The sequence below is a fragment of the Zootoca vivipara genome, chromosome 11 (assembly GCF_965207765.1).
Source record: "Zootoca vivipara chromosome 11, rZooViv2.hap1.1, whole genome shotgun sequence".
Classification (NCBI taxonomy): domain Eukaryota; kingdom Metazoa; phylum Chordata; class Lepidosauria; order Squamata; family Lacertidae; genus Zootoca; species Zootoca vivipara.
In genome coordinates, this window is record NC_142594.1 from 17,748,519 (window position 1) to 18,007,964 (window position 259,446).

At 43.2% G+C, this 259,446-nt stretch overlaps 1 protein-coding gene across 4 annotated transcripts; it reads left to right on the forward strand.

Annotated features, from left to right (window-relative positions):
* The first annotated feature begins 56,834 nt into the window (after positions 1–56,834).
* Positions 56,835–242,969, forward strand: THRB (thyroid hormone receptor beta). Of its 4 annotated transcripts, none has more exons than XM_088653758.1 (11): positions 56,835–57,330; positions 63,907–63,975; positions 116,120–116,233; positions 130,195–130,232; positions 180,894–180,958; positions 218,086–218,186; positions 219,856–220,003; positions 222,933–223,138; positions 227,332–227,478; positions 231,343–231,601; positions 233,319–242,969. In XM_088653758.1, the coding sequence occupies exons 5-11, from the start codon at positions 180,952–180,954 to the stop codon at positions 233,558–233,560; spliced, it is 1,110 nt and encodes a 369-aa protein (XP_088509884.1). In that variant the 5' UTR covers positions 56,835–57,330; positions 63,907–63,975; positions 116,120–116,233; positions 130,195–130,232; positions 180,894–180,951; the 3' UTR covers positions 233,561–242,969. The 4 variants fall into 4 exon arrangements, with proteins under 4 accessions (XP_088509884.1, XP_034984881.1, XP_060136648.1 ...); XM_060280665.2 differs by lacking the exons at positions 56,835–57,330; positions 63,907–63,975 and adding exons at positions 73,243–73,954; positions 198,867–201,744; XM_035128990.3 differs by lacking the exon at positions 63,907–63,975.
* Positions 242,970–259,446: the final 16,477 nt, after the last annotated feature.

A 259,446-nucleotide genomic window follows, 5' to 3' on the forward strand; every position in this document is an offset into this window, starting at 1 on the left:
TGCATATCAGCATAATATTTCAACCATGTTGTGGGTTCCAGCCCCACCTTAGGAAAAAATTCCTGCATTGCAGGGGGTTGGACTAGATGACCGTTGTGGTCCCTTCCGACTACAATTCTATGATTCTATTGATATATAGCCATAGCATATGCATCATTCTGCTTTCTTGAATTGTCCTACTCCTAGGCATAGCAGCCAACTCCTAGAGGCCTAGGTGCATCTCCCCCCCCCCAATTACTGGTAAATACAGTGGTACCTCGGGTTACGAACGCGATCCGTTCCGGGTCGCAGTTCGTAACCCGAAAAGTTCGTAACCCGAAAAGGGCCCGAACCGCCGCTTTGCGCATGCGCAAAGCGCTATTTCCGCTATTTTTGCGCTTTGCGCATGCGCAAAGGCGTGCGGCACTTCTGCGCACGCGCGCACCGCGAAAATACTTCCAGGTTTGCGAAGTTCGTAACCCGGGTTGTTCGTAACCCGAGGTGTTCGCAACCCGAGGTACGACTGTACTGTATTTTAAAGAGTCACCCACCCCCATGTTGATGGGCTTTCTATGTGGGGCTTTTCTGCCCCCCCCCCGGTATTTTATTAAGGACGGAAGAGGGAGGGAAGGAAGAAATAGAGAGAGGGATAACTCACATTTGTGGGTGCCTCTGGGTGACGCTGTGATGCTGGAACTCTGCAGCAAGAGGAAGATACTGGTACGCCTGTACAGGAGCCTTGTAAGCAGCTTTCTCTCTGCTTGATTTACAGCAGGCACGTCCAACAGGTAGACTGTGATCTACCAGTAGATCACTGGATGTCTGTGGTAGATCACTGCTAGATCACTGGCACCCCTAAAAAAAGCTCACCCCAAATTTTCCTCCTCCCTAAAAAAAGCTGAACTATGACCTGAAGCCCTAAACAAAAATGGGCCTCCCTTCCTCCTAAAAGACGCTCAACAGGTTTGACCTAAACTCAAAAAAACAGGGCTTCCCTTCCTTAAAAAAACTCAACAGCTTTGACCTGAACCCCCCAAAAGGGGGTAGATCACTCCCAGTTTTTAACTCTGTGAGTAGATCAGAGTCTCTTGGGAGGTGGCCACCCCTGATTTACAGTATACAGATGCAGGAGGAGGGGCAGACTGGAATACCTCTGCTTTTTATAAACATCACTGTGTCTATCAAAAGCTACAGCCCCCCCCTTTTCTTATTCATTTCCTTTTAGCCTTGCAGAGCCACCTTAGTCAATGCACCCTCATTAAATCGCCAATAGAACTCTTAATGCGATCCCTGAATGCTCATTAACAACTACCACTGAAGAACAATAGGGTGAATTGGTCAGCTATCAAACCTTGCCTGAAGGGATTTTCTGCTCCATTGTCTTAACTGCTTAAGTACCGGTAGCCACTTTGCTTTATTTATTTGATGTGTTTTTGTTACAGCTGTGTTCCCGCCCCCCGCCCCCAGCAAGTGGAGAGCTGCTCTCACTAAAGCAAAGCCCTTTCCACTTCAGTTTTTGGAGGGGAAAAGTGCTGGTTATGGTCTGTAAAATACAATAATTTTTTGCTTCTAGGGGGGGGGCAGCTGCCCCCTCCTGCCCCCCCTGCCTACGCCCATGGGGGGAATCACAGAGATGAGGCACAACAAAGGGAGGGGGAAAACACATAGCCATGGGGGGGGGGGGAGGTAGGACCCTGAGTTAGCCAAAGCAGTGGGGGGTGGGGACATTTTCAGGAGCACACGTGGGTGGGGGAGTCTTATTTTTGAAACTTACAGTAGAGGAGTCAGGTTTGGGACAGGGCAGGTGAGGGGACTCTAAAGGGAGACTCTGAAGGTCCATTTAACAGGAAAAGGTCCATTTAACACAAAAACCCACAGCAATGCATGGCCGGGCCAGCTAGTATATAAATAAATAAGTAAGGGACCTGCAGAAGCAAATTGGAAATATGGAAGACCGGGGGTGGGGGTGGGGCTTTGATATGCAGAGTTTAACATCTTCCCAGATCCCCAAGATACCTAAAAATAATTGGGAAGCTACCCCAGCAGTTAGTTTTTTACCCTCCAATTGTTCCCAGTTAAAGGGAAATTGGCTTCTTAAAACACACACAAGAATAGTATAGACTAAGGAATGCCCTCATGTGGTGAGCAGAGCATTGGATGAGGCAGCTTCCATCAGTTCTTCCTTCCACCTTAGGATTGCAGCTTTAATCAAGTCATTAGTGTATTAGATTTGCATCTTAGGGAAGCAGTATTTCAGAAAGAAGAGCATACTTTTCTCGCAAGAAGGCACCATCTTTAATGAGGCCTTCCTTTGCAAGAAATAGGGGAGGAGGGATGGCTCTTGTAAACTGATCCTATTTATGCGATGAAAAGGTTTCAGATCAATTAACCTATTGATGGAACACTGTATCCCAAAAACATGAGATGTGTTATTTTAAGATAACATGTTCAAACAAGATATGTCTTGTTGGATTTTAGAATGCTCTTTTTATCAGGAAGTTTATTCAGTATATCCATTTGTATGTCTGTCTTTTATTGTCATCGCCTGTGGCTAATCTAAAAATAGTTGATGACAGAGGCTCAAAACTGTAAAAAGTAGATGCCTAGGATAACATTTGGCACATTTCTCTCTCATTTCTAAATTTCCCTTTCTCACCACGTTGCCTTAGGGATAATACCATCTTCGGAAGTAAGCACTAAAATTTACTGTACCTTCTAGTTAAAATCTCAACTCAAGGCTGTAATATCTATAAAGAAAACATTGCTGGAAAGATTGAAGCTTTGATACGGCTGTTCACATACCTGAGCAGACAGTAGAATAAATACTGGAAATGTTATCTTTGTTCTTTATACAAGGTGCAGCAAACATTGGTGACAAAACACTTTTTATTTTCTTTTGATGTGATGCTTTTAACAATATATAATCATTATCGGTCAATACAGCAGTTGACAGCAGGTGTCATGAAAGGTTTATTATTATTATTATTTGTGACCTTTAAATGCCACATTCCCAAGTGAACAGGTAGAAAGAATATTTCTCATATTGGTAAGCATTTTGAATAAATCAAAATGCTTGTGGGTAGGCATTTGCAAATTTCTACTTTGACACCCTGTATTTAGCCAATATTTCCTTCCTTTGCCCTTTCCTGCATGCAAAAGTAAGATTTTCCTTCCTGTTTGTAGAGTGAATTGTACATTGTTTTTGTACTTACACTTACCTGTAAACATCTTAAATACACTTTCATTATGCAAGGAATCAGCATTGGGTTTCTTCTGTTAACTAGCTAGCCTGGAATTTTCCCTTCGGTTAGGAGAATGGGCCTTTTCCTAACTAAAAAGTTGACCAAGTATAGGTGCTTTGTTGCCAAATAGTCAATGGTTATAAATGTCCTTTGAAGCAGTAATGCCAGCATAATGTACAAGGAGGATGATCCTGTTGGGAATTCATGAATCCTTAAAAAAAATGCAACTGTACATGTACAGATAATTATGGGCACTGTGTGGAAAAAATGTAATTATGGGTAAGGAGCCACAGTGAGCCTGAGCCTGTTGAGACTCATGGATGCCTTTTAAAAAATGCATCTATTACATTATCATTATCATGATCATCATCACCATCAGTATGATTTGGATTTCTTACCCAAGTCCTTAGAAGAGGATTGCAAAAACGGTTAAGGAGCTAGCCTGCCACATTCCCTTTTATTGGCAGAATGTGCCTTTGCATAACTAAAGAATAAGGTGATTAGTTGCCATAGTAGCTAATGTACTAAGATGTTGTTTGGAAGCAGTAGCCTCTGTATAACACAGTAATCACATTACAAATAAACAAACAAAAACCCTGTTTTGTGGTGTCAGAAACCAATCGGTAATTTACCATGAAAATTTACAAACAGAAGTGAAAGAGTTAATTCCAGGGCAGTCCTGGGGTGCCAGAACATCTCCCAAGCTTATTCATAGATGCAGATTTGAATAATTTATCTAGGGATACTTTGCAGAATGCCCTCTGTGTCCTGGTTGATTATGAAACGATCACAAGTCAGCCCCCCACCCTGGTAAAATACATTCAACATGTCAAATCCAAATCTTTGTCCAATCCTATATGATATAGTCATTGTGTAAGACAGATCTGCCTGTCATTGAATGCTGAAAGTGAATGATGCTGAAAGTGAAAAGATCCCTGATAAAGTGCCATATTCTATAATTGCTTGTTTCATTACTTTTTTTCATCCTTAGCTCCAGGATCAGGCAAAATAAATAACCGAAGCATGTCTCAAACAGGAGGATGGCGTAGGGATGTAGAACAAGCAATAGCTTCACTACAAAATTAAGTTCATATTTAGTTACGTTGCATGTGTGATGTGTATAAAAGGAGCAGCAGTTGAATGCACATGTGTCTGTTTTCCTCCTCCCAGCTACCTCTCCATGGGGCCCCAAGGCACTGGCAACCCAAGCTATGCCACTACCCTCTCTAACCTGCCCAAGCTATTTTAGCCACCAGGAAAAGCAAACACAGTAGAATTCCATGCAAATACAGCGGATGGCCACTGTCAGTACCATGCAATAGGTTGAGGGAGGTGGGGCAGTCTTTAATGATTGTATCTCATACATTTTGTGATTGTAACTTTAATGATTGTAACTCATACATTTTGCCAACATCAGGTCTTAGAAGTTTTGGGAGCTGGGCACTCCCACTATGTTAGGAATAATGTACCCACCTCCCCACACTGCTCCAAAACTATGGGCAATCTATCTGAAAGATAAATTTCGAGGAGTTAGTGATCTGACATGGTTACCTTTCCTGCCTCTGTTCCAGAAGTTCTTTGATGGCATGAAGAACAGCCTTTAATTCCCTAATCAGTTGGAAGGAAGTGGTAGTGCTGGGTACCTTCTGTGATGTTGGACATTGTTTTGAGAAAATGAGGCATTGGGAGGGGGTGGCTAATGAATAATCTGCACATAGCCAGTAATGAATAATCTGCACATAGCTAGTCGGGCAAGCCGCACAGGTTAGCTATATCGGATGGTTTTAGGCAAAGTTTTTGAGAAGCTCGTGCACAAACTAATCAGCCGTGGGGCCGTGCAAACTAAAGGCTACCTTGGGGAGTCACTTTGCCGCTTCTTGAGGGCTTCCAAGTGGCAGGTTGAAGTGCTTGCTTCGTATGTATATATTGCTTGCTGTTTAGAATAAAATCTTCATTGCTTATGAATCTCATTTTAAAAGAACCACCTTGCATTGGGCAAGACAGACTGCTTTGTGGTTGAATTCTATGTTGTCTTGTAGGTGTTAGATATCACCTTCTCGTTACCTGCATCTTGAGCACGATCGTATAAAGGTTTGTGTGAATGCTGAGCCCCAAATCTTTCCCCATTGCTAAAATGTAGGAAGTAATGGTTTATCATAAGCTTATGTGTTAGATTTGGGAGACCAGGGTGGAAAAGCGTCAACCATCCTATGATCCTCTTCTGCCACCATGTGAAGTTCCAAGAAACAGAAAATGCCACAAGGCAATCTGAGTACACAATACTTTCTTGATGGATGAAGATTCATAAACCAAGGAAGCTAGGGGTAGTAGATGCTGCTGTTTTTGTGAAATTAATGTTTTTTCTGATATGCTACACATCATGTCTTTAAAGGTATGTTGTGGGTGTGACCTGGATGACTGGGGAAATAATGCTACTGAAATTAGTTTTATTGAAGCTGGGTTTTATCCACCTGAGTTGTTCGTGTTTTACTTGGGGGATTGGTTGGTCCATTAATCCCCACACACCTTGTGTTAACTCTAATTCTTGTCATGCATCTTTAATAAAACTCAATAAATATATTTTTAAAATGAAATACTATGGCCTTTCTGAGGCTTCATATCACTATTTCTATTATCATTACATTTTCTCTGCTACATTTGCTGCAGAGACTCATGAGAAAAGGGGAATCTTCCAGAGCAGGGGTCAGCAAACTTTTACAGCAGGGGGCTTGCCCACTGTCCCTCAGACCTTGTGGGGGGCCAGACTATATTTTGAAGGGGGGAATGAACAAATTCCTATGCCCCACAAATAACCCAGAGATGCATTTTAAATAAAAGCACACATTCTACTCGTGTAAAAAACACGCTGATTCCCAGACCATCTGCGGGCCAGATTTAGAAGGTGATTGGGCTGGATCCGGCCCCGGGGCCTTAGTTTGTCTACTCATGTCCCAGAGGATATTTGCACTATGTGGCTGTCTGTACAAGCTCAGGCCAATGATGGTAGTGTCCTGGGATATTTAGTCGTAATGTGGTACTTCTGTGAAGGTCATCACTTCCTTCCATCACAATGAGTGATGGACTCAACAAGAAGTTCATATTGCACTATGTACTTTCAAAAATGATTCATGTTAATGGCACATCTCGAGGGATTGATGCCGAACAGAAGCAACACTGCTAAAGCTTAAAGAATGATTTAGCAATATGGAAGCCTACTGAGCAAGAGCTCATGTAGACAGGGTTGATGGTAAACATCAAAGAATAAATACAACTTGAAGTCATAAAACTGGATAGACAATAAATCTGACAGTTCAGGACCTTTTGGGACGCGAATCATAAAAAATAAAATTACTTACGCAGGCATTCCTTGATTTTTGCCATACGTCTTTTATAGGGTAGTGAACGAAAGACATTTCCAGAATCCTGACATGTTGGTGCAGCTTAAAGAGGTGATTGTGTCAAAACTATCAAAGGATGCTATTGAGGAAACATTGCTCTCCCCCATCCTAACTCTGATCGCTTGTCATTATCTGATGTTCACAGGAAATTTATTTTCAACATTGGCAAATGGAATGTGGTCTTTGCTGTTGTTTAGTTTTCCAGAAGCTGTGCTGTAAATGGTGATACAGGAAATGCCTGGCATTCTTGGGGTGCGTTTCTCTGACAGTTTACGGCATTGTAGTCCCAATTTAATACGTGGCACCTGCGAGACTCCGGTCCAATTTAGACTTGCAGAAAATGCAGGTGGCGTACTTCATGGACTGTGCCACATGGAAACGGCTGGGTGATCGCACGTTTAAATAGTTTCCTGTGTCAAAATCCTGCTACAGATGGAAAGCTAGCATGTCGGGAAGAAAGCGAAAACCAGATGTGCTATTCCTAGTATGCCAGTTTTCCACATGTGTGGGACAAGGAGGGCATGTGAAGGACAATCTAAATGAAACAAACCACAACCCTATGGTGAATGTACTATCGGTTTCCAGCATGTTCGAAGCTGCTTTCAGTCTCAGAAGACTGAAAAGTTCTCCTAGTTTACTCCAATATTCATTTAGTGCCTTTCTCTGTTTATTTCTTAAAAGGCAAATATTCCTGCTAATCAAGACAAGATTCCTGCGAATCGATCTAAGTTCTTTTGTATTTATCATTGGTATTTCCATAACATCCTTTGATTTGAAATGCTACAGACTTAAACTGTTCCCCTCCTACATTCAAAGCATGTGATTTATCAATGAACTAAGGCACCTTTTTTTTTTTTACTGAGACATCACGGTGTGGATCCTGATTTAATTTCATTAGATTTGTAAACTACTGCGTTCATCTATGAGCCTTTAGTTGCTTAGGAGTGATACAAGCCCATGTCTATTTCCCTCTTGCTTTGCACTCTGAAAATAAGACACTTTTTTTAAAGCAGCTCTGAACAAATGAAAAGGATGTGAAAGAGAATTCAGCAATATAAGAGGTTTTACAATAGCTGAAAAGTGTTTCTATTTGTCCAAAGACACAAAAGGTTGATATCCAATTAGCCTTAAATTTCCATACCTCTTAGAGAGGTCCCAATAGCCATTCAGGTCCTTACAGCAGCGGTGGATAACCAGAAGCTTTCAGCCTAATTTAATATGTCCCTTAGCCTAATTTCATAGGGCGGGGGGAGGAACATGGTGTGGGTGCCAAAACAGATGGAACAAACCCTCTGTAAGCAAGCAAGTGCTCGAGCAAGACTGATCTGCCTTGAACCCTGGCAACCTCCTTGGATATAATAAGCTTGATGGATAAACATTTGCATAAGATCCCAGGTTCAATCCCGGCACCTACAGGTAGGACTGGGAGGGACTGTGGCCTGAATCCATGGGAGCTACTGCCACTCTGTGTAGACAATACTAAACTAGATGGACCAAGTTCAAGGAACAAGAAAGGAGATTCCGACTAAACATCAGGGAAAACTTTCTGACAGAGCTTTTTGCCAGTAGGACGGTCTCCCTCGAGAGGTTGCGGACTCTCCTTCCTCGGAGGCTTCTAAGCAGAGGTTGGGTGGCCATCTGCCATGGATGCTTTAGCTGAGATCCCTGCATTGCAGGGGGTTAGACTAGATGACCGTTGGGGTCCCTTCCAACTCTATGTTTCTATGACCAATGGTCAGACTTAGTGCAAGGCAGCTTCCTATGCTCGCAGATGGGTCGCAAGAGGGATGAAGAGAGAAGGGTGAGTCGGGCTGTGTGTGTGTGTGTGTGTGTGTGTGTGTGTGTGTGTGTGTGTGTGGCATAAGGAGTTTGGCCTACCATTTAAAATAATATTATTATTTTTTCATTTATACCCCTCCCATCTGGCTGGGTCCACCCCACTATAGCCTGTGGGGGTGGGGGGGTGTTTCCTATTCCTGTCCTTCTGTAATGTTCTATTGACACGTCAGTCAAATGAGTTTGTGAAGCTGCTCCATGAAAACGTGAGCAGATTGGATGTACTGTTTCAGCAATATGAAGGTGACACCCTATTTTTCCCCTACGCCTTAGAGACTGTAGCCAGCTTGTGTTTAGTCTTTTTGAGAGGCTGGCTAGAGCAGCAGGACTTGCCAACTTCTCAACCGGCATTTTTCTTTACGTTTGCATTTGACAGGAACTTGGTATGCAGCAATTAGGAAGTAATAAAGTACCCCCATGCTACGAAAATATTCACCTACTAATTTCTACATATCAAACTGCTGTTGAAGGCGCAGTTACAGAAGCCGGAAAGGTTGAGAAATTGGTGACCCTCTGCAGGTGAGCCAATTGAAGTTAGATCCAGTCAAGACAATGGACCAGTTTCCTTTCCCCTTTGGTCTTTTATTTTCATGAAAGGGGAGAAGGAACATTCATATTTTCAGGGCTGTGCAAATTCTAGCACGCACAGTTTAGCATACGCATTCCCATTTTTTCAATAAAACCAACAGAGTGGGGTTGAATATGGTAGTCACAGAAGCTTAATGCAGGAGTCAACCTTGGCCTGGTAAGAAGGGTGCATGGATCACCAATAAAGAAACGAAGGCATATGAAGCAATATACTCTAGAAAACTAGAGTGACTGAACTCAGGCGCAGGCTTTATTGGGATTCATGAAACTTTCCAGTTCATCGGCAGCATCAGATTTCAATTTCGGTAGCTGAAAGAGCAAAAATCGCCAGCCATCAGATAAATTTAAAAAATGATTCCTCCCCCTCTTCCAGTGGGGCTTGTAGTTTAATTATTTTATTAATGTCAAGCAGCCTTGGATGGCAGAAATCCTGCTTCAGTAATATTAATCTTTGGCGCCAAGGTTCAGTGATTCTTCCAGATAAAATCTTGCTCACTTCTTGGGAGAATTTGGTCATTGGAATCCACATGTATTAAGACATCGAATCCAGATATGGCAATTAGCATCCCGAGAACAAGTCATTAAGACCTTGACCTGTTCAAATTTTGTCCTTTCAAGCTATTTGATTTGCAGAAAAGACCTTAGAGGAAACGTCTTAATTTTTTTACAAAATGCTGTAAGCAGGAGGCGGTGGAAGGGAGAGTAGCCTGGCTTCTTATTAGTGGGCAATAAATCCTTGTGCAACTAGACTCTGTGCAGCTATAATGGGTGCACAGATTGGTAGAGCAATTGGAGGGAGGGAGAGGGTGGAACAGCGTCAGACTCGTAGAGCCACCGCCCTGCAGCTTACCTGGACAGGGCAGCACAGTGCTGAGGTTGGCTGTACCTTGGGGTTGCTAGATTAGCTCTGCCAGCGTCCGGGCAACCCCCTACCTTGCTACTCCCCTGCCCCAGCCTAGGCCCATCTAGGGGAGCTGCAATGATGCCAATGTCAAGTGGGTGTCTCCACGCCTCCAACTCACCACACCACCATTGTCTTTTGCATATTAATTGGGCAAGTGGGAGCAAAATGAACCCTTCCTAAAAATTCGTGGGAAGGGGCAGAGATATCTCTGAAATGTTTGGGAGCAGGTTACAGTTCACTTTAATTAACATTTCAGTGTTGTAAGGGGGAAGAGAGTATAGGGAACCTCCCCCTCTTATCAGGAGCAGCTCCTCCCCAAGCAGCGATGGTAGCGCAGGGTCTGAAGGGGCTAGTCAGGAAGCGGAGAGAGAGTGCCAGGTCTCTGGCAGCATGGGAGAGCCCCTGCTCCACAGGCGGGAAGAGAGAGGGGCGGAAAGGGGGGAAAGGGAAAGGAAGGAGCGTAGACCCTTTCTCCCGGCACCGGATTTACGGAGGAGGAGAAAGGGGAGGAGATTCACTGTCCCGAGACTATTATGTTGGCCGAAATTGCGCAGAGGGGCAGTGCCGGATTCTGGATCGGAATGAACAGACATGTTTCCCACACCTCGTTACACTGTAAATAGAGTGCACCAATAAAGACTGTTAAAAGACAAGCATGTGGAAGGTTGTTACTCTGGAGTAGTCGCAATAATCCCTGACAAATGTGAACAAGTGTTTTCCTTTTTTCTTCCTTGCTTTTCTCACTTTTTTTTAAAAAAGTCCCTTGCTACGTGCAGTTATCCAAGGCTGGCTCCACAATTTCCTGCTGGTCGCATGTCTTGGAATGCCTTGCCTTGTGTAATGAGCACCGTGAGTATTTGCAGGAACCAGGGCCTGAGCACTGTGAGGATTTGCAGGGACCAGGCCCTGACCATGCTGAGCTTGGGTGAATTAGGTGTTGACTGGCAGGCGTGGTCAGATGAGGCAAGCTCAGAAGGACTATATAAGGCCTGCATGTCAGCCTTGACTTGCCACAGCAACGTGGTTTCATGCCATGCTGTTTCCAGTTCTCTTGCATCCTGGCCTTCTCTGGTCCCTGACCCCCATTTGACTTGTTCTGACTGTGAACCCACCAGTTGGACTGCTACCAGCACCACCGCTCATACCCCAGTGACCCAACGTGTTGGTCCAGGACTCTTGCCACCCACACCCTGGATTGTGACAGCTTGGGAGAACCACTCTATGTGGGGTGGCCACTGGAAAGTAGCACAAGGCTTTCTCCACATCTTCCCACCAGCTGAACTTCCTGGCAACACCCAGATTGGCTGCAACCTGCTTCCAAATTGTCAGAGGCCATATGGGTTCCTGTAGCGGCTCCATCCATATGAAACCATGCAAGACTGCCCCAAATGAATTACTGTTTTCTGTTGAGCTGGTGCATACTTTGACTTACTGCAGGTCACTGTGGAGTGTCTCTGCCCCGATGCAGATGTCTGCTACTGTCCCCTATCTAAGATAAGAACCCTGCTATCACATTACATCCAGAAACAGAAGTAAAACCCCAAGGAGAAGGATTCTGTTCAAATTCTAGTTCATCCCTTGAATTAAATGAGTTGGAGTTACTCAAGAATAATCAGGAGCTAAGACAGAAATCGAGTACCATATTTTTCTGTGCATAAATAATAGTAAAAAATTGCGTGCAATCGGCTGTGGTTGTGTCGAGCGGGCAGGTGGGCTTTGGGCGGCGAGCAATCTCCTGGGGAATCACCTCCCAAAAGAAGCTCAACAACTTTGGGCATTTCCCCCCCCCATTTTTTCTTGCGGACCCAAAAATTAAGGGTCGTCTTATACATGGCGTCTTATACACGGAAAAATACGGTACCTCTGGTCCATAGGTCAAATGGACTCTGGTGTTCTCTGTAAGTCATACACTGGGCCACACCCCATTCTCCCTCAACATTTCCATGTACTGCTCATCTGTCCCACTATATATCTGAAGGAGCATCACCACCTCCATTGTTCAGCCTGGACACTGACGTCTACCTCCAAGGACCTTCTGGTGGTTGCCTCCCTGTGGAATGCCCTCACATCAGATGTCAAGGAGATAACAACAACAACAACAACAACAACAACAACAACAACAACAACAACAACATCTTTATTACGGTCATAGACCAGCAGAAAAAAGAAAACCAATAATAAATAAAATAGATAGTTCTTAAGTATGTAAAGGAGATAAAGAATGTCACAACTTTTAGAAGACATCTGAAGGCAGTCATGTATTGGGAAGGTTTTGATGTTTGATGTTTCCTTATGTTTTTATATGTTCTGGACCCTGATGTTGGGAAAGATGGAGGGGCACAAGGAGAAGGGGACGACAGAGGACGAAATGGATGGACAGTGTTCTTGAAGCTACCAACATGAGTCTGACCAAACTGCGGGAGGCAGTGGAAGACAGGAGTGCCTGGCGTGCTCTGGTCCATGGGGTCACGAAGAGTCAGACACGACTAAACAACTAAACAACAACAACATGTTCTGGAAGCCGCTGGGGCTGGGGGAACCCAGCCAGATGGATGGGGTATATATTTTATATTTAATATTACCTCTACAATAGAAGTTAGCTGGACACTGTGAAAGGCAACACACTGTGTGGCTATTCTGGGTGTGCATGTGTGTGAACATGTTATGTATGTGTGTGCACGCACACACACACGTATGGGCTGTGCATGTATGTTTTGGCCAGCCTACTTTGAGTTGTTGCCATGCTGGTACGAGGCTCCTGACCACTTTTCCCCAAGGGAAAGGTGGATCTCATTAGCAAAAGGGTTGCCACCCTTGTCCTCAGGCAAGCTAGAAACAGAATGAGAGAAAACCTTTTGTGTGCATCTGCATGTGTAACAACCAAGTAAGATTATGGTTAAATAGGCTAAGCATTCTATATGAGCTAAAGGCTGTGCTTGCTGTGCTGTGCCTTTTCACAGTTCCACAATCTCAGCATTTCAATTTATTGTGCAATAATTAGATACCATTGTTGGTTGAAATAAAGGAATCAGAGCCCAGTAATTACTTCACTGTAAAATGTAATGAGTTTTCGAGTACTGGCTTACTGTAAAAATTGCGCCATAATAAATAGAATGCAGTTTTCTAACAATAAACTAGCAGTGAATTCTCTTAGTGTATTTCTTCATGAAACATGTTTATGTGATAGTCTTCCAATTTTATGGCTGAAGTTTATCACTATAAGGTGCATTTCATGACAGCCGAATAACTACATTCAGTTAGACATGTCACCATGTGCCTTTGGTATCAAGACACATGCTGATTGTATCAAATACTGTTGACTGTCTTAGTGCCGCAAATAGAAAAGATGATTACATTGTTCTTTTTAGATGTGATGTAATATTATTCACATTGCAAGGAAGTAAAGGTCAAGGTTGTCTAAGGAACACAGGATAGATTGGCTGTTGAAAGCTTGGTAATGTGTTGATAACACACTAATAGACTCAGACCTAGTTTTACATGAATGTTTCTGTGATTTCTTACACAAGAGGCAGTATTTGGGTATTGGTGAAAACCAACCAGGATACTAACTAGATCTGTGAAAACAGAACAATGCCATAGCAGCCAATTAAAATATTCATTGGTCTGCAACACAAACAAGAACAATGTGGGTGAAATTATATAGCCCAGGAATAGGTTGCATAGTCCCTTAAAAACACAAGATGTGGAATCAGGTGAACATAGTTGGCAGGGGATTGTTGCGGCTACTCTCGAGTAAAGATGCTCTGGTCCGCTCTGTCTTTAAGAGCTTTATTGTGCATATTATTTACAGTGCAGAGATATCAGAAAACATAGAATCATAGAGTTGGAAGAGACCACAAGGGCCATCCAGTCCAACCACTGCCTAGTCCGATTCAGAACCTGGCAATGGCTTCCTTCGCATTTTGGACCAGCATAAAAGCCTGGGCACCCCAAAGCACCGCCCCCTAGCCCTGCGTGTGGGCGCGCGCCTTAATTCGGGCGCCGGAAGGGGCTGCGTTCCTTCTCCCGTCCTTCGGCTGGAGCTTTGCAGAGGCTGTCCTTCCTCCTCTGGCCAGCTGGGTCGGTGCTGAGGCTCTGATACGTCTTGGAGCCCCCTCTCCACCCCTCTCCATTCCTCATTCCCTCCTCCTGACCCGCTGCTAGCGCTGTCACTGGGCGAAGTGCAGGTCAGGATGACTGGGGGAGGGTCCCTGTAAGGAGTCCCCCTGACAATAATGAAGTATTTTTAATGATGATGATGGTGGTGGTGATAAAACAGGAAATCACAAAGTTCCCAGTTACTCCTTTTCAGACACCAAACCATGGTAACAAATTAAGAAATACAATTCTTCAGATTAGATTTTAGGAGGAATGCAGCAATGGATAAGGGCCAGGGGCAGTACCCAGAATCCTTGCCCACCTGACTAGCAGTTTAATTTTCCCACAATGCCCTGGAAAACCTGGCATGGCATAGCCACCATCTATGGGGGGGGCATGTGGGCCAGGGCACCCAGAAATTTTCAATGAAGGGACTGGGCTCTCCAAAGTTCTACACGCATGCTGCAGTGACGTCAGCATGCTCCGGGGACCTGTGACATGGTGCCCCCCTGGAAACATTGTAGGGAAATTTAAAATGGTGAGTGCAATGCTTCCGGGGGACACCATGTCAGGTTTTCCAGGGCATTGTGGGGAAATTGAAATGGTAGTTGACTTCTCAGCAAAGAGAGATCCCTTTTCTCCCCATTCGTAAGGGAAAGCAAGTGAGCTGCTAGAGAAGGATCATAGAGTTCTCTTCCATCTTCAGCAGCTGACCCCATTTCCACGCTGAGAGGGAAGAAGAGAAGACTCTTTCCCCCCAGCCAGCAAGGAAGCTCCGTCCTCTTCTGTTCTTCACTTCCCACTGCAAAACTTTCAAACAGAGACGGACTAGGCTTTCTGCAAAAGGTAAACGTAGCCAGTTTGAAGGATGACAGGATAAGGAAGATTGCTTCTTTTGACAAGGGGTTTTATTAAACTGTTGTGGTTTCCCAAAGGAAGGAGAGAGACAGAAAGAGAGAGAAATGTGAAGTTGCGTAGCTACTTACCACAAGCTGAAATGGAAGTAAATTATGAACCCGAAACAGCTTTTGTAGTAAATGACAGAATAGTTCTCAGATAATTGATTGCAACAAATCCGTTTATTGTGAGGACCATGCCTTTACACAAATATCTACACGACAATAATTTAAAAATATTAAAATTCATTGCATACTATCCCAGCAAAACCTTCATTCCACAAAACAGGAAGAAAAAGAAAAAACAGCTACGAGTTAAACAGACAATGAAGGGGTCTTTACTTTGTCATCCAGAAATCTTTCCCTGGCTGTCATGGCCTTCATCACAAAGACCGCTGCCACGTGGGTAATCCATGGGTTAGCATCGACTAACAAAGCTATTTGATCATCAACTAATTGATTGTGCTAATAAGAAGCTATACATTTCCTGCAACAATACCCTTGTAGGACATGAAAATAGGTAAGTCCTAGACCTGGCAACCATCTTTCCATGACACCTTTGTCTTATTTGGATTCATGTTCAGTATATTGACTCTCATCCAGCCCATCACTGGCAGTCTTCCACTACCATTTTGACTTTAAATTTGAACAGGACTTCAGTTAGAAGACCTAAAACTCTTCCTTCTTGTAGCACCAAAAGTAAAAATGAGGCATAAACAACCACATTTGGTTTGGATTTGACATGACATGGCATTGTTCTGCTGAATGAGTGCATTCCACTAAATGGCAGTTCATAGGCTCTGTTCCAGGATGAAATCAGGTTGACAGGTACATTAGGACCTCTTTGCAAAAGAACGAAGAAGGTATCTCATCAGCTAGCACTGCCCTTTCTCTGTACTGTTGAAACTCTGCCTGTTTCAACAAACAGAGAATAATGATCTTGGCTTGTTCCAGTTTGATTTCCAAACAGTTTTAATATTCCATCTCCTCCTAAGGAAATCTGATAGCCAGGAGTGGCGAGGCTTTCAAAGGAAACATCCAGCAGGAAATACAAATCTCATTTCTAGCTCTCGGCGCTAAATTATTGTTATAGGACGTTCACATTTACAGCAGCAAACATTGCATAACAAGGCAACATTCATCTGCCCTTTAGTATTCTGCACATTCCCACTCTATTGCCTATCTCGCCATACTCCCTGGATCATATAATGTGCAGTCCCGCTTACTGAACACACCTAATATTATTTCCTGAATTTGCTATAACTATTCAAATGGAGGGTTGAAAAAGACAAATGGCCCTTCATTGTGGAGTCTTAAAACAAAACAAAAGGCACCATATTGCCACTTTAGGGACCCATTTGTTGCCTGCTGATGCTATTACACATGTCATTTCAGCCCTGCCGTTAGCCATAAACCACATATTTTCGTTTCTTTTTCCCAGGGAGAAATAGGTGCCTGAAGGGAAACAAGAATGGAAAGCATCTTTAAAATGACTGATTTACAATTGGCAAGGAGATACAATATGGAAATTATAGCCTTCTTATTGTGAGTGTCACATTCCAAGCTCACTCAGGGCTCCTGCATTAAGACAACCCCACAGGCCATCTGGCTGAATAAGTCCGCATGACGTGAAAGCTTTCTATGTGGCAGAGTTGGGAATAGCATTCTATGTTAGTATGTCAAGGAATAAAAGGGGTGGGAGGAGAGAGAAATTCAATCTTAATATATCACATATATCTTCTTTAGATCCTTCTCATAAGTTGGTCAGAGAGGACCAGTATTCTTCAGTGGTCTGTTCTGTAGCTTGCAGAAGACTCAGAAAAGTAAGGCCTTTCCTTCTGTTACCAGTGGTGCCTATTGGGACTGGGGGCACTGAAAGCAAGGAACCCACCAGTAAGTGGGGCCAAAACCAATGATAGGCTGAGCTAGAGCCACCGACAGGCAGAACCAACTAATTCTATCATTTACTTATTTTTGTGGAGAGAGAAAAAAATGGTTTTCAAATACTGTACAAAGTATACAAATAAACACAAACTGATAATGCATATCTATATAGAGGGATTCTCCGAATCTCGGGACTCCTCCCCCCCATCCCCTCCTTGGAGCATAGCTGTCAAGTTTCCCCCTTTTTTAAGGGAAATTCCCTTATGCTGAATAGGTTTCCTCGTGTGAAAAGGGAAGACAGCTATGCCTTGGAGTCTCATTTTAAACATCTACAACTGCATATTCATCTGCACTGCTATTTTTATATCAAACCATATTGTCCATAATAATTTTTACACTACAAGTGAATCAAAATCCTGTTCTTTTTCCCATCTTGTTATAGAGATCTCCTAAATAACTTATAAATTTTCCCCATTCTTTTATAAAGTTTTTATCCTCTTGATTTCTCTTAAAGAATTATGGGCGCTGTAGCTTGTTAGGGGTTGCTGGGGATTGTAACTCTGTGAGGAATGAACTATGGTGCCCAGAATTCTTTGAGTGGAAGAATGTGCTTTGAATGTGCTTGAAAGGCATAGTGTGTACATAGCCTGGGTGTGATTGTTACTGATTCCATCAACGGTGTCTCCGAAAAAAAAATTACACATCACTTGGGAAGACAGGTGAACTAATGCCAGTGTACTAGAAGAGGCAAAGATCACCGTGTCGAAGTGATGATTCTTCAACATCAACTTCGTTGGACTGGTCATGTTGTGTGGATGCCTGATGATCGTCTTCCAAAGCAACTACTCTATTCCAAACTTAAAAATGGAAAGCGTAATGCTGGTGGCCAACAAAAGAGGTTTAAAGACTGTCTCAAGGCAAATCTTTAAAAATGTAGTATAATCACCGACAACTGAAAAACACTGGCCTGCGAGCGTTCCAGTTGGAGAACAGCCTTTACCAAAGGTGTCATGGGCTTTGAAGATGCTCAAACTCAGGATGCAAGGGGAAGGCACGTGCTAAGAGGAAGGCACGCTTGGCAAACCCTCACCATGATCAAATCCTGCCCGGAAACCTATGTCCCCACTGTGGAAGGACGTGTGGATCCAGAACTGGCCTCCACAGTAACTTACGAACCCACTGTTAAAACTGTGTTTATGGAAGACAATCTTACTCGTCCGCGAGTAATTGCCATAGAAGAATTGTTACTAGCACTTGAAATGGAAATCATACAGGTCAGGCACTGGTCTCCTGCTTTTTGCACCACCACTAGGTAGTTCAAACTGGGATATCCCATAACCCTGGACTAGGGAATCAGGTGATATCATAGAGCCAATCCCATACCACTGGCTGCTATAAAGCTTCCAGATCTACGGCTGTCCCTCAGTGTGGCCTGCCTCACGTATCTGCCAGCGTTTGAAGCAAAATGCTAGACAGTATGCTAATCGTTCACATTTATTATCAGCCAGGGAAACAAATGGATTCAAGGCACTGGGATAGGACACTCAACCCTGAAGTACGCTATAATTAACAACATGCCATACAATGGAATGCCCTCAAATTATTTCCAGTGGTTTGGAACAGGAGGCTGTTATGAGTTTTAGTTTCTGAGCCCCTGTTCTCTACTTTGTTCTTTAACTGTGGTTTGCTGGTGTTTTAAAGAACGCCTTCACTGTTTTCCCCATATAATCTTAATGCTCTATTAGCACCTTCCTTGTGTAGCATATAAAGCAATTCTGGCCCCCAAAAATTGCTGTGAAGAGGAATGCTAAACCAGCCCTCCTGAGGCGTATACACGAATTCCCCTGACAAACACTTGAGAAATGCTGTACTAATCCTGATGAATAGAGACCTTCATGGTTTTTATGTCCCTTTAACTTACAATTTTCCCCATTTCACTGGTTGTGACTTACAGACAACAAGTAAATTGACTATAATAGAACTTGGTTTTATGTAGCGCCTTTCACACTCATGGAATCCCAAAGCTATTTAAAAAGTAATGGGTTGTTCAGTGATTGTGTGGATGAATATAGCACCCATCATGGGCTCACCAGCGCTCAAAGTGCCTTGAGACAAACAAACCTATTAAGAATGGAGACATTGGGATTGTCTACTCTTTTAAAAATTTGATGAGATTTGATAGGATTTGATTTACCTTTGGAGAGCTATAAAAATCTGATTAAACCTAACCAAAGGATAAAGTCAGCATGTTCCTATGGCATACAATATAAGGAATTTGGAGTCTGGCATATGAATCTTGGTTTGTTCATCAAGCAACTCATAGGTACATTCATTGTGGGTTTCCTAAGGCCGGCCTCGGTTTTCTGTTATTTTCTGCGATGCTATCCACCTTGCAGGAATGGTCTGATGATGGACGTGTTTGCAGTTTAAAAGAACTATAAACACTTCCAATGAAATCCTAGTCACATTATTGAAGGAACACAAACCCATTTTAGAATGCTAAGAGCAGGGGAGAGGTTGATATTACTGCAAACTTCTGAAATTTGGGAGAAAGATATTAAGGCTTAGCGGCACATCCGTCAGATGAATGTATGAACAGTCTCTGTTATGGTCAGTCTTGAACTAGGACCTGGAAAACCAGGTTTCAGATCCCCACTTGACTAATATGCTCACTGGGTGACTTTGAGCCTGTCATTTAAAGTTCATTCGAAACACATTGTTTCCCTCAAAGGATTCTGGGCACTGTAGTTTGTTAAAGGTTGCTGGGAATTATAACTCTGTGAGGGGTAAACTGCAGTGCCCAGAATTCTCTGAGGGGAGAAATGTGCTTTGAATGTGCTTTAAATGTATAGTATGCCCACAGCCTTTGTCAAGAAACATTTCCTAGACAACTAAAAATAATGTGCAACAAAAAGTTAGGAATTGTTCTCCCCCCCCCCAATAGGGGATACATGTGGACAATGTTACACTGAGCAATAAACACCATATGGATTCTGCAAGAAATATCACACCTAGACAACATTGCTGCCAAGTCCTTGGTGTGCTCTGTAGAATCAACACAGATTTTTCATCCTGACATGAGTTCTCTGAGATGTATTCTTCTGCGGCAGAAAAGTTTATCAAGATTAGGAAAAGAGAGGTGAGAAACGAAATGAAGACCTTTGGATGTGAGAAAATGAAGACCTTTGGATGTGAGATTTGTGTATGGAGCAGGGGCAATGAGATCACGAAGAGTTGGCACATTTTGCTGAGGTGAAGGCAGCCAGGAACATTATGAGCTTCATCCCAACACCAGGAAGTCTGCCAAATGTTTATCCCTGAACCTGAGAGACATCTACTATACATACAGGTTTGTCAACAGGGTCTTGTTCTGGGGCAGCCTGGGCAAATACAAATACCACAGCCTGATGCAGGCCAAGGGGTTTGGGGACAAGGCATGATTATGCGGTATGGAGATTCTTGATGGCAAGTGTGCAATCGACATGTTCTCCCTCCAGACCTCTTATTTCCCAGCCAGCATAAAACTGGTCCTTGCTCCAAAGTGGGAACATTCACTCGCCCCAGAATATGCTAGGATGAAAAAGCCACATGGATTCTGCAGGATGGAATCTGGAACTGATAAGGGCATGACTATGTATGTATGTATATACAGTGGTACCTCGGTTTATGAACACAATTGGTTCCGGAAGTCTGTTCATAAACTGGAGTGAACTTTCCCAATGAAAGTAATGGAAAGTAGATTAATCTGTGCCAGACGGTCCGCGGAGTACTTAAACTGAAGCGTTCATAAACTGAAGCGAACTTTCCCTTTGAAAGTAATGGAAAGTGGATTAATCCATTCCAGACGGGTCCGCGGAGTACTCAACCTGAAGCGTACTTAACCCGAAGCATGGGTGTAATTGGTTCCGGAAGTCTGTTCATAAACTGAAGCGTTCATATACTGAAGCGAACTTTCTCATTGAAAGTAATGGAAAGTGAATTAATCCGTTCCAGATGGGTCTGCGGCGTTCGTAAACCAAAAATTCGTAAACCGAGGTTCTACTGTATGTATTTATACCCCACCCATCTGGCTGGGTTTCCCCAGCCACTCTGGGTGGCTCCCAACAGAATATTAAAAACATGATAAAAGATCAAACATTAAAAACTTCCCTAAACAGGGCTGCTTTCAGATGTCTTCTAAAAGTCAGATAGTTGTTTTTCTCTTTGACATCTGGTGGGAGGGCGTTCCACAGGGCGGGCGCCACTACCGAGAAGGCCCTCTGCCTGGTTCCCTGTAACTTGGCTTCTCACAGCAAGGGAACCGCCAGAAGGCCATCGGCACGGGACTTCAGTGTCCGGGCAGAACGATGGAGGTGGGGACGCTCCTTCAGGTATCCTGGGCTGAAGCCATTTAGGGCTCTAAAGGTCAGCACCAACACTTCGAATTGTGCTGGGAAACATACTGTTGTGTAGTATTTCAGAATCAGGTTGTTTTTTTAAACAAAAAACAAACCCTAAAGTAGTGGTTTATATTGATAGTCTTCATAGTTTTTTACCCGTAACTGTTTCCAGTGTTACTTCAGCCAAGCAAATAAAGCTTATGGAATGATAGAAACACTGTCTTGACCAATAAACACTTTGGGGGTCCTATAATATGGCCATAATGCTAATAAAACTAGTGTATTGGAGAGAAGATTTTTGTCCTATTACATCTGCAAATTAGTGTTTCACTAAGCATTAACATTAATTGACAATGGTGGATTACTGCTCTTAGCAATACTCTATGTTTCATGCTGTGATTTTCGTTTGAGCCTTTCGCTGGATCTTGGTTCTAAAAATAATCTATGCTAGAGTATAACCCAAGAGTTTAAAAGAGTTTAAATTATGTGCCTAAAGCTTTCATTTGGATTTAATAAGCCAGTTTTTGTCATGTTTATTAAACTCACTTGACTTTTCAAAGATCACCCACTGAGGCTTATGAATATGCAGATTGGGAGTGGGGTTGGTAAAGAATGAAACCAAACTACACCTACAATGAAGATGTAATCACATTTTTAATTATCAATTAACATTTAAGTAACTTGATTAGCATATAACTGGAAGATAACTATCCACTAGAAAATTAGTTATCATTGATGATCAGGATCTCTAGAAGCCAATAGAAGATGTGAACTCAGACTGCTGCCAACAACACCAAATGCTGCCAGTAAACACCAAATATTTACTTTAAATATATAAAATTATTATTATTATTATTATTATTATTATTATTATTATTATCATTATTTTATACCCCACCCATCTGGCTGGGTTTCCGCAGCCACTCTGGGCAGCTTCCAACAGAAATATTAAAATACAATAATTTATTAAACATTAAAAGCTTCCCTAAACAGGGCTGCCTTCAGATGTCCTCTAAAAGTCTGGTAGTTGTTTTTCTCTTTGACATCTGGTGGGAGGGCATTCCACAGGGCGGGTGCCACTACCGAGAAGGCCCTCTGCCTGGTTCCCTGTAACTTGGCTTCTCACAGCAAGGGAACCGCCAGAAGGCCCTCGGCACGGGACCAGGGCCAGCTCTAGGTAGACTCCCTGTGGCGCGGTGCGCCAGGGCGCTGTGCGGCAAGGGCGCTGTGCGGCAACCATGCTGCACCCTACGAGGGCGCCAGAGCGATCTCCACCCCTCAGTGCCAGGGCGCCCGACCTGCTCAAGACTGCCCTGCACGGGACCTCAGTGTCCGGGCAGAACAATGGGGGTGGAGACGCTCCTTCAGGTATACTGGACCGAAGCCATTTAGGGCTTTAAAGGTCAGCACCAACACTTTGAATTGTGCTCGGAAACGTACTGGGAGCCAATGTAGGTCTTTCAAGACCGGTGTTATGTGGTCTCAGCGGCTGCTCCCAGTCACCAGTCTAGCTGCCCCATTCTGGATTAATTGTGGTTTCTGGGTCACCTTCAAAGGTAGCCCCACATAGAGTGCATTGCAGTAGTCCAAGCGAGAGATAACTAGAGCATGCACCACTCTGGCGAGACAGTCCGTGGGCAGGTAGGGTCTCAGCCTGCGTACCAGATGGAGCTGATAAACAGCTGCCCTGGATACAGAATTAACCTGCCCCTCCATGGACAGCTGTGAGTCCAAAATGCTATATATACAGCAGCAACTTTTGGTGAAGTTTGATTTGTAAGATTTCATTAAATGTTGAAAGGTGGGATAAACCAAGTTCTGACTATTTGTGCTTTCATCTTGTGTTTTTATCTTGTGAACCACCCTGAGAGTTTTTGATGAATATAATAACAATAACAATAATAGATTCAGGTAGGTAGCCATGTTGGTCTGACACAGTAGAAATATATATATAAAATTGTCCAGTAGCCCCTTACAGGCCAACTAGGTTTGTTCTTGGTATGAGCTTTCGTGTGCATGCACACTTCTTCATAATAATATCCCTAATCAGGATAGTTAATAGTCAATAATGATTATTTGGAAGATCGGAGCTTCCCCATTCCTGTGGGATGTGATACATAAGTAGCAGTCAAGTACAACATTCCTTGTTTTCCTAGAGTGGACATGTAGGGGGATGTTTGGACCAGCCAGTCAAAAACTTCCTGTTTCTTCCTGGGCTGGGACGTATTTCCTCTTGCATGTGACTAGAGGTGGGTGTGACCTTACCTGTGCAGGTAACAAAACCACAAGGCACACAGCCACCTCTCTCTCTTTCTCTTTTTGACTTCGTCTTTGGAGCAGCTTTTTAGCTAGAGATGGTCTGTTGGCTTTCAGCCAACGAAGGACAAAGGGACTATATCCATATGGGACAGACTCATATGTATCTTAATAATTGTGCAGAGATGGGAATTTTGTAGGTGTAATTGATTGTGTCCATTGGTACAGGAGCCAGTTATTCTTTGCTTCCAGCCATCCCAGACTACCCAGTGCACTTTCTTTTCCCCCGTGCTGCTGACAAGCAACAAAAATACCGTAACTTGTTGCATTCTATTTAATTTCTTTCAAGGACTTTTTTTACTAGCTGATCTGTAAGCGTAGAGAGGAAGGACATCATAGCAACAGCTGGGAGTTCAGCATATCCTCTATTTCGGTTTCTAAATGGGGAATGATATGTTTTGGTAAACATGGGTCTACTTTTAAATGGAACCTTGTCTCTAAATAATAATGTTTGGGGGGGATTGTGGAGTTGCATGTAACATTTTGACTGTTCTACTAAGGTTATTTATTTATTTGTGTGCTTATAATGTCATGCATTCTTTTTGAAGGTAGGTATAGAATACACTCCACCTTCTTAAAGAAGGTTCATAAGAAGGCTATAAATAACCCTTCAGATTTAATGTATTTATACTTCACTGAAAGTTTGACCTGATTTATGTTCAGCATATTGTTTAAATTTAAATGCCTATTATTTTTCTTCATGTTCAATTGCCTTTTAGATCAATGCAATATCTGCACTGGTTTTCTTTTCTAGAGGCTTGTCATGCCCTCTCTGCTCAGTATTTTGAACCTTTTAGCCTAATGGGTTTTCAATAAATGGATTCAGAAAGAAAAGCATTGTGACTGACCATGAGCTCACAGCTTTGTCTGCTTAGATAAAAGGCCCAAGGCATTCTCCATGTCATGCACTATAAAGTGTTGTGATTGACAGCTGAATGCGAGAAAGCCAATGCCTTTTGAAGGGAAAGTGAGTAATAAAGAAGTTGCTGTAAATATATTATATTATATTATATTATATTATATTATATTAATCTTTTAGTCACATGTCCATAGAAAGAAAATAATACCTGGACATAAGAGTTTATTTTACCAGCCTGATCCACAACCTAGTTTTAAGCTGATCTAGACCTGCCCTGCTGAAGTCCACAGAAATTAAATTCACTCAGAATCTGCTGGCTTGCGGGGGTGGGGGGGGAGTTAGTATATGGCAGGTATATACTAGGTATGTACAGTCATACCTTGGAAGTCAAACGGAATCTGTTCCAGAAGTCATTTCGACTTCCAAAACGTTCGGAAACCAAAGTGTGGCTTCTGATTGGCTGCAGGAAGCTCCTGCAGCCAATCGGAATCCGCGGAAGCCCTGTCGGAAAATAGCCAAAAATAGTTCGCAAACCAGAACAATGGCTTCCGTGTTTGCAGCGTTCGGGAGCCAAAATGTTCAAGAACTAAGCTGTTCGAAAACCAAGGTACGACTGTACTAGCATATGCCAAGGGTGTGGATGATGTCCAGCTATAGGGACATTTCTGCCTGGGGATAGCTCCACAGCTCCACACCCTCCAAGTGCCCCTATTTTCCAGGGACAGTCACGGATTTATAGAAGCCATCCCCGTTTCTGATTTGATCCCGGAATGTCCCGCTTTTCCTTAGGACATCCCTATTTTCATCAAAGAAATGTTGGAGGGTATGGAGTTATGCAACCCCTGAGCCAAGGAGATTAGTAACTATACAACCTTTAGAAGACATCTGAAGGCAGCCCTGGATAGGGAGGTTTATTTTATTTTATTTTAAAAGGTTTAATGGTTTATCATTTTTTTATATATTTGTTGGAAGCCACCCAGAGTGGCTGGGGCAACCCAGTCACATGGGTGGGGTATTATTATTATTATTATTATTATTGGAATAGGACGCCCCTATTTACATCGGAGAAATGTGCATTGTAACAAGGAAATGTGGCTGCCCTTCTCTGCTTTGGGGCTAAACATGAATATTTTATTTTTCCAGACATTAGCAGGAGCCTCGTAAACTTGTAGAATGGTTTCTGGCATGTGTTGCAGTTATGCAGCACAATACAGTCCGTGTTTACTTAGAAACAAGTCCCCCTGTCATACGGCTTACTCCCTTAGAACTGCACCCTATGTAAAGGAAGTTAAGGGGAGAGACTCATTGGTTTAAGTTACAGGTAGGCAGGGCCGTCTCTAGGCCTGGGCTGGGTGGCGCAATGCGCCAGGGCGCCTGGCCACCAGGAGCACGGAAGGGGCGCCGAACGGCTGGTGTCTGGGAGCAGCTGCTGCCGGCACACGCTGCTGCTGTGGCTCCGAGAGAGGAAAGGCTTTGAGCGAGGCACTGCTGCGGGCTGCTTGCAGCTGAGGCAGCCAGCTCCAGGCGTGTCTCCTATCAGCTGAGCTTCCTCTCCTTCTCTTATTGCCCATGAAGCAGAATCAGCGAGACTCCTTTCTAGAGTGGCACCACGCGCCTGCTGCCACTCTAGGCAGGAGTCTCGCTGATTCTGCTTCATGGGCAAGAAGAGGAGGAGGGGAAGCTCAATGGCCGCGCGCTACTGCCGCCCTATGGGGAAGGAAGGGAGGAGGAAGCCAAGTGCCTTTGGACGGGCCTCTCCCCTTCCCGTCACATTAAATTCCAGGAGATCCGAGATACAGATTTCTGCAGGAGGGGAGGCTGCTTCTTGCTTGTCACTCAACTCCCCCCAGCCCTTCACCCCACCCCAGCCCAGGACGGGGCCGTGGCCAGTCATTCTCTCCGAGGGACCTCTACCCAGGCGCTGGTCTCCGAAGTTCATGATCCAAGTGAAGAAGGAGCAGGAGCCAGAAGGGGGTGTTTGGTCACAGGAATGAGAAGGCTTGCAATGAGAACCCGGCCAAAGATCGCCTAGTCCTGCTCAGTAGTAGGAGCAGCAGCCCCATCCCGGGCTGGGAGGAGGGGGGAAGGGGAGCCCTTGCTGGGAATGGGGGGGGGGCGGGGGGGGCGGCGCGGGACGGGACAGGACAGGGGGCCCAGCCTGAAGCTAGCTAACAATACAAATCAGGGAACAATGTCGAACACAGCGTGTGTGGGGGGGGGAGAGTGAAGGGACCCCCGTGGGGGTGGGGGCGCCCTAGGGATCCCTGCACCACAACGCCAGATAGGCTTAAGACGGCCCTGCAGGTAGGTAGCCGTGTTGGTCGACATAGTCGAAACAAAATACAAAAATTCCTTCCCGTAGCACCTTAGAGACCAACTAAGTTTGTCATTGGTATGAGCTTTCGTGGTATCTGAAGAAGTGTGCATGCACACGAAAGCTCATACCAACGACAAACTTAGTTGGTCTCTAAGGTGCTACTGGAAGGAATTTTTTAAATTTATTTTTATTTTTTGTTTCAACTACGTCAGAACAACACGGCTACCTACCTGTACAAAGTTCAGTTATTGCAAAAGTTTGCTTTTATGCATTTTTGTTTTAAGTTTTTGTTTTTTCAAGCTTCCTGTGTTCCTTGTATGGAGGTAGAGTTGAGATGCATATATTGCAGCTGCCATCTTCTGGTGATAAGTGTTTCAGCACCAGATAATTCCATGATACTTCTGCTCAACGTATCAAACAGCAAAGTCCTCCCCCCCCCCAAAACCCCACTCTCTCTTTTGAGGGCTAAACAAAGCATTTAATCTTTAACATGTATTCATGTGTTTTATTTTAAGAGACATTTTACAGTCCTTTTCTCATAGCCCTAACAATACATAACACGTTAATGTCCAAATACTGTAAAACGTTTACCAAAGATGTGGGTGGGGGAGAATGGAGAAAGGAAAACGGAAACATTTATTGTGACTTGTTACAAATTCTGGAAGAGCAAACCTTAGTTACGCAAACCCATTTGCATTTGTACAGAGACGTGAGTTGAAAAAGCACACACTGGGTAGATATTTCTGCTTACATTATGGCCATGGTCATGTAGGTAAAGGTAAAGGACCCCTGGTTGATCCAACTCCAGCATGGTTGATCCATCAAGCAGTTGATGTGTGATGCCCACCCAAGGTAAAATATGACAATAAGACTGTGCATCCCTTCTTCAATGAGATGAGCAAGTAAACACAGCGTTTTGATTTTGTACCTCCTCTGAGGAGCTCAGGATGCTGTACCTGCCTCCACCCATATTTTATCCTCACACGGTTAAGCAGGAAGCAGAACCTGAGGAGGAAGAGCTTTCCCCAGTAAATTCAGCTTCTCCAGCTCTTGCCATATACTAGCTTCCGTTTAGAACTTGCACATCTATCTCTAGGGAAGCAGCCCACTTTTCCCTCTTTGTCTGTTTACCTAGAAGTGTAAAAAGCAGAGTGGGAGTCAGCTGAGCGTCTCCTTTTGGCTACATCCCATAATTTGCTCTGGGCTGAAATCCACAAACTAGTTAAGTCCAAGTAATTATATCTAAGTCCTTCCATAGGACTAAGCAGGGTCAAATTCAAGTCATCGGTTCCTTTTAAAACTGAACAGATGGAGTTGTGTTTTTGTTTGTGGTTTGTTTGTTTGTTTTTGTCTGGGAGAGGCATCCTGGAGATGAAAAATAATAATAAACAAACCCCAAACAAGAACCCTGCCTTATGTCTTGCTGCAGTATTTAAAGACACATAAGCTGTGTTACGGGAGTGTGTCCAGAGACTTGCCTAGTCTAATTTTAATTTGTTTGCACTGGAATAAAATATAAATAAATCTGAAATCCCAAAGAGGGTTTATTCTGCTTAATTTAGAACTTCAGCTGCTTGGCTGAAATGCTTTGCAATTTAGCTTCCATTAGGGAGCAAGAGTACAAATATTCACATGATGCTTTGATATTGTGCGTTCCAAGGTACAGCTTCTGGCTCCAAGCCAAAGCCTGTTGTATCTGCATGCCTCTTAGAGATTGCAATATGTTTCATCTCAGCACACCTGTCAGATTTTCAATTGTTTCTGCATTCCACACATCCAGTGGCAAAGCCAGATTTGATAGCACTAACATCTAACACACACCTGCGCATCTTTCATTAAAAGGTTTGAGCTCTTGAGTGGAACCACATGATTAACAAACACAACAAAACACCCAGCCTATAATCAGCTTTGTCGCAAAATAGATTTCACTTCCAGCATCTATATACTTCCTCCAAAAACTCAAGGAAATAAACATGGTTCTCAAAACCCACCCCCTTTTATCCGCCTAGCAACCCTGTAAGGTAGGCTGATTGGGCTGAGAAATTAGCCCCAACTATTGCATTTCACTACCAACATTTTCATTTTTCTTCTTTACACCTGTGTCTCTCTCTGTGTGTGTACACACACACACAACTGCCAACTGATAACAGGCATCCAATGAAATAAATCCTTTCCACAAAAGCTTATGCCATAATGAAGTGGCTAGTTCTTAAGGTGCCACAAGGCTCTGTGCTATTTATACTACTGTCATCAAGTCAATTCACAGTTTAATGCCGTGGTTTCCAACATGGGGGCACACGCCTCACGGGGGGGGGCAATTTAAGAATGAGTTATTAACAATGAATGGCCTTTTAGGCTTCCTCCACATGAATAGGAATTCACTTTTTGAAGAATAAGAATTATATGTCACAGAAGGGCGGGTCGAGGATTTTAGAGATGTTTAGTGGGGCATGGCCAAAAAAAGGTTGGGAACCACTGGTTTAATGGGAATTTAAACCTAGGGCTTCCTAGTTTGATCTTCAGAGGGGCTTACACACAAGTACATGCATGGAATTGCAGCTCAAGTGGGTAATGGGAAAAAAAATGTTGCTAACTATTTCAGCCAAATGACGCAACATGTAAAACAACTGCCCCTCCCCTCCCCGACTTACACAAACCGTGATCAGTGCTTGAGCTGTTCTTTATGAAAGTTTAGTGTAAATTAAGCTTGGCAGCTTCAGGATGTCAAAGGGACTGCAATCTAATAAACTAATCTCTCACGAACACACTTATTTCCTATGAGAACTGATTACTGTACACTGATCAGCAACTGTTTTAGGAAATAGTCCTCTGACATGCTTTTGTGTAATATGCTAATCTCATATTTTAACACAATATAACCTTACTTGCTGCTGTTCCAATAACCCCAAGCATACCTATTATGTATGCACTGTATGCAAATTGTTTCGGAGCACACTCTCTGTGTGTGTTCTCCCATCATTTGACAGTTTGGATGGGGCCCAGAGCAGACTGCAACCCAAAAGTAAATTACATGGTGGCACAGCAATAAACCTGGTAACACGTCTGCAAAGCTAAGCAGCGACTGGTGTGGTTTTGAATTGGATTGGGGGCCATATACTCAGATTCCTGCATTGCAGGGGGTTGGACTAAATGACCCCCTAGATCCCTTCCAATTCTACAGTTCAATGAGTCTATGAAACAAAAGCATTTATTAATGTTTTTATATGTGTTGGAAGCTGCCCAAAGTTGCTGGGGCAACCCAGTCAGATGTTAAAAAACAGCAACAGTCGCTCAGGTACGCCAGGTTGCTGCTGTGCCAGAGCTAATATAGATCCTATGCTCAACTGGCAGCGGAGTCAATAGCACAAGAAAACAATGTGTCCATACTCCCAGAGCCTTCCTGGTAACTGTGCTGCCATCCATGCACTGCTGCGATTGTGAGGTTGCATCTTGGTAGTGTCCTCAAGAGGAGCTATGCATGGAAGGCTTCAGGCAATGGGGTAAAGCACTCTATGTGGTCACCAGGCCTCTTGTGCTTCATGCAAGAAGCAAAACCAGCAGCCAGTAAGAGAACTCAGCACCTTTCCTGCACAAGCACAAGGCAGGAGACACCAGTGTAGAAGCCAAAAGGCTTCGCAGGAGAGAAAGGATGTGATCAGGAGGAGTCTGAATGTGGAGCCCGGAGTGGCGCTGCTTCAATGGCTTCTCTCGTGCTCAGGAGAAACCGGCCCCTGAAGCTTGGCTCTGTGCTCAGCCTCCTCTGCCCCCTTCCAACAGATATTGAGGGGACCGAAGACACCTCAGCCCCACAGAGCTGGCGCCCCTGGTGCATAGCTGCCAAGTCTCCCATTGAAAAATCCGGGATCAGCAGCGGTGCGGCACCGGAAGTCGCTTCTACGCATGTCTGGACAAAGCAACTTGCGGTGCCGGCGCTGCCTGATTTCCGGTGCGCAGACATGGGCAGAGCGGCACCCGAAATCAGTTCTGCGCATGTCCAGACATGCGCAGAAGGAGTCTCCCTGGCAGGTAGTAAATCTATTCGGGATAACAGCGGGAAACGGATTAAAATCCGGGGGTTTCCCGCGAAAAACGGGAGACTTGACAGCTATGCCCTGGTGGAAGCTGTGCCACCCCTAGATTAATTTAATTTTTTTAATTGGGTTTTATAAACAAGAATAATGTTCTACAAATAAGCATACCAAGTTTTCTCGTGTCATTTGTATATCACAAAAGTAGCATAATAAATGTGGAAAAAATATCTGCAGCATATGTTTCATTATTAGTGGTCAGTGTGTATAAGTTATTGGTTCATGAATTGGTTTAAACAATTGGGGAGGAGGAGGAGGAAAAGGGGGGAAGAGGGGGAGGGGAATGGTACCTCTGCACAGAGTTATCTTGCTTTCTCTGGTGGGAAGGGAAGAGCGCACATGCACAAAAGCAGAACTGCAAAAACTGCACAACAGGCTGTGTTGTGGGCTACCTGGTAGCTCTTTGGGAAAGGTCAAAGGGAGGGAAACGAGTGTAATAGTTGGGGAATCCAGCCCATGTTTAACATGTGTTCCCGTTCACCGAGGCTTGGAGATATTCCGGTACAGGTCTTACAAAAGGCTCTGGAGACCAGGTCATGAGGCCAACGAGGAAACAGATCTCTGGTGGGCTTTTCTCATGCCTGATGTTTGAGTTGGTCCTAAATAAAGTGTTTTGGACACTATCCTTCATGCATAGATTCCATCTTACAACAGGATATGGAGTTTCGAGCCCTCCCTCAGGGAGACGTGAATGTATTTTCCACAAGGTGTGTGATTTAGATTTGTAATTTCAAATATACGATCAAAATTATATTAGCAGCATAAATCAAATTTGCTTCCCTTTTCAGCTGAATGACGTTTCTTTGACCAAAAGCATGATATAATTGGGATATAAATCATACAGTACCAATATATATATATATATATATATATATATATGCATGCATGTTTGCAAAAGAGTTGAGATGTGTGTATATTTTCCTACTGTCCAAAGGAATACAGAAAACTGGACAATGGAGGTTTAAGTATTCCTTGTATTCCTACAACGGTCATTTGTATCCGCTGACTCAGCAGGACAGAGGAAATCTCCAGGACTTTGCTGAATATCGAAAATAGCTCATGCACAGCCATTCTTAGTGATGCACACGGCAATTGTATCCTAAAAATGTTCAGACCTAAAAAGTCCGGAACAGAATTTGCATGCTTCTTGAGTCTCAGTGAGTAGATCTTGTTAAAATTCCATGTCCTTTTGCAAAATTATGACCCGAGAACACACCACACTAGATGGCAGTGTAGGAGAGAAAAAGAAAAGGTTTTGATGCATATATGCTCACTACTTTGATCTGCCAAGTGATCCACTGAGTTATTATTTTTCCCTGGAAGATAAACATGCAACCTCTGAAGAATTTTTAGGGTTATTTGCTTGACGGCTTCCTTAATAAACAAAAGCAAGTCCTCTGTTTGTGGCGGCAATTGTGAGCAACACTTGGGCACAACCCAGTGTCGCAGATAACATTTCAGCCATAACTGAGCAACACATTTGTTTCCATGGTGATTCTCTCCCTGTAAATTCCACGATGCACAGAACGTGGGCTTGTTCTCAGGTTATGTAACTTTGCTGATTTTGCTGGTGGATCTGATCTGCAACTGCAACACTCATCGAACAGGGGTCCTTTGCGCCGCAGTTTTTTTCCATTGTTAAGGGAACAACCTCAAGTCTGTAAAAACCAAAATATTGTTTGAAGCTGCCCTCATGTGGTAAGATAATATATCACACCAGAGCAAACCCTCCTCTTCAGAATTGGCTTTGGTGTGTGTGTGTGTGTGTGTGTAAATGCCACCAGCAGAAAACTATTGTTGTGAACAGTGTCAAGGTCATTCATCCCAATGCTCTTTCTCTATGTATATTTATGCTGATGCATATTGAGGATGCTGTGATAAGAAGTAAATGATATCTTTAACAACGTTTGCAGCAGGAGAGACTTGAAAATATGAAGTTAACCAACATACAAATCGGTTGTAGGAAAGGGACCTCTCTCTCCCTTTCCAGCAGGGGAGGGGAATATTTTGGTATGAAGGGTTGACTGACTCATTATGAAAATCCACCAGGGGCGGCAGCAGATGATGGTGGTCTAAACCACTGAGCCTCCTGGGCTTGCCGATCGGAAGGTCGGCGGTTCGAATCCCTGCAACGGAGTGAGCTCCCGTTGCTTTGTCCCAGCTCCTGCCAACCTAGCAGTTCGAAAGCACTCTAGTGCAAGTAGATAAATAGGTACCGCCATGGCAGGAAGGTAAACAGCGTTCCCCTGTGCTCTGGGCTTCTGTCACGTTGCGCCAGAAGTGGTTGAGTCATGCTGGCCACATGACCCAGAAAGCTGTCTGCGGACAAACGCCGGCTCCCTCAGCCTGAAAGCGAGATGAGCGTCGCAACCCCATAGTCACTTTTGCCTGGACTTAACCGTCCAGGGGTCCTTTACCTTTTACCTTTACAACTTGAGCCAAACATGAGCACTGCAGGATTACATGGCTCCTTCTGTCTTTGTGCCACCTCATCTCTACTCTGCTTTTATACCTCTGCACACGGAAGCAATGGAAGCAAAACCCACCAGAAAAGCAAAACTCACATTGCCCAAAGAGCTGGATGATGCCAAGGGCTCTGAAATGAGCTTCATCGTGGGCTGCAGGTTCCACACCTGAGCTTTACAGAATATATGCTAGAACTATCTGAGTATTTGTTAAACAGACAGGAGCATTTTAGAAGCATCTGAAAGTAGGAGAAAACTCCCCTAGAATTACAATTTGACTCCTGAGACAAATTCCAGAGGGCTCTCGTGTCCATCTGTTGCCACAGAAAACAAGAGTAAGAATAATGGATTTTACTACATCAAGTTTTGTGGACTAAAAACTTCCTAGATAGAATCTTGGCAGCTTTAAGAACCAATAAAATAAAAAATCTAAACCTCTGGGAGTCTTGAAGACACATGTTGGCTACCAATGGTACCAAATAGTATGGAAAACAGCCTTATTATAAAAACTAACCAATAAACTGAAACTGACACGGGGAGAAATAGAAGAAGACGCCTTCATCCCGGTTTGGCTCCCCTTTATCATATACACAGTCCAAAAAGACAACAAGAATTTGTCGACAGCATACAAATCAATCTGTCTAACCTGATCCAAAACCACACACACACACACGCCCCACTCACACACAAAAACAACTCTCCCTAGAGCCAACCAGAGACAACTAACCACACCCTAGGCCACCCCCAACCTCTCTCACCACCAAGGAAATACAACAAGCAAATAATAAGAGAACCCACACAAGTGACGCTGACACAAAACCCCACACATACACTAAGCAGAAGAATAGAAGCATTTCCACCCCACCCCACTCATCATTCTCCCCTCCCTCTCTTTTTTCCTAACCTATCACTGTATATAACACTGATGTCTCACAACAAATGAAACTGATCTGTAGAAAACGCAACTTGAAAAAAGAGACAATGCACATATTTTTGTGAACTAAGAAATCTTTAATAAATATACATACAGTCATACCTCGGGTTAAGTATGCTTCAGGTTGAGCACTTTCAGGTTAAGTACTCTGCAGACCCGGAAAGGTTTACTTCCGGGTTCCGCCGTGCGCGCATGTGCAGAAGCAATCTGTGCATGTCACGTATGCGCAGAAGCACCCTATCGGCGCTTTGCGCACGTGCGCTATTGCTATCGCTACTCAGGTTAAGTACTTTTCGGGGTGCGGATGGCACCCCGGAACCAATTAAGTACTTAATCCGAGGTACCACTGTAAATGTTAATTTTTTTCATCTACAATACTGTCTTATTTATTTTATAGTACAGTACATTGATTATTGTCTTCATTTTACGCATCAATGGTCTCGTTAGACAGAAAAAAAGTGTGTTAAATTGCTGTTTTAGGGGGTGTTTTTCATCGTCTGGAATGGATTAATCCACTTTCCATTACTTTCAATGGGAAAGTTCGCTTCAGGTGAAGTACGCTTCAGGTTAAGCACGGACTTCTGGAACCAATTAAATACTTAATCTGAGGTACCACTGTAAATATATTGAAAAATACACATATTGGCTATGCCTGTTCTACCCAAAGAAGACCATGGAGGAGAACAATAGTCCTGCAGAAACCTTCTGGCTTGAGTGTGTGAGATAAATGGGTGGGGTGGGGGGAGAGAAGGGGAGGGACTAAACTTCACCGAGCCCCCCCTGTCTCCCACTTCATGCATCATCTCTTTGATTCAGGTAAATAAGATACATAAAAAGAATGCCACTTCTGTGAGGGTAAAGCTTTGCTCTAGTAGTCCAAATAGAATCCCATAAAACCAGTGCAAAAGTGCTTGCCTGTTGATTGATAAACTGATGTAAACGGAATGTGAAAATACTGACCACATTGTGTCTGATGTCTACAGGCATCCTCATGCATGATTTCCTCATGATGGCAGTATTGTTGATGAACACATTGTTACAATAAGCTGCAGAGACCTAATTATCTATCCGCCAATAATTGCCAAACCTATCCTGGCTAAGAAGAGGAACTGCATGTGGAGGAAGAAGCAGGCCTGTTTTTAAACTCCAGGAGCGGACCCAAGTGAAGCCTGCACCCCAGTTGGATCCGCCACGGCCAAGCACCTGCCCCCAAGCCTGCTCGCCATTGGCCAATTCAGCAGCAGACTTGGATTGAAACTTCCGCCACCAAGCCCACGTCAGACCAGTACCGGGGAAGTCGAGGGCCACCCTGCAATGCCACTGTAGCTAATAGAAGGTAGGCGGACTTACCAAAAGTTTTGCAAAATCAGTTTGATTCAGATAACATGAAACTATTGTTCTGGTTTGAAATTCTGGTTTGCAAACTAACCAGTGTGTGCAAACCACAGTTTCCTAATTTCAGGTGAAATGAGGGACTGTGGTTTGTTACTAACCATGATCGAAAGCTTTACATTTCTCCCTCTCACATGAAAAATGGGATGAAGAGAAGGGGAAATGGGTGAGCTCATGGTTGCTTATTCTCATTACATCTGAATCAGAGCATTGACTTATTGGAACCTAGTACCGTTTGATCTCAGAAACCCAAACCTAAATTTGGAAGTTTGTTTTCTTTTTTCTTTGGGGCATGTTCTTCATTTTGCCTTCATTGTTCTGTTCTCCCAATTATCTGATACAAACCATTGGCTGATGTATTACCAAGCATTTTATAAGGTTTAAAAATAAATAAATTAAAAACTAAAACATTTGGGACAGAATGAGAAAGCAAAGAAACGCAGCCCTGGAAAGTAAGTTAGCCTCAGCAGAATTTCTATACCCAAGGCCACCCAGTCAGCAAAAGATCCCACATCCTAATCCAATGGTCTCTCTGCCACACCACGAGTCCCTGAATATGATTATTTTAAATCTTTATTTAATTTGCTTCTTCCAGCCTCAGGTATGGCATGACCAGGGGGGTGGGAGACGGTAGGAGCACATATTTTCAGTAACCTCCTTCTCTTAATGGGTATCAATGCAGCATTCACTGTTCCAAATGAATGGAACAGTATATGTTTATTCTGATCAGCTGCAGTTCCTACCAAACGGTAAGCAAGCTTTTAGAAAGGCGCTTACCAGAACTAACCAGATAAATCAGCGACTTGCGCTCTTTAATCCTTTTTCTGTTTCGAGAGTACTCATCCCTGAAGTTCTTAACGTCATAAAACATTTTGCCCAAGGTGACAGATCTGCTGGAGCTCTGGAATATCTTCTGAAGGCCCACGGCTGCCTTGGTTGAGCACAGAATGTTGTACAGTATTCTAGCCTGCCACTGGCCAAGGAAGCTACCCAAACCGCTGGAATGTACAGCAAATGACCCAAAGGAAGAACCTAATGGGGATTAATAGAAAACGTAGCAAAGAAAACCGAGAAATGATTTTATTGGCAATAAACTAAAATGGAACAGATGTTGCGTTATTCGGCACTTTTGTGCTTGAAAATTCTTTTCCTCCGCTGTGACTAATTTTCTCCTGTTGGAAAATAATAATAATCGCAGCATAAGATAAACCTAGTGAGCGGATGATTTAATGCAAGGCAAAGACCGATCCACTGCAGAGTCACTGACGTAAAGAAGTAGACTAAATAGCATGCAGTGTCTACAACAAAAGACTACACAGCCATGGGATGCATGAATCTCTGGTTAAGCAGGGTACATCTGCATTATGATATTGGAGCAGCTACACTTTTTGAAATATATTCTTTATTGATTAAAAAAATTACAAGTGCACAGAGTAAAAGAAGACACAAGAAAAAGAGGAAACAAGAAATAGTACCCATGTAGAAAACAGAACAACAACAACAACAACAACATGTGTATCTGAAGAAGTGTGCATGCACACGAAAGCTCATACCAAAATATAAACTTAGTTGGTCTTTAAGGTGCTACTGAAGGAATTTTTTTATTTTGCTTCGACTCAGACCAACACGGCTACCTACCTGTAACAACAACAACAGATAGTGTAAATTATGAAAGGGGGGATTGTTATTGTAGTTAACCAGATCTCAACCTACAAATGAATGTCAAATATCATTAAATTTCTCCATGGCAAGTGTACGTTGTACACAACTTGTTCATGTGTAACAAGTTTGTACACATCTTCTATCCATTCGTTGAAGGGAGCTGCATTTTTTATTTCTCCAGTTCATCTATACCAGTCTTTCTGCCGTAGTAAGGGCTTGGAGAGTCCAGGCATATTGTCCCTTTGTTAGATTCCATGTGTTGGGTATACAATACGAAAGGATATTTTCCTCTGCAAATTTAAGATTGTTCTGTATACAGTAGTCATCAGGGCAGTCTCGAGCAGGTCGGGCGCCCTAGGGCTGAGGGGCAGAGATCGCTCCGGCGCCCCCGCCCTCACAGGGCGCAACATGGTTTCCGCACGGCTTTGCCGCGCAGCACCCTGCCCACCAGCCCGGCGCCCTGGCGCACCGCGCCACCGGGAGTCTACCTAGAGCCGGCCCTGGTAGTCATGTTGATTGTCTCCATTACTTTCTGCTAAAAAAATAATAATTCAGGTGAAGCAGCCACACTTAATGAATCACAACAGTGCTAAACAAAAGCTCTTCCGTGTCGTACAAGATAAGGAGTGGGTCCACAGATGACTCTCTCAACAACTTTAGGAGGTGATCTCTTAAAAAAAAAGCAAAAAGCTCAACAACAACTTTGGCTCTTTGGCTGCACCCCCACCCCAACAAAAATCCTGGCTAGGCCCATGGCTCTCTAACCATTTTCAGGCAAACCTGCCAGGTGAAGCCTGCTTTCTCCAGGTGAACTTGGCCCCTCCATCAAGGCAATCAGCAACAAATTGCAGCATGAGAAAGATATTGGGATGGGTGGAGAGAAAAAGAAGAGGGGCAAGCAAAGAAAGACAGGTAAAGAAGACCCAAAACTTGCTCCGGTACATATTGCCTCAACAAACTGCCCTGTGGAAAGGATTCCAGAAGGCAGAGGGAGACAAGAGGCTCTAGCTGACCTCTACCCTCCCCGCAAGGCTCTTTTTATCATGTGGGAGCTTCCACATTTTCTCTTCAGACAGCAGCCTCCCAAATTGAAATTGCTCTAGCTTCAGTCTCAGCTTGCTATGTGGTATGCATAAAGGGAGAAGCTGTTTTTTAAAAGGAAGAAAAACATAAATAGCTCTGGTGGGTGGACAAAATGAGTGATGATGTTGTCTTTTGGACGGAGGCTGCAGGCCTCAAACAGGCTTCTACGCTAGCCATATCACTATAAATGGCTATAGGAACTATTTGTTTTCTAGCACAGTTGTGCCTCTCTGTGGAACTGGCATGATTAAAACATTACAGGCCTTAGATTCACTGTGAATTTAAGATTACTTTTCATGTTCCTGTGGAAACAGGCCACTTCCATGTCAAAAAATGTAACGTGAGAAAAGTTTTTATAAATATCTCTATCTGAGAAAGGAGATAATGAATGCGGGTTACTAAAATTAAGAGCCAAACTGAAACAAACCTTATGGATATTGATCGAAAATGGAATCGAGCCAATATTAAGTTGTCAATTCCTTACACACTGAATTTGCCATTGTGCACCAGAAATTCTAAAGCCACATAGATATTTGAGGTAAACCCGATGTTACATTTGGCTTTCAATGTCCAAACCCACAGGGTTTCCCCCCCCCCCCCGGTTAACCTTGCAAGTTAATGCTATATCATCAGAAATTGTTAACATATTTCTGGTCCTTATAATGCCATTAATGGTCAGTTTGTAATAGCTATATTTTTAACAAAAAGGGAGACAGAAATATAAAGACATGTATGTAGACAATTCAATGCATTAATTCTCTTCTTGGTGGTTTTAAGGCTGTATACATATTAACATTTATTCTGGGTCCAGCATGCTCCCGCTGTTGGCTTTTTATCTGATTACACACAGTGATGGAGAGCTTTCCTGTAGTTTCTTGAGAAATACTGTGGTTTGATGTGTTTTCCATCAAGCTAGCTTAATCTGAGAGGAAAACTTAAGCCACATTAAGAAGCTATACTTTGTTTGTTTGTTTGTTTGCTTGCTTGCTTGTTTATACCCCGCCTATCTGGCTGGGTTTCCCCAGCCACTCTGAGCGGTTCCCAACAGAATAGTAGTAGTAGTAATAATAATAATAATAATAATAATAATAATAATAACAATAATTATTCTCTCTTCTTTGGTGATCACTCGTAGCCGAGTAAGATTGTCTTCCATAAATACAGTTTTAACAATGAGTCCATATGTGACTGTGGAGGCCAGTTCTGGATCCACACGTCCTTTCACAGTGGGGACATTGGGGTGGGAGTTGATCACGGTGTGGATTTGCCAAGCGTGCCTTCCTCTTAGCATGTTTCTCCCTTGTGTCCTGAGTTCGAGTGTCTTCAAAGCCCATGACACCTTTGGTAAAGGCTGTTCTCCAACTGGAGCGCTCGCAGGCCAGTGTTTCCCAGTTGTAAGTGTTTATACAACATTTTTAAAGATTTGCCTTGAGACAGTCTTTAAATTTCTTTCGTTGACCACCAGCATTACGCTTTCCATTTTTAAGTTCGGAATAGAGTAGTTGCTTTGGAAGACAATCATCAGGCATCTGCACAACATGACCAGTCCAACGAAGTTGATGTTGAAGAATCATTGCTTCGACACAGGTGATCTTTGCCTCTTTCAGTACACTGGCATTAGTTCACCTGTCTTCCCAAGTGATGTTTTTTTCTTTTTCTGGAGACGCTGTTGATGGAATCTTTTGAGGCGTTGGAGGTGGTGTTTATAAGTGGTCCATGTTTCACAAGCATATAGTAAGGTTGGTAGTACAATAGCTTTGTAAACAAGCATTTTGGTTTCCCTGCAAATGTCCCAGCCCTCAAACACTTCAATCGGGAGAAAGCTGCACTCGCAGAGCTCAGGCGATGCTGGATTTCGGCATCAATGTTGGCCCTTGTGGAAAGATAATTGCCTAGGTAGGAGAAGTGATCAACATTTTCCAATATTACACCACTGAGTTGGATTTGTGGCGCTGCAGAGGGGTTATTTTGTACTTGTTGGTGCAACTTTGGTTTTTTGGATGTTGAGTGATAGGCCAAGCTTTTCATAAGCTTCTGCAAAGATATTTAGGATGGTTTGGAGGTCATCCTCTGAGCACATGTATGTTGTCATCAGCATACTGAAGCTCTGTGATGGGCAGCTCCCAACAGAATATTAAAAACACGATAAAAGATCAAACATTAAAAACTTCTCTAAGCAGGGCTGCCTTCAAATGCCTTCTAAAAGTCAGATAGTTGTTTATTTCCTTGACATCTGATGGGAGGGTGTTCCACAGGGCAGGCACCACTACCGAGAAGGCCCTCTGCCTGGTCCCTGTAACTTCACTTCTTGCAGTGAGGTTAACCACCAGAAGGCCCTCGGAGCTGGACCTCAGTGTCCAGGCTGAATGATGGGGCTGGAGACGCTCCTTCAGGTATACAGGGCTGAGTCTGTTTAGGGCTTTAAAGGTCAGCACTAACACTTTGAATTGTGCTTGGAATCACACTGGGAGCCAATGTAGGTCTTTCTGGACTGGTGTAATATAGGTAATGCACATCAGGTGTGCGTAGTGTTGTAAAAATGTGACTTGAAATGCAGCAGGGGGGGGCTGTGTTTTAAGACGCTAATGTGTACATACCCAAGCCAAGTCAACTTTTGTTATGTTGTTTTCCATTTTATTTTCACTTAGCTAGAAATCTTGGTGTCAGTCTACAGCAGTCATGCAGAAAGGCTTTGAAGTATGCCAAAGACAGAATCTTTCCTGCATAAGACCTAGGTCAGTATTATGAATTATGAATCAAAATCATTCCATGGCAATCCCGTCGCTGCATATTCACTAGTGTTTTGCAATAGTTATGATCTCTCTCAAGTTAGATTTCAGACAGTTCCCATATATATTGGAAACAGAAAAGGAAGTATGCTTCCTACGTGAAAAAGCAGCTCCTTTAAATGAAAGTTTGTGCACCTAGAGATTGCGGGTCTTAATCCTGCTCATGTTTTTAAGTCCTGAGAAGTGAACTTGACAGGACGAATGGTCACAAAGAGTGGGATTGTGTTCCCACAATGCTGTCTTGTTTGGGGGATTTGGTACAGAATGTTTTCCGCTGCCTTTTCGGACATAAAGAAAGACATATACGGTTGCCATCTCAACTTCTGGGAGCCAGCACACATTCCACAGTAACACTCTTGTCATATTTTTAACACTGGCAGCTTCTAAATTGTTCACTGTCACATTGCCTGTCAGCAAAATTAGGTCAGGGAGCACCAGTGTATATTCTCTGACCTGTCATTTATATCTATATATATATAAATGGTGAAGGTGCATGTGTGTTATTCCCCACTTTTCTCCCAAAAGCACTTACCCGATCGTCCTGAAATTTGGCCACAACCTCAGAGTCACATGGGAGCAGGTAATCATGCACTTACACTGACCAGCTGACACACCTAACACAGGTAAAAACCTGGATTTGTGGTCAAAAAAATTGTGCCCTCCAGTGGACATTCAACGAACAGCGGACAAACATACTCCCACAATCCCTCATGCCCCGGAGACCACGCCTCCAACAGAGAGCAAACCGCCCTGAGACCAAGCCGCTCCTCAGGGAACCAAGCCCGCCTCGGAGATCGCACATCCGAGACCAGGCCGCTCCCCAGGGACCCGTGCCCGCCCAGGAGATCACGTACCAGCGACCCTCTCCCCCCGACCAAGACCACTCCACACACACACACACACACACACACCATGGATCCCGCCCCCCATCCCGCCACCTCCTGCGACCCCCTCCTCCCCGAGCAAGCCCACTCCACCCCCACCCCATGGATCGCACCTCCCGGGACCCACCCCCGCCCCGGAGATCACACCGATCCACCCCACCCCCCACCCCACGGATCCCTCCACCGCCAATAACACTACCCCCATGGACCAGGCTGCCTCCACACACACCCCACCCCATGGATCCCACTGTTGCCGATAACGCCACCCCCACGGACCAGGCCGCCTCCACAACAGGCCTAGCCCTCTCCAAACTACCTCCCGTGACCCCCTCCCCCTGAGCAACCCCACTCCACACCCCACGGATCATATCCCCGCTGATCCCGCCACCTCCCAGGAACCACCCCTGCCCTGGAGATCACACCGATCCACCCCCACCCCACAGATCCTGCCGCCACCGATAACACCACTCGCACGGACCAGGCCACCTCCACAACAGCCCTAGCCCTCTCCAAACTAACTCCCGTGACCCCCTCCCCCCGAACAAACCCACTCCACACCCCCACACCCCACAGACTTACACCCTCCACACGCCTCTCCACAATCAAAGACCTATGACCCTCAAGGATACTAACCCCCTTGGAATCCCGCCCCACCACAAACTGCCACTACAACCCTCTACCCCCAAGACCCTCCACCCACAATACCCTCCTCACCCAATACCAAGACCCCCCAAGGACCCTCACTCTCCTCAACCCTCCGCTCCCCCACCAATACCAGGGCCACCAAGGAACCTCACCTCTCCTCAACCCGCCCCTCCCACCCCCCAAATACCAACACCACCCAAGGACCCTCACCTTTCCTCAACCCTCCCCTCCCACCCCTCAAATACCAGGATCACCCAGGGAACCACACCTCCCCTAGGTGGGGGTTACCGGAAAGAGGGAGTTGGGGGATTCACAGGGATAAGCCGACGGGGGGGGGGGACAAACAGAATAGATCATGGATCGGGACAGGGTGGGAGCAATCACAGGGACCAGGCCTCTCCCCAGGGATCCCCTGCCGTCACAAAGATCCCCCTCCATCCACGGAACACCCCACTCCACACACCCCACACCTAGGCCTCTCCACACCTCACGGATCACGCCGCCGCCGATCTAGGCCTCTCCACAACCCCCACCCCGCAGATCGTGCCACCGCCGATCCTGATGCCCCCAGGGACCAGGCCGCCCTCCAAAAAACTCCTAGACCTCTCAATAACCCCCCACCCCACGTATCCCGCCCCCACAATCCCGCAGGGAGGCTCGCCTTTACGGACTAGGCCGAATGGAGGCTCAACTTTACTGACTAGACCGAATGGAGGTGGGCACTCGCCTGGGTGTGGGTTGGGGGCAGGAGGGGACGGGATAGGTCATGGATCGGGACAGGGTGGTTTTACATATAATCACATTACATAACATCGTAGCCTCTTGTTTTATCTCTTTGGCTCCACTGAGCCTAATGACTTCCCTGCCTCCCGTCTGATGGTTTACAAAACTAAACTTTACATCTTTACATTTCGCTTCGCTTCCTGTCCTTGTTATATCATTACCTAGAATATTATATTACTCAACCTGAAAAGGTAGCAATTTCACCTTACAGATCTTCAGATAACTCTGCTAGTGATGTTAATTGCTTACAGTTGTCTTTCAAATATAATACTGTATAAATTTGTTCCAGTCCTTTTGCAATGCTTGGTCTCGTTGGTTCCTGATTCTTCCCGTCGGTTTCACCAGTTCTGCAAAGTTCATAATTTTCATCTGCCACTCTTCTTTTGTTGGTAGCTCCTGTTGTTTCCATCTTGGGCTAACAAAATTCTTGCCGCAGTTGTTGCATATAAGAACTTTTTTTTTTATCTTGTCTCGGTATCTCACAACCCACTATACCTAATAAAAAAGCTTCTATTTTTTAAGAAAGGTGTTTTTAAACATTTTCTTTAACTCATTATATATCATTTCCATGGATCATTTCTCCAGCCTGTCTTATGATGCTGCTACACTCCAGACACATGCAGCCAGCTGCACCATCCATAGGTATAGGTGAAGGAACCCCTGACCATTAGGTCCAGTCGCGGACAACTCTGGGGTTGCAGCGCTCATCTCGCTTTGCTGGCCGAAGGAGCCGGTGTACAGCTTCCGGGTCATGTGGCCAGCATGACTAAGCCACTTCTGGCAAAACCAGAGCAGTGCACGGAAACGCCGTTTACCTTCCCGCTGGAGCGGTACCTATTTATCTACTTGCACTTTGATGTGCTTTCGAACTGTTAGGTTGGCAGGAGCTGGGACCGAGCAACGGGAGCTTTCCCTGTCACAGGGATTCGAACTGCTGACCTTCTGAACGGCAAGCCCTAGGCTCTGTGGTTTAACCCACAGCGCCACCATCCATAATTCACCCTTAAATAGCTAGGGTTGTGTCCAGCTGAGGCCACTTCTGCACTATATATTAAAAGCAGTACAATACCATTTTAACAATCATGGCTTCCCCCAAAGACTCCTGGGAATGGTAGTTTACTAAGGGTGAACTGTGAGGATCCCACACCTAGGTGCTATTTAGGAACCCCCTATTCCCCGCACAGACAACTTTCAGCACTCTTAACAAACTACAGTTCCCAAGATTCATTGGGGGAAACAATGGACTGTTTAAAGTGTTGCCATGGCCATTGAAATTTACGGCCCTAAGTTAGTCATGTCCATTATCTTCACTGGGTCTGCTCTCAGTAGGAGTAACGTTGGATACAACCTATTGGATTTTTCCTGCCCTGTCTTAATGTCTCAGGTGGAATTACTACTTCAAAATGATTTGTGAGGAAAGAGTATTTTTGGTGGCAAATGACGCATACTTAACTACATTAGTTTAGGGAGCCTGATTCATATTTAGCCATAAGGTGTTGAATGAGATGGACTGTGCTGTTCTCGTTCCTCTTCCCTAGCTACCTTTGTCTATTTTGTCCTTGTACCAAAGCCTGATTGGGTACCAGGCAAGCTCATTTCCTATTTGTTGTTTGCTGTTCTTTTGGGGGGGGGCGGTGGGTGAGGAAGAAGCTTGTTTATATCGCTTGTACAATTGCACATTTCTCTTTGTGATTCTCCACAGTTTTGTGCAATTCTGCATGAGATTCACTTTTGTTTCAATCTCTCTCTGAACACGGGAGACAAGCAGGAGCCTTGCCAATGGGGTGAGAGAAGAAAACAAACAGACAAAGACTGAGGGCAGCTTTTTGGCATCGGATGGCTCAGAGCTGTGCAAACAAAGAGCCCGTTTATAGTTCGGCGGGAGCCGTTGTCAAACTTGACGGTCAGATGCACCTTTCCTGCAAAAGGAATATTGTGCAAGTTTCTGCAGCAGAGTCCTGACCAGCTTACTTGGCAACTAAAAGTAACCCTACAAAAGATTGAATCCTATAGATGAGCCAGCAGAGACAGCAATGAAATCACCTCGAGGGGGAGGAAAGCATCACATTAGAAAGACATTGATATACCAAAACATTGCTAACAAGCCTTTCTGTTTAAATTGCTATCCTTAAAGCTCGTCGTTTAAAACTTCAGTTTGTATCTCAATTTGCTGGCTTGGACATTTGGATCTGATAGGACAGCCCAACCCCCAAAAGAACTGCAAACGAGACCGAAAAAGAAATTGCCTGATACCTGAATCTGTTGTTGTTGTTGTTGTGTGTGCAAAGGGAGATCCACCAAATATACCAGGAAAAAAGCATGTGCATTGAGCCATTTGTGCACACCCGATTGTCCATGTGATATCAATTACATGGACCTTGACATGTGCTTTGCTAAAGCCTAATACTGCAAAGGACTACTCATAGAACAACACTGGACATTTGATAACTAGTATCATTGCCCCTATTTGTCTGATATTATCTTGCTTGATTTTTCAGCGCTTACCTCTCTCTGGTGATTATCTGGCTACATGTAGCCCTTGGGTCAGCACCCAGAGCTGGAGGTTATTTTCCTTCCTTTTCTGTTTGGTGCAAGGCAAACCCTGACACACACACACACACACACACACCACACACATGCACACACACCTGAGCAATGGCCAAACAACAATATTTGCAGTAACAAGCAATAACTGCATCAACAGGAGTCTGATAATATTTTTGAGCCTTGTAGCATTAATTCTCCAGCAGCAGCAAATGTAGGTGCATTGCAAATACAGTGGTAGCTTGGTTCTCAAACGCCTTGGTACTCCTTGGAAACCAAATACTGCAAACCCGGAAGTAGGTGTTCTGCTTTGTGAACTTTTTTTGGAAGCCGAATATGCTCTGTTTTGAGTGTTACGCTTCCAATTTGAGTGCCACACTTCCGTTTGAGTGTTACGCTGAGGTCTGTCTGTTTTTGCTATTTATTTTGTGTTTTTGTTTTTGCGGCTCTCTTTTGTTTTGTTTTTGTGACTGTGTGGAACCCAGTTCAGCGATTGATTGATTGAGTGTGTGTGTGCCTGAGGTACATTGTTACAGGTAGGTAGCCGTGTTGGTCTGAGTCGAAGCAAAATAAAAAAATTCCTTCAGTAGCACCTTAAAGACCAACTAAGTTTATATTTTGGTATGAGCTTTCGTGTGCATGCACACTTCTTCAGAACAGGTACATTGAGGTACATTGTTTATTACTATCATTTTATGGCTCAATGGTCTCATTAGATAGTAAAATTCATGTTAAATTGCTGTTTTAGGGGTTGTTTTTAGAAGTCTGGAACGGATTAATCTGTTTTGCACTACTTTCTATGGGAAAGCACATCTTAGTTTTGGAACGCTTTGGTTTTGCAACGGACTTCTGGAATGGATTAAGTTTGAGAACCAAGGTACCACTGTACAGTACTTTAAAGCCAACCAGGGGCAGCTGGAAATTGGTATTCCAACCAGCGGGTGGCAGCAAAGAGGCTCTTATTCATAGAATCATAGAATTGTAAGTTGGAAGGGACCCCCAAGGGTCATCTAGTCCAACCCCCTGCAATACAGGGATCTTGCCCACAGCTGTCCCTGGTTAACAGCCAGATGCACTGACCCATTGTGCCACCTGAGCTAAAAGGAAGTGTATGCAAGATCCCAGGTACAAATGTGGCTACAAACATCTCATCCTAGTAGTGACTTCAACCAGGAGAGATGAGCCCTATTACAGTGGAACCTCGATTTATGAACACCTCAGTTTACGAATTTTCGGTTTACGAACGCCGCAGACCCATCTGGAACGGATTAATTCACTTTCCATTACTTTCAATGGGAAAATTCGCTTCAGTTTATGAATGCTTCAGTTTATGAACAGACTTCCGGAACCAATTACACCCATGTTTTGGGTTATGTACGCTTCAGGTTGAGTACTCCGCGGACCCGTCTGGAACGGATTAATCCACTTTCCATTACTTTCAATGGGAATGTTCACTTCAGTTTATGAACGCTTCAGTTTATGAACAGACTTCCGGAACCAATTGTGTTCATAAACCAAGGTACCACTGTATAAGGAATTTTGGTCAATAGCCACTGCAGAACAGAGTCATTTGCAAAAGTTAGCAAATTTGTGTTTCAAACATTCAGCATATGGAACTAGTAGCACCAGGTCTAACAGCAACTGATCAGCACTTCTGATTTTACTAAATGAGGGACAGAAGAGGGTCTTGGTCTTCATCTCCTTTCTTGACCAGAGCTGTACTCCCAGGATACTCAGTGTTGTGTATTGAGTCAAAGGATTTTAAATCTGTATTCAGGGCCGGGTGGCGCAATGCACCATGGCGCCGGGCTGCCAGAGGCGCTGAGCCGCTGCGCCCGCGGCAGTCGTCCGGCGCCCGCGGCAGCAGGCAGTTGCGCCCGACTCCCGAGCCTGAGGCGCCCACCACCACAGTCAGCCGCGCTGTGTGGGAGGGGGCAGGCGCTGACGCTCCCGACGTTCGGGAGTCCTTTGCGCATGCGCCAACGCGAGCGCGGCTGCTCAAAGGACTCCGGCGTCTGCACAGCGTGGCTGCTCAAAGGTCTCTCCCGAACGTCGGGAGTCGTCTGGCACCCGCCAGACGGCCGCGAGGCGCCCGCCGGAGCCCAGAGTCCACCACAGTCAGCTGCGCTGTGTGGGAAGGGGCAGGGGCTGACGCTCCCGACGCTCCCGTGGACAGTCTTCTCCAGGCCCGGCTCTAGGTGTAGTCCCAGTGGCGTGGGGTGCCAGGGCGCTGGGCTGGCGGGGGGGGTGTTGCGCAGCCAAGCTACGCAGAAGCTGTGCTGTGCACTGCGAGGGCAGGGGCGCCGGAGCGATCTCCGTGCCTCAGCGCCCGACCTGCTGGAGACAGCCCTGTCTGTATTACTATTGTCTGTATTTGCGTTAGGGTAAAGTAACTGCCTTTTGGTTCCAGAAGGTACAGCTGCTATTGGTTCATTTAAGCTGCTGTATTTGGATCCTCTGTCTTATTGGTTTTCTCCAAAAGGCAGCACTGTGGTTGCCTGACATTGTTCCCTCCAAAATGTATCCCTTTCTAGCTAGTTCCCTGTCCCTATAAATGTAGCCTCCCTGCCCTCAGAGTCAGTCTTGTTCACTTTAATAAAGAACTGTTACTAGAGAACTGTCTCCTGCATATTATGTCAAGAGAGCTGAAATCACAAACCCCACGTCACAACACTCAGGACGCACACTCGTAAGTTACTGAAGGGGGCTGGAAAGGAGCCCCAATAATCCCAAGCACCAGGTATTACAGCAGTTACAATTAAACACACGTTGCAGACAGCTCCGCTCGGCATACAAATCATGCGTCTTCACAACAATGCATCTTGGATTTCTTCCAAAAAGAGTGCAGGACCAGCCTTCACCACTAAGCGGCTTCTGTTTTTCTCTTCAGCTTTACACATAGGACAATTTCAACACATCTCCTGTTTCAGATTTCATGCCATGGCAAAGTCTTCCATATCACTTTGTACAATGGTACAGGTGACCAGCTCCTTCATGGATCACTGCCTTGTCGTGGCGAAGGGGATTGAATAACTCAGAGAAGACATGAGCTATGCCGTGCAGGGCCAACCAAGACGGACAGGTCATAGTGGAGAGTTCTGACTAAACGTGATCCACCTGGAGAAGGAACTGGCAAGCCACTCCAGTATCCCTGCCAAGAAAACTCCATGGACAAAGACAAAGAGAAGACTCCCCGGAACAGACCCTGATGTTGGGAAAGATGGATGGCACAAGGAGAAGGGGACGACAGAGGACGAGATGGTTGGACAGTGTTCTCGAAGCTACGAACATGAGTCTGACCAAGCTGTGGGAGGCAGTGGAAGACAGGAGTGCCTGTCGTGCTCTGGTCCATGGGGTCATGAAGAGTCGGACATGACTAAATGACTAAACAACAACAACAGGTGACCAGATGACCGCAGGGACTAATAAAGCCTGCCACGGAGCTGTTTATTTCATCACGTGTATGGACTCGCTGCTTCAGTTTATTGTGAAGTCCAATCCTTTGCGGGTTTCCTTGGAAGTAAGATCCATTCAGTTCAATGGGAATTGATGTCTTATCGGGGGGGGGGGGGGACAGCAGGATTACAGCCTTAGGAGTAACTCCCTTTGGACTCAGTGGGTCTTACTTCTGAGTGGACATGAAAAAGCCATTCTGAACATAAGGACTTTGTGACTTAAAGACGACGGATTGCCCAGCTCATCAACCTGCCATATTTTTAAAATTCATGCTGCTTGACATGCATATTCATTACCCCCTGCCTGCATTGCACCCCTAGAGTTCTCACCACTCAAAGAATTGGGGTGCAAACATGTAACAACAACACTATCCTGGTGTTAGGCCTTGTGTGCTGGCAGCTGACAGTAGTCACTGATATAGCAGGAGGATAGGGTTGCCCTGACAATGAGAGCCGTAATGTTATTTAATCCCCCCCTTTTTTTTGCATTATTTGTTATTTAATCCTTTTTACGGTTTCCTAAACTGCACTTGTTTCTCAGCAGGAGATTAATTAGCAAGAGTCAAGTGACTTGCATTCATCTGTGGGAGTATAGAAATCTTATCTTTGATTCTAAATACATCTGTCATTAGGATAATTTTACTTTGCTTTATTTGCGCATGCATGTATACGTGTGAACGAGAAGATGGAGCAACTTCACCATTCCTGTTAGACCTGACCAGAAACACAGTGGGCTAAGTCCAGCCGATCGTGTACCGTGCAGTCTTTTCGGCAGTACTTAAATCCGGTTGAACTAAAATCCCACTGAATTATCTTGCGAGGTAGGGAAAACAATCTCAGCTTTTTTAGAAGAAGCTCAGTAACCATTCATGTTTTAAATAATGCAAGCAGTATGAGTGTAGAGGACTATTACATAAGCACACATTTTCTATAATCCAACCAATTTGGCTAAAAGAATACACTGGAAGCAGAAGTGCTCCCAGAATAATTCAAGGACTTCTTCAGCACTGAAAGGTACGCCTGCTTTATGGATTGAATTAATATGATCTCTGTGGTCCATAGATGGGTGAACAGAGAGCTTGGCATAGGTAGTGGAACAGAATTTACATGACAGAATTTCCAGCTCCAAGGGCCTTCTGGTGGTTCCCTCCCTGCGAGAAGTGAGGTTACAGGGAACCAGGCAGAGAGCCGTCTGGTTGTTGCGCCTGCCCTGTGGAACACCCTCCCATCAGATGTCAAGGAAATAAACAGCTATCTGACTTTTAGAAGACATCTGAAGGCAGCCCTGTTTTAATGTTTGATGTTTTATCGTGTTTTTAATATTCTGTTGGGAGCTGCCCAGAGTGGCTGGGGGAAACCCAACCAGATGGGCAGGGTATAAATATAATAGATGGTGGTGGTGATGATGATGATGATGATGACGACAGTGGCAAAGTGATTCTCCTCTTTGTGTGGTTATTTTAAAATACCCTTTCTAAGATTTAGCATTTAACCACTGCATCCAAACCACAGAAACCCCATTGCAAAGATCCCCCAAATCAATCTTCATGCACCTGATGTCTTCCAGCTGTTTTGGACCACAACCTCTTCCAACCCGAGTGCACAGGAAAGTGAAGGGAAGTGGGTCAAAGTTAGTCCTGGAGGAGCTGCCAGGAGAGGGGAAATTAAAGTCATGGCTCACCCAGGAGAAAAGTACACTGAGAGAGACTCCAAAAGGAAAGGGCAGGGAGGCAGCAGCTGTACAGGACACAGGGCATGGTCAGTTAACATTAATGCAATTCCAACAGGACTTTGACCTCTGTAGATTAGATAAGCGGACAAATTCCCCATTACTTCTCTCTGGGAAGCGCTTGAGTTAGATATTGTTCATAAATATTCAATTTTTTAAAATGTTACCGGTAAATGCAGGCATTGCACGGTTGTATGTGCCTGGTTTAATTGTTGCGTTTTATATTCTGTGCAGTGTTGGATATAACTCTTGGCAGCGACTATTGTCTATGAAGACGGAGAGGCAAACATTTGAACGCAGCCTCTGGTCTGAAAACAAGTAATCCAGGAATTCAGGCCAGGGCACATGGCTCCCCCCCCCCATTTCACTCTCTTAATAGCCCTGCGAGGTAGGCTCGGCTGAGAGAATGATTAGCCCAAGACTACCCAGGGAGAAAAGCATCTCAAAGTGCAAGTAGATAAATAGGTACCGCTCCGGCGGGAAGGTAAACGGCGTTTCCGTGCACTGCTCTGGTTTTACCAGAAGTGGCTTAGTCATGCTGGCCACATGACCCGGAAGCTGTACGCCAGCTCCCTCAGCCAGTAAAGTGAGATGAGCGCCGCAACCCCGGAGTCGTCCGCGACTGGACCTAATGGTCAGGGGTCCCTTTGCCGTTACCTTTACCCAGGGAGAGTTTAGTCACTGAGTGGGGATTTCAACTCAGGTTATCTCCAGTCCTATTCAATACAATGCAAAGGCACAGCAGTCATTGAAGGCTGACAAAGTGATTATACACAAGCTCTCAGTGATTTGTAGTGTGGTGATAAGAGAGCTCCTGGATTACACCCAAGGTCTGTCTTAGTCCAGTATCTCGCTTCTCGCGGTAGCCAGACAGGTGCCTATGAGAAGCTTCAAAGCAGGTGATACAGCAATGGCTGTCTCTAGCTGTTCTTCCAAGCTACTGGTATTACCGTAAGATGCGGACGCAGGTAGCACTGTGGTCTAAACCACTGAGCCTCTTGGGCTTGCCAATCAGAAGGTCGGCGGTTTGAATCCCTGCGACGGAGTGAGCTCTCATTGCTCTGTCCCAGCTCCTGCACCACAGCCCCCATAGTCGCCTTTGACTGGACTTAACCGTCCAGAGGTCCTTTACCTTTACCTATTAAGATGCATGTTGGCTCTGAACATGGGCATCACATATAGCTAAAAAGCACCAGGCATTGTTACCTTTCCTCGTTGGGGGCGGAGGTGTTGCTTCAACCTCCTGATAATTTTGGTTGCCCTTTTCCGTACAGTTTTACAGTATCCTTTTTTTTTGAGAAGCAGTAACCAGAACTGTACACGGTATTCCAAGTCTGGTTCCGCCATCTGTTTGTATAAAAGCAACACAACAGAGGCAGTCCCTTTCCTAATTATCCCTATTGCAGAATTTGCTCACTGCACACTGGGTTGGCGATTTCATTGTCCTGTCCACCACAACCCCAACATCCCTTTCTTGAGCAGTTAGTGCCAGCTCAAACTCCATTAGCGTATGGGATTAGGACTTCTTGTGCCACATTGTGTGTCACTTTTTAATCTGTAATTCTTGGGATCTCTCTTGGATTCCTTTCTTTAAAAAAGGGGGGGGGGGTTATATTGTCTGCTTTCCAGTCCTCTGATAAAAAGGACAAGTTACACATTTTTGTTAGAAGACTAGCAATTTCACAACCAAGCTCTTCAGGAACTCTCAGGTGGATACCATCTGGACTCAGCGATTTGTTAATTTTTAATTTAGCAATAAGGTCCAGAACTTCATCCCTTGTCACTGCTGCTTGTCTCAGTTCTTCGGACTCCCTTCCTGATAAAATCAGTTCAGGCATGGGTTATCTGACCTTTGTCTTCCATAGCCATCGAAAACGGATGCGAGTAACTCGCTCACCTTTCTTACAATCTCCTTGTCATCTAACCAACTCACACCTACCCTAGCTGCTTTCTTGCTGTATGCAAATAATTGTTTTACTGTTGCATCTTCATGTTTCTCTTTGGGGATTTCCCCCCCCTCTTCATCTCTTACTGTCTGCTCACATTTTGGGGGGGGCAAGTCTGTTTTTTTGTTCTCGTTTCAGCTGTCGTTGTGATCTAATAGTTTCCATCTGCTTTTGTTTTGATGGTTGTAGAATTTCGAATTGACAAAGTTTGAAAGCACATGCACAGACAGAAGAAGTAGAAGCCATAGCAGCTAGCAGATGACATTAGTTGTCGTCCTTCGAAAAAGAAAAAGGAAGACCTAGAACTGTGCTTCCCTACCTTCTGCTAGGGGCTTACCCAGACTTCTGTTTGTGCCGCAGTTTGTAAGCACGGGCCTGCTTGCAATTTACAAATATCAACATATACAAGCAGAAAAGTTTTCCTTCATTTGCAAGGAATCGTACAAAACAAAGTGGCACTAATAAATTAAAGTTCCAGGGTGGCAACAGAAAGCAAACTAAAAATGCTTTTTGCAGTTCATCAAAACTATGCAGCAATATCAAGTTATAGGAAAACTGGTGCTATTAACAGTAATCCTTCTAGTTGGTTTATTGGTTTGGCAACTTCCATGCACATGACGTGTGATGCTAATTATTTCCCCCAAGAGTTAAATGATAACTAATCATAGGCAGCTACAGGAGAGCTATGAGATTCAGGCGAGGGTCAGATGCCTTGTCAATCCCAGCAGGTATATAAGAGGACGACTGCGGCCTGCCCAGGCTAAATGCCATGAAGGCTGAACTTGATTCCTTAGAAAGGAACAAGACATGGGAACTAGTTCCAGGCCTGCCCAGGCCACAAGAGGTGTACAAAGTTCTGAATTAGCTGAAGAAGTGTGCATGCACACGAAAGCTCATACCAATGACAAACTTAGTTGGTCTCTAAGGTGCTACTGGAAGGATTTTTGTTTGTTTGTTTTGACTACGTCAGAGCAACACGGCTACTTACCTGTACAAAGTTCAGTTATTGCAAAAGTTTGATTTTATGCATTTTTTAAAATCACCATGGAATTTAACAATAACATTTTATGTCCTTTAGAGGAGAAAAACACTCTTCCATTTTCTTCTAGTTGTGAGGGTGGGGGATGCGGAGGGCCCCCACAAGTGGAGTAGCCTAGGGCCTCTCTTCATCTAAATCTGGCCCTGGCTCCCCACAATCAGACAGATGTGGAACGCAGCCGTTGTGATAAGACTTATTCTCTTTCCAAATCTGTTAACCCAGCTATGCTGCTTTTAGGCGCCCTTCTGCAGCCCCCTGCCATGATGGCACCACCAGCTAAGAACCTGGGCAACACTAAGCTCTAAGGCACAACTCTATGCCAGGGTGCCATAAATTGAAATATTGGGGGCGGGGCGGAGTAAGCCCCACCTTATATAATGAGCCTCACACACACCATTTGAATGACAATGTCCATCAACTAACCCCCTCAATTTCCCCCCCAAAATTGTATCTTTATTGAGTTTATAAAGAAAGAAAATAATAATAAGAAAGAAAATACAAATAGCAAAGAATTTCCCATGAAGCAAAAAGGTAGCATTTAAGTTTACAAACTGCTCATATCTGTGTTCCAAATTGTTGCTACCTACATATAATTTAATATGCCTATATACAATGTAACAAACAGAAATAAAAAGAAATGTGAATGCTTCCGATTAAGTCCATTGTGATCTAATAGTTTCCATCTGCTTTTGTTTTGATGGTTGTAGAATTTCGAATTGACAAAGTTTGAAAGCACATGCACAGACAGAAGAAGTAGAAGCCATAGCAGCTAGCAGATGACATTAGTTGTCGTCCTTCGAAAAAGAAAAAGGAAGACCTAGAACTGTGCTTCCCTACCTTCTGCTAGGGGCTTACCCAGACTTCTGTTTGTGCCGCAGTTTGTAAGCACGGGCCTGCTTGCAATTTACAAATATCAACATATACAAGCAGAAAAGTTTTCCTTCATTTGCAAGGAATCGTACAAAACAAAGTGGCACTAATAAATTAAAGTTCCAGGGTGGCAACAGAAAGCAAACTAAAAATGCTTTTTGCAGTTCATCAAAACTATGCAGCAATATCAAGTTATAGGAAAACTGGTGCTATTAACAGTAATCCTTCTAGTTGGTTTATTGGTTCGGCAACTTCCATGCACATGACGTGTGATGCTAATTATTTCCCCCAAGAGTTAAATGATAACTAATCATAGGCAGCTACAGGAGAGCTATGAGATTCAGGCGAGGGTCAGATGCCTTGTCAATCCCAGCAGGTATATAAGAGGACGACTGCGGCCTGCCCAGGCTAAATGCCATGAAGGCTGAACTTGATTCCTTAGAAAGGAACAAGACATGGGAACTAGTTCCAGGCCTGCCCAGGCCACAAGAGGTGTACAAAGTTCTGAATTAGCTGAAGAAGTGTGCATGCACACGAAAGCTCATACCAATGACAAACTTAGTTGGTCTCTAAGGTGCTACTGGAAGGATTTTTGTTTGTTTGTTTTGACTACGTCAGAGCAACACGGCTACTTACCTGTACAAAGTTCAGTTATTGCAAAAGTTTGATTTTATGCATTTTTTAAAATCACCATGGAATTTAACAATAACATTTTATGTCCTTTAGAGGAGAAAAACACTCTTCCATTTTCTTCTAGTTGTGAGGGTGGGGGATGCGGAGGGCCCCCACAAGTGGAGTAGCCTAGGGCCTCTCTTCATCTAAATCTGGCCCTGGCTCCCCACAATCAGACAGATGTGGAACGCAGCCGTTGTGATAAGACTTATTCTCTTTCCAAATCTGGTAACCCAGCTATGCTGCTTTTAGGCGCCCTTCTGCAGCCCCCTGCCATGATGGCACCACCAGCTAAGAACCTGGGCAACACTAAGCTCTAAGGCACAACTCTATGCCAGGGTGCCATAAATTGAAATATTGGGGGCGGGGCGGAGTAAGCCCCACCTTATATAATGAGCCTCACACACACCATTTGAATGACAATGTCCATCAACTAACCCCCTCAATTTCCCCCCCAAAATTGTATCTTTATTGAGTTTATAAAGAAAGAAAATAATAATAAGAAAGAAAATACAAATAGCAAAGAATTTCCCATGAAGCAAAAAGGTAGCATTTAAGTTTACAAACTGCTCATATCTGTGTTCCAAATTGTTGCTACCTACATATAATTTAATATGCCTATATACAATGTAACAAACAGAAATAAAAAGAAATGTGAATGCTTCCGATTAAGTCCATAATGCTCTTCCTGCTGTAACCATTAGATCCAAACATCAAATATTTTATTGGGGGTGGGGTTGAAGGTACCTCGGCTCCTAGGAGTTGGCTCCTATGGGCCAGGGCAAGGAGGCCTCTGCCCTGAAGGCACCACCAGCTAAGAACCTGGGCTGCAGGGCAATTTAAAGGTTTAAGATACAGACCTGGGGAAGATACACCCGACTGGGGAACTGGCCCCTGGTCATAGCCAGGGTTTTTGTTTAGGGGTGGGGGGCAGGCTTTTGTTAGGTGGGGGTAGAACCTCAGATTTGTATTGCTTTGAATTGATTTAGGAGGAAAGCTGCCCAACTTCCCTGAACTGGCCCCTTTTCGAGGAACATGGGCAGGATCGGTGCCCGCATATACTTTAATAAGGGGAGGGGGCAGTCAATGTACCTTTCCCTGTGTTTTGCAACACACATCAAACAACTTTAATAAAAACAATAGGCTATATATATTGGGGCGAGGATTTGGCGTCTTCTTCAGCGCGCCCGCATCCCCGAACTTCAGCCTGCGAAAGCAGTCTAGCTGCGAGTTCCGCCGGTCGTGTGAAACAGCCGGCGCGTATCGCCGGGGCAAGAGAAAGCAATTCAGCTGCGCCCGCCGCCGCCGCCTTCAGCGCGGCTGCATTCCCGAACATCAGCCTGCAAGTTTCGCACTGTCGTGTGAACCAGCCGACGCGTGTCGGGGCAAGCGAAAGCGGAGCGGGAGGGGAGGGAGAGAGAGGAGAGAATGCGCCCAGCGAGGAAAGAGCCGCCTCTGTTTTGCCCAGAGAACCCGGCGTCCTGCTCCATTTGTGTCACTCACTCGCCTGCGCGCTCTCCCTTTCGCTGCCTCCCTCCGTTCTCCCTCCCGCCCCCGACCGGGTCACTCGAGGACACAGGCCGCCTCTCGCCGTGGGAAGCGCCGCAGCCTCGCCGGCGTCTCGCTTTTGGTCTTCCGAGGCCGCGCTTGGCAGGTGAGGCCCTCCTACCTTCGCGCCCCCTGCCCGGCGGGCCGCCCTCCGGCCCTCCTCCTCCCCCCGTCTCTCCCTTCCCCTTCCCGGAGGGGGTTGCTTTGCAAAAGCGAGCGCGACGCGGATGGAGGCGGAGACTGGAGGCAGGCAGGAAGGGAACTTCGTAACGCGGCAAACGAGGAGGCCCGGAGGATAGAAATGGGAGTTTCTAATGATGTGGCCCAGGGGAGGGAGAGAGATTATGTGCGCGCGTTGCGCGGGGTTGGTCTAGATGACCCCTGGTCCCTCCGGACTCCGCGGTTCTGCTTCTTTCGAGGAGAGGAGGAGGAGGACGGAGCGCCTCTCATCTCCTGCACGTGGATCATTAAGAGCTGATTAGTTTCTCCAGCGGCGGCGACAAGGGCGGTTGGAAAAGGAAGTGGCTCGGCCAGGACAAAACCGCAGAAAGCGACTACTTGGCCCCCTTTCAAGATGATTAAAGCGGATTAGTCAGCCCTCGGAGAGCTGACAGCTCGCGAAGTGTGATGATCCCGTGTTTCAGCGCGTTTCCCTCGGAAACTAAAAAAGCGTCGTTGCATTTATTGCATGGGGCTTGCTCCCCTCGCCACCTCGAGGTGGGAATGGGGCTGGGATGCGCCCATACCACAAGGGAAAGCTGGGCTCTTTCTCTCCCAGCCCTGTGGGCAGGAAACAAGACTTCCTCCGGAATTTAGTAATGTGTGAATGGGGCCCAACGCAAATCCCACTCAGATCAATGGGGTTTAAGCTCCTCAGTCAGTTGTGTGTAGGGCAGAGTCCGAGGTGGGGGAGAAACCCTTTCTACCCCACTCCCCGACCACATTCCCTCGTGGGCAACTTTCCGGATTATGGAACCACAGAATGGTAGAGTTGGAAGGGACCCCGGGGGTTATCTAGTCCAACCCCCTGCGATGCAGGAATCTTTTGCCCAACGCAGGGCTCGAACCGTGAGATTAAGAGTCTCATGCTCTACTGACTGAGCTAATTATGGTTTGCCCAATAGTAAGCAGGACCTGAGGCAATAAATAAATAAATAAATGCCAAAGCCAGCAGCATGGGCATAGCCGGAGGGGGGAGGGGCATCTGCTCCACCAGTCAGTAAAATTCAATAAAAAAATACATAGCAAACTGAGGTTCTGCCTCCCCCACAAAAATCCCGGCTACGCTTATGGCCGGCAGAGCAACAGGTGCAAACCATACCTTTTATAAGGTGGGCTGCAGGCCTGTCATGCAAAAGGCAAAAGTTGCTATGCCTGGAAGGCCGCAGACCCCCAAGTCCTGGTGTAGAAAACACAGCTAGACCGACCAATGATCTGACTTCATGTACTGCAGTTTCCTATGGTTTTTAGGTTAAGATTTTGCATATGCACTCTGAAGGAGCACCTTTTCCAGGTTTAAAATTAGGGCTGTCAGATTGTCAAGCTCTTTCAGATTGAGGCAGGGATGCTAGAAACCAACAGAAAAAGGTTGGTGGGCAGACAAGCCAGTAGGTGATACTTACCTATTTGTTAACGGTGGTTTTCTAGTTAAAGTATGGTAGGTTGTCCTCGATTCCTAGCTGCTCCCCTTCAAGACAGCTGAAATTAGGCAGTGTGGTGTCCTACCCGGTCTATTGTGTTAAACTTTGGGGGTTAGTGAAAGGGGGGGGAATCTAAACAAAGGGAGTTGTGTTGTAAAGGTACAAATTGTTGCCTTTCTTTGGTTCAGGAAGTGTTGGGACAACGCATCTGGTTGGAGAGGCATCCTCAGAATTTATTGAGGCGCTAAACTCTTAAGTGGAAGTTGGGATCAAAATTTGCATGTTCCCATCACTGATAATTAAATCAGATGTGACTTGGTAGCTGACCTCCCTGAGGGTATTCCAGTCTTCCTCATCCAAATATGAGCAGAGAAGTCAGACAGAAGTATGTCAGGCCTCGTTCCACGAAACGCTGGATTTTAGCTGTCTTTCGTTTGACAGTCAGGAAGAGGGATTCTGCTTTCATAGTCAACATTTTGTGTTGTCTGCTAGAGTTTAAAATGGCAAAAGGAGATGAGCAGAGTTGAAATGACCTATGCGATTGCTGATTAAAAGGATGCCGCAAAAGATCTGCTCCCTCTCCCTTGGTAGGTTTGTGTATCGTTTGCCAAGTATGAAACATGATTTACCTCCTGCTGCTTCCAGATAGTTCTATGTGCCCTCCTGGCCACAGGAATTTCCTAAATAAACTACTGACGTTGGTTGGGAGTTTGCTAATGGTAGTATAGGGTTGTCGAGGACATTCAATTTTTCCATCTATTTACTCCAACAATCTTTTTTAATATAACTGCTGTCTGTTGAAATCTAGCTTACCATCTTGAGTTCAGGGCTTTGCGCACAAAACAATGTGCAATGCAGGGTTATAGTTCCAATGTGTTCATAGAATCATAGAACTGTCAAGTTGGAAGGGGTCCTGAGGGTCATCTAGTCCACCCCGCCCACAATTTAGGAATCTTTTGCCCAATCTAAGGGGAACCTAAGATTTAAGAGTAATAATAATAATAATAATTTATTTATATCTCCCCAGCCACTATTGACGGCTCCCAACGGAATATTAAAAACACGATAAAACATCAAACATTAAAAATTTCCCTAAACAGGGCTGCCTTCAGATCTCTTTTAAAAGTCAGGTAATTGTTTATTTCCTTGACATCTGATGGGAGGGCGTTCCACAGGCTGGGCGCCACTACCGAGAAGGCCCTCTGCTTGGTTTTCTGTAACCTCACTATTTGCAGCGAGGGAACCGCCAGAAGACCCTCGGCGCTGGATCTCAGTGTCCGGGCTAAATGATGGGGGTGGAGACGCTTCTTCAGGTATACTGGGCCGGTGCCCTTTAGGGCTTTAAAGATCAGCACCAACACACCAACACTTTGAATTGTGCTCGGAAACATACTGGGAGCCAATGTAGGTCTTTCGGGACCAGTGTTATGTGGTCTTGGCAGCCACTCCCAGATACCAGACTAGCTGCCACATTCTGAATTAGTTGCAGTTTCCGGGTCACCTTCAAAGGTAGCCCCATGTAGAGCACCTTGCAGTAGTCCCAAGTGGAAGATAACCAGAGCATGCACCACTCTTGTCGAGACAGTCTCATGTTCTACCTACTGAGCTCTATCTCTTCACTGTGGGAGGTGGGCGCAGAGGGAAATCTCTGCCTAAAAGAACACCAGCTTAATTTTCTATAAGAGAACGGTACCATGGCTCTTCCTGTTGTGTCTGTTTCCCCCAATCAGGAGTGGGGAACTCAGATCTTGGAACCAAGATAACAGTTGCGCAAAGGACAGTTGTGCAAAGGCTCTCCAAACTTCTCTACCTTGCTCAAACTCTTCTCAGCTCGGCCCCTCTTCCTGGCTATGAGTGTTTTGCACTGTCACCGAGTGTTTTGGCCTGGCTGAGCTGTGCCTTTTTGCCTTCCTGGATGGAGAACAGAAAGAAGTGTGCAAGTGTGACCTACACTAGTGGCCAAAATTGTGGAAACCCTTTGGGAAAAGAGTGTATTTTCGAGGTTTGATGGCTCGTAACACCTGATCGGCTCTCTTAACACTCCTGCTCATTGGCTACATTCAAATGAAGGAAAGCTACTGCATATCAACCTAAGCAAGTTGTGCTTCCTTTTTCTGGTTATTTGGCTATACTGTAACTTTGGATAGAATAGAGATAACTGAACAAACTTTGTTGCATTACATTCTTCATTAAATTATCTTTCCATCGATGTATTATTATGGTATTGCTCCAAAAGAAAGTGGTGTTATGAGCCATCAAACCTCAGAAATACACTTTTTCCAAAAAGTTTCCACAATTTTGGCCACTAGTGTATATAAAGGTGCAATGTGCGTTGGTGGGTCCACCCACTTTTGCCTTGGGCCCCGCCCACCACTTGCATGTGGCCCCTGAAAGGTTGTCCCGAATGGAATGCGGCCCTCAGACTGCAAAGGATTCTCCCCCACCCCACTCATCTGGGCATCAATAAGGTCTTTGAATGTCCTTTTTGCTGCTTTCTGCTTGCCAGTGGCATCCTGTTTTCAGTGGCTAACCCAGCCATAGGCAACCTTGGCTCTCCAGATGTTTTGGAACTACAACTCCCATGATCCCTAGCTAACAGGGCCAGTGGTCAGGGATCATGGGAGTTGTAGTTCCAAAACATCTGGAGAGCCAAGGTTGCCTATGCCTGGGCTAACCAGATGCCTGTAGGAAGCCTGCAAGCAGGAAAATAGACTTAAATTCCTCAAAGTTAAGCCTATTAATGGCTACAAATCATGATAACTATATGTTACCTCGAGAAGCCTTTATACCTCTGTATAGAAACTGCCGAGAAGCCACAGGAAAGAGAGCTATTGCCTTTTGTCTTCTGCTTGTGGGTTTCCCATAGATGTCTGGTTCTCTTTGCTGGTAAACAACAGCTCTACTTACGCTCTCATATGGGGAAAATACTTTATACTGTGCAATATAACTGCGACATTGTTCTAGATCTTTGTCAATGGCGTAACGTTATAGAGGTCCTTTGCACAACTGTTACAATTCAGCCAATCACTAACACCTGTGTGTTTTAAGGATAAATTGCGACTTATATTGTTTCATATTATATAATTATTTACGGGTAGTATTGATACGAGACACTATGGCCGAAAAGAGGGGTGTTCTTTTTTTGAAACTTTTTTTTAAAAGTACAGACAAATCAAAGTTTTCACAGCGCAGAGCCAGGAAATCTGGAAAGGACAGCAAGACATTTGTGTCTCAGCCCCACACCACACAATTTTTTCCTGTTCCAGAGGCTGAATGCTTTAATTATTATAATTAATGAAATTGTCCACTGTGTGCAACAAAAGCACTGTTGACCCTTTTGCCATAGCAAGTTAAATTATAGTAAATTATGTCTTTGGAGCAGGCCTACACAACACGTAACCTACAGGCCATGTGTGTGACATGACAACCTGATGTGGCAGTCCGCCAGATTGTTCACAACGCCTTCGGTTTAGCAGGTTGCTTGAGGCTGAAAAGCCAAGGGTATAGAATAAACCCAGTGGAATGCCAGAATGCTGCAGTTTAAGTTATATATGGCCTCAAAGGCTGCATATGCAGACTGTTGAAGTGTCCCTATTTTCCAGGGGCAGCCCCAGATTTACAGAAGCCACCCTGGTTTCTGGTTTGATCCTGGAATGTCCTGCTTTTCCTTAGGACGTCCCTATTGTCCTCTGAGAAATGGAGAAGGGTATAGAATTATCCAACCCCCAAGCCATGTGAAGGCAGCCCTTTATAGGGAAGCTTTTTAAACATTTAACTTTTTATTATGTTTCTATATACAGTATGTTTTTTTAACATGTATGTTTGAATGAATTACATTTTGAATATGTCAGCACAGGATAGATTTTGCTTCCCAGTCAGATGGGCAGGGTATAAATGGAACAACAACAACAACAACAACAACAACAACAACAACAACAACAACAACAACATCCCTATTTTTATCGGAGAAATGTTGGAGGGTATGCATATGTACATGCCTACTACAGATAATCTAGAAGTAAAACAAATATTAAATATTTTATTCTGCAGTCACAAAACTGACAGCCGAGTACTGCAAAAATCTTAGCGACATTTCAGTGGCCATGAGTAATTCTCTACAGCTGGTTCCCTCCCCCCACCCCCGCGAAACAACTGACCGATACTGAACTATAGTTTCAAAAGCGTTGTGTATTGTCGAAAAAAGAAAAAGTTAACTGGCATACAGGTGTTTTTAATTTTGGGGGGGGGCATGTTAAGCACAAAAACAGTGTAGAAAATAATATGTGGGCAAGTGGCTGAGTGAAAGTATGGAGCAGACCTGTCAGATTTTTGAGCTCAGAGCTTAATGATACATTAGGAATAGTTGTTTCCAAATTAAAACAACTGTTATTGAAATTGGACTGAGGCCAGAATCGCTTGCAGAAAAATACTTGCTTGCAGGATCTACTCTGTTATGATTGCTGATGTCTCCAAAAAGGGCTCATCGCAACACCTACAAATAGATCCTTAAAGTGGGATAATTGTTTATGTATTTATGAAATATAGCGGAGGTATATATTTAAAATATTAAGGCTTTCAATTTCTCTGCAATCCTAAACACACACACTTGCCTGGAAGTAAGAAAGATAGTGGTACTTTCTGTTATAGGATTGCATCGTTACTGCATCTGCTCATTTGGCAGAAAATTAACTACTTTCATTGATATGGGGAAACTGGAAACAGGCCTCTTAACAGGATCATGAAGGCATGACAGACAGGCATGATGCTCGTAAGGGGAAGAAACTGAATGGATTTGGACTTTGCCGCTTGTCCGCTCTTCAAGGGGCAATTGTGTCTCACTCCAGGTGAGCAGGCAAGTGGGAAATTGTTCGACTGTATTAAGTGCAGTATCATAACAGGAGCACCAAACTCTAAACTCTCAGGCACTGTTTTCTACCATTCTCCACCCCACCCACAACATCGTGTGAATTTATCTGTGTTACTTTTTCTACCCTGCTCCGAAGCGAATTAGGCTTAAAGATTCTGCCCTAATTTCTTTCCAGAGATTTCTTGATTGGACACTTCGACCTAATTGGACACTTTAAGGCGGTTGCCAAAGCCGGCACTAATAGGTAGGCTGCCAGTTTTCCATCAATGATTAATAAAGTTCATTTAGAGGATCAATTAGCATTTTGAAAAGAGGATTTTGAAACAGAAATGTTATAAAAGCTTCACAGAGCAGAGTTTTGTTAGTGCTTATTTCTGTGTGAGGAAGTAGGTGCTGTAATTAACAGTAATAAGCAATTTGTTTTGGAGCAGCGGGTTTTTTTGTTTTTTAAGTTCGGGTGGTAAATAAAACATTCTGGTAATTCTTCAGGGTGCAATCCTCTATACGCTAGCTAGGGAAATAAACTCAGTTGAAATCAGCAGCACTTATTAAGGAGAAAACGTAAGTTTCGATTGCAAACTTAATTAGGCTGACAACGTAATTCTATACATGCCTTCTCAGAAGTCAACCTCATTCAATAGGGCTTACTTCCAGGTAAGGGGGCATGGGACCACAGCCTTAAACAGCTGAATTATAGTGTCTGGATCATGAGAAGTCATGGTATCATTCTATTCTGCTTTGGGCAGACCTTACCTTCCTTTGTCCTGTTCTGGGAATCGCAGCCTAAAAAGTACAAGAACAAACTAGGGCATGTCAGGAGGATGACAAATACCCAGGGTGAGAAGCCTGGAGACCAAGCCTTATGAGTAAAGGTTGAGGAAGTTGGGTATGTTTAGCCTAAAGCAGAGGTGATTTAAGAGGTGATGCAATAGTCCTTTTTTCAAGTATTTGTCACATAAATAATGGAACATTTCCCTTTTTGTTGCTCCATTGCAACCTCTCGCCCATCACCCTCTAGAGGGGAGGGAGGGAGATCACATATGTACGATACTCTACAACAGTGCAATAGAGGTGAGCCAGTGGTCAGGCCTAGCTTGGAAGGGGCAGCATATGATTAAATGGTACATGAAGAAACAGAAAAGGCAGCAGAAGATCGTGACAGAGGAAGAGGTGGAGGAGCAGCAGAGCTGAATGGGCCCGGTGAGAATGCTTCCTAAACAGTCATTAGCAAGGCTGTGTTAAACTGCATGATTTTTCTGTGGAAATCATTGCAGTAAATACGTTGGTTGTAATCTCATGAGTTTGCAACAAGACATATGGAGATGGAAGTTGTCATATTCTGTGAGAGTACAGTAGTTGCACTTTTAAAACCGATAGGTTGAAAGTGAATATGCTCTGCTATTTTTCCTGCTTAAGATTTTTAGACCCTTTTGATTTCAGGAGGACATTTTCTCCTTGCTATGTGCATCCACGCAAGGTCTCTCCTGAGCTTTTGCACGCAAAGGAAAAGAAGATTTTTGTTCAGGCAATGTGCACTGTGCAGTAGTAGTAAGCTTCTCATTTTACCTCCTTGGCCTCCCCCCTCCATTTTTGTTTTTATTTTGACGTTCATGCTTACATACACATCTTGTTCCTCTTTTTTTTGGGGGGGGGGAAATCTATCTGATATGACATGGTAAAGAAAGTATTAGAAAGGAAAACAGTGTGGTATATTCTATTTTTAGTTTGCTCAGCACGTCTAATAATTTGATGCACAAAATATGGCATAGCAAGAATAAAAGCTTGAAATAATACCAGTAAGATATTGGAATAGCAGGGGATGTCCATGGTATGGGCTATAATATTAGATGTTTTATCTTCCAAAGACCAGAATATTGCGGTGGAAAATTAGCTATGTTGTGCTGAAGTATTAGTAATAAGTTGAATATTAGTATTAGTTGAAATATTAGAAATATTAGTAATAAGTTGAAATGAATTACAGTATATGCTGTTAGAATATTTGACAGCAAACATGAATTTATAGCTATACATTTTGCAGTGTGAGCCATGGCTAGACGTAGCTTCAGTTAGCTCCAGGATGCCACTGCCAGCATGACCCACTTATTCAGGTATCAGTACAGATGTTACATTAACTCAAATGAAAATCTCATATGCCAAGCAACAGCTGTATGCCAGCCAAGTTGTCAGAAGGTAGGGCAGGAGGGTAAAGAAAGTGCAACAAGGCTTAAATATGGCCGCTTGTTTGGGGGGGGGGGACTGTAGCACCTAAAACAAGTTGCAAAATCATTGCATTTACAGTTTCTTCAGCAAGTTAGGAGTTACAGTTATCAACATTTCAGCATGTGCAAAAGATTGAGGTGTTTGATGCTTAGTTATGCGGAAGATGCATGCACAGAAACCAGAAATTAATTTGTATTAAACCCTGGTTTGAATTACAAAAATTATTCTTCAAGTTTGTTAGATAGAGAACTGGGCTACGTACCCGTTCTGGCTTTAAGAACTACTTGATTTTGAGTTTCACTTGTACTAGCACTACTTTTCCAAAGAGACGTGGCCTTTGATTCAAACACTGTATCTCAACACTGGTACGGAATCCTCCTGTACTTCTGATTGGTGCTGGATTGCCCAATAGCCAGAGCAGGCAAATCATATTGATTTGATCTTGAAAGAAAATTACAACCAAGCTTTCTTAGTTCAATGTGATCCCACCAGAGTGGTGGGCCCTTAGGAGCCTCCACAGGGTATAATCCAGCACTCCTTCTGATATGGATTGTGGACCAACAGGATCACCCTCTTCCTCGGTAGGGAAACGTCAGATATCTTAATCCTGTGACCTGATACTGAAGCCAACGGGAGATGCTTGCTGATCAGTGGGATTTTGAGGAATGAAACAGTGCTTCTTCTCAGGTGCACATAGTTTCTCCCACTACTCACTATGGATCAGATGATTAATCAGGGGCTAATTGGCCAGGCTGGGACTTTACCTAGAAACCTTTCCACTATCACCTGTGTGTGACCCGGCTCTACCGCCTCAAGCAGAGGCAGGGAAGAATGCAAAGGAGCTGGTGGAGATAATCTGGTAAAGTTGGTTTTGCTAATCTCGCGCTCGGTAGTTGTTGTTGGAAAAACAGGAGTCATGTGCCTTAAAACTGTTGCATGTTCCAAAAACGGGCAGTTGCTAATTTGTCTGCTGCTGAAACTGAAGGCTGTAATTGTTTTCTGCCGCTCTATAATGGCATTACTATACCAGGGTGGAAGTAACTGACATCACTAGGGGTGAACCTTGCTGGAGTGTTACTTAACACAATGAAAACAAGGCACCCGGGCATGATTTCTCTGTTCGTGACACATCCCCATGTCTGCTTTTTGATGATTTCAAAATAGTGTGTATTTATCACGTTAGCGTGCTGTAGTCACTATTCAGCAACCCCGAAAATGACAGGGTTATTTAAGGACAATGGTAGCTCGTTCCCCTTAGCTAATCCTACGTGAAGGGATTAACACACTGTTGCCTTCCTTTTGTAACTGTGACTCACTTAATGTTTGGGATTCTTCCCCCCCCACCCTTCATTTTCTTTGATGTACTCATATAGGAATAAAGGCGTTTAAAAAATTAATGTCAGCATTGATTTATATGACTTGCTTATGGTGAAGGCACAAAAACAAATCATGCAGCTGGCTTCGTATTGATCTTGCCAGCTAGTGTAGACATTTTTAAAAATTAGAAGTTTTTTGAGAAGCTCGCCCACATTCACATTGTAGGAGAGTTCTTTCCATTTCTGGTTTCATTATGTTTGTATGTGACTCATTCTTGGCAGAAGGAGAGAGACTCAATTTATATTTTAATTTAATCATCAACATTAAATGATATGAAATTGCAAGTACCTCTTAATATTCCTGCAGTTATTTTTTTTAAAGATTAGTCATTGTTTTTATACCTAGCAGGTGTCCAAACCTCTTAGCTAATATTTCACCTTTATGAAGGCTATATTGTGCCCTTTTTATACTCCTCCAGCCTGTCTTGAATCAATGGGTTGGATCCAGACGTGCTGTTATGTGAATGTAAGGGCTCCTTCCATTCATGGAAGTGATTCAAATTGGGTATTCCTATGGGCTAGGAGGCCATTTTTGCCACTTCCCACTCCTGCCTGCAGATTCCAGCCGCACTTCCCACATTGTTCTGGAGGGTTCTCCAACCTTCCAGATCATATAATTCACTTCAATTGCACAAAACTGAAGTTCCCATATGTGCTTTAATCCCTCCTGGAAAATACTGAGAGGATGGAGTCATCTCAATTTATCTGCCCTTGGTTCCAAATGAAGTAAGGGGGACGAGTTAACTCCTAACTAATTTGTCCCATTGAGGACAAGAGCAGTTGTCTTGGTGTTGAATGGATCCAACACCATGTTGTAATAAATGGTGAAATGATGGGCAGGGTATTTGGAAAATAACAACAAACCATTCTTTCACAACTGTTGCACTAATATTATGATATCCTCTTAGTCAGGCACCCCCAAACTTTGGCCCTCCAGATGTTTTGGACTACAATTCCATTCTTCCCCGACCACTGGTCCTGTTAGCTAGGGATCATGGGAGTTGTAGGCCAAAACATCTGGAGGGCCGCAGTTTGGGGATGCCTGTTCTTAGCTATTTATCCTTTAGATGTACTAAATCTTTTCTTGAGCCCGAAACATCCTACTTTGCCTCATCACAGAGAAAACACATTAGCACCCATTATCTTCCTTCCAGGGGGAAAAGAATTTGGATGTAAATGACGTCTCAGTTAGAGATTATTTCTGACAGGTCGATAGGGAAGCAAAATGTCCTGTTGCATTTCACGTCTGTCGAGAGTCCTTTAAATTCATTTGTGTTTAATGGATTTAATGAAGGCTTGTGGATGCTCCACACATTACGTTTCCCAGCATACATTATCATCTCCCTATTTGAAAAGTGTGTACTTCATAAGCATGGAAGTCTGGACAGTGTGTTTTCCTTTCTGGTTGCATGTCCCAGGAACGTGCTAAGAGGAAGGCATGCTTGGCAAATCCACACCGTGATCACCTCCCGCATGGAAACCAATGTCCCCACTGTGGAAGGACGTGTGGATCCAGAATTGGCCTCCACAGTCACTTACAGACCCATTGTTAAAACCGTGTTTATGGAAGGCAATCTTACTTGGCTACGAGTGATCACCAAGGAAGAAGAAGAAGTCCCGGGAAGCTACCACACATGCACCTGAAGCAGTGGTTTGGGTTTTGCAGAAAATTCTGAATTGGAAAAGCATAACTTGCACTGGGGGGAAATTCAGTTTGCACTGGAAAAAGCTCAGATGCTCCAGAGAGTGCTATAATTTACTATGTTTCTTTTACTTGTACAAGGGCACAAAGCTAAGAACTTTGGGTGCTGAAATTTGGAAATATTAGTACAACGAACTCCTTCTCTCACACCTCAGCACCCTCTGACTTGTGCAGGGGAGGCATTGTTAGGAACTAGGACCTCAGAAATCAGTGGCGTAAGCATGCGCAGAGTGCACCTGCCTCCCGAATGAGGAACCTCTGTTGATACTTAATAAGATGATTCCATAACAGGTATCCTTTGTGCGAATAGCAGATCTTATAGTCAGTAGTTTAGCTAACCACAGCAACTGGTTGATAATCCAGTTCTGCAGTTGCGCCAAGTGGTTTGCATAAGAACATAGGAGTCCCACTTTGGTCAGGTCAAAGGTCCATCATTCTGTCCTCACAGTGGCCTGTCAAACACCCATACATACAGAAACAATTTTTGGAACTTAAAGATAAACAGGAATAGCAAACCTCCACACGTCCCTCAAAGTGCTACGAGCTGTGTGGTGGTGTGGCCTTCAAGGAAACAGCTCTGAGCATGTCCAGAACAAATTACAAGGCTAATGGGTCTGCCATGGCAGCACATGGGCTTCATTTTGGGGGGGGCTTTATGTGTGTGGGGGGGCAGAACCGAGTTATCTGTGACACAATTGGTCAGTTAGTTAAGTATTTTTATTTATTTATTTACTTGATGGGGGGCAGCTGTCCCCCTGCACCCTCCAACTATGCCCATGTAGCAACAGCCCTACGAATGTTATATTCTGTGGATGGATTGCCACAATGATGCCAGGAGGCTGGGGGAACCTGCAAAACTAGGGATAAGGAGCCTGCAGCTCTAGTTACATATACATTTATCATGTTTCTTCTTCTTCAGGGAAGCAGATGGGGAGGACCTCTTGGCTGTAGCAGTGCTTTTGGATTGGGAGTGGCTGAACCAGTGTAGAGAACTTGACTGGCTAGAGCAGGGGTGGCCAACTCCCAAGAGACTGCAGTCTACTCACAGAGTTAAAGACTAGCAGTGATCTACCCCCTTTTGGGGGGTTCAGGTCATAGTTGTTGAACGTTTTTTAGGGAAGAGGGAAGTCCGTTTCTTGGGTGTTCAGGTCAAACTTGTTGAGCTTCTTTTAGGGAGAAGGGAAGGCCCGTTTTAGGGGGTGAAGGGCCAAAATGTTGAGCTTTTTTTAGGGGAGCCAAAGTTGTTCAGCTTCTTTGGGGGGAGCCACTGATCTACCAGTGATCTACCACAGATGTCCAGTGATCTACCAGTAGATCACGATCTACCTGTTGGACGTGCCTGGGCTAGAGAATAAGAATCACAGCAAATCATAGAATGGTAGCGTCGGAAGGGACCACAAGGGACATCTAGGCCAACCCCCTGCAATGCAGGACTCTTTTGCCCAACGTGAGACTTGAACCCACAACCCTGAGATTAAGAGTCTCATGCTTTTCTGACTGTGATTGACTATAAACTCAAATGGAAAGAGATGAATGTCAACACGACAGGAAAGAGCGTGGCGTTGAGATTTTGGGGTTTTTTTTTTGTTTGTGCTTGACATCTCAATTAGGGCAATGTCCCAGTATACCAGCCTCTCCTGGAAAGCAAAAATGGAGAGACTGAGCCTTAAATGAAACAATCACTGCGTATGTCTTGGCCATCACTACATTATCAATGGCATGCAAGTAATTCCTATGTCAGGAAGTATAAAAGGGAAGACAAAATGTATGTTCTCAGCCAGAAAAAGGATATTGGAGGGTTGCTGTCAGAATTCTGCATTATCTGGTTCTTTCTTCCACAGAAATTTTGTCACCATTGATCATTCATATGTGTGAGGGACAGAAGCTATAGACAGCCGCCTCCCATCTTAACCACAATCTCGTCGCCAAGCGCAAGTGGGAGCGGGGAGGGGGATGTCTCTAGCGAGGAATCAGGAAGTAGGAGCCAGGGCTTGGGCAAGGTAGCCGAGCCAAGGCGCCGCTTGGGAACGGAAGGGGGAAGCAGGGAAACAGCGGGAAGAAGACCGATCCCAGCGACCCCGGAATCACGCAGGAAACGTCGTGGGCGGAGATTTAGTATCCCCAGGCTTCTTTGCTGGAGGAAAACGCGGGAATCTCCATTCGGAGGTTCTGCACCCGACTAACAACATGTACATAGCACTGTTTCAGCACTGTAAATAGACTGCACTAAATAAAAGGATAAAAATGCAGAGCTGTGAGGAGTCGTTACTCTAGAGTAGCCACCAGCGCCACTGTGACAATATGGTTGGCTTACTGACCCCCCCCCCGGTAACCCTCAAGCTACTGTATCTGGAAAAGTCACCCCCAAATATGGGACTGAGCTTTTTATGTGTATAGATCCATGCTCCTGAGAAGCACCCTAACAGCTGCGCCATTTGCATGTATACTTGCCCTGTTTCGTTTTCTGGCACGGCAATGAATTGCACCTGCCAGTTGGTTAATTCAGGGCATGAGAGGAAGCGCTTGTGACCTGGGCACATGGAAATGTTGCACTACAGCCGAGGAAGATGTGTGTGTGTGTTTTAGTGTGGGGAGAAATAACGTTATTACCTAACAACAAAGACAAAATAGAAAAAAATTCCTTCAGTAGCACCTTAAAGACCAACTAAGTTTTTATTTTGGTATGAGCTTTCGTGTGCATGCACACTTCTTCAGATACACTAGAAACAGAAGTGTCAGACCCTGCACACGAAAGCTCATACCAAAATAAAAACTTAGTTGGTCTTTAAGGTGCTACTGAAGGAATTTTTTTTCTATTTTGCTTCGACTCAGACCAACACGGCTACCTACCTGTAACTAAAACAAAGACAAAGTTTAAGGCAAACTGTAGGTTTACAAAAGATACAGTGGCACCTCGGTTTATGAACACAATTGGTTCTGGAAGTCTGTTCATAAACTGAAGCGTTCACAAACTGAAGCAAACTTTCCCATTGAAAGTAATGGAAAGTGAATTAATCCGTCCGCGGCGTTCATAAACCGAAAATTCGTAAACCGAGGTGTTCATAAACCGAGGTTCCACTGTAAAGGCAGGCTCAGATTACCTTCCACAGAAACGTAAAGTAGACCTCAGTTGTGTTGGTGTTTGGAGGTCTAGGCCATAGTTCATATTAAAGATTACTGTGTATAGATCTATAATGGGAGAGAATGCACAAGCTCGCAGACACTTTTACAACAGACATTTCAGGCCATACATGAGTCATCTCTTAGGTACTGAAGTCCTCAACGCTGAAAGAGGTAAAGTGGAACTCGCTTAACTCTTAAAAATACAAGAGAGAGAGAAAGTAATTCAGTTGCAAGTCTAAGGCCCTGTGCATTGTGACATCCTGGACACAGCTGGGAATGTTACCCTGCGGGCATATTTTAATTAGCAACATAATTGTTTGCATTAAAGCAGAAACTGGAGAGGTATCCTGTCATTTGTATACCTGTTTCAAATAAGAAAGGCAATAACGCCAACTTATAAAGCTACCTGTAACCTAGGCTTGCCACACCTTGTGCTCTTCAGATGATGCTAGAATACAACTCCCATCAGCTGTGCTTGCTGGGGGACTGATGGGAGTTGGAGTCTGGCAGCAGCTGGAGGGCACCAGGATGGCGAAGGGTGTTGTCAGGAAATCAGGACCAGAGCAATTTAACTGCAATTTCAGCTGGTGATTTATTTATTTATTTTTTTAAAAAATCTGCAGCACCAAAGAAAAGCTCAGAATCACTTTTAAACTGGAAAGTATTTTTAAAACTCAGATCTAAACCTGAACTGCTTTTTAACCATTGAAAGAAATAATTGTTAAATTACTGCAGTTTTCTAGTGCATTTGAAATATTCCTTATTTTATAAAATCAGTTAACAATAAAAAAAATCTCTCTGACAAAGCTGAAGAACATAAAATTAGCATATATGGGTCTCTGTGCAGATTGTGCTCTCTTCATCTTCTTTATAAATAGATAAGGACCTGCATCTAAGCTCTTGCTCCACCCTGCCCCACCCCTCCAAAATTTCCCGGGGTGTGCGTGGGAGATTCATCTAATTGCATTAAATAATTTTTTGAAAAGCGCAGTATAAACATCCCCCCTGGAGAGCGGCCCAGGTTCCCTTGGGAGAGTTGCGGAAGTGCTGCGCCAGCAGCGCCACATGTGAAGCCTCGCCTTGGCACAGTCTGGCACTTGGGCAAGGCATCTCTCCCCGACTTCCTTTGCCGGGCAGATATGAAGCACACAGCCCCAGGGGAGTGAGGGCAGCCGGATCCTCGGCCGGGGCTCCTGGCGCAGCAATTAAAGCCTCCCGTTTCCGATTGGATAAGTGACCGGGGGTTGGTCTAGATGACCCCCGGGGTTCCCGATTCTCCACGCTCCTAAAGGTGGGCAGCCCTAGCTTAGCCCAAGAGGCAGGTTTCCCCGTGGGCTCGCCTGCTGCGCGTCCCCAGGAGCAGATCCACGCGTGACGCGCGCCTGGCTGGCTCAGCTGCGCCCTGCGGGGCAGAGCCGGATTCCCGTTTCCCCCCAGCTGCGCGCGGGCGTCGCCTGCCTCCCCACCCCCGGCGATCGTGGGGCGGGCGGACGGGAGCTGAGTCCTCCTCCTCGCCGCTGCGCCTCCGGCTCCCGGTGGGGCGCGTGGAGAGAGGGGGAAACCAGGTCACCAGCGCCGAGACAGACAAACCGGCTGGGGAAGGCAGTGGGGCTGGGGCGGACTCAGGTGGGGAGAAGAAGGCGAAGGAGGAGAAGGAGCAGAGGGCCGAGGAGGCGGCAGGACTCCCCCCATCGGCGGCGGCGTCAGCAGCGGCGCGCCTTCGACGGGCAGAAGCCCCAGCCGGGGCAGGACGCGCAGGCAAGAGGAGACCCGCGACGGCCGCGCTGCCGGATTTGCTCGCGGTGAGTGAGTGCCCGGGCTTTTTTTTTTTTTTTAAGCAAGGCAATCCGGAGTTGTTGTTGTTGGAGGAGGGGGGTCCAGTCCACCCGACGGATCATCCCCTCCTGACCCGGACTTCTGGGGCAGGAGTTCACAGCTGGACTTCGCCGCGCTGCCAGATGTTGGGTATTTTTAGCACCCGCTTGGCTTCGATCGTCTGAAGCGCGTCGTAGGCTCGCTCTCGCCCGGGTGGGTTGTGCTGTTGTCTCCCCCCCCTTCCTTTCCCCGAAGGTTTTCCGCGGTCGCGCTTCCCACGCAGCGCCTTGCGATTGTTTACCGAGGAAGCGGAGCCTCGTTCTCTCTGCATTTTAGTATTTATCATTGGAAAGATGTGGAGGGGGGAAGTAGCTGCAGAATGTGTGTGTACATATTTATATTTATGTGTGTATGTGCGCGCGCGCGTTTAAATCCGACCCCCCCCCCTTCAAGCAGCCGAGCGGGGTTTTCCAGACTGGCGTTTGTTGGATGGAGCAGAATATTTCATCACAGGGCTTTTGGATTATTTATTTTTTGCAATTAAAAATACATTTCCCTCCCTCCCTCCTCCTCCTCCTCCTCCTTTTTATTAAGGGCTTGATGGCTCCGCACGGCGTATGCTGCTCAGTTGTTGACAAAAAGAAAAATCTGTGTTTTTAAAAGAAAGGTCTCTGGCATAGTTGGTGCGGGCGCGATGCACGGAGCGGGTGGAAGTTTCCATGATGAGTAAGTTGTGTGAGCGCGGATCCTGGAGGGAGAGGCGCGCGGAGACGCGGGCTGGGGTGCGGGGACCCCGGCTGCGCTGCCGCCTGCCTGCCTGCCTGCCGGGCGGGTTCGGGGTGGTGGGTGCGGGAGACGCCTCCCTGCGGAAAGTGGGTGGCTCCCTTTCCCCCCTTGCGTGCTTGTCAGTTGCAGCGCTTCAGAATTGCCTCCTTGGAAAAGGCATCCCTTGCAAGGTTTATTTCTGCAGCAGTGCCAAATAAACAAGGAGAAATGCTATACTTAAAAAAAAAAGCACGAAAAAAGTTCCAGCTAATTAACAAGTTTTTAACAAAAGAGTAGGGGAAAACCCAAAACTATTAATTAGTAATATTTATTTATTTTTATTTATTATATTTGTTTAGCACCCTTCATCCACAGATCTGGTGGCAGTTCGCAGCATAAAAATACAAGACAAAAACATAAAAAAATTCTTCAGTTTAAAAAGTGCATCTTAGGGAAAATTTCTCAAAGTTTATTATTAGTTATGAATGTTTATATCTCACGCTTCAACAAGGTTCCCTCCCCCCGGGCAGCTTATTAATATCAATAAAATAATCCATTGCTGCTTTATTACATTTATTTCCCCCCCCTTCCTTCAACCCAGGATAGCCAACATAATAATAAAGAACCAGACAAAAAATAAAAAAATTCCTTCCAGTAGCACCTTAGAGACCAACTAAGTTTGTCATAGGTATGAGCTTTCGTGTGCATGCACACTTCTTCAGAACACTGCGCCATACCAACACGGCTACCTACCTGTAACTAATAAAGAACCAGATTTGCACTGTAGTTCGAAGACTGGGGGGTGGTGAACCTCTTCAGCCATGAAGCTCATTGGGTGAGGTTGGCTTTGCCATTTTCTCTCCGTCTAAGCTACCTCGGAGGGTTGTTGTTAGGATATAAGAGGGAAGGGAGAACACTCCACGTTGTCTTGTGCTCTTATGAGGAAATAAATAAATATTCCAGTCTCAAAAGAAAACAGCGAGATAGGGTATCACGGCGGTCCAACATGCACACAGCCCTCAAGGTCTTTTTTCGGTGGTCCTTGGCAACATTTGATGCCCACCCCCAGAGCCCTTGTGCTGCGTTCCCAAAGCCAAGTAAGTGAGGTGCTGGGCTTTGGGAAGGAGGCGTGAGGCTCGGACAGGGTCCTAGTTAGGCCTGCAGCCTCCTTCCGAAAACCTAGTCAGTGCCTTCCCAGCTTTGAGAAGAAGACGGGAGGGCTGTAGGACCCAGCCAGAGCCTCGCACATCCCTTTAAAAAAAAGGTTTCTGCTATAATTTATTCAACTTTTTTAAAAAATAATTTTTATTAGTTTTACATAAAAGTTGTACACCATAAATATAACATTTCCAAACATTAAAAAGGGGGTTCTTTTGAACCTTGAGACCCCCTTTCCTCCCTCTGTGGGTTCAAATTCTAAATTTTATTCCTGCATCTTTTACTGTAATCTATCTCAGTGTTTCTCAACCAGTGTGCCTCCAGATGTTTTGGGACTACAACTCCCATCATCCCTAGCTAGCAAGACCAGTGGTCAGGAATGATGGGAGTTGTAGTCCCAAAACATCTGGAGGCACACTGGTTGAGAAACACTGATCTATCTATTATACAACCATAATATTCAAAATCCATGTTACTTTGCAGGTGTCATTGTATTCCTGCCAATGCTTCCAACTGTTTACAGTAGTCCAGGCATCCCCAAACTGCAGCCCTCTAGATGTTTTGGCCTACAAATCCCATGATCCCTAGCTAACAGGACCAGAGGTCGGGGAAGATGGGAATTGTAGTCCAAAACATCTGGAGGGCCGAAGTTTGGGGGTGCCTGCAGGAGTCTCTCAAATATGTTAGAAAGTTATTCCAGTCCTTTAAAAAAAAATACTTGGTCTTCCTGTTTTCTGATCTTTCCTGCCAGTCTTGCCATTTCTGCATCTTCCATCAGCTTGGTATGCCACTCTTCTCTGGTCGGTAGTTCTTTCCATCTCTGGGCAAGAAGCACCCTTGATGCTGTCGTTACCTACACAAACAGTTGCTTATTTTCTTCTGGTAGTTCCGCACCTATAATGCCTAACAAAAAAGCCTCTGGTTTTTGTTTTTTTAAAGATATCTTAAACATTTTTTTCAGCTCATTATATATCATTTCCCAGAAAGCTTTTACCACCCCACATGACCACCACAGAGCCTCGCACATCCTTAGCTCCTTGGCAGGGCAGCAAGGTCTGGCAGTGTGTGTTAAATTTTGGCCTCACAACCTCACGCCGAGCAACAAGGCAGCGGGCTGCCCACAGGTTCTGTGTCGAAGTACTATTGAGGCCTGCTTGGTATGAAAGGTTGGACCGCCCTGGGTTAGATGGAGAGATAGCTGCTGGCCAAAATGAATCCAGTTTGGGAGTAGCCTACCCCAAACCTATGGTCCCACCAGAGACTGAGGAACCCCAACTTCCATCAGCCCTAACAGAATGCTCAGGGAAGATGGGAGTTGTAGTGTGGCAGTGTTTGGGGGGGCCACGGTTTCCCCATCCTTGTTCTGACTCTTGATTACAAATAGCACAGAAGCAGTGGCAATACTGGAATATCCAAGTTAACGACAGTCGCCATTCTTGCTGGTGGCTGCAGAAGTTGGGCCATCTGTGATGAATCATTCTCCTGATAAGATCTGTCTAGCTGCTGCTTGCTTTCTAAGAAGGAAGGGACTCTTCTAGAAAGGCGCTCCTTCTCAGATGCTTTGAGTCCCACCTTTCTCAGATATGCTGTGCAGCCGGTGAGTAATTCAGGGGTGAGGGAAAGGACTCGAGACAGGCTCAAGGACACTTTCTTCCCTGGCCAGTACACCACAGGTTACCTAAGGCCCTAACCAGCTTGGACCAGGTGTCTTGAAGGGCTTTCTGCTTCTCCTGTGTGGATCCACCTGGCCTTTAAAATTTGCTATTTCATCCTCCCTGAACGTGCCGCTGCCTTTGCATCGTTGGTGGCAGTGTACAACCATAAGATGAGCCTAGTATTTGTGCTAGCCAGGACAGAAGGTGGAGACACACTGTTTTGCTCCTGAACCTCCAGGTTTTCACCATTGGTTTTTTTGGGGGGGGGATTATGCTAGCTCTGATCATGGAGAATGAAGATTCCATGGAACCAGTGGATTCAAGGCTACATCTGTCCCACCTCCACCAATGGAACACCCCATTCCTGGATCTGTCACCATCTCCAGCCAACAGGAAAGACAGGCACCTCTTGAACTAAGCCTGCATAACCCTTTGTGGGTACAGCGGGGTCCTCCATGGTGGAGGTCTTCGCCCTTGCGATGGAGCTCGTCCTCAACTCCTCTAGCCAGCCAGTCTAGTGGTTAGGAATCTTCTGCCCAGATCTCTCCCCCTCTAGTTGCATTCAGCTGGTGTTTGAAGAGATTTCTCTTTAAGCAAACCTTTGATTCTGTTGTTGCTGAGTTTAATCTAATTTATCTACTCTTAGTTTGGCTCTCTGCACCGTTGTGTTTTTGATGTTGCTTTTGTTTTTGCTAATCGTTTTAATGACAGCTTATTTTTCTGTTTGTTTTTCCCATGTTAACCGCTTTGACCAACTCCTTTCGGAAGGGAAAGGTGGAGTGTAATCCCCCCTTTAATGTATAAATGTAATTGGATTTAGTAGCGAACATTCCCCAGACGGGGGCAGGTAAGGGGCTTCGGGCACTTAGAGGGAGGCCGTCTGGGCTGCAATCTGGGCGCTTCTTGCATATGTGCAGCGCCGACCGCACGTCGGACCACACGATGTAAACGAGCCGGACTGAAGTCGCCGGCAACTCTGGGAAATGGGGGGGCGCTGGAGAGATATTTGCACCACAGCGCAGGATATGCTTAAGACGGCCCTGGGGATGGTTTTTACTGACCAAGGCATGGTCTTAAAGTCTGACACGTTGGGTTCAGAACTGATACCAGGAAGAGGAAATGACTGTGATAATATACGGTGTGTTAAACACACCTTTAAAAACGTTTACTTGGGCCTTAAAGGTGTCTGACTGGCAACATCAGACACTGTGTCTTTTATTTAGCCACAAAGCAAGTATTTAATGGACCACAGCAAAACAAGATTCCTCAGGGTAGGTCCGATCCTGTGGTTAGAAGATTTTAGAGATCAGGCCGTCAACTTCCTGGCAAGAAGCCTCCTCAAACAGAGTCTGGGAAAGATGTTGGGGAAAATATAGTTGAGTCTCCATAGTTTGTGCAGCATTTGGAGTCTACTTGGTCAGAGTTACTGAGAGCCAGTTTCAGTCATGGTTTTTGTGGTATGATGGCCTTTCCACTAGTATCTGGCTGGAGATCATCATCTCCAACTTTGTGTTGTCCGTTTAGGCTGCAATCGATTTATTCCTTAACTCTTCCATTGATTCTTATGGGCATATTCTGGAGTAGCTTGTATTTAGCAGCTGTCATTTGATGTGTCTTGATGTGAACTTCATGCATCATGGTTGACATCAAATATTTCTTGCTAGCTCCCCTCCCCATGTGGGCATCCTCCCCACTTTGCATTCTGCACTGGCTGAATCAAAGGATCCTGATGTTGTACTATGTTGATTCCATTGGGGGAAGGAGATGGGATTGCAAACTTTGAACATTTCAGTGGCTTGCAGAGAAAAGGAATGAGCACACAAGGCATTGGAGTCAGCAAGTGGAGATGTAGTAGAGGCTAGAAACGATGGCAAAGGACAAGGAACTCTGTGGATTGCAAATATTTCTTAACACCAGAAGCCCCAGCTGGGACCTTATTGTTTCTTATATTTTGTAAAGGTGCGATGCAAATGAGCATTTTATCAGAGTTACATGTACTAGACCAGGCATCCCCAAACTGCGGCCCTCCAGATGTTTTGGCCTACAACTCCCATGATCCCTAGCTAACAGGACCAGTGGTCGGGGAAGATGGGAATTGTAGTCCAAAACATCTGGAGGGCCGAAGTTTGGGGATGCCTTTACTAGACGTTTTCTTCATGATTTGTAAAGGGATGGCAATAATAGGATGTATAGTGTTTTTATTGACTGAATGGGGAATTGATCCCTGGTCTAAGCAGGCAAAGTTCCTCCGTTTGTAAATGCTACCACACCAGTTCTTACATGACCTTACACAAATAATGATAATATTACTTAGCTGCTTTGCTACACGGGAAAATCAAGATAAGAGTTCTGCCCAAATTGCTGTGTTACGCACTGTTTAGTTAGTATATCTCAAGGTCTCCTGATCACAGTGACAATTGCTAATCTTTATATACAGTATTAAGTTATTTACATACTGGTTTGATTCCATTAATTTTCACAGGTGGCCCACCCTCCTCAGTGGTAGTTCCATATAGTTTTCAAATACGCGAGGTAGAAAATTGAGGCAGAGAGATTGTACCTTGGCCAAGGCCACCCATTCAGCCCATCAGGTACAAAATTGTACTCATCTGCTCCTATGCTGTGGCCACTGGATTTCACTACCCATTATATGACCTCGCCAAATAGCTTTAGGCAAGCTTCTCCCTTCCTCCACTCTTATTGGTACTGACAGTTTAATTTAAAAGGCCCATCTAACAACATTTGAGATCCCAAGCTTACTTTTCTTCTACTCTGTTTTGGGTGACAGAGGCCTTACTTGAAAACAAAAGTAGGTAGGCTGGTGTTTTTCAACCTCTGGTTTCACTATCACGTCATGGAAAAAAACTAGTGTAAGATAGGGTGACCATTCTTCAGCCTGAGGGCCACGTTCCATCATGGGCCATCTTTTGAGGGACATCATGCCCATGGAGGGAGTGGCCTGGGGCAAACGTGGGCAGAGGAAATAGATGTGACTTTCATATTTGCATCACAAGCTAATTTTCAGCCACGCAAAAGTCGAGAGGTTTCTACACCTGTCTCCTTCGAGGCAAACAATAAGCGTCGAGGGAAAAGTACCCAAGGAGGGTGTGAAGTAGAGCATGGGGAGAGGCGTAATTCAAGGAGAGGGGTGTAGTTAGATGACAATATAGCAAGGTCTTGAGGGTTGCATTTGGGCAGGCAAAGGCAAACTCAGCCCTCCAGATGTTTTGGGACTACAACTCCCATCATCCCTGACCACTGGTCCTGTTAGCTAGGGATCATGGGAGTTGTAGTCCCAAAACATCTGGAGGGCCGAGTTTGCCTATGCCTGCATTTGGACCTCCCAAGGTTTGAGAGTCCTCTCTCTTGCTCTAGACTTATCAGGGTGGATTTGATTTAAATCAATTCGATTTCAATCACGATTTCATTCACTAGTCAGTAGGACTTGATTTAAATCATTTTTTTTTTACAGAAAAACTCATTCTTGCTGGTATCATCTTAATATTTACAACCAGATGAAGAGTATGGTAGTTTTTTACTGTTACAGTAATAAAAATTACTGATTTGGTTATGCTATCAGAAATACATAGACAAATAATTATGAAATTATTGTGAGGTTTAATACATTAACTGTTTATATTTGGAAAACTTTTCTGCTGTACTTTATTGGGAGGAGAAAAACAATCATTTCCTTAAGAACAATTTAAACAATTTATTTAACTAAAACAATAATGTTATAGCATATGTATCCATGTTTGTTAACTGATGTGGTTAAACAATTAAAAAACAACAACAACCTTAGACTGAGTTTTAGCACACATTGAAAACTTAAAACAAATCCTTATTTCCTGATGAATAGCCTTTGGACTATAATGTAACTTAAATAGAAAACTATCTTGAATGATTCCCCCCCCCAAAAAACATTTTATTTTAAAAATCCAATTAAAATAAAAAATTGGTTTTTTTATTTAAAAAAATCATTGATTTTTATCCATCCTGAGACTTATGCAGCTATATATTACAAGGAAATATAGGTAGCTGTATTTTAGGTAAGCTTGTCCAAAATTGCACATCTTCATATTGACAAACCCCTGGTCCTTTTTAAAGCGATGGCAGAGTCTCCTCGTACGCAATCTGAAATAGACTGAAGAAGACTGTATCCTCCTGTGAAAAGCAGACAGAGATTTGCTTTCTTAAAATTAGTACTTGGAACACTCTTTTGCAGAGCTTTCCTCTTTGGTCTTCCCAAGAGAGCCCTCCTTAAAAGCCAATGTACATGTTCCATTTTCCACTTCTCTTGTGTAGACATTGAAATAAACACCAGCGCAGTACATTCAGGCTCCTGGCCACACAGTAAATCTTGCAGGCTACCATATTTGCCAGTGATGCAAGCTAAAAATAAAAATAAATGTGTTTATTATAAAAAGTCTTGGGTAATCAAACATGTAACAAACTGTATCTCATAACTTTACATAATGAGTTATGCTTCGTGCTGCTCCAGATTTTGTTTTCCGTTTATCTGCACGTAACCCTTGAGAGAATGTTTAAGTATGCACACTTAGGCTTGTATAAACTGTTTCCTTCAGACATTGAAAACATATGAAGGTGATTGCCTCTAAAGTCCACTGTGATTACTTTTTAAACGCTTATTGCTGAAGGGGGTAAATGTAGATTTCCAAGAACAGATGCACAAAAACTCGCAGATGTATTTTATTTATTTGTTTGTTTATTTGTAACAACTACAGCGTTTGTTACCAATTCCCCCTCCCTCTCTCCCATGCAGACCGGCACACAAATAATTTTTTACCTCTTTCTTACTATTCCCACATTCAGCTCACATGCACACAATAACACCAACATAGTATTCCTATACTAAAGGGACACGGGTGGTGCTGTGGTCTAAACCACTGAGCCTCTTGGGCTTGCCGATCAGAAGGTTGGCGGTTTGAATCCGTGCCACGGGATGAACTCCCGTTGCTCTGTCCCATCTTCTGCCAATCTAGCAGTTCAAAAGCACACCAGTGCAAGTAGATAAATAGGTACCACTGCGCTGGGAAGGTAAACGGCATTTCTGTGTGCTCTGGCACTCGTCACGGTCCTCCTTGTGCCAGTAGCGGTATAGTCCTGCTGGCCACATGACCTGGAAAGCTGTCTGTGGACAAACGCCAGCTCCCTTGGCCTGAAAGCAAGATGAGCACCGCAACCCCATAGTCACCATTGACTGGCCGTAACCATCCAGGGGTCCTTTACTTTTCCTGAAGAAGCCCAGAAACCCCTGGGAGCAAATCCAAGTTACAACCAGGAATGTACCTAAGGGTTGCTTAGGTTGGCCTTTGATATAAATTTGATATTAATGAGTTGTGTTGTGACGTGAGGTTTGTGATTTCAGCTCTCTTGACATAACATGCTGGAGACAGTTCTCTAGTAACACTTCTTTATTAAAGTAAACAAGACTGAGGTCTGAGGAGAGCAAAGCTACATTTATAGGGACAGGGGACTAGCTAGCAAGGGATACATTTTGATCCAAATACAGCAGCTTAAATGAACCAATAGTAGCTGTACCCCCTGGAACCAAAAGGCAGTTACTTTATCCTAATGCAAATACAGACAAGAATAATACAGATATAAAATCCTTTGACTCAATACACAACAAGTTGGGTTGCCATTTTTCAGAAAGTGAAAATCCTGGCTTTTGACCGGGAAATCCTGGACAAATTAATGGCATCATATGTGTTTCTGACATCTTGCTTGAATTTCCAAACCCCTGCTCTTTCGAAAACTCGATAGCTAGAATCTAAATATTAAATTCCCACCAGGACGATTTTTAACAACATTAAAAATACCCTCCAGCTTAATGCATGTGATGAGTTTTCCTCCACACCTAGATAAACAGAGCAAGCGTTACTGCTTAATTTGATCATAGGACAGGCAGATATCGAGCACCAGCAGTTAATTTTCAGAAATGAGTGCTGGTTCAGGGTTCACAGGCTGGCCAGGGAAGCATGTGACCTGTGGCAGGAGTTGGTGGCTGGTGTTGAGCCGGAAAAAGCGAGCTTCCTTTTGACTCCCTCCGAAGGAAGAGGGATTTCTATTCTGCTGAGAGGCAGGGGACCAAATACAGCTGCAGTCCCCACATGTTGCAGGCTGCATCATCAACTTTAGAGGGAAGACCAGCCTTCCAGTTGCCAGTATCCTGCCGTGCTGACTCATTTTGTCACACTGACTGATAGAGGTAATGAAAGGTGTGAAAACAAGCTGAGAGAGCGGAGAACATTGTGTGGCTTTGAAACGATTTTTACTGTTGCCGATGCAGTGATGTTATTAGAACTCTGCTTTAGAAAGGAATATCGGCGAAAACGATCCTCTTCAACCAGGCCTTGGGCTGGCTGACATTCCCTTTTTCAAGTGGGTTGTGGGAGAAGGAATTATCAGTACATGTTTTCGTTCCTATTTTTATTAAATATTTTGTGTTTTTTATAATGCAATTATAACCTGAGATATATGGATGAATGGAGGTATACAAATTCTAACAACAGCAGCAGCAGCAGCAACAACAACAACCAAACAACAACAACAACATAATAAATATTTATATCCCACCCATCTGACTAGGTTTCCCCAGCCACTCTGGGCAGCTTCCAACAAAATATAAAAAATACAGTACAACATTAAACATTAAAAAACTTCCCCAAAACAGGGCTGCCTTCAGATGTCTTCTAAAAGTCAGATAGTTCTTTATTTCCTTGACATCTGATAGAAGGGCATTCCACAGGACGGGTGCCACTACTGAGAAGGCCCTCTGCCTGGTTCCCTGTAATACAACAACTGATTTAACAACAACTGATTAAAAAAAACACATTTCGAATGTATTTTAAAATATTGGTAAGGCTGGTTACCTGTTGCAGTAAACACTGTGAGCCTGCATTTTATTTTTAATCCTCGTACACAGCATTAGAAAGGTTGTTTGAAGTTCTAAAAAGGTTATGCTATGGACTTGTGATACCAAGTGCTGTGTGGATTGGTGTGGCTTATTGAGAACAGAATAGACCATCTGAGTGAATAGCGCCGCTTTACAGTGACTGGAAATATTCAAACTGCTTGTTTGAACACAGTTGAAATAGAGAGAGAGAGAGAGTTGTGACTGCAGCCATTAGTCACAATCTAGCAAGGGACTCCCACAAGTACAGACAGATTTTTCCATGTTATATTTGTGAAATGATTATTTAGGTCATGGGGTCTGGATATGTGTGTGGTTTGCTGGATTGCAGCCTAGTGTTTCAGACTACAGTATATAATTTTTTCTGCCTCCTCCATTGAAGTGAATGGGGATTTCCTCTGTGCCCAGAGCATGCAAGAGGCTCTGGATCTGCTGGTTTTTAAAAATGTGGATCTGGAAATTGCCCAATAGCTTAACTTCATCTTATAATTTTGGCAAACATTAAGATTCACCTCAATGTTATTACCAGCAACAGTAAGACAAAATTAATAATAATATTCTTCATTGTGGACAGTAGCAGGAATTTCTTCCTCTTTTTCCAGTGCTTTGAATCCGCCTTCTTTCAAATTTCCCTATGCCATGTTGAAGAACTAAATGTGAAAGTACTTATGAAAGCACAATAGAAACCAGTGTTAATTACAGTGGACACTCGGGTTGCAAACGTGATCCGTGCAGGAGGCACGTTCGCAACCCGTAGTGCCGTATCTGCACACGCGCGAGTCGTCATTTGGTGCTTCTGTGCATGTGCAAAGCGCAATTTAGCACTTCTGTGCATGCACGAGCGCCAAAAACCAGGAAGTAACCCGTTCGGGTACTTCTGGGTTCGCGCGGTGCACAATCCGAAAAGACGCAACCTGAAGCGTCTGTAACCCAAGGTATGACTCTACTTCTCTTGCCTGAGCCAAACTTAGTTTACGTGGAACATTTCATGTTTAAGAGCTAATTCATTTCTGATAATTTTTTTAAAAAATTGAGTACTAGAACTGAGATGGTACAAGAACTGAATGGGAAGCAGAAAATAGTTCGCTTTGGGGTCTCAGGGAAGGCACATCTCTAAGCTCTCCTGTAAGCTGGGCAAGGAGCATAGGAACATGGAAACCTGCCTTAAACCAGGCCTGCCTGTTTGTTCATATAGCTCAAGGCTCTGAACGGCAGCAGCTCTCAGGGTTTGAGGCTGAGGTCTTTCCCATCACCTGGCTAACTGATCCTTTAAACTAGGAATGTCAGAAATTGAATCTGGGACCTTCTACTCCCCCCCCCCCCACTGGTATATATGAAGGAGCTGGGTATGTTTAGCCTGGAGAAGAGAAGGTTAAGGGGTGATATGATAGCCATGTTCAAATACAGTGGTACCTCTACTTACGAATTTAATGCGTTCCGAACGCACATTCGTAAGTCGAAAAAATTGTAAGTCTAATCTCGTAGGAATGCATTAGGAGAAAAAATTTGTAAGTCGAAGCAACCCTATCTAAAAATTTGTAAGTAGAAAAATCCTATCTAAACTGCATCCAAGATGGCGGACGGAGCTCCGTTCGTAAGTAGAAACATTCGTAAGTAGAGTTATTCGTAAGTAGAGTTATTCGTAAGTAGAGTTATTCTACTCCCCCCCCCCCACTGGTATATATGAAGGAGCTGGGTATGTTTAGCCTGGAGAAGAGAAGGTTAAGGGGTGATATGATAGCCATGTTCAAATACAGTGGTACCTCTACTTACGAATTTAATGCGTTCCGAACGCACATTCGTAAGTCGAAAAAATTGTAAGTCTAATCTCGTAGGAATGCATTAGGAGAAAAAATTTGTAAGTCGAAGCAACCCTATCTAAAAATTTGTAAGTAGAAAAATCCTATCTAAACTGCATCCAAGATGGCGGACGGAGCTCCGTTCGTAAGTAGAAACATTCGTAAGTAGAGTTATTCGTAAGTAGAGGTACCACTGTATATAAAAGGATGACATATAGAGGTGAAAGGTTGTTTTCTGCTGCTCCAGAGAAGCGGACACGGAGCAATGGATTCAAACTACAAGAAAGAAGATTCCACCTAAACATTAGGAAGAACTTCCTGACAGTAAGAGCTGTTCGGCAGTGGAATTTGCTACCAAGGAGTGGGGTGGAGTCTCCTTCTTTGGAGGTCTTTAAGCAGAGGCTTGACAGGCATATGTCAAGAATGCTTTGATGGTGTTTCCTGCTTGGCAGGGGGTTGGACTGGATGGCCCTTGTGGTCTCTTCCAACTCTATGATTCTATGACTAAGCTCATACCCCCCCAACATTTCTCTGATGAAAATAGGAACGTCCTCTTCAACATTATTATTACAGTATTATTATTAATATTATTATTATTACTCTGCCCATCTGACTGGGATGCAAAATCTATACGTACTGTGTGACATACAGTCATACCTTGGAAGTCAAACGGAATCCATTCTGGAAGTCCGTTCGACTTCCAAAATGTTCGAAAACCAAAATGTGGCTTCTGATTGGCTGCAGCGAGCTCCTGCAGCCAATCGGAAGCTGCGTTGGACGTTTGGCTTCCATAAATAGTTTGCAAACCGGAACACACATTTTCGGGTTTGCAACGTTCGGGAGCCAAAACGTTTGGGAACTAAGCTGTTTGACTTCCAGGCTATGACTGTATTTACAATGTAATTAATTTAAACATACAATTTTTAAAATGTAGATAAAGCACGGGTTATTTTTCAAACAGGTTGTAAATATAGCATCTACTGATCCTGCCTTTTGGTGTTTGTAGAACAATCACTAGGCTTTATTTATTTAGGTGTCTTGGAGATAAAATCCTGTTGTTCTGATCCACTTGCATACTTCTGCTAAGTTCGAGTAAAACAATGTGTCATTTTTAATGCAGAGTAATATTCAGCACGAAGAGGGGTCACGAAGAGTCGGACACGACTAAACGACTAAACAACAACAACAACAATATTCAGCATCGTTTACTAACCCAACAAGATCCACCCTTTTTGTCACGTTCATTATGCAGAGTTATAATATAGTTATGCATTAAGCATAATCCTTCAGCTGAGTTTGGGCTTGACTGCCGTTTAAAATTCCTACATGACTGCAGCATGCCAATCTCATGCCTGGAGTTGCAGTGACTTATGATATATGAGACCAACCATATTTACATACTTGAATTTACAGCGAAGTGTGTGTGCCAAGGTTAAAAAACAATGGCACAGAATTATGCTTCTCTCCTTGTTTCCATCCTTGAATTCAAGCCTGCGCCATACAGATTGCCACTCTGGCATCATCCACCCCCATTTTGTTATGCTTTTAATGCAATAAGGATGAAACATTGGAGGTATTTTTCGGAAACAGAAATTAGAGGCAAAAGCAAGGGACAAATGAGGATGGTGATAGCTTCATTGGACTTCATCGTCCTTACAGGCTCTGGACCTGCTGTCTTCCATGGCGACATTAGGGCTCTCCCAGTTTGTTTTGGGTCCCACACATCAAGCAGGCCACACGCTGGATCTGATCTTTGGCGCGGGTATAGACGTGATCATGTCCCCAACTGTGGAAGTGCCATGGTCTGATCACTACGCTCTGAAAGCCAAGATTGACTTCCTGCCCCTCCCCTGCTTGGGTGGCGAGCCTATCTGGGCTCGCCTGTGGAGGCTGATGGATCTTGATCGATTCCGTCAGGCCTTGTGGAACCCTGCCCCCCCCCCCTGGCGACTCACTAGATGAGCTTGTCGAGAGCTGCAATAACCAGCTCTCAATGGCCATCAATGAGATCACACCTAAGCGCCCTCTGTGACCCCGCCAACCGGGGTCGTCATCATCATCATCATCATCATCATTGTTATTATACTAGCTGTAAGTCAAGGTGCATACTTTTGCATCCTGAGAAGCTTATTTTTTTTAATAATAATTTTTATTAGTTTTATATTTAAACAAATGAATACATAAAGACCAAGCATAATCCACATAACATTATTCATACAAAAAATAAACAATAAAAATGAAATTATAAAATAAAAAACAAATAAATTTTCAGCACTTAAACATTTCATATCATTTTCCTTTAGGGACTTCCTCGGAGTCACCCCCCTCCCTGCGTTTCATGCATCCCGAGAAGCTTATTGTCCTTTAGGTTGGCGTGAAAAATTGTACCTTCCAATGTATGGCATACTATTCTTCCCTATCTCCACATTGAAAATGGTTGCTATTAGGGCTGGGCAATACCTGGTTTTCAACCTCGCAATATATCAGTAGCTAAACTTCACGATATACCAAAGTATCACACTGCCTGAAATAAGGATGGAGCTACGGTATGTAGAGGCCTTGGCTGGCTTCACGGTTTTTCTAGCATTGTGATTTTTGTCGGTGCCTGCTTTTTTGATTCGCTGCTCCCGGCACGAGGCAGGGAAGACTTGAGCTGGCAGAGTTAAGTGGGTCTGCAAGAATCAAGAGAAGCAGTGGTTTTCCCCACACTGTGATTTTTGTGTAGCGTGTGCGCTCTCTCTCTCTCTCTCTCTCTCTCTCTCTCTCTCTCTCTCTCTCTCTCTCTCTCTCTCACACACACACACACACACACACCATGATTCATTATCTGTTGCCAGGTCAAAAATTATGAAACTGATATCACAATATTGACTTCAGACCGGTTTGGGGTGAAATATTGATTTATTGCCCAGCTCTAGTTGCTATGTGTTTTTAGCTGTATGAATCATTTTATTTGTGAGCTGCAGTTGCCATAATATTCCATGTTTTCACTGCTGGCAGTGACTTCTGCAAGCCTTGCTCACCAGATGCTACTGACATCTGGTGAGCAAGACCTAGGGGTGAAGATGGCAAGTCCTGGAGGGCAAGAGCATTTTCTGAATATGCAATTCCAGTTTGATATCACCTGATTTCACCGTTGGGTTGCAGATGCCAATTTCAAACAATACCATGATTTAATTTGGGAGGGCAACAGCGGAGGAGAGGACAAAACCAGATTATTCATTTGAAATTGGGCGAGACAGAAAGTAGGCAAGTTATTTTGCTAATACTTGTTAAAAGCAAAATGGCAGCAATATAAACACTTATGATACATAAAGTACATTGTGCTTTAAATCACCTCAGTCTTGAAAGTAGGACTGTATGTATACTTTACTCACTCATTTTGAGTACACTTGCTCATTTTGTGTATGTGATACCTTAAACATACCACAAGCAATTACATAGTAAATGTACATATTTGGCATTGTGAAATGTTGCACGGGGCATTTTACTTTTCCTGCTCCTTTTCACTTTCGAATTGCTTCTCAGAAAACAATCTAAATCCACATTAGTGAAAACTGAAGAACGAGAACCTCTTAAAGACAAACATCACTTTGAACTCTGTATTGGTCAAATGGACGTTTCTCCCAACGGACACATTTTTCAATGCCAGTATACACATTTCTGCAAGCAATTTCTCTAGTATAACACATTTTTGCATGCTAGCTTCACTTATATTTGGGTGTTTATGCAACCCCCCCACCCCACCACTCCTGCCAACCTAGCAGTTCGAAAGCACGTCAAAGTGCAAGTAGATAAATAGGTACCACTCTGGCGGGAAGGTAAACGGCGTTTCCATGCGCTGCTCTGGTTCACCAGAAGCAGCTTTGTCATGCTGGCCACATGACCTGGAAGCTGTATGCCGGCTCCCTCGGCCAATAACGCGAGATGAGCTCCGCAACCCCACAGTCGGTCACAACTAGACCTAATGGTCAGGGGTCCCTTTACCTTTACCTTTTTACATTTTTGTACATACTGTTTGGTTGGTGAACCACATCACACAGAGGACTGCAGATTTTTAAGGGATAGCCGTCCTTTGCACATTGTTTCAAGAAGGTGCAGGTCAGGTAGTGTATAACTACAATACAAGACAAAACTGACTCCCCCCCCCAACCCTATCTTATATTAATTTTAGCTACATTGAATTTGCCACCAACAACATGCTCCCAACTTCCATCTTTAGCATTTACTATACTTGAGCTGCACTTTAGTCAGTTGCTCTGCTCTTGAATTAAGAGTTTTTTTAGGATTGCATTCACAAACTCATACTGTACTTTCATCTTGCGGTATTATAATTCAGCTGTGATTTTGGCAGGGGTAGTCTTTCCCCTCGTGCTTAGTCATAATTTCTGTCCCCTTATGTAACAAGGCATCACGGCTCAAGTTGAGTGCTGCGCTTAAAAATAATTGCACGGGAGACATTTAAAAACATTTTTTTCTCCCTGAATTATACCTTGATTATATTTGAACTTTCCATTTCTGTGTTGTCTTGTGCTTTTATTCAAAACACCAGCTCAACACTGACATTACTTATAAAATTGCTTTCATAAATATGAAGGTTTTAAGCAGGCATGTGCATAATAATTCACAATCAAGGTTGCCTTTTTTAGCAATTGGGTTTTTATGTTAAAAAAACAACACTCATATTTTATTCACCTTACACACACACACAACCTCTGGGCATGGATTCTAATAACTAATGTGGAATCACCTAAATATGCACACACCCTCTTTTTTTTCCTTTGGAAAAAAAGTTTGATATCATATATTATTGTTTCCACAACAGTCCATTTGAAAAGCAGTCTGGTAATATTTTGTTTCTTGCACGTTCTTGTATATTCATTAAATCACTGTATTTGTTCTTTCATTGGTGACTGTTAAATCCACAGCATTGCTGATACCTGATCATTGGATCTAAAACGCACATTGACGATGTAAACATGGAGCAGGGGTGCTAACCTGAATAAAATATTGAGGGGGGGCCCATGTAAGCCCCATCCCGCAAAATCGATCACATGACACAGTGCACACACACCATTTGAATGGCAGTGCCCATCAACTGGGTGAAGGGGAGGGGAGCTCCCTCAAATATTTTATTGGGGGCCCTGAGACCCCTAGGAGTTTGCTCCCATGACATGGAGACAATAGACACTGTAACCCTACAGATTGTCGAGACCACTGCGGCTTCCTTTCCACACCTACATAATACAAAGTAAAGCAGAATGCTAGTTCAGAGCTGTAATTGATGCAGATATAGCCCCTGGGTTCAAAGCTGCTCTTTCCAATGACAGTGGGACTGGCTTTTGGTTTAGTGTTGGGGTGTTGTTGTTTTTTGCAGGCGTATTTTGTAACATGTCAGTGACACAATAATAGTTCATTAGTGGTAGAGCTATACTGGATCATCCACGTGCCATTCTAGTTTATTGGTTGCTCTGTCATTAGGGAACACTCAAATTTGACTTATCAGGAAGAGTTACTAGGCATAATAATAATAATAATAATAATAATAATAATAATAATAATTTATTTATACCCCGCCCATCTGGCCGGGTTCCCCCAGCCACTCTGGGCGGCTTCCAACAAAACAGAAATTCTAAAATACAGAAATCCATCTGTGACGACCCGTGTCCCACTCTCTCCTACTATCACTGCGACACAGGAATCCAGAGGGGAAAACACCCACCCTCTGCTCCTGCCGCCTCAAAAATCAACCCCTTTTCCTAATGGGTTTCTAAGTAAGGAGAGCCTTCCAGCCTACGTGGCCTGGTACCTTAAGAAACTCTAGGCTGTCCCCCAGGAATAACCTCTTGCCTCCTGTAAAGGGTCTCCCTCAGTTGGATTCCCCCACTGTAGAAGTTTGCCCTAGGCACTCTGGCAACTTCTTGGCACCTCAGGTTACCCTTCTTAGCCTCCTCCGTGTAACTTCAGGACACAAACCACCTCCTCCCTGCCTGAGGTGAGTTTGGCCCTCTCTTGAGTCACCACGGCTGTGAGTCCTGGTACCTCGCTGGAAAAATACAAACGGACCTCTTGTTGGCAAAAACAGAGATGAAGTTTTATTGTGTTAAAACATAAGTGATTCTTTAACGTGTCATTTATTAATTAGCTTTGTTCCAGTTGTACAAAATAAACTCAGTCAAACATTTAACTTTAAGTTTTCCTAGCCTCTTAACTGTCTTCATATAAGCCACCACATAACATCACACCACACCTTCCTCCCTCTCCCTCCTAACTGACCAAACCGACACTCCCTCCTTTCAAACCGGGCACAGTCCCGCCCCCATCAGAGTTCTATGCCAGTCAGGCTGGAGGTGGGTTAACTCTTTGCCAGCCGGGCAGAAATAAACATTTTAAAAGTGCTTCAATTTGTCACACCATCAAACATTAAAATACAGAAATCCATCAAACATTAAAAGCTTCCCTAAACAGGGCTGCCTTGAGATGCCTTCTAAAGGTCTGGTCATTGTTGTTCTCTTTGACCTCTAGTGGGAGGGCATTCCACAGGGTGGGTGCCACTACCGAGAAGGCCCTCTGCCTGGTTCCCTGTAACTTGGCTTCTCGTAGTGAGGGAACCGCCAGAAGGCCCTCGGAGCTGGACCTCAGTGTCCGGGCAGAACGATGGGGGTGGAGACGCTCCTTCAGGTATACCGGGCCGAGGCCGTTTAGGGCTTTAAAGGTCAACACCAACACTTTGAATTGTGCTCGGAAACGTACTGGGAGCCAATGTAGGTCTTTCAGGACCGGTGTTATGTGGTCTCGGCATATGTTGCCACCTTCAGAAACCTGTCTATTAATTTTTTTCTTCTTCTCTCTTTTTCTCTTTTGTGCTAAAGATATAAAGTGGATGTGAAGATATATTGATTTGATTTGTAATGTTGGAAAATTCAATAAATATTATTGTAAAAAAAAAAAAAGAAACCTGTCTATTAATGCTATATCATTTGCTCTGCATAATCCAATATTTCTGTTTTGTAGTACTGCAGGAAGATCATTCGGGGTGTGTGTGTGTGTGTGTGTTTTATGGTGGAAGCTACTTAAAGTTGCTTGCTTGTTTTCCTCTGGCCTTGCCCTATAAACATTAAAGGGACAGAGAGAATGCCATATATTTACTATGGAGTGTTTTTCCTTTTCCCGAACAAATGAACCCTGAACAAAAACTCCATTCAGGAAGCAGTTTCCAACAAGTATGCAGTGTACTGTGGAGGCCAAATTAGAGCAAGCAACTTGCTTAAAGTAGCCTCCAGCATAAGTAGCACATTTTCCTGATGGGATTTCTCCATGTAGCGCACAACTGAAATATTTGGGGTTATGTAGCAAATAATATACTATTAAGGGAACAATGTAAAGACAGGTTTCAGAATGCACCTGACAAAATATGCCTATGAGTTCTTCTTGAGAAATGAGATTAGATGATTCACTAATGATGAAGTGGCCCGTCGCCTTCACAAAGGAAGACAGTTAATTCATGTAGTAGAGGCTCCATCACATTACACTCACACCCAGCTATTCTCCTTTCCTCCTAATACCTGGTTCCCATTCTGCAGCTCTAGAAAGAAAGGAATGCAGTCTGCATTGAAGGGATATGTGGATGCTGAGCCTGTGTAAAGTTAGGCGTGTAAAGTAACAGGTTTGCAAGGAACCCCAGTGAGTCTGTGGTTGAGCTTCAGTTTTAGCTGAATTCTCCCAAGACGATATACAACACTGCCTCTCTAAATACCCAAAGGGCCCCTGTCTCAATGGCCTCTGTAACATCTCTCAGTGTGTCGGCACACCAATTGGTAGGTCTGCGTTAATGCTCCTAAGTGTTTGGCTAGTTCCATTCGGATAGCAATTGACTGTGAACAATATAGCTCGTTGCTCGTAAGCAGGGCTATTTTTCTAGAAAAAGAGTTGCCGGAACTCTCCAAGAACGCCTCCCATGTTCTCCTATCATGGCAATGGCACCCGCCTGAGGAGTGCCAGAACTGAGTTTCAGCGGGGTGGGTGGGGTGGGGTGGGGGTGGGGAGCCCTGCTAGTAAGCAACAATTTCTGCTGCCCATAAGCATGGCAAGATAGAAAGTATCATCTTCCAGTTTATTTTTTATTTATTTCATAAAATTTATACACCGCTTGATTGTAAAACAAACAAACAAACCCTCAAAGTGGTTTACAAAAGACAAGACAGTAAAATCAAGGGGGGAAATCACAGCCCTCCTTTAAAACATACAAAAGTTAAAATACTGAAAGAGTTTAAAGCAGGTTAAAGTTAGGGCAGGAGTTCTTGAAGGATATCATAGGTGACAGAACGAATCTCAGCCTTCTCGTGTGTGCTTTTAGTGGACCAGGGACTCAGCGGGACTGGTAAAAGAAAAAGCATTTTACAGTGGTACCTCTGGTTATGGACTTAATTTGTTCTGGAGGTCCGTTCTTAACCTGAAACCATTTTTAACCTGAGGTACCACTTTAGCTAACGGGGCCTCCCACTGCTGCTGCTGCCACCGCACGATTTCTGTTCTCATTTTGGGGCAAAGGTCTTAACCTGGGGTACTACTTCTGGGTTAGCGGAGTCTGTAACCTGAAGTGTTTGTAACCTGAGGTGTTTGTATATGCAATATAACACCATGACACCAGATGGCGCTGCGGAGTCCTGCCTTTCCCAACCGGATTTCCCTGTATGAATTTACAATGTGTTTAACTGAAACACTTTGTTGATATGTCTAGATTCAGCCCATATGTCTCAGGGACATGAGCCCAAAGTTGAACTATTGACATATTACCGTTGCTTGCAGTTGGAAACTCCTTGACACCCATAGGAACGCCTTGTTTGGTTGCTTGCCCACACACCGATTGGTTATACAGTACTTTTTGTGCCCTAAATTTAGAGTTAATAATCAGAGTCAGCCCACCCATGAGGCAAGGTCAAGCGGCAGGATCCTCAGGGGCAGCAGATCTGGCCTCCAAGGAATGCATTGTCTGTTGTTGCTGCTGTGGTGGTGGAAACCATGGCTGGTTCTCCTTGGATCTCATGTATGGTATCTGCCTCCTCCCAGCAGCCTCCCAATCCAACCTTCACAGCGGCCTCCTGGTGAATAGGTCTCCTCCCATCTTTGCTCCTGATGTAGACCTTTATTCCCCCTCTTGTTCCTGTTGTAGTTCTTCACTCACCCCTCCTTCCCCGGCACGCCATTTTTTTGGGTTCTCCTCAGGTGCCCAAATGTCTCTGGCCAGGCTTCTTGATGGCTCACTTTGCATTCTGAATAGGCACTGTGTTGAAACTGTGCTGAAGAAAGGAAGAAAAACATGGTGTAAACTGAGACGCAGGAAATTGAGGGAAAGGGCATCTTCCAATGCTTAATAAGAAAACTGTTGGCTCGGATCTTTTATGCCTAAGACCACCACCGAAGAAGAGAGCCCAGCTTGGGCGTCGCTGCTGCATGATTTTACATTGCAAAAATGTAAAACTTGGAACTGGTTGCTTCCATGGAAACTGTTTTCTATGACACTATTTGGTGTGACCAATAGATTTCAGCACTCAACCAATTTTGTTTAATAATCGTAATTTAATTAGCTATGGAGAGAATGATGACTAAGTACCATGATGTGTTTGTGTCAGGCTATTATGGCACTCATATAATCCATTGAATTAGAACAATCCCTTTTTATCTGGGGCATGTAATTTCCTCCCCTTGTTCTGCAGTATCATTATAGGTGGCTGCGGCATAGATTTTAGTACATAATTGTCAGTAAAATTCTTCGGTTCCCCCCTCCCAATAAAATGGTTATGAAGCAAATTTCTCTTTTTACTTTGCTTGGAAATGGGGTCCTACTAATAGACCAAGGTCTTCTAAAAGAGAGAGAGCTAAGTGTGGGTGGATCAGAGACCGCAAATCAAGGACATTTCCATAGATGATTTGAAAAGGCGCTTAGAGGAGAAAAAACGTAGACCATTAAATGGAAAGAAGAGCCTCATGCAGACTTAAAAATGATAAATGGCTTGAAAAACTAGATACTTTATAGTATTCCGATCTTTAATGGCAAAATCTGATTTCAGAGTATTGTGTGTGTGTGTGTGTGTGTGTGTGTGTGTGTGTGTGTGTGTAAGGACTGAGGCTTATTGAACATCCAAAGGATTTTGCTGTGAATCTAGACAGTATAATAGGCAGCTCTCCCCACTGATTGAATAGCAAGTGGAGGTTAAGTCCCAAAATGAGCTCATTGCTTTTGAAGATAGCATATCATGTTCCTAAATCAAAGGCTCCCATATTTTGAGCAGGCTTTATTTACAGATTCATAACTTTAATTTAGCGCAGTTAAGAGATGGACTTGCCTTCAATAGAAGTTTTTTAACAGAGGCTGGAGACTAGGTGACTTTTGAGGTTGCTTCCAACACTATGGGTTGCATTTGACTAAGTTTTCATTTGAGTAGACACATTGATATTAATGGAACTAACTTAATACCCCCCCCCGTCATCCTGACCAGCACTTCGCCCAGCGATAGCACGAGCAGCGAGTCAGGACAGCGGATGAGGGACTCAGCGAGACGCGGAGCCCAGGCAAGAGGGGAGACCTCTCCTTCCAGCGCCCAATTGAGGCGTGCACCCACACGTAGGGCTAAGGGGCGACGTTTTGGGGTGCCCAGGCTTTTATGCTGGCCCCAAAGCAGACCGAAGCCATTGCCGGATTCTGGAAGTGACTAGGTGGTCATGTTTTCTGCTATCTCTGCACTGTAAATAGTATGCACAATAAAACTCTTAAAGACAGCGCAGACTGGAGCGTCTTTACTCAAGAGTAGCCGCAACAACCCCCTGACAATAATGTTCATTGATTTTAGTGGGTCTACTGTGAATAAGGTAAAGGTAAAAAGCTAAAGGACCCCTGGACGATTAAGTCCAGTCAAAGGGGATTATGGTGTTGTGGCGCTCATCTCGCTTTCAGGCCGAGGGAGCCGGCGTTTGTCCACAGTCGGCTTTCTGGGTCATGTGGCCATCAGGACTAAACTGCTACTGGCGCAATGGGAGACCGTGACAGAGAAACTTAAATATCACCCTATGATTCTCTGTAGGTGGCTGTACATGATTACATTTATCAAGAAAGATTGTGTTCTCAGGATGTCATAAGAGTCAAGGCACAACTAATCTATATTCCGTGATAATGAATGCACTCTTGCTTAAGAAGATAAGACAAGCATGTAAGGAACCAACTATATCTAGTGCATAAGTCTTTGCAAAAATCCCAGCAACTGGAAGTTCTGAGTAGACCACTGGAAACTGATTCCCTGGTGTATTACTTATCTATGTTCTGACACTTCTGAATGACCAGCAAAAAAGAAGAGGACTGTCCACTATCTTTTAAAAATAAGTGGGTGATTCTTTTTTAACAACTACACTATTTTGCTTTAGAATTACCTCATCTTAATTGAAGGTTGCTTTGTCTTCGCGATTAAGGAATCCATTACTTGTCAGTTCTTCAGGCATTATGCTCATCCAAAAAAGACTCAAGTTTCCTTCTTTTGTTAGAATTGTATCTACTAATTTAGATATACACTTGTCATTGCTTTTTTATTTTTATTTTAATGGGACAAGCCCCATGCGTATTTCGGCTTAAAAAAGCAGAAGGTTTATTCAACGTTGAGTTGAATCCCATGCCTGTCTTGTCCCTGATTTGCACAAGGACTTCCTGGATGTGCTGGAATCACCATTAATTCCCATGGAAGTAGACAGTCTTCCCCAAAATTGTGTGCAAGTTGATCTCCTCTGTTTAAATTAATAGTAAAGAAATTCTGGTTTGGAGTAGATCTGGGTACAACTTGGATCATTTACACATGGAAAAGATTGCTGGGATGAAAAGAACTAAAGTGCTTTGGACTACATAAGTCCTTTATAAATTTTATAAATTATGTGGAATAAATACAGGCAACTCCCAATTTATGTGGGGGTTATGTTCCAAGGCACTGTGAGTTTATGTGAAATCATGTATATTTGAAACACCATTGAAAAATCCTGCAAACACCTTGTGCTATTCTGTTCTGAAATCAAACTGTAATTAAAAACTCTCACACAGATCAATTCTAACTTTTAAAGAAGCTTCTTTGGATTAGCTCATTTATAATAAAAAAGTATAAAATCAATGATTTTAATACAGTTTTGATACCAGCCTCTTTACAATTGTACCTTGTCTATGTTGTGTTGCCTGTGTTGTGTTCCAAATGGATCAAATATACAAACTTCTCTTCGATTTGAACTTCGATTTGACGAACAGTTGCAGTGTCCTTTGAAAATGTGCTTTCAGTGCCAATCAGATGACAAGTGCTGGGAGTGCATCTTCAAAGAGAATCCCTTTTACAGGGAGTCCCCTTAAAGCTGTGGAGAGGGGAGGAAATCCTCCTAAATATGGAGAAATTTCCCTCCCACAGAGAAAACTGTTTGTTTTCAAAGTGCTTGAGGATGGTGGAAGATTATTCCAATACTTTGTTGTTGTTGTTTAGTCATTTAGTTGTGTCCAACTCTTCGTGACCCCACGGACCAGAGCATGCCAGGCACTCCTGTCTTCCACTGCCACCCGCAGTTTGGTCAAACTCATGTTAGTAGCTTCGAGAACACTCTCCAACCATCTTATCCCCTGTCGTCCTCTTTCCCAACATCAGGGTCTTCTCCAGGGAGTCTTCTCTTCTCATGAGGTGGTCAAAGTATTGGAGCCTCAGCTTCACGATCTGTCCTTCCATAGAACACTCAGGGCTAATTTCCTTCAGAATGGAGAGGTTTGGTCTTCTTGCAGTCCATGGGACTCTCAAGAGTCTCCTCCAGCACCACAATTCAAAAGCATCAATTCTTCGGCAATCAGCCTTCTTTATGGTCCAGCTCTCAGTTCTATACATCACTCCTGGGAAAACCATATTGTTCTATGTACAAAGATGGAAAGATATAGCCCTTCCATCTTCCTTGGAGGTATAGTTGATATTGGACTTAACTGAGATGGCAATGTTAGTGTGCTTAATTAGAGAAAGATCATTATGGACATTTATTAAGGATTGGAAACTTCTTATGCATTTTTTATCTGAAAGAGAAAATGAACTACTGCTGTCTATGCTCTGGTGACCTCAGGGTTAGATTACTGCAATCTGTTATACATAGGGCTGCCTCTGAAGGTGGTTCAGAAACTTCAGCTAGTGCAGAATTTAGCGGCCAGGTTGCTCACCGGAGCAAGACGGTTTGAGCATATTACACCAATCCTGGTTCGACTGCACTGGCTACCAATTAGTTTCCGGGCCCAATTCAAATTGCTGGTTTTGACCTATAAAGCCTTAAATGGCTCAGGACCGCAGTTCTTTCTTTATGAACCTGCCCGGAACCTGAGCCCCTCCTTCATGTGCCACCTCCTTGAGAGGTCCGGAGGGTGGCAACATGAGAAAGGGCCTTCTCTACAGTGGCTCCCCATTTGTGGAAAGCTCTCCCCAGGGAAGTTTCCCTGGTGCCTTCATTATACACCTTTAGGCGCCAGACAAAAACGTTCCTTTTTAACCAGGCCTTTGGTTGTTCAGATTTACATCCTATGCCCTGTTTAAGTGTTTTTTTGGGGGGGGGCTATTGGGTTGTTGCTTTATTTTTATCAGGTATTTTGTCGTTTTATATCTTGAATCTATTATGTGAACCACCATGAGACCCCCGGGTATAGGGCGGTATATAAATTCAATCATCCTCAACAACAACAACTTGTAATACAGTGGTGCCTCGCTTAACGAATGCCCTGCTTAATGAAATTTCCGCTTAACGAAAGGATTTTTCGAGCGGAGCTTGCCTCGCTAGACGAATGCGTTTTACGAAAAATTCATCTAGCGAATCGCGGTTTCCCATAGGAATGCATTGGAAAAAAAAGTCGAAAAAATTCAGTGCATTCCTATGGGATTCGCTAGACGAATTTTTCACTATAAGAAAAGACCCATGGAACGAATTAATTTCGTCTAGCGAGGCACCACTGTACCTGGATTTGAAGACGGGGGAAATTGGCATATAGAAAATAGAAAATAGAATAGTTGAATGTAAATGCGTGAATACTATATTTAGCTGACAGACAGAGAATTGGAAGTCTTTTTATCTTTTTCCATTGTCCAGGCAAAAAGTCTGTAGGGGGGTCAGGACAGCAGGCACGAGCCGCCTCCAGCAGGCCTTTGGTGTGTCTTCTCCACCCTGAGCTTCCTTGCTGAGCAAGAAGGTTGGGATGGAGTTGGCAGGAAGGAGGACGTTTCATTTGGGGGCAGTGTACGCCTATGTGCTTTATGCCCGCATGTGCTCTTTGGAGTACACAGCGAGGGATTGAATTGTACCCAGATTTGGAACTATCATGTGGAATCGTTTGGTTTTGATCCTGTGGAAGACTCTGGAGAATATGTGCTTCCTGGAGTGGGTTTTTTAAAAAAATGAGCAAGGGATGCAAATTGCGGCACATGGTTGAAGGTATTGGGCAACTAGACGCTCTTTATAATGGATCACAATGTCTCCAAACCAGTTTATTGGAGGACAAGCATGGCTAGTCTTGACTTTGGCTCTCATGAATAATGGTATAAAAGGCGCTTGTCTAAGAGAAACTATAAACATCCTTGGCATGAAAATACACGGTAGTTTTTCCTAGCTGTAGTCTATTTGTTTTTCTTGTTTATTGCTTAGAATTGCTTAACCACACTGATTGCTAACAACGCTGAGTTAAAATGTACAAAAACGATGGCTCCAGTGGTACACAATGGAGAATAGTGTTAGAGTGGAGCAGCAGTGTATCTGGGACCATTGCATAAGCGCAGCAACTCCAAATTGCGCAATTTTGCATCATTCAAGGCTTTGCATGACTTGAACTGGGGACAAAAGGGTAGGGAGGATTGGATGTGTGATGCGGATACTACACAAAATCTAAACTGATTTTTTAGGGCCAATATGAGGACTCTCATATATTATCTCATAATAATAATAATAATAATAATAATAATAATAATAATAATAATTACTACAGTGGAACCTTGGTTTTCAAGCGTCTTGGAAGCCGAACATTTTGGAACCCGGAAGTAAATGCTTCTGTTTTCGAACGTGTTTCCGGGGCACATTTTTTCAATTTTCTCAATGGAAATTGCCGACAGCCATTTGCGCCTCAGTTTTCGAATATTTCAGAAGTCGGACAGTCTTCCAGAACAGATTACGTTCAACAACCAAGGTTCCACTGTATTATTATTATTATTATTATTATTATTATTATTATTATTATTATTGCAACCTCAGAATACGAGCGTTAATCCGAAACAGAGTCCTGGTTATCATGGCCTAGCTCAGAAAGCCCCACTGAACCTCTAAATATTGTTGGGATCTTACTCCCATCCTCTCCGGCTTTGCAGGAACCGTTAAATTCAGAATGCATGTATGCTATGTGTCGAAAAACTGCTTTGAGCGTAAGTAACTTATGCCGCTATTACTAATTACAGCATCTACAGGGCAAACTACACATGAAGGACAATTTTATGATTCTTTAGATTTCCCTCCTCCCTGGGAAAAGCAACATATGTATGTTTGCTTGTGTGATTTGAATGTCCTTTGCTCACAGTTTCAGCTTTTTGCAGCTGCTTTTTGTTTGTTTGTTTTGGGGTTGTTGTTTTTTTTAAAGCACAGGGAGGAAATATTGTAGAACTGCCTAACTAAACAAAAACAGTTCCTGCTCTGTGGCATTTACATTCTGAATATTAGGCAGTTTTTGTCGTGCTTTGAGTGAGTGATAGCTGTGAGTTAGGTCTGCTTTTGTGACACATCCCCGATCTCTTAGAAAGCAAATCGTTTTAGGGGCTGGAAGTAGACTCCTAAAGATGGAATAATCTACCAAGATAATACTGCAAGGCTTTCATGTTTCCATATCAATTATGAAAGTAGAGATGAGTGTGGATTAAAGTAAAATGAGATGAAGATTTCATTAATCTCTGGTTCTTATTTCTGAAAGGCATTTACTTAATATTTGTGAATTATCCTCCAGCACAGCTAAGCTCAGGTGAATTTTCCTCATGTTTCATTCAGCAAAAAATTTACCTTTATTAAAAAAAAAACTTGGATTAAAGAGGACCAGCTTCAGTTTTGCTTTCTTGGGTACTTGACCAACTATCTAGCGAGGGAAACTCATTTTACTGCATCAAAGATAAAGGAAGAACTATAATGTGATACAATTTTGAATTTCATTTGTTCTGATAGGTGGAGTCCAGAGGAGCCAGGCATCTCACTTCCCCACATATCCTTGGTTCTCTTGTATTTTAACTGGAATCCAATCTTTTTCAAAGAGTGTAGTTGTCAGTTCAGGTTGGAATAATCTGCAGTACAAGCCTGCCACAGACTTTCCATCGCTGCTGCCTTGTGACAAAGAAAGCTCTTAAGAGAAGGTGCCAGATTCATATTATGAGAAGTAGAAAGTGTAGTGGAGAGGAAAAATGATATTAGCATTGCAGCTTACATAATAGAAATAGGAAGGATTCACTGTGGATTGTATTAATGTCACTAAACGCTTCTCTACAAAAAAAAATAACTTTGGGGTTTCTTCGTGCTGTGCTGGAATTCCAGGTCATTGCCCCTCAGTGAATAGCCTATATTGATCAACGTTATGGTACTTGCAAGGAAGTACTGTACTAGTGCAGGAATCCTACAGTACCAGTTGGGTTTCTGTCCAGTTGGCTTTGAGTGTTGTTGCTATGTGGATTCTTATAATGAAGAATTCTGCTACCATTCTGTATAGAACAGAAGTTTAGACTAGCTACAGTCGCATTATAACAATTATTTTAATTAACACTTATTAGCTCCAACTTGGAGAAAAACTCTAGTTGTACCTACCCAGTTATTTTTCTAGATCAAAAACTCAAAAAAAGAAAAAAAGAGTTTTTATTTTGAAGTTAGTCTCAACAGGTTTTATCTGCAATGGGAATAGGACTTGCAACCCTTGAAACACAACATTCCAGGGCCTGTGAGAGGCAAAGGGGAGCAAATTTGTGGGAGTGGGATATGGAGTCCAGCAGCAAAGGAAAAGAGTCCATGTACCTCAGGCAGATTCCAACAATAAGGAAAACAGAAAATGCTTTCATCATCTTAGATTTCCAGGGATTGCATGTTCTTGCATGTCCCATGTCATCGAGAAGTACATCCATCCATAATATTAAGCCAACAGTAATATTAGGCCAAGAGGAATAACACAATCCAAACTCAAATTCTTTCAGAAGCACAAAGCAACAATTAAAAGTGCATAATTCTAAAGGGTTATCCCAGCCAATTCAAGAGTCAGTTAATCCAATGTAGAGAATGCAAAACTCACGCAGCTGGTTGATTGAGCTACAGACTTCAGCTCATATTTCAGTATATATTATATCAGCGTTTCTCAACCACTGTTCCGCGGCACACTAGTGGCATGCGGCGACGAGAAGGGCGATTTGCATTGTCACGTGCCTGGCGGCCGCCAATATGCAGCGCTGACCCGCCGGAAAGCAATATTTGGCAAGTGTTTCTTACAGTCATAATTATAATATAGGGCGGCACAGAGTTAAATTTTTTAACTTTTTTAATGGTGGTGTGCCTCGTGATTTTTTTCACGGGGCAAGTGTGCCGTGGCCCAAAAAAGGTTGAGAAACTGTATTATATGGTCAGGAAATTAAATATCTAGCAGAGTTACCATCTCCCCCCCCCCCGCCCATTCCATACAGTGCTTTCACACATATAGCATTATGAATTTGTGGGTTCCAGACTTCTAATCCTTATAATCCCAGCAACTGTCAAATGTAAATCAAACTAGCTTCCTCATGAGGTAATCACCTGGGAGATGGGTCATTAAGAGAAATAAAGGACAGGTAATGGGCCATTTGGACCAAGGAAAGGGGGCTCTGTGGCAGATGGCAAATGGGTTTCTCCCTCTCTTAGATAGTAGGACAAAACAGTAGTACAATCGTACCTCGGTTTAAGTACGCTTCGGTTTGAGTACTTTCAGTTTAAGTACTCTGCGGACCCGTCTGGAATGGATTAATCCACTTTCCATTACTTTCAATGAGAACGTTCGTTTCAGGTTAAGTACGCTTCAGTTTAAGTACAGACTTTTGGGACCAATTGTGTACTTAAACTGAGGTACCACTGTACTACTGTGTTTTGCTGCTATGTGAGCTGGGTGCAAAAAAAGGCTGCAGGCTGGAAAGGCAGAGAGAAAGCCATGACTGATTTCTACTTGAATCCGCGGCTGTGGCTATGGGAGAAAGAAGGCCCTTTGGGGGTGTTAATGCTGTGTACCCGTCCATCATAGGCTCAGGTTGTAAAGGTAAAGGGACCCCTGACCATTAGGTCCAGTTGCGGACGAATCTGGGGTGGCGGCGCTCATCTCGCTTTACTGGCCGCGGGAGCCAGTGTACAGCTTCCAGGTCATGTGGCCAGCATGACTAAGCCGCTTCTGACAAACCAGAGCAGCGCACGGAAACGCTGTTTACCTTCCTGCCAGAGCGGTACCTATTTATCTACTTGCACTTTGACGTGTTTTCGAACTGCTAGGTTGGCAGGAGCAGGGACTGAACAATGGGAGCTCACTCCGTCGCGGGGAATCAAACTGTCGACCTTTTGAACGGCAAGCCCTAGGCTCAGTGGTTTAACCCACAGCGCCACCCACGTCCCGGCTAAGGTTGTAGATATGTGATAACCTAAAGACACCACAGTCTGTGCTGTGCATCATTTCCAAAAGGAAACACAAACCCTGGGCAAGCACCTGAAACCCCTGGAATCTCACACCACTGGGACAACAATGGCCTTGATTTATATTTTTAAGTCCAACCCTCTCCAGTCTGTGAACCATAAATATTCCACCGCTGACAAATCCTTTGGTAATTGCCCAAAGAGAATGAAGTAAACATAGGGCTATGTTTGTTAAGCACCCTAATTTGCATGTTTTCAGTGCTCCAGCATCACACTGCTGAGTAATGTTCAGCTTGTTATTCACTATATAAATCCTCACATCCTTTTTTCGAAAATGCCATTACCTAGCCTGTAATCCTCCCTGTTCCCTTTTGCTTTTTAGTTAGTTAGGTTTCCCACCCCCTCCCTTTCTCGTGCATTTCCATTTGTCCTTGTTAAATTTTAGTTGATAGTTTATGTAGAACATTTAAAATGTCTGCAGTTGGAACACGGTCATAATGGTAAAGCTGCATATTTTAAGTTACTCCCCACACATTCATAAAAAAGATGGATCAGAACAAAAGTTCAATATTCTTCTCTCACTGTGGTTAACCAGATGTTTAGCAGGACATGAACACAACAGCGTTTTCCCTAAAAACTAAAAGCAAAAGCCACTACATTGTTGCAGTTTGATCTCATCCATTACCATTTGTTTACTTTAATAAGCAAAGCAAAACAGTTATATCTCTATATTATTGTAGTTCCTTTTAAAGCTTTTTTGGGGAGGGGGGGTTAATGGGTTGTTCTTGTTTTTATTTTTTATTTTTGTTTTATCTTGTGAACTGCCCTGAAACCTGTGTCTATAGGGCGATTGATTGATTGATTGATTGAGAAAGAAAGAGAAATGAATGAAAGAAAGAAAAACATCATCAATCTTGCCCTATGATCGTTTTGATACTTGGTGGTAGGGGCAAAGTTTTGGAATTCGGGGAGTTCAAAAACCAGCTCTCCAAGTTCATAAACCTCACCCCAACCTATTCTAAATAAATTCCAAACTACTCTGGTCAAGACGTGGTTTAGCTTGAATCTCTATAAAATAGCCCCCATCACAATTCCTCTCTGATATCCTCTTCTGCTTCCTTATTCAAAATTTAACTGGCAGTGAGAAGGAGAGCCTGTGTTGGGACTTTCATAAGCTCCTCCACTAGGCCTGAGGTGCTGCTTTGTGTTGCTTTTGCCAGTCCTGACATTTTGCACAGTCCCTGGCAACTCCTATAGTTCCTCTGTTAATCTCTCCCATCGCACCATAGATTTGAGATTTCATTTACCGTCTTGTACCCCACCACAACCTGTTTCTGTCACCAAGTGTAGGTTGAGTAAAAAAAACTGGCTGGTTGGTACCATAGAGGCTAAAATTAAGGAGTTATCAGGCTTGTTTGTGCTCTTGATGACATAATTAGAGCTGCAACAGGTTCCAAACTGAAAGGATAAAAACAGACTACTTAAGAATTTTGTAATTAGCTGTCTCATTACATGGGTTTGGTGTATGTTTCCTGCTTGTAAGGTTACACTGAATATCTTGGAATTTGTAACTCCACCTTTGGTTTTGCATTTCTCCATTAGTAAGTTCCCTCTTATCTACATGCTCATCTCCTGCAATTACCAAGCTCGTTCTTCCTTGGGTATGGCTTGCAAAGTGCTTTTCTGAATTATTACTTTCAGTAGTTGCCAGACCTCTGCATTTTCACTTTGCGTAACACGTGCACCCCAAAAAATGCACTCTGAATGTGGCAGCTGAATTTATTTATTTATTGTGTGGGGGAGGGCGAGTATTACAATCCTGATCACACATTGAGGTAATGCGGAGAATAACTCTTCCTTTCAGGTGACTTGCTTCCAGACCAGTTGCTAAAAGCTGCTGTCGGCCATCTGCGCAAAAAAACCAACAACTGTACCGTGATAAAGCCCTGAAACGAGATATGGATAAAGTGAATGATATTAAATTAAACTAATAATTGTTCAAAAAAACTAAATTAGCTTAAATCTCCCAAAAGAAACCTTGATATAGAAAAAACATAAATTTCTCAAAGAAACCTCTAAATAAAGTAAACCTTTTCCTTCTGAGGAAACAGATAGAGATTTTCCAGTGAGACGAGTCACTCAGCCAGCACCTCGTCAAGGTTTACTTTATTTAGAGGTTTCTTTGAGAAATTTATGTTTTTTTCTAAGGTTTACTTTATTTAGAGGTTTCTTTGAGAAATTTATGTGTTTTCCATATCAAGGTTTCTTTTGGGAGATTTAAGCTAATTTAGCTTTTTTGAACAATTATTAGTTTAGTTTTAATATCATTCACTTTATCCATATCTCGTTTCAGGGCTTTATCACGGTATAGTTTTTGGGGGTTTTTTTTGCACTGATTACATATTCCCGTGATTGTCTTTTTTGCTGCCAGCCATCTAGCAACATGTAGGCAGATGGACTGGCACACTGGGGGAAAAATATGCTTATGTTCAGAGGGGAAGCATGAGACTGGTCTAACCCTTATAAGAAAGCCAGGTGTATTTTGAGCTATTGAAGGTGTCAGGGTTGTTGTGACTACTCCTGAGTAACGACCTTCCACATGCTTGTCTTTCAAAAGTCTTTATTAGTGTACATTATTTACAGTGTAGCGAGCTACTGGTTTCATGTCTCCTCATTCCGAATCAGAATCCGGCACTGCCCCTTTTCGTGATTTTGACCAACATAAAAGCCTCGGGACAGTGAATCTCCTCCCTTTTCTCCTCCTCCTCAATTCCGGTGTCGGGGGGGGGGGGAGGGTCTGCGGTCTGCCTGATTCCTCTCTTCTCTTTCCCTCTCCCTCTCTTCCTGCCTGTGGAGCAGGGGCTCTTGGATGTTGCCAGAGGTCTGGCACTCCCTTTCCGTCTCCTGACTTCCCTCATCCGCTCCTTCGCTTTCATGACTGCTTGGAGATGGGCTGCTTCTGATGAGGGGGGCTGTTCTCTATAAGCCCTTCCCCTTACAGAAGGTGTATTGAAGGACTGTTGCGTTTGTCTACTCCTTCACCCCCAAAATCCCATGCATGCTGTCTTGGCTTTTAATCGGTATAAGTTAGTGCAGAATGAGTGAATGTGCTTTTTAGCCTTTTAATTAACAACTTGCCTAGTTCTTCACCCCGGTATGGCTCCCCTTTATCACATCACAGCCGGACAAGACAACGACAAGAATCCACCAACAGCATACTGTACGAATCAATCTGGCTAACCTGATTCAAAAACACCCACCCACCCCACTCACACAAGAAAACAAAGTTCACCACAGCCAACCACAAACAAGCAACCACACCCTTTCTCTCACCAGCAGAGGAACACAAGCTAATAGCAAAGAGAATCTGCACAAACGATGCTGACACCGAACTCCACAAATACATTAAGTAAAATAGAAGCATTGCCACCCGACCCCACCCCCACCCCCACCCGCCATGGCCCCCTCCACCTCTCCCCCCTTTCTTCCTGATGTAACACTAATGTCTCAACAAATGAAGCTGACCTGTAGAAAATGTAACTTGAAAAAAGAGACATTGCACATACTTTTGTAAACCAAGAAATCTTTAATAAAAATACATTTTTCCCTTCCTCTATATATAACCAGTATGAAATCCCTTCCTCTATAACCAGTATGAAAACCAAGCAGGCTGGTGGAGAACAGTCCGATTGCTTCATAGAAGGACTGCTGTTTGATGCTTGCTGCACAGAACTGCAGCCTACTAGCCTCTTAACAGGTTTGGAGTTTTGTTTCTGGCCGGTTAGTTACCTCTGTGGGCTGGTTTGCAAGACGGTGCTATATCACACAAGGACAGACCCTCCAGCAATGTATAATTGTTTGTTTGTGGCCTCTTGGGTAGTCATCCTTGTTAAGAAAAGATGTGCACACATGCATGTTATTTCTTTCTGTGGCTAATAATAATAATAATTTATTATTTATACCCCGTCCATCTGGCCGGGTTCCCCCAGCCACTCTGGGCGGCTTCCAACAAAACATTAAAATACAGAAATCAAACATTAAAAGCTTCCTTAAACAGGGCTGCCTTGAGATGCCTTCTAAAGGTCTGGTAATTGTTGTTCTCTTTGACCTCTGGTGGGAGGGCGTTCCACAGGGCGGGTGCCACTACCGAGAAGGCCCTCTGCCTGGTTCCCTGTAACTTGGCTTCTCGTAGCAAAGGAACTGCCAGAAGACCCTCGGCGCTGGCCCTTAGTGTCCGGGCAGAACGATGGGGGTGGAGACGCTCCTTCAGGTATACTGGACCAAGGTCATTTAGGGCTTTAAAGGTCAACACCAACACTTTGAATTGTGCTCGGAAACGTACTGGGAGCCAATGTAGGTCTTTCAGGACCGGTGTTATGTGGTCTCGGCGGCCGCTCCTAGTCACCAGTCTAGCTGCTGCATTCTGGGTTAGTTGTAGTTTCCGGGTCACCTTCAAAGGTAGCCCCACGTAGAGTGCATTGCAGTAGTCCAAGCGAGAGATAACTAGAGCATGCACCACTCTGGCGAGACAGTCTGCGGGCAGGTAGGGTCTCAGCCTGCGTACCAGATGGAGCTGATAGACAGCTGCCCTGGACACAGAATTGACCTGTGCCTCCATGGACAGCTGTGAGTCCAAAATGACTCCCAGGCTGCGCACCTGGTCCTTCAGGGGCACAGTTACCCCATTCAGGATAGTTAATAGTTTCTGGGAGGGATTTAAATTTGAAGTTATGCATGGGAGGAAAGGGGCAACCTCGCCTCCCTTCCCAGTGCCCCAGTACTTAAGAGATAGCTCTACTGCTACTTTTGGAAGAAGAAAACTATATGTAGTGTATCCAAACATGGAATTCCACCGGAAAGCATAGTTGGCCCTAGGGCACAGGCCTCTCGGACCCCCATAGAGGGCAGGCCGGCATAAGGGAAGCCTTGTGAAAAATGGATGTTACTAGAAATTGCCTTCTCCCTTCCCTTAAACAATTGCATTAAAAGTGTATCACAGGCTTCCTCAACCTTGGCCCTCCAGATGTTTTGAGACTACAATTCCCAGCATCTCTGACCACTGGTCCTGCTAGCTAGGGATCATGGGGGTTGTAGGCCAAAAACCTCTGGAGGGCCAAGGTTGAGGAAGCCTTGTGTATCAGATTGAACTTTTAAAACAGCTTAAACTTCAGCTCACACACCAGTTGGTCCAGTAAGGTTTTCTTCCCTGAGAAGTTTGTGTCTGAATGAAAATTCGTATGTGCAGAATCCTCAGAATGAAGATACATGTCCTGGGCCATAATGAAACACAAATGTTCTTTTCTGCTTTCTCCTGTCAATGAATCACTTTGTTCTAGATGTGCTGATTCATCTAAGCCTCTGACTGACATTGGTAATAACCCAGAAGGTGGCAGACTTCAGATTCAACTGTTGGGTCTTTTGTGTACACACTAGAATTAATACTCGGTGCCTTGATTCAGTTGTGTGGAGGGGCGGGGGACGACTCCGATTCTTATTCTGTACAAACTGTATACTGATGGGCCTTTATTACTTCCAGGCTTGTCTTGAATTATCAAGCAGCAGCTGCTTCACCTCTCCACAGGACCATGCAGGCATTGGGTTAAATGAATTACTACCACTTCTCACACTTTCTCAGATAAAGGATGCCTTTCGCTTCTGACAGTCAAATAACAATTGCTGGTGCAGGATCTTCTTCACAGAAGAACTGAAGCTGGCAGAATTTTTCTCTCTTACAATGGATATGTAATTTATGTTCGGTTCCACTGTATCTCTGCATCGATGAATTATTTTTACTCCATTAAGGATTATATGAAATGGCTCATTTCTGTGGCTGACCCACTCAGTCTTCCAAACGGGAAAGGTTGGATTTACAGTGGAGTTAGAATACAAGGTTCGTCTGCGAAACATAGGTGCTCTGAAAATACGGTAGCTTTCTTTATTGTAAGGTAGTGTTAGACACTCAGGTATATAAGTTAGGTGCCAAATGGCTTCTTAAACCAGCGTTACAGTCACCAAAGCAGAATACATAGTTGCCATTTTGGAGCCTGAAGAGGTCAAGAGTTGTATTGTTCAATACAACTTTTTGGTTCCCGAGATTCATTCTGATAGTGCAGATGCAATATCATGGATAGAATTCTACAGGATATGTTGCTAGTGTGTGAAAACAGTGCAGATCAAATGATCCCCAGGCAGGTACCTCCAGATGGTGGAGATGTCAGGTAAGGTCAGGTAAAGGTAAAGGACCCCTGGACGGTTAAGTCCAGACAAAGGCGACTATGGGGTTGCAGCGCTCATCTTGCTTTCAGGCTGAGGGAGCCGGTGTTTGTCCATAGCATCTTTCCGGGTCATGTGGCCAGCATGACTAAACCACTTCTGGTGCAATGGAACACCATGAGGGAAACCAGAGCACATGGAAACGCTGTTTACCTTCCCGCCACAGCGGTATCTATTTATCTACTTGCACTGGCATGCTTTCGAACTGCTAGGTTGGCAGGAGCTGGGACAGAGCAATGGGAGCTCGCTCTGTCATGGGGATTCGAACTGCTGGCCTTGGCAAGCCCAAGAGGCTCAGTGGTTTAAACCACAGCGCCACCTTTTTTTTGTCAGGTGCCATCTTGGTGCCCAAGTACCTTCACTTGATCGCAAATGGCCAATAGCCAAGTGCAAAATGTGCCTGGTGAATTTTGAATTCTGTTTTAAGGATAGGTGGGTGGGGTATGCGTGTGATAGATAGAGGTCTCAGCTACATTGGCAAAGAAAAATCACTTTATATGCTACAGCTAGGTAGCCGTGTTGGTCTGAGTCGAAGCAAAATAAAAAAGTTCCTTCAGTAGCACCTTAAAGACCAACTAAGTTTTTATTTATTTATTTATTTATTTATTTGGTATGAGCTTTCGTTGATGGACTTCCATTTCATGCGGCTCAATGTGGTGCCACACAAAAGCTCATACCAAAATAAAAACTTAGTTGGTCTTTAAGGTGCTACTGAATGAACTTTTTTATTTCACTTTATATGCGTTGTTTATGCATTCTAACACTGTGGCACCAGATGGTGCTGTGGAGTTCTGTTTTTGCCAGCCCGATTTCTCATACGAAGTTTGCAACGTGTTTAACCGAAACTCTTCTTTGATGTGTCTAGATCAGGCATCCCCAAACTTCGGCCCTCCAGATGTTTTGGACTACAATTCCCATCTTCCCTGACCACTGGTCCTGTTAGCTAGGGATCATGGGAGTTGTAGGCCAAAACATCTGGAGGGCCGCAGTTTGGGGATGCCTGGTCTAGATCCACCCAGAGAGAGAAATAACTCCAAGCAGAAGGGCAGTTGCAAATGGACTTCATTTGGGGAACACCCTTATGGCAGTAAGAACATAAGAAAAGGCCCCTGGCTCGGGCCAATGACCAGCCCATCTGGTCAAGCATCTTTTTTTCATTGTGGCCAATCAGACCCCCATTGGGAAACCCACAAGCAGCACCCGAGCACAATAGCCTTCTCCCCTTTGGTGGTTTTCAGCAACTGGTATTCAGCAACACCACTTGCCTCTAACTGTGAATAGCCGAGTTTTCTGATCCACCTCGTCTAAGGTTGAATGTAATTGAGTTTATACATTATTTATTCAAATGACTGAGTCCACCTGAATGGCTTTCCCTGTTGTGGGCCCTGCTTGCCCTTGCCCCAGATGGCTACCTCCATTGGTGTCATGATAGCTCTAGCAAAAGGATGTTGTGTTGCCCTAGAGCAGGCATCCCCAAACTGTGGCCCTCCAGATGTTTTGGCCTACAACTCCCATGATCCCTAGCTAACAGGACCAGTGGTCAGGGAAGATGGGAATTGTAGTCCAAAGCATCTGGAGGGGCGAAGTTTGGGGATGCCTGCCCTAGAGTGTGAGAGATCTGTTATGTAAACTGATATATCCTTACTACACCTGCCCTGGTACCTTCAACTGCAGTTATATTTGAATGATCTAGGTCCTAGGAGATTTTTTAGTCAGGAACAGAACAGTTTGATTGTTCATTGCCACTGTGGGCAATATCATACCCTCCAACATTTCTCTGGTGAAAATAGGGACGTCCTATTCAGTCATCATCATCACCTCCTCCTCCTCCTCCTCCTCCTTCCCCCACCCATCTGACTGTGTTGCCTCAACTACTCTGGATGGCTTCCTTCATATATAAAAATGTAATAGAACATCAAACATTAAAAGACTTCCCTATACAGGGCTGCCTTCAGATGCCTTCTAAAGGTTGTGTACAGTGGTACCTCGCAAGACGAAAATAATTCGTTCTGCGGGTCGTGCCATCTTACGAAAATTTTCATTTTGCGGAAACAAACGGCAGACGGCAAAAAAGTGGCAAAAAAATTGTCTTGCGAGGCAACAAAGAATCGCTAGACGCTTTCGTCTAGCGAGTTTTTCGTTGCACGAGGCATTCGTCTTGCGAGGTACCACTGTAGTTACTTATCTCCTTAGCTCAGGGATTGGATAACTCCAAACCCTCCATCGTTTCTCTGATAAAGATAGGGACGTCCTAAGGAAAAGTGGGGCATTCTGGGATCAAAGCAGAAACCAGGATGGCTTCTGTAAATCCAGGACTGTCCCTGGAAAATATTGGAGGTTCTGCAATATTCCAGAGGTTTCTTGCTAGTTGATAGGACTCTTAATGTACAGTTGGCTACAAGTTCCACCACGCAAAAGTCAGAGGTTTTTACGCAAGCATCTCTCTCCATCCAGGAAAGACAGAGGCACTCGGGGGGGGGGGGGGATACCACTGAGAGATGTGAACTGTGAGCTTGACAGAGAGGCTTGGATGGCTGCATTTTCTCCTTAGGCCCGAGGTTTCCAACCCCTCCTCTAGATACTCTGCCTGCATCTTTATGGCCGCTGCTTTCTTTGCATGCTAGAAAGCCTTTAAAAACTCTTGAAACATTTAATCTGATGTCCTGTCTAGTGTCTCTAACCTACGGCCTGAAACTTGTGGCACCCTGCTACTTAGCACAGTTTATGTGAGAAAATAGCTGCGTTGTTTCTCGTCCTGCGAAAACAGAAATAAAAACATCCTTTCTTCATCCACGACTGTAATGTACAGTTAGACTTAAAACCTATCGAGGGAAGAGTCTGCATTGACATTGCCAAACCATTGCATTTCTGTGTAGCGGTCGGAATCTTTCGCTCCAGATTTGGTTTTGTTTCTGAATTGATCCATGTCAATTCTCAGTCTCATGACTGAATTATTGTCTTGCGGCACCCTGATGACTAACAAATGTATTATTGTGGCATGTGCTAGGGCAAATGGTCTCAGCCTGGCATGCATGCATGTGTGTGTGTGTGCGTGCACACACACAGAGAGAGATATTTTGGACTACAACATCCCTCATCCCTGACCATTTGCCATGCTGCCTGAGGTTGTTGGGAGTTGTAGTCCGACACAGTTGGAGGGCAACAAGATGAGGAAAGCTGAGCTGCTGTAACTGAATACAGTGGTACCTTGGTTCTCAAACACCTTGATACTCAAACAACTTGGAACCCAAACACTGCAAATCCAGAAGTAAGTGTTCCGGTTTGCAAACTGTTTTTGAAAGCCGAACATGCTCCATTTTGAGTGTTACGCTTCCCATTTGAGTGCCACACTTCCGTTTTGAGTGTTACGCTGAGGTCTGTCTGTTTTTGCTATTTATTTTGCGTTTTTTGTTTTTGTGTTTCTTTTGTTTAATTTTTGTGACTGTGTGGAACCCAGTTCACCTACTGATTGATTGATTGATTGATTGTGTGACTGCAGTACATTGTTTATTGCTTTCATTTTATGGATCAATGGTCTCGTTAGATAGTAAAATTCACGTTAAATTGCTGTTTTAGGAGTTGTTTTTAAAAGTCTGGAACGGATTAATCCGTTTTGCATTACTTTCTTTTTAAAAAATGAATTTTATTTTATTTTAAAGACTTCCCCAGACTTCCCCCCCACCCCTCTCCCCACTTTCCCATAGTTATCTCTTCTCTTTTCTGCGTCTAAATAGCTTTATCCAAACCATTACATTTCCTTGCTTATATCTTTTGTCAGACAAGTGCTAGTCCAATCCTACTAACGTTTTTAGATGTTTGCAAACCTCCTTCAAATATTCTACAAAATTAATCCATTCTTTTTTAAATTTATTGTCCTCTTGATGTCTAATCTTCCCCGTCAATTTCGCCATTTTGGCACAATCCATCAGTTTCAGTATCCATTCTTCTTTTGATGGGGTTCTTTCTTCCCTGGGCATACAACGTAGAATCATAGAATCATAGAGTTGGTAGAGACCACAAGGGCCATCCAGTCCAACCCCCTGCTAAGCAGGAAACACCATCAAAGCATTCTTGACATATGCCTGTCAAGCCTTTGCTTAAAGACCTCCAAAGAAGGAGACTCCACCACACTCCTTGGTAGCAAATTCCAGGGCCGAACAGCTCTTACTGTCAGGATGTTATTTCTAATGTTTAGGTGGAATTTTCTTTCTTGTAGTTTGAATCCATTGCTCCGTGTCCGCTTCTCCCTCCTCTATATGACATCCTTTTATATATTTGAACATGGCTATCATATCACACCTTAACCTTCTCTTCTCCAGGCTAAACATACCCAGCTCCCTAAGCCGTTCCTCATAAGGCATCATTTCCAGGCCTTTGACCATTTTGGTTGCCCTCTTCTGGACACGTTCCAGCTTGTCAGTATCCTTCTTGAACTGTGGTGCCCAGAACTGGACACAGTACTCCAGGTGAGGTCTGACCAGAGCAGAATACAGTGGTACTATTACTTCCCTTGATCTAGATGCTATACTCCTATTGATGCAGCCCATTCTTGCCTCTGTCGTCGCATGTATACATAGGGCCTTCTTCTCCTTCAGTAATTCTTATCCTATGATACCTAATAGTTAAGCCTCTGGTTTTTTTAAAAACAAAAGTTACCGTATTTCCCCGTGTATTAGATGATATTACTACAACGATGATAAATTGGGGTGATGTCAAGTAAAATACAGTTCAGACTTGGCTGATTAGATCTTTCTTCTGATCGGTAAAACTTTCCGCTGAGCAACTGGTACAATCATGCCTGCAGTTTCTAGGCACATAGTGTCTGTGAGATAAACATTTGCTGATTCATGCTATTTTTATTTTTATTTTTATCCTCAGATGCTAAGAACAGAAGACCTGTGATCCCTGTATCTGCGCATATATTTCAAAACAGATATGGTTTCTGTCATCCTCCAGCTCAATCTCGTCTCTCATTTATGGGCTCGTTCTAAGGTCAGTTTTTACAGTGTTTAAATTCTGTTAAATGTTTTGGAAGAAAGGCAAGGCAGACTCACGAATGCAAGGTAATGTTTTCCTCCAGAGAAAACAGATGCCCTCTTCTGAAATAAACTTTTCAAAATCTTGTGCAAAGCGACAGAAGGCAGCAATGTTAATTTTTTTTTTAAAAAAAGGATCGTATAAATGAAGGCGTTCTTGAGGCCTTGACTAGAGTCGCACGCATAGCAGAATGACAGAGAGACCCTACTTCATTTGGGTGCAGGAAGATTCCATAGAGTCCTGTGCCCTATTGTTTCAATGCTGCTGGAGCCAGGACAAAACAGGGGAGAGGGACATGATACAGGCATAAAAATCAATGATTTAAATAATTAAAAATTTAGATTTTTAAAATTTAAATCAGATTTTCAAAATGCCACTGGGAAACAAACAAAAAAGACTGTGACTTGCTTTATTGCAGAGTGGATAAAAATCAATGATATTTTAAATTGGATTTTTAAAATAAAATACTTTTGGAGGAAAAATCATTCTAAAGAGAGTTTTCTATTTAAGTTACATTATAGTCCAAAGGCTATTTATCAGGCAATAAGGATTTGTTTTTAAGTTTTTCATGAAATTGTTTAACCACACCATTTATCAAACATGGATACGTATGCTATAATGTTGTTGTTTTACTTAAATAAATTGTTTAAATTGCTATTAAGGAGATGATTATTTTTTCCCTTCCAATAAAGTACAGCAGAAACACCATCCAAATATAAGCAGTTAACTTCTTAAACCTCACAATAATTTCATAATTGTCTGTCTGTGAATTTCTAATGGTATAACCAAAGCAGAATTTTTTGATATACAGTAACTGTAAAAACTCATCTGAAAAGTTATTATTCCAAAAAGGAAACCTTCACCTGGTTGTAAATATTAAGATGATACCAGCGAGAATGAGTCTTTCTGTAAAAAAAAAATTGATTTAAATCAAATCTTACTGACTAGTGATTTACCATATTTTTCTGTGTATAAGACTAGGTTTCTTTTTTAAAAAAATAAACAACCAACCAAAAAATTAGCTTTAAAATTGCTGCTCGTCTTATATATGGTTAATGCCGAGGGGTGTTTTCTTAAATTGGAGCCCCCCCCCAAACCGTCTTATACACGGAAAACTGTGGTAAGTTGTTATTTTAATCGATCTGATTTAAATCAAATCCACCCTGGATACAGGTGTATAAAATTGTACATGATGCAAAGTGGATAGAGATCATTTTGTTCTTCCTACTAGACTAGCACCCGGGCTCTGCGTATTCTTCCCTTTCCTCAAACATTCCCTACCAATTCAGTTTTTTTTAAAAAAATGTAGTCAAGTTGTCCTTCCCATCATCATTTAACTTTCCTATAACAGAAGGGATAAGAATATGGGCAGACTTTGAGCAGTTGGAAGAACAGAGTTACCAAAAAAAACCTAAGGGCTGTGTCCCATTTCAGGGGAAAGGCTTTGTGAAATATTTATATAGCCAAATCCACAACTTAAATCTAAACACTTCCACCAAAGGCTTAGGTGGAGAATCTGATAAAGCAGGTTCTGTCCATAGGATAGAACATGGGTTGCGGAAGGGCTAACAAGATATCCCAGGGCCTGGGTGGGCGGGTCAGTTTGGATGACCTCTGGTATCTGATTGGAGGGAATGGTTGTTGCTGGGGAATTTAGCATGTTGCAATTGCTTGATTGACAGCCCTGGCAATATATATATATACATACTGAGCAGTTTGTGCCACCTCTTTGCTGCTCTCATCAAATCTCCCACCCGCCCTCCGCTATTTTCAGGCCCTTTGCACTGACCTTGCGGCTCCTGTCATGGGGTTGCCTGTATTCAGGGGCCTGGTAGGAATTTTGCCACTTGGCTGATTGGCTGGTGCCAGGTGGTTTTTGCCTACTACGCTGCAATTAGTCACAACTTGTGAGGTTGCGGTTAGGCATTGGTTCAAATAAAATGGACGAGGGGTACGGTTTTTGGCTGGGCTGCCATATAGAAGTATTCCGTTAAAGGAATCCTGGGGCTCCACATGTTTGTCTGTTTATCCCCGCTAGGGGTCAGGACCGCACATGAGCCTTGGGGAGCATCTGGGGAGAGGACAAGAAGGCCTTGTGCCCCCTGCCCCGTCCTCTCTCAGGGGGTGCTTACTTACTGGCTCCCCTACTAGGCTAGAGGGAGTCAGATCTGTCCCAGGCGGGAGAGAGATGGCTGGGGAACCAATGCCTAAGCCAGTGTTTCTCAACCTTTTTTTGGGCCACGGCACACTTGTTCCGTGATAAAAATCACGAGGCACACCACCATTAAAAAAGTTTAAAAAATTAACTCTGTGCCGCCTTATATTGACTATAATTATGACTGTAAGAAACACTTGCCAATTGCTGTGTTGGTTGCAATCTCCTGTAATAAGGCTTCACAAGCCGTCCGGCGGGTCCGTGTTGTGTATTGGCGGCCGCCAGGCTCGTTTGCACTGAGCTTTGGGAAAGAGGAGGAGAAATATTGCTTTCCGGCGGGTCAGCTTTGGATATTGGCGGCCGCCAGGCACGTCACAATGCAAATCGCCCTTCTCGTCGCGGCACGTCGCAGCACACCAGCCAGCGTCTCGCGGCACACTAGTGTGCCGCGGAACAGCGGTTGAGAAACGCTGGCCTAAGCAACCACTCACATTATTATTTGTATTTTAATAAAGTTGTGGCCAAATTTAATGCCAAAAACCTTAAACTAAAATTATGGTGTTTGGTGTGAGTTATAGGGGGGGACATCTTGGTGCCTCGGCAGGCAAAATTTGCTCTTGTATTAAAAAATAAAGTGTGCGTATCTTTCTAAAACAAATATTTAAGACATGGCCTTGTGACTTTAGAATGTAACTTCAGATCTATTATTGTTTATCGGATTTGTTGCACTTTGTTCATTTTTTTTATTGCTATCGTTTATTATACTTTATCCTACCTTTCATTCAGGGAGCTTTTGAGATAGGTTGGCCTGAGAGGGAGGAAAAACTAGAGTCAGCTTTGTAGCCAAGTGGGGATTTGAACCTGAGTGACCCCGGTCCTAACCTGATATGCTAAAACACTGGTTTTTCTAAGCCTTCCTCCTCCTATCATTTGTCATGAGATCTGGAAGACACTCAGAGCTGGTCTTGCTGTTAGGTAGAGCGATGTGCAATGAAAAGACTAACAAATAGTTATTTAATGTATTTTTAGTCTGAGTGGTGAGGCGCTTATGCGATTTCCTGCTTTAAGTGCCAAAATAATTTGGCCAGCCTTGGGTGTTGTGTCTTTGGTGCATGCCTGGCGTTTGCTGGTGAAGGCACACATGAGTGAAAAACTTACAATTGAAGAGAAAATAGATGCCAAATGTCCACCATACCGAATACAGCAGCCTCAATGGCAATTTGATGGCCTCGAGGGCATTTGCTTGAGCAGGTGGTTGATAAACTGCTGGACAACACCTGTCTGGGTTCACATAAAAAAACAACTTAATTAAGAAGATATTTTGTACTATTTTAAAAAGTATTTAGTCGCCCATCTCTCTGTCGGTATAGCAAGCGACACAGAATGCTGTTGTGAGGTAAGGAGCAGTTAGCATTTGGGTCAGTTTTAATGTGAAAAAATGTAAGTTAACACCAACTTAAGCCCAACTTTTACCCAAATTGCTAGTTCCTATGCACAGAGATGTACATAATTTTCTGAAGGAGATTTTTTTAAAAATTTATTAAGTTAGAGTGAGCTCACATGGATGTGTTCATCACAGGATGACTGTAAGATCAAGCAACGACTTTAGGCTGGTTGACACAATTTTACATTTTATGAATGCATAGATGAGGAAGCAGGATCCTGCGTGTGCCTGTCTGTCTGTCTATCTATCATCTATCTATCTATCTATCTATCTATCTATCTATCTATCTATCTATCTATCTATCTATCATCTCTGAACTGGAATGGGAAAAAGCTGGATCTTTCCACCACACAGAAAGAGCCTTAGGTGCATAGAAGTCCTATGTATAAGGTTCTGTTAGCAGTTCTACTGACCACGAGGAGGTTGGGGCTCATTGTGTGAAGGAAATGTATGTAGCCGTGAAAGGATTGTTATAGAACAAAGATGGCGGACAGCGCTTGTCTCTCCCTTGAGGTCACGCCGAGCACACTGACCACATTTGGACAACCCTAAAGGTAAAAGGTACTCCTGACCATTAGGTCCAGTCGTGGACGACTCTGGGGTTGTGTGCTCATCTCGCTCTATAGGCTGAGGGAGCCGGCGTTTGTCCGCAGACAGCTTCCGGGTCATGTGGCCAGCATGACAACCCTAACGTTGCTTAATTGTTGTTGTTGGCACTGGTCTGTCTCGAGAGACAATGGAGTGCGCTTCTGGGGGTGAAGTAAGACCACTGTGTTCGCTGCACCGAAGTGGCCTCCCTTGGGTGCATGCCTGGTCGGTTTGTACGGAGGTCTGGGGAGGGGGATGGAGGCAGTGTGTATGGGATGCCCAGATGACAAGACCCGCCCAGCTCGGCGTCGCTGATATGGCCCAAAGGAAAGCAGAGCAATACTGCAGGAGTTGCCAGAAGGAGGCATAAGGCTAAACCAAGTGAGGGTAGCTGATGGGTCTCAAACCCTTGGTGAGTTAGGGATGATGGGAGTTGTAGTCCAAAAACAGCTAGAGACCCAATCTAGTCCAACCCCCTGCAATGCAGGAATATGCAGCTGTCCCATACAGGAATCAAACTTGCAGCCTTGGTATTATCAGCACAACACTCTAAGCCAGACATCCCCAAACTTCGGCCCTCCAGATGTTTTGGACTACAATTCCCATCTTCCCCAACCACTGGTCCTGTTAAGCTAGGGATCATGGGGATTGTAGGCCAAAACATCTGGAGGGCCGCAGTTTGGGGATGCCTGCTCTAAGCAATAAATCTAAAAGAGCTTTTCTACCGAGTTGGAAATATTGAAACAACCAAGCGAAAGAGAATATAGAGTGAAGGAGAAATGTCTCAGATCCCAGTAACTGTATTCTTAGAGTCTGACTCAGCTTCCCTCTCCTCCATCCTACTCTAGAGAAAGTTGGCTTTTTTGTATAATTGCTTCTGTATCTGTCAATGCTGTTAAAGACAGCAGAATGTAGCTATGCCATGTGCTGGCAGATAGGTCTGAGCACATGTTTCTGTGGGTGGAATTGCCATATCAGGCTTTCTGGCAATCGTGGTTAATTTTTAATCCATGCTTATGTCCATTTTATGGTCTCCCTTTTGGAAGTTGTTAATACCTAGCAGCTGACTGAATTTCCCTGCTTTTGATTAACCAAGAGCTTAATTATCCGGTAGGTTTTGCTGTTCCTCAGACTTGGTGGATGAGTGTGGCACAATGTGTTTTGGCCTGCCAGAGAAATCTTCCTCTCTTCCAGATCAATTCTTGGTCAATTTGTTCAAGAGAATGAAGGCCATGTTAGGTGCTTGTTTTCCCCCTGCATAACTTTATCAATATTTTGTGTGATTGTGTCTGAGAAGGGAGGACAGGAATTGGCTCACTTAACAAAAAAATAGCTATGACACAATCCTTTTGACAGTAACGTCAGTGTGGCTCTCGCTTGCATTCAGTATAATATTTGCAAAGTTCTTACGTTGTCTAAAGGTCATGCTGCAATTGTGAATCAGTTTAATTTATCTGTTGCTTGTATGAGTATCTCATCGGATTTTAAAGACTTATTTCACAAGTTATACTCCCAGGTTTATTCCGGATATTATACTTCAGTCATAATTTTGGTATATAGGAGTTTTACCTTGCTAATTAAAAATCACAAATGAACATTTACAACACAATCCTATACGTTTTAGCCAGGAATAAGTCCCGCTGAATTTACTAAGCAATGGGGCTTACTCCCAGATAAATGTTCATAGGGTTGCAGGCTTAAGAAAACACCCCTCCATCTCTTTAACTATTTTGTTAAGTATTCTTGAACTGGTATTTACTATATAGCTAGATATAATGAACATTCAAGAGCAAGTTTACTTCGAACACAAGGAGCAAAGCAAAAATTGTCCTCTTAAACTATGGGGAAATCCAGTATTGATACTTTCTGTACTAAAAAGTATTATCTGATATGCTCTTATTTAGCATCCTTTGGGAAACAATTGGTACCAACTATCTCTCTGGTCAATTATACCTTAGTTTATGTCAGGCATCCCCAACCTGCGGCCCTCCAGATGTTTTGGCCTACAACTCCCATGATCCCTAGCTAACAGGACCAGTGGTCAGGAATGATGGGAATTGTAGTCCAAAACATCTGGAGGACCGAAGGTTGGGGATGCCTGGTTTATGTTGTCCTTTGGCATGTTTTCTTCTTTCTGTCCTTTTGTGAACATTTTAAATGTATATGGTGGCAAACAATTGCTCTTCTGGTAGTCCTGTTTTTGGAGCACTGCTGGAATGGACAGGATTGTATCTCGAGTCCCAATTCTCCACCTTATGCTGTCATTACTTCAAACACATCTTTCACTTGAGTTGATACATCTGCATCTTCAAATGGTGTGGGAGGGAATCTAGGAAAAAATTAATCTCCTTACCCAATTATATCATCGCCTGAATGGGTCTTTGGACAGAATGGTGGCAGGTCAGATGGGAATTGTTCTTTAGAGTTCATGTTTTGACCTCTACCTTAAATGCATAACTTTCTGCCATTTTTACCCACAATGCTATTCTGTCTTGAACTAGTTGTCTTGAACTAGTTATTTGTTTGAACAGAATACCTGCAATCTTCAGCTATGGGCCTATGCTTTCAAAGAGCACTTGGCCAATGGATGAAAACTGCCTCCCTTCTCTTCTGCCTTTTCATTTCCAAATGAAATTATAATGAAAATGATTGATAGTTAATGTCAGGCTTAGAGTGCTAGAGGCTGAGATGCTTTTCCTCACGACTCATAGCCATTTCCACCCTGCTTTTATTTCCTCTCGCCAGATGCTGCCAATTTCTGCCAAATGTTATCTGATCTGGCTTTTTTACATTTCTGTTTTGAAATGTATATTATGATAATGTAGCAAATGAGCACAGATGAGAACTTCTGCTCCTTTCCTCACATGTTAGCAAGAGCGCTCATTTCCCCTCCGCGAGCTTAAGAGTGTGGATCTGAATTTATCCCAGTGATATCTTTGTGCATGTCTCTGCTCAGGTTTTCTTGAGTCAACAACAAATTGAGCTAGCCAGAGTTCGCAGAAAATGGAAAGGTCAGTTGATTAGTGTGGTGTTTTAAGTCTGTGAGTGTGGGTGGTAACTCATTCTGATTCATTCTGACTTTTTCCAGCACAGGCTAAATGCAAATATTTTTTTTGGGGGGGGGGGATAGATCCTTCTTGGGATAACTGGTGTACAATAACTAATTATTAAGAGATATTTCCAAAATGTATTTGCCTTTTCTGTTTCACATGGCAATGATGCTGAGAGCCTTTGCTCTTCCCTCTACTTAGGGAAATGTTGTTGGTGCTACCTGTTCAATGCGGGCACAATTTCATGCTCAATTCTTTTCAAAAGGGTAAGGTAGATTTGGATAAATAACTGGGAATTCATTCATTAGGGCCATGTGTCTGGTGTAGTTTTTTAATATAAATGGATGACTTCACCACTGCTGTGATATGCAGATATTTCCTGTACTGTTTGTAGCTTGCTACTGAACCTAGAGTCAAAGGAACATAATGCCCATGTTCAGACATCATGCTAATCCCTAATTTAGTGTGATGTGAGTGAGTCATATTTTGCTTTGGGTTTGAGCACTCCCTTCTCTGGTGCAGGTGTGATGAGCACAATAGAAGCTTTCACCTGTGAGTTCAGTTTACCAGAAATTACTGTCTTGTCTGAGCCCTTAACTGGTTAATTTTAACTATTGTTAACTATGGTTTGTTTAAACAAGTCAGCTTCATAGCCTATAATCGGGACGTGGGTGGCACTGTGGTCTAAACCACTGAGCTTCTTGGGCTTGGTGATCAGAAGGTTGGCAGTTCGAATTCCCGCGACGGAGTGAGCTCCCATCGCTCTGTCCAAACTCCTGCTAACCTAGCAGTTCGAAAGCACGCCAGTGCAAGTAGATAAATAGGTACCGCCATGGCGGGAAGGTGAATACTGGTAGCGTTTCTGTGTGCTCTGGTTTCCGTCATGGTCTCCCGTTGCGCCAGAAGCGGTTTAGTCATGCTGGCCACATGACTCGGAAAGCTGTCTGTGGACAAACACTGGCTCCCTCGGCCTGAAAGCAAGATGAGGGCTGCAACCCCATAGCCACCTTTTATTGGACTTAACCACCCAGGGGTCCTTTACTTTTTACCTTTTACCATAGTCTATAGCAGGCATCCCCAAACTGCGGCCCTCCAGATGTTTTGGCCTACAACTCCCATGATCCCTAGCTAACAGGACCAGTGGTCGGGGAAGATGGGAATTTTAGTCCAAAACATCTGGAGGGCCGAAGTTTGGGGATGCCTGGTCTATAGTATGAAGTTGGCTGGTTTCAAACAAGCCATAGTTAACATTGACCATGCTATGTCAGGTTTTGTAACACAACAAGTGGTTAAGCTTAGTGGAAGCAAAACACTTCCAAAATCCTCATGGAAGGGGGGAGGAGTGTGTGAACCTAAGGTATCCTATGGCTTGTTATTGTGACACTAAACTGTGGTTTTGTGTGATGTCCAAACTAGGCTAATATGAAAACTGACCTCATAGCAAATTCTCAAGGTGTGGTATGAACCTTCTGTACCTTTCAAATGAAGCTACAGATGTGAACCAAATGCAAGCTTAACTGTTAACCCCTATGCTTTCCTCTTTTTAAAAAAACAAATAGCAGAAATATTTCTATTGTTATCAATGCAGTAATTGTTTTGATAATTAAGCAATTATTCTGATTTTTTTAATAATAAAAAACCCCACACTTTTCCAGGGTCAAGGGGAGATCATGCAGGCTAAGCAGTTATCATCATGCACAAGCCAGCATTGGCTTGAAACATATGCAACTGTTTTTTATTCCTTGAATGGAAAAAAAAATAAGGGAAGATTTAAAGACGACAACAACATGGGCATTCTATCATTCTTCTTTATCAGTCTAATTTGGTTCCATTTTGTTATGGCTGGCAAGATGTAGATTGTTAAATTCTCCGAAGCTGAGATTTGGAAACTATATAGCCGATTTCAAGCCTTCTTACCAGGTTTATTTGCCCCCCCCCCCCCAGTTTGGTGCAGTTTTGACACTTTGCTTGTTTCTCTGAAAGAAGAGCTTTGGGGTGTTCGAAAAGGAAGTACCAGCCGTTTTTTGTTTTTGTTTTGCCAAAAGAAAAAAAAAACTTAGGAAAGTCTTTTGTCCTTCGGGATGTTTGTGTGTCCTTTCCTTGTTGCGTAGATACAAGAGCGCGTGTGTAACACCCTTCAATGCTAATGAAATCAACATGGATAAATAATGACTATACTTTCTTTAAGGGAGAGAACAGTGCTTTAAAACACATGTCTGCGCATGTTATCCGCATAAGTTATGTATGTCTGCTTATATACCGAAAACTGCCCCCCCCCCAAAGAAAGGCATTAATTAGCACACACAGAAAGCATATGAGGCCAGGCTACTCTCCCCCTTTTTATTAAATAACTTTGTGGTGGATCCAGAGAGACCTTTCTTGGCTGTGAGCTTGCTTATGTGAAACCGAAGTTCTTTAATTGGATGCAGCGAATGAAGGGCTTTTAGAATAACAACAACAAAAACCCACCCACCCCCCACCCCCGGTAAAAGATGCTTTGGATTCTTGCAAGAACGTGGCGTTCTGGACAACTTACCAAAATTGTTTAAGCTAGGAAATCCTTCAAGCCTGCACTTACTGCGTTTAGGATTGCCAATAGACCATTTAACAAACAAACAAAAAGAGCCCCGTGCCCTTTTATTTGCTTTTTCTGGCTTGTTTCTTTGTAAAGTGAGGGAGGCGAGCTATGTCCCCCCCCCCCTTTCACTTTAAATATAAATTTCTTGAGTTTTGCCGTGCACGGTAACGCTTTTGCAACAGGAGGCTGTTTGGGGACAGGCTGTGTGCCAGCGCACAGAGTGGCTCAGTTAAGATGCAGTGCTAAAACCATGGTTTGTTGTAATAAGGGCAGGCAGGTGAGCGCCTTGAGTTTGTATGCTCACCCTCATCCCTGGTATGTGGGGAAGGAGTTTAAGGTTTCCTTTCGCAATTTTGACCGAACTTTATTAGATCCAAATATGAGAAACCATCGTTTGTTCCAATTATAGGTAGTTTGTTCAAAGTAGGATTAAGCTGAAGTTTATTATTATATTGGTGTGCAAGTGACCTGCGCTTTTGGCATCAAAAGAAGTATAGTGTCCTGATCGAGGGAAGTAAGACTCCCGAACTATTCTGCCTTAGTCAGACCACACCTGGAATACTATGTCCAGATCCAGGCACCAAAATTTAAGAAGAATATTGACAAGCTGGAACATGTGCCAAGGAGGGCAACCAAGATGATAAGCGGCCGGGAAACCAAGACTTATAAGGAACACTTGAGGGAGTTGGGTATGGAGAAGAGGAGACTGAGAGGGGAGATGATAGTCACCTTCAGATATCTAAAGGACTGTCACATGGAAGAGGGAGCAAACTTGTTTTCTTCTGCTCCGGAGGCTAGGACCCGAACCAGTGGCTTCAAAACAAAATAAAAAAATTCCTTCCAGCAGCACCTTAGAGACCAACTAAGTTTGTCATAGGTATGAGCTTTCGTGTGCATGCACACTTCTTCAGATACACTGAGGCAGAAGTCCCCAGACGCTTATATGGTGGTGGTGGTGGGGAGGTATTACTCAGAAGGGTGGAGGGAGTGGGTGATTGACAGACTGATAGCTGTTGACGACTGTTAAGGACTGCAAATGGTCTAGGCTCTACAGGAAAAAGCAAGGGGTGAGAATTCCTTCCAGCTTTATCATGTATAATGAGATAAGAATCCAGTGTCTTTATTCAATCCAGGTCATTCTCACCCCTTGCTTTTTCTGTAGAGTGTAGACCATTTGCAGTCGTTAACGGTCGTCAACAGCTATCAGTCTGTCAATCACCCACTCTCTCCACCCTTCTGAGTAATACCTCCCCCCCCCATATAAGCGTCTGGGGGCTTCTGCTTTAGTGTACAGTATCTGAAGAAGTGTGCATGCACACGAAAGCTCATACCAATGGCAAACTTAGTTGGTCTCTAAAGGTGCTGCTGGAAGGATTTTTTTATTATTATTTTGTTTCGACTATGTCAGAACAACATGGCTACCTACCTGTAAACAGCGGCTTCAAGTTACAAGAAAGGAGAGTCCAACCTCAGGAATACCTTTATGGCAGTAAGAGCTGTTGGAAAGCGAACAGATTTCCAGGAGAGGTGGTCCTTGGAGGTTTTTAAGCAAAGGTCGTAAGGCCGCCTGTCATGTTAAGATTCCTGCATGGCAGAGGTTCGAATCCCTGTGACGGGGTGAGCTCCCGTTGCTTGGTCCCAACTCCTGCCAACCTAGCAGTTCGAAAGCACGTCAAAATGCAAGTAGATAAATAGGAACTGCTACAGAGGGAAGGTAAACGGCGTTTCCATGTGCTGCTCTAGTTTGCCAGAAGCGGCTTTGTCATGCTGGCCACATGACCTGGAAGCTATACGCCGGCTCCCTCGGCCAATAATGCGAGATGAGCACCACAACCCCAGAGTCGGTCACGACTGGACCTAATGGTCAGGGGTCCCTTTACCTTTAACTCTTTGACACAGCTTTCACACTTGTTCCCCGCCTACACTCAAGGGAGGAGGAAGTGACAGTCCCGGCTGTGCTTTGGAAGAAGTGACTGAAGATGGCGAGTGGTGAGGGTAGGGATATTTTTGTTGGTGGTTTAACTCTGCAAAAGGACATCTCTAAGTACAGTGGTACTCTTGGGTTAAGAACTTAATTCGTTCTGGAGGTCCATTCTTAACCTGAAACTGTTCTTAACCTGAGGTACCACTTTAGCTAATGGAGCCTCCAATTTCTGTTCTCATCCTGAAGCAAAGTTCTTAACCCGAGGTACTATTTCTGGGTTAGCGGAGTCTGTAACCTGAAGCGTCTGTAACCTGAAGCGTCTGTAACCCGAGGTACCACTGTATAATATACGGTAGTCAAATGCACCTGTAGACAGCGTAAAGGGAATCTTTCTTCTATTTAGATATTCAAGAGTGTGTGTGTATTCTACTATTCATTAACACCCACAGCCAGATCAGATTACATTAAAATTCACCATGCATCACAAAGAAGTGGTGGTGGTGGGGAAACCTTAGCAAACTACAGTTCCCAGGATAAGTTTTAAACAGGGTGGATTTGATTTAAATCACAATTTAAATCACTAGTCAGTAAGACTTGATTTAAATCTTTCTTTCTTTTTTTACAGAAAGACATTCCTGCTGGTATAATCTTAATTGTGAGGTTTAACTGTTTATATTTGGACAACTTTTCTGCTGTACTTTATTGGAAGGAGAAAAATAATCATTTCTTTAATAACAATTTAAGCAATTTATTTAAGTAAAACGAAAACATTATACAGTGGTACCTCGGTTTATGAACACAATTGGTTCTGGAAGTCTGTTCACAAACTGAAGCGTTCATAAACTGAAGCGAACTTTCCCATTGAAAGTAATGGAAAGTGAATTAATCCATTCCAGATGGGTCCGCGGCGTTCGTAAACCGAAAATTCAAAAACCGAGGTGTTCGTAAACCGAGGTTCCACTGTAGCATACGTATCCATATTTGTTAACTGATGTGATTAAACTTTAAAAAACATCAACAATCTTAGACTGAGTTTTAGCACACATGAAAAAACAAATCCTTATTTCCTGATGAATAGCCTTTGGACTATAATGTAACTAAGATAGAAAACAATTTTTAGAAAGATTGTTTCTTCCAAAAGCATTTTATTTTAAAAATCCAATTTAAATAAATGATTTAAATAAAAAAAATCTGATTTTTTTTTTTAAAAAATCCATTATTATTATTATTTAAATCATTTATTTTTATCCACCCTGGTCTTCAATTGGAATAAAAGTGCTTTAAATGTGGATGTGGCTTTTGATTCTAGCGCACATTTACATGTGGATCTTTTAAATTATTTTTTAAAAACCTGAGCTTCCTGTGCATTTTGTTTTCAGGAATAGTTACTATCCTGTTGGGAACTGTGACAAAAGTCTCTTTGTCAGGTGCTCTTCTGTTCCTTAACGTTCGCTGTTCACAAGCACGCGAAAGCCCGTGAAAATCACGGGAAGAGCTTGGAAACCTTTGGGTTGCCATTTGAAGCCTTTCATAATGCTTTCAAGTGCTCCTTTGGTTGAGCCTCATTATCTAGATTTGTATCAAGACTAGAGCTGAAACATCTATCAAACGTGGCTTCCATGTGGACAAGTAAGCGGGATGCCCCCCCCCCGTTCTTTAGCTTTTTAATGAGATCCATTAATGAGTATCCAAGGCAGAAACCAAAAACTGAATAATCTGACTGTGCTGACTGAAGAAGATTGTGTTGACTGATCTTTTGTCAGAATTTAGGTTTGACCTTTATTAAAACAAAATATACTCAGAGTCCTGCAGTGATTTCATGCTCTTTATTGCAGCTTGTAAAACAGTGATTGAATCCCCCCCCCAAACCTCAGGGTTTTATATACATTATTTACACAATGAGTCCCGTCTGATTGGCTGATTCTGCTTCCCTCCTGGAGCCTGATTGGTCTTCTCCTGCAAGCCAATCAGTTGTTGCATTCAAGGATCCTACCTGCCTATTGTTCTAGGATCCAAGCTTAGTACCCAACACTGACGTTTCTGAATATTCACAGCAAAAGCATGTCTCTGTTTCTTAAACGTGGTGTATTAAAAACTTGTTCCGTGCTGAAAGCATGCAAGCACATTTAAATATATAATCATTACTAACTCTCCCCCACCCCCTGTTCTCTCCACAGCATGCAAAAGATCCCGGCACTTCAGCTTTCTGATCAAAGTAAGTGATGATGAATAAAAGCCCTAAGTGGGAGGGAATGTGCTGTCTGAAATACACTCCAATTGGGAGGGCAGGAGATGCAAGAAGCAAATGAAAATAATTGTCTCTGTATCTTCTTAGTATATAGACCTTTTAAAGAAGAAGAACTCTCTGGGAGGTGGCAGAACTAAACTCAGACGCAAAAGGGCCACCTTCCCCAGGGCCAGCCCTGCCATTAGGCAAGGCAAGGAGGCTGCCACAGGCATCGTGGAGGACTGGGAAAGTACTGTAGAACAGAGATGTGTACACAATGCATCCTTAAAGTAGCCTGCTGGTCTTGAATGTAGTGGAGGGTGTGTGAGGACTCCCGACTCCTCTCTGGTGTATTTACAGAGTTTTATTATACACATACACACATATACACAGTACGTTTCTGAGCACAATTCAAAGTGTTGGTGCTGACCTTTAAAGCCCTAAATGGCCTCGATCCAGTATACCTGCAGGAGCGTCTCCACCCCCATCGATGTTAGAATCATAGAATCATAGAGTTGGAAGAGACCACAAGGGCCATCCAGTCCAACCCCCTGCCAAGCAGGAAACACCATCAAAGCATTCTTGACATATGGCTGTCAAGCCTCTGCTTAAAGACCTCCAAAGAAGGAGACTCCACCACACTCCTTGGTAGCAAATTCCACTGCCGAACAGCTCTTACTGTCAGGAAGTTCTTCCTAATGTTTAGGTGGAATCTTCTTTCTTGAAGTTTGAATCCATTGCTCCGTGTCCGTGTCCATTGCTCCGTGTTGCTGCACCCCAACTTCCATCAGCCTCAGCCAACATGGCCAACGGTCATGGATCAGGAGTATCCATTGGCAGACCTCAGGCTCTCAAATTTCTGGGGTCCCCTATGCGACACTGAAATGCTTCGCACATGCACCCCTATGCCCCGCTCCACAGCATTGCTGTGGTGCCTCCTGCAGCAGGTAAAGGTAAAGGTAAAGGGACCCCTGACCATTAGGTCCAGTTGTGACCGACTGGGGTTGCGGCATACAGCTTCCAGGTCATGTGGCCAGCATGACAAAGCCGCTTCTGGCGAACCAGAGCAGCACACGCAAACGCCGTTTACTTTCCCGCTGTAGCGGTACCTATTTATCTACTTGTACTTTGACGTGCTTTCGAACTGCTAGGTTGGCAGAGACACTACCCTAAAACCACAGGTTCCCTGTCCTTGATTTAGACAATACTGAGGTAGATGCATCGAAGGTCTGACTCAGTAGAACTCCCAAACCTGTGAGATGGTGAGTCACGCACTAAATTTTCATTGCCAGTGTGCAGAATACTTAAAACTTGAGCTGGCAGAGAAGAGAACAATTGCAATAGGAAATGCCTATTTTCTGGTTTTGTTAAGGAGGGTGGATTAATGACAAGAGCACTATACTCCTGAGGAGAAAAGATTCTTGAAAACAAGAACTGTTCAGTCCCTCAGGCAAATCAGCACCACACCTCCTGGAATGGGAATCTGGCATGTTGCGTTTGATGGAATCCAGCTCAAGTGCTTTGATTTCTCGTGTCGGCTTTTTTTCATCCAACACAATTTTATATAGAATTAGGTTATGGCTTCAAGAAATCAGAAGTGGTTGTTCAGGGATAAATCTACGTATACTTCTGCCAGCCATGACATCTCTTGCCAGAGTGGTGCATGCTCTAGTAAGCTCCTGCTTGGACTACTGCTATGCGCTCTACGTGGGGCTACCTTTGAAGGTGAACCGGAAACTACAACTAATCCAGAAGGCGGCAGCTAGACTGGTGACTGGGAGCGGCCGCCGAGACCATATAACACTGGTCCTGAAAGACCTACATTGGCTCCCAGTAAGTTTCCGAGCACAATTCAAAGTGTCGGTGCTGATCTTTAAAGCCCTAAACGGACTCAGCCCAGTATACGATACCTGAAGGAGCGTCTCCACACCCATCGTTCAGTCCAGGCACTGAGGTCCAGCTCCGAGGGCCTTCTGGCAGTTCCCTCACTGTGAGAAGTGAGGTTACAGGGATCCAGGCAGAGGGCCTTCCCGGTAGTGGCACCCGCCCTGTGGAACGCCCTCCCATCAGATGTCAAGGAAATAAATATCTGAATTTTAGAAGATATCTGAAGGCAGCACTGTGTAGGGCAGTTTTTAATGTTTGAAGTTTTATTCTGTTTTTAATGTTCTGTTGGAAGCCGCCCAGAGTGGCTGGGGAAACCCACCCCAAGGGCAGGGTATAGATTATTATTATTATTATTATTAGTTTGGGTGTCCTGAGGCCCTGCATAGTTATAACATTAATGCACCGGGGGGGGGGGGGGACGGACTGCATGCAATGTAGCCGGAGACAGCCAATAAATCAAATTTTGCTATTAGAGAATTGGCTTTGCACCTAAAAGAGACCCTTTTTGATACGGGCCAAAATGTCCTTTTTATTGCCTAGTGCCTAGAGCCGCTGTTTGTCCGCAGACAGCTTCTATTTATCTACTTGCACTTGACATGCTTTCGAACTGCTAGGTGGGCAGGAGCTAGGGCCAAACAACGGGAGCTCACCCCGTCGTGGGGATTCGAACTGCCAACCTTCCGATTGTGGTTTAGACCACAGCACTGAGCATCTGGTACCTTTGTAATATTTGCTCTGTTTATTAGAAGCAAATAGATGGCTGCTACCCAGCAGCAAAACACAGGATCCTGCATCAGATTGTGCTTCACTCTCAGCTGATTCACAGCTATTCTCTCCCCCCACCCCGTCTCTCAGTCATTAAATCTTTGCACCGCCTACTAGCCAAAGGATGTCACATTGCAATAGCAGGAAAGAGAGTACGCCAAGCCATCAAGAAGCATTAATGCATTTTTGTTAAAGGCTACCCATATGTTGCCAAGCGATAGTTCTTTTCATAGGAGTCAGAACAACCATACTCATAATGACACAGTGACAAACACGTATTGATTTTCATAGTTATAATTCTTGATAAGAAATTCTTTAAAAAGTAATTTCCCCTTTGTCTAAACCAGTTCATGAACCAGTAACTTATACATTGACCACTAATAATGAACCATATGTTGTAGAGATTGCTCCACATTTATTATGGTATATTTGTGATGTACAAATGACATGAGAAAACATGGTACAGTGGAACCTCGGAAGCTGAACACCTGTAAACTCAAAATGTTTCGGCTCCCAAACGATTGGAAACCGGAAGCGATTGTTCCAGTTTTCGAATGATTTTTGGAAGTTGAACGTCCGGTGCCGCGCCTTGACAGTCGAACCTTTTGGAAGTTGAACGGACTTCCGGAACACATTCCATTCGACTTCCAAGATACGTCTGTATACTTATTTGTATAACATTATTCTTGTTTATAAACCCCAAAAAAAGTTATTCCAAAAAAAGGAATAGCAAATAAAAGTGCTTTACAGTTCCTATAGGCTGCCCATGAATATACTTGTGTAGAAGGAAGTATTTAACTTGAGAGGGGATATTATTATTATGGGGGAAATGTTTTTTTTTTTAATATGGGGGGAATATTATTATTAATCACAGCAGTTTCCAGCCCTTTTTCCAATGTGGTGAGGGTCTTATGAATGGATGGATTTCCCCCAGTTGATGTCCCTGTGACTGTCCCATGAATGAGTGAGGGTTTGACTATGGATCTCCCAAAGTCTAACTACGATATAAAAAGGATGAGAAAAACCCTGACCCTTTTGTTAATGCAATGCCAAAGAAATAAAGAATAGATCAGATTCAAATGAGATTTTTCAAGGAGGGAGGCTTCTCAGAATCTGATTAATGATGTGGACACATTGGCAGAATGTTACCCTTGGAAAACCTTGTACTCATAATCTAACACAATTTCTATTTGTGATTCTCAAAATTGAAGTAGCTCTTCCTGTGTTTGCTGCATCTCCGCGACCGCACCCTAGCCTTGCTGATCTTTCTCAGTTACAATAGTGGTTCATTTTAAGGGTTTTCATCCCACTTCTTAGCCAAAAATGTTACTCCTGAGGCTTATAAATACCAGTGCTAAGACATTCTCTGGTCCCAGCCTTGTGATGTAAAAAACATAACACAAATGGAAAAGGAATTGGAAGGGGGAAGGAGCACATGAGCACTGTTTCTTGGTTATAGAATTTTTGTACAGTGGTGCCTTGGTTCTCAAACTTAATCCGTTTGAGAAGTCCGTTCCAAAACCAAAGCGTTCCAAAACCAAGGCACGCCTTCCCATAGAAAGTAATGCAAAATGGATTAATACATTCCAGACTTTTAAAAACAAGGCCAAAAACAGGAATTTTACATGAATTTTACTACCTCTATTATTGTTCTGTTAATGGTTCTCTTGGCTTTGCAACTTTTATCCATTTCCACAATCAATCAATCAATCAATCAGTAGCTGAACTGGGTTCTACAAAGTCACAAAAACAAATTAACCAAAAAAGCCGCACAAACAAAAACACACAAAAATAGCAAAAACAAAAGCACCAAATAGAAGCGCCAAATATATAATCAGAAGTGGGGGGTTTCAAATCAGAAACGGAACACTCAAACAGGAAGAGGAACACTCTAATTGGAGGCGGAGGACTAAAAACGGAACACGTTCAACTTCGGGGAAAAATGTTCACAAACATTTGCAGCGTTTGCAGCGTTCGGGTTCCAAGTTGTTCGAGAACTAAGCTGTTCGAAAACCTGGGTAACACTGTAATGGCCAGCTAGAATGGAAGATCTCAAGGGGAGGGGGAGCCAAAAGTTGCTGGCCTTCTGACAGAGAGCATGGAGAAGGCCTTCCATCCCATCTCCCTTCCTGATGCAATGGCTGCTGATGACAGTTGAGGAAAGAGCCTGATGGAGCTTGCCTGACAGATTCCCTGTTTGTTGAGAAGATCCATAATGAAGGGCCAACCTTCCCCTGATTGCCAGATTGGCCACAGAGACCAAACTTCCTTTGTGCGAAGGGCAGCTAGAGAGCAGAAAGGAGGTGTTCTTTGACCTCTGCCATCAGCCAGAGAGGACCAAGGACCTCTGGGAAGATGCTCCTCCTGTCTGCTAGGGAGAACATTGTGGCAATTAGGGGTCATACTTCATATGTTCTATTATGATAACGAGCAGATGCTGGATGGGAAATGAAAAGCTCTTGTGAAAACCAGGAATGTGGGTGTGGATGATTGTCCCGAGTTCACTGTTTCTAAGAAGCGTTTTGAGAAGAGTTATCAATGCAAAGCAGCGCAGACATTCTGCTGCATGTTTCCGGGACATACTGTTGCCGTGCATATTGTGACAGGCTGTATGGTCCCCCCACCCCACCCTCAAAATTTGACTGTCTCAGACACAGATCTAATTTTGCGTGGACAATAATCAGCCGAGACTTCTTCAGAAACTAGCCTCTAATTCCTCCTCTTGGATCGCCTAACAATAGTTGCTGTAGGCTATGCAAAGCATTTTCTCTTCTCAGTGGCTGATGGGATTGGCCGAGCGCTGAACTTCATTTTTGTTAGCAGCTTAGGCAGCGGAGCTGTGAGGCAGCTTGCATGGAGCACTTGTTTCTGGGGTTTATGTTGTGATTATTTATTTGCATTTGCAACTTGGTGGGGCTGTGTGTGTGTGTGTGTGTGTGTTGCAGCTCTCTGAGTATTTCAGAGGCTAAAGAAATGTGTCACACAACCGGTGGAAATGATGTCAGTCATGTGGAAGTAAGTTAGACTGAAATGGCTTTAGATAGCAATTATGGAGAGACTGACAGCTAAAGTACAGGTTTGCTGTACATTTTCTTATGCATGAGTATATATGCATAGTTAGAACATACTGTACATGCATGTACATGTATGTACACACACACACACATTGTCAGTGCTTTATTTTCTTTAAAAATGTTTAGGGGTACTCTCATTTTTACTCAAGAAAATCACCATTTTATAGTTCAAATTGGGGAAAATAAATACAGTAATTGGACAAAAGTCAAAGATTCACAAAATGTTTAGGGCAGGCATCCCCAAACTTCGACCCCCCAGATGTTTTGGACTACAGTTCCCATCATACCTGACCACTAGTCCTGTTAGCTAGGGATCATGGGAGTTGTAGGCGAAAACATCTGGAGGGCCACAGTTTGGGGGTGCCTAGTTTAGGGGTATGTGTACCCCCAGAAAAAAGCACTGCATATTGTTACAGATTTTTTTGGGGGGGCACCCCTCCAAAACCCTAGAAAATAATTATGATTATTTGGAGTATTGACGAGAAGATTGAAGGTCAATGGAAAAGAACAAGCCAAGCTTTCTTCCAAGACAGGGCCTCGCCTGGGATAGAGGCATGACAGAAGGTGTTGTTGATGGTCAATCTAAGAGGAATCTTGGGCCTGGGCAGATAGAGAGGTTGCCATGGTGATGGGATGTGCAGTTTTAGGTGACAGGAAAATAGAGTTTTTAGAGCAACTTGCTGCGAAGAAGAAGGGAGAACAAAGACTGGGATCTATCTTGGGCAGGCTGGCTACAGGACCAACTGTTTTATATTGGATATGTGATCATTAAGGAAATGAGGACACTTTAATTGCGCTCACTTAAAAAACTCTAGTTACAGGTAGGTAGCCGTGTTGGTCTGAGTCAAAGCAAAATAAAAAAAATCCTTCAGTAGCACCTTAAAGACCAACTAAGTTTTTAAAACTCTGTGAGCTTTTTGGCTACACATCAGGTCTGCTCCTGCATGCTTCCTAAATGCAGATGAGCTCTATGGTGGTTTTATATATATAATCTAAAATGTGAAATCCCATCTAGTTTCATGGGCAAAAAGCATTCATGTGCTAAAAGTTGTTTGATGCGAGTCTTTGGAAACGAGGAAGTCTTCAGTTGTGCTGGTGTCATCATGCAAAACAAGGGACAAAATATTTTTCTGTCAAGTATTCTGAGATGAGCTTCCTTCTCGTGAAGGTATTTTCTGATCACTACCGGCAGTTTCTCTGGATTTTTCTATCGACCACTTAGTTGAATAGTTGAAGCTTAGTCAATGGAAGGATCAAAATTACGTCTAGCCCGACTTTGAAGACAGGGGGGGGGGGAGGAATATACTGCAGCTATAACCATTCATTTTTCTTATTCCTGGCATAGCATGAAAATTTCCTCCTTACCTCTTGGCAGTCAGCTGCTGCTTTTCCCTTTCCCTTCTCACCGAAGTCTTGCTAAGACAGATAAATGCATGTGTACCACTTAGCCCTTTGGCTCTGTGTTCTTAAAGTAATAATAGTCAATTTTATTTTGTTAATTATTTATTTCATTTAGAAAAGGCGAACGAGCTCGTCCCTGCAGCTTGACACTCCAGTTACTGACCCACATGAATATCCAAATTAGCATCAAATTGCAGGATTTGCACAGAGTAGGTGCTAGGGGAGAGTCTAGGAGAGGCCAAAGAATATAAGATAATTTTCAAGCATCGCTACAGTTTAAATATTTGAGAGCCAGTATGGTGCCATGGTTGGAATGTTGGACTGGTGGCAGGGTTCAACCCCCTGATCAGCTATGAAGGGTGACTTTTGGCCAGTCAAATTCTCTTAGGCTCTCCTCCTGATAGCTCGTTTGTTAGAGCATGAGATTCTTGATTTCAGGGTTAAGGGTTTGAGACCCACGTTGGGCAAAAAGATTGCAGGGGTTTGGACCCTCATGGTCCCTTCCCACTCTACAATTTGATTATTTTATGATTCCACTAGCTGGCCCGGCCACGCGTTGCTGTGGGTTTTTGTGTTAAATGGAGCCTTTTCTGTTAAATGGACCTTCAAAGTCCCTTTAGAGTCCCCTCACCTGCCCTGTCCCAACCCTGACTCCCCTACTGTAAGTTTCAAAAATAAGACTCCCCCCCACGCGTGCTCCTGAAAATGTCCCCACCCTCCACTGCTTTGGCTGACTCAGGGTCCTTCCCCCCCTGCTATGTGTTTCCCACCTCCCTTTGTTGTGCCTCATCCCTGTGCCCCACCAATTGCGAAAGGCCCTATTCTGTTTCTTTTTGCCTGTGGCCTACTGAATGGTGCGACCTACTCAGTTTTCCCTGCTAGGCAATGCTGTGGCCTATGGAAAAAGCTGGACCTTTTTGCTGCAAAAGGACTGTTTTCAGTTGGTTGCTGTGGAATTTTGTGATGTCATCTGGCGGCACAGCTTTGGAGGCACCAGCGTGCGATCTGCCTTTCTATTGGATGCTGTTGGAGTCTTCAGAGCTTCTGGTGGTGACGTCTAATTTGGGCACCACTTTTTGTGTTTAATCATTATTTTAGGTGTGAAAGGTGTGGTTTTTTGGGGGGGGATTATGCCAGATCCCTCCCTGATGGGCATGGAACATTGTGGCCAAATTTGTTACATTACAGTTCAGCAGTTACGGAGAAAGGCTGTGACCTCCGCACGCGCAATGCCTACATTTTTATATATATAGATGATTCTGTACCTCACAGGGTTGTTCTTGGGTAAAACGAGAAGAAACAGAATGTGTATACCACCTTGAGGAAAGTTGGGATATGAATGTAATACATAATTTCTTGCAACAAACATATAAACGATGGACAATGTATATGCATGTGGCTTCAATCCTGCAAATACATTTGTTTGACACTCTTGGTGCTTCTGAGTTCCCCAAGACTATCTGTGCATAGTTTTATTAGAGATGTATGGGGCAACCCAGCCAGATGGGCAGGGTACAAATAATAAAATTGTTGTAATTATTATTATGCATGTCACCTACATTCAGGGCCGGCGCTAGGGTTTTTTGCGCCCTAGGCGAGATCACCTTCTGGTGCCCCCCTAAATATCAAAATAAATAAATAAAAAACAGCTGAGAGGCACGGCGAGGTGGCCCCAGGCTCGCTCTCCCTGCGGCCTCTGGAGCTTCGCGCAGGGAGTGTGAGCCTGGGGCCGCCTCCATTGCGCCTGTCAGCTGTGCCTGTTGAGTGGCTTCAGGCCACTCTCCAGAGGCACGCACGCACCTCGGGATAGTGGCCTGAAGCCGCTCAACAGGCACAGCTGAGAGCCTGGGGCCGCCTCCACTGCGCCTGTCAGCTGTTGGGCGGCTTCAGGCTGCTCTCCGGAGGCAAGCGTGCGCCTCAGGATAGCGGCCTGAAGCCACTCAACAGCTGACAGGCGCAGTGGAGGTGGCAGCGGTGGGCAGGCTGGCCAGCGCCCACGTCCCTTTTGGCGCCCTAGGCAGCTGCCTAGTTCGCCTAAATGGACGCGCCGGCCCTGCCTACATTTTAAATACGTTTCAGAGGAAACACATTGCCTATCTTAGCTGTGTCACGTCCTGAGCTACTTTTTGTAAGAGATCATCAAGTGAAACTAAGAATGCATTTAAAAGACTTTCTAAGATCACACAGCATCAGTATTATGACTTACTCATGTTTCAACCTTTGATACCTTTAGTTTGTTTCCTTGTGAATTATCTTTAGAAATAACACTTTTTTACCCGAAGCTCTGTATGTGTGTGTGGTTCTTCTGTGAGGGTAGTGTCGTGACTCATCTAAAGTGCAAAGGGACAATTATTTCTGTGAACATTATTATGCTTGATTTGCTTTCTATTTTTAAACAACATGCTTCTACGATGAACAAGTCCATACTCAAAAAAACGAAAGCAAATTTCAAACCGATTGTTTGCTGTAGCTGAAAAAGGTAAAGGGAATAATACAAGCAGAGAACAACATTTACAGCGTAAGCCTTGGTCCACTGCCCGAGTCTAGTACCCCTGCAACCTAGCAATACAGGAGAGATTTCAGGGATTACGTTCAGATTAAATGCCAACAAGAGCCGAGTTCTGGCGAGATGCCATTGAGGTCACATGAGGATAATCAGAAATTTTTATAGTTTAAACTGAAATGTCTTCAGTGTGGTTGGGCCCCCAGTGCCAATGATTTGGGTTAAGATTCCTAGATCCTTCCTGTGTGCATCATTGTTCATTTACCAAAAAAAACAGCCCTTATGCTGTTGTATCAACACATTGTAGGTCCCTTTGTGTCAGTCTTTCCCCTAAAACTGTACTTACAAGGAATTACACCTATAATGTAAATTAAAGGCTGTGTTGCTCATTTTGAAGTTTTTCAGAAGTGAAACCACAGTGCAGTCGTACCTCTTGTTACGAATGCTGCCGGTTGCGTACCACACGGGATACGCACGCGCCAAACCCAGAAGTACCGGAATGGGTACTTGGCGGTTCGCGCATGCGCAGACACGAAAATGACGGCATGCACAGAAGCACCGAATCGCGCCGTGCACATGTGGCACTTCATGTTGTGTACTTTCCTGCAAAGTAGGAATAATTATTCACTTCTGCTCAGTTCAACTTTGAGAACAGCAGAAGCAGCTGGGAAGAGAGGAATTCTAGGCGAAACAATTTTTTTTTTTAAAAAAAAACACCCTTCCAGTAGCACCTTAGAGACCAACTAAAAGCTCATACCAATGACAAACTTTGTTGGTTTCTAAGATGCTACTGGAAGGATTTTTTAAAATTATTTTTTGTCTGGTTCTTTATTATTATGTTGGCTATTTTGTTGTGACTACGGCAGACCAACACGGCTACCTACCTGTAACTAGGAATTCTAGTGTATTTTTAGACAACAGTTTTATAAGTTGTGTGTCCTTGTTTCTCAATTTGATCCTTTTACATAGCTTTGCATGTTTTGTGGTATTTTATGCATTGCGACTTGCCGTTATTTTTCTTTATTGTAATTCTTAGGTGAAAACTGTTTAATTATCATTTTAAATTAATTATTATTACTATTATGGATTATTGGGTACAGTGGTACCTTGGTTTTCGAACGAGTCCATTGACAAACATTTTTCGAACGCCATAAACCCGGAAGTAAATGCTTTGGTTTTCGAACACACCTCCGAAGTTGAACATGCCACGCGGCTTCCGCTGACTGCAAGATCCCGAGGCCTAGCTGTCGGCTATTGAGTTTTTGGGTTTTGAACGTTTCGGAACTCAAACGGTCTTCCGGAACAGATTACATTTGAAAACCAAGGTACCACTGTATTGCTTTATTTAATATAGGTTGTTTATTAAAAATGTAATGTTTTTACTATGACTTTATTGTATTGGATTATTAGATGGCGTGTGGTCTTTGGTGTCTGTTTTGTTGTTTCTTCGGCTTGGGTATAGCAATATAGAAAGGCAGTAAACAAATTAAAAGTGAAATGAAAAATGAAAAAAACACACCCCATACCCCTGGCCTGGTGAAAAGGGCAGAGGGCTCTGTTGCCATCTACTTATAGTGATAATTTAAAAGGACATGAGGGACTTTCTCCATTTTTTTCACTATTGCCGGGGAAAGCCCTATCCTTTACTGGGACTCAATGTCTTCTAAACACTTAGATGGGAAGACAGGAAAGGGGCCAAGAAAGAAACTTCTCTGTATTTGGGGAAATAGACTACACTGATAAGACTTGCCATTATATACCTGAAGGAGTGTCTCCACCCCGATCGTTCAGCCCGGACACTGAGGTCCAGCTCTGAGGGCCTTCTGGCGGTTATCTCACTACGAGAAGTGGAACCAGGCACAGGGCCTTCTCGGTAGTAGCACCCACCCTGTGGAACGCCCTCCCATCAGATGTCAAGGAAATAAACAACTACAGTATCTGGCTTTTAGAAGACATCTGCATGCAGCCCTGTTTAGGGAAGTTTTTAAAGTTTGATATTTTATCATGTTTGTAATATTCTGTTGGGAGCCGTCCAGAGTGGCTGGGGAAACTCAGACAGATGGGCAGGGTATAAATAAATTATGATTCTGATTCTGATTGGGTTGTAGAGCTGGAAGAGACCCCTGAGGGTCACTTAATCCAACCCTCTTCAATGCAGGAATCTTGCCTACAGGAAAGATCTCATTTGTTCCAATGGGATGGTTCCTCTCCTACCACAGGACTAATTGCAGCACTGGGAGAAGGAAATAATCATCTAGATGCAGCTGGAGATGAAAGGTGATGTTTCCAGATGTGGCTGGGACCTCCGATGCTGCTTGCTGCCCTGGTGCCAGCCATGTTGCATCGCAGGAAGTCCCCAGACATAAATCCGGGGACATTTATTAAATCCGGGGACATTCCAGGGGACAGATTTCCTCCCGGGGGCAGAAGATTGGTGAATCCGGGGACTATCCCCGGAAACCGGGGACATCTGGTAAGCCTAATTTATACCTCTTCTGGTTCTGGGTGACCAAGGGGGAAAGGAAGCTGGTCACAGCTGGAGGGAGAGACCGCCTGGCTTCTTCAGCAGCCTGCCATCTCTGCCTCTTGGCCTCTTCCTCTCCAGCCTCCACTTCTCCATCCGATTCTGGACTGCTCTCTGTCACAGACTCTTCCTGCTCACTGAACCCTGTTACCTCTTCAGCTTCCAGCACCTCCTCCTCCCAGTTTGCTCCCTCTTTCCCCTCTAACCACTCATCCCACCACCAAACCCCTGGCTCTGAGCCTTCTTCCCTTGGGGGGTTTCCCCAGCTGTTGCCTCCCACTGCTCCTTTGCATCCAAGCAAGTCCTTGACAATCATGAAAAAAAGACTTTGGACTGGCACTCTCTGCAAAGCTAGTGGCATCTGGAGCATAATATGTTAAATATTGCAGATGATTCTTATTTAAATGACCCTGCAGATTTCTGCCACTGGAACACTGCCAAGTACATTTAAGAAACCCCACCCACAACCTTGAATACAAACACTTTTCCCGAGCACAAATGACAATGTGTCAGTCTGCCATGGCCAGATTGAAGCCACAGAGTGCAATTACCAAGCTTGAATGTTGGCTACCGTACGATGCTCCTCTTCTCGGCAGTTGCAGTTACCCAATTCTTTCCTTTAGCTCTTTTTTAAAAAACAGTGCTGACAGCAATCTGGTTTTCCGTGCAAACCTCTGGATGTTGTTGCTTTTTAGCTGATCCCACTGCAAATTAAGGGCTCTAAACTTTCGGTGACTTCTCCTACCGAAAATTCTGAAGGATAATAATACTTCCCCATGACATAAATGATTTGCAGTATAAGGAAGATTAGTTAATTATACATGGAGTAACGTCATAGAAAATAACCAGAGCGTAAGGAAGTTACACTCTGTGGCCTCTACCTTCTGCAGAGCGTCTTTTGGCTCAGTTGGCGCACTGCGCTGAACTTGGAACAGTATACATAGTAGTCTTGTCTTTTCCCCTTGCAAGCACTGGCTCCATGTTTCCATTGTAATAATTTTAAGTTACATAGTGAAACCGCCACCAAGATTTCTGTGAATTTTCGCAACTGTTAGCTTAAGAAAGGAAGACCATGCGTGGCATTCTTTCCTCCATCCTGTATTCCTAAAGCGGGAAAAGCTTAATCACAAACGAAAGCGTAATATTGGAATATTTATTTATTTATAAACACATTCATAGGCCACCTTTTCAGGAATGATCTTCACAAAGTGGCTTACAGTTTAATAATAAAATAGAATATATAATACATTCACACACAAACACATTAAATCATTTGTGTAAACTTTGCCAACATTGACTGGATAAACAACATTTATTAACTGCAACATTTATAAAAGCAGATATTTAGATTCCGAGAAGCGCTAAAATGTTATTTTTTTTAAAAAAAAAACATTTCACTGAAAACAGCAGTAACAAACCTTAAGAAAGACCATCCTAAAAGAAAAATTTGCTTGAAAAGTTTAAAGGCCAATGAGCAACTGCAGTTCAGTAGGGAGGGAGTTTTAGAACCTGAAAATATCACTCTCACAGCCATAGAAACAACAGCAGTTTACAAACGTATTGTGTCAAATGGTATACATGCAGGGTTTACTATCCCAACACAATGTGTTCTGTAAGGCGAGTGAGTCAACAATTTCTGTTGGGAGCAGCCCAGAGTGGGGTATAAATTATTATTAATATTATTATTTTAAAATTTGCATAGGGACATATGAAGCTGCCTTATACTTGAGTCAATACAGGGTTTAGTATTTAGCTTAGTATTGTCCAGGGTTTTAGACAGGACATTCCCAGCATTTCCTGCCGATGCCAAGATTTGATTTCAGGACCTTCTGCATGCAAAGCCGAAGTCCTGCCATTAAGCTACTTTACGACCCTGGGGATCCAATGATGGCTTTGTTTTGAAACAGACCGTTTTGAATATCGTGGTTTTGATTCTGTACTACCCAACCATACTTTAGCGCACCATGAAATGAAAGCTACTTTATAATTCCTTTTCATTGTGGCCCGCTGCAAATTTCATGCTTGCATCAAATGCATTTTGTTAATTCATGTAAACAAGCAAGCAAACAAAAAAGGAATAGTCAAAGCTAATGATTTGCCTGAGCAAGCGGCAGCAGGCAGAACTGTTGGTTGTTTTTCATGAGTTTGCTAAACAACCCTCAACCTCCCCCTTTTCACTAGAAAGGAAACTGTTAAATGTTGGTACAACGACAGTTGCCGATGAATTGAGCGGGCTGTCAAAACTCAGTCGCCGTACCAAGAAAATGGAGTTGTTTCATCTTGGCAGAATCAGACTCTCCACCCTTGCTGGGATAAGGCACAAGATGCTGCTATGTATTAGAAATGGAGCAAAATACTGTACTTTTCCATGTATAAGACGAGGTGTTTTTACTCTAAGATATGCAGATGACACAACCTTGATGGCAGAAATTGAGAAGGAATTAAAGAACCTTTTAATGTGGGTGAAAGAGGAGAGCGCAAAATATGTCTGAAGTCAACATCAAAAGAACTAAGATCATGGCCACTGGTCCCATCACCTCCTGGCAAATAGAAGGGGAAGAAATAGAGGCAGTGAGAGATTTTACTTTCTTGGGCTCCATGATCATTGCAGGTGGTGACAGCAGTCACGAAATTAAAAGACGCCTGCTTCTTGGGAGAAAAGTGATGACAAAACTAGACAGCATCTTAAAAAGCAGAGACATCACCTTGCCGACAAAGGTCCGTATAGTTAAAGCTATGGTTTTCCGAGTACTGTAGTGATGTATGGAAGTGAGAGCTGGACCATAAAGAATGCTGATCGCCGAAGAATTGATGCTTTGAATTATGGTGCTGGAGGAGACTCTTGAGAGTCCCATGGACTGCAAGAAGATCAAACCTATCCATTCTGAAGGAAATCAGCCCTGAGTGCTCACTGGAAGGACAGATCCTGAAGCTGAGGCTCCAATACTTTGGCCACCTCATAAGAAGAGAAGACTCCCTGGAAAAGACCCTGATGTTGGGAAAGATTGAGGGCAGTAGGAGAAGGGGACGACAGAGGATGAAATGGTTGGACAGTGTTCTTGAAGCTACTAACAGGAGTTTGATCAAACTGCGGGAGGCAGTGGAAGACAGAAGTGCCTGGCGTGCTCTGGTCCATGGTGTCACGAAAAGTCGGAAACGACTAAACAACAACAGCAACAATGTTATAAAACGGGGGTCGTCTTATACATGGATAGTGCATGGGGGGCGGGTGATTGGTTGTAGCCGCGAGCAGGAGCTTGTCAGCGGCGATTTGCTGGGTGATTGGTTGCTGTGGCAAGGGCTGCTGTGGATTGGCTGCCGCTGTGGCAATTAGGCGTGCGATTGCCGGCTGCTGTTGGCTATCGGGCAGGCGCTTGTTGGCTTCAGCGATGCGAGTGATTGTCAGCGTTTGTCAGTTGGGTTAGTGATTATTGGCATCCCCTCCCCCCCCAATGCTCAGCAACCCTTGGCAATCCTCCCCCCCCAAAAAGCTCAACAACTCTGGGTCATCTCTCCCCCCCCCATTTTCTTAAATTTGAGTCTTAGACATGGAAAAATACGGTACTTGTTGCCATGCAGAGGTAGTGAAAACATTCCTCCTTCCATGGCAGACAATCCCTCTCTGGCCTAGAACTTTCATAGGGACTTGCTGCATGTCCTGTGCTTGTCAAGTTCTGCCTTTCCCTGCTCTTGCTCCATATTGCCAACCGGTGTGGTATAAAGAATGGAAATGATTGCTGAGTCATAGAGAGAGAGTACTTGCAAATTATATACGCCAGGAGAGAGCACTTCCTGTTTGCGAGCATCCATGTTTTATTGCGCCTATAAGAGTGCAGGGTATATCCTCTTAACACTTCACAGTTGAAAAACAGTTTTCGGGTGCCACCCCCATTACACATTACAGGCTAGAAGGCTCTTTTCTACCTGATGTGTTATTTTTGTTTTATCTGAAACAGCCTATTCTGCTGTGGTATCTGAAGCAAGCATCTTAGTGAAATAACCATTTTAAAAACTAAAAAAAAAAGATGTTAAGAATACTTAATTGAGTGTTTAATCATGCAGTGGTTTTGTTTGTATTAGTAACAGAAAAGCTGCTACAATTCAGATGCCAGCATTATTATTATTATTATTATTATTATTATTATTATTATTATTATCATTGCTGTCAGGGGGTTGTTGCGGCTACTCTAGAGTAACGACGCTCCGCATGCTTGTCTTTCAGCAGTTTTTATTTAGTGCAGGCTATTTACAGTGAGCTGGGTACGTACAACATGTCTGCTCAGTCCGACGCAGAATCCGGCACTGGACCGCCCCTGGACCTCCTCCAGCATAAGAGTCTTGGAACAGCAAATCTCTTTCCCCTCCTTCTCCTGCGTAATTCCGGAACCAGAGGAAAAAAAGGGTCTACGCTCCATGTTTTCATTCTCCCCCCCTTTCCCCCCCCTCTCTCTTCCTCCCTCCTGTGTAGCAGGGGCTCTCCCATGCTGCCAGAGCCCTGGCCCTCTCTCCCCACTTCCTGACTGGACTCCTGAGTTTCCTCGCTGCTATCGCTGCTTGGGGAGGAGCTGCGTCTGATGAGGGGAGGAGGATCCCTATATTCTCTTCCCCTTACAATTATCATCATCATTATCATTATTATTGTAAACTGCTCTCCAAACGTAGATCTCAAGGCAGTTTACAACATAAAAATACAATATATATATATATATAAACATAATAAAAACAAGTACAGAAACAAACCAGTTACCCCGTCTCACAACACATTTAAAAGAGCATTGGATGCTTTATAAAAACAATGGCATAGATTCCATAAATCTATAAGTTAACAACCTCTAAATCCACAAAAAAAGCAACATGTGGATTATGAATTATGAGGCATGCTTTTGGGTCATCATCCCCAGAAAAGAAAAGGTTTTAGTATATGAGTTGGCATTTATTTATACTGTTATGAGTTTGTGGGTGCCAGACCTCTTTAATCCCTGGATCCAGCAAGTGTTAGAATTTTATAAAGGTCCGGGGTGTTAAACGGGCTGCCATACCTCTATAGTCCATGGATCCAGCAAGTGTTAATAGCTAATTAAGCCAGGCTAGCTTCCTGTGTTAGTGCTTGCGATGGGCCATTCAGAGAACAAAGGATCAAGGGGGCTTGGTGCCAGACAACAAATGGGTGCCCCCTCAAATAATAATAATAATAATAATAATAATTCATTTGTACCCCGCACATCTGACTGGGTTTTCCCAGCCACTCTGGGCAGCTCTCAACAGAATATTAAAAACACAATAAAATATCAAACATTAAAAACTTCCCTAAACAGGGTTGCCTGTATATGTCTTTTAAAACTGAGATAGTTGTTTATTTCCTGGGCATCTGGTGGGAGGGTGTTCCACAGGGTGGGCGCCACTACCGAGAAGGCCCTCTGCCTGGTTCCCTGTAACCTCACTTCTTGCAGGGAGGGAACCGCCAGAAGGCCCTCAGCGCTGGACCTCAGTGTCTGGGCTGAACAATGGGGGTGGAGACGCTCCTTCAGATATACAAGACCAGGGCCGTTTAGGGCTTCAAAGGTCAGCACCAACGCTTTGAATTGTGCTCATAAGCGTACTGGGAGAAAATGTAGGTCTTTCAGGACCGGTGTTATGTGGTATCGGCAGCTGCTCCCAGTCACCAGACTAGCTGCCGCATTCGGGATTAGTTGTAATTTCCAGATAGAGTTTAGAGTAGAGCACTTAAGAGGAGGTTGCTGTAATGTGACCTAGAAGTAAAGTTGCAGGCTGGAAACCCAGAGAGGCAGAGCACGATGTTTGATTTCTGCTTGAATCCAAGCCTGTGGCTATGGGAGGAACAAACCCCCTTTGGTGGGCGGTGGTGCTGTGAAACCCACCCACCATAACAGGCTCACGTTGTACAGTATATATGTGTAAATAAACCATATATCTTAACGACAGCACAGAATCTTCTGTGCCTCATTCCCAAAAGGGAACACGACCCCTAGATACACCTGGAAACTCACAATGCCATAAGCAGTGGGAATGGGTGTGTGTGTGACAAAGGTCATATTTATTTGGTTTAAAAGAGAGGAACTAAGGTTATGCAGCCAGAATATTCTGCTACTCAATTATTTTCTTTTTTAAACAAGATACCTAAAAGTCGCCATGATTACTGTAAAACTGCAAGCCATCACCTTAATGAGCAAGGGTGATTTTCTTCACTGTGGGAGAAATTGTGTTAATGAGCTTATAAATCAATGGTAGCTAAATTTGTCTCGTACTGAGCTTTGTATCCGGCCAGACATTTCACCAAATCAACTTGCGGCATTTTAGAGAAATAACTTGCTTTCTTCAAAGAAAACCAATAATGTGTGGTTACACAGGGTTTGAAGAACAACTTCTGTCCCCCACACCCGGATTGTATCAGAAGACTCGCCTTTTTAACTCTCCTTTCCGCTCTCAATTAAGATGTTTATAATCTCCCGTCTTAGTTTACCTGAGGCGTTAAATTCAGTATTGGGCTATTGGGCTATTTCACTTTGGTGAAACTTGTGGTGGAGAATATTTGTTTTGAATTGACAGGGTTTTTGTTTATTGTGTTGATACTCTTCTTGGAATATCTACAGTACCAACACATTGATTGATTGATTGATTGATTGATTGACTGACTGACTCCCCACAAAACACTCCAAAGCCATTTAACAGTAAAACGGCAAGAATCAAAACATATAAAACAACTTTCTAGCCCAATAAAGATACAGACCAGGATAAAAATCTCCGCTTACAAAGCTTGTTGGAGAAGGAACATCTTCAATATGCTTCAAAAACATAAATTGGGTTTATACCTGTTTAAGTGCTGTCCCTTCTCCCCGCTGCCCCAGCTAACCCTGGAAATCATAATTTGCTGAGAGTGCTGAAAATTATCTCTTAGAAATTACTGGTATATCTCACTAAACATTTCCCAGAGTTCCCTGGAGACTGGGGATTACATTTAAACTAGTTGGATTGGCTTTGGGCAAAAGTACAAGTTTATAAATCTAAAGCTCCTTATATACACTGATGCTGAATATTATTTTTTTGTTGTTGGCACTCTTAAGTACACAAGAATTGCATTTCTGAGTCAGACACTAGGCACGTCTTGTTGATGCTGATACATCTACTTTCTTGGGGTTGAAAGAAAATATGGCTTGTGGTATCTCAGCAGTTCCTTTTTTGCTTTTCCAGGGCATGTTATTTATCTTCAGTATGTGAACAAACTGTGCAAGGCCAGAGGACTATCCTACCATGACTTGTGTTTGCTGGCCCTCTTCATTCTGGGAGGTTTTGGTGTTGGCATGTGTATTTGAAATAGAAGGTATACAACATGCAGTCGTACCTTGGTTCTCAAACTTAATCCGTTCCAGAAGTCGATTCGAGTTCCAAAATGTTTTGGAACCAAGGCTCAGCTTCCAACTGGCCGCAGGAAACTCCTGCAGCCAATCAGAAGCTGCAACAGACGTTCGGGTTCCAAAGAACATTTGCAAACCGGAACAATCACTTCCGGGTTTACGGCGTTCGGGAGCCTAAACGTTCGACTTGCAATGCGTTCGATTTCCGAGATACGACTGTAGCTTTCTCTGGCACAAGACTCTGTCCTTATCCCCCTGATACCCCCCCACACACACACACTGCATCTGCTCTGCCCACCTTTTGCCGCTTTTGAACAAAGCTGTAGCTACAGTAAAGTGTCTTTATTTGGAGACGCACAGCTGAAGTGGACGAGGGGAAAAAGAAATTCTCCTTGGCCATTTGGCATCGCCTTGTTGACGAACCCCGTTTTCAATAGTGTAGCTGTTCGCTAGATGTTTGCATCTCTTGACTCCCGATCATTTTTATTCAGTGCATGTTACAGGAAATGCTGCTGAGACACCAAAGTAGCAGGTTCCAGCAGGAAAATATTCATTGTACTGGAAAAAGCAATTGCTCAGCGGGAGGCTTTCAGTTCTTTGCTACTGTATATTCTGATTCCGAGTAACTACATACTTCACTCAAGTGCTTCTCTGCCTCATCTTGAAGGTGATTTGTGTGGCACTGTACACAAATAGGTTGCTCTTGACTTCCTGTTAAGTACTTTGGGCCAGTTCTCACTGTCAAACTGAAATCTGCATGAAAGCAGATTGTTACTATGAAAGCTGATTGCTAGTGGTCCTGGGCTTTAAATAAGTGTCATCTAACTTGATTAGTATGTTTCTTCCTTAGCAATTCCTGTAGCCCAGTCAAAACTCTGTAGTAGAGCATCTTCTTTACACCTGGAAGGTCCCTGGTCCAGCCCTTGACATCTCCAGGTTGGGCTGGGAGTGATGCTGTTGGCATCCATCTGTCTCGGAAATGATAGAGGAGTGCCTTTGCGGGCGAAGTCCAATGTTGGAGAGTTACAGTGCATGTGGTGGTCTTGTAGTAAGGTTAAAGCTTATTGGGAAATGATATATATTGAAGTGAAAAGGATGTTTAAAATAAACCTTTGTAAAAACAAACATACAACCAGAGGCTTTTCTTTTGGAATTATAGGGACCTACCTAAAGTGTATAGAAATTTATTTATGTATGTGACTACAGCAACAAGAATGCTACTTGCCCCCAAATGGAAAGAAGCAGAAGTCCCAGCAAAGGAAGAATGGATACAAAAAACTTATGGAATATGCAGAAATGGCGAAACTTAACCGGAAGAATAAGACATCAAGATAACAAACTTTTTATAAACGAATGGAAATGGTTTATTGAATATGTACTGAAAAATTGCAAACAGCTAAAATCATTGGTGGGATTTTTGTAATAACCTGCAGTTTCATAAGAATATATATTTAAAGTAGATAATTAAATGAGCCAATTTGGATATGCAGAAGATATTAAAAAATAAATTTAGGGAACCGCAGAAGGAGGGGGAAGGAAGTCAAACTTGGAAATGTTAAAATGATTGTAAAATTAATGAAATGTATAAATTTGAAAAGTATAAATAAGTATTTTTTTTAAAAAAAGAGTTGCAGTGCCTGCTGTGGCTGTAGAGACACAGATATGGGGGAGACTTGTTTTGTTGCAGTTGGGGCAGATGAAGGCATCCGGTTGTGCTGCTGCAGAAGCACTGTGGTGTTTCCTCTCATTCCTCCTCTGGTCACTGCTGTGGGTACACAACCTGTCTGTCTGTCTGTCTGTCTGTCTGTCTGTCTGTCTGTCTGTCTGTCTGTCTGTCTGTCTGTCTGTCTCCAGGCACTGCAGTTGTCTGCATGAGCTTCTCCTACCTTCCATCTTCTTATGCCCCCTCCCCTATTCTCTATGGAGAACTCTTCATAAAAAATGAGTTAATAATAATAATAAAAATGCATAATCTAATGACCAGCAATTTGGAAGCTAACCTCAGTCATATGCCTTGCTCCTTCCCTGATCTTCAGTGTTTGTTCGTGAAATGTTCACTCATTGCTTTGTTGTTCCTGTTGTAAAAGGAACATTTGTTTTGAAGGAACTGCAGCCCTGCTTCCCACATGGTTGGCCATGGTGAAAACTGGATTTTGCGCTAGGTGGGCCTTTGGCCTGATTCAGCAGGGCTTTTTTAGGTTCTTAGGCAAAATTGCGTCTGATAAGGAGAAGTGGGCTCATGACGTTGCAAGGACCAGTGCTGTCAGGTTCTGCTGAAAACTGGAATAACCGGTGTCACATAAGAACAGTGTACTGGATGAAGGCAATGGCCAATCTAGACCAGCCTCCTCTTGTCATGGTGGCCCTAGCTGTCTGTGGTAAACCCAGAAACAGAACAGTCTCCACTTTTGGTTCCCACCTGGGCAGGAAATTCTGTATCTGTACAGTGTGCTTCCTCGGCGATGTAACTGCTCAAACCATTTATGTCTATCTGCATCCTCAGTAACTTTTGAGAAACAGGTCTATCTAGGCTGTAAAGGCAGTAAGAGTAACCCAACTGACTTTCCAAAAAATAACACACAGCGGAGAATGGAAATAACCATATAGCTTTGGAAATGACCGCTCCCCACATCAAATGGGGGGGCACCTTTTGCATGGTCACGCGCAGCCCCCCAGATCCTAGTGCGGCTCCTGGTAGTTCGGGCTGGCTTAATCCTCCCCAAGCTAGATACCTGGACGTCTCCGCCTACCTCACCCAATCGCCCAATCCCACCTGGGGAGGCGTTGCCAGGGGATCGGCCAGGTAAGGGGAGGGACCACCCTGCCCACACAACAGAAGGTGAATCTTACCTGCAAAGCCTCAGTTGACTCCATAGCTTCTCCCACCCTGCCCTCCCCCAGTTAAGTCTTCTTTTGCAGTTTAACCTCTTCTCCACAGGTACGCAGGCGCTGCTACATCAGGGTCGCTGTTGAAGGGCCGAAAAGGAATTTTCCTGCATTGGCAGGTTTTGCCTTTCCCATAGCAAAATGTCACAACTTCGGCGGTTTCAGGCTTTGGGCAGGATCCTTTAATCTATCTTCCTAAATGGGGGGGGGCGTCAAGCGGTGGTGTGGCAGTTATCCCAGGGTTCCCCGTTAAAGGGGTCTTGAGGGGAGACATTGGCCATACGCTGAGAGGTTGTCATTGCTCTCCCCTCCAACAGCGGCAAAATTGGCGGTGGGCTCTCTGCTTAATAATAATAATAATAATAATACTACCCCGCCCATCTGGCTCGGTTTCCCCAGCCACTCTGGGCAGCTTCCAACAGAAAAATAAAATACAGTAATCTATTAAACATTAAAAGCCTCCCTGAACAGGGCTGCCTTCAGATGTCTTCTAAAAATCTGGTAGCTGTTTTTCTCTTTGACATCTGATGGGAGGGCGTTCCACAGGGTGGGTGCCACTACCGAGAAGGCCCTCTGCCTGGTTCCCTGCAACTTGGCTTCTCGCAACGAGGGAACGGCCAGAAGGCCCTCGGTGCTGGACCTCAGTGTCCGGACAGAACAATGGGGGTGGAGACGCTCCTTGAACATAAGTTCTCTAGAGTCAGTCCAATCCCCACACATTCTGGATAACCCTGATGTCTCCCAGATCCCCGGCTGGGGACTGGGAAGGATAAATGCCCAATGCCTGAGCCAAGGTCTCCCTACACCTGAAATTTAATAAAGTTTTGGCCAATTTTAATCCCATAGCACGTTGTCTTGAGTCATTATTCCACTCGGGGGTCGCCTGGGGTTGTGGGGGGACTCCGCCTGACCACACAATATTAGCTTGGTATAAAATAACCAAAAGGAGACCTTTGTCTCTGTATAAATGAGGCTGGTGCTGTGGGAGGCTGGAATACCCATCCTGCTGCTTTTCAGCATGAACCATTTTCCAAATCAGTTGTCAAGTTGACTTAGCATCAATCTGTAATCACGGAGAGACTGCTTGCTAAGGGAAGCAAGGCACTTTGTAAGAGATTTTGCTAGTTTTAGCTCCGCAGTAGAACAGCTTTGGAGAAAGTAAAGTTATCTCCAGTGACTTTTATGAAATTCTCTTGCTTATACGTTGTGTGTGTGTGTGTGTGTGTGTGTGTGTAAATCTTCTATTTTAAATGTTCTTAAATGCGCTTGGAAGGAGTTGTGCAAAACAGCATCTTACTGTGCATGTATGTTCCCTTTGCCCTATTTAGAAACGACCTTGTGCCTAATGGAAAATTACACTGCAAGACATGCCTCTATATTTGATTAATAGCCTCATGGCACCACACTGCTTTTCAGTTTTAGTGTTATTTCCCCAGTTCCACAGAGGTCTGCATTCCGATGACTTTAGTTGTCTGATTTTGTCCATTGCCCTGGAAGGTCTTCCCCCAACAGTAGCATTTGGTTTTGTCTGAAGCCATAATTGCTCTCTGGGAAGCGTCCAAGTGAGGTTTGTGATTTACACGAATGCCATTTCTTCTGTCATTTTCTGTCAGCAGAGCTGCATCTTTTGATGAATTTAACTGGTGAACTGGTGAGTGTTTCAAAACATCTCTCATATGCTTTGGCATGGTTAAGAGGTAGCAGTGGAGACTCGCTATTCACTCTTCTAAAGCCAAAACCTTTACAACAACAACAGCCCCCACCCCAGATTTATCCAAAAGAATACTAGACTATTCTGGAAAGAAGCGACTTTTTTTTAGCCTCGCACTGCCAAAAGAATACAACTCTCTAATGACTAATTTGTACTGAAGATTCAGACATAAAGCTGGCTTGTTTGCATAGTCTGTAATCGTTTATAACTTGAGTATTTCAATAGATGCAGATTTAAAAACTCTCCAGCTTTTCCCCATGCATATGTCATATGAAATCACTTGGAAGTTACAGATCTGAACCAGTAAATAGCCTCCTCAAGCATAATCCCATGTACATTTACCTAGCATAACCTGATTGAACTCATTGGGATTTACTTCCAAGTAAACGTGCGGGTGGCGCTGTGGTCTAAACCACTGAGCCTAGGGCTTGCCGATCGGAAGGTCGGCGGTTCGAATCCCAACCGGGCGAGCTCCCGTTGCTCGGTCCCAGCTCCTGCCAACCTACGGTAGCAGTTCGAAAGCATGTCAAAGTGCAAGTAGATAAATAGGTGGGAAGGTAAACGGCGTTTCCGTGCGCTGCTATGGTTTCGCCAGATGCGGCTTTGTCATGCTTGGCCACATGACCCAGAAAAACTATCTGCGGACAAACGCCGGCTCTCTCGTCCAGTAAAGCGAAATGAGCACCGCAACCCCGGAGTCGTTTGCGACTGGACTTAACGGTCAGGAGTCCTTTACCTTTACCTTTTTAAACATGCATAGAATTGCATGGTTAGTCCAAGTGTAGATTCTCCAGAATCCTTGGAAGCGGGAGGAGATAGATGGGATGCCCTTAGTTTGGGCATCTTTCTGCATGATCCCTGGCACCCATTTCCCAAGTGTCCCAACGCCCAAGTTCCCAGCATTGCACTTCCGATGTGAAGAACTTATGTCTCTCATTATGTATTTTTGGATAGGATTTAATCCTATACTGGCAAATTCAGGTTGTGTAATTAAAAGTGTTTTGGAGCTCTTGTGCAACAAACCGCCTTCCCCCAGAAACCCCCCCCCTCATTTTTGCAATAAGGAAAGGGACAGAAAAATGCACTGGAAAGTGTGTGATGCTTGATGCAATGTTGTTTGACTTCTCCAAGAATCAGAAGGGGTGTTCAGTGAATAGTCGACGTCATCTAACCCCCCTGCCTTCAAATCAGGATGGATGTGCAATAAAAAGGTTATCTCTGGAGGCAACCTTAATTTAATTCGCATGTGCTCTTTAAAGAAAAACTGGTGGGCCTACAAAAAGGCCTAAATTGGTGGTGGTGTTAATTAAATTTGGAAGTTGCTTTATCTAGCTCAGGGCAACCCAGAACAACTGACAACCAAACCAACAGACAATAAAACCCACATAGGCACATTGAAACCAAGAGGAGAAAGAAATACATTAATAACATCCCACCTACTTCTAAAAGGCCACCAATAGTTAAAGGCCAAAGGCCTTGTTATAGGGGAAAGATTTTGCCCATATAATTATGGCATCAGGTGAGGCTTCCTGAGGAGAGCATTCCACAAATGGGGAGCCACCACAGAAAAGGCCCTTTCTCGTGTTCCCACCCTCCAGACCTCTTCAAAGAAGGGCCTCAGTTGATGATCACAGGGTCTGGATCAGTTCATGTGGGGAGAGGCAGTCCTTGCAGTCCTGAGCCTAAATGCCTATGCGCAGCATAGTCAGATCTATGACCTTGAAGACTTAGTCACTCATTAGAAGCAGAATAGTTTCAGGGTAAGGCTGCAACACTCCACAGGTCCCAAGCCATATAGGGCTTTAAAAGTCAAAACCAGTGCCTTATATATCAAGCCTGGAACAGGCAGCCAGTGCTGATTAAATAAAATGATAATAAGACACATTTCAACTTTATGATGTCGAAAGAGAGGAGATTGGTTTAGGGGCGGTGTTTTTTTCTGGGGGGACAGAGGGGTACGCATACCCCCTAAACATTTTGTGAATCTTTGTACTTTTGTCCATTTACTGTATTTATTTTTCCCAATTTGAATTATAAAATGGCGATTTTCTTGAGTCAAAATGAGAGTACCCCTAAACATTTTTTTAAAGAATGTTAGGTATGTACGTACTTAATTATGATTATTATTTTTTTAAAAAGAGAGGTGTTGGACTGAATCATGCACCTGCTGCTATTGGAAAGATCATATTCTCAAAGCAGCAGCATTCTATGAAATTTTAAAGTGAGCAGTTTGACAAACTCAGATAATGATACTGCGTATTTATAAATGAAACATGGGATGAATAAAATATGGCAGTCCCATTAAGATGCAGTTTCTGGGACAACAAGTGAATGTTTGATAAGACACAGCCGCCTTGTCTCTTCATCTCAAAGTTAACTTCCACAGTGAAACCTCCACAGAGCAGTGCAAAGGTAAAAAACATTTGGGATATTGGTGGTTGAGTACCAGCCAGGCAATGCTTTCACTCTTCATTTTTTGGGGCACCTTTCTGTGTTTTTCACAATATCTTCGTCAATTTTAAAATAGCACATTTTTCATTATTCTTACAGAATTATGCTGATGCAGAAAATGTTTTCCTGTTCAGAATCATACAGCAAGTATAGGTATAAAGACTTGGCCAAAGTATTCCGGTGAACCCTAGCTGAACAAGGATTTGAACATGGGACCTCCCTGTTGAACCCCAATGCTCTATTTTTTATCAATTGCACTAGGCTCTTCATTTAGGAAAAGCATCATTCAAGCAAAATAAAAAAAATCCTTCAGTAGCACCTTAAAGACCAACTAAGTTTTTATTTTGGTATGAGCTTTCGTGTGCATGCACACTTCTTCAGATACAGTGAAATAGGAGTCCCCAGGCACTTATGTAGAGAAGAGGTGGGGAGGGGAGGGGGGAATCACTCAGGAGGGTGGTGGAAGTGGGTGATTGACTGACTGATAGCTGTTGATGACCGAAAACGACTGCAAATGGTTTTGCATGAAAAAGCAAGGGTTGAGATGGCTGAAGATCGCTTTATCATGTATAATGAGATAAGAATCCGAAGTCTCTGTTCAAACCAGGTCCCTCCATGGTTTTGAGCTTGGTGATAAGTTGTAATTCAGCAACTTCTCTTTCCAGTCTGTTCCTGAAATTCTTTTGTAGTAAGACAGCTACTTTGAGATCTTGTATAGAATGTCCTGGGAGATTGAAGTGTTCTCCTACTGGTTTCTCTGTCTTCTGGTTCCTGATGTCAGATTTATGTCCTTTTATCCTTTGGCGTAGGGTTTGGCCTGTTTGTCCAATATAGAGAGCTGAAGGGCACTGTTGGCATCATTCAAGCACACTCAGATATGCATGGCATCTATGGCAGGCCCTCCAGTGGCATTTCCATTGTTCCCAGACTGCAACTCCCTACATCTCTGATGAATAACATTGCCCATGCTGGCAGAGGCTGGAGGGAGTTAAAGTCCCACAACATCTGGAAGGGACCACATTGACTGTCTCTCCTATACTGAACAACTTAGGAATTAAACCTCTCCAGTGCTTTAGGCTTCTTCTACTACTTCCAGCTCAAATGTTACCTGAATGCTTGCTTACTCTTTGACTTTGAATTTTATAATAGCCTGCAGGAATGGCTTTATTTTAAAGACGGTTGCATAATTTTGTGTGGCTGAAGATCTTTTGAGACCAAATGCATTTGGGCTTTTGATATCTGTCTAGCTGCATGCACACCATACCATTGTATTATCAAGCTGATCAACGTTCTTCATTGTCTGTTGGACATGGATCAGTATTCTGGTTCAGTTTGTCTGGTTTAGTTTCTACACTTCCTATTTTACAATTTCTGCATGTATTTTTTCCCCTTAACCCCTTTCATTCGTTTGTGTTGTTTTATGGTTAAGACTACATCATTTTCGTTTTCGTTTTGTTGATTTGGCTTTCGAGGCGTTTTGCCGAGACAAGAGAAGCCAATGGTACCAAACCACTGTGGAATTATTGCCTGCTCTTGTAATTTCTGCTTAAACCATTAGTGGGAGTGAATGCTAAGTACAGGGCAGGTGCACTAAAACCAACCCTGTTAAGAGTAGAGAACCTTCGATCCTGCAGAAATAACTATATAGATCAGAAGGTCGGCGGTTCGAATCCCCGCTGGCCACATAACCCGGAAGCTGTACGCCGGCTCCCTCGGCCAATAACATGACATGAGCGCCATAACCCCAGAGTCGGTCATGACTGGACCTAATGGTCTGGGGAAGTTCCCTTTCCCTTTACTAGCAGGAGTATCCTGTGATGGTTAGATGCATTATTCGTGTGGAGCTGTTTCCATGTGCAGAAGAGGCAGTGAGGACATGCCAATGGCTGCCTGCCACTATTGCATAATGGCTCGCAATCCTGCCCACCTTATATCCATGCATCCAGTATCACCATCTGCTTAGGGGGAAGCCTTCATGCAAAGGTTTCTGTATGTTTTAAAATTCCAGTCATCATGCAGGTTTCCAGATGAGGTGGAAGTGTGTGTGTGTGTGTGTGTGTGTGTGTAGAGTTCTGGTTGGGGAGCTGTTCAATAGCAGGAGCAGGACCGATGGTATGAAATGTAGTTTATACAGCTAGTGCAAGAAGTAGGCTCATAAGGGACCGTAATGAGAGGCAGGCAAAAACCAGCAGATCAATATGCCAGAGGACTGCTCACCACTCATTAACAGCCAAGTGAGTTAAGCAGGCCTCCCTGTGGGACAGCCCTAATGTATAAAACACCTCACCCCATATTTTCCTAAGCATTCTTTTTTAAAAAAAATGAACTGTTGTGATTATGCTAAGCAATCTTTTGCAGGTGTGTGTGTGTGTTGTGTGGTTTCTCTCCCTACATTTCCCCACTTTTGTTTTTGACAGACTGCATCTGTGAAGCAAGTTAAGGATTTAGTTATAGTATATTACGAAAAGTGCACCCATTTAATATTATGTGTAGTAAGCTTCCCTGCTTGAGCTCTTTCAGCAGTTGGTGCCTTTTGCTCAAGTGTTGACAATGACAATGACAATGACATGAAATGTTTGCGGTGTTGCTCACCAGGACGCATTGTGATTCTGCAGAACAACATGCTTTTTGGCACCTGATGTTTTGAAGGGTGTTTTATTTTAAATTCCTTAGAACACAGCATCTCAAATCTTTTAATTTGCCTGCTTGCAAGCTTTCCTATTGAGCCTTGTCTGCCTTGAAGCCCCAATCTAGGCTTCCTTCCACATTCTCCTTGGTTTCTTCTATTTCCCTTCCAAGAGCAGGCAGAAAAAGGCCGCTCACCCAGTCCGGCACTGGGCATCGTTTGTGGCCCGGTACTGGGCTTTCCCGTCCTTCCAACCGTCGGTCGCTTTGCTCCCCTGACCATCGCGGAGCCTACTGGGTTCCCGCCAAATCCAGATTCAAATTCTGGCCTATCTGTGGCGGCCTGGGGGGCTACTGGAGCAGACCGAGTCGGGGCAGACTTCACTCTGGTCTGCTCCTGGAGAACAAAGAAGGCTGGAGCTGCCACCGGCAGCACAGTCGGCCCCAGTGTGACTCTGAGGTGTTTTGCTGTTAAACATTGGTGTCATAACCACTGGCCATGGACTTTATAGCACCACCAGGAGGAGACATGTTTGTAGAAAAATCACTATTGCAGCTTGTCATTTTTATAAAAAAGTGAACAGCTAAAAGGTATTAATTTTTGGCCGTTCCCTCACTGCAAGAAGCGAAGTTGCAGGGAACCGGGCAGAGGGCCTTTTCGGTAGTGGCACCCGCCCTGTGTAACGGCCTCCCATCAGATGTCAAAGAGAAAAATAACTATCTGAGTTTTAGAATACACCTGAAGGCAGCCCTGTTCAGGGAAGTTTTTAATGTTTGATGTTTTATACTGTATTTTTAATATTTTGCTGGAAGCCGCCCAGAGTGGCTGGGGAAACCCAGCCAGATGGGTGGGGTATAAAAATATATTATTAATTAATTAATTTATTTTCACTATTTGTTTGGGACTGTAAAAAAAAGTGGAGGATAAAAGGAATGCATAGTCTGGTTTGCTGTGAATAAAACAGCAATGGTATCTTAAAAACAATTGCTCTTGCTTTAACTAGCTATAATGTATGCCTCTGCTGGTCAGAATCTGGTAGCCCCCTTCTTCAAATTAGACAGAGGCAAGTGTGGACACTTCAGCCCGGACACTGAGATCCAGCGCCGAGGGCCTTCTGGCGGTTCCCTCACTGCGAGAAGCAAAGCTACAGGGAACCAGGCAGAGGGCCTACTCGGTAGTGGCACCCGCCCTGTGGAACACCCTCCCATCAGAGGTCAGAGAGAAAAACAACTATCTGACATTTAGAAAATACTTAAAGGCAGCCCTGTTTAGGGAAGTTTTTAATCTGTGACATTTTAATGTATTTTAATGTGTGTTGGAAGCTGCCCAGAGTGGCGGGGGGGGGACCCAGCCAGATGGGTGGGGTATAAATAATTTATTATTATTATTATTATTATTATTATTATTATTATTATTATTATTATTACTACTTTTTGTTGTGTTGCTTCTGGGAGATTGTGTCTTCAATGGATTTGTAAGAAACCTGCAGAAAGTAACAAACTTATTGAAGGTGCGCTGTGTATATTTTAAATGTGTCCGTGGATTAGCTGTGCTGCTATCCAGTGCATAATTCCAAGGTGCAAAGAATCCTGATGTTGGATTTCTAAGAACCCAATGTTTCTACTAAAAGAGGAGTGGATTTTTTTATATAGATTATATATGGAGTTTTCTAATGGAAAAATATTATAACAAGAAAAGTGGAATAGTGTTTGCTGATGAAAACAATTAAGTATAGTAAGAAACGCAGTTTGAAAAGATATCAGAGAGGAAACCAGGATAGGAGGGGAAGGGGAGGCCAAGTAAAGGACTATAAGAGTGGAGGAATAAGTTATACTATGATAACTTATTATCATAGTATACTGGAATTAAGATTGCCGGAAGAAATATCAACAACCTCAGATATGCAGATGACACAACCTTGATGGCAGAAAGCGAGGAGGAATTAAAGAACCTTTTAATGAGGGTGAAAGAGGAGAGCGCAAAATATGGTCTGAAGCTCAACATCAAAAAAACCAAGATCATGGCCACTGGTCCCATCACCTCCTGGCAAATAGAAGGGGAAGAAATGGAGGCAGTGAGAGATTTTACTTTCTTGGGCTCCTTGATCACTGCAGATGGTGACAGCAGTCACGAAATTAAAAGACGCCTGCTTCTTGGGAGAAAAGCAATGACAAACCTAGACAGCATCTTAAAAAGCAGAGACATCACCTTGCCGACAAAGGTCCGTATAGTTAAAGCTATGGTTTTCCCAGTAGTGATGTATGGAAGTGAGAGCTGGACCATAAAGAAGGCTGATCGCCGAAGAATTGATGCTTTTGAATTATGAATTTGAATTATGGTGCTGGAGGAGACTCTTGAGAGTCCCATGGACTGCAAGAAGATCAAACCTATCCATTCTTAAGGAAATCAGCCCTGAGTGCTCACTGGAAGGACAGATCGTGAAGCTGAGGCTCCAATACTTTGGCCACCTCATGAGAAGAGAAGAATCCTTGGGAAAGACCCTGATGTTGGGAAAGATTGAGGGCACTAGGAGAAGGGGACGACAGAGGACAAGATGGTTGGACAGTGTTCTCGAAGCTACGAACATGAGTTTGACCAAACTGCGGGAGGCAGTAGAAGACAGGAGTGCCTGGCGTGCTCTGGTCCATGGGGTCACGAAGAGTCGGACACGACTAAACGACTAAACAACAAATGATTATTATTCATGTCCATTTGTATTATATCTAAGTCCCCCCCCTCTTATTACCTTGTGCTTGACTGTAACATTGCATTGATGAGATGATTAAACAGAAAAGCAAATTAAAAAAGAACTCAATGTTTTTAGTTTCCTAGCTATACAGAAAAGCTGAGCAAGTTCTGGTGAAGAAGCAGAATTTAGCTTTTAGGAGGAAAGGCTTTCTAGCTGTCAGTAAATACAGCCTGTAAAACTCTCTAACCTTATTTCCATAGTGACTACTACCCCAGGCATATCATTTCTTTATCTCAGTTGTCTGCCCTACCATGCCAAAAAATATTCGGAATATTTGCACATAGAAAAAGAATACAGTTTTAAAAATCACTCTCTCCCTTCAGAACAAAAGCAGATGAATTCTGATCAAAACAGTTATCAGAATTCATCTGGTCTTTGTTCTGAAGGCAGAGATTGAGTTTGTATGGTACCGGTATATTGATTGGAATTTTTGGGGTGGAGGTGATCCAGTGCTCTCATGACTAGTTCAGCTTCTTTCTTTGAAGGCTCTTCTTCTTCTTCTTCTTCTTCTTCTTCTTCTTCTTCTTCTTCTTCTTCTTCTTCTTCTTCTCTTCTAAAAGTCAGTTATTTGTTTTGTTGAATAGTGGGAAAGATGGATGAACACACACCTCTTTAAACAACCAGCTCTTTATTTCAGCTCTGAGTTCTGGACTGAACAGTAGCTTAGCCGACTGGCTTATATAGTACTCAGTAACTTGCAACAGTAACAAACTTCCCCTAGCTACCCAATCTGCGAAAAGCACTCTCAATCCTTCATTTGCATGTTGTGGACCTGAGTGAGAACTGCAGCCACACGGTGGGCAGGGTAAGAACTGCAGCCACAGTGGCCAGAAGGAGTACTGCAGTTAACTTAATACATAACATGTTTCATTGACACTGGAAACAGAAAACCCACCACCCCTTGCTTCCATTTTCAGACTCAATCTACATGACTCATCATGATGCATTTTATGTGGCAGTCCCTAATTCCCTTCACACAGAGGTGCATCAGGAGCTGGAGCCAGTGCGCAGGTCAGAAATAAAGCGCCCCATGCCAGTGAAGCTAACACATTATTCAGAGAAATAAAACAACTAAGTCCTTGTCAGAGCAACCAAAGTCCCCACTTGCCCACCGCTCTCTAAGGCTCCTCCCCTGGTTCCTTCCCCAGAAGCCTAAGGTTCTGTCGTCTTGTCTCTCATTGCTCCACCACCTTCATTTCTCTGTGTGTTCTGAGAGAGCTGATCTCAGCAGGAGGGGGAGACTCCCTGGATTTTTCCGCAGCCTGCCTCGTCTCTTGTCTCCTGCCCCACCCCCTTCCGCCACTGAGTCTGGACTGCCCTCTGCCACAGACTCATCTTGCTCACCAAACCCTGTTGCCTCTTCAGCTTCCAACACCTCCTCCCCCCAGCCTGCTATTTCTTCTCCCTCCCACTGCTCATCATCGTCTCACCACCAATCCCTGGGCTCTGAGCCTTCTTCCACTGGGAGTTTCCTTGGGGTTTCCCCAGTTGGTGCCTCCCAACACTCCTCGGCATCCAGCCCACTCACGACATCTAGTTTCCATGGTTTGCTGAAGATGCATCTCTTAACCCTGTCCTTCGACGCCTCATATATATTTAGGGCCTACTCTATGCTATTTATGGGACCCAGGTGGCGCAGTGGTTAAACCACTGAGCCTAGGGCTTGCTGACCAGAAGGTCGGCGGTTCGAATCCCTGTGACGGGGTGAGCTCCCGTTCCTCGGTCCCAGCTCCTGCCAACCTAGCAGTTCGAAAGCACATCAAAATGCAAGTAGATAAATAGGAACCGCTATAGCGGGAAGGTAAACAGCGTTTACATGTGCTGCTCTGGTTTGCCAGAAGCGGCTTTGTCATGCTGGCCACATGACCTGGAAGCTATACGCCGGCTCCCTCGGCCAATAATGCGAGATGAGCGCGCAACCCCAGAGTCGGTCACGACTGGACCTAATGGTCAGGGGTCCCTTTACCTTTACAGCGGGAAGGTAAACGGCATTTCCATGTGCTGCTCTGGTTTGCCAGAAGTGGCTTTGTCATGCTGGCCACATGACCTGGAAGCTGTATGCCGGCTCCCTCGGCCAATAATGCGAGATGAGCGCGCAACCCCAGAGTCGGTCACGACTGGACCTATTGGTCAGGGGTCCCTTTACCTTTTACCTATGCTATTTAATGCAATTTGTTCTAAACTGATTCGGATACTGTATTTTTAAATTACTATAACCCACTGAAGGAACTTATGGTAAAGGGCGGATAAGAAATCAAATTATCAACATCATCATCGTAGGATATGGTTGAGGTCACTCAATTTACAGAATGAGCATGGGAATAAGCCACATTCATACCACAGATAAGACCAGGAACACATTTGTAAAATATCATTCGTTTTTTAAAAAAAGCATATTTATAAATTTTCAGAAGAAAAGTACAAAGGTTTATAACAATAACAATGAAGAGCAAACATTTCATTATAAGTTGCAATCGGGTTCAATACAATAGAAAAGAAAAATAAGGAAATAAAATTAATTGCATCGACCTAGAGTACTGAGCCACAACTGTCAGTGTGTAGCTGGAGGAATGCAAATGTCTTTTTCTTTAATTGCAAGGGAGATAAAAATGTACCAGGAGTTTTGAAACTGATTGTTCCAGTTCCATTTTGCAGAGCTGTAGTTGATGTTGACCATTTCTCCATCAGTGCTCTGTCTCAGACCTCTTGGTAGCACTGATGAAAAAAGGTTTGTTGCGGGAGATTTCCATTTTTTAGCAATGACTAGTTGTGCTGCAATATTCTGTTCTCATTGCTGAAAGCAGCATTCTGTCTGCTGTATTCATGCAATAACTTGTCCTGCTCTGCTTTAAGAGCCAGGAAGCGTTTGTTCTTTAGGTTAAAGATGTCTTCAGAAGAAAGAAAGAAAAAGCAAACTTGCCCTGCTGCTATCGGCAACTCAAAACGAGCCTCACCAACATTTGAAATGTTCATATGCGTGCATAAATGGGCATAGACACTCAAGAGGTTTAGCTTCTAGAGCCCCTGAGAAGCATGTTGTTAGAAGATAGATGCTAACAGGATATTGAAAGGCAAATTAAAAAAAAAAATCCCAATGGGCAGAAATCAGGACAAAATGGAGAGTGTTTTACCAGGGCTGGGTTCCAGAAAATAGAGACTGCTTTAATAAAGGAGGAGAACTGCAGTACATACACTTACTATACAGAGAGAATGACAGATAAAGTTTTGAACTAGGTGAGCGAGAGAGGCAGGGCTTTTTCTCAGCCGGAGAAACTCACTGGAATTCAGTTCTGGCCCTTCTCAGGTGGATGCCATTGCCATTATAAGAAAACAAGGGAGGTGTTCATGGTGAGTTCCAGCACCTCTTTTTCTAGAAAGAAAGAAAAAAGCCCTGGAGATTGTTGTTGTTGTTTAGTCGTTTAGTCGTGTCCAACTCTTCGTGACCCCATGGACCATAGCATGCCAGGCACTCCTGTCTTGCACTGCCTCCCGCAGTTTTGTCAAACTCATGTTCGTAGCTTCAAGAACACTGTCCAGCCATCTCGTCCTCTGTCGTCCCCTTCTCCTAGTGCCCTCAATCTTTCCCAACATCAGGGTCTTTTCCAGGGAGTCTTCTCTTCTCATGAGGTGGCCAAAGTATTGGAGCCTCAGCTTCAGGATCTGTCCTTCCAGTGAGCACTCGGGGCTGATTTTCTTCAGAATGGAGAAGTTTGATCTTCTTGCAGTCCATGGGACTCTCAAGAGTCTCCTCCAGCACCACAATTCAAAAGCATAAATTCTTTGGCGATCAGCCTTCTGGACCCCAAAAATCCATCTTGATGGGAGCATGTACTGCAGACCCGCCCTGACTCTTTCTTCCCATCCCTCCATCAGCTTTAAGTATAGGAGTTGCTTCCTTCCTGCCAAGAACTGAGGAAAGGCTGATGTCTTGCACCTTAACAGCCCCACCCCCCAACCTCTGGCCTATTGCCCCCTTTATCTCTCCATCTCTGACCTATTGCTACCTTGATGGTTTCAGCTGTCAGCCCATGAGTGGGGAACCTTTTGAGTTCCATGGGCCCAATACTTACTAGTTCTTGTTTATGGGCCAAATTTGACATGTCCATTGCATTGCATTGTTATGCTATCACATGCTTTTGACACCTGTCAAAATCCCTTCTGCCACAGTCTTAAAGTTTCCCGGCATCTCCGCGTAGGTGCTGGGAGAGGCCGTGGACTGGGAGCTACTGGCAATCAGGGTAGAGATCTCATGGAGGCCTGGCGAGGCCCTGAGTCACCAGCTGATTGACAAGTTATGTCACCTGATTGGTGAATAGTTGCCTGGTGGGCCAAGATTGGACCACAGGCCAGGATTCCCCAACCCCTGGGGCAGCTCAATTAGTAGAGCATGATACTCTTAATCTCAGCGTCATGGGTTTGAGCTGCATGTTGGGCAAAAAATTCCTGCATTAATAATAATAATAATAATAATAATAATATTAATAATAATAAATTTTATTTCCCTAGCCACTCTGGGCAGCTCCCAACAGAACACTAAAAACAGAATAAAAGATCAAACGTTAAAAATTTCTGCCTTCAGATGTCTTCTACAAGTCAGATAGTTGTTTATTTCCTTATTCCACAGAGCAGGCACCACTACCAAGAAGGCCCTTGCAGGGGGTTGGGCTAGATGACCCTTTTGGTCCCTTCCAACTCTACAATTCTATGTTTCTGTGCCTTAAGCTCTTAAGAATTTAATAAGTCACAGCATCCTGCAGAAATGACAAAGCCATATTTGGAGCACTGCATGTCTACCACTACAAAGCCATAGTTTGGAAAGGGAAATGAGAGCACCTCGCTGTCAAGAGACACACTTGGGAGTTAAATATGCAACACAGTTGAGGCTCAGGATTGTGACCCAGTTTCTCCTTCTCTTGGCCTCCTGTTTTGAGGCTTTCAGAGCTACAAGCAGCCTGTCTCATGCAGCAGAAAGCCTGGCTCTTGCTTTTGAAACCTAGAGTCGACTTCCCCCGTCTCTAGGTTATTAAATTCATGTGAAAACTTGAGCGAGTGAGTCAGAAGCTATGTGAGTGTGGTTGAGTATGCAAGCCCTTGGGTAAACAAGAGGGATAAATATAGTTGATAGCTTGTGTGCACTAGCCTGGAAAACTGACGATCTCACTGACTGAAGGCAAACTTTCATCACACTGTCCTCCTCACCTTTTCTGCCGAGACTGTGCCGCATAGAATGCTCTGTGCATGCATGCGCTGTGTGCCCCTGCCAGAGAGAGCGAGAGTTCTGTGTGCTCTTTCACTTTTACGAGGCTACCTTATTTACACCGACATTGGTATGTAGATACAGGGCATATGTCATAAAGTTCACTGGGCTTCCACTGGGGACTCTGAGTCAGGCATTGGCTCCATGCAGTGTTGGCTCTGCTGCTTGGGGAAGAGAAATCCCGCTGGCTATTTGCTTCATTCATTCATTTAGACAAAGTAATAATCATAAATAATAATATAAATGTGCACCCCACCACCAAGACCATTCCATTGTAACTATCCAACCTCCCAAAACGTCAACACCTCTTGCGATGGTTTGACCCCTTTCCGTTTTAACAGTAAAAATTCTACAAACACGCTCCATATCTCCTCAGAATCATTTCTCCTGCATATTCCCCATCTTACCTAACGGCACCACTAATAGCTGTATCCCACGCCTCTTTATACCATTCTCCCATCTTATATTCCGCTCTCCCCTTTCACTTCCTGGCTATAATAATTCGTGCAGCTGTCAGTAAATTTGTGGGCAAGTCCTTCATAGCCTGTGAACCTTCCACCCCATTGTAAATTGATAATAATGCTACCTCTGGACTTTTGGTCAGCTTTAATCCAGTGGCTTCTGTTATCTCCTTGAACACCCTTTGCCCAAAAAATTGCACAAATTTACACCCCCACCACATGTGAACATACCCTGTTTCTCATATTTTAAGGCATCCCCATAAAATAAGCCATAGCAGGATTTTTAAGCATTCAAGGAATATAAGCCATACCCCGAAAATAAGACATAGTGATAGGAGCAGCAGCAATGCCGGCCGCGGCAGGAGGAGGAGGAAAAAAATAAGACATCCCTTGAAAATAAGCCATAGTGTGTTTTTTTGAGGAAAAAATAAATATAAGACATGTCTTATAATATGAGAAACACGGTAATTCCCTGTTTCCTGGCACCCATTCCAACAGGGTATTCACTTTTGCCAGTCCTGAATAAGGCAGAGGTCACCTGCAGCTGGAGCAGGGTAGAGGTGGCAGCTAAGACCCTCAGGGGCACCCAGAAATGAGGATTCCCCACTGAGTTACACCAGTGACCAGGAGACAGAAGGATTTTATAGCACACCTGGGAGCCTCAGCTCTTCCCGGAACCAAGCAGCCTCAGATCTGGAGTACACTTCAATGCTAGCCTTATCCCAAGTAAGGATTAAAAGAGCCAGGAGGTTCTGTCTGCCATGTGGGCACTGCATCCTTGGACTTTCACACAGGTCTGATCACCTGCCAGGGACCGGCAGGATGCTGGCGAGTGTGCAGCAGGGTAAGGGGGACTGGCGTCTGACTTGGGAGGAGGGGGGAGTGGTTTGTGGGGACCTGTACTACCCAGGAGGCAAGAATCAGAGGCAGGGGAAGCTTCAGAGCTAGAGGCTGGAGCACAGGATGGGTTGGTAGAAGAGGAGGAAGAAGGCAAGTGAAGGACTGGATGCTTCCCTACCCTCTTCTGCACCACTGTCTCCCAGAACCAAGAGGGGACTGAAAAGAGATGAGCAGAGGAAGTTTTCACGCAGGCATAGTCTCCAGCTGTGCATGGGCAGCCCATCGTGGGAAGCTACATAAACTGATGGAGGGGGAGTGTCAGGGGCTGGACTGAGGAGGAATGGTGGGTACTGCCCCCTCTTCTCCTGGTCCTTCCCAAGAACAGGAGGAAGGTATTGATTTAGATCATTGGTTTGCAGAAGGGTTCAGAGGCTGCAGGGGGCATTGGAAAAGAAGAAGAAGAAGAAGAAGAAGAAGAAGAAGAAGAAGAAGAAGAAGAAGAAGAAGAAGAAGAAGAAGAAGAAGAAGAAGAAGTGCTGGAGGAGAGACAGCTGACAGACTCAGTGTCCATGGAAAGCATTCCTGACCCCCCCCCTCCTCCCAGGACCAGATGGGCATTGAGGGTAGGAGAACAGAGAGCTCAGAAGCAGAAGGCTTAGATTAGCCGACGCAGAGGTGACATTGTATAGGGAACATAGCTGTCAACTTTTGGATTTGAAAATAAGGGATCAGCAGCCTCACCTGTCCCTGGGACAGTCTACTCTACGGTATATCTAACAATCCAGGATAGCAGTGGAGTTTCCCGCAAAAAAGGGAGGGTTGACAGCTGTGGCTTGGAATAAAGGCGTTTCCTGCAAAAAAGGGGGGGGGGGTTGACAGCTATGATAGGGAAGACGAAGGGGGAGTGGGACTTTACTTGGTGCAACGCCATTTCTAGAGAGAGACCGCATTCCTTTGTGTCTCGCTGTGATTATTGAATAAACTTAATTGGTAAGAACTCACCTTTCTTATCTGCTTCTTTGCTGCCACCAGGGGAAGGATCTGATTCCCTGAAGCCTGACAGGGGGTGGTCCTCTGTCGCTGCAACTGCTCCATAAGAGCACCAACCAATAGGTCTCCAGAACTGCGTAGAAGCGACTTTGACAATAAAGAGTTAACTCTCTGCCGTGTGCATTCCTCGGTTGGGAAGCACCTTTGACATCACCTCCGCTCCTGTGGGCTTGTGGGTGTAGCAATTTGCCAAATACCTTAATCATGTCCCATCATTTAAACTAAATACCTAAGGAAAAAATTATGCTGATCATGCAAAGTAGTTCCATTCTTCATGGAGGTAATATTGAATGAGATGTCCTGGGAGCTGCTGTGCTATACAGAGATACATTGGAATTATGATAAAATCCCCGGCTTTGCTTCGATCACATGCCACATGTTTCTTCCATGCATAGACAGATGATGATGATGGTGGTGATGATGTGGTTTTACATAGAATAGAAAAACGGTTACAGTCTGAGAGAGCCAGAAAAGGGTGTGTGAAAACTCTGACTAGTGTTTTGTTTTTATTACACAGTGTAGGCAGAATTACATTTAAATAAAGCATTTATTGGGTGTTAAATTTCTGTGTCTCTTTATTAGTGTCTTTTGGCACAGGAAGCAATGCTACATTTTAAATAGTAGTAGTCACTAGGTCTTGGGGTGGTAGTGTAGAATTTTCAACTCTGTAGAACCTTTAGGATTTTTTGTTTACCAAAAGGAAAAAATAAATAAATCTGTTTTATATGAACCTGTATTTTTGATCTCTTACCTTCTGCTTGTGTTTTTCTTTAAACATTTCGTTTTTGATAGTAGATTACACTGGGTGATTTTTTAAAAAATGAAAAAAAGTTCCATTCTCCTTAACAGAATATAACTTTAAAAAAATGAATACTTAATTGTGAGTTTGCAGACATTAAAATATTTTCAATATTCCATGTATACATTGCAGACATATATTAAAGCAAAACAAAATCTTAAGTTGAAGTGCTAAATTAGTATCCTTCTGTTTACTAATTTATTGGTAGAACATTTGGTACATTACGCGTAGTAATATCTAACTGAATAATCAGTGCTGTAGAGAAAATTTATATTATTAACCGAAAGGTTTTAATATATTTTTTTCCCTGTATGCTGTTACACACTCCTTAACCTATTTGCTTTTCTTCATGTCTGAACATGAGGGAAATTAAATTGTAAAAGAGGGTGTGAATCGTTGTAACTCTGTATTTCTGTGCCATCTTGTTTCCACTGTGCCAATTTTTGGATGAGTTGCAAAGAAAATTTGATCATCTCCGAGGATTGTAAGGCATAAAGCACACACAAACTCATTATTACGAAACTACCTTCATAAAATCACTTTTTTCTGAATTAGAATTTTAGGGTGTAGCTGCAAAGGAAGCTTGCATTTGCTAGTTGGGGGAAAAAAACCCAACATACTTCTGTTCCAGGCATCAAGAGACAGTGAATTATTTGTTAAACAGGCATGCCCTTTCACGAGCCTTTGACAACCTATAAGGCTGGGCCAAAGTATTTGGCATATGTTTCTGTCAATTTGAGGGGCAGTGTTAAGTGCCCTAAAATATTTGGGTGCTATATTTCAGCAGGTGATAGTTGTTAAAAGATTGCTTCTTGATGCAGGACTGCTCTGGAATACAGTGGTACCTCGGTTTACAAACACAATTGGTTCCGGAAGTCCGTACTTAACCTGAAGATAACTTTTCCCATTGAAAGTAATGGAAAGTGGATTAATCCGTTCCAGGCAGGTCCGCGGAGTACTTAAACTGAAAATACTTAAACCGAGGTACGACTGTATTCTGAATGAGAAAACCCCTTTCAGTCAAAGGGGTGAGGGTCATATTTCTAAGGATCGTAACTCAGTTCTGGCACCTCTCAGGTGGGCGCCATTGCCATTACAGTGGAACCTCAGTTTATGAACACCTCGGTTTATGATTTTTCGGTTTATGAATGCTGCGGACCCATCTGGAACGGATTAATTCATTTTCCATTACTTTCAATGGGAAAGTTCGCTTCAGTTTATGAATGCTTCAGTTTATGAACAGTCTTCCGGAACCAATTACACCCATGCTTCAGTTTATGAACGCTTCAATTTAAGTACTCCGCGAACCCGTCTGGAACGGATTAATCCACTTTCCATTACTTTCAATGGGAAAGTTCGCTTCAGTTTATGAACGCTTCAGTTTAAGTACTCCGCGGACTGTCTGGAACAGATTAATCCATTTTTCATTACTTTCAATGGGAAAGTTCGCTTCAGTTTATGAACAGACTTCCGGAACCAATTGTGTTCATAAACCGAGGTACCACTGTATAAAAGAACGAGGAAAGTGGTGAGTTCTAACACCTCTTTTTCTAGAAAAATAGCACTGTGTGTATCCTGGATTGTAATCAGCAATATTCTTTTTCTCTTCCCATAAATGTGTACAGAATTATACAAGTGTGTACCTGTACAATTACATTAAATTGTTATTGTACCATTGCTGCATTTCACATTCCATTTGACATTTAAAGAAACAATTCACTTCGTGAAGCTAGGCACTGTGAAAATATAAATGCAGGAAGAAATTTAAGTTTACCATCCGGTTTCATTCAAAGGAATAGCTATTACCATAAAAGAGACCATATTTAGTTCTGTAAATTTAAATTGTGACCTTTTATACAAAGGTAATATAGCGCTAGGGTTTGAATGATCTGTCAAATGAGAACATTTCTTCCATATGAGAACAATAATATCAAATTGCTAACATTAATAATGAAAGGAATACGATTTTAATTGCAGGTGTACCGGTAAATGTTTCAAAGATTAGCTGCTCTCCTATTTACTTTCTATATATACCATCTTGTACACCTCTCTCACTTCCCTTCTTACTTGCCTTTTCTCCAAACAAAAACTTCACCAGGTGCAGAAGACATGTGACTGTCACCTGAGGAACTGGACAAAGATTACATAGCTGATTCACTGATCTAATAGATTACATCAACCATATGACTTTTGCCTATGTGAAAATTGCCCAATCCATCTCTTTCACTTTACAAAGTTTCTAATACACACACGTGGAAGAGTTCAAATAACCCCCAGAACATGATTTTTGATGCTGCGCATGAAGTGAGGGCATTTTTAAACATACTTTCCACATACTTTATGTGGGCTGGTTCCCCAGATGAGGACCAAATCAAATAAGGCAAACATGAAGAGCTTTTGATAGGTGTTATTGAAACCAAGTCAGTAAAAATTGCATTTCTAAGAAGAAAAAGATATTGAAACAAGCAGCAGAGGAGGCAACCTCAGATTGTTCCCACTGGGCCTTCCATAAGTAGGCCAACAGCATCTTAGATCTTCTTCCTGCTCCATAGAGAATAAATGACACCAGTTTGCAGTACTTTGTGCTCATTCACCCATAAGGTAGACTTGAGGGATTCTAGCCTAATTGTGCATAACTTTTAAGCACGGAGAACTTTATACCATAGAAGTTCAGAAGCAGAAGCTTGACTGAAAGTACACTTTTCAAATTGTTGTTATGACGGTGCCTTTTCCCTCATTATTTTGGCATGTATGCACATGGTGGGTGTATGGAACCCATTTATTATTATTATTATTATTATTATTATTATTATTATTATTAGAATCATAGAGTTGGAAGAGACCACAAGGGCCATCCAGTCCAACCCCCTGCCAAGCAGGAAACACCATCAAAGCATTCCTGACATATGCCTGTCAAGCCTCTGCTTAAAGACCTCCAAAGAAGGAGATTCCACCACACTCCTTGGTAGCAAATTCCACTGCCGAACAGCTCTTACTGTCAGGAAGTTCTTCCTAATGTTTAGGTGGAATCTTCTTTCTTGAAGTTTGAATCCATTGCTCCGTGTCCACTTCTCTGGAGCAGCAGAAAACAATCTTTCTCCCTCCTCCATTATTGTATATCTGTTCTGTGGCAGGGTCACTGATGTGATCTACCTTAGGGGAGCCCACAGCCCAGTGGCAGATCCTTCCCTACTTACTGGAGAAGAATAGTCTAAAACACTTTCCCCTTCCTTAGATGTCTTCTAAAGGTTGTGAAGTTACTTATCTCCGTGCTTGTGGGTCACATAACTCCATACCTTCCAACATTTTTCCAATGGAAATAGGAACGTTCTAATGAAAAGGGAGACATTCCAGGATCAAATCAGAAACCGGGATGGTAAAACCAGCACTGTGCCTGGAAAATAGGGACACCTGGGAATGTCTGCTGTTAGTGTTTTTATGTGAGGGCTTTTTAAAAAAAGATATGTGGATACAGTATTTGTTTCTCTCTTACTCTTTTGAATGACTGAGTATTCTGAAAAACCATGTTGGAAAACTTTTTGAATTACTCAGATGAAAAATCTTCTAAAGATCTGGCTGAGAATGTATTTTTTTCATATATATAAAATGAAACCGTTCTTTTCAACTGCTTGTGCATTTCAGTAATTTCAACAGGAGGCTGAGGGACAAACTGATCTGTGAGTGGACCTCCCAGGGTAATTTTATTAACTTCAAAGCAAATAATTGGGGGGTTGCTGCTAATTTTGACCCTGGAAGTGGTGATGGAGGACAAGTTTTAAGTTTTTCCTTCTGCTGTTTCCCTGATTAAAATCATCTGTCCCTCTGGAACTGTGATTAGGCTGGCTGGCGTTGGAGTGGGGGGCAAAAGGCAGGTGTCCACATTGAGAATTTCAGCATGGGAGCGGAAGGCATGTGTCCCTTCTCTCTTCCCTCCCCCTTGCCATATCCCACTTCATCCAACAGTCTGGATGAAGGTGTGTGGAGAACCAGAACAGAGAAAGTAGGGGTGGTCTTGCTCTCCCCTCCACATATTCTGGATGCATGGTTCACATTGTGTAAACAGGACTTCTGCGTTCTGATCTTCCCCTATCCCGAAATCTTATAGAATCATAGAGTTGGAAGAGACCACAAGGGCAATCCAGTCCAACCCCTTGCCAAGCAGGAAACACCATCAAAGCATTCTTGACATATGCCTGTCAAGCCTCTGCTTAAAGACCTCCAAAGAAGGAGACTCCACCACACTCCTTGGCGGCAAATTCCACTGTCGAACAGCTCTTACTGTCAGGAAGTTCTTCCTAATGTTTAGGTGGAAGCTTGTTTCTTGTAGTTTGAATCCATTGCTCCGTGTCCGCTTCTCTGGAGCAGAGGAAAACAACCTTTCTCCCTCCTCTATATGACATCCTTTTAAATATTTGAACATGGCTATCATATCACCCCTTAACCTTCTCTTCTCCAGGCTACACATACCCAGCTCCCTAAGCCGTTCCTCATAAGGCATCGTTTCCAGGCCTTTGACCATTTTGGTTGCCCTCTTCTGGACACGTTCCAGCTTGTCAGTATCCTTTTTGAAATGTGGTGCCCAGAACTGGACACAGTACTCCAGGTGAGGTCTGACCAGAGCAGAATACAGAATACAGAGCAGAATCTGTCTTTTCCTTTCAATCTTCGGAATGTTTCAGGGAGAATAAAGGTGTAGGGAAAAGCTATGCACTCTGACTTGATCTTTAAATTCTGTGTACAGTCACAGAAGGGACGCATGTGACCCGGAGACGTTCCCCTGCTATTAGTTCGTCGATTGAATTTTACGAAAACAACTACCAGATTTTTAGAAGACATCTGAAGGCAGCCCTGTTTAGGGAGGCTTTTAATGTTCAATAGACTATTGTATTTTACTTTTCTGTTGGAAGCCGCCCAGAGTGGCTGGGGAAACCCAGCCAGATGGGCGGGGTATAAATAATAAATTATTATTACACTATTATTATTATCTGAGTAGGCCCAATGTATCACCACAAGAACTGGTTGCATGCCCACCAAAGGTATATAGAAAGCACATTTAAAGCACATACATTCCCCCAAAGAATGCTGGGAACTGTAGTTTACCCCTCACACTGCTAAAGTTTCCAGCATTCTTTGGGGAAATGTACAGTTGTGCTTTAAATGTATTTTTAGTTCTGCCCAAAGTTGTTGAGTTTCTTTGAGCTATTTTTATGGGAAGTTGGCAAAAACGGCACTGCCGCCATACGTCCGGATTTTCCCGGAGATTTGGCCGGTTTCCAGCCGGACTCTGCTGCCAACTCCAGTATACTGGATATCCCAGACGTATGGCAACCCTCAAAGTTGCCTTTGTCTTAAAAAAAAATCATGTATGCACTTTTTGGAGAAGATTTTTTTTAAAGGTAAGACAGCCAGTTAGAGATTATGATTCATGTGTCTTCTAATAAAGTTGCCTAAAAATTGTTGTATTGCCAGTTGACATTTTATTAGCCTTTTTCCAGAGCTAGTGAGTAATTCACTATGCCCTGGAAATGATGACAGAAAACAACTTATCATTTACTGACTGCGCAAAGAACGGTAATGAAAATTAACACAGAAGATAAACTGTCCCTTATTGACATTTAAATGAGAGCTAATGTGTTCTGAATCGATTCAGCGAAAAACAAGGAAAGTTTAACGTCAAACGTGTCTTTTGTTATGAAAGGGCAGTGAAGAAAATTCCATCTGCTATCACTAAAATTTTAAACAAAATTTCCGCTTTCACTTGGAATGAGAGAAACTGTGCCTCATTCATGAGATAAATTATTTAGAGCACCTCTGCGAGTCTCTGAGTAAAAAGAGGGGGGGGAGTTGGACCAGTGGAAAATAAGCTAAATAGGATGTCTGTGTTCCGGAAGGATTGTAACTGGAGAACATATTGCATTTCTTAAACCATTTTTCACTGCTCTTCATTATCGGTATTGCGCATACAGAAACTAGGGTTACCCATATGGATAGCAAAATATGGAATGTCTTGTCAGAACAATGTCTTAATAGACAAATGCAGTAGTGACATGCTCTTTAATGTATTACTCTTGTTGGGAAACAAACCTTTCCGATTTCAGCGTAAACATACTTTTACCATTGATCTACATGATTCCAGTGTGGGTGGATGAGTAATGTTCATTTACTAATTGCGCTGAATAGTCTCGCTCTTCTGTTCAGAGTCTATTTGTAGGAAGTACCGCTGGAGCAAGGTACATAGCCTCCACTGCATGGCCTTGATAAGTAAATGCTCTTTTCCGTATTAAAAATAATTTCAGATTTCGAGTGAATTAACCGTTTCTCACCAGTCCATCTCTACCCCATTTTGAGAAGGTCTGGTTTTTAATGTTAAGCATTCAATGGCAGAATGCCATGCAAACCCTAATGTAAACTGATTTATATTAAGGGATTGATATAGTATAGCACCTCGTAACAACACATTGATTTTCCGGGCTGAAAGAGATAGCAAAAGAAGGTTTGGTTGCTAAAGTGTTATCAAAGCTTTTCCCCATTCCAAATGGAATGCTACCTTCCTTATATATTGTTTACATGCTAAATTCTGGCTACTTACTGTATGAACAGGATGTCTTCCAAAAGAATAATATCAGATACCCACAGGGGGGAGCTAGAGGATAATATCCCTCATAAATATCATGGAGGGATTCCTCACTGGAAATAATCTAAGTAGAAAGAATGTCCTGTTTCATTTGCTGGGCTTCTTCGTGGGAATTTATTTTTTTATTCATTATATTAATAGGACAATGCTATGCTTTAAAGGAAGCCCAAGCGGTGCATTAAAACACACAAATAATGAATTTTATTGCATTCTGATGCATTATACGAATCCACTCAAAATAAACTTCTCCCCAAACAGCTGTTTCTTAAAAGTAGAGCAGGATGTAAGAAATAAGTGCATTAAACTAATAATGAACTAAACTAGAAAGAACAGCATTTCAGATCTTCCCTACAGCCCCTAGGGAAAGCCTTTGAGACATTAAAGGGTTGTTGTTGTTATTATTAGCAAAAGCTTGTAAAGGAAGTACCGTATTTTATCGTGTATAAGACAACGTTTTTATTATTATAACTAAATGTTCACAATTGGTGTTGTTTTATACACGGATAGTGCAGAGGGGGGTGGGCGATTGTTAGCAGCTGCAAGCATGAGATTGTCTGGTGAGTGGGCAGGTGATTGGTGGCTGAGGCAAGGCCTGCTGTCAATTGGCTGCTGCTGTGGCAATTGAGCAGTTGATTGGCAGCGGCTGGTGGCAAGCAGACAGATGTTGGGCGGCTTCTGGGAGGCTTGTGATTGTCAGTGGCGGTCAGGCGGGTAAGCGATTGTTGGCAACTCTGGGCAACTCCCCCCCTCCCCCAAAGCTAAACAACTGGGCAATTTCCTTCCATTTCTTTAATTTGGATCCCCCCAAAATAGGGGACTTATACACAGGCGCATGTTATACACGGTAAAATACGTTAGCTAGACCTCGTTTTCTTGAAAGCAAATTTCATCACTATAACAAACACACAGTATGTCTTTCATTCCAGGAGAGTCTGAACAGCATCCTAAAAATGTGATTGACAGGGCTACTACTAGCAAAAACTGTAAAACGCAATATAACCCCCTTGCCAACTTCCAAGATGATGACAATGATGATGTGATACAAGCTTCTATCAGCTGTGAGCATCTCAAATGTATCTCAATTTAGAGGTACTGGCCTGGTTTACATGTAACACTAGCCAAGTGCAGGCTACCAGAGGGGATATAATATATTTATTTATACCAGGGGGCAGCAAACTTTTTCAGCAGGGGGCCGGTTCACTGTCCCTCAGACCTTGTGGGGGGTCGGACTATATTTTGAAAAATATATGAACGAATTACTATGCCCCACAAATAACCCAGAGATGCATTTTAAAAAGGACACATTCTACTCATGTAAAAACATGCTGATTCCTGGACCGTCTGCGGGCCAGATTGAGAAGACGATTGGGCCGCATCCAGCCCCCGGGCCTTAGTTTGGGGACCCTTGATTTATACCCTTCCTTTTCCCCAGACACAGCTAAAAACATAGGGAAAAACCGTCATTAAAAACAATCATTGATAGAATTAAAACTACATCTATCTGTATAAAAGCTATTAAAAACATACAAATGATTAAAATAGAAACAGCACGATACTAGCCCTTTCATTAGAAGCAGCCAATTCCAAGAATACTTGTTGGACCAAGTATTCACCTGTTGGCAGAACAACAAGGAGGGAGCCAGTCTAACATCTATATTATTTTTGTGGTGCCTGCCTGGTGTTTTTACATAAGTAAAATGTGTGCTTTTATTTAAAATGCATCTCTGGGTTATTTGTGGAGCATAGGAATTCGTTCTTTTCTTCCCCCCACCCAAAATATAGTCCGCCCCCCCCCAAGGTCTAAGGGACAGTGGACCAGCCCCCTGCCGAAAAAGTTTGCTGACCCCTGGCTTCAAGTGTCATTCATACCAGGGCTTGTGGTTTCTAAAAAGTGTATTTTTAGATACAGGTAGGTAGCCGTGTTGTTCTGAGTCGAAGCTCATACCAAAATATAAACTTAGTTGGTCTTTAAGGTGCTACTGAAGGAATTTTTGTATTTTTAGAGTAAAGGGACCTAGTCGTGACCAACTCTGGGGTTGCGGTGCTCATCTCGCATTATTGGCCGAGGGAGCCGGCGTACAGCTTCCAGGTCATGTGGCCAGCATGACAAAGCCGCTTCTGGCAAACCAGAGCAGCACATGGAAACGCCGTTTACCTTCCCGCTGTAGCGGTTCCTATTTATCTACAGTGGAACCTCGGTTTATGAACACCTCGGTTTATGAATTTTCGGTTTATGAACACTGCGGACCCATCTGGAACGGATTAATTCATTTTCCATTACTTTCAATGGGAAAGTTCGCTTCAGTTTATGAACGCTTCAGTTTATGAACAGACTTCCGGAACCAATTACACCCATGCTTCAGTTTATGAACGCTTCAATTTAAGTACTCCGCGGACCCATCTGGAACGGATTAATCCACTTTCCATTACTTTCAATGGGAAAGTTCGCTTCAGTTTATGAACGCTTCAGTTTAAGTACCCCGCGGACCGTCTGGAACAGATTAATCCACTTTCCATTACTTTCAATGGGAAAGTTCGCTTCAGTTTATGAACGCTTCAGTTTATGAACAGACTTCCGGAACCAATTGTGTTCATAAACCGAGGTACCACTGTACTTGCATTTTGATGTGCTTTCGAACTGCTTGGGTGGCAGGAGCTGGGACCGAGCAACGGGAGCTCACCCCGTCACAGGGATTCGAACCGCCGACCTTCTGATCAGCAAGCCCTAGGCTCAGTGGTTTAACCCACAGCACCACCTGGGTCCTCATTTTTTAGAGTACTAGGTGCCAATAAGGAACGAACATGCCTCATTTTATATTAAATTTATGGGCCACGTTTCAGGTAGTGGAGCTTGTCATTTACTTTTTGAGGGAGGAAAGCTATGTTAGCAAAGGAAATGCAGTGCTATGACGATGCCATGCCAGGTCAACTGGGAATGCAAGCAGAAGTGTTATTGGTATACAGTGGTACCTCGCAAGATGAAAATAATTTGTTCTGTGGGTCGTGCCATCTTACGAAAATTTTCGTCTTGTGGAAACAAATGGCAGACGGCAAAAAAAAAAACAGCTGGGGAAAAATCGTCTTGCGAGACGTGGCAATAGAAAGCTTCGTCTTGCAAGGCAACAAAGAATCGCTTTTGTCTAGCGAGTCTTTCGTTGTGCGAGGCATTCGTCTTGCGAGGTACCACTGTACCTCAAGCTCTCTTCCCCATTCATTCTCATGAATGGGGAAGAGCATCCCATTCATTCTCATGGACCAGTTTCCATTGATACTTAGTGGTCTGGTATTGAGTTGTGTTTCTTTTGTTGTAATGGTCTAACCATTAATTCTTAGCCATTTTGAGGGGTTGGGGGCTGAAAGACAGGGTTAAGATAAATATTTAATAAATATATAGGGAACATGTGGCAAACATGTTGTTGTTGTTGTTGTTGTTGTTTTTGTTGTTAATACGGTACTACTTCGTGCCAAAATAAGCTTCTAAGCAGTTTGCAAAGTGTAGAAAGAAAGAAAGAAACTAAGAAAGAAACCCTTTACTGGTATTAATAAAACAGTCACATCAAAACATTGAAATGTCAATAATTAAAACAGCTGTTCTGTTTGTTCTGGTGTTCTGTTTGCTACACTTGTTGAAATTGTTCTCTTTTTAAATCCTTGACAGGTGATAACTGGTGAAAAAGAGAAATGAGAATGACTACCTTTTGCTGATTCCCAGCAGCATGTCAGGTATGTGAATTTATTTCGTACTGGTAAGAGCTTTTCTGTATCCCCCCCCCCAAGGTTGAGGTTCTGCAATACAAGCTGTAGTACGTAGAGCTCCATGTGACCTCATTTTCCCCAGTGCTCCATTCATCTGTTAATAATAATAATAATAATAATAATAATAATAATAATAATTTATTATTTATACCCCGCCCATCTGGTTGGCTCTCCCCAGCCACTCTGGGCAGCATCCAACAGAAAAATAAAACACAGTAATCTATTAATAAAAGCCTCCTTGAACAGAGCTGCCTTCAAATGTCTTCTAAAAGCCTGGTAGTTGTTTTCTTTTTTGACATCTGTTGGGAGGGTGTTCCGCAGGGCAGGCGCCACCACCGAGAAGGCCCTCTGCCTAGTTCCCTGCAACTTGGCTTCTCGCAATGAGGGAACCGCCAGAAGGCCTTCGGTGCTGGACCTCAGTGTCCGGGCAGAATGATGGAGGTGGAGACGCTCCTTCAGGTATACTGGACCGAGGCCATTTACGGCTTTAAAGGTCAGCACCAACACTTTGAATTGTGCTCGGAAACGTACTGGGAGCCAATGTAGATCTTTCAAGACCAGTGTTATGTGGTCTCGGTGGCCGCTCCCAGTCACCAGTCTAGCTGCCGCATTCTGGATTAGTTGTAGTTTCCGGGTCACCTTCAAAGGTAGCCCCACGTAGAGCGCATTGCAGTAGTCCAAGCGGGAGATAACTAGAGCATGCACCACTCTGGCTAGACAGTCTGCAGGCAGGTAGGGTCTCAGCCTGCGTACCAGATGGAGCTGATAGACAGCTGCCCTGGACACAGAATTGACCTGCGCCTCCATGGACAGCTGTGAGCCCAAAATGACTCCCAGGCTGCGCACCTGGTCCTTCAGGGGCACAGTTACCCCATTCAGAACCAGGGAATCCTCCACACCTGCCCGCCTCCTATCCCCAACAAACAGTACTTCTGTCTTGTCAGGATTCAACCTCAATCTGTTAGCCGCCATCCATCCTCCAACCGCCTCCAGGCACTCACACAGGACCTTCACTGCCTTCACTGGTTCTGATTTGAAAGAGAGGTAGAGCTGGGTATCATCCGCATACTGATGAACACCCAGCCCAAACCCCCTGATGATCTCTCCCAGCGGCTGCATGTAGATGTTAAAAAGCATGGGGGAGAGGACAGAACCCTGAGGCACCCCACAAGTGAGAGCCCAGGGGTCTGAACACTCATCCCCCACCACCACTTTCTGAACACGGCCCAGGAGGAAGGAGCGGAACCACTGTATAACAGTGCCCCCAGCTCCCAACCCCTCTAGACGGTCCAGAAGGATGTTATGGTCGATGGTGTCAAACGCCGCTGAGAGATCCAGCAGGACTAGTGACACTATGCACACCAGTGGTCCCCAAACATTTGGGAGCAACCGACAGCCCCCTCCGTTCCATAAACTCATCCCCCAGTACGCCTGTACTCCATAAAAAGCATTATTCAAAATAGTGGTTTACACAACCAACTAAAGATTCTAATAACACAGTTAAAATTCAAGACAGGGGACAATTAATTGCACGTTTATTCAAAATCTAATTAAAACTATTTAGTTGGAACTAATTCAATAAAATTGATGAACTTGATCCAGTGATACCAGCTTACCTGACAGAAACAAGTAGAAAGTTCCAGAAGGTTCCAGAACATTCGTTTATATATGGGAGTGCACTAGTGGAGCTTCTTTCTCCAGCACCGGGGGCAGAGAGCAGGCGGGGGCGGGGCTGGCGTGCATTCTGGGGGACGTGGCGCGCCACCCGTAGGGGTGTGGTGTGCGTTCTGGGGACGTGGCGGGGTGCCCATAGGGGCAGGGCGTGTGTTCTGGGGGCGGGGGACGCAGTGCGGGCGGGCAGGGGCAGCCGCCGTGGCGCCTTTTGAGATCACACTGCCCGGGGTGGAGCACCCCCATCGCCCCTCCCTTTCTACGCTCCTGTGGGAGTGGCATGCTTAAAGTGAACAGTAGGCCTTTCTGGAGATAGGCCTTTATTGCTCCTCTGTGACCTTCTAACTTGAATACTCCAAACCCACCACCCCTTGCCACTTAGCACCTCCTTAGGTACCAAAAGGGTGGTTACCACCCACTTTGGGAATCACTGCTCTACACAGAGTGTTCCTTCATATTACACATTGTGTAGTAGTCCATGCTTGTTCTCAGGTTTTGTGTGCGTTGCAAGGCATCTGAGCATTGCATTCTGCACATCGCCACTGATGCAGTTTCCCTACCCATTTGAGAGGTGATGATGCTCATGTGAGCTTAATAATAATAATAAAGATGAAGCATTAGAAACTTCTCTAAACAGGGCTGCCTTCAGATGTCTTTTAAAAGTCAGATAGTTGTTTATTTCCTTGACATTTGGTGGGAGGGCGCCACAACCAAGAAGGCCCTTTGCCTGGTTCCCTGTCACTTCTCACCGTGAAGGAACCTCCAGAAGGCCCTCAGAGCTGGAGCTCAGTGTCAGGGCTGAAGGATGGGGGTGGAGATGCTCCTTCAAGTATACTGGATAAAATAAGGGGAAAGCAGGCAGGTTTTGCCTAGTTTCACAAAAAAAGATATTGGCTTCACTGTGCCCTACAACTATCTAAACAAGGAGAGGGAGAGCATTGCAAAGCTTTCGAACCGCCACCAAAAAGACCCTATCTCTTGTGCCTACCCATCAGTTCTCTAACGCTGACATGTCAGAAAGCAGGCCTATATCTTTATGGCACTTCTATAGTGATATATATGTATTTTTTAAAACTGTATAGGCCGGTCTGAGTTCTTCCTATTTTAATTACCTGCCACAAGACTACTGTGCAATTTATTCTTCATGTGGCAGTAGCAGCGGACCCATGTTGAGGGAAGATAATTCGCTTGAGCTTCTTCCTTTCTTTAAAAACATAAATGTGCATTTTTGCTACAAATTAACAATAATTTAGCATTGCTTGATTTGGCCCGTGGACATTTAGCTTCCAGGACTGACCTGGGTGCACCTATTGCCATAAGCCTGATTGCATTTGCCTTGGCTGATCTCTCTCACTGATGCCAACCCACTTCTTTGCCCTCAGATGCATGCATATTTTAGAGCGTAAAAAAGGGGAAGAAAACACCCCTTATCGCTTCCTGTAGTTCGTAAGCAAGGCTGTGTATCTGAGGATCTCTGCAAAATAACCACTCTCAGCCCCGCGGTTCCTAGAAGGCCATTGATATGGAGAAGATATCTAATTTGTGCATCTACAGAATTTTGAATTAATCGGGTTCTCCTGTTTAGCAGTCAGAGAAGATTTATTTTTTAAACTGCAGTGAGAATGCTTGGATGTGTGATTGCCCAACTTGCCATTCAGAAATGGGTGAACAATCTGCATGTTCTGAACTTTGTCTTTGTTCCTTCATCCTTTGTTTCTGGGCAAGTTAAAACAATAACATCTTAGAGGATTATACTTTGCCAGTTGAATGTTGTCTAGGACAAAGGACTGTTTCTATAAAGAAGAGATTAGTTTCTATAAATCTGCAGCATTCTTTTTGTGTTTTCCATCCTTATTTGTATGCCTAGACTATTATTTATGCTTCACACTTTGTGTGTGTGTGTGTGTGTGTGTGTGTGTGTGTGTGTGTGTGTGTACACACACACACTATACTTGCTGGTCTTCCATTCATTGTAAAGCTGCTGTAATGGCTTTTCTGTTGAACTGAAGGCTATTATATGTCTGCATTGTTAATATTCAGTGCAAATTACTCATGAAAGAACACCATGTTTTGAGGGCAGCTTTTATATAAAGCTTGTGTATTGTCTGTTAACTGCACCAAACGTTTATGGTGTTAGGTATTTTGGTATCAATGTTTCTAATCAGAAATATTACCATAAATGTGTAATTTATCAATCAGAGGCAATATAACAGATTATGCTGCGAGGCTCTGAGACTCACTGAATACTTTGCACATTCAGAATAGTGATATTTTAAATTACCACAAAGTGTAATTAATGACTTTATATTGTCTGGGGAAATAAGCTCCCGCAGGCAACTTTTTGATAGTTCCCTACCTGCACTTTTTACTAGTGGTGTTGGGAACATTGTGAAACAATTTGTTTTAGCTGTTGATCTGATCTCAAAAGAAAAGCGCGAGGTTCGTTTTGATGCAAGAGTCTGAAATTGTTTACCGCTGGACATCCCAGATTACCCAGTGCATTGATATTCAGAGCTCATAAGAAATTATTTTTAGACCTCTGTTTACATCTTCTGCGGTATTCATTGCTTCAGGTTACATTTACTGTAGGCTTCTTTGGTTCAGCCAAAAGTTTCATTATGGTCACTGAACAATTTCTCAAGACTGATATATGTACCCATTCTTAGAGCCTTATTCCTATAGAGGAAGAAGCCTAGGAAGAAAAAAATGTTCCACTTGATCCTGTTGAAAATGTGAAATATTGCTCCCAAATAATTGAGATGGAAATGGAAAGGACCATGCAAACCCTTTTCTGCGCACTGTTTTTTCTCAAATAGTTTATTCTGAGGACAGAGCCGACTTGTTGCCTAGCAATCAGTAAGTGTTTCCTTTCCTGGAACTGGCAAAACAAACAGATGGGGCTGAAATTCTATGGGAGTAGTAACTCACCCGCGAGGCATTTTTGCTATCTGAGGCATCTGCTGCCTTGCTCTCCCAGTCACTGCCCATCTCATCTTTGGTGGGATGTAGAAGGCACATGAGTTGGATTTAACAGCTGTGCACAGGGTGCCCTCCCTCCCTCCTGAAGCTACCAAACAACAACAACAACAACCCACATCCTCTCCTGTTAACTTCTGGAACAGGAAAGCTCTTAAATTTTGGGATTTCAGAATCTCATTTTTCATATTTTCTTTCATGTCGTTCTTATAGCTTTCATCTGTATCTTTGGGGGGGGGGTTGTAAGGAAGATATATTTAGAAAACAGATGCCCTCTTTCTTTGTTACACACAAATACCCAATTGATCCACAGCCTATCTCTGATACACCCAATAGATGATGCCACACAAACTAAGGAAAACAGCTGTTTCGCTGTCCCTATTTTTATTAGTTTTTTTTAAAGAGGCAAAAATCTCAGTAGTGCCATAATATGAATTTGTAGTTCAGCTTCTCCTAGAGAATCAGTGCAAGCAATACCATTCAAATGCCATAGTTTTTGCTCCATAAGATGCACCTGACCATAGGACACACCTAGTTTTTAGAGGAGGAAAACAAGGGGAAAATATTTTGCTTTCTTGAATTGTTCTAGCAGCCAACTCCTAGAGGCCTAGGTGCCTTTGCCCCCCCCATTAAATATTTGAGGAAGTTGTCCCCCCCATGTTGATGGGCATTGTTATTCATATAGTGTGCATGCACTTTGTCTTGAGATCAATTGCAGCGGTTCTCAACCTGTGGGGCCCCAGATGTTGTTGGACTACAACTCCCATCATCCCTGAGCTCTGGCCTTGCAAGCTAGGGGTGATAGGAGTTGTAGTTCAACAACATCTGGGGACCCACAGGTTGAGAAAGGCTGATATGGTATGTGAGGTGGGGCTTACCTGCCCCCCCAATATTTTATTCAAGTTGGAAGAGGAAGGGAGGGAGAGAAGGAAGGGGTGAGAGAGAGAAAGAAAGAGAGAGAAGGAAGGAAGGGGTGAAAGAGAGAGAGGGAGAGAGAGGGGGAAGCAACCCTCTCCGCTGTTACGGAAGCAGCCCGAGAGCCGGTTTCCCGCTGCACGCAGCTCTGGCTCTAGCCTTTGTTCTATAGGACGCACGGACTTCCCCCTTCCTTTTTGGGAGGGAGAAAGTGCGTCTTATGGAGCGAAAAATACGGTAAACATTTGGTATTAATTGAAAAGACTCACAATCGAAAAAGAAAAAGAGAGAGAGAGGTAGAAACTAAAAAAGAAAGATGCTCAGTGTTCACATGTGAGAACAGGCTCAGATGCACACATGAGATGTGATCCTTCCTCACATGGTCACTGCACCTGAGCACTGGGGGTCTCCATTGGCTCCCCTTTCCCACTCTGTGTGCAAGCACAAGTACGCATACAAATACCACAATGGGCTCTTGTGGGAGATGGAAAGTCTATGACTTATTAACTGAGTGAAGGGGGAAGAGCATGCATAGACCTCTCATTTCCCATAAAAGACACATTGAGCTGCCTAAGTGTACCAAGGTGCCCAAACTGAGGAGGGGAGTGAACCCATTCATGTGTGGGCAGTGGTTGTAACCAACGGCCACAAGGATTTCTCCATCTGCCCAGGGTGATGGGGGCTATTTCTCAGCATACAAAGGAATATGCTCATGTGTACATTGATGTAGGCATGAGACTGGTGCAAACATTCACTACATTTTTTTTTTTGGTGTTTAGATCCACTTAGAACAATATGCGGTATGTGCAGTTTTGTTTCCCTTGGAACGCCATTGTTAATTGTTTAACTAATGAATCTTGCGTGGGAGGGGAGACACCAACAAACATTATATATGCATTCACTGTATGAACTGTGATTGTTCTGGAAATCAAGCACTTCATCACATTGTACTGCAGAAAAGTTTTGTGTAGTACAAAAGAGGCACTACAACCTTCCCCCACAAAAAAAAATATCCTCATGCTAATGATTTTCCTCCCTATATGTCAGCAGTGTATTATTGTCTTAGTGAAATAGGAAATTTTGCAAAGTTCAAAGCCTGTATGTCTTGATGATTTCTTACAACATCCGTGTTTAAACATATTACAAACCTGACAGCAGCAAAAGTCATGACTAACAACGCTTAAAAACTCGGGAGACTTAGATATAAACCTCTTGAAAATAAAACCTTTCTAGCTTCTCTACAGCTTTCATGTGAAGTTGTAAATATATTGAGTGATTGGAAGCAGGACCTATAAACCTTTCAGGTTCAAATCTTGTGAATAAGCCTATACTTGGTTTACTATCCCCGTTAATTTCAAAGGTGTTTGCCATTTTTGATGGGGGCAACAGTATACCAACAGTATACCAGTATACCACCAAGTGTAGCAACTTGAGTGTCAGGAATTCAGCAACTGCAGGTTTGTACTGGCTACTGCTGAACCTCTGTGAGTCTGTCCTGCAGTCAAACATATCCATCACAAAAATCCCATGTTAACTATGTGTCAGGTACGTTGATTTATGCTTACATAAATGAATCCATGGTCAACCAAGGTCTTCTCACCAGTGAATCGCCTCAGGTCTTAGTTGTAGCACTTTTTGTGCCTTCCCATTTCTCTGATACCATATCACACCTTTTTTTGGGACTGAGATGCTGCTTCCAACAGAGACAACCCTTGCTATGGTTGGTTTGTTACCGCCATCTAAATCCAGAAGCAATCCAGACACAAGAGTTAGAGGCTGCAGAGGCACCAGCTGAGGAGCCGAACCAAGTTCAGGGCTTTGAGCTGGCCACTGGAGATCAGGGGACCACTCCAACTGAGGCTGGCAGAAAATCACACCCAGAGGAGGCCCCAGACCAGCAAAGCCAGAACCCAGGTCCTCACAGGTCCCTTCTCCTAGGGAGCCAGATACCTTCCACTGTACTTCACCAGTCCAGCATGAGCATGCTGGGCTCTGGAACAGACAGAAAGTGCCCATCTTTAGCTCAAAGAGTTGGCCCTTTCTGTCTCTGAAATTTTCCTTAGGGGTGAAATCTGGAGGCAGAGGCTTCAAATGCCTCAATCTGCTTCCCAACCCTTGTCGGAACAAGTTGCTCACTTGGAGCTATCCATGGTACTGCAGCTTCTGGCCTAGCCCTTACCTCAGGCCTCATCCTGCCTTGCCTCCAGTCTTGCCTCACTTCCAGCCTTGTCCTGCCTTGGCTCATCTGCTACTTTCTGTAGAATCGGACCGGAACACAACGTTATGCACATTTTTGAGGGGGAAAGCAACATATACAAGCACAAAGAGGTCCGTGGCTCCTAAAGAGGTGTGCAGCTTTAAAAGTGCACTCAGTGACTTGCATCAGTTTAGCTGCAGAAGCCACTTTTGCAATAGCAGCCAGAGTGGCGAGGCTGAGTTGTGAAGCCATGCATTCCTGACATCACCACCCTATCCTGCCTCAGCCCCATTGAGGTAGTCTGTAGCAGCACCAGGTTTTGCTAGTATACTGGCACATTCTTGCTATTGTACTGGCGCACCCCATGTTGTGCTAGCATAGTGGTGGCACAATGCCACAGACTGTGAAATTAAGTCATGTTCAACATGTTCAGGTTCAATGTCCACCGACCAGTCCCGAAGTGGGGATCTACTATAGATCTTCATTCTTTGGCCTGATCTCTAAAGCAACTGAAACTGGCTTTTGTGCATGGAAGGCCACTGGATTAAGATCAAGCCCACTCCTTCAACTCAACCAAAATGATATGGGCTTATTTGGCATTTTTATTTTACTTTATGGTGTGCACAATTAAAATATGTGCAAATGAATGTCACAGGAAAGTGCGGTCTTAAAATAGCTGTTGAACAAAAATACAGTTTCCTTATTGCTAATTAACGTAGAAACACATTTATGAAAAAAACACCTTTAAGGTGTCATATTTGTTTTCAAAGCAAATGCCATTACAGTCAAAGGAAGTTCTACTTAAAGTTCACTGCAAATTATTCTTAGTCTAGTCAGACACTTTCCTTAGGCACTTTTGCAGCCTTTTTATTATTGACCACGTCAAATTAGAAGGAGGTTGCAGTTGCTCATATTTTTCCTTGGCTTGCAGCTAGAAAATTATAGATTTAAAATGTGTGGCTACTAAACAAATATGGGAGAATGGCTCGTAGTTTTCCATACCACAATTGCAACTTGTGCATTTCTGCTTTATAGTTAAGTGCATTGCTTACCATTACCATTTTACATATATGTGAAGGGAAATTTCACTCAAGTGAAATTGTTCAAAACAGAATGCATAATAGATTCAAGTTAGTTTCTTGCAAATATATGCCCATCCTCATATCGCTTTTTAAAAAATGGCATTTTACAGAAACATCGGCCGTGACTAATAAAACCATCTGCATCAAATTTTCATGACTGGAAATTGCCTGAGACTTCTCTGAAGGAAACCATGACTAATATTATCTACATTGAAAGTTAGAGCTTTAGACATCTTTCATGTAATTTTTTTTCATACATACATTGCTGTTGAGTTACAACATTCCACTACCTCTGGCAGTGTGTAGCTGAATATACTTTAGCAAGTCTAAACTCTGCGAGATGCTCTACATTGCTGCTGCCTGCTACGTGCGTAAGGCCAGCAGGGTTAAAACCCTCAAGGTAGTAGGAGTGGCACCTGATTCTTGCGGCCACAAAGCCGAGCAGAGAGAGGCAATAGTAGCAGGACCGGAACTGCTAAGCGTGCCCACATAAGAATGTTGGCCTTAGGTAACAGAGTGTCCCTCAGGTCAGCCTACAATAAGAACAAAGTCAAACAAGGCTGAATCCTTGATGTTTTGTGTTTTAAGCATCTGAAAATTGTTCATGACCAGCTTCGACCCACAAGACCTCAAATGATCATAGGAGCAAGGCAATAAATGGATGGTAACTTGCCCAGGGCCCCATGTTCTAGACGTGGCGCTGGAGAAAGTTGCATCCGTTGGCTCTACCTGTGCACAATTAAACCTAACTGCCTTTGCTGGATTTCGTAGAAGGGAAACCGATGTGCTTAACAGCACCGAATGGAAACTGACCATGGTGGCTGAAAGTGCATGGCTGGAAAACCTCTGCCTTCTTCTGCTGGTGCATTCAGGGGGCGATGAATGTGAATTCCACCCGATCGAGAGAAGTGGGGGAACATTTGCTTTCCAGAACTCCACAGCTAAGCAAGATCTTGGCAATGCCAACCGCTTGTCAACCAGTGTTTGTCAAGCCTCTAGAACATGGCCTTCCATCCTGGGATGGACTGATGCACTTTCCTGGCAGAAAATACAAATGGAATATCCTAGACATAACAGACAGGGATTCATGTAAGAAAAGGCACTGTGAAAGTAACAATATGCTGAGAATCGGACACCAGCCTACACAATTCCTGCATGCTTCAAGAGCATGGACTAGCTCAGTGATCCTACCAGGCCACACAGATATGAATGTTGAAGGCATTACAAATGCCAAGGAATACCAAATGCAGGAGACAAAATGTAAAGGTAATTGGAATGATTATGCAAAGTGTAGCAGATCTTTATAATTCAGTATATGTGTGATCTAGTCAGGCTGTAAACAGTAAATTGCATTATATTAATAGAAGCTGTAGTAATCATCAACATTATTTTTCCCCCAAGCAATCATTATTTTAATTTGTCTTGCCTATTGTTTTACTGTTTAGAGTGGCTACATGTTCAGCTGTATATATTTTAGTGTTATTTTTCCTCTTTAAAAAAGCAAGTGCTAAGTAGAAGCATCAAATACACGCTATCACTTTCTAGCATCATGGATATATAATTTAATTAGTTGGTTTTTCTCCTCAGATTCATGGTCAGTTTGTTTACTGGCTGAATGTTAATAAGCAGTGAGCTGGCAGGAGCATATTGCGTCCTTTCTATTCTGTTTTTCCACCTGCAGACAGCCTCAAAAGATGTAATTATTTTATCTTTTTGGCAACAGAAGTGGCGTTTCATTGATATTCCTATTTTATTTTCACTGGAATATATAATCTGTTAATGTTCGTGCCTAAAAAAAGAAGTCTCCTGTCTCCTGCTGTGAGAGGAGGGGCGCCAGTAGCCAGTAGTTGTTTTCTTCTACTTAAACCCTTGCGTCACATCAGGAGGAAAGATTATAATGTCACAAAGGCTATCACCTCATGAAAAAGTTAAACTGGTTTAAGCACCTGATTTCTTCAGATTTGGGAGCCCTTTACCTCAAAATGCCTCCTTGCTAACAGATGTCAGGGGCTGATCGCTTTAACATCTTACTGAGGGCTGTCAGAAGACTCCCAGACAGTCCCACCAAGGCTTCTGTTATTTTCCATCCCGTTTCATTGCTAAATGTAAGAAAACATTTTACCCCAAAGAGGATAAATAAGAATTGTGAAGTGATAAGCAGTCTAATTAGCTAATATCTATTAACATGTGGCTAGACACATGTGAGCCTAATGAATTTGGTGGCCTTGCACACAGGGCTATTCCATTTATTAACACTTATCGGTTGAAGCTGGCTTTTGAAAATTGCATGAAAACAGGCTTTGAAGTGAGATTTTCGCCAACGGTATTTATATAAATGCATGCCTTTGCATTTGTTTCAAAACAGTCTGCTGGCTTCCTTAATGCAGCTGTTAATGAAAAATAAAAACGAGAGAGCGCCACTTTGAAAAATTTAGGATTTGTGAAAAAAGAACTAGCGGGTCAGTATAGCAAAGCAAATGCCTTGAAAATGTAAGTCAGTTGGTCTTGCTTATAACCAATAATCTGCATATCTGGTCACAAGCCTGGTTTATCTCAGTGGAACATCAATGTATATGGTGTGTTATATATTAGTAACTATTTTCTTTCATCTTTAGCAGTTTAAATTAACTGGTGGTTTTTCCTTAGGAACATATTGGGCTTTCTGTAAGGGGAACAGGACCCTTCTAACTTTTATTGAGGACACCTGTACCTCTAGAAGTTGTGTTAAGGAGCGAACTGTGGTGAATTCAGTTTTCTACATCACAGTTGTGGGAGACGTTGCATTTAGTCCTATCATGTCTTGTAGACGATTGTTAATTCTTGGGAGCTGCAGAATCTAAGCATCCAAAGTAGGGAGCCTTGATAGAATCTTACAGTGAAAAGCCATCCCCTAGGTATATGCCCTCAATTCCATGGAGATACATGGTTTTATTTCTACAAATTATAATCTAATAGTAAAATATTGCCATTGAGTTGCTTAGAAATAACATATGAATTGACATGGTTCAAATACTCCCTGAAGTCACTTGTCTATTATTCCCGGTTTATTATGTCTCTTGTGCTCTGTTAATTATCGGTGTGAAACTGGAGAAACTAAATAATATATTACGGCAAGCTATAATATACATCAGATGAATATATGCCATATATTCCAGCGTATAAGACGATCCCCAACTTTTCCAGTTAAAATATAGAGTTTGGGATATACTCACCATATAAGAAATACGACCCGGTGTATAAGATGACCCCCGACTTTTGAGAAGATTTTCCTGGGTTAAAAAGTAGTCTTATACGCAGGAATATACAGTACATCTTATATGGGACTATTTTTAGTTGGCTCTTTAGGGTTTGTTTCCCTTTAGAGATGCACGTAACAATGACACCTGTAGCTTTAAAATGTTTAACGTTCAATGCTGCTTTTATGATACTGAGGCTGTGATCCTATATTACTCACTGGGAAGCAAGTATCATTAAAATCAGCGGGGCCTGCTTCTGTGTAGATATGTATAGGATCGTGCTGTAAACGAAATATTCAGGTCAGGAAAAGCATGTTTAATACAAAGTGTACATGGCCATCAAAAGCTTCCTTTCTGCCCTGAGTTATCACATCCGACATGTGGACAAGACAAAGGTATCTGTGCTGTGTGCATTAAGTTTTACTGCATGTGCTTTTATAACACTGTTGTTAACTTCTGTGTTGGAAAAAATAATAAGAGTGTATGAAGTGGCTTTCAGGGGGCATGGGCTTATGCACTCTGTAACTAAGAGACACAAAGTGCAGTTCAGAAATATGCAAGAAATACACCTTCTGAGCACAGCTAAAGTGCTGTTTGCGCTTAGCAAAAATAAAGACATGGAAATCAGCAAACCCGGACCAGTGCATACTGTAGATTTGGGTATTCGGTTTGCGTGCATCTTTGCAGATCGTATGCAATGATAAATGTGTTTGCTTGAAATTAGGTTCCATGGGCTAGCACGCTAGCGCTCTAAATTTTGTAGTCCAGCTACTAACTGCTATTGCAGCTGAAGCACAATTGCACACACAAGAAGCAGGCGCAACTTGTCATCCAATAGTAACTGGATTTCATGGCTTCTATGCGCTAAAAAGGCCCACTGGATCCTGTGCAAGCAAGCAGAAGAGAACCTTTCCCCATCTACCAGGACCCTTTCAAAACACAGTTGGACGTTTGGCCACGGGGGTTTGTTTCTAGCACACCAGTGCTAAGAACATTTCACCAGAATCTGTAGCCCCATGGTAGCCATTGTAGAGGCCTCCACATGTTGCAAACTACAACCCCATCATCCCTGACCATGAACCATAGTGATCAGAGCTTTGGGAGTTGACCAGAACATCTGGTAGTACCACATTGGGTACTCCCACTGTAGGCTGTTGCTTCAGCACAGCACCTCATTAAATCAGGTTCTTTAATTTGTTCAAAAAAGCTTGCACATGTTCATTGGGAAGAACCACAACTTTCTTAGGAAACTGCAGCTTATCAAAAAGTGGGAACTTCCTGCCATGTGCAAAAGAGACCGTGTGTGTGTGTATTTGTATGTGTGTGCAAATCTGAAGTTTGTGCTTGTACCAACAAACCATGATTGTTATTATATCTGAGCCAGGCCACTGTCTTGAATAACTTGACGGTTTCATCTCCCCATCCTTCTGAGGATCATGCTATTGATATTGCCTCTTCATTGCAAATTAAACCAATTGTAGCTGATTCAATTTGGATCATATTTTACTGGCCATGGATACCATGAGATATTCTTATGTTTACATTACAATTTCCTCCCGTACTTTATGAACTGAAAAGCTGAATTGCCTTCATCTTTGTTCCCGATCTTTCCTGCTGTTGTGTCTATATGTTTTTCAGCAGCCACCGAGGCTTACTTTTTAATAATGGAATCTGATCTTATAATAATAGGAGAATATGATAATAATAAGAGAAAGGGGCATCTTGCAGGCTGCAAGTTGCCTCCCCTCCCAGTGCTGCACTTAGATGTAATTTAATGTAGGGATGATGCGCAAACTTTAGCATACTCATGAAATGACTGCTATCACCTCTCTCTTTCCTTGCCACAGGGCTCAGAAAATTACCTGGTAAAAGAAGGCAGCAGAAACAGTAGGCATTCCTCCAAACCCTAAAGGAGCATCTTTCCCAACCTAGGATGGGGACTGTGGGTTGTATTCAATGAGTAAACTCATTGAAATGAATGAAAATGTCTTCATTAGGTTGATTAATTGCAGTCCGTCTACTCTGAGCACAGCTTAGTGGAATACTTCCCATAGTCCTCATCCTAGGTTGGACAACTCCCGGAATCTCCCCAGGGAAATTGACATAGCGCAAACCACCATGCTCAATTAGCCAGTCCCAGCATCCAGTCTGGAGGTGAAGGACAGTCTGCTTCCTTGCAGTTACAATGGGTTTTTTGGAGGACCTTGGAAGCCCAATGCAATCCTGTCCACCAGCTCCACACTTGGTATGTTTTGGCAAAAGGTCATAGTGCCCATCACCCAAAATGGCCATCTCAACTCCCACCTGTCCCTCCAGAGCTGGAAGGAAAGGCCGGGCATAATAGCCATATTCTGAGTACCTCAGTAGCCACATTTAACCTTCCCAGCCAGAGCAGGGAGTGACAACAGAGCACCAAAACAGCAAGCCCCCCACTCTTTGCATCAACCCTGGAGCTCAGGAGTGCAAAGTCGATCGTGGCCAGTAGTGAGCCGCTGGTATCTTTTATTGCACCAAGCTTTTTTTTCTGTGTAGGAACAAGTACATTTCCCAACACGTGCAAAATCCTATTGGGCTGTGGACGGCTTCCGGACAACATGTTCTGCTCTCCAAATGGAAATTATAGCCTTTTAGTTCATGAATGGTCATCGTTATTCAAGAACCTATGTCCTCCTATCATCCATTATGCTGTGTATTTTGAAGAACCTTCTACATTTTAATTCCCATTTTGTATAATCTTGGGAAATGAACATAAAAGCAGATATTTTTCTGAAATTGCTGTTGGTGCCATTTATTGTTCCAGATGCTTTGAGGCAAATTACCTCAGTGTAGTTAGCTTGCCATTTATTTATTTATTTATATTTTAAAAAAACCTGTTATATGAGTAAAACCAGGGCTAATCCGGCACCTGAAGTCAGCTGTGAGTTTCCACAGATCATGAAACTATTTTTTTTGATGGGCCAGAGAGTAGACCTTTCCTCCTAAAGTTTATTTTTCACTCCTGATAACCTCAGCTTGCTCTTGAGTTTGCTGTTGCCTCACCCTTCTGTGCGGGTGATGCCATTTTTGCCCCATTTGCACAAAAAGGTGACAACTTCTGTCAAAAATAGAACAGACAGTAATGATCTCTTCACACTTGTGCCAAGTCTCCCATCCAACACAGTTATAAAAATAATCTACCATTGCTGCCATATTACATCTTCTTTTTCCATTGTACCACATATTTCCCTATACCACACACACAATGCCACACAGCGTACAAAGACCATTGTATTATGCAAGTAAGGATGGCAGAACTTTTAAATACTTTTTAAAAAAATAAATAAACAAAAGCTGTACTTCCACAGCCGTATCTTAAGGGTCAGATTCTGCAGATTTGCTCAAGCATCTTTGAAAGCCGTTTTAATTTTAACAGTGAAGGTGCTGCCTACGTTTCTACGGTAACTGTCTGCAGTACCAAATTTTCCATTCAGATCTGAAATATTCACATATTTCAAGTGGAAACATCATCCACTTCAGTTCTTGTTCAAGAAAGCATTTTTAAAGAAGTATCGTCTTGTCAAATGTTACCAGCTTTTGCCATGTGGCTCAGCCCTTATGCAGTAAAAATATAAAAGTCTGTCCCCTTAGCAAAAGTACTCCCGATATATTAATTAAAAATATTTTTAGGTGTCCCCATAAAAAATTAGAGCATCAGAGAACATTAATTGAGAGAGCAAAACATTAACAGATTCTACTCCATATTGTGACTATTGATTTCCCTTCGGCGGGCTGTGCGCTTACAGCAATTGCTGTAGCATAACTAAGAACTAAATCAATTGTTCTTTTTCGAACCAATGTAAAATTAATTCAGTTTGCAGGCTTGTTCTTTTAAGAACAGTACATTTCAGAAATATTTCATTTCATTTTAGTTTTCAGATTCCTTTCTTGAACGTGCTAAGGAGAGCCAGTTCTGTTGAAACTCGTGTAATTTATTTAAATGGTGTTTCATATTTTAGTTAACTGTTTGTTCTATTTTGATGGTTGAAGTCACCTTGATAATTTATTGAATTACCTAAATGAAACGGCCCTGAGAGCTTGTTGAATGGTCTGTGTGTTGAATGCCTAAGTAAAATGAGTATAATTCTGTCCCACACCTTATATCTTTATAGCAAGTTGGTCCCACATATTGTATTTTAAACAGCCTTGATATACAGGTACTAGTTGCGTAATTAACAAATGTCTGTCTAAAATAAGCTCACTTCTTGTGTGCAGTCCACACCAGGTTTACTTTATTTACCTCTTTACTTTGTATTTGTATGTTACTAATGGCATGTAGCCATTTGTTGTGGAAAACAAATGCCTAGTTTTCCTTTCCCCCGTTTTATCTATACTCACCCCAACAAAGAAGCCGATAAAAAAATCTTAAATGATATTCCCAGCTGTGGCTATACCTTGGCACTTGATGTGTATCATTGTAGCTCATACGATATACCAAATCATGTGTGATGCACCATTTTTGTCTTATCTAGATACTGGAATGTTTGTTTGGCATAAATATTCCCAAGAAAAGTAAACTGCAACTTCAACAGTTTCACAATGGCGATGTTTAGAAGTATTAAGATTTCTTGCTATAACATCATTGACTCTATTTTCTTGTTAGTACTTCACTTTTTAAATTTTTTTTATAGCAACTAATGGTTAGAAAATTCAGGACACCATCCAGCTAAATTTGAGCACAGTAAGGTCCTCCTGGGCAGTATCCAAGTAAATAATTGTGCATGTGGAACAGTTTCCGCTTGTGCAACCGAACCTCTCTTCTCTCTGTCCTCCATCCCCAACCTGTTCTCCAGAAGGTTCAGGAAATCTCCAGAACCAATTTCAGGAATGCATGGAAGTGGGGAGAGCAGGACAAATTCCCGGTGTGCAAGCAGAAGCCATTTATTTGCACAAGGAATTACTAAGCACTACTTTGGGTACCACCTTACTGTTTCAATAGGTGAGAATTGGACGCTGAGTTAATTTCTCCATTGACCCCATGGACCAGAGCACGCCAGGCACTCCTGTCTTCCACTGCCTCCCGCAGTTTGGTTCAAACTCATGTTGGTAGCTTCGAGAACACTGTCCAACCATCTCGTCCTCTGTCGTCCCCTTCTCCTAGTGCCCTCAATCTTTCCCAACATCAGGATCTTTTCCAGGGAGTCTTCTCTTCTCATGAGGTGGCCAAAGTATTGGAGCCTCAGCTTCACGATCAGTCCTTCCGAAAGACTTAACTTTGGCTTAATCATGCCATCTGTATTTAAACTGTAACATGTGCATGTGTGTGTGTGTGTGTGTGTGTGTGTGGTTCCTTTGTTGTACAGTCATACCTCATGTTATGTTTGCTTCATGTTACTTTTTTCAGGTTGCGTCCCGCGGCAACCCGGAAGTACCGGAAAGGGTTACTTCTGGGTTTCGCCGCTCACGCATGCGCAGTAGCGCCAAATCGCACTTTGCCCATGCGCACAAGCACCAAATTGTGCTGTGCAGATACAGCGCTTCAGGTTGCGAGCTTTTCACATCGCGAACGGGCCTCCAGAACTGATCCCGTTCGCAACCAGAGGTACCACTGTAATAGAAAACAGAAACATGTTGGCTGGTAGATGTTTTCTAAATCTCAGCCGCATTATGCATGTGCAATGCACGCAAAGAGCACTCCACTTCCCTTGGAAGTGGGTGGAAAAACTCAAGTGATGTTGAGTGCAGTCATGTCAACCAATCTACTTTCCCTGCAGGAGGCAAAGGATTAGTTGCTTGGTTTTTTTAATTTTATTTTTATACAGAACGGCAATCTTTTGAAGTAACCACTCCCAAAATATCTCAAGTGGATTGACTGCCTACCTGCCTACATGGATCATATATTAGGTGAATATTAGTACTTTTAAATAAATATATCTTGCTTATACCCAACAAAAAAACTTAACAACACATCAAACATATATGTCATGTCCACGGAGTAGGAAGAGCAAATTTTCCTGATTTATTTAGTGTCAATATTATTATTTTTATTAAAACAGAAGAAAACAACGACATAATCAGGAAAGGTGTCTTGGCATAAAATAAACTGAAATGGAACAGGAGACATTTCTGCAGGACAATGTTTGGTGACAAAGTGAAACCTTAACATTCTTGAGCTTTTAGTAAACACTTATTAGTGGAAAAGTCAGAAACTGGAGATGGATGACTTTCAGCACTGAAAATTCTTTGTGCCTAAGCAGCAGAATCAAAGGCTTTAATTCATTGTTTTTGATAGGAAAATATTAATTCAGTTTTGAGATATAAGCTATACCAAGTTTTTAGTCAATTCAGCTTTCTTTTTAAACCAGATTATTTATTTACTTTTGTTAAAAAAAGAAGAAGAAGCGGGCCTTGGTATACATTTTTAAATTAAAAACTCTTGATGTGAATATTTCAGAATGAAATAGAAATGTGAAAAAGAAAACACAATAAATGGTTTTAATCCACTGTACCGTCGATGCCGAATGGCTATCAGGCACAAAAATCCATAGTGGAAAGTAGTTACATCTTAGACGTTGTTGAGTAGCCTTCATCAAAATAAAATTTAAAAAATGCCTTGGATCCAGAGATCCCCTTGTCCACCTGCAGTGCCCCCCAGTCCTTCGCAATATCTCTTCTGAGAGTTGGGTGACCTTTCTGAATGGGGTGAACATTCAGACACACAAGTGTGTGTGTTAAAGGGGAAGAAGGGGATCAGGAGGCTGAACGTTCTGTGAGCAGGAACATCTCTGGATCCAAGCCTATAAAAAGTAAGGTTGACAAGCTCCCAATTTTCGACACTCAACTTTATTCCATGTGAAGTGCCCCTGAAGAATTGTCCTTTTTCATTTTGGAGCTTCCAAATGAAAACCCAACTGTAATAATAGACCAAAAATAATGCCTTAAGATTCTTATTGGACAGCCTATGGTTTTGTCCTTCTGAAGAGTTAGCAAAGCACTTTTTCCAAATTATGACAGTGGTCAGGGAACAGAAGGAAGAAGTATGATAAACTTCTTTCTAAAAGATTTGAAAATATAGTTGCTGATTTATATGCAGCCATTCTTTTCTGTTTACAGTCACTCCTTTGACCCCTATTAACTGGGTAAATTTAAATTTTTTGGAGAACTGTTTGATGCCAGGGAAACAAGAAAAACAACGAAAATTGTAAGAAGTTTTGCACTGTTACTGTAATAGTGGCATTAATTAAAATTGCTTGAGACCTTTATTTTAAATGCTGGTTATAAGAGCTTGTGTGTGACCCGAAATGAATGTGAGACATTCTTATTTTTAAAGTTGAGGAGGCTTTATCTAATTATCGACTGCCTTGCATAATGATTTTGAAATGTTCGTAGCATAAGTGTGTGAATGAAACAGATGTAGAAACAGCCAGCTCTTCATTATTGAATCATAGGGAAAAAAGCAATTTAATGAAATGTAACTGGCAAACCAATTAAGCTTAACTTCAACATTTAGGCAGTATTCTCTTGCTGATTAAGATGGCTTGTTTTGAAATTTCCCACCTGTTGAATTCAATAAAAATTGCTTACTGAAATCACTGAAGTTTGAAAAAGCTGCTTTCTTGCAAATGTGTTAAATTAGTGAGCAGCGGGGAGTTTGGCCTATGTGTATGTAAGGCATGAAAGGTTTACGCAAATCATTCTGTCAATCAAAATCGATAAAGCAGATGACAGATTTAGACGCTAAAATTTTTGCAAAACGGGACATACTGCTTGAATCATCAACATAGCACTATTGGATTTTCTAGGAGTTAATGCTGAAAACCAGGATTATTGATTTTTGGATTTTGAACATATCGTCTCAAGGATTTCCTGAGTGTACTTTGTGATGCTTCACACTTAAGTTGACAACACCAGGGGCATTTCTGTATCCTTGCCTTTGTAATCGTTTTCTAATCATACTGAAAGGAGACAGAAGTAGCTTTATAAAATTATAATTCCACCCCCCCCCAAAAAAAATCGTGCAACGGTGGGGGTTTGTCTGGGCATCGCCTCTTTGTCTGGTGGCCAATGTTACCTGCCATCTTCTCGAGGAATTAACATACAGTCACAGATTAAGACCTTTGACTGTTATAAATCTGCTTTCCAATATGTTTGACTGGCAGGAGAGCTCTCAGTCCATCCCTAATATAAAGAGGGTATTAGCACCTCGGGCAGCGCTCTAAAGTTAAACATACAATTTTGCGGCCGACTTTCCTGGGTGTTGCGTATTCATCTCTCTTGCCCACCCCATGCGTATGCAGGCTTCCGTGTGTATATGCATGTGAGCGCATGTGTGCATATGTAAAATATAAGGCTGACGATAGGATAGCAAGATGAACTACTGTATGCAAGAAATATATGAAGCTCGCCCGGCTGCCGGCAGCAACTGCTACATGCAGCCCTCTGATTATTGCACTTATATCGAAGATAGTCAGAGTTACAGCAGTTGCGATGCTCAGGTCCTGCACAATAACAACAACATATATATGGAACAGGCCTGGGCGGTGAATCAGCCGTATACCTGTAGTTACCCTGGAAACGTTTTTAAAAGTGAGTACTCCGACATGGACGTGGCCCTGCATCAGTACAGCCAACCTGAATATTTCACCGAAGAAAAGCCTACTTTTTCTCAAGGGCAATCGCCATCCTACTCTCAGAAGAAAGGTAGGAAATGCCATTTTGGGGGGGGGGTGGATTTTCTTTTTTGTAACAACAGCAGAAAACGAAATCCACCTGAATTTTGTCCGTTTGCTTGCTTTACACCTGCAATTTCCCCCCGTTGGCTCAGTTACATCTTTGAATGTGAAGACTGCCTATTGAGAATCGAAAGCAGCAGCAGCAGCAGCGACAGATGTTGCTAGGTGATTGGGAAAGGGTGTTTTTTGAGGGGGCAACGGGAGGTGAAAGACAAAGACTTGCCATTACTTTTACTTTAATTTCAGAAAGCTTATGTATATGCGTATATTTCTGTGCCGTTGAGCCTGTTGTCTAGATATATGTTTGTGCGTGTGTGGGCTGGTACGTTGTCAGATTGACTGGGAAAGTTTCTGCTTAGCAAGGGTTTCATTATCGACTCGTAACCTTGCCAAGATGTTCTTTATTTTCTGCATCTTAAGGTGGTTATGCCTAATCAGCATTGATTAATATGTTATTTAAGAGGATATTAAAATGTACCCCCATGTGTAAGAAACAAGTTATAAAAGGTCATATTCTTAAAAGTTCCTTAAAGCACTAGGCTCTGAATGATTCTATGATAGTCGGCAATGGAAACTATTAATGAAAAACCTGCAGATATGAAAGTTTATTTTGCCCCATGTCCGGTTAATTGAATGTTTGAGTGGGAAGTAGGCTAGATTGAAAAGTGAATACCGTACCCGTTCTTCTAAGCCTTAAAATATGTCTATTTCTCATAATATTAGTATATAATTACTTCCCAGTAAGGAAAACACAGAATATTGCTGAGAAACTGTTATATGAATGGTGTGTGCAAATAGTGTTAGAATTTCTCTCTTTTTTTGTAACAGAAACATTATAGATGTTTCATTTGATGAAATACCTTGCTTGAGACTGAAACGTTGTGCACATTTTCATGGGAGCAAGCCCAATTAAACAATTGGAGCTTACTTTTGAGTAGACATGTATGGGATTGCTCTGTAAAACATCGATATGATACCCTCCAATTATTAAGACTGAACTATATGTGTACAAACAAAGCCTAGCTTTGCTTATATAACTGCTCAAGGAACAGTACTTACTTACCTTCGAATGATTCTTTAGTTCAATGTAGCATATTTACAATAGGAATATTAAACCTACGGCCCTTTTTCCTGGTAGGATAAATAACTAGTTGCTCCTGCTTTATTAGACCTAGTTATCTATATGTGTCTATATGAGGAAAAGTAAAATGAAAAATATTACCAAAATGTGGGTTGTAATTTTTGTTTTAATTTTTAAAAATACTTTGAAATTTAAAAAATGTTCATGTTACAAAATTGAAAAAAAATTCTTTGGACCTCCCCCCCTTTCTTTTCATTGCTCTTTCCTATTATAAAATATATGTGTTTGATTAGAAAATGTGCAAATCAGCATTCTGTAAACAAATGCTTTCATTTGTTGCCATATAATAGACAGTTATATTATTTGAGGGAGCAATATGCTTTTTCCTTCATTTATGCAAAAATATTACTTTGCAAGCTTCCTGTTCATGTTCAAGTCATACAAATTCTTAGACACCTTTCTGTTGGAAAACACACACACACACCCAAGGAAATTAAGTATCTCACACTAAAACATAAGTTGCCTGTTACAAATTTGCAATAGTGTAAAATGTGTATCTGTCCTTGTATTTGACAATTCTTTGATGCCTGGCCATCTTAATATTTTTTAAGTAATACTTGTGATAACTGTTTGGATTAAAATAAAATAGGTCTATGTGAACATTTTGCAACTGGTTAATCTACTAATTTCCCAGCAAGTGGATTTAATAATGGGAAACATTACAAACTGTTTTTGAAAGCTGCCTTTCCTTCCCCTAGAATAGCTATCTCGATAAATGTTTCAGGGCATTTTCATCGTGAGCTATCTATCCCTCAATTAATATTGTCTTGCCCATTGAAAAATGAACATGGAAAGAAGGCTTGCAGAAGTCAAGAATCAACATGGCTTTCACCAAAATATTCTAATATTATATTTGCTAAACCGATCGTATTTGAAACTTTATTTGTGTTTGTTGGTGGTTTTTGCTTAGAAGCTTTAAGACAAACTCTTATAAAAGTAACCGATCACTTAATCCTGTTCCGAGGACAGACGGCTGTAATAAGAAACATTTGTGACAGTATTGATCCAAAATTGATTCCCCCCTTTATTCTTCTTCCACCTTTTTTGTTAGCAAAGTCTTAGTACTGGCTCATTAAAACAAAATTAAGATCCAAAGCAGGTGTTCATGAGCTTTGCCCTCATTCCAGGCAATTCTTAATAACTTCATTTCTATTAATTATGTTTGCTGCTATATTTGTGCAATGCCACTCCCTAAGAACAATTTGTAACAAACTTCTAAAACTTTTGCTGTTGTGTTTATTCCCAAGCAGAGAAGAGATCTCTTCCTTTCTGATCCTAAATTGTATAGCATGTTGTTTTGCCTTGCAATACAGCCCCAAATAGAAACAGTGTTTCTAATAAAAGTCGAGAACAAAAAGATCTACATGGTGTGTGGGACAGCATCTATAGAAGAATTATAAATACCTAGAAAATTTGGAAAAAATAAGTGTTCTACATTGTAATCATAAGTTCCCAGCTTTTGCTATACTGTGTAGTGTTTTCATTGTATTTAACCCCTTGCTGTCTTTTCTTCTTGTGGCTTAAAAAATGGCAGAAAATTAATCTAGAGGCTGGGTATCAGAATCTGTAATTTATTATGCATCGATTATTCTTACAGCGTATATGCAAACCCAAATTGTAACAATAATCAATACATTATTACACATTATGAATTTGAGCCTCTGTGATTTTCAGAACTTGTTTCACTGTAAGATAAGCACAGCCAGTGCTTTTTTCCTTTTAAAAAATGTACTGTACTGTACTCTCATTTTCCTACTCGTATTGAAATACTGCCCTTCAATGAGGCCAAGCTTAGATTTACAAAATGTTTAGGCGGGTATGCGTACCCCTACGTACCCCAAGAAAAAAAAGCACTGAGCACAACTATGATTCATGACAAAGTCAGAAATCAGTTTCTACCACAGAAGCTTTCGGTTCACATTCTCTCCCTTCCTCATTTTTGTGATCTCAAGGAGGAGCTGCTATTGATTTTGAACTGAGCACAGTTTTCTATCCAAGACCAGTTTAATCCTGGATTCTTTTCACTAAACATAGTTTAAGCAAGCCACAGTTCCTAAATTCAAATGTTACAGGGCACTGTGCTAGGTTTAGCAGAGGAGGGGAGCTCATGTGAGCATGAGGCTCATAGCAGCTCATTCTAATATCAATTCAATTCAATCAATTTTATTGTTTATTGCAAATAGCAATTACAATACAGTATGAATACAAATCGCACAATTGCAGAACAAAAATCACCGTATACACCAGAGCAAGGCAAATCTACAACGTTCAAAAAATTTAGGAATGTTCCTTCTAGTCGACATCCCTAGGGTTTAGTACTTGCACCACCCAGAAAGGTTCCTCAGAAACAATAATTTCCCAATAAATCTTCACCAAGCCAAAGAGAACCTGAACCTTTATGGTTCTGTACTTTTCAGCAATTCTACGGATTTAAGTGAAAACACATTGTGTGAACAGAGGTTTGCAAATTTTGGCACTGAGGCTTACATGGAAGACAGGATGTAAGTAAACAATCTCCTTTTTTTTAAAGCTGCCTTTGATGTCAGCTGTGGAAATTTAGGTGTCATAACATGCAGACAAGATAATCTGTATGTACCCCCTTACAATGACAGCGTATACAATTTGCAAAGCAGGTAGAGGTGGCAGATTTTTGCCATCCCTAAACCGTGTGTGAAAGCGAAAAATAACTTGAACTTTTTGGAGTAGGTGATAAGAGTTAAAGTGTGGTTTTACTTAAAGGATGTGCTATTCATTCATGTTGCTTCCTTCTAGTTATTCAGCCATGTTGCTTCCTTCTCAGTTGTGAGTTGTCTAATCTGAAGTCCATTCCAGACTTTTGCTGAAGACAGGGAGTGGGAATGAGCTCATACCCACTTTTCCACATTTCTATCTGAAGCTCGTAACGGAGACTGTGTGGAGGCTGCGTTTAGATTTTCAGATGAATGTGGAGAAGTAAAAAGGTGGCATCGTGGGTGAGAAAAGAGGCAGATTCATGATTCTTGGGTGTGGTGCACAAGCTGCAAAAAGCGCGAGATCATTCTCAGGTGTGGCCTGTGCTGGTAAACTCTTGTCTCTGTGATCCTTTATCTCGTTTTATAAACTGCCTTTCTCCAGACTTGAAGCAAGAAATGTGCTTTGAACATCCTTAGACTGCAGTTCTGTACTCAGGCGGCATAAAAGGATGGGATCTAAAGAAACATTAAATTTAGAAGGCCCCTTCAAATATGTGTTTATCAAACAGCGTGACCTCTTTCTATGCTGCATGCTGCATGGCAAAATTCTAGCAAAGCTGGTGGACATTTGAAACATAAATTTGGCTATGTCGTGAAGAGAGGGGTGCTCAAAGGTTCCAGGGGGAGAATGCAGCCCTCTTCCAAACGTCAAAGCATTTGTTTGTATTGCGATCATTAACTGTGTGCAGGTCAATGAAGAGATCATATGCTTTGTCTGCAGATGTTCCCAGATTCAGTCCTTGGCATCTCCAGTTAGGATTAGGAAAGACTTCTGTCTGAGGCTTTAGAGAACCGCTGGCTGCACATAAGTGCAGACAGTGCTAACCTAGATCGATAAATGGTTTAATAAAATTCAGCTGTTCGGAATCTCACTAGGCACCCCATACGGCTTTATCAAAAAATTCTGCATTCGAGATAATGAAACGCAGATTGTTAGACAACAAACTCCAAGTACTTAGTAGCCAAATCAGGAATAGTGTATGTGCAAGTCTTGGTTTGGTGTGAGGGGGACAGCCAATGGCGTCCTACCTTTTGACCATCCCAAATCAACACAGGGCCAATATACTAGCGAGACGGAATGTGCTATCCTCGGCAATGCGACATGGGAGATTCCAGAAAATGCCACTAGTAGAGAAGCTATGCCCCTGTGGACAGAGACAAGTGGAATCAGTCTTGCAAGTTATTTTGCACTGCCCCTGGTATCAAGACAATTTGATCTTACGTTTATCAATCGGTTGTTAGTAGGGAGTGGTATTCAGACAAATGTAAGGTAGGCTTTCTTATGTTCACTCAGGAATGGGGATAAGATGGAGCTACGTAGTAGCCAGGGTTCTGAAACACGCAATGAGGATTTGTGAACGTAAACAACACTAATTTAAGAGCTAGAATTAAAAAATTGCCCAGTAGCACCTTAGAGACGAACTTAGTTGGTCTCTAAGGTGCTACTGGAATTTTTTTTAAAAAAAAAATTATTTCTTTCTACTGCGTCAGACCAACACAGCTACCTACCTGAATTAGGAGCTAGATGCAGGGTCTCTCTCTCTCTCTCTCTCTCTCTCTCTCTCTCTCTCTGTGTGTGTGTGTGTGTGTTGAACCCTACTGGAATTTTGTACATATCTCAATAAAGGTTTGAGAATCAGATTTGTTACAAATCGATGGGATTTAAGGAGGCTAACCAGAACTGCAGTCTGGGGTGGGTGGGAATGCATCCTTCCTGTATTGAACTTCATGGGCCTATACGGCTCACGTCTTCTCTAAAGACAGCATGAAAAGCTGGTACAGGGGCACCTCCATTGTTGTTGTTGTTGTTGTTGTTGTTGTTGTTGTTGTTGTTGTTGTTGTTGTTGTTGTGCTTCTCTGTAAATTTGAAGCAACTACAAATTTCTTACAGAATTTTAACTGCGTTGTGTGTCCGTGGAATAAATTGTAGCACAGTCTGTCTTCAGGATAATCAGTATGTAGAATGACTGCAGCTTTTTCAGATGACCTTTTTCATTTGGCGCTTTTTAACAGGAGCCATTTTTCACTCAGTGGCCATCGCTTGGCCAATATTGGAGGGGAAAGAGATGGCAAGTCAGCGAGCATTAGATTTCCTCGGTTAAGCATCATCAAGGGGCGACATCATAATAAGCAATAACACTGGTACTTAGCCCTTTCGCTTGTTTCGAGGACTGAAGGGCAATCTTATGTGGCTTGCCTAAGGAAATATAGCAAATTGGATATGGGGGTGGGAATATAATCTGATTCTCCCTCTGCTTTATCCAGTGATTCATGCTACCTTACCATTCTAGAGGTATATATATATATATTGAGCCAGGATTGAGTTTGGTTGGCAATTCTCACTTTTCATTGTTTCTAACGAGGTACAGTGTGTTAAGAGTGATATTGACTTGTATCTCTCCCAAGTGCAGCTCACTGTACTTACAATAATTTTAAAGACAAGGAACATGCATTTAAGAGCAAAACTTGCAATCTGCACCTTTGCGAGTAGCCAAACACCCACTACTTTTCACAGAGGCCGGGAGCAGGTCTCTTAGGACGAGGCCTTTAACCCATTTGCTCGTGCAGTGCCCCACAGCTTGAACAAAACTGTACCGATACCCTGTAATTTTCTTTAAAGTGGCAATCATTTCCCACACAGAGGGACACGAGGGTATTTTTCGCTTCCAATAAAGTAATGCAATCAGGTTCCACTGGAGCATTTACAAAACAAGAAAAATAATAGCAAATAGTCAACTGTACTAGACATGTGGGAGCTCTTTATTGAACCTGTGCCGTGTTGCCGTTTTTCTGTTCACACATTTAAAATGGGTCTGGCCATAGAATACTGTTTGACAAACAGCTTGCTAACAACTCACATCTCAGAGGCTTATCGATATGGTGTGTTGCTTCATATTAGCATCACAAAACCAAACATGCAAATATTGGGAAGGTGGTTTTGGATGTGATATGACTAGTCAGGGGTCGGCAACCTGCGGCCCATGGGGGTCGTTTAAATGGCCCCCGAGCCGCCCACTTGGCAAGTCCCCGCATGCTGCGCTAAACTGGCGCAGCGCAGAGCAGGGACTCGCTTCCATGGCACCGGAAATCATGTATGCGCAGATGCGATCCGGCCCACAGAGCGATCTCCGCAGGAGTGAACCGGCCCAGGCGAGGTAAACCTTGCCAACCCCTGGACTAGATTATGCATCCTGTTGGAGGAGAATGGTTTCGATTTCATGACTTACCGATATTTTTAAAAGTACAGATCTTATTTAATGATTGCTATTGTGATACCCACTGAAAGCCATACTGCTGGTGTGTGTGTGTGTGTGTGTAAACAATCATGTACATATTTTAGTTTGTTAATTCACTAGTTGTATAATCTTATATTTACTAAAATAAAACATTAAAAGTTCAGCATAATTACTGGATTTGATGTCTTCTCAATATCAGAAGCTCATCTTGTTTGTAATCGCACCTAAAGTTTCTTTGCTTATGTACAGTAGCATTAGCTGAGATACATATCATATCTTCATCAGAAAGGATACTACTTATTTTACCAGAGCATGGTATTACCCAGAGTCTTGTCTCTTCTCTGTATAATAGCCTTTTGAGCACTTCAAAGCATCATTAAACAGTTCATTAAACAGGGGTGAGTGTATTGATTGCCATGCTGTGCATTTTCAGTGGAATTAAAAAAAACCCTACCAATCCAAGTGGAAGTTAAATAATTGAATAGACTTATATGAGACCCATAGACAATGTCAAGAAGGATAGAAGAATAACAGAACAGCAAAAATGTGAAAGGGTATACAAATATGCCATTAAGTATATATTTAAAATTAACCAAATTAATATTTTTTTAAAAAATAATAATAACAAAGCTATTTAATGATTTCATAATCTTAGTACTAAAGACGCAGCACCGTTGCCACTGGAGTAAATAAGTTTTGCTCTGGATTTCTGGCAGGGACTGTCTCTGCTGTTAGCAACGTTTGTTTTGTGCAACTGTTGAAAACTGCTCAACTGCGTATCCTTGAGCACCCCCCGGGGGGAGAAGCACTGAACCTCAGTATCATCAGGAACACAAAGAGAGTAAGGCCTCAAGCATGACTGTTAGCCTTCTAAAAAGATCTCCTCTAGACCAGTGTTTTATTGCAAATGTACTCTGCAACATGTTTTTGACATAATAGTGGTAGTACCTTAAGGGTGGGTTCATTCTGCTTTAATAGTTGTGTTGGGACGCTTCCCCAATGCTACCAGATTATTGCTGTCTGGAGGGGCTTGGACACAAAAAGAAGCAGTGTGGGGGACGACGACCCGTAACATGGTATGAAAAGGTAGAGGATGTTAGCAGGAAGTAACAGGGTATGCCCTGCTTGGAAATGAAGCTGTATAACAGACCCAAAATGTTTGCAGGCACAAACATTATTGGAAGTGGAATTGTGGTTGACTACGCCAATAACAGAAATAATCATGAATGCACAAAAAATTGCATCTTTTGAAACCTGCGTTGCATTAAGATAAATGCTCTTAAACTAAAAAAATTCCTTCCAGCAGCACCTTAAAGACCAACTAAGTTTTTTATTTTGGTATGAGCTTTCGTGTGCATGCACACTTCTTCAGATACACAGTGTATCCTGAAGTGTATCTGAAGAAGTGTATCTGAAGAAGTGTGCATGCACACTAAAGCTCATACCAAAATAAAAAAAAACTTAGTTGGTCTTTAAGGTGCTGCTGGAAGGAATTTTTTAATTTTGTTTCGACTACGTCAGACCAACACGGCTACCTACCTGCTCTTAAACTGATGACTATTTGTCCATTTTGTGAGAACCAGTTAGCCAGGTTGGGAAAGGACAGAACCACACTGCAATGATGTTCCCTTCGGACTTCCATATCTTGCTGTCTTTAGATTCCATGACCTACTACCTGATTTGGCTGAAAAAAATGCTCCTTCTGAATTAGGTTAGAAAAACAAACAAACCAAGGTGACTATCAATACAGTCTTGAATATTTTGCTGACCAAGGGTCTTTCAAAGAAATCTTATTAGTCCGACTTAAAAAAGGCACAAACACAGAACTCTACTCTGCTCCTTCCATAGCATTCACATAACAGAAACCTCTGCAATGATTCATTGGGTCTAAAGAGCATTTGCTAAGATCTGTATAGAATCCTTTCTTGTGAGGTCTGGTAGATAGCTTATCCATGGACCAGCTACTTCTAAGTACAAAACAATAGTCACTGTATAGGGTACGCAGGGGCTACATGCTCCATGGGGCCCTAAAACGCACACCTCTTGTTAAAAAAAATCATATACCGGTACTATACTTTTATCATACTTAGCAGTAATACATGTTTAGTTGCACTGATGAGTTTGCAAGAAACATTTTTCCTTTGCATTTGAGTTGAAAAGTTGTGAAATTTCTTCGAAAAGGTTTACAACGACTGGTGTTAAAAACACACACATTCTAATGTAACATTATGTAAATTAATATGTAAAGATGAATCTACAATTTATATGTATTCTGAAGATGTGTGTGAATATTTTACTTAATTTCTTCTCATAAGGTTTAATTTCTGATCAGAAGGTATATAATTGGATACTGGTGTATATTCAGATTAAATTGTGAGGGCTCCTCAAATGCATTTTGCAGCACGAAGGCTCCCAGCAAATTTGGTTGAAAATATGAACATTTGCAACGCTAAATAATTATTGGGTATAGACTTGGTATGTTATCCAGGAGCAATTGGTTCTACAGGCAAGTGATCAAGGGCCCCTCTTGATCAAGTGTAATAGATTTCAAGAGGGATTGTTCAGATTGGATTATGGCACACATTCTTCTAAGGTGTGGGCATCTGCTCCCGCTGAGTATTTTGTCTTGCCAAGTGTTCAGATTAGACAGATTTGCAGGTCCGGACTCTGAGACGACTACAGCTTTACCTTCAACTGCCATAAATATACTGGACAGATGAAGGTCAAGGTCATTAAGAGTCATTTGGGCTCTTCTGCCCGTGTCTTGACCTGCATTTGTGTGGTGTCCTTCGTATTATGAAGCAGTGTTGAAATCCTTGTATGCTAACAATAAGCACCTAATTGTTCTTTAGGACAAGAGCACACCATCTCTGTTAACTTCCCAGCTGGTTCTACCCTCCCTATTCCCCTCTTTGTTGCAGACCACACTCTCTCATTCTGTATGCTTTTGGTTCCAGTCCATCTTTTTAAAGTCAAGATACAGGCATGCCCCCCAAATATTGTGTGTTTAGTTCCGGACCGCTGCAATTATAGAATATCGCAATAAAGCAGGGTGGATTTGATTTAAATCAAATCGGTTTAAATCACGATTTAAATCATTAGTCGGTAAGACTTGATTTTTTTTTATTTTTTTACAGAAAGACACATTCTTGCTGGTATCATCTTAATATTTACAACCAGGTGGAGGTTTCATTTTTGGAATAATAAATTTTTCAGAGTAGTTTTTACAGTTATATCAAAGATTACTGATTAGGTTATACTATCAGAAATACATAGACTGATAATTATGAAATTATTGTGAGGTTTAATAACTGTTTATATTTGGACGGTGTTTCTGCTGTACTTTATCGGAAGGAGAAAAATAACCATTTCCTTAATAACAATTTAAACATTTTATTTAACTAAAACAAGAACATTATAGCAAATGTATCCCTGTTTGTTAACTGATGTGGTTAAACATTTTTTTAAAAAGACAACCTTAGACTGAGTTTTAGTACACATGAAAAACTTAAAACAAATCCTTATTTCCTGATGAATCATTTATTTTTTTAAAGCAAGTCACACTCCTTTTTTTGTGTCCAAGTGAAACGTTATGTTAAAGTAGGTAAAGGTAAAGGGACCCCTGGCCATTAGGTCCAGTCGCAGATGACTCTGGAGTTGTGGCGCTCATCTCGCTTTATTGGCCTAGAGAGCCTGCGTACAGCTTTAGGGTCATGTGGCCAGCATGACTAAGCCGTTTCTGGCAAACCAGAGCAGCACACGGAAACACTGTTTACGTTCCCACAGGAGTGGTACCTATTTATCTAGTTGCACTTTGACGTGCTTTCGAACTGCTAGGTTGGCAGGAGCTGGGACTGAGCACTGGCAGCTCACCCCGTCGCCGGGATTCGAACTGCCAACCTTGTGATCGGCAAGCCCTAGGCTCTGCGGTTTAACCCACAGCGCCACCTGCATCCCTTGTTTACACTGTGCTGTAGTCTAATAAGCCAGGTCCCCCGGGCTGCAGGGGCAGGGAGGGGGGAACACGGTTCCAGCCCTAGTCAGCTCCACTCCCATGGCCAGAAGAGGGGCAGCAGTGGGGGTTTCCTTCCTTCCTTTCTAAGTTATTTCAGTGGTTTAAACTGTTGCTGTCTCTGTTTTGAATTGTTTTATCTGATTTGTTGTGCTTGCCAGTAAAAGGTTTTAGACTGCTTTTTTATTTTTGGTATTGTAATGATATGGTTTCAGTAGTTGTAGTTTATAGTTTTCGTTGCAGACATGAGCCACTTTGAAAAGGCTTGAATTTAATGGCATAGAAATACTGCAAATTAATCTCTGTGCATGCATATTATTATGATTATTATGATTATGATTATTTTGATTATGATTATTATTCATACTCAGCCACTCTGTGCGGCTCCCAACAGAATTAATGATAATAATAAAAAGAAAAACGATAAACACCAGACATTAAAAACTTCCCTAAACAGGGCTGCCTTCAGGTGTCTTCTAAAAGTCAGGTACTGTATATTCCTGTGTATAAGACTACTTTTTAACCCAGGAAAATCTTCTCAAAAGTCGGGGGTCGTATTATACACCGGGTCGTATTTCTTATACAGCGAGTATATCCCAAACTCTATATTTTAACTGGAAAAGTTGGGGGTTGTCTTATATGCCCAGTCGTCTTATACGCCAGAATATACGGTAGTTGTTTATTTCCTTGATAATAAGGAGGGCATGCTATCATAACACATCAGGGCTATTTACAAGGTCACAGCATAAAACACCATTTAAAAAATACAATCAATCAATCAATCAAAAGTTTATTGCATTAGCCATATAGCCATAGCACATGTAAAAAAATCAAACAGGCAACGGTTGCACAACAATGTAGAATACAACAAATACAATTATAACATTAGATATAAAATCCAGCTGAATGCGACTGGTAGGGTAAAAGGCAAAGCAAGGCGTGTATGACAGGAATTTACATAGGACTAGGGCTGGGCAAGTTAGCCAAAAAGGTGGCCCTGAGTTTCAGGGCCTGTAAAATGTAGATGGCCACATCGCGTGAAACCAAGGGGTTGGCGTCCACCAATAAGTGCTTCATGCGGTCGATGTCCCGTGCGATTGTCGTCGGGATTAAAGAGATACAAATATCGAAAATCAAGATAAAATTAAGCAGTTGAAAAGGCCTGTCAGCTCTTCCAGCAGCAAAGGCTGTTTGCTTTTTTTTTTCCAGGCTCTAAGGGATAATATTCTCTTGGTTCATCTGGGATTCATTTGGGAAGTGAACATGATGCCTAACAACACATTTCAATGTTTTTCCAAAAAAAAAAACACCCAAGTTTTCCAGTTGTGTCTCTCTCCCCCCCCCCCCATTCTGTACTTGGCTTGGATTTCCTGAGGTTACCGAAGCACTTGTGCATAGTGTGTTAGACCTCTCATTATACCTTTCATATTCCATTTAGCAAATTAGTAAACATGACATAATCTGTCACTTCTCTTTGACACCCCAGAGACTCTTAGGCTGTTGTAACCTCTTCCTTTTCAAAATGCCTTCTCCTGTTGTTGTGAAGCACAGTTTTGGGCTCCCAGTCCAGCTGCCACCCGAAGTCACTGCCATGATGACATTAGAGTGCAAGTCCTGTGCGTGAATCATGCACATAAAAAGTTCCAGGGAGACCCATTAAGGAATGACCTACCTTGGATGAAGATGATGAGGGTGAGGGCGATTAATTTTTTTATATTGCCCTTCATCCAAAGATCACAGGGCGGTTCACAACATAAAAATGCAAATTGAGAACACAAAAGGCATAATAAAAACACCAAAAAACCAAACCAAAAAATAGTCCGTCCCCTGTGTGTACTCAATAGTGAGCAACAAATTGTAACTGGCAAGGATTTGTCACCATGTTAGCTGTGTTTATACCAATATAGTTTAAAAAGGCACTTGAGGCCACGCTGCTAGTCTTTCATCCATAGAAAATGGCAGAGTCCCATTTTGTGGAATGGTTCCAATTATTTCTATTATCAAAATTGCTACTGGACATGAATTATTAATATAGCCAAAGCTCCGCAATGCTTGTCGATTGCCCTGTAATTATTACTATTATAATGCAATGTTCTCAGTCCAGAATCGAGTTATGTTGGGTTGAACGCTTTGTGAACTTACACAAACATCTTGCATCTTAAATGTGCAACATGTTGATGCAGTAAACAAATAGACTATATTTCAGAGTGCGTTGAGTGGAGGGGAAATTTGTTTCTCTTCCATTCATTATTTTAGGAGCTATGGTGAATGTGTATTAGGAAGGATCCCCCCGCCCAATTACAGGACAGAATCAAAAACAATAATTACTTTTGAGGGGTACCCCTTACCATTGCCTTAAGTTAAAATTTCACATCGTATCTGTATAATGCCCCTCTTTCACTTTAAGTCTTCCCCAAAGTGTTAGAGCGGATCATGAGCTGAGCTTTTTCTTCTACAGTGGTACCTCTGGTTACAAACTTAATTCGTTCCGGAGGTCCATTCTTAAACTGAAACCGTTCTTATCCTGAGGCGCGCTTTTGCTAATGGGGCTTCCTGCTGCACACGCACCTCCAGCACGTGATTTCCATTCGCACCCTGGGGCAAAGTTTGCAACCAGGAGCATCTACTTCTAGGTTAGCGGAGTTCGTAACCAGAAGCGTTCATAACCAGAGGTACCACTGTACAGTGGTACCTCTACTTACGAATAACTCTACTTACGAATGGAGCTCTGTCCGCCATCTTGGATGTGGTTTAGATAGGATTTTTTCTACTTACGAATTTTTAGATAGGGATGCTTCTACTTACGAATTTTTTCTCCCAATGCATTCCTATGGGATTCGACTTACAATTTTTTTCGACTTACAAATGTGTGTTCGGAACACATTAAATTCGTAAGTAGAGGTACCACTGTATGTGGAAAGGCATGGTTAGAATGAAAAATGCACATACATTTTGCTAGGAATATCCATGAGCAGAAGAATAGCTTCCCTCCTTACGAAAGCTTTATGAGTTTATGCGTTTGGCATTCCATTATCACATCCTGCACGGGTGTTTTTGTACTAAATAAACCTTTCATGGGACATGTATATTGCCTGTGGGTTTGACCCCTTTCCAAAGCTTTCAACTTACTCTGAGCCTGGAATACACCAGACCGCTATCCAAATTTTCATATAACCCTTCCACAGCCTTTCCTTTTCCTTTTGGCAGATAGCTACCGGTACACACACTGTTACCAGCCCATTGGTGCATACAAACGGGTATAAATCATTCCTGGCACATCCACAGCCTGAAAAGAGACATAAAATTTCTTCCAATGTATAAAAACTTTCTTGCCAGGGTGCCTGGAGGCATTTCTTGATTACCAGAGGCAAATAGGCATATGGCTACTTAGAAGTCTCTGCCCTGAAAGACACCGAAACTACTTTAATATGGGTGCAATGTATTCTGTATTTTTATGGTGATTAGAGTGCTGTTTAATAAGATACTTTACCTTTACCTTTAGAGTGCTAGGGACCCAGGTGGTGCTGTGGTTAAATCACTGAGCCTAGGGCTTGCTGATCAGAAGGTCGGCGGTTCGAATCCCTGTGACGGGGTGAGCTCCCGTTGGTTGGTCCCAGCTCCTGCCAACCTAGCAGTTCGAAAGCACGTCAAAATGCAAGTAGATAAATAGGAACCGCTACAGCGGGAAGGTAAACGGCATTTCCATGTGCTGCTCTGGTTTGCCAGAAGCGGCTTTGGCATGCTGGCCACATGACCTGGAAGCTATACGCCGGCTCCCTCGGCCAATAATGCGAGATGAGCGCGCAACCCCAGAGTCGGTCAAGACTGGACCTAATGGTCAGGGGTCCCTTTACCTTTAGAGTGCTGTTTAATAAGATACTGGTGCAATAAGATGCTGAAGCATTAAAAGGTGGGTTTTTTGTTGTGAATACTTTCCCTTTTCTTCTTTAAACTCCAGTTCGGAATACAGTGGTACCTCTGGTCACGCACTTAATTCATTCCGGTGGTCCATTCTTAACCTGAAACCGTTCTTAACCTGAGGTACCACTTTAGCTAATATGGTCTCCTGCTGCCGCTATGCCGCCGGCACACAATTTCTGTTCTCATCCAGAGGTAAAGTTCTTAACCCAAGGTACTACTTCCGGGTTAGCGGAGTCTGTAACCCAAAGTGTTTATGTAACCCAAGGTGTTTGTAACCCGAGGCACCACTGTAAATGTTACTTTCTGGCCCAATCATATTTCACATTTCCCCACAAGCTTTCCATTAACCAGTGTGACTCACCAAGTCAAAGACAAGGGACACTGGTGTGATCCGCAAGTTGAAAAGCTTACTGTGCAGTTCCAGGGACCTGCTGATTTGCGTATGTCCAGTTTGTCTAAGTGATCTCTGAAAGGGCCCTCTCCACTTTTAACCTTGATGAATCAGTGGGTTTTCTGTGTCATGTTGGTAACATGATCATTGTTTCTCTTCTCAGCACAAGACTTGAGACAAATTAGGTTTTTCGTGCGCTTATTTTCTCCGCCTTATTTGTTGCAAATCGTCCATGCAACCCAGGAATTATAGTGGTTTGTTCTGTCCTTTAATCAATGTTTCCTTTTAATTTAACACCAATTGCATTTTGCCTTCCAAAATGTGGGCATGATTTGGGCAAAGGGAGGCGCTTCTAAGTCCCATTGATTTCAGAAAAGAAAAATGGCACGTGATTCAAAATTTTGCCTTGAGATCAGCAGGGCTTAAAATTGCTCAAGACTGGGTGGTTGTGCCTTTTATGCATAATACTGATTCTGGCAGTGAATGTTCCTCTGTACACTTTTATTTCCCGTAACCTTTCTTTTTGGTCTTAGTCATCACCAAACTCCTTTTGATTGTGCTACTTTGGTCACTTTACGCACCTCCGACCTTTTAGTTAAGAAACTTTCCTCTCAGAACAACTGTGTTGGATCTGCATTAAGTATATGTACTATATATTCCTGCGTATAAGATTACTTTTTAACCCAGGAAAATCTTCTCAAAAGTCTTATACGCCGGGTCGTATTTCTTATATGGCGAGTATATCCCAAACTCTATATTTTAACTGGAAAAGTTGGGGGTCGTCTTGTACGCCCAGTCGTCTTATACGCCGGAATATACGGTATGATTTCTCTAGTTCAACCTCTTCACTGACACTCACTTTCTTTTTCCCTACAGGGTACATACCCAGTTACTTAGACAAGGACGAGCTATGTGTTGTTTGTGGTGACAAAGCCACGGGGTATCACTATCGCTGCATTACTTGTGAAGGTTGCAAGGTGAGTCTATAGCAAGAATTACTACATGATCGTGGCCACGTAAAGAGCTAAAATAAGGCAATTTCATGTGATTTAAATTATAATTTGTAAAGGATAAAGCTATGGCTTTCAGTCATGATTCAATTTTAGTAACTAGGAGGGAATATGATAGCTTATCAATTACAATTTGATCGAAATGCTTGCACTAAATTGACTTTATGGGTTAATCCAGATTTGACGACAGAGGGGCAGTCTTTTTTGTGGAAGAAATGTGTTGGATGTTGGATATATACATTAGATTAGCTAATAGCCTCAGGTGGATTCATTATTATTATTATTATTATTTGTCATTTCCTATTTTACATCTTCAATATCCATTTCCGATGAGTGGCTGGCACCTACTTATGGCCCATCTGCTCTGAGTGCTTTGGCATCTCCTAAATTGTTGGATCCTTGCAAAATGCTAAACCAAAGCTGTTGCTCATGCATGTTTAGTGGATCTTTGTAACATAAAAGTTCAGGAACTCAGAGAGTTGTGGAACAGGGAATTAGGATTGCACCAAAGAACCCAAAGAATAGAAAATTGCTTAAGGAATCTATATGGAATGTTTCCTTAGACTTGAAATTGAGACTGATACAGAAAAAAAAAGTGTTTTGAGTATATTGGACTCCACAGTGTTTGTACAAGAAGGCACTGTCCGATACAGGTAGCTGTTGGAGGTATAATGCTAAGAATGCCTCATTATGTGGGCTTGTCCAGTGATAGATTCTGAAGTTAAGTTTATATTTTGGTATGAGCTTTCGTGTGCATGCACACTTCTTCAGCCTGAAGAAGTGTGCATGCACACGAAAGCTCATACCAAAATATAAACTTAGTTGGTCTTTAAGGTGCTACTGAAGGAATTTTTTTATTTTGCTTCGACTCAGACCAACACGGCTACCTACCTGTAACTAGATTCTGAAGTTGTTATTCACATCAATTTTATATTGGCGAAGTCTTTGCTATTTGCATGTTCAGGTGCTTTTATATTATATTCCTCTAGTATGGGGATTAGTGGTTGCTATGAGATTTAGACTTCAAGCCTGGAAGGATAAATATCCACCTTTGATTACACAGTGGTCTGCAGATCTCAGGCCATTCATTTGACTACATTTAATCACATTTCGTATAGGCATCAATTTTCATGTGGATACCTATTTTGGACTTCGAGAGGGTTTGTATTAACATATATGTTTAACTTAAGATGCATGTAACGATGGCTACTGTATCTGTAATATGAAGTGATGGTGGTTTTTTGTTACTACTACTGGTAGTAGTATTCGTATGTTATTATATTTTCCTCCCTTCCTTCCCTTTAATAATCTCCCCCTTCCTTTTCTTTGTTAAATTTGCAAATTAGAAATTTGATTAAGGAAATGATGGCTATACATTATGTCCAGTATCTGTGGGAGACTGCTGTTGCTTTGGGTTTCCCATAGGCACCTGGACGGCTACTGGGAGAACAAAATGGTAGACTAGGTCGGTAATTGATCTGATCCAGGAGAGTTCCTCCTATGTCCTTAATCTATTTCATAATGTCTTGTGATAAACACTCCAGCATATCTAAATAAAGATTCAGTTATAAGTAACCTGAATGATAAAAAAGCAGACAATCTTGATGCTACTTTGCATTCTTTCCCCCCCACATAGGGTTTTTTCCGAAGAACTATTCAGAAAAACCTTCATCCAACTTACTCCTGTAAATATGAAGGAAAATGTGTGATAGACAAAGTCACAAGAAACCAGTGCCAGGAATGTCGCTTCAAGAAATGCATCTATGTTGGCATGGCAACAGATTGTAAGCTTCTTCTTTATTTTACTGTGCTGTTTGTTTGCATTAGGTATGTTTATTTCAGTACAACGTAATCATGACTGTTTGTTGGGTGTCTGGTTTCCCACTCCCCTCATTTTTTTATATTATCTAATTATATGCTGGTTGAGAATATTGGTTGTTATGCCCAGCTAATTTTTCCGTAAAGCTTTAATTTTCCATCTACTGTTGAAAAGGCTAGCCTTTCCCCTGGCACTGGTGAGTCTGTATGTAAGTTAGTAAGGAGATGAACAATTCCTAACTCAGGAGTGTGTGTGTGTGTGTGTGTGTGTGTGTGTGTGTGTGTTATGGAGCTGTATCACGCAGGGGGCAGGAAATTATCATGCTTAAAGATTTGGAAGAATGGGAAGTTGGATGCTGTTGTTGCGTGAGTCATCCTGCAGTTGTTTGTTTTATTTTTAGCCAGAAAAAAAGGAGCGCTACACTGCTTCTAAAGTACTACAGCATATGGCTGCAAGATTAACCCTTAGTGAAGACTTGAAGTAGCATAAGTGGAGCAACTCAAAATGGAAATCCAAAGTGCTAGTGTTGATAGTTGTTCTAAAGTTATCCCCAAAATGGGGTGTGGGTAGAAGGAGCCCATTTTATAAAACAGGAAAGCAAAAGAGTATAGAAAGTTGTATCCCTTGGATTATGCCGAAATGGCAAAACTGACCGGAAAGCTCAGGAACCAAGAGGACCAAAACTTTAATAAAGAATGGGAGGAAATTAAAACATTAGCAGGATTGCAATAACACTTGCAGTGTAGAAAATACTATGGACAAACTGGAGAGACATAAAATTTGGACAATGAAATAATATGCAGTTGGAAAGGTTGATAATAGGACCCATGGAGAGGAAGGTGGGAAGTCTAGGGATTCTGAGAAATCTCTAAATATGAATATGTATTTTGTATTGTTATAATTCTACACTTGTAAAATCAAATAAAAATTATTTCGGGGGGAGAGAAAGTTGCATCCCACCAAGCTCATCCACATTGTCCACTCTGACTGGCAATGCTTGTTTGGGGTCCCATACAAAAGGCTTCCCCATCACTTCTAACTTGGCCCTTTTAATGCTCAAGATTGAACCTGGGACCTTCTGCCACTCCCTCCTTATAGCTCTTTGTACCCAAGGGAACTTCGGGCTTGTGCTTGTCAAAAAAATATCCTACATGTCACATTGCTTTTGATGCCAATGAGTTTCCTCCTTCCCCCAAGCCGTTTGTGATATGGCAAGTCTCCTTGGTTTCCAAAGCAGTGGGACATGGAGACTGCTTTTTTTTATAAAACCAAGCCAAGACTTCATTTTCTTTTTTGGGGGGGATCCTTTCCACCCATTTCCTTTCTAATCCCACCCATGTGACTAGTGATAGCAATTAGTTATGGTTCACTGTTGCACATTTCCCTGAATTATTTATTGCTGTTGGCCTGTTGACCATTATCTTCCTGATAAACTAAATTGCCAGTTGGTACTTGCTGTCTGGGACAGAGCACCAGGCGCTCACCCCATCGCGGGGATTCGAACCGCCAACCTTCTGATCGGCAAGCCCAAGAGGGCCAGTGGTTTAGACCACAGCGCCACCCGTATCCCTGGAGATCCTGCCTACCTAGCAGGTGCAAGTAGATAAATAGGTACTGCTGTGGCGGGAAGGTGAACGGCGTTTCTGTGTGCTCTGGCTTCCATCATGGAGTCCCGTTGTGCCAGAAGCGGTTTAGTCATGCTGGCCACATGACCCGGAAAGCTGTCTGGGGACAAACGCTGGCTCCCTCGGCCTGAAAGCGAGATGAGTGCCACAACCCCATAGTCACCTTTGACTGGACTTAACTGCCCAGGGGTCCTTTACCTTTACCTTACTTGCTGTCATTCTGTCTGGCAGTCAAACAAACATGACGGCCCGAGTATCTTCTCCATCTAAATATAGCCTCTGTAAAGTTGAACTACATTACATAAAACAGATGTGACAGTTGAACTGCTGCTACCAATAGCATGTCAATTATGGATAAACTCTGCTCTCACTCTGCTCTCTTGGATAATATAACGTGCAAAAATGAAACTACCTAGATAAGCCAGGCAAATAGTATGCAGTCTCTATAACAGGGGTCAGCAAACTTTTTCAGCAGGGGGCCGGTCCACTGTCCCTCAGACCTTGTGGGGGGCCGGACTATATTTTTTGGGGGGAAATAATGAATGAATTCCTATGCCCCACAAATAACCCAGAGATGCATTTTAAATAAAAGGGCACATTCTACTCATGTAAAAACACTGATTCCTAGACCGTCCACGGGCCGGATTTAGAAGACGATTGGGCCAAATCAAGACCCCGGGCCTTAGTTTGCCTACCCATGCTCTATAACCAGTCACTTATAATTGAGCTGTCTTCACTCCATTGTGAAGGCTCGACATCATGCGCAAGACTAGAGACTACCGTGGAGAAAACCTACTATGATGTTTTCCCTTGATGGGAGGATATTTAGTGGCTGGAACCACTGTAGTTTTCCCTGATCCCTTGCAATTAGCACTATGCTCCCTGCTCACACAGGAAACACGTAATTTTAGGGCACATGCAGACTTCTGGGCGAACCAGGCTTCTTTGCAACAACATGGACTTTTAAACATGCTTAACTGCTTGTGCTGAGAACAGGACCGAGAAAAGGGGTCATAATTTTGTAGTGTTTTATAAGGGGCATTTTGTTGTCTGTTTCAGTTATTTGGAATTGGCTCGATTGGCAGAGGGTGTGCATGGTTGCGTGAGTGAAAGTGACAAATAGATTTTGCACAGGTAGATCAAACTTCTTTTCGACTCCCAAGACAGATAGCCCTAATCCCCCCCCCAAAAAAACCCAGATTACGCAGTTCCAAGAAGTGTTCGCAATCTGTTTTTCTCTAATACCGGTATGTCCTTTCCTTGTTATAGTGGTGTTGGATGACAGCAAACGGCTAGCAAAAAGAAAACTGATAGAGGAGAATCGAGAGAAGAGACGTCGGGAAGAGTTACAGAAAACCATTGGGATGAAACCTGAGCCAACGGATGAAGAGTGGGAGCTTATCAAAATTGTTACGGAAGCACATGTCGCCACCAATGCACAAGGAAGCCATTGGAAACAGAAAAGGAAGTTTCTGGTAGGTGACACAGTGGTGTGAGGGGCTTGCCAGAACCACTCCTCGCTGGACCTGATTTTTAGCACCATTTACTTTTTGGTTGAATGGACAAATAGGGTGGGGAGCTTTGATCTCTAAAGATCTTCGCTTTAAGGCCACTGTGTTTCTGCAGCAGGAAACAAAGAACAAGCAAGAGCACAATAACATAGGAAGACAAAGTTGAGTTTCACATGTTTTCTGCAATACGCAAACAAAAATTCTCAACGTAGTGATCCGTGGAACCTGCCTAGCATGTGGCCTGTTGTTTACCATAGTGTCGCTGCGAGTTCTGATATTCTACCAATTTAGATCAGTGGGAGCCAGAAATAGAAGAGAACAGAACAATATCCTTTGAAGAGGTTTTACATGCCTGTTCCTTAACTAGAGACATTTTCACATTACAAGGGTCCTTTCTGGATGAGAAATGCTTGCTTTTGTATAACGGCAAATCAGTATAAGAACCTGCAGAGCACGTTGCTTTAAAAATAATGAAACTAATATATAACTGCAGGCGTCTTCAAGTAGACCTGTTTAGGGAGGTTTTTTAGTGTTTGATTATGTTTTGTGTTTTTACTATTTTTTGTCGGGAGCTGACCGGAATGGCTGAGGCAACCCAGTCAGATGGGCAGCATATAAATTATTATTATTATTATTATTATTATTATTATTATTATTATTATTATCCACTAGAGGCCCAGGTTTGTCTTCTAAGGTCCGTCCCCCCCCCATACACACATACCAGAAAGAGGATATAAGCTAATAAGGCGGAATTTTGAGTGGTCTTTGTTACTGCTTTGGAAATTTGTTAAAATTGAAAAGGTGGTTATAAATGCCTAACATGAAAAGTAAAATAAAAAAAATTCCTTCAGTAGCACCTTAAAGACCAACTAAGTTTATATTTTGGTATGAGCTTTCGTGTGCATGCACACTTCTTCAGATACACTAGAAACAGAAGTGTCAGACCCTATATATATACAGAGGGTGGTGGGGGTGGGTGGGAATGGGAGATGGGCTGTTCCAGTCTGTTCCTGAATTGTTGCTGAATTGGAAATCATTACCAAGCTTAAAACCATGGAAGCACCTGGGATGAATAGAGATATCGGATTCTTATCTCATTATGCATGATCAAGCTTTCTTTAGCACCTCAGCCCAGGACTAATTGCAGCCATCAGCAGCCATTAACACCCATCTACAGGTTTACCACTCCCATCAGCCCATCACCCATTCCCACCCACCCCCACCACCCTCTGTATATATATAGGGTCTGACACTTCTGTTTCTAGTGTATCTGAAGAAGTGTGCATGCACACGAAAGCTCATACCAAAATATAAACTTAGTTGGTCTTTAAGGTGCTACTGAAGGAATTTTTTTTATTTTGCTTCGACTCAGACCAACACGGCTACCTACCTGTAACATGAAAAGTAAGAACGATTTCCCTGCATTTATGAGATTCTAATGAAGTGACGGTGTGTTGTGTACACAGTTTCCCCTGACTTTTGAAGCAAGCGGGAAAGCAGAACTCACCAAACTTGCACTTTTATCCAAACAATGTGTGAACTGAAACACAGCAATCCTTTTGTAATTCAATTTCTTCCCCCCCAAATTTTGTAGTTCTCCAGTCCAGCAATGTGTTAAAAATTGCATTGGAAAATAATGTAGAGAACTAAAATGAGAGAACCCAAAATTGCAAATTCATCCATCCCACCGTCATGTGAAGTGAAAACCAGGTGCTAGGTGCTGGCCCTGCTCTCAGCATCACATCATATCCCAGCCAGCCCAAGCCCTGCACCGTGTCCACACAGGGCATGTTTGCAGAAGAGAAGCCTCTGCATAGGCTTTCTGGTGAGAGGGAACAATGGCCACACAGAGCTTTTGGAACGCCTCCCCCACCTGCAGACATGCTCATCATTCCTGGAGATTGTAGGGTTAGGAGGATGTAATGGCAAAAGCCAAAACACTTCTCTGAGCTGTGAGCATGCTGAGTCCCTGTGGGAGCAGGGAATAGAAAACTGGGGTGGTGAGATTTTTCTTCTTCTTCTTCTTTAGCGCTCCCTCGTAGCCGAGTAAGATTGCCTTCCATAAACATGGTTTTAACAATGGGTCCGTAAGTGACTGTGGAGGCCAATTCTGGATCCACACATCCTTCCGCAGTGGGGACATTGGTTTCCAGGCGGGAGTTGATCACGGTGTGGATTTGACCAAGCATGCCTTCCTCTTAGCACGTTTCTCCCTTGCAGGGGCGTCGCTAGCCTTCGGGCTGCCCGGGGTGGCAAACCCGAAGGCACCCCGCCGGGGGGGGGTGTGTGTGATCCATCGCACGTCATGACGCACGGCGGAGCGGGTTGCCGCCACTCCATTGCCCGGATCCCGATCCTTGAGCAGCGCCGCCACCGCGTCAAACCGCTCCATAACGATTTTGCTCCTCACCGCTCTGCCTGAGCAGGAGGAAGCAAAAGCACTACGGAGCGGTTTGCCGCGGCGGCGGCGCTGCTCTAGGATCGGGATCCGGGCAATGGAGCGGTGGCAGCAAACCACTCCATAGCGCTTTTGCTTCTTCCTGCTCAGGCAGAGCGGCAAGGGGTGGGCCAGAGAGCCCCTCCCTGGCCCGCCCCTCTCCACTCCGCCTGAGCAGGAAGAACCAAAGGGCGCCGGCTGACGCAGCCACTCTGTTGAGTGGCATGTGAATCAGCCAACAGAGCCTTGCCTCGTCCCTGGGAGGGGTGGGGGCGCGGCCCAGAGCAACACCCCCTCCAGGGCGGTGCCCGAGGTGGACCACCCCCCGCCCCTGCTTGCTCCGCCCCTGCTCCCTTGCGTCCTGAGATCGAGTTTCTTCAAAGCCCATGTTCTCCAACTGGAACGCTCGCAGGCCAGTGTTTCCCAGTTGTCCGTGTTTATACTACAGTACATTTTTTAAGATTTGCCTTGAGAGAGTCTTTAAACCTCTTTTGTTGACCACCAGCATTACGCTTTCCATTTTTAAGTTCGGAATAGAGTAGTTGCTTTGATTGTGGTGAGATTAGAATGGAGTAGCAGGGAATCTGAACATGCTGCAACATTTTGTTGCAGATCCTACTTGCTCCTATTTGTCATTTTTACTTAGTAACAGCTATAGAATAGCAATACCGTTTTGTTTCCTGATACAGTCATACCTCAGCTCCCGAATGCCTTGTGAGTCGAACGTTTTGGCTCCCAAATGCCGCAAAGCTGGGCGTGAGTGTTCCGGTTTGTGAACATTCTTTGGAACACGAACGTCCAACGCGACTTCTGCAGCTTCCGACCGGAAGCCGCGCCTTGGTTTCCGAACATTTTGGAAGTCGGATGGACTTCTGGAATGGATTCTGTTCGCCTTCCAAGGTACCACTGTAGTGGAAAATATTTGTGGTTGAAATTTCCGTATGGAAGACATGCCTGGCATGCTCTGGTCCATGGGGTCATGAAGAGTCAGACACGACTAAACAACAACAACATGTTTTGGGCAAAGCATACAAACGTCATATCAGTGATAGGAAACAGAACACATATTTAACGTTAGCCTCTTTGACCTGAATTCCTGAACTTAGCTTCACCCCTCAAACCAAGTGATCAACTGTTGAGAGAATATAACCCATGTTGGTTCCTATCCTGTCTGTTTTTCTTACCTGTCAGGTTAGTGCAGCTATAGGAATAGCCTTTGGCTATTATGAACTTTGGTGAAGCCTCACTGTGTCCCTCTAGCAAATGACAACAAATTATAAGAAAGGTCAGAAATTCCCCTCTGACAAATGTAATGCCGAAGGACTTCTCTTCCTTTTGGATTTCAGGAGATGATAAGTTTTCCTAGGTGGGACTGAAAAACGACACTCGCTTTAGGGTTTCGGGGTGAACAGCTAAATGGCTTCCACAAGATTACATAAATAGACAAGAATAAGTAGCTACATTTACAAAGCACTGAGCTGCCTACACAAATGACTAGTGCCATGTCAGAAACTTACGCGTACAAGAGTTTGTCTTAGAGAGTGGCTTCTTTTGAATACAAAAGTTCATTTTGCTAAATAATAGCTACGGGGCTTTCTTACAAACAAAACAGAAGAAGTGGTGGGTTTGAGCTGCCAGCGCTCCACAAAAGTTTAAGAAGATTCCATGTCCACTGCAAATAAATTGTCTCCTTACAATGTTTTTTCTTTTCTGTTGTTAGCCAGAGGATATTGGACAAGCACCAATAGTAAATGCCCCAGAAGGCGGGAAAGTAGATTTAGAAGCCTTCAGCCAGTTTACAAAAATTATCACACCAGCAATCACAAGAGTGGTGGATTTTGCCAAAAAGTTGCCTATGTTCTGTGAGGTACGAATTTCTTTCCAGTTTAACCCCTCTTTTTTCTTTCCTTCTCCTTTATTTTTTATTTTTTATTTTTGCATGTAAATGTGAAATTTGTTTACCCCCCTAAAAACAGCTTGAGATGGAATTTTATTTTATTTTGAGGGAGAGTTACAACACAGACAACAAAGCAGAACGCTACAAGAACTAGGAATTAATAAACTTACATACAACTATCTCATTATATCATGCCTTTGAGATATCCAGCTCACTAACTATATCATATCGAAGTTATCTATATATCATAGTCAGAAACAAAAATATAGGTACCTGTGACTTGATTCAGATTTGATCAAAAGATTTGAAGGGCTTCCACCTAGGAAATAAAGAGAAACCATGGTTTTACAATATATATATATATATTTATTATGTATCCCTTGCTTGTTGCACATTCTGAGTAAGATTGTATGTAACCATCATCTCTCAAATTTAATTAATTAATTAATTAAGTCCCTGCCTCTAGTCTTCAAGGAGCCCAGGGCGGGAATTTTATTAATGCACTGCTTTTTATATAGTTCCTTTGGAGACTTCCCTTTATGTGCTATACACAACTTTGCCCCTGGGTACAATTACTTAAGAAGGCCTTTATGCAGAAATACAGAGTCTATAGATTCAAAGCGATCACATAGCATAGCTGGGGGAGCTAAAAAAGGTAAAGGTACCACTGACCGTTAGGTCCAGTCATGGACGACTCTGGGGTTGCACACTCATCTCGCTCTATAGGCCAAGGGAGCCGGCGTTTGTCCGCAGACACCTTCCGGGTCATGTGGCCAGCATGACTAAGCTGCTTCTGGTGAACCAGAACAGCGCACAGAAATGCCGTTTACCTTCCCGCCAGAGCAATACCTATTTACCTACTTGCACTTTGACGTGCTTTCGAAGTGCTAGGTGGACAGGAGCTGGGACCGAACAACGGCAACTCACTCTGTCACGGGGATTCAAACCGCTGACCTTCTGATCGGCAAGCCCAAGGCTCTGGAGCTACCTGTGGCCTAATGTGGCAAAATTCCTGGATGTCACCTGGGATGTATTCCTGAACTCTTACACTGTTTAAGGCACTAAAAACTGCTCCCATCAAAGGTTAAATCATAAACCAATCTGATCAGTGTACTAACTATAGTTGAACATACCGGTATCTGTTGAAGTACTGCAGGGGTCATGTACAACATACTGAGAACTTTGTATTGTGTGTCATTTATAGTCTCCTTAGTAGCGCTGATTAATAAAAAGATCTCCAGGTTATCTCCAGGAAAATCTCCATTATCTTCCATAGACTCTCCTAAGTCACTTTTCCATGCATATAAATATGATGGGTGTCTTTCAATAATGGCATTTGAGGAAATCACAAATAGATGAAACCAGATCTTTAACCAAAGAGATAACGTCACAACATGGATTAATCCAAAGTGCTACAATTGGAAGTGCAACAAGGAGGAAGATGAATGTATTTAACCTTTTCCTCAAAAAACACAATTGTTCCACTGAAAAATCCTCACCCTCATTTCTCAACATTTGGGACTATTGGGACTAGAGAAAGGGAGACTTGCCCAGAGAATGAGCTAGTCCATTTTTCAGCTTCCAGCTTAAAGCAGAACAAAATTATTGGGTGACGCTAAATCACCTGTGTGTGAAAACACCCTCTGTCTCTCTTACTCTCTCTTGTGTGTCCCTTTATCTGTTCCAGAGCATTTTTTCAGTTGTTCCTTTCATACACAGATCTCAGATCATCCTTAGCTGTAGTGAAAGAGAGGGAGGATAACACTTCATGCAAATGGCTTCCCTATTCCAAGTGAGTCTGGCCATTCTGGGCCACTTTCATGTAATTTCCCAAACAAAAGATGCGGCCGGCACAGCTTTCCCCGCTGCCCTTAAGCCATTCGCTCTGCCCCAATTCACCCTCTCTTGTCCAAACTTCAGAATACTTCACAGCGGATAGCAAAACTCTGCAGCACCATGCAAGTGGCAAAATGAATGTGCTTGTTTCAGAATTATTAATCACGTTTATTTTGGATAATTAGAATATATTTTAGCCCTCATTTTCTCTCTCTCCTTTTCTTGCCCTCCCTATGAGTCTCCCTATGAGTCAAATACTCTACACTTAAAGCCGGCAGCTGAGGCGGGGAAAAGACGACGGTACAATCAAGTGTCAATTTTCCTTTGCAAGCAGACTACATTTTTCAAAAACCGTTAGGCCCCTGGAACATTGCTTTCACTTCTGCTAAGCCATGATCCCTTCACCCACTCAGAATGGTTTTTTTTGTCGAGATTAAATGTAATCACTGTGTCAGTACTATAAATAACGACTCCCAACCCCACTGACACACACACACACAAATCTCAACTTGACTTGAAAATAAAATAACTTAACTGAAGCCAAAATGGAACAGATTTTTGTTCCCATAACTACTTTATGTTATGGACTATGGGTGATTTAATAGTGCTACAGAACTAATAAGAAGATGGCCTCCTACCCTGAAGGGTTCAAATTCACGTTGGCCAATGGGCTGAAGGTTTTGTGGGGAACAAAGATGGTTACAGCGGTTGTATAACACAAGTATGTACCATTGCTGGGTCATTCACATTAGTATTAATTACTATTAATTATTATTATTATTATTATTATTATTATTATTATTATTATTATTATTATTATCTTTTTACACCAAAGTGTCTCAAAGCAACCTACATAATAATAATAATAATAATAATAATAATAATAATAATAATAATAATAGTAGCAAGCAACATTAAAACCAATTATAAAAGCCACAGTAAAACAAGGTTTAAAGTGCAAATCCAGGAATATATATAAAAGATACAAATCCTACCCACCTCACATCAAAGAATGAGTCCAATAAAGAGGCAGGCAACATAACTAGTTACCCTCTCAATTAAGGACCGAAGGCCTTCCTAAATGCAAATCTTTTTGCCTGGCACCTAAAACCAGACAAAGATGGCACCAGCTGTGCTTCCTGGGGGAGAACGTTCCATAAGTGGGGAACCACCACTGAGAAGGCCATTTCTCATGTCCCTCAGGGGCAGAGAAGGACCTCCGATGATGATCACAGGTTCCAGGCTGGTTTATGTGGGGAGAGGCAGTTGTTGAGGTCCTGAGCCACCTAAGACTTTATGGGTCAAAACCAACATTTTGAATTGGGCTTCAGAGACTAAACGGTAGCTAGTGCAGCTGTGCCAGATTTGGTATAATATGAATTCTGCCGATTTCTGAATGAGCTGCTGTTTTCAAAAGCAGCCCCAAGTATGACACATTGCAATAATATTACAGTGGTCCCTCGACTTGTGAACTTAATCCGTTCCGAATGCACATCCGTAGGTCGAAAAGTTCGGAAGTTGAAATGCGGTTTCCCATAGGGAAAAAAAATATTTGGGAAAACTCATAAGTCGAAAAAACCGCATGGAAAAATGTGTAAGTCAAAACCTACGGATGTCGAGTAATTCGTAAGCCGAGGGACCACTGTACTATAATAGATAGTGATTTATTAATTATACAATCACCATCATGAAAATAGTAATAATAAATAAAACTGCTTTGAATGTATACCTATCTCATCTTAACGCTCCAGCAGCCCCCAAATCTCAGTGAAGGGTGAAAAATGACAATGACTTCTTTGAAGGTGGCATGTGGGTGACATTATTAAGAACACTCTCTCATCAGGTTTTAGTGATCACTTCAAAGGAAGTGATGAAGGGAAGGAATGAACGGAAACTGCTTACAGGGGTGGTGCCAATATTCATTTTACTTTTTAGTGTTTGGAGAAGCCCTTTCACTTAAGTGCAGGAAAACTGATTCTCACTTGCCATTCTCCGCAGCTGCCATGTGAAGACCAGATCATCCTTCTGAAAGGTTGTTGCATGGAGATTATGTCCCTCAGAGCAGCAGTTCGCTATGACCCCGAGAGCGAGACTTTGACCCTGAATGGGGAGATGGCAGTGACCAGGGGCCAGTTGAAAAACGGGGGTCTTGGAGTTGTATCGGATGCCATTTTTGACCTGGGCATGTCATTGTCATCATTCAACCTAGATGACACAGAAGTCGCCCTCCTACAGGCGGTACTGCTGATGTCTTCAGGTGAGTATGGAAATAGTTTAGTAATTTACACTCTGGCCACTACACCACACTGGCTTCCTAGGGAAATAAACATGGGGAGAGCAAAATTAAGCCTAGCGTGCACATATACAGTGGTACCTCGTAGAGATGTGAAGGCCCGGGGGGGAAGCGGAAAAATTCGGAGGGAAACTGGGTTTTTTTCCATTTTTTCCCTGAAGACTTTTTTCTTTTTTCCAATAAATTGGAAAAATAAAAAATAGATTATGGAATGTTTTATTTTAACATGATGAATAAAATATTTTAAGATAAGGGGTTCAAATATTTTATAATTCATTTTTTAAAAATATGTATGGTATCAGATTATTCTAATTTCTGTGAGGACAAGCAAGTCCTAGGTTACAAACTGAACTCTCCAATGCAAGAACAAGATTCATTTCTTCCTTTAGGAGGTGTTGTCACCAGAAAAGAAAAAGGTTTCAGTTTTGTTTTTGCATCTGTGTGGTTCTGTTCCTCTTCTCTAGGCCTCAAAGCACTGGAAGATCATTACAGCTCAGAAAATGATGCTGATTAAATCTCATGCCCATTCATTGAAACTTAGTCCCACTTCCTTCTTCCGTTCTTTTTATGAGAATTTTTTTAAAATACTGTGAAGAGGAAAAATGAATAATTGTTACTTCTGGATTTTCTAAAATTGTTTTGTGGAGGTTTTTTTTGTTCCACATAAACTAGTAAACAGTTCAGGAGATTGTTGCTCCATTTGTTACGAATACAAATAAATATTATTTTAAAAGTAAATTCTATTTGTAATAATTGTTTGGATATACTATATTTTTAATATGCTAGTTGTCATAATTTTATGCCCATTAAGATTGTCCATAGTTATATTTTATGTTTCTAAAGTAACAGAATGACTTTCAATCTGGAAAAGAAAAAAATAAGTGCTAATGTAGCATTTTTTTCAATTTTCCCGAAAATTTCTGTTTTCCCCCAGAAAAAAAACCGGTTTTTTCCCGAGCTTCAAAATTTCCGGAAATTTTACATCTCTAGTACCTCGGTTTCCGAACGTCTCAGAAGTCTAACATTTCGGTTTTTTGACGCCGTAAACCCGGAAGTAAATACTTCCGTTTTCGAACATGTCTCGAAAGTCAAAGATGCCACGCAGCTTCTGCTGAGTGCAAGTTCTGGAGGCCTAGCTGTCAGCTGTTTTTGAATGTTTCAGAACTCGAACGGTCTTCCAGAACGGATTACGTTCAAAAACCTTCAAAAACCAAAGTACCACTGTATTGTTTTACCAAAACATATAAGGTAAAATTCTCAATTGGCAACCCCTCCTGTGTTCTAGCCCTATGTTTTGCCCAAGAAGACAACCCTCTACCTTACACTGGTTCTCTGAATCTGTGTCAGGCTCGACTTGTATTGGGAAATACCGTGGGAACCTGCCACTGAGCAATATCAATTTCTTAAAATTTGACTGAGCTCTGCAGAAGGTACTGTTTAAGTACTGTATATTCCTGCGTATAAGACTACTTTTTAACCCAGGAAAATCTTCTCCAAAGTTGGGGGTCGTCTTATACGCCGGGTCGTATTTCTTATACGGCGAGTATATCCCAAACTCTATATTTTAACCGGAAAAGTTGGGGGTCATCTTATACGCCCAGTCGTCTTATACGCCGGAATATACGGGTAGCCCTGGGTGGATGTAAGGAAATAACTTATGCCTTTCGTCTAAATTATGCAGATCGTCCGGGTCTTGTCAGCGTCGAGAGAATAGAAAAGTGCCAAGAGGGCTTCCTCCTGGCATTTGAACACTACATTAATTACAGAAAGCATCACATTGCACACTTTTGGCCAAAACTGCTGATGAAAGTGACGGACCTACGAATGATTGGCGCTTGTCATGCTAGCCGCTTCCTGCACATGAAGGTGGAATGCCCAACAGAACTCTTTCCCCCTTTGTTCCTGGAAGTTTTTGAGGATTAAAAAGACTGGAGAGGTTCTCAAAAATCCTATAGCACTACTGGGTGTCTGTCATTTCATTCCATTGCCTAGTATTTTCTCTCTCTCTCTCTTTTGTTCATTTCCATTTTGTTCCACCTTGTTTTTTGTTTGGAGGATTATTTTTTATAGGCACGAATGATGATCTCCCTTCAATGCGGGTACTTGTGACAATTGCATTTGTGTGTTTGTGGGTGTGGGTGTGTGTCCTTTTGATGTGAATCCTTTGGAAGTTTGACATTGGGAATACAAATGAATCCGTTTCGTTCACCAGCATTCAGGTGCTCATAAGCTCACACTCATCACTATTTGGAGAGAGGTGGGAAAATAAGCTGAACTAGTAGGGAAACAAATACTCAGAACTTTATATTTTTTAATTCTGCCATATTTTATACAGTATTATCTCACTTTCAGGACACGAGGTATTTGCTACAATCTAGCAAGTGTTAGGCTCACCTAAGTACCAGCTGAAATCGATAGGACTTAACCATGCTTAACTTTCACCTGATTGCAACCATGGTTTTTAGTAGTTCTTAAGAGAGTACATCTTAATTTAGCCAAAGACTTCCATAATTGCCATCATTGCTTTGAGATCAGAATGGGTATCTTACAAGTAAATAAATAAAACATTTTGTATTTTTAAATCTTTTAAAAAAATAGGTCAGTGCTCCAAAAAGTGCAGAAAGTCCCTCGTTTTCCACATTTTCCATATTTTATTGGGATGTGTGTACAAAAGTCAAACCTACTAGAATAAGAACTCGCATTTGGAATCTACATTGCCCCAAGTCTTCAAAAACAAATTTGACTTCATGTTGCTAAATAGGGCAAATTGCTATACAGTCATACCTTGGTTCTTGAACAACTTAGTTCTCGAACGTTTTGGCTCCCGAATGCCGCAAACCCAGAAGTGAGTGTTCCGGTTTGTGAGCGTTCTTTGGAACCTGAACGTCTGACGGGCTTCCGCGGCTTCTGATTGAGTGCAGGAAGCTCCTGCAGCCAATTTATACCCCAGATGGGCGGGGTATAAATAAGAAATTATCATATTATAATTAGAAGCCGTGCCTTGGTTTTCAAACGTTTTCGGAAGTCGAACAGACTTCCGGAACAGATTCCATTAGAGAACCAAGGTACGACTGTGTTAATCATCCAGGCTTTTGGGGAGGTGCGGGAGAAACCTGATAGTTTTGGGCTCGATCCATTCATTTCTTATGGGTGCAGGAACTCTGATAGGCACACCAAAAATGTCCCCCTGTAAAATGAGGATGGGGAACTTGTGGTAGTCCTCCAGAAGACCCTTGGCCATGGTGGCTGGAGCTGATAGGAGTTGGCACCCAGCAGCAAATGGAGGGCACAGCTCCCCCGTCACTGCTGCAAGGGCTACCTCATTAATTTCTATAGATGCAGAAAGCCCATAGGCACACAAAAGATTTGAATAAGGCATTTATGAGCGTGTGCGAGCACTTTCTGCATATCTGATGACATCTGTGACTCTGGATTGGGATAATTTAAAGGAAGAGTCATATTTTCTCTGAAAACTCAAGCATGGTGGCATCCAGTTTTTGTGGATCACAACACTCATCAGCCCCAGCAAACATGGCCAATGGTCAGGGATGATGGGAGCTGGAGTCCATGACATCTAGAAGGGGCCATGTCGGCTACTCCCGGAAACGTAGACAAGGGAAATTGACATAGCCCTAAAGTACAAATGCATTTGTCGTCTTTGTACTTAAGGCTCTACAACTTCATTCCAGCAATTTGATGACCATTCCCAGTGGCGTTTTTGACATTGCGGGCGGAATCTTGAAGTGAAAAGGGGTCATCCGAATGCTTTTCCGAGACCCAGATTCAAAAATCATTTGCAGGGGTGGGCTAAATCCAGAGCTAAATTCACGGGTCACATCCGCACTGTGTATTTAATCCACATGTCTTCCTCTGAAGAATCCTGGGAACTGTAGTTTGTTAAGCGTGCTAGGAACTGCAGCTCTGCGAGAGGTAAATTACACTTCCAGGATACTTTGCGGAAAGCCATGTGCTTTTAATGTGTGGTATAGATGTGACCACAGAGTATTTGAAATGACTGCTCTATCTCCTTTTATAGTATAAAACTGACCATAAAGGGAAAACAGCTTTAAAAGTTGCGCTAATCTAAGCCCTTTATACTTCATCCATTTCCCTAGTTAAGATAATGGGTTGCATTTTGGACTTGATTTTCCCTTTTTTCTCCCACTTCCCTGAAAACAATTCTTTTCCTCTGATATATTAGTAACAAACTGTGCAGGACAAGCTCTCCTGCTGCTGTTTTCCGTTAATCAGGAATCAGTGCGCTTGGGGCTGTTCTGATGGTGATGTTTAAACAGACTAGGAATGCGGTTCCTGGAACCTCTAACTTATTTGCTGTGAACTGCTCTCATTTTTTATATGATGCATCAGGCAGGCCCTTCCCTCTTCTCTTCTCTTCTCTTCTCTTCTCTTCTCTTCTCTTCTCTTCTCTTCTCTTCTCTTCTCTTCTCTTCTCTTCTCCCAGTTCAGCTTATTCTCAAAGTATGCTTTTTGAATCCTTCCATGCTACCCTTTGCATTCACATATCAGTAAGTAGCAAAGGGGATAGACCCTTTCACTGCCTGTCTACAGTCACTCTCATAGTGACTGTAACCCGGGGGAAGGACCCCAGGAAACCCGAATCTAGTCCTTGCCGCAGCCAGCAGGGTTTAGTGCCTGCACTTCTGAAACAACAGTTCTCATGCCACATAGCAAACTGCTTTGGCAATCAATCAACATTAGTTCCAGAAGCGGCATGTGTTACGTCTTCTGTTGCAAGAAGACAATTCCACAAACCCTTGGGAGCCACGTCAGCCCAGAACAATCCCTAGAAGTCTAGACCCAGAGCACCATTGTATACGCTGGAAAAATTCTGTACTCAGGAAGATGTTCACTGTGGACAAAGCGAGAACAGTAGAGTTCCTTTCAGCCATGCTTCATTCCATTAGCAAAGGAAGTCTTTTGAATGCTCATGCACCAAACTGTGTCATCACATAGTGGACATTCAGTAAGTCCATGGCCCCGCAATCCAATACAGAGTTAGGTGTGCTTAAACTCACTGATTTCAATGACTTAGGTTAGGTTGTGATCCATGTTAGCAAATGCCTAAACAGGCTGTATATATTTTTCACAGTCTATATCAGGGATTGGCAAGGTTTACCAGCCATGGGTCGGATCACTCCCACAGAGATTGTCCATGGGCTGGACTGCCGCAGCGCCGGAAATTGCTTCTGCGCATGCCCAGAAGCTGTAAATCGTGCCTGTACAGAAGCAATTTTCGGTGTCTGGACATGCGCAGACACATTTTCTAGTATCTGCGCATGCACAGACAAAATTTCCGGCGCCGCTCGGCGAGTCCCTGCCCTGCGCCGTGCTGGTTTAGCGCAGCGCGTGGGGGACTTGCCGAGTGGGCGGCTCAGCTCGGGGGGGGCTCGTGGGCCTGTAAAATGGTCTTCATGGGCCGCATCCGGCCCATGGGCCACACGTTGCCAACCTCTGGTCTATATGAATAGGGTGTGTGTGAGAGAGAGGCTCCTAAACAGTCACAGAAGAAACAAAGGCATCCTGTTGACTCCTTTTGTTTTTTTAACTGCTGCAAAACAAAAGTCCAGGCTGCAAGAGTAATAACCCACATCCATAGTGAAAAGTGTTAACATAGATCAGTTCATGAATGAGGCATCCAAGAAGGCTGCATGATATTCTCTCGGGTGCCAGATACGTCTACAGAACCTAATATCACCTGTCCCCAGAGGGACGGTTGTTGCCATAAAAGAGACAGTTGCGAGCTTTTGTGACGCCTTTTGTTTCACAAGCTTCTGATAGCATAAGAATATGCAAAGTTTCAAAGTAAGCTTCACCTGGTCTCTTTCACCAGCTTAAGTCATTTGAAAACGCTTATCCAAAAATTCAATTGGATGAACTCAGGGATTATTATTTTTCAAAAGATGAACAAATTCAAAATAGATCAAGCATCTGCCCAGATAAATGTGTCTTGTCAAATACAGTGGTACCTCGGTTTACAAGCACAATTGGTTCCGGAAGTCTGTACTTAACCTGAAGCGTACTTAACCTGAAGCAAACTTTCCCATTGAAAGTAATGGAAAGTGGATTAATCCGTTCCAGACGGGTCTGCAGAGTACTTAAACTGAAAATATTCAAACCGAAGCGTACTCAAACCGAGGTATGACTGTATCTGCTTTACAAATATTACAGGCAAATACATTGCAGGTTGGAACTGGCCCTCCTCAGCTTACTTAATAAGGAGATAAGTGGAGTTTGAAAGTGCTGCAGTTCAATCTACGCAAACATCCATCTTGCTTGCAAGGCCTATGGAAATAGATGTGCGTGAGCAGTACTAGGGTGTCGTCCAGACCATGGACTGCTGATAACTTCCTCATGGTTATTGCACCCCACAGTCTGTAAACCTTTCCTGGCATACTTTATACAAAACGTAACCTCAGGCTGCAATCCTGTGCCCAGTTACCTGGAGTAAGCTCCACTGAATGGACTAGGACTTACTTTTGAGTAGACATGTTTAGCATTGCACTGTTAGTAAAGCAGAAAACCACCCATGATTGGTGTATCAGGCATGGCCAAATTTGGCCCTCCAGATGTTTTGGGACTACAACTCCCATCATCCCTAGCTAACAGGACCAGTGGTCAGGGATGATGGGAACTGTACTCCTAAAGCATCTGGAGGGCCAAGTTTGGCCTTGCCTTGTATAAGTGGAGGACTCGCACCATCCCTAACCCTACAGAATCAAGTATTTATGCTGAATTTCCATCATGATGCCCCAACTCCTCCTTGGCCTTGCCAAATTCTTTTAGCAGATGCTAAACTGGGCAGTTGATGATATCAGAAAGGCAGGCCCTTCCAAGTCCTGTCTTGGAAGTTTCCCTGTTTCTTCCCATTTCTCAGCACGTATCATCAAGCACGTGTGGGGAATGTGTGGCGTAACCATCTGAATTCAGCATTGCTTAATATAAATTTTGAAGACTCGAGTCCCCAATTCCTGCATGCGGAGGAAACATGTAAATTTTAAAACTGGATTAATAGGGAACAAATGAGTTATGTGAAATGAAATACGGCAAGGGTGTTGGGTCTGGGTGCATCCTTAAATCCATTTAGTCAGGAGCTGTCTTGCTTGAAAGGCTTCAGCGCCCCAAACACACAAAGACAACTGTCTCCCTTCATCACATCTCTAAAAAGTAGCCCCAGGGTAATAAGATGAGAACCATTTGGCATTTTCTTGACCAAAATCCCACTTGCCAGTTCTTGCTTGAGTCATTAGCCATGGAGGCTGCTCCATTCCCAAATGGGACGCTGCCCCATCAATCTCAGTTCCTCCAAGAGGACCTGCATGTTTTCTATCTTACAACTTGTCCAGGGCCTGGTCTCGGCTACTTGCTTCCTCCACCTTAGGCTCCTACAAGTCTGCCTCTGCCTTGTAGGGAGAGTCAGCAGGGAGGAGAATGGGGACAAAACCAGAATTAATTGGCTCCACCTGTCACTGGCTCTTGCTCTGCCTACTGCTGGCTTCCTGCCTTCTGCCCTCTTGGTCCTAGTGGGCAATAAGGGAAAATATATTAGTACAGTCAAACCTCGGTTCCCAAACACCTCCATTATAGTACGTTTCGGCTCCCGAACGCCAAAAACCCAGAAGTAAGTGTTCCGGTTTTCGAACAATTTTTGGAAGCCGAACGTCCAACGAGGCTTCTGTTTGAGTGCAGGAAGCTCTTGTAGCCAATCGGAAGCCACGCCTCGGTTATCGAACGTTTTGAAAGCCAAACGGGCTTCCGGAATGGAATACGTTCGACAACCGAGGTTTGACTGTCTGCACATTTTCCCTAACGGTGCAAGCAGTGGCTTGTGGGTAGCCAGTTTAGGGCAGGGTGCAAGGTCAAACATGACCCTGCTCACATTTTCTGCCTTCCACCCCCCCCCAGTCCACAAATATATTAATGCTGAAATCATATGCATGTTTACTCGCAAGCAAGTCCCATTCAGTTTGGTGGCCCCTGCTCTAGGCTGACAGCCTGAAAGTTAAGGAACATCAATTTATGGGGCTCACCAGTGCTTTTTTTCCTGGGGGGTATGCAGGGGTACTCATACCCCCAAACATTTTGTAAACCTTTGTACTTTTGTCCATTTACTGTATTTATTTTTCCCAATTTGAACTATAAAATGGTGGTTTTCTTGAGTCAAAATGAGTGTAACTGCTAAACATTTTTTAAGGGGAAAAAGCACTGGGGCTCACCTACTCTGGCCCAATCTGACTTTTAATACTTTCTCCAAACAAAAATAGTCATCACTCTCTGGAGGGATGTACCCAATGTTTCCTTTGCGGTGGAGGAAAAGCATCTTCTGCCAGAGACAAGAAGGCTTCCAGCGTAACCAGCTGGCCCCATTGCACATCCAGCTCCACAACTTTCCCATTGTTTTCTAAGGGCAGGGGAACACCCTTTCCCCCATTTCTAACAAGGAATCCCTCTGTTCACATGGCGCATTTCCCATCACAGATGAGAATGGGAGGAGATTTCCGGCACAGAGCTGCGGGTGGCACTTTAGGACTACTGTCCAACATCATAGGTCACTAGTTCTTTGTTACTCAGTGTTCTAAAGCACCTTTTAGACAAAAACATTAAGTGGTAGTTGGTTAGCAAAGCACACTATGCTTCAGAGACACTTAAGGCTGCAACTCTAAGCATGTCTACTCAGAAGTAAGTCCTACTTAATTCAATGGGACTCGCTAGGTAAGTGCAGCCCAATTCACTAAGTTACCATCAAGTCATCAGTCACAACTCGATAGCCATTTTGTACTTCGGAGACGGTCTAGCAAAATGTAAGGGTGTTAAATCCTTATTTCAGTCACTCCAGTTTTTACATTTGTAGCTCCACAGGCTTTTCAGCAATTTCACTGCTCATTCACACCAGGGAGAGAAAGCAGAATTGGGACCTATGTTTGAGTCTTTAGTTTGTTTAAATATGTGTGGGGTATTTTTTTTTATTTTTAATGAACATAGTCCTCAGTCCTGCCAAGGCTGGTAAACTATAAGGTTTTGTCAAATCATGGCCAGCGTCTTGGGTAGTAGATTTCAGAACCGACTACTCATAGTGGCAAATCCTACACCCAGTATTTTTTTTCTGTGTGGGTTGAGCCTTTTGACAGGACACAACAAAGATGATTTTTTTTACACTGCACAGCGTTTATTTCTGCTTGTTGACAGTGCCACATGGCTCTCAATTTTGCTTTCTGCTCTAGGTATAGTAGCAAGTGGAGTGTTCTCTATATGAAAAAAAACCTCCTTATTTAAAAAAAAGTGTCATCTTTACTGTTTCTTGCTCTAAACAAACAGATGTTTAAGCTGCACTGGGTTTATGTTGCAACTGAGTTCTGTAATTTCTTGACAATGTATTTCTATGGTGAGATAGCAGTTTCTTAAAAGTAACAAACACTGTGCCAAAATACAGATGTCGGAATTTAGACATTGGACATTTGTGGTTTTATCTTTGTGCTAAATAATCACTCCATCGCAGAGCAGAGCACAGAAAAGAAGAGGCAAAATCAAAACGGGATTGGAAGGAAGATTATTACTCTTCCGGAATCTGCCTGGACAAAGCTACTGACTGCAAGAGGAGCATGTCATTGCTAGTGATGTTATCTTTATGCTCTGGAACTCTTAACTTGTAGGTGTCATGCGGACTTCTTCTCGCTGCATAAATCATAAGCAAAACCAACCAGTCTTACGGTTTTCAGAAACAGCTTGCAAGGCTAACCCTTTCCCCCACTGTCAGCAATGAGAATCAAAACCAGGGAAGACGTGTTCATTTTTTGCTTTGTTTGAAAAAGTCAGTTTGGTCTAGGTCAGGGCTGAGGAATCTCTGGCTTTCCTGATGTTCACGGACTCCAGCTCCCAGTAGCCTCAGATAGCGTAGCAAGTGTTCAAGAACAATGGGAGCTGGAGTCCATTCACAAGCGAAAGGCTGAAGTTTCTCGGTCCTTCATCTAGGCGGTAAGAATTTTAGACTGTTTGGTTCACCAACATTTTCCCGCTCTGCTAAGGACCTACTGGGTGACCTTGGGCAAGTCACTTGTCTCTCAGCCTTATATTCCAGAATTGCCCCATGCCTCGCACGGTTGTTGAGAGGTTCGGGAGACAAAACATTGCAAAGACACTGTGCCCTGGGGTGTGCTACGTTAACAAGCAAGTTTTCTTCGCCTGCCTTTTTGCAACTCTGGAGACAGCAAAGACCTATGCGAGAAGTTTTGGGTTGTCCTGTTATTATTGTAACTTTATTCAAATAACTAGATTTATCAGATGCTCCCTTTTGATACTACTACGATATGACCCTTATATAAATTTTTATAGAGACACGATATCCTAGAGCGGTAGAGGTTTATTTTCCACGTAAAACATTTAAAACAAAGCGAGCACATTTATTTTAAAAACAAAAATAATGTTGCTTTTTTAAAAAATACAATTTTAAAAAATCACAATAACAAAAAAGGTATGGCCTTTTCTCACAAAGTTTTTACTGTGTTGTATAAATGTTAGCAAATGCAAAGAGTCTGCATTGCTTGTGTGTATTGATCCACATTCAACGATGTCGCCTTCAAAAGCAATATTGTGCAAGTAATAAGCTGTTTGTGACTGTCTATTTGCACAGTTTACCTAACTTTTAAAAGCGAACCCTTATTTATGCACAAGACAATCAAATGTAAATCTACATTGCGGTGTAGATTGAATTGATGTAAATTACTGAGCACAATGTTAAACATTAAAAAGACACTTTATTTAATTACACTAGTGTTGGATAAGATCATATCAGGGCATGAATGAGTAATTTCCCCTCTTGTTTCTTTATGTTCTTAATTTTAAAATTCCTCAAAATGGCTTCATTCCCCACCCCCACCCCAATATAATGCTATGTTCTTTACAAAATAAAATTAGGAAAGGTTCTGGTGAGTTTTAGAGTTGCCTTTTCTGTGTTTTGGAGTCATGCCCTGAGGCTGTTTGAAGTTACATGAATTTATTTGAAAGACAGAGAATTCTGGAATAGGATCTTTTTTTATTATTAAAAAAAAAGTTTTGTTTTGTTCTGTTTTGTTTTGTTCTGTTTTCCAAACAGTGTTAAGTGATATGCTAGATGGGTAATATTTTTTCAGCCTAAGCTATATTAAAATATGTGATCACAAATGTTTTAAACTATCTGAAGAGAAAATTTGTATATTTGGGGGAAGAATATAATTTTTACATAGCTTTTGTATGCAGATATTAATATGTAATTATGACTATAGTGGGCATAGATTACTGTGTACGCTTGAATTCTAAAAAGAAAAAATCTTATAACTGATCAGCGGTTGGCGTCTGTTTCTTCTTTAAGGAATTTTAAATCAGCTTGTTGGAGTGCTTGGGGACTTTTAAGCATCTCCTACCAGCACCGATGCGGTGCTGCCTGGATTGAAACCCAAATGGAGCAACACTCCCTACTGCATCATTCTTCTAAATGTCTTGCTGCACCATTCAGGTGGAGCCGGGGGTCAAACCACTGAGCCTCTTGGGCTTGCCGACCGGAAGGTCGGCGGTTCGAATCCCCACGACGGAGTGAGCTCCCGTTGCTCCGTCCCAGCTCCTGACAACCTTGCAGTTCAAAAGCACGCCAGTGCAAGTAGATAAATAGGTACCGCTGTGGTGGGAAGGTAAACTGCATTTCCATGCATTCTGGCTTCCGTCACAGTGTCCCATTTGCGCCAGAATCAGTGTCCCATTTGCGCCGGAAAGCTGCCTGTGGACAAACGGCGGCTCCCTCGGCCTGAATGCGAGGTGAGTGCTGCAACCCCATAGTCGCCTTTGACTGGACTTAACCGTCCAGAGGTCCTTTACCTCCTTTTTTTACCTTTACTGCTCACATCTATCCTCTCAACGTGATAAGAGTATTCACACATTACATTAATCAAGTGTGCGCTATGTTGAGCTGCACAAATAGTGGAGCTGTACGCCTACTCTTGCACTTCGGTTCATATACAGCCTTCAGTTAGTGGACAGTCTGTGTTCACACCAGCTGAGCTGTACACATCAACAAGTGTACCTTCTTTCACACAGGTCCATGCACCTGTGCTCAGGGTAATTTGTGAGCAAGCTTGGTGCCAGCTAAAGAAGGTTGCTTCAGCCTGCGCCAGTTTCTCACACCTTGGAAAAAGGGCTTCTCCCAAGGTTAGGAACTCTCTCAAGCCTTGAGACATAATTTTTAAAAAATGCATCCGTGTGTGTGTGTGTGTGTGTGTGTGTGTGTGTGTGTGTGAATCCCACACTCTTATTATTACAAGGGCTGGGCAAAGCAGGTCTTCTCTCACTTTCTCAGGCCACCAAAGTGAGAGGGCATTTTTGGAAACATTCTCAGGGAGACTCACAAGAGTGCACAATTTTTTTGAGGAAGAGGGAGGTTCCTAATAAAAGGGGCAACTACATTTTTTATTCTGTTTACAAGTGACTGGAATATATGGCTACATACATAATATAATTTCAGAAGCACCTTGGGCAGGAAAAGTTGGTTCAGGTCCTACACTCTAGAGCAGGAGAAAACAAGCTTGCTCCATCTTCCATGGGACAACCTTTTAGATATCTGAAGGTGGCTATCATATTGCCTCTCAGTGTCCTATCCAGGTTTAACATACCCAATTCCCTCAACTGTTCCTCATAAGGCTTGGTTTCCAGACCCTTGATCATCTCGGTTGCTCTCCTCTGCACACATTCCAGGCTGTCAAAATCTTTCTTAAATTGTGGTGCCCAGAATTGGACACTAGTGTGATCTGACCAAGGCTACTTATTACTACCTTGACCTGGACATTATACTTCTGTTGATGCCTCCTAGAATAGCATTAGGTTGGTTTTTTTTTTGCTGCTGCATCACACTAGTGACTCATGTTAAGCTTGTGGTCTCCTAGGCCCCCTAGATCCTTTACACATGTACAAAGCAGCAAACATTTTCTAGAAATTTTATTGACCTGTTCTGTATTTCAGGACACATTTAATGGCTTCCATTTTATATGTTCTCCCCCCCCCCCAATCTTCTAAGCTAAAAATATACATAGGAGATTACGTGTTGACATAATCAGTTTGATCTCTCGTGGGCAACGTTTTAACATTTCTTTTGTGCGCTTTGAAACAGAAATTAGCACTCAAGGAGGTCTAATGTTATTGAAGTCACACTAAGTGGCCTGGGCATTCTTGCCATTAGCCTGAACTCCCACATTCTCTACAAAGTATTTCAACTAATACAAATAGGCCTGCCAATCAGTGCTGGAATTATTGTGGGGGGAAGTGGCCAGCCCTATTGTCTTTTGCAAGCTCCCCCACCCACGCCCACCACCCATGACAACTAAGTTGCAGCCCAGTATAAAGTAAGCATAGCATACATAGTGTGTATATGTGGGAAAAAACAGGATCAGGCTCTGAGGAATCAGAAGAAAGGCTATTCAGTCCTGATACTATACAACTTTTCGGGACGTTTTTAATGTTTCATGTTTTATTATGCTGAGGTCCAGCGCCGAGGCCCATCTGGCAGTTCCCTCAGTGCGAGAAGTGAGGTTACAGGGAACCAGGCAGAGGGCCTTCTCGGGAGTGGCACCCTCCCATCAGTGGCGGAGCTTCATGCTCCACCACCGGGGGGCGGAGAGCAGGTGGGAGTGGGGCTGGCACGTGTCCCAGGGGTGGGGTGTACCGCCCATAGGGGCGTGGTTGTGTGTTCTGGGGGTGGGGTGCACCGCCCACAGGGGCGGGGCACATGTTCTGGGGGCGGGGCATCTGCGGGGGCAGAGAGCCCAGCACGAGGGGGCAGCCACGACGGAACTCCACCAAGATCACACTGCCGGGGGTGGTGCGCTCCCCCTGCACTCCTCTTCCTCTGCCAGTGCCTCCCATCAGATGTCAAGGAAATAAACAACTATCTGACTTTTAGAAGGCAGCCCTGTTTAGGGAAGTTTTTTATGTTTGATCTTTTATTGTGTTTTTAATATCCTGTTGGAAGCCACACAGAGTAGCTGGAGCAACCCAGTCTGATAGGCGGGGTACTATATTATTATTATTATTATTATTATTATTATTATTATTATTATTATTATTAACAACTGCCAGAAGACCAGTATTGCCCATTGCATTCATAATAAATACAATAAAACCCAACTCCAGCAGTGCTCTGGAACAACTAAACCAGGCATCCCCAAACTGCGGCCCTCCATAAGTTTTGGCCTACAACTCCCATGATCCCTAGCTAACAGGCCCAGTGGTCGTGGAAGATGGGAATTGTAGTCCAAAACATCTGGAGGGCTGAAGTTTGGGGATGCCTGAACTAAACAAATCTATCAGCGGCAGCACCGTCTTCATCAAAATGCATAATTTCAGGTCCAAACTAATTCCTGTGCAGAACCATCTGCCTGTAAGTAATTCTGACTTCTATGATTTATTTTGACACCCCCCACTTTCCCCCACTTTTTTTTTAAAAAAAGGTGCATGTGGTTAGGATCTTATTCAGCAGCCAGACCAATCATAAGTCTCATTTTTGCTGTAAAGATTAGGGTTGTTTGGAACCAATTAACACTTGAACTCACAGCCTTCAAGGATTCTACTCTATGTGATCTAACCACTCGGCCAGTACCATTTCCCGGCTGTTTGCAACAGGATGTGCTTCGTAACCTCATTCTACTGTTCTCCCACTTTCCAAAAACACAGCAGGTTGCACAGCCAAACACATTAACAGTTCCGGAGGCCCGCCACTTGCTACAAGCATTTTCTGAGCTCACACTATACCAGAGCGCGACAGCGAGGTTCCTTCTGTGCGCAAGGACAAGGTTTACCAAGTCAGCTGGAAGTTGAAAAGTAACACGCCTGGGATGCAGCGAGGTCTGCAAAGCTGAATTAAGCACTTTGCGGCCTTGACGTGGGTGCCTTCGAGAAACCTCCGCCAGATCCAAAATGCAGCCCCTCACTTGCGTATGCAAGACTATAACTGTTTGCAAATGTGAATTGCAATTCACATCAGAAGTGGATTTCAGGGAACGGAACCAGTTTAGCTGCAGAAGGCTTACGCACGCTCCACCGACTTGGGGGGGGGGCACCAGGAACAGAACCTCCATGCAAAATGGTCACCATATATATTGCACAAAAATGAAGATTCCCCTGCCATAATTGATTGGTTAAGGAAAACTATCTTAATGATAAGACTTGCATATGAAAGAAACACCATATTTAATAACCCTGAAAACAAATGTATTGAGAGGTGGGCCTTGTTTTTACATTTCTGGAATGACAAAATAAATGATGGTATTTTTCCTGTTAATTTATTCATGGCAATCTAGAGGTTTTGTTATGTTGTCCCTCTCTCCTTTTCATACATATTTTCTCCCCCCCCCTTCTATTCTTTTATATTTCACTTGTTTCGCTTTTTTTACATAAGATATTTGATATATAATGTTTTTGCTACTTATTGTCATAACGTAATATTAATAAAAAACAAAAAAAACCACAGAAATGAATAAATAAGTAAAATAAATAAATAAATAGCCCCTCCTCAATTTACATAGAAAATTATGGCAAATACCCTTGTCTATCTAAAACAATTAAGATAATAAAGATGAGAATATATACAGTATTAATGTTTGCAGCTTTTCGGTAATATAATATGTTGTTTTGTAGTTCTGTCGCTATGTAGTGCTATTTGGATGTTAAAAAACAAATTCTGGCCTTTCCAAGATGGCAGAATGGTGCATTTTTTTAGAATGGAAAAGAAGAATCCAAATAACGTATATTTGTAACAGCACATACATTTTCAGTTGCGCAACTTTCTGATCCAAGTTCCTGCCCCCTTTTCTAACTTGTTTATTTTCCCTATAGTTCACCACATTCCTTCAACTGCTGAAGGTTTAATGAACTACAGTACTTTTTTTAAAAAAAAAAACACCACAACTTTGCTGACCTATAAAAAGAGCAAAGAGTATTTAGGAATGAGAGATTATTACCAATTACTACAAGAAAGCTCTCCAAACAGGCTTTCAAAATATCTATGTACCGGTATTATCTTGACCATCACCATAAAATGCTCAAGTTCATTATAGAAATAGTTTGGAGATATGTAGGTTTTATCCAGCGCACAAATTATGGTCATTGAACGAAAATTACAGAGCTTATCCACTGAGCTGAGGAGCAACTGCTGACTGAAAATTTGTCTGGTTGAGACCTGGACCTTGAGTGAAGCATAACAGACGCTGAGTCAAGTCTAAAGGCTGCTACAAAACAGACTGAGAGCTGTCATCTAGCAAAAATGCCACTTGACTAAAACAAGACAAAAACCCTCCAAAGCACATCCATCAACACACTTTCGGGCAAAGTGGTTTACAAATGTGTCCAAAAGCACTCAAAAGTGGTGCTTTACTCACATCACTAATAATTTTCCAGAAACGCATCAGATAGGACAAAAGTGTTCAAGGTCTGATATTCCAAAAAGTACCGTACTCAGCCTCAGTTGAACAAATAAAAAAATATAGGTGTTCTTACGGCTAATGGAAACCATCAAGTGTCTTAATTCAAGTAAACGGCGTTTCTGTGCACTCTGGTTTCCGAGACAGTGTCCTGTCGCGCCAGAAGTGGTTTAGTCATGCCGGCCACATGACCTGAAAAGCCGTCTGTGGACAAACGCCTGAAAGCGAGATGAGCGCCGCAACCCCATAATCGCTTTTGACTGGACTTAACCACCCAGGGGCCCTTTACCTTTTAATTCAAATAAAGCAAGGCTTATTTTGGAATAGTTGTGAGAGTTTATGAGCAGTTTGCTCTAGATCGAGGCAGGAAAATCATTGGCCTTCTAGAAGTTGCTGCTCTACAAATTCTATCATCTCTAACCATTGGCCATGTTGACTGGGGTGCCAAAGGTCTCAATTAACTGTTTTGGCCTTGCTTCAAAGCAATTCTAGAACCTGCTTTGGGAAATTCCTGTCAAATAGCCGCACTCAGTGGGGGGTTTTTCCCCTCTAAAAAAAATGTTTAGGGATACTCTCATTTTTGACTCAAGAAAATCACCATTTTATAGTTCAAATCGGGGGAAATAAACACAGTAAATACAACAAAACTGACCAATCAGCATGCTAGATTCCAACTCCTACTTCACACATTAAACGCTCGTTTCCGTCTGAGACTCAGGAAACACCACGACGAGAAATGAGGCCACCATCAGGGGTAGCAACGGAACTGACGCTTCATCATGCTAGAGAAGAAACTAAAAATTTTAAATGTTTTAGTTTCTTCTACCTTTAGATTCATAAAATGTTTAGGGCAGGCATGGCCAAATTTGGCCCTCCAGCTGTTTTGGGACAATAATTCCCATCATCCCTGACCACTGGTCCTGTTAGCTAGGGATGATGGGAGTTGTAGTCCCAAAACAGCTGGCGGGCCAAGTTTGGCCATGCCCGGTTTAGGGGTATGTGTACCCCTGCATCCCCCCAGAAAAAAAGCACTGGGTACACTCTAATTTCAACAGAGGGGCTAGGAGGTTTCGTTCCTTGAAGCTGCTCATACAATCCATGGGACTCTACAACTGCTTGAGGTTGTCCTGTCATCCGACAGGGGAGAATGCCTGAAGTTCACTCAGAACTGACGGCTGCCGCTGCCCTTCCACACACTCCAGTGTCTGCTGCCTGAAGCATCCACCATATTTTCCCCTAACAGTAGGGCCGGCCACGCTACATCTGAAGGATTCAGCTGCCACATTTCCATGCAATTTTCAAAGCAATATTTTAACAACATAATTACATTCTGATCAAAGGCGATCGAATTATAGTGATTTCAATGGGTTATGTATGTGCTGGGTGGAGCCTCCAAGAAAGCAATAGGGGGCAGCAGTGCACAGTGGTCGGACCAGGGACTCTATCCTGCACATGACCTAGTGCTCTTTCTGTGACATCTGAAGCAGATATGAGACTTCTGTTTCCTAGTGTGCATATTAAATTTCTTCTTCTTCTTTGGCAATCACTCGTAGCTGAGTAAGATTGTCTTCCATAAACACGGTTTTAACAATGAGTCCGTAAGTGACTGTGGAGGTCAATTCTGGATCCGCACATCCTTCCACATTGGGGACATTGGTTTCCGGGCAGGAGTTGATCACGGTGTGGATTTGCCAAGCGTGCCTCCCTCTTAGCATGTTTCTCCCTTGCATCCTGAGATCGAGTGTCTTCAAAGCCCATGACACAGTGGTACCTTGGTTGTCAAACATCTCAGAAGCCAAACGTTTCGGTTTTTGAACACCGAAAACCCGAAGTAAATGCTTCCGTTTTCGAACGCGTTTCTCAATTTTCTCAACTGAATTTGCCAACCGCACATTGCTCCCCAGTACAGGTACCACTGTACATGGATTTGGGAAATAATGCTTCTCCAGGCAATATGACAAAGCTGATTAAAATCAAATGCCAAATTAATCTTCTCAACATGTTTTTATATTGTGATTTTTATCCTCTGAACTGCCCTGAGACCTGTGGGTATTGTTGTTGATTCTTGAGCAAGAAAAAAGTCTGGGAAGAATTTTTCTCCATTTATAACTACCCAAACATGTGAGTGCGCATGAAGGAAATATCGATTCAGCATTATTCAATTACCTGAAGGATCCACCGACGAGAGAAAGTGATATTTTCCAGCCAAGGCGATAAACAGGAACAGTTGGAGTGTGTCGTGTCCGTTATAGATGTATCTGGAGAGAGAACAATGTGGGAAACATTTTTATCTCATGCTGTGTGTTCTTCATCTCTCCACCACTGAGCTCAATTCTAGGCCAGTTCGCCTGACATTGCTTCAGGGCAAAATCATGGAAAGACCAACGCATGTAAATAATTCGAAGGTGGTCGCACAATTAATGCCAGTAAACTTGGTCCAAAGTTCTCATGTGTTTCCCCCTCGTCGACTGCCATAGGACTGTCAAATGGGAGATCTTCCTACACCAGTGGTTTTCAACCAGTATGCCGTGTGGCACCCTGGGGTGCCTCGAATGATGCTCGGGGGTGCTGCAGGCAACATTGGCCTCTGTCCCTCTTTCTTTCCCTCCCTTCCTCTAATACCTTCTCATGTCTTTGTCTCCTAAAGGCTTAAACAGATGTTTGTTGCAGCAGCCTTGGCTACAAGCTCCCCAGGCGAATGGTGCCTCTGGGGCTGGCCAGGAGGTGCTTCTCAGGTGTGGGGAGGTACCTCTCTTTGGGGCAGGGGGGAAGCTCAGAGACCAGGGGCGACAGCTAAGGCTGCCCAGAGGACTCCCAAGGAGAGGAGAGGAGTCTGAGGGAACACTCCACAAGGGAGGGTGTTCAAAAAGGGGTGAGGGGCTGCTGGCTCTTGAGCCCCACAGGGGTTCAAAAGGGGGTGACATAACTGGGCTCCTGAGCCCCACAGGGGTGCTGCAGAAAGAATATAGTTGGTCAAAGGAGCAGTGGACCCAAAAAGGTTGAAAACCTCTGTCCTACACAATAACAATGCATGCTGGGTTTCCGGACTGGTTCCATTATGTATTGGAAATAACTGTGCCTATTCCAACCTTGTCACTTGGGGCAACTAGAATTGGGCATAGGAACCAAAGTGTGGGCGAGTTATTGATTTGCAGATTGGCATTGGGGTATTTCTGCATTTTTATGCCTTTCCCAATGCTTATTAATATTATATTTACCTATGGCAATCTTCAAATCCACCTACTTTGTACTTTAAAGAGTCTTTTGTTCCACTCTCTTTGATGGGCTCTCAGTCATTCATCATGAACTTGCATCATGAATTTGCCACAATTACACCGTCGTTGGGGAAATGGCATTGCTATTATTTTGTCAGGTAATAACAGTTATTTAAAAATAACAACAGCGGTGATTTCCCCCCTCAAAGGTAATAACTATTGGACCATATTGTCAGCATGTGAGCAACAATTTTTTTGTGTCAGAGGAAAACTAAATTGACAAAGGCTGTGTGTAATGGGGGAGAGGAATGCCGTAAGACTCACAGCGCAAGCTGTTGCACATTGACTCCAACATAAGTCCCATCGTCTTCAGTGGGGTGTGGAGTAAATTTGTTTAGAACACCAGTCTTGCGACTCAAAAGTAAGCCCTACCGAGTGCAATGAGACTTACTCCCAGGCAAATGTGTCAAGGATTGCAGATTTAATGGCTCTGAATCTCGCTGTGAGAAACGGTTGTTCTCAGAGAAGTCTATGCCACATAGATGCCATTTACCAAGTGGCAACTTGCAGAGGTGTGAGTCTGGTGTTGTGAGAAATTGTCTGCATTCTACCTTCCCCTGAGCCATCAGCTTTCTTTCAGCTGTGGCAATCTGTTAAAATCCTCACCAGATGCTGCAGATGAAGAAGAGAAGACGAAGAGTTTGGATTTGAGATCCCGCTTTATCACTACCCGAAGGATTCTCAAAGCGGCTAACAATCTCCTTTTCCCTTCCTCCCCCACAACAAACACTCTGTGAGGTGGGTGGGGCTGAGAGACTTCAAAGAAGTGTGACTAGCCCAAGGTCACCCAGCAGCTGCATGTGGCGGAGTCCATAAGTGACAGTGGAGGCCAATTCTGGATCCACATGTCCTTCCACAGTGGGGACATACTGGTAGGTTTCCGGGCGGGAGTTGATCATGGTGTGGATTTGCCAAGTGTTCCTTCCTCTTAACACGTTTCTCCCTTCCGTCCTAGGTTCAAGCATCTTCAACGCCCACGACACCTTTGGTAAAGGCTGTTCTCCAAGTGGAGCGCTCGCAAGCCAGTGTTTCCCAGTTGTCGGTGTTTATACTACATTTTAAAGGATTTGCCTTGAGAAAGTATTTAAACCTCTTTTGTTGACCACCGGCATTATGCTTTCCATTTTTAAGTTCGGAACAGAGTAGCTGCTTTGGAATACGATAATCAGGCATCCGCACAACATGACCAGTCCAACAAAGTTGATGTTGAAGAGTCATCGCTTCGACACTGGTGATCTTTCCTTCTTCCAGTACACTGGCATTAGTTCACCTGTCTTTCCAGGTGATGTGTAAAAATTTTCAGAGACACCATTGACGGAATCTTTCGAGGCTGTTCTTGATGGAGCTTACTTCCCAATAAGAATTGCTTCCTTAAAATATCATTTGGTTGAGTCATTTGGTTTTATATATTTATTGCATAATAAATATATAAATATTGGGATGTGGGGTGGCTCTTTGGGGGTTATTTTTCCTTTGTTTCCAGCCAGCCCATTTTTCACTCCCTGGCAAGAATTGCAAGGCGGTGTGTGGAGCAGCTGGAGTAACTTTGCAGGAGATGTCGCATCTGAGCTGCACCCGAAACTTCTTGGGTGGATTGAATTAGTTGTACATTTCCCTTTGATTCAGGGTGCTCATCTGGAAAGATATAGCCCCCCTCTGTCCTCTGTGTCCCCCCTGCTGTTTTCTCTCGCTCCCTCTGCTCTGTGGCTTGGTTTCACTTCAGTCTTTGATCATTATTCATCTCTGTGGCTATGATTTTCTTATTTTATCACTGTAATGTTCAGGAGTCCTATTCCCCCCCCCCTATGCTCCCCTCTGTATAAGTTTTAGTTATGTCATTCTCCTTCTTCCTGACAATTCTGTAAATTCATTGGTTCGTCATCCTCTGCTCTAAAGCCGAGGGTCATCCTTTCACCTAGAAGCTCTGTCTCAAAGCCCTAATTGTTTTTATGTTTCTTACTGTTTGACTGAGTGCCCATTCACACAATGCCAATCTGCATGTATGCAAACGAGCCTCCCAAAAGGGAGGATCAACGGAAAAGAGGGCAAAATAAGTTTGCATTAAAATCTGCTTATGATGATCTACATGTGTAGATGCAAATTATGAAATATGCAAATTATGAAATAATTTGCATAACATTTGCATATGATTATTGATTAAACATCTCCAACTTTCATAAAAAGGATCAGGTAGCAGATGTTGTGAAAGACCTACACTGAGGCCAGTCAAAGTTAACAATATTGAGCTAGGTGGGAAAACAGTCTGTCCCGGTCATATGTGACTGAAGAGGTCTGCACTGAGAGGAATGGTGGGAGCCTCCCCCTCCCCCTCCCCCCGCTCCTGATCCAGATCCTGAATCTTCCCAGGAGTAGGAGAACAGTATAGATTTGGAACAGTGGTTTGCAGAAGGACATAGTTCAGAAGGCAAAAGCTGGGAAGTACTGGATGGGGAACAGCTAGGAGGAGAAACAGTGGGGGGGAGAGAGTTAACAGATTGGAATTGGATTCTTTGTTCTCTCTCTGTGATCATTAAAGTTTCTAACTGGTAAGAAGACTCATTTTCCTTTCTTCTGCTTATCTGATGCCAAAGGGGGGGAGGAAGCCAATTCCCTGAAGCCTGACATACTGTGACATCACACTCATTCATATATTCAGTTGAGGATAGCAACACAATTATATGTTGAAAGTGGAAGGAAAAGTGAAAGGGCCATGGCTCAGGGGTAGAGCATCTGTCTTGTATGCAGAGGTTGGGTGGCCATCTGTCATAGATGCTTTAGCTGAGATTCCTGCATTGCAGGGGGTTTGACTAGATGACCCTTGGGGTCCCTTCCAGCTCTAGGGTTCTATTATTCTATGACCCAATGGAGCGACTTGGTGCTAGTATCTTTGCTGTTAGTGTACTACCTAAGCTCCTTGTGGCTATGATGCATTTTGTTTATTTTTTAATGGAATTGCAAGTGTTTTGTATGACTGTGTCATATTTATACTGTACAGTCAAACCTCGGTTGTCGAACGTAATCCGTTCAGCTTCCAAAATGTTTAACAACCGAGGCACAGCTTTTAACTGGCTGCAAGAGCTTCCTGCACTCAAGTGGAAGCCACGACGGACGTTTGGCTTCCGAAAAACGTTAAAAAACCGGAGCATTTACTTCTTGGTTTTTGGCATTCGGGAGCCAAAACATTCCTAATGGAGCCGTTTGGGAACCGAGGTTTGACTGTAACATGTTGACACTTTTAAATGTGTCACAAGTCACTTGGGAACCTCAGTGGAACAAGCAGCCAACCAGTCTAATAAACAAACGGACAATACAAGGCAGGGTCTTATGTTTCCAAAAGCATCTCTCCTTTGCCAGCCAGCCCAATAGACTCCAGTTGTGAACCAGATATTCCATGTGAGCACTTGATCACACACACAGAGCCCCACATCTGTGTGATCTTTGGAAGAGAAGGATCACGTCAACCAAGGTGCGTGGGTGTTCCTGTGGAGAGCTCAGGGGACATGGGAGGATGTCTGTACGGTGCAGATTATACCACCAGATTATACTCTGCGCCCCACCCCACCCCCAAATTTACAAAGAAGCCACTTCTATTATTATGGCTGCTAAACTATTGCAGCCAGAGGACTTGCTGGTTTTCTGATTGCTCGGTTAATCCGTTATGTTTGTCCATGTGAGCGCCGACCCAGAACTGGTCATGTGAACCAAAAAAAGCAGAGTTTGAACCAATCCTTGGAGAATTCACTTGGCAGCGGAAAAAGGCCCTGTCTAGAAATTTGTTCCGACAGTGGCATTCCTTGTGCTACGTCTCCCCCTGCTGAGCCAGCCAAAAACAGCAGCCTGGGTTCATGAGGATAAAAAACGCTCTGCGCAATTTGTTCCTGGGTATTGACTGTCTCTGCATTTAAACCAGGCACCCCCAAACTTTGGCCCTCCAGATGTTTTGGACTACAATTCCCATCTTCCCCGGCCACTGGTCCTGTTAGCTAGGGATCATGGGAGTTGTAGGCCAAAACATCTGGAGGGCCGCAGTTTGGGGGTGCCCGATTTAAACAAAAACCTTAAAGAGACCAAATGCAAAAAGGATGTTGCTCCTGTACAGTTAATAGTTCTGAAGGAGAATTGAATTTGGCAGCTACAGCATCTCACCCCTGCCCAGAAGTGACAACTCCCAAAATCTTCTAATTTTAAAGGAACTCCTGCACACTAAAAAGAAGGAGGAGGAAAATACAAACATTCACAGGCTGAAAAGGAGATAAATGATAGGGGAAAATATAAGCATCTTCTGGTTAGCTTTGGGGCCTGGAGCTGAAAGGAAGTGTGGTGTTGTGGTTAGTATGTTGGACTTGAGTCTGCCAGACCAGAGATCGAATCCTCACTCTGCCATGAAGCTCTCTGGGTGACCTTGGGCCAAGCACACTCTTTCAGCCTAACTCCTGCAGCGATAAAATTGCTGGCACATTTGCAAAGCTCAGTGGGGTCCAGTATGGTTTCAGATTGGATGGGCAACTTTCGTGCTGAGATTCCTGCATTGCAGGGGGTTGGACTAGATGACCATCATGGTCTCTTCCAACACTATTCTAGGGCTGTTGCGAGGACAAAATGGACAGAGGGAAAACCATGTGTACCAGCTGGAGTTCCCTGAAGGAAAGGGAGATATAAATTGAAATAGCAATGATGATTTGGTGCCAGTTCTGATCTTACCTGTCTCAGGATGGATTTGGAAAGTAAGATAGGATACATTATGTATTAATTAACCTTCCCCTTGCTCGCTTGAGTAAGATGAGCGTCTAGTTTAGCAGAGTTAAAAATATACCACCCTTTGCAGCATGAGCACAGAAACTTGGGACAAAGTGTTTTTAATATTCTGTTGGGAGCCGCCCAGAGTGGCTGGGGAAACCCAGCTAGATGGGTGGGGTATAAATAATATATCATCATCATCATCATCATCATCATCCAGGATGCTTTAGGAAGGCTGCCCCTTCCCCTTTATTTATCCCTCTAAACAAAACAACAGCACAGAAGTCTGTAATGGAGGAAAATAAAATTGTTTACAGTACTTACATAAAGCTGCAGATGCAATTCAAGCAGAAAATAGCCAGGAAATAAATCGGGCAAAATATACTTCTAGATTACAAAATATGGTTTAGGGTCAAAGGCGGTGCATTTGACCCTCTTATCTTATCCCTTCCCTATGGCTGCAGGAGAGAGGAAATGCTAAGCATTATCTTCCTACCTTTCCCACCTGGGCAAGCAGAGGCTATGACCTCACAAAGTGCCCTCTAGGAATTTAAAGGGAACTTGTGTCTTAACCCTCTGCTCACCTTGCAAATGTGGATTTATATTGACAGAGGCACTGCATTTCCCCATAACTTGGGAGGCATAGCTGCCAAGTTTTCCCTTTTCTCGCGAGGAAGCCTATTCAGCATAAGGGAAAATCCCTTAAAAAAAGGGATAACTTGGCAGCTATGTTGGGAGGGCAGGCGCTTGGGATCTGGCAGGGATGGAGTTGTGGTCCAGGAGGCCTGATGGGTCTCTCATCTCTTGCCTATGAGTGTTTCCATTTCATTCCCCGTCCTGTTTAACATTATGGGGTTCTCACTCCATGGATAGCTCTGCTTATTGGCCATGAACCACCTTCCTTGCTGCTTGTTGCAGTTGCTTGGAATGAGGAGCTGTTCTCTCATTCAGCCCAGCGACATGGCTTGTAAAATCCAGAAGACATAAACACGCTTTTTAAAAAATTGAAAATGGGGACATCATATTAAAGTGAACCCCCAGGTACTTTGAATATCTGTAACACTCCTGGGTAATCATATTCTGCTACAGTGCTGCGTAACGTTTTGTTAAAATTAAATTAAATAAAAATAATTTATTTATACCCCACCCATCTGGCTGGGTTTCCCCAGCTACTCTGGGCGGCTCCCAACAGACTATTAAAAACACGATAAAACACCAAACGTTAAAAAGTTCCCTATACAGGGCCGCCTTCAGATGTCTTCTAATATTCAGATAGCTGTTTATTTCCTTGACATCTGATGGGAGGGCGTTCCACAGGGCGGGCGCCACTACCAAGAAGGCCCTCTACCCATATCCCATGTAAGAGGGAAGAGCCAAACTACACATTCCATGTAAACAAGGGGTTGGGGAACAGTGGCCTCTGCACATTGCTGGACTACAAATCCCATTATCCCCAACCATTGGCCACATTTACAACCACTCTTGGGCCCCACCTGCACAATGTGTTTAAAACATCTTGAAGTCATGGCTGCTCCCCCCCCCAAAAAAAATCCTGGGCAATGTAGTTTCTTAAGGGTGCCGAGAGTTGTTAGGAGACCCCTCACAAAGTTTCAGTTCCCCATCACCTGGTTAAGTGGGATCAGTTGTTAAACCACACTGGGAATTTTAGCTCTGTGAGGGGCATAGGATAGTTCTTATAACTCTTGGTACACTTAAAACTACAGTTCCCAGGGTGTTATGTAGGATTTTAAAACGTCAAACTGTTTTCAATGTACAGTACAGTGTGGTGCAGAAGGGTCCTTAGTAATTACACACATATCTAGTAATCTTTTTTTATCTAGTAATTTTTTTATCTAGTAATCTGATATTGCTTCTTGAGTGTACTGTGGCTGGGTACATACTGAAGGACGCAGGTGGCACTGTGGGTTAAACCAAGGAGCCTAGGGCTTGCCGATCAGAAGGTCAGCGGTTTGAATCCCTGCGACAACCTAGCAGTTTGAAAGCACGTCAAAGTGCAAGTAGATAAATAGGTAGCACTCCGGCGGGAAGGTAAACGGCATTTCCGTGCGCTGCTCTGGTTTGCCAGAAGCGGCTTTGTCATGCTGGCCACATGACCTGGAAGCTGTACGCTGGCTCCCCCGGCCAATAAAGCGAGATGAGCGCCGCAACCCCAGAGTCGGTCACGACTGGACCTAATGGTCAGGGGTTCCCTTTACCTTTACAGGGGAGGAAATTAGGGTGCTATTCTAGCAGACACCCTTACAAACAACCCCACAAAGCCTTTACCTTTACATACTGAAGACATGAGTGCCTAAGTGTGACGACTCCATGAGAAAAGCACATGAGGCGTGTGAAGTGACAAGGAAGGAAATGATGACATGATCAAAGCAAAATGCAGGGATAAGACTTCTGGGTTCTAGAGACCTCTGCTGTTCAAGAGAAAAGTTTCATGTTCTGCCTGGACTACAAACTGCAAAACTAAAATGCAGACGTTCTGAAAGATCTGCTGCTACACAGCATATATGTTTTAGAGACTGCTAAAAGAATCTTGTTTAACATTGTGCTTTGCTGGCATTTATAGTGTTGTATTATTTTGTTTGAAGCCGACTCAAGATTTGGAGAGATACTATTGTTTAATAGATCAGCACTGTCTGAATTAAAACGGGGAAATTCCCTAAATGCCCTATCCATTTCTTTGTAAATAGCACAGATGGTGTTGTTGTTGTTTTTTAATTAAGTGGCATACCGAATTTTATTAACAAATTTCTTACACATGCCATGTAGAGCACATGTAGATTTAGGCTGATCAGTACATCATCATATGGATTTAGACTTAGGATGATCATCACTTCATCATTTTCTTATTGCTGAATTCAGAGCTGACCCGCCTTCCCCCCTCTCCCTTAGTAACACAGAAACACACTTTTCAATTTGGCCTGGAACCATGGTAAATTTCATATAAATTCAACAGGACTTGGATGCATGTATGTATGCAGAATACTGAAGTGTGATTTGTATGGCATGCTTCCATGTACGTGTTCATTTGAATAATACAATTCATTAGTACTTTGTGATGGCCTGTAACATATGCAATGTGCACTTTAGACCAGTGTTTCCCAACCTTGTGCCTCCAGATGTTTTGAGACTACAATTCCCATCATCCCTAGCTAGCAAGACCAGTGGTCAGGAATGATGGGAATTGTAGTCCGAAAACAGCTGGAGGCACAAGGTTGGAAAACACTGCTTTAGACTATGGTACGCACTGACATGTCTTGCAGGAATTCCAATCTGGTGTGGTGTCACACATTACAATCACAAGGTTAGATTCCCCCACCATTAACACATA

Excerpts from the sequence above, each read along its gene's own strand:
- THRB (XM_060280665.2), top strand. The coding sequence starts at position 201,414 with ATGAACTACTGTATGCAAGAAATATATGAAGCTCGCCCGGCTGCCGGC. Across the intron at positions 218,187-219,855 it reads TTACTTGTGAAGGTTGCAAG|GGTTTTTTCCGAAGAACTAT; the intron begins GTGAGTCTATAG and ends CCCCCCACATAG. Across the intron at positions 227,479-231,342 it reads AGTTGCCTATGTTCTGTGAG|CTGCCATGTGAAGACCAGAT; the intron begins GTACGAATTTCT and ends CATTCTCCGCAG.